We start from the raw sequence: 288,358 nt of genomic DNA on the forward strand, positions 1-288,358 counted from the left end.
CTTTTTGTGTTTTTTTTTTGTGAAGAAGACTTGCTCTGAGTGAACATCTGTTGCCAATCCTCCTCTTTTTGCTGAGGAAGATTGTCCCTGGGCTAACATCTGCACCCATCTTCCTCTACTTGACATGGAACGCGCCACAGCATGGCCTGACAAGTGGTGCGTCAGCCCGTGCTCGGGATCCGAACCTGCAAACCCCGGGCTGCCAAAGCGGAGCTCGAGAACTTAACCGCTACGCCACCGGGATGGCCCCGTGTAGCAGTATTATTTTTGACATTCTCCTTTCCAAGAGATGGAGATACCTTGAGCATCTTTGTATTCCTTGGGACCTAAACTCTGTAAACACATCCACAATAGACTTTGTGTGTGTGTGTGTGTGAGGAAGATTAGCCCTGAGCTAACATCTGATGCCAATCCTCCTCTTTTTGCTGAGGAATATTGGCCCTGGGCTAACATCCATGCCCATCCTCCTCTACTTTATATGGCACGCCACCACAGCATGGCTTGATGAGCGATGCGTCAGTGTGAGCCCGGGATCCAGACCTGTAAACCCCGGGCCGCCACAGCAGAGCTCGCGCACTTAATCGCTGCACCACCACGCCAGCCCCACAATAGACTTTTATCCTGGTCCAATGGCCACTTCATACTTGCATTTATTAATGACAACTAACTAATGTTTGAAGAGTGGTGAAAAGTAAACAAGATTTATCTCAGAAACAGTGTTTAGAATGCTGAAAGTTTCACAATATTTATGAGACCGTCTAAAATTACAGAAGCAGTTCAAATTCCATCTATCTTTCCAAACGTCTGGAGATGAATAGCGTTATTTAAAAAGCAAAATCCCAACAAACCGTGATACAAGCTTTTTGTTTCTATTTTGAGAATTTACTAATTTTTTGTCTATTTTGACTTTTTTTTTTTTTTTTTTTGTGAGGAAGATCAGCCCTGAGCTAACATCCATGCCAATCCTCCTCGTTTCGCTGAGGAAGACTGGCCCTGGGCTAACATCCATGCCCATCTTCCTCCACTTTATATGGGACGCCGCCACAGCATGGCCTGACAAGCGGTGCGTCGGTGCGCGCCCGGGATCCAAACCCGGGCCGCCAGCAGCAGAGTTAACTGCTCAACTGTGTTTCTCTGCTCCAGGTCTCACAAAGCCAAACTCAAGATGGGACACCTTGGGCTCTTATCTGGAGGCTCTAGGAAAGAACCTGCTTTCTAGGTCGTTGAGATGTTGTCCAAATTCAGTCCCTACTGATTATAGAACTGTGCCCCCTTTTCCTTGCTGAATCTCAGCGGGAGCTGTTCTCAGCTCCCCAAGGCTGCCTGCATTCCTTGGCACACGGCCCTTTCATCTTCCAGCCGGCAACAGTGTGTTGAGTCTCCCTTATACTTCGAATCTCTGACTTACTCCTGCGCTACCAGCCAGAGAAAACTCTGAGTTTAAAGACTCTTGTGATTAAGATTGGCCAACCCAGACAGTCTCCCTTTTGCCATGTAATGGAACATAATCATGGGCATAATATCTCTTCATATCCACAGGCTCTACACACATTCCAAGGGGAAAGGACTATACAAGGGCAAGGTCATTGAGGGTCATTTTTGGAACTCTGCATACCACAAGTAAGAGCGGGGAAGGGGGAGTAGGATGTGGCAAGCAGATCCAGGCCCCACATCCCACATCCACATCCCCAGTGCCAGGTCTCCAGAGCCCCAAGTTCATCCTGCTCTGTGGATGAGGGAGGAAAGCTTTGAATCAAATATGAATTCAAGTTTCAAAATGAAGGAGTCAGTCTTAATAATTGAAATGAAACTTGCAAAACACTTAAAGAACTGAAAAATGATGGATTTGGATTGAGGTGTCATTGAGGGAGACTGCTTCCCAGTGAAAAAGGGGATTATGTGGTGCATTCAACAAAGCACACGTGATTACAGTAAAACCCCAGTAAGAAACTCCTTATACTGATATTTTTAATTAGGAGTTTTTGGTCTAGGTTTTTGAGATGGGTTTATATTGTTCTTTCCTTATAGACTCTTGTCTAGTTTTGAAATCATAGTTTTAATGGTCTTACGAGTAGTTTTTTCTGTTCTCTGAAACAGTTCATAGAAAACTGGAATTACCTGTTCATTAAGGGCTTGATAAAACTGGTCTATGAAACAACCCAGGCTGGGAGATGTCTTTTGTTGTTGGAGACTTTTGACTACTAAAGAAATTTCAATTTCTCAATGATTATTGTTTAGATTTCTTGTTTCTCCTGAAGTCAATTTTGTTAATTTATATTTTTTCTAGAAAATTATCCATTCCATCACAGTTTTCCATTTCTTGGGTATGATGCTGTATATTATGATCTTCTGACATATGAGTCTCTACTGTATCTGTAATTATGTTGCCCTTTTCAATCCTAATATATAATACATTATTTAATATTAGGGATGTGTTATAAAAAACTAGAGTGAGTGCAAAATAAAAGTCATCACCACAGTCCTAATGGAGGCCTCGCCCCTGCAATATGAGGAATTACTTATGGCTCAAACATTAGGATTGTAGTGGCAACTTGCCTGAACAACAGCAGAGATATAAACCTACTTTGGAGCGGACATTTGTTCTTTCTCGGGACTGCTCGGCCTCTGAGCTCCTTCCTGTGTCTGAGGAACTCTCCAAGGTGTGAGCTGGTGAAGGCCAGCCCCGCCCCCTCCCTCCACTACAGCAAACTGCAGATGCCTGCTCTCCCCAGCTCCCCTGCAGCTGGGGTGTGAGCTCCTGACCTAGACTGAGAATTTGGAACTAGTGATATAAAAGCCAAGATATTGGAAAATCCATTCTTGGATCGGGAGGCTGAAGGTATTTGGGAGCTGCAGCACGGCAACTCCAAGATCCTGGGGCAGTGTGCACGAGGTGCTGCCCCGTGTCCTGCAGAGGCCAGGATATCCTCACCAGGCTGGTCTGGGGCATGATTTTGGCTGTGGTTCTGGCTGCTGCCCAGCCTCCTCTGTATTTGCCCACTTTCCAAGCTGGTTCGTCAGCCTTTCCAGTGATTCTGTGAACCAATATACTGTTAATAGTTTTTTTTTTTCTTCCATAAATCACGCAAGGTTGGTGTTATGGGTTGAACTGTGTCCCCAAATATTCGTCTGTTGAAGTCCTAACCCCCATTATCTCAGAATGTGACGTTATTTGGGTTGTTGCAGATATAATTAATTAAGATGAAGTCATATTGGAGTAGTCTGGGCCTCTAATCCAATAGGACTGGTGTCCTTATAAAAAGGGGAATTTTGGGGGCCTGCCTGGTGGCATAGTGGTTAAGTTCTTGTACTCCGCTTTGGTGGCCCAGGGTTCACAGGTTCTGATCCCAGGTGCAGACCTACACACCGCTCATCAAGCCATGCTGTGGCGGCATCCCACATACAAAATAGAGGAAGATGGGCACGGATGTTAGCTCAGGGACAATCTTGCTCAGCAAAAAGAGGAGGATTGGCAACAGATGTTAGCTCAGGACTGATCTTCCTCACAAAATAAAGGGGGGGGGAGGGGGGAACTTGGACACAGAGACCCACAGGGAAAGCACCATGTGGAGACTGGACTTGGGCTGCCCAAACCAAGGAGCTACCAGGAGCTGGGAGAGACACCTGGACAGATCCTTCCTCAGCATCTTTAGAGGGAGCACGGCCCTGCTGAGCCCTTGATTTCAGACTTCTGGCCTCCAGCACCGTGCGACAATACATTTCTGTTGCTCTGGCCCTTCGTTGAGGCAGCCCTAGCAAGCTGAAACAGTTGGTTTTCATTATTTAGCACTGAGAATCCTGGCTGATGTAATTTTGTGTTGAGTGAATAATTACGGTACAGCCCAGAACTGGCAACTCCGACAGCTTAGGCAGAGATGGGTGTCTGAACGGCAGGTCGGCATGGGCTTCACGTGAAAATCTCGCAAAGGAGGACCACCTGGCAGGACTCTGGAGCAGGCTTTGGTGGCATTAAAGTCTCCCTCCCGAGGCGAGTGGGCATGGTTGTTGCCTTGCTCAGTGGAAGCCTCTAGTGGGTCAGAGAATGCCCGCCCTGAAGGTCAGCAGCCTCCACCCGTCCACTCAGTGCTACCCGGTTGCTGGTCGCCGAGGCATCTGGAACTGTCTAACCACCACAGCTGGCTCCAGATGTGCCTGACGCTGGTCTTCAGTGTGGGTAAAAAGACACAGCCTTCTCCATGACGAGGAGCTGCCTCCTGGGCATCTGGATCTTCAAATTTTTTCTAACGTGGCTAGATCTAGGAGGGGACAGCCAGCTCCTATTCGTCAGTCCCCTATTTCAGGTCGCTGTGACACTTGCTTTTTAAAAAATGCCATGATATTCTCTGTTTCTTTATTGTGAGCCAACACTCTCACTTACACAGGTTATGTCAGACATTTTGGGTCAATCTGTTCCCTAGGACCCAAAATAAACAGCAGAAAGTTAAGCCAAAGAAGCACCAGTGACCGACCTTGCAGCACACGCTCAAGAGCGGACAGCTCAGGACACTCTCGTGGTGCAGAGTCTGGCAGCACGGCACACTCACTGTCGTCGGTTGCAGCAGACAGGACAGCTGCCTTCCCAGCTCCCATGGCTGTGACCACAGAGGGCTCTGCACACGTGCGGGGAAATAGATCTATAAACAATATTGGAGTGGATTGTTACAGAAGTAGTGAGGTTTCACGTTTAACTCACTACAACTCAGACAGGCAAATAAACAAGAACACTGTAACAGGGCTGGCCCGGCGGCGCAAGCAGTTAAGTGCACACACTGCGTCGGCCTGGGGTTCCCGGATTCGGATCCTGGGTGTGCACCAACGCACTGCTTGTCAAGCCATGCTGTGGCGGCGTCCCATATAAAGTGGAGGAAGATGGGCACAGATGTTAGCCCAGGGCCAGTCTTCCTCAGCAAAAAAATAAATAAATAAATAAAAGAGGAGGATTGGCAGATGTTAGCACAGGGCTGATCTTCCTCACACACACACAAAAAAGAACACTGTAACTTTGCCTGCAATCCTTTCCAAGGCTGTACCTGGAGTTTAATAGGAAATCAATTAGGGGCTGGCCTGGTAGCATAGCAGTTAAGTTTGCCTGCTCCGCTTCAGCAAGCAGGGGTTTGCAGGTTTGGATCCTGGGCACAGACTGACACACTGCTTGTCAAGCCATGCTGTGGTGGCATCCCATAAAAGGTAGAGGAAGATGGGCATGGATATTAGCCGAGGGCTGGTCTTCCTCAGCAAAAAAGAGGAAGGATTGGCAATAGATGTTAGCTCAGGGCTAATCTTCCTCAAAAAAAAAAAAAAAGAAAAGAAAAGAAAGAAAAGAAATTAAACATCCAATATTATTTTATTTTTTGTGAAGAAGACTGGCCCTGGGCTAACATCCGTGCCCATCTTCCTCCACTTTATGTGGGACACCGCCACAGCATCGCTTGATAAGTGGTGCGTAGGTCCACACCAGGGATCCAAACCCGGGAACCCCGGGCTGCTGAAGCAGAGCGTGTAAACTTAACCACCACGCCACTGGCCGGCCCCCCACTCTCTTTTAAATAGAAATGTTCACAGGTGCTTCTGGTGTTTAAGTTTATCTTAAGGATTTCAACAATCAGTCATGCAATAATTCTGGTTCTAAAAAATAAATAGCTAGCTAAATGAATGAATGAATGAATAAATAAACAAACAGAAATGTTCAGTCTTTCCTCTAGATTCCCTGCCTGCCTGCTTTTCTCTCTAAGTTGGTATCCTAGTAGTATTCATGCTTACACACGGGGGCCCCCTTGTTATTTTTTTTTTTTTAACAGTTTTATTTATTATTTATTTTTTGTGAGGAAGATCAGCCCTGAGCTAACATCCGTGCTAATCCTCCTCTTTTTGCTGAGGAAGACCAGCTCTGAGCTAACATCTATTGCCAATCCTCCCCCCTTTTTTTTCCCCCAAAGCCCCACTAGATAGTTGTATGTCATAGTTGCACATCCTTCTAGTTGCTGTACGTGGGACGCGGCCTCAGCATGGCCAGAGAAGCAGTGCGTTGGTGCGCGCCTGGGATCCGAACCCGGGCCGCCCCGTAGTGGAGTGCGCACACTTAACCGCCAAGCCACGGGGCCGGCCCCTCCTTGTTATTTCTGGTACGAAAGAAAATATCTCTTTCTTGATTTCAAGTTATGCTATATATGTACGTGTGTGTATTTGAATTTATATTTATAAGTTTATATGTATTTAAATTTTATTTGATATTTTATGCAGTATCTCTATATGTTTAAAAGGAGTATACACATTTCATCTGTCAATTAACCAGAAAACTGACTTAATTTTTAAAAATAAAATTTAAATAAGTAATACATAAATTCTCCTTGTTCAAAAAGACAGCAACAGGGCCGGCCCCATGGCTTAGCGGTTAAGTGCGCGCGCTCCGCTACTGGCGGCCCAGGGTTCAGATCCCGGGCGTGCACCGACCCACCGCTTCTCCGGCCATGCTGAGGCCGCGTCCCACATACAGCAACTAGAAGGATGTGCAACTATGACGTACAACTATCTACTGGGGCTTTGGGGGGGGGGGGAAGGAGGAGGATTGGCAATAGATGTTAGCTCAGAGCTGGTCTTCCTCAGCAAAAAGAGGAAGATTAGCACGGATGTTAGCTCAGGGCTGATCTTCCCCCCCCCCCCCACACACACACACACAAAAAGGCAGCAACATTATAGATGAAGACAAATCCCCTCCAACCTGCACCCACGTCCCTGTCCCTCATCACCCCAGAGGCAACCCGGTTATCAATAGGTTAGCTTCCTTTACATTTACACACATTGACATGTGTCCCTTAGGAAATATGTAATTTCATTCTGTGGTGTCATTTCTTCTCTTTTCCCATAAAAAGGTACCATAGTAATATATCTGTAACTTGCTTTTTACCCAGTTGGACGCCGTGGAGAGCTAACCCAGCTGGCATGGACAGACCGCATTCCGGTAACAGCCTCACGCCGCTGCATCCACAGCTGGAGCGCACACTTTCTTAGCTGTTCTTCTATTCCTGGTTCAGTGTTTCCAGTCCTTCCCTGTGAGGAACTCTGCGACGACATGCTTGTACGTGTTTTCTTGTGCACAAGTGCCAGTGTTTTTCAAAAGTAGACACTAATACGTGGAATGGCTGGCCCATAGCATATGCATATTTCTATTTTACTCAACATTGCCAAACTGCCCTTCAACATGGCTGTATCAGTTTTATATTCCCCTCAGCAGGGTGTATGTTTTGCCGTACCCGCATCAATATACTTTATTAATGTGTTTAATTTTTGTAAATGGTTGAAAATTGTGATCTCAATGTTCTAAACATAATCCATTTTTCTTGATCAGCGGTGAAGTTCAGCTTCTATTCATGTGTTCACTGGCCAATTGTACCTATTTTTCTATCAACAACTTATCCTATTATTTCTCCACGGTCCCATTGGTTTATCTGAGCTTTTATTTTTTGTAGGGTGCTTTACAGATCTAAATGCTACTCCTTTCTGTGTTGCACGTGTGGCCGATGTGGTCTCCCAATCTGTCTGTGGTCTTTTCATTTCAGTTAAACACGTTGTACATGTTATTCAAACACGTCAGTCTTGTAACTTTGTTTATGATGCCTTTCATAGTAGAGAACTACATGCTGTTCAAATTTAGCAGTCTCGATGGAGGCAAACTTATCAATGTATTCGTTTACATCTTTTGCATTTAGGGTCTGGTTTAGAAAGACTTCTAGTTTCCCAAATTCATAAACACATTCTCTGATATTTTCTTCTGATACATTTAGGGTTCTGTTTTTTATGTTCGGGTCTTTAATCCCTTCAGAATTTATTTTCGTGAATGGTGTTAGGTAGAGAATCTAACTTTATTTTTATCAAAACAAATGATCCATTGTCCCAGTAACATTTACTGAATTGTTAGTACTTCCCCACCAACAGGGGATCCATCTTGATTGTATGTCTCACCCCAACCGGGGTGAATGAGTCTTCTGCAGAAATAACCCACATCAAGAAACGGCTAAGCTGCTGAAGTGAGGTGAATACTCCGGACTTATGTAAGTGAGCAGGATGTGTCCTTAAAATGAAGACTTGGTTATTTTAGAGCCTGTCTGGAATAAGAGATATACAGGAGTATACAAAAAGGGGAATTAAACAGTAAGAATTGGATCTTGAGGCACAGGAATAATCGATTCACTAGAGAAATAAATAAAATTTTCCAGGGCTTTCCAAGGCTTGAAAGGAATAGCTTTCTACATCGGTCTACTCCCTTTCCTCTGATTATGTGCCCATTAAAAACTTTCTGCTAGCCTATCCAGTCTCACAGGTACCTTGATAGAACAGGAGAAGATGCCCATAGAGAGGAAATGAGTATTGCAGGAATATCTGCATTTCTGAGTTGAGAAATTGCTATTCTGGTGTACAAATCAGTCCTTTAAGAGACTTTAATTGTGTAGTTTAAATAGCTCAAGCCATACAGTTTCTGAATTTCTAATTCTGTGGTTTTATCTCAAGTGCCTGCACTGTGCCTGGTACACAGAAAGTATTCAGTACACTTGTTGAATGAGCAGATGGCCGAACCATCACTGCCGTTCTGTTAGGTTAACATGTTCGATGCTGTGAATCACAGTCATTTTTTTTAATTTTTTTGTTTTTATTTTTCATTTATTTATTTTTTGTGAGGAAGATGAGCCCTGAGCTAACATCCATTGCCAATCCTCCTCTTTTTGCTGAGGAAGATTGGCCCTGGGCTAACATCCATGCCCATCTTCATCTGTTTTATATGTGGGATGCCCACCACAGCACGGCTTGATGATCGGCACGTAGGTCCATGACCGGGATCCGAACCTGCAAACCCCGGATCGCCGAAGTGGAGGGCATGAACTCAACTCCTACACCACTGGGCCGGCCCCTGAATCACAGTCATTTTTTTCCCCATGGTATTACTTCGTAAATGATTTTTTTCTATAAAGAGATAGCAGACCACAAATATCTCATTCATTCATTCACTCATTCAATAAAAATTTGCTAAGTACCTATTAACCATAGTGCTAAGTTCTGGGGAATACAGTAATTATATATATATATATATATATATATATTTTTTTTTTTTTTTTTCTTTAAAGACCACAGTTCTTGTATTTAACCAGAGTGGAGGGCAGAGGGGGTCGCAATTCCAAGAAGTTGGAGGTTCTAAGCAGCAGGTCGAAAGCAGTGGGGAAACCAAGCTGTTTGTACTCAGAAGTGAGAGAAGACCAGCAGGCATTAACTGGAGAGGTCCATGGATTTCCAGGGGCCCCCCATCCGACTGAGGGTCAGGGGTCAAGTACAAAGTAAAAACCCCAGGCCTTTCCGGAAGGCTGGGGAATCACACAGATTAGCGGACCAGGAACATTTAGGTGCTTTCCAATTTGTTGCTGTTACCAATATTGCTGTGATGAATGTCCCCAGACAAAAATCCTCGTGCACGTCTCAACTTCCTCAGGATCCACCGTGGCAAGGGGATTCTCCGGGTCGAGGAAAGGCTGTGCCGACTCATGATCTCGCTCAACCTACGATCTCCGATGAACCCAGATTGATGTGAGAGGGTGACTGGGAAAGACACGGATGTACAGGTCTCTAGGAAAATACAGCTCTCTATGAAAATTAAAACTAATTGTTTGCCAATTTTATGTGTTAAAAAATTTCCATTTACCTTTTCATTTCAGAACTATTTTAGTCAGAAAAATGTGTAAGTTACGTTGATAGAAAAAGGAACTCTCTTTACATCACATCGCAGGGACCACTGGGTCTCGTTTGTTCGGGAATATTCCTAAGTGGAGTAGAAGTGCTCTCCAGTGCGTTAACTGGTGGGTTTAAGGTCGAGGTGTGATAGAAGGAAAAACGGTGGTGGAAAAGGTTAATGAAAAAACATAATATGAGGCCAGCTCGGTGGTGGAGCAGTTAAGTTTGTGAGCTCTGCTGTGACAGCCTGGGGTTCACAGGTTCGGATCCCGGGCGCACACCGACACACCGCTTGTCACGCTGTGGTGGCGTCCCATATAAAGTGGAGGAAGATCCGCACAGATGTTAGCCCAAGGCCAGTCTTCCTCAGCAAAAAGAGGAGGATTGGCATTGGATGTTAGCTCAGGGCTGATCTTCCTCACAAAAAAAAAAAAATTTTTTTTTAACAGAAAAAAACGTAATAGGATAGGAAATGAAGATAAAAACAACAGACTGAGTGAGGAAAACGGCGGAGGCGCGAGAGCGCCAACTCCCGCGTCCTGCTCTGCCTGTGCTGGTCCCTTTCGTGCAGTGGCCCTGTCTGATGTTTGCTGTGCAAACATTTAGCAACTGCAGCTTCCTCTGTCATCAGAGGAGGAAATGAAAGAGCACACACAATTACAGGCTGAGGAGTCATTACCAGGGCCAACATGAGAAATCAGCACAGGATGGTCTTTTAAAAGGAAAATTTGTGTGTTGCAACTTGCCAAGTCACTACGATTTTAGGGCTCTGACCCTCAGACATTCATCGTTCCTTCCTTTGCAACGGTTCCCTCCCTAGTTTCTAACTGGTCATTGTGTTTATAAACACAGCAGGGCCCTTCAAACCTCTCTGAAAAATCTGAAAATGAATTCAAGTTCTAATAGGCAGCATTTCTGAATGTTAAAATGTAAATCATTTGACTACGTATTTTATTTCTTTCTACCTCTCAGGATCTTTCCCATTTAAGGGAATTCCCTGAGCTAAAATTAATTTAAGTACTTTCAAGAGGCTTTGGTTTTCAGATGACAGAAGAGGAAGTTTCTCTACAACTATTTAAGATTTAGAAAGCCGAGGGTGCAGCGGCTCCCTCTAACGTCGAGAAAACACCACAATCTGACTGTGGTTTTGTTTTCAAGCTGAGAGGCTGTGGTCGATCTTAAAGACCTCAGTAAGGCTAAATGTCTCCTCTCTCTCATCACCTCACTTAAAAGTGTCCTCATCGCTTTTCAGGTATTTAAAGACATAAATCCAAATACGACACATAAAAATAGGAACGAGAATTGATAGAGTAATTTTTAAAAGTAAATTACTGTCTATTTTTAAAAGTAGGGCTGAGGGGTAGGGGAAATGAGCAGATGTTGGTCAAAGGGTAAAAACTGGAGTTAGAAGATGAATAAGTTCTGGAGCGCCAATGCACAGCACTGTGATTATAGTTAACAATACTGTAGTATTTACTCCAACGTTGCTAAGAGACTGGATCTTAACTGTTCTCACCACGAAAAAGAAATAAGTACGTGAGGTGATGAGGAGTTAGCTAACACTACAGCAGTAATCGTAGCGAGATATATAAGTGTGTCAAATCAACACGTTGTACACCTTAAACTTACACAATGTTATCTGTCAATTATAGCGCCGTAAAAATAAAAAATAAAATAAAAGCAAGCACGTAAAAAAAAAAAAAAACAAATGCCAAAACATAAAATACAAGATAGACCAATGGACATTTATTTAACAGAGCATCAATTTACTTGATTTGTGATATGTTCTCCAAATCAGTGGATGTTTAAAAATATTTATTTCTAAAATTTCAGTAAAACCAACATCACTTAAATTGTGGAAGTAAATCACTTAAAATTTAAATACCAACTTAAAAAAAATAAAGTACAGTCTTTATCACAATTAAAAATAAACAAATAAATAAGGTTAAAAAAAATGTAAACCAGGATCTAGACCAGAACTTTGCCCAGCACAGGTGAAAACAGTCATTCAGCTCAATGTGGAAAGATAAATCTCGTGCCACCAGTTGCATCAGAGGTTTCTCGAATTACCACCGCAGTCCTCTCAGCCAGGTATCAAAATATTTTAAGCAGGGTTTGGCTGTGATCCTTAATTCATACATTTAACAAATATTTATTGACACAATGCAAGTCATCTGAACGAGAGCCTGATTAAAACTAGGAAGTCCTCGCCTTTTGGGAGCTTGCAGTGCAGTAAAGGAGAAAAAGACTAGAAACAAACAAGTAAATATGTAATTGCTAATTGGGATGGAACTTCAGAAGGAAAAGAACTGGGTTCTTGAAAGAGAGACTACCAGGGGCATCTAGACATAGAGGCAGACACAGACTGCCGAGGTCTGCATGTGGGCAGTGACGGAGGCAGAGGGTGGGGACGGAGAGGCCCATGGAAACTCTGACAGATGCCGTGACTAATGACCGCTCAGTGACTCAGACAGCTGTGGCCTCTGGTACAGTCAGCAGTATGTTCCTACTTCCTTGTTCATAGATGTGTCACTACACGACAGTTCAGTGTTTTACACACGGCCGTGTCCTTTGGCCTTTAGATCGAGGGCTCTGAGATAAAGACAATGCCTCTCACTCCTTCCCACTTTTCTGGGTTTATACAGGCTGCTGCATGCAGAGGATGTAACTCATGCCACCAACTGAATAAAGGACCCTTCCTTGAGGCCACGTAGTTGGGAAAGTCCTCTTGGTTATATTGCTTTACCCAGGTATTTTGTATTCCTAGCATCTAACAGTGTCTGCCATAGTCAGTGCTCATATTTGAGCACTATTTGTAGAATATTTGTGGAAAAGTCAATAAGAGACCAAGTGAATGAATAAAATTTTCACTACAGTCGTATGTCTATGTCCATGTGTCCTGTCAAACCACTCATTTAATCGTTCAGTCATTCAACAGATAATGGTTGAACACATGTGGTGTGCTGGGCACTGTGCCAGTGCTGGGGTACAAAGGGGGGCAGAAACAGACAAGAGCCTGCCCTGTGGCGCTGACAGTCTATTAAGTATTACTAAAGGCAGAGTAGAAAATCCATCAAGCATATACTGTATGTTCTTTACTGTCAGGAGAGAAAGGGCACAGGTCCATGCCTTGATCCAACCACATAATTTCCGGAAGCTCAGAGCAGGGCTCCTTGCTGAGCAGAAGCCAGAGTCCACGATCAGGGCTAAGGTCCAGATGGCAAACCCCTGGGCTGGAGTGAGTCTCTCAGTAAGGACCAGGGCTCTCCTGCGACCCAGATGACAGAATGCCCACAGCCGGGAGTAAGGGTGACCTCAAGCGATGGCGTCTTTCTGAGCCGGGTCAATCCTTCACAGGGTGTCTGTGGGTGGGGGTGGGGTGGGCTGAGAGGAAGCAAAGCAGAGAAGATTCCACAAAGAGAAGATGAAAGAGACGCTGCTGGGTCCACACAAACATCTCAAGAATGTGACATGGGTGGTCTCTGCTCTGTCTGGGGGAAGGTTGCCCTATCCTACCCGAGCTGACAGTTAGGTCCCCTGACCAATGGGGTCTCGGGTGAGGTTTGCTCCTGGAGAGCCAATTACAACCTTCCCGCCTCTCTGCATAGATTTGGCAGTGGGGCACTGTACCTCTGTAACCTCCTTATGGGACCACCAGGGAAGTCAGACAAGTCACTCAACGACCAACCTGCACCGAGGAACATGTCAGAGCAGACTGTTCAGCCTCACAGCTCATTGCTCTCTGTTTCTCTCACTTAGAATGAGACAAAAGCTTCATAAACAGTCAGTGCAGCTGTGACTGCTCAAGTGAGAGAGCAACTTTTCAGAGGAATATTCAGAACTCCTTGCCACCGAGCTTGTGGCTACAGTTCCCTCCTCAAGTCAGTGGCTTTCACAGCTTCCAGTTCTCCAGACCCAAAGTAAAGGATAAATTAGATATATTACACACCAAAAAGAATAAATGCTTTTATACACACCAACAAGGAAGTCTGTTTCTTTTTTATAAAGAACACCTTTGTTTTTTTTGAGGCAGATTGGCCCTACGTTAACATCTGTTGCCAATCTTCCTTCTTTTTCTCCAAAACCCCAGTACACAGTTGTGTATCATAGTTGTAGAGTTGTAGCTCTTCTATGTGGGAAGCCGCCTCAGCATGGCTTGATGAGTGGCATGTAGGTCCACGTCCAGGAGCCGAACCAGCGAAGCCCAGGCCACTGAAGCAGAGCGCTGGAACCTAACTGCTACGCCACCAGGCCAACCCCTAACAAGGAAGTTTTTATCTATTCAGTGACTGTTTCCTCAAAAAGAGGCTCTAATTCCTCAAAAAATTAATAATAGAACTACCGTATGATCCAGCTATTCCACTTTTGGGTATTTATCCAAAGAACATGAAAACACTAATTCAAAAAGATATCTGCACCCCCATGTTCATTGCAGCCTTATATACAATAGCCAAGACTCGGCAACAACCTAAGTACCCATCAATGGATGAATGGATAAAGAAGATGTGTTATATATATAATAGGTCCTACTCAGCTATAAAATGATTTCACTCATATGTGGAACACAACAAACAGAACAGATTGCAGGTTACCAAAGGAGAAGGGAGCGCACAAGGCTGAAAGGGATAAAGGGGCACATGTGTATGGTGATGGATGGAAACTAGACTCTTGGTGGTGAACACGATGCAGTCTGTACAGAAGTTGAAATATGACGTACACCTGAAATTTACATAATGTTATAAACCAACGTGACATGAGTTAAAAAAAAAAAGAGGCTCTACAGATGATGAGCGTAGGTTCTGTGGCCAAGCTGCCTTGGTGTTCTAGCTCTGACACCAACTTTCCTACTCGCCACTTACCTTAATTTCCTCATCTGTAAAGTGGGGATAACACGATTGTTGCAAGGATTAAACAAGTCAATACATATACTGCTACCATTTTTAATGATAATACATGGAATCCCACCTAAAGGAATTTTAAAGACCATAACAAAGCCGCTGTCACTAGACCTGACTGCCCTCCTCCTCGTCTCTCTTGAATGCCAAGCTCCTCTCTTCCTCGGGGCTCTAGCCTTGCTGTACCATCTTTCTAGAAACCTCTTCCCCAGTCTTGTGCATGGAGACCCCCTTGCTCCCTTGAGCTCTCGGCTCAGTTGTCACCTCCTCAGAGGGGCCTTCTCAAAAGCAGCCTCTCCCCCCTCCCTAGTTACTGTTCACATCCCTTGTTTATTCCCTCCCCGGAATTGTTTCCGCTCTGAAATCACCTTGTTTACTTCTCTGCTTGCTGTCTTCCTTCCCCAAACTTGAGCTCCACAGGGGCAGCGACTGTGCCGCCTTGTTTCCCAGGACATCCTGAAAGCCTAGGGCAGCGGCCCCCAGAGTGTGGGTCCTCAAAGTGTGGTCCCCGGAACCCTGCAAGGGTCTCCTAAGGTCAAAACTCTTTTCATAGTAATACTAAGACTTTATTTGCTTTTTTCACCATGCTGACTTTTGCACTGATCAAAGGTGATGGTGGGTAGAACTGTCGACGCCTGGGCGTGAACTGAGGCCATGGCACCGGCTGTACTAGCGGTCACTGCATTATTCTGCACCACCAGGTACTCACAGGAAAAAAATACCAGTTTCACTTAAAAGTCGCTTAAGGACGTCCCTGAAGAAGCTAATTACTCATTTCATTTAGTCCTGGCCGTTGAGTACACGACTTTTCACTGCGGGGACAGTCGGAAAGCTCTCGTGCTGCACGGAGTCCGCACATTGGTTATCTCAGGGAAGGCTGCCCGAGGGGGCTGCAGGAAGCTGCTTGTTTCACGGGGCACTCTTCTTACTCGGAGGAACGACGATAAACTATGGACAGGAGCACAGAACTAAAAATGTGGCTGAGAGAATTACCAGCGTAGAGCTGACAGTGAAAGATGATCCCTAGTATGTGCCTGACATTGTATGACCCACCAGCAACAGACACGTTTTCTGCTCTCGAGGAGACTCTAAGAAAATCAAGAAAGAGCAGAGGTCGGGATGGAGGTTTGCCGAATATCCGAAGCCAGAAGCCAGGAGAAAAGGTCACAAGGAAACCACTCAGGAAACGCATTAATTAAAGAAATCACTCTTCAAAGCAGTATTGTTTCTTATTAGTAAAGCAGAGTGGGTTATGGGCTATGAGCCAAAATGTAATCCTCTTACAACTGTACTGTGATGGTTTTATCTAGCAAAACGAGATGCTACTCACACGAATACTTTAAAGGATCTTGTTTCCTTTTACAGAACATCCTCGCTCACCCAGAGAATTTTCAGCATGAGAACATTCAGAATGAATTGGCAGTGGCAATATCACCAATATCCCCGATTACAAAGACTCTGCCAAATTTACAATGAGAATGACGATTAATTTTTCATCCCTGTGTCACATACAGTGTTGTGTTCATTCCCAGAGTGACTTGGGTTTCTGTTGCAACCACAAATCTTATACTTTCAAAAATAATGCTCGTAACAAACTCAACCTGAATTTTTCTTCCCCCAAAGACATTCACTGCAACCGCAGCTTCGCCAGCCTTCCCTGCTCTCCCCCTCCGGGTCGAGCCTGCGCGTTCACACCAGCTTGGCCCAGAGTCCAAGTCTGTTCCTTCTGAATCAGCGCTCTGTCTGAGGAGAGGCTGGACGAGACAAGCCTCCTTTTCATAGGCTGAGGGCAGCAAACTGCATTCCTTCAGCCTTAGGTCTGATGGAGAAAGTTCTCCAAATTAGAGAAGAAGCAAGGCTCTCAGAATAGCATACAGAAATCTTTAATTCTCTTTCTGCTGAGGAAGATTTGTCCTGAGCTAATATCTGCTGCCCACCTTCCTCTTTTTCTATGTGAGCCGCTACAAGAAATCTTTAAAATTTTAATAAAAAGTGTGACTTTAGAAATTATGCATTGAGAGGGGCTGGCCTGGTGGCGTTAAGTGGTTAAGTTCTCGCACTCTGCCCCAGCAGCTCCGGGTTCGCCAATTCGGATCCCACGCGCGGACCTACTCACCGCTCATTAAGCCATGCTGAGGCTGTGTCCCACATACAGCAACTAGAAGGATGTACAACTATGACATGCAACTATGTGCTGGGGCTTTGGGGAGAAAAAAGGAGGAAGATTGGCAACAGATGTTAGCTGAGGGCGAATCTTCCTCAAAAAAAAAAAAAAAGAAATTATGCATTGAGATTTTAAAAGAAAATTCTAGAACTAATTTAAACAAAAAGAGTAACTGATCTAGGATAACCAGATAGCCTGCATTAGGAACAATATTAGAAATTAGAAATCAGGACCACAGAAGTGGCCCAAAATGTCCCTCCTGGTCACTCCCTCTATGCCTAGCAGCAACCCATATTTATTCATTAATCACATTTATTTATTTATTCTTTTAACTTCCCTGGGAAGTTTTGCAAATGGCTTCATCAATTCCCTCCTCCCAGGGCCGGCCCCGAGGCTTAGTGGTTAAGTGTGCACGCTCCACTGCTGGCGGCCCGGGTTTGGATCCCGGGCGCGCACCGACGCACCGCTTCTCCGGCCATGCTGAGGCTGCGTCCCACATACAGCAACTAGAAGGATGTGCAGCTATGACATACAACTATCTACTGGGGCTTTGGGGGGGTGAAAATAAATAAATAAATAAATAAATTCCCTCCTCCTGCACAGTTCTCCTCATACTGTGCTTACATCCTTTCTGGTGCCAGCCCCATGCCCAGGTCAGAGTCCAGTTCTAATACTTTTTTTTTCCTGAGGAAGATTCGCCCTGAGCTAGCATCTGTGCCAATCTTCCTCTACTTTATATGTGGGTCGCCGCCACAGCATGGCCGCCTACAAGTGACGTAGGTCCGCACCCGGGAACAGAACCCCGGCCACTGAAGCAGAGTGCGCTGAACTTAACAACTAGGCCACGGGGCCGGCCCCTGGTCCTAATACTTCTAATCTCACCTGTAGCGACTTCTGAAGTTTCCTTCAAGCCACAAGATCACCTGGTCCAATACCTGTATCCTGAAATCTAATCATTCAATATTCTAGTACATCCTCAGCATTAAGTATCTTAAAATAATAAAATATGGTTTACAGAAGTTTTTATGTTTTAATAAATGTACAGAAAAAAACTCTTCACTTAAGCCTACCAATTATTTATGATATCATCTCTGCTAATCTTTATTGCTGAAAAGGTTCCACAAATACTCGAAAAGAATGTGTGCTCCCTGCTTGGCGAGGGCAGGGTCCTCAAGAAACCTACTAGGCAAGTTTACTAACTTCCGGGGCTTGCTCTAGCAATTTCTGACAGAGGTGTGTTAAATATCTCAATTTTCGGGGGCCGGCCCCGTGGCGTAGCGGTTAAGTGCTCACACTCTGCTGCTGGCGACGCAGGTTCAGATCCCCGGCGCACACCGACGCCCTGTGGCGGCGTCCCACATAAAGTGGAGGAAGACGGGCACGGATGTTAGCTCAGGGTCAGTCTTCCTCAGCAAAAAGAGGAGGATTGGCAGATGTTAGCTCAGGGCAGATCTTCCTCACACACACACAAAAAACAATCTCAATTTTCATTTTATTACTGTTTCTTACGTTGTTCATGATTGGTTATGTTCTTGGTGGACTGTCCTTTTAAAAAAAACTCTCTTTGATCCTGTTAATACTTTTTGCCTTAAATTCCAATCTGTTTGATATTGATATTATTAGCCTAGATTTCTTTTTACTTCTCTTTTAGGAAAGTGTCTTACAAAAAGCATAGAGTTAGACTTTATCTATCTATCTAAAGTCCTTGTCTTTAAATAGGTTAACTTAACATGAACATAATATGAACGCCGGCATGATTACTGATGTATGTGAATGTAATTATACCATCTTATTTTGTGTTTTCTCTCTGCTAAACTTTTTCTTTGCTTCTTTTTTCCTCCTTTCCAACCTTCCGTTGAAGAGATTGGAGAGAGGATCTGGATGCTGTGCTCCGAACATCTGCTCTGATGGAAAAGCACCAGTAACTCCAGGCACAATGCACGTTTTAAAAGTGGAGAAATAGATTCAGCCACTCACGCAGCGTCCTGCTTTGCCCGCGAGAAGTCCAGAAGTTTGTCAGCACATGAGCTCTGACCCTTCACCTCTCACCTCTGTGTTTCTGGCCCATCCAGGACGGAAGGATGAAAGACAGGAGGACGGAAAGACAGGGCGACCGGGAGGCGGACTCGGAGCACGAGGCGCTCGTGCAGCTGTCAGTGGGTAAGCCAGCCCTGGGCTTTCCTGCTGGCTCTTCCATTCCTCCTTGTCTCCCTCTGCCTCCTTCCTCAGGCGACAGCGAGGGCCAGGGTGATTCTTCAAGGGAACTCACTGCCGTGGGGAGACGCACTCCCTCACCTGTCAAGTCTTTACTAAGCGCCGGCTTTGTACATAGCCACGAACGAAAGAGACCCCGCCTTTGTGAAGCTTACGTTCCGGTGGGGGAGACGGGCAGTAAATGATGAACAGACGAGTACATTAGAACGGTACCAACAAGTTACAAGTTCTACGGAGAGAAGAAAAGGTAGGGCAGGGTGAGGAGACTGCAGAGCGCCAGGAGAGAGGGTGAGGCAGGCTGTGCTGGTAAGATCAGGCCGGGCCTCACTGAAAATGTGAGGTTCTGAGGAAAGACTAGCAGGAAGTAAGAGACAGACAATGCGGGAAGGGCTTTCCAGGCAGAGCTGAGCAGACATCCCAGGGTGGGGTCATGCCTGGATGTTCGGGGACAGGCAGCATGAAGGCCAGGGGCAGAGGAGGAGGTAGAGGGTGAGAGGAGACAAGGGTCACATACTACATGGCCCCAAGGCCGCCATGAGGTTTGGCTTTTCAAGTAAAATGGAGGTGCCACTGCAGGGTTCCAGGGCAGAGGGGTGACATGACAGAACCACTCTGGCTGCTGCATTGAGAACAGACTGTGGGGAGCAAGGGTAAAAGTGGGGCGATCCTTGAGGAGGCCTTTGCAATAGCAGCAGAAATGGTATGGAGTCTGCATTCTGGGTATGCGTGGAAGGTGGGGCCAACCAGCCTGCCAGGTTGGATAAGGTGAGAAAAAGAAATGTCAGTAATGACTCAAGGATTTTTCACCTGAGCAAATGATACGATAATGTTGAGGAGTGGGTTTGGGGGTTGGGGGAAGATCAGTTCGGTCTGGGGCGTGTTCAGTTTGAAATATCTATTAGACGTTGAGTAGGCCATCGGATTAATGGGTTGTACATGAGATGCCCAATGTTACTGCACCAAGCACTCTTGTCCCTCCACTAAACTCCAAGGCTCTAGTGGGCTGGGGAGGTCTGGGAATTCAAAGCCCCTCACATAAGACCTGCCTTGAGCCAAGTAACCAAGAGGCCAGGCTAAGTCAACCACAAACCTCCTCATAATCAACTCACCTCATGGTCCAGACTCTGGCCACTCCTTCATATTCTCCCCACAGGGGTGGTGACAGGCCTTCTCCAACTCTTTGAGACCAGGTTTTTACTTTCAACCCACTGCAGTGATACTTTCGTCAAATACAAAATCAAACGCCTGGTTGTCATAGCAATAACAAACTGCCTAGAAGTTTCACAACACTTACCCTCAGTTTCTGTACTTACTTTGTTTGAACAGATAACACACTGTTGGGGGACTGGCACTGGTCCACAGACCACACCTTGAGGGCACTGTAGAGGACTTTCATCAGCTGCATGATCCAGGGGTGGTTCGTAAACCCTGCAATTGTCATTCTGAGGGAATAGCATCTCTAGCAGGTTCCAGGTGCTCATCTTGACGTCCTGATTTCTCTGGCCCCTTAGCACAGGGAAATTCAGACTGTCCCACTTGGAAGCACATCTTCACACCGGTAGAGAAGGTGAGACCAAGGTTGGGTTAGAATGGAGATAAACATGACAACATTCAAGAACCCATGAAGACAGGCCACACTTCTCCCGGGAAGGGCTGTCAGGGGAGGAGTGGACAGAAGTTGTAGCTCATAGTTTCCTGGCCAAAATCCCTGAGTTTCATAACAGCATTCAAGCTTTCCAGGGATGTAAGAGATTCACAGGCTGGACAACCGTGAGAAGCGCTATTTGAGTACAAACACTGGATGTCCTCATGATGTTGATTTCAGGAGGACAGTCCTGTATTTGGCTGAATTCTCCATGGCAACAATTCCATGGCAATAAGCAGACATTTCCTCCCAGCACACAGGTTCTCACCAGTGTCCAGTCATGTGTGTGGGGGCACTGGGAGGCCCTCTAGTGAAGCTCTGTCCTCCTACGGTTTTATGGAGGTCCTGGAGCATTATTGGTGTGTTTTTCCTAGGTCTCCTTAATGAATATCTGTAGAACCTTCACACCGATGCCCGGTTCCAGGACCTAGGCATGACCTTGCAGGCACTGGTGACAGTGCTTTCTTCATCTACTGACTCCACATGAACAAATGGGAGAGGTACTGGGGATGAGGTAGCCGCTGAATAGGTGCAAGACTGTGGCTGGGGCAAGGGTGTATAGGGTAACTGGGGACGACCAAAGTCAGGGAGCACAAAGACGATGGTGGAGGGGCAGGCAGGCCGTCCCCCGCTTGACTGGAAAGTTAGCTCCTGGTTGGAGCTGGTTCACTCACCCCAAGCCAGCAACAGCTCCAGGTTCAGACCCCATCTGTGAGTCCTCATGTCCATCGACCTCTCCCTCTGGGGTTTGGTGCTCCATGGAATGCAAGGATGGCTGGGGTCAGGCTGCCACTAGTCTAGTTTGTTTAAATTTACCTGCTGCTTCCTGGGTTTTAAAGTCTATCAGATAGGTCAAGCCCTCTATTCTTGCCCCTTTTTACCTTCAAATGCTCACTGGCATGCTTTCAGCTGAAGGAGCAATTAAAAGCTACTTAAACAAATCAGGGTTTACTTTTCATCCACAACAAGCCTGGAGACAGGCAGCTGATGGCATTGTTTCAGCAACTCAGAGCTTCTGGAATAGGTTCTCTTCACCTCTCCTTTCCCAGTTAGCATAATTCCAGACATCCACAGCCAGAGTCGAGGCGGAGGAAGGCAGGAATGGGCAGTACCAGCCGCAGCCATCCCTTTACCAGGAGAGCAAAGGCTTCCCCAGAAATCCTCAGCAGGCTACCAATGGTGTTTTCACTGGTGAGATCTCATATGACCACCCTAGCTACAGGCAACATGGTAAAGAGAGTTTAGCATTCCTAGCCTGAGTGGAGGTGAACAAAGAGGGATGGGTGTTTGGTTAGGAAACCGTGTTTTTCATAGCATTTTTGCCTTTTTTCCTGTATAACTTTTTGTTGAACTGTATAAAACATTCTTTTTTTTTTTTTCTAAAGATTTTATTTATTTTATTTTTTGCCCCCAAAGCCCCAGTAGATAGTTGTATGCCATAGCTGCACACCCTTCTAGTTGCTGTATGTGGGACTCGGCCTCAGGATGGACAGAGAAGTGGTGCCTCGATGCGCATCCAGGATCCGAACCCGGGCCGCCAGCATCGCAGCGCGCGCACTTAACCACCAAGCCACAGGGCCGGCCCATAAAACATTCTGATTCTGACAAATATGGTCAATGAGTCACTCCTCCATAATTTCCTAAGAACTCCAGTCCAAAGGGGTTAGTCTTGATTCTAAACTCCAGGCAGAGAAAGACCTGGAGAGTTTGCTCGTTCCTGTAGTAAACTGCAGTTCTGGAGACCCCAGATCTCCTCAACAGACTAACTGATTCTGAGCCGCCCACCTCCTGGGTTAAGGCCCATCCATACCTCTTTTGCACCACACTGCCAGTTCTAATTTTAAATTGAGAAAACAGGAAACTGACTTTTTTGGGAGTTTAAGAATAAACAGGAAAAGCAAAATGAAGACATTTGGTTGATACAGATCATTTGATTTCAAAAGAAAAAATAATCTCTTATAGGTAACAAAAAAAAATTCAAAATTTAGAATGCATATGAACCTGAAAGTGCTCTAAAAAAATAAAGTCCTAGGCCGGCCCCGTGGCTTAGCGGTTAAGTGCACGCGCTCCGCTGCTGGCGGCCCGGGTTCGGATCCTGGGCGCGTACCGACGCGCTGCTTCTCTGGCCATGCTGAGGCCGCGTCCCACATACAGCAACTAGAAGGATGTGCAGCTATGACATACAACTATCTACTGGGGCTTTGGGGGAAAAAATTAATTAATTAATTAATTAAAAAATAAAAAATAAATAAATAAAAAGAAAAATAAAAAAATAAAGTCCTTAAAAAAAAAATCAATAATCCTGGATGGTTATATAAATATGCAGGCTGGGGCCAGCCCGGTAGCGCAAGCGGTTAAGTGCGCGCACTCTGCTGCAGCGGCCCAGGGTTCGCCAGCTCGGATCCTGGGCGTGCACTGATGCACTGCTTGGCGAGCCATGCTGTGGCGGCGTTCCATATAAAGTGGAGGAAGATGGGCACGGATGTTAACCCAGGGCCAATCTTCCTCAGCAAGAAAAAAAAAAAAAGGATTGGCAGATGTTAGCACAGGGCTGATCTCCTCACACACACAAAAAAATATGCAGGCTTATTCTTGTGGCACACATAGTATTCATGAAATATTTTTAGTTAAATAGAAAAAATGTGAATTCTATGGTTTGGGTGATGTGCTGTTTTCCAAATTACAAACAGCTTAGCAAAAAATATCCCCCAAATAGCCATAAATAGTTGAAATGGCAAGAATTCACCTCCCAATGATTTCATATGAAGTATAAAGCAGCTGATGTGTTCTAATGCAACAAATATGAAAATAAATCACGCTTAATGGTTTGCATATACTTTCTAAAAACAGAATCTGAGTAAAGAGATGCACACAAACAAGAACACAGTCCTTATAAGGGCCAAACAAAATGTTTCTCATTACTTCACTCAAATCTGCTCTCAATATAAGCAAATGAAAAGTTATAATTTTAGTCTGAAAAAGCAGAATCAGGGGATTTTGGAGACAGAGGGTCCCTTGAAAATCAGCTGGATGCACGCCCTCATTTTATAGATGAAGAAACTGAAAACTAAGAGTCAAGAGACTTGACCAAAGTTAGAGGCTGGACCACCAGTTAACGCAGTCTGGACTGAAAGCCGGGACCCTGACGTCCCGGCCAGCCCTGTCCCCCTGTGCCACGCGAGCTCGAAGGCTGAGGAGGGCCTTCTTCTTGGCACGTTTCTCCTTCTTAACCTTAGCAGTAACAGAACAAGAAAACGCTTAACCAACTGATCATCCCTTAGTGGGCTCGCAAAATTGTTTTTTCAAAGTAGGCTGGCAGGTGGCAAAAGTCACTGTAGATTTTATTAATAGCAACCCTTATTTCAAAAACATTTTCAGGAGGCAAAAACCAAACTCCTTTTTGGAGCAAAAGATTACCAATTACACAAGTTATGTGCACTTCTTCCAGGAAAACACAGGATATTTGGTGCTGTATAATTTTATTTCTGTAATAGTCAACTACTATTACAATAAAAGTCTTTAGGGGCCAGCCCGGTGGCACAGTGGCACAGCAGTTAAGTTTGCTTGCTCCGCTACGGCAGCGGCCCGGGGTTCGCACGTTCCGATCCCAGGTGCCCACCAATGCACTGCTTGTCAAGCCATGCTGTGGCGGCGTCCCATATAAAGTAGAGGAAGATGGGCACGGATGTTAGCTCAGGGCCAATCTTCCTCAGCAAAAAAAAAAAAAAAAAAAAAAAAAGAGGACTGGCATTGGATGTTAGCTCAGGGCCGATCTTCCTCACAAAAAAAAAAATTCTTTGACTCACAACAAGAGGCCCCAGTCCGCGTCAGGCAATATTCAGTATTGATTCCAGATGCTTCCCTCTCACACGGACTCCTCAGCCTACTCCAACCTGCTTTCTGCCTCCATTGCTCCACAGAAACAGCCTGAGGCCAACAATAAGCCTGTCAATAAACACAACGGTTATTTTTCTATGTCTAACCTGACCTCTCATTTGTCCACCCTCTCTCCCATTATATCACCATCCTTGTTTTCCTCCTACCTCTTCCGTTTCCTTTGCAGAATTATCTCCCTCTACCAGTATGTGCTGGAGTTCCTCAAGGCTCAGTTGTAGGCTGGGTTTTTACTTTGTTCTCTCTTCCTAGGCAAGCTCACCCTGGTCTGTCTTCATCCTGGCAGTCCAATAACTCAAGTTTTATCTCCACTCCACCTCAAAAAATTCCCACTTCTAGACCTGTGTATCTGATTATTGGATTAACACCTCTAATTGGATGCCTCAAAATCCAGATGGCTATGTATGAGCTCCTGATCTCCCCCTCCCCACCCCACCTCTCTTCCCGTGTCTCTTATCTCAGAGAACCGCACCACTCTCCGTCAAGCTGTGCAAATCAGACACGTGTGATTGACTTCACCCCCTCCCTGGCCCTCCATTTCCAATCCACCTCAAGTCCAGTTGATTCCATCCACTAAATTCTCTTGAATCTATCCACTGTCATCTCCCCACCGCCACCCCTCCAAGCTGCCATCGCACCTCATTAGTTGAGTCCTGACTGGTCTCCTAGCATCTCTCAGGTTCTCCTCGTCTCTTGACTGTGACAATGCTCAGAACACTCCCTCTCACTCTTGCTAGCTTCTTAACATAGCCCACAGCAGGGGTATGGTCTGAGACCTGCCCACCTTTCCACTCTCATATCAGACTCTCTCCCCACCCCTACATGCAGTCTCTATACTCCATCCTTTTCGCAGTTCTTTAAATTCATTATAATTCCTCCAACCAATGGGCCTTTGTATGTGCTATTCCCTCTTTCCAGAATGCAATCCCCTCCCTTTGCTTAGCTAACTTCTAAATAGCCATCAGATTTCAGCCCAGTCATTGTCTCCTCATGGACACCTTCACTGACAGCCAATCCTGGGCCAGGGTCTTCTGTTATGAGCTCTCAAAGAACCGTGTACCTTTTAGCCTTTATTTGGATTTGTAATAATAAACTATTTAATTAACGTCTATCTTTTCTGGTACACAGATGTTTCTTAAGATCATAAGGAACATAGGACACTCTGTGCAAAAAAGGACCATCTTTGTACAGTCCCGGACACATAATATACGAGCAATAAACTCAATTTGTTGAGTGAATGCAAGTAACAGTGTAACCCGGACATTAGCAAGTATAATCCAGTTCAAGTCTGGAAACAGAAATGCAAAACAGAATACATCTAATAAATCTGGTCTCCATTCTTTTAATCAGACTTTCTCCATCGGCGATTCTGCATATTCATTCACTCAACAACTATTTACTGATGGAGTCACTGCGGAGTGTTTGATTAATGCTGTTGCTCTTAATAATTGTTTAACAATTTAAAAATAGCAAGGTTTAAAAAGCGTTTCTTTTTTTTTTTTTGGTGACGAAGATTAGCCCTGAGCTAACATCTGTTGCCAATCCTCCTCTTTTTTTCCTGAGGAAGATCGGCCCTGGGCTAATATCTGTGCCCATCTTCCTCTACTTTATATGGGACGCCACCACAGCATGGCTTGATAAGCCGTGCATAGGTCTGTGCCAGGTATCCGAACCTCCGAACCCTGGGCCGCTGAAGTGCAGAGCGTGAACTTAACCACTACACCACTAGGCCAGCCCCTAAAAAGTATTTTTAAAAGTGAAACATGAGAAAGCCTGCTTCATTTCCCAGAGAAAGATTTCTCCTTTATGTTATTTTAAAAGAGAAATGAGGATTTTGTTCATTAGATTCTGCATATGTGGGAGCTGGAACAGGCCAGCGTTACCATTGCACATACACATAGACGCAATCCCTCTTCCGCTGGTTCTAAAAGGAAACACGAAAGTAAAAACATCAGATCCTCTTTATTTGAACAGGTAAAAACTGAAGTTTGATCACTTAACAGAGGATAAAAAACGAGAGCAGTTCCACCTGTACCAGAAGGACAGCGTGTCCCTCCACAGCACCGTCTTCCGGTCTGTCTCTGTGGTTGGTCCCGGTCAACTGGTGCATTTTTCCCCCAGGAATTTCCCTTTCAAAGGGAAGATCGTCTTCAGGGAAAAAATGTTTATCAGGCTCTAGTTCCAACAGCACATATTTTATTCCCTTATATGGACGTACTCCCACCCTACCTTGCTCCAACCCCTTACCGCATTCCTATTGACATCAGTCATTTATTATAACGCCCCCTGTTGTATTTACAGTCAAGAAGAATTTGCACATGGCACAAATCAACGCAGCTGTTAGTGCACAGAAGTCATATAACCCTTGCTGTGTGACATACTTTCTCCAGCTTTGGGGAAATAATTATATGTTAAACATACAGAGAGAACGTTTCTCAGACAAACGTAAGGCCTGAGGCTCATCTGGTGAGATCAACTGCTTTGCACTTCTTAACACCATAAAATACATCTTTGGAAACTGAGAAGAACCAAAGAATATTTAAAACAAAAATAGAAATCACGCGTACCAATCATACAACAGACTGACCGATAACACTGAAATTCCATCAAAATAGGTTTTCTGTGGCTTTTCATTTCAAACAGTCCAGGAAAAAAGTCCTAAAAGGTCTATTTCATCCACATGGCTCCGTGTCCTCTTAAGAGCTGTTTTCTCATTTAAAGCTTAGAAATAATATTTAGAAAAAGAATTATTTATTACAAGAGGATTATCTGCCACAATTTATCCTGAGAGGTCATCAACAACCGCTTTTAATGCTCATATATCAAGAAGGTGGAAGGCAGAAAATACGTTCTGCAGTTAAATACGTGGCACTATATTTCTTTAAGTGGAAATTATGGATTCCCCCTGTACCCTAATTTTTTAAAATTATCCCTTTAAAAACTCATGGAACTAGTTAAATATTGGCTGTTCTCCTACTTCTCTTGCACGTCTTTCCTCATATTTTCACCAGGCTTCTGCTCGGTGTCTGGAGAGCATCTGCCCTGACCTGCCGCGTGCTCCTCAGCCACCCTGGGAAGGCTGGACAGGCACTCCAGATCCTTCAGGGCAGGACACAGCTCCAAGGACGCCTCCGATGTAGGGGTGGGGAGCGCCGGCAGGGAGAGGGTGTTGAGAAACCACTACCATGAACTGCTCAGAGGCAGAGAAGAGCCCCCAGAACAGGCAGAAACCTGTTCACCTCCATCCACAGTCTCTTCTTCGGGTCATTCCAGGGAGCCATGTCGTTTTTAACTCCACGTACAGTTCCTAGAGTTCACTGAGAGCTCAAAAACAAAGAATACCTTCAGAAACTGCAGCTTTTTGATAATGTATAACTTCTTACATCAATTTTCTACTAGAAAATGGAACTTTTATAATTGGATTTTGTCGTACGGTCTTCTTTACTACACTTCGCTTTCTATAAATGATACTTCATTTCTGTAAATAAGCAGGGAGTTATACTAAACCAACTAAAACAGAAATGCTAGATTTAAATTCTGACTTGAACACTGGCCGAAATGATAATCGAGCTCACGCTGGGGCCCACCTAGCGGCAGGGGGAGTGGCCCCACGTGTCCTTCCTCAGAGGCCTGTGAACACTGACAACCCCCACACACCTGCAGGACAGTGACCCGGACTCCCCCGTCACTGCTACGGAGTTTAACTCCACGACTACACCGGTGCAACCGCACCGTCCTCTATTCTTCACACAAGCATCTTTGAAAAGAAGCATGAGCCACTGTTTCAGAGAATTTTTTTTAAAAAGGTACTGTAAAGGAGAACGTCATATTTATGAATATAGTTTCCTTTGTGTTCCTTCTTGCAAACCATCATTCAATGATTTTGCAGCACTTTTTTCCTTCTTTGAAAGTAACTTGCGCAGGTAACATTTTTATCTTCTTGGGCGACTTTCTTTTCTCCACAAAAACACGATTAAGGACGTTGTATCAACTTACTCTTACTTACTTCCTGTTCACTGAGTTTAAAATGGGTGTAGGCGAGAATGCCAAATAACGTACATAACATGCCGAGACCCTGATTAACTGACAACGGGTCCTTAAATAAGACGTACCCTCCAAAGAGAGTGATGCAGAACTTGAAGTGTCCAAACATGTTATAGCTGAGGCTTCAGATAAGGAGAAAAAGCAGTGACAAGCTAGACGTTACACTCACACTCATACAGACACACACACGCACGTGCAGCAAAGTCTTCCTGTGACTGGAACAGCTGCACGCAGCAGACTGCACAGCAGCCCCATCTGAAGAACACAGGAACTTCAGGGAAGTGCTGGGTCAATCCTCGTCTCTTCAGGCAGGTTTCAGCAGTTAATCAGTGACGGGAGACTGTCCCAGCTACCCCACCGACCTCTCAAAGAAGGGAAAAGGCCACAATACAAAGCTGGGAGAGGAATTCAGAACAAGGTGCAGAGGAGACAGTATGTACAGCAGTTTATCGTCATGTTTTATAGTGCCATTTCTAACGAACGCCTCTTGGCCACTGAGGTGAGAGGAGTAAGGTGTCAGAGAGCTGACTCAAGGTAAACACACCCACTATGTTAGGTTTAGGGGGAAATGGGCAGGGGAGGGAGTGACACTGGTCACTAATGATACTCAAGGCACTGTGCCAGGCGTGCATACAACACCAGGCACGTACACGCCGGGGACACACATGCGGGGCACGCATACACCATTTTACTGAAGCCCCACGTTTACCTTCTCTGCGGTGCCCCCTTCTCGTTCTACAACTGCAGAGGCTCAAGGACTTGAAGGAACTTGGGTCACAGAGTCAGTAAGCGGCAGGGCTGGAGTCCAAACACAGACGGGTCTGTGTAACTCTCAACTCCAGGTTTGGTCTCGTACACTGCCACTAACTCGCTGCTTGATCGAGGGGTTTCCAAATCACTGCTCATTTAAAGAACTAACACACACACACCGTTTCTTTAAAAATTATCTTACCACATTTTAAATATGTTTTTTCTATATAAATTAGTACTTTATTATTTTTCAGATGTTTGATGTGTGTCCATCTACTCTTCCTAAGAACAACACCAGAAGAAGCTACTGCTCTGTGCCTCAGTGTTCTCATCTATAAAATGGGGATAGACGAAAGCTACCCCCAGGGCTACTGTGAGGACTAACTAACAACACATGCAAAGCTTCTAGCACACTGTAAGCACGTATGTGTTAGCTGTAACAACAGTCATCAATGGCAGTATTTATGCGTAATAAACCTCTGCCAGGCGCTTGACACGTATTCCCTCAAACCCTCACAACAACCCAGCCTCGTAGATATTATTTCTCCCACGTCCTAAGTGATGAGGGTGCGACCCGAGAGCCCCACAACTAGCTCAGGCCCACAGGAGAGGCGGAGCCCGGCATGCACACCCGGGTCCGTCTGACCTCAATCCCAGGCTCCTTCCTCTGTCTGTTCTAGGCCCAACTAAGTGCCTGGAAGGTCCTTTTGGGCAGGAGAGCACGGCCACGTCACCGGGAGCTGGGCCTGCCTGACCCGACCGAGGGGACATCCGAGAGAGAGGGCCTTCCCAGGATGTCCACTACAACCTCACAGAACATGCTGTTCTCAGTTATGAGCCGTCTTCAAGGACACTGGCTCTAAGCCTCAGCACTTCTTCACTCCTCAGCTTCTCTTCTAAGTAGTTCATGATCTGTTGAAGATGTTTATACCCCACAGAAGGCGAATTCAAAGAAATTCTTCAGTGAATCCTTTTGTCAATTAAAAAAAAAGGAGCAGTGTACACTGGATATTCCTGATTCCTCTAATTCTCCACTCTGCCTGTCAGGTTTTCACCCCAACTCTCTGAAAGCCCTTGTCAGGAGCATCAGGGCCCTCCCCCTCCTACCCCTCCATCAGTCACCCGCCCGTCAGCGGCACTGCACACAGGGTCCCGGCCTCCTCAGCATGTTTCTACACTCCCCTTCCACCCACCCCGATGGCTCCTCCTCCGCCTCCTCGGCCCGTTCCTCTCGTCTCCCCGCACTCTCAACACTGAAGTGACCCTGGACTCCATCTCTGGGCGTCCTTACTTATTCCACGTGTTGGCTTGGTCATCTCAACCAGCCTCTCTGCTCTAAACCACGTCCACACACCACTGACCCTGGACCCTCTCCAGCCGAGACCTTGACCCTTGCTCTCAGACCCGTTTACCAAACCCGAGCACCTGCTCTTCCTCGTCGCCCCAAACTCCTTCAAGGGACCGTGCGATCCCAGGCGACAGCACCTCCACTCTACCGGGCGCTCAGGCCAAACCACGCGAGGCAAGCTCGCTTCCCCTCTTCATCTCCACGTCCAATTCGGCAGCAAAACCTGTTGGCTCCACTTGAAAACGTGCCCAGCATCCAATCACTTCCCACTATAGCCAGCTACCACGCTGGGACGCAGCAGCGCTGCTCCAAACGGGAACCCTGCAGCGCCGCCTGGCGGTTTCCCTTCTCCCTCTGCCTCTCTTAGTCGGCAGTTCTCAATCAGGGGTGACTGTGCCACCGCACCAAGTCTGGACACATTTTCCGTTGTCCTAATTGGGGAAAGGGGTGCTACTAGCATCTAGTGGGCAGACGCCAGGGACGCTGCCACACTTCCCACAGGGGACAGGACAGGCCTCTGCAACCAAGCACCATCTGGCCCACAAGGTCAATGGCACTGGGGCCGGGCAACCCCGAGTTAGGCTATGCTCAACACGGCGGCCCAGGGCGAGCCTCTTAGGACACAAGCAAAACCACGTCACCTCTCTGCTCAAAACTCGAGGCCCCCTGTCTTCCTCGGAGTAACAGGCCTTACGTAACCTCTCCTCCTCCCGCCACCTCTCGCAGCCCCGCCACACGCCACCCCCTGCGCTTCCAGCTCCAACCACACAGGACCCCTTGATCCCGGGGCTCCACCTGCTGTCCCTCTGCCTGGAATGTTCTTCATCCCAACCTGCGTGGAGCAACCTCACTTCCTTCAGGTCTTTACTCAAAAGCCCCTTCTTGTAGAGGCCTTCCTGGCTCCCTCCCTAAAACATCGACCCCGTCCCCAACATTTCACATCACCTTTCTCCCTGGCACTTAACACTATCTAACACTGTATACTTGTTGTTTTTCTTGTTTACTTCTGTCTTCCTCACCAGAATCTAAGCCTGTGAGATCAAAGATTTCTGTCTGGTTCACTACGTGTCCCCACTGCCTGACATATGACAGATGTTCAGCATATAAATATTTATTGAGTCAATAAATGGTTTATAGTGGGTATTTGATCAATATTTTTTGACTGAATGAGATGAAATTTGTGACCGAATGAGTGCTCTTCATCAGGGCCCAGACGTGGATGCCGAGGTCGGGCGCCCGGTATGTGGGTCCTGGGACTGGACCGTGCGGGTTCAACTCTGGACGCCACACTGAGCAGCTACATGATCTCAGGGGAGTTATTTACCCTCTCTGCACCCCATTTCCTCCTCCACAGCATAAAACGAGAGAACGTGCCTCACAGAGCTGCCATGAGAATTAAATGGCCCAATACACACAGTATTTCCAACAGCGTTGGCATTTTAACAAACTGTTGTCACCTTTGTTATTTATCGGCAAACACACTGCTGATTTACGTTGTGACATCTCAGCGCTCACTCACATGTATTAATCAGCACACTCAGATGCACCATTACCAAAGCACCTCTCTGATCTGGGGAAACCCATTCTTTGCATCTGCTTAAAAGTGGAGCAGAGAAACAGAATGATGAGCAGGACATTAAAAATGGGCAGTTGAGTTTGATCAGACCTCCAAGGTATGACTTCATTTCTTGATTTGAAGGAATATTGAGAAACACAGGCACACCCATAACCAAATAAGTACAAAAACATATTCTAAAGTCAGATGTTGATGGTCTGAAATTATCTTTGGTTAACTGGATTAACCACAGCTCTACTTTATTACTATAGATAACTAAAAACTGACAGAAAACCCAAGTGTCTACCCCATTATTCACTCAACAAATATTTATTTAACCCCATCATGTGCAAACAATGGCACTTTGTGTTAATTTTGATAAGGGAAAAGGCCACCTATTACTTAGGAAAATTCAAAAACAATCATGATACAGAAGCTAACTCATTCCTCAGTTCATGTTTCTTTAAATTTCTAAAGACTCTGATGTGAAATGAGACAGTAAAAGGTTAAAAATAACTCTCTCCCTACTCAATTCAGGCCATGCAATATAAGCGTGAGATTCAAATAAGGAAATGTAGGTGACAGAGTTTGGGAAAACATAAACGACCATGCATTTGTCAGTTATCAGCAAAGGATACGTGACTGGTGAGGTGTTCCCAATGATCCAATAAATTGATAAGTTCACCATGAAAGCTATTACTCCAGACAGCAGCACCATAAGCTACAAATAAACCAAAAACATTAATGCAAAGCAGCTGTAATCATTACAATCATCACGTAAAAACACATTTCATTAGGCATTTCTAAAAACTCAAATATCAACCATTAAGAAGATTTAAAAGAAAAGTAAATCAATCTGGGAGACAGCAAGAATTGAGGGTACAGAAGAACCATTAATATTCTGAAATGTAATTTTGTCTACAAAATTCAATGGAAAATTCTCAAACAATATCCTGCCTCTGAATGTGAATTTCAGGCTTCATTTTTCTTATCAATCTGAAGAAAAATTATTTTGTAATAATTCCTTATTATAAATTTATTTATTTATTTATTTTCCCCCCAAAGCCCCAGTAGATAGTTGTATGTCATAGTTGCACATCCTTCTAGTTGCTGTATGTGGGACACGGCCTCAGCATGGCCAGAGAAGCGGTGCGTCGGTGCGAGCCCGGGATCCGACCCCGGGCCGCCAGCAGCGGAGTGCACGCACTGAACCACTAAGCCACGGGGCCGGCCCTAATTCCTTATTATAAAAGTGATACATGTTAGTTACAGAAAAATCAGAAAGTAAAGTAAAATGGATGTAAGGAATTTTTCTTTTTGGTGAGCAAGATTGGCCCTGAGCTAACATCTGTGCCCATCTTCCTCTATTTCATACGTAGGACGCCGTGCCACAGCACAGCTTGAAGAGCTGTGTGTAGGTCCGTGTCCGAGATCCAAACCCACAAACCCTGGGCCGCCGAAGCAGAGCACAAGAACTTAACTGCTACGCCACTGGGTCGGCCCCTGTAAGGAATTCTTATACTCCCAACCACTCACCACTGTTAATTCCTTGACACATATCCTTCCAGATCTTTTTTCCACTGAATTGCTCACATTGGTTACTTAAATTAAATCAATAAGCATTCACTGGATATCTACAAACGTAGGTGAGGCCTTGTGAGGAACACAATAGGTTCTTGCCCTCAAAGATCTGAGAAACCGCCTGGGGACATAATAAAATCCATGACAATTGTAGTTTACACTTACATAGTGCTCATATGTGCCAAGAATTGTTCTAAATGTTTCCCATGTTAACTCATTTAATCCTCACAAACAGCCACGAGGTAGGAAAATATCATCCCTTTTTACAGAAAATGGAGCACAGAGACGGAAAGCAATTTGCCTGAGACACACAGCTAGTAAGTGGAAGGGTGAGATCTAAAGCCAGGGCGATCTGTTCCTGGAGTCCCTGCTGTGAACCCACTGTGCTGCGTCACCTCCTAACCACTTGCGAGAGAGGGCAATACCAGATTTACAGCTCAGGCAATAACAGAAAATGAGTCTTGAGCTCTACCTGCTCCACAGGCAGACGGACAAGAGGCTCCACATGAACCTCTGGGCGGAGACGTCATTTTGGGCTGGGGTAGCGAGGAAAATCCTTGGCTCTCAAATGTGCGTATAGATGAAGGAAAGATGGGGCAGTAGACCCCCAGCAGAGGGAGCAGCGCACCCGACGTGCACGCGCACGGAGGCGTGAACCAAGGTGTGTGCACGCCCGCCTGGCCAAGGGTGGCACACCCGCCCACGACTTGACTCAAAATGTTACCAACCACTTCCCGTTTCTAAAATAAGAGAACTGAGACCAAACACCAGTTACCGTCTGAATTATTAAGAAGTTCTCATGTCATATTGGAAGATTCCTTCTGTCCCCTCGGGGCTTATCGGGTTTGAGACGCAGTCAGAGGACTAGAGGAGGGGACCTGTGTCCTATTAGGTAAAAAGAGGAACATCTCACTGGTTTCATAACAGTGAGGTTAAATTTTCAACTAAGAGCAACTTGCTCCTTAAAGATTTTAAAACTGTTTCTAGAAATATGTCAGTGTTAACTTTACTGAGTTCACAGAACGTTACCTCCCTATTTCTCGCTGACCTGGCACGTCATTAAAACACGACAAACAGGGTCCACTCTGAGGCGGGATGTCCTCCAGGGACGGCAAGGAGTGGAGGGGACCTTCCTGTGCTACATGGCCTCATCCTGCTGTGCTTGTGGTTTCTCTGACTTTTTCTATAGCCTTTCTGTTGCTTCCCTCTTTTTCAAATCTGTTAGAAGGCCCGTCGCAAAACGCCTCTCTCCATCCATTGCAGTCTACGCTGCAATGGTCTGAAGAGCAGATAACCAAGATGGCTAGAACTTTTGTAAAATTAAGAGGAAGGATCTGAGACGATCCAGTGATTTATTTCTTTTTTTTAAGATGTTATGTAGATTAAGGCAGTGTTTAGGTTAATATAGGTTTTTTCTCTTTTATAAATCATAGAGTAGATTACACTTGATCTACTCTGTGGAGCTGCTGTACATAAACAGTTTGGTACCAGTGACTTGGGGTAAACGGTGTATGCCCAAGGATACGAACATGGAGCAACTGTCGATCCACTCACAGGCAGCACCGCAGGGTGGTTAAGAATATGGACTTGGGACCCAGAACGCATGGATTCAAACTCTGGCTCTGCGTATTAGCTGTAGGATCTTGAACCAGGTACTAACTCTCCGTCTCTTAGTAAATATAGTGATGATAATAGTATCCACCTAACCAAGTGGCTATGAGGATTCAATAAGTTAATATTTGCAGAGGGCTTAGAACAGTGCCTGGGACAGACTAAGGGCCATGCGTGGATATCTGACAAGTGAACGCCACCAACAAAGAGGACATTCCCACCGACTTTGCTCCAAAGGTTAAAGTTAGGGGAAGCAGAAGTTCTTTCTCTAAGTAGGGGGGTTACACTCTCTAACTTAAAATGTCCCCAAAGCACACATCCCTTTATGTGGCAAGTCCACTCTGAGGACTCTATCCCACAGGGAAAAAGTGCCAGTTCAGGCAGACACAGGTACAAAGACGTTTACTGCAACACGGTTCACCGTGGTCAAGAACTGCAACCACCACACAGACACTGACAAGAATCTGTATAGTAGCTGGAGAAATTCTCATGAGATATTAAGTGAGAAAAGCAAGACACAGAAAATCATGTGTGATACGATCCCACTTTTGTAAAGGAAACTAGTGCTCGATTTATGTATAAATACAGGTGTGTGCTGTTTATTTATATGGGCAGGTATAGCACAGAGAGAAGTGCAGAAGAACAAACACTGGAAAGTTAACATGACTCACGTTGAGGGGCAGGGATAGAGGAATGGGATGCTGACGTGTGGACGGGTAGGAGGGCTGGGTAAAAGGAATTCATGATAACAGCAGCGTCTATATGATGTTCCATGTGTATAAAATCACGCACATGCACGCATGCGTCTATGTGTATATGAAAAAGAGACCCACGACACGATCATTATCAAAATGGTAAAGGCGATTATCTTAGCGTGGTAGGACTGAAGTGTACCTTCACTTTCTTTATATCTTTATGTGTGTTCAAAATCTATACAATGAACATGTTCTATTTATATTATTAAAACAAAATCAATAAAGCTGTATTTTCATTTTAAAAAAATAAAATAAAAATCAAATGCCCAAATTATTTCTGGCAATAGCTTGGTGTGGTCAGAACAGTAATCAGGCACCAGAAGACCTGAATTCTAGCCCGGGTTTTGCCACCGACAAGCTGTCCAACTCTAGGCAAGTCCATTGGTCTTTCTGCGCTTCAGTTTTTTCATCTAAAACATAATCCTTACCTTGCCGCCCTTAAAGGGTGATTATGAAGACTAAATGTGAGAATGGATCCAAGATAGTGCTCTGAAGACTAAAAAGGGCATTAATAATGGAGGGATTATTACCTTGTTTCTCAGGCACTAAAACAATGAGAACTTACCAAAGCAGAAACCGACCAGGGACCAAAGATGCCTCCCTCTCCAAACACTGGCTCAAAGAAGGGCACCGCCACCAGCAGCATGGCAGACGACATGGGAGCCTGGTAGTAGAGCAGCTGCATCGAGTTCACCTGCAACTCATGCTGTTTGGCTCCCACCCACTGAGAGTCAGGAGACAGAACAAGGTAGGCAGAAAAAATAGCATCACTTAATAATTGAAAGATGCAACTCTAGCCACAAAGATGGGAACGTGGGGCAGGACTAGGGGAGAAGAAATGCCTAATTATTCTACAAGATGTCAAAGATCAATAATATATACGAATATCCTTCAAGCACCTTGGATGAAAGGAGCTTTATAAATTCAATGTCTGAAAATTTATTTTCTTCTCACTTATAAAGAAGGAGAAAAAAAAACACTCTCTTCTCTCCTGATCCTAGGAAATGGGGAAAGTGACTGCCCACAGGGGTCCCAAGCACCAGAGAGGTTGGGAAACGAGGCAGGAATGGAAATGTGGGTAATAAGTAGGAATACAGACGCAGGGGCAGACTTCATTTCTCTCTAACAATGGCCTTCCAAAAGAAGACCGGGGGCAGGGCAGGCTAATGAGAGACGGACGAGAATTTCAGTTATTCCAAGTGGCCTGCCACGTGTGTGGCTGAGAAGGTGTGTGAGGTCCTTCATTCACTTCAGAAAACCCAATCAATAACAGAAGGAATTTTCCTCCTGATGGAGAACGTTTCTGTGGGTAATCCCTCACCAGCACACCTCAGTAAAGCAGACGTTCGCAAATCCTAGAAGACTGTATCATTCAGCAGAGCCAGCCCCTCAAAGCCGCAAATCCCATCAGTGCCCAAAATGCTTCAGAAATGGAAAGGAGGCTTTAACAGAAGCTTGATAGGACTGTCCGAATTAAGATCTGGCAAGAGGCGCAATGCTTTTGAATAACTGTCCTACACAATTCCTCTTCCAGTAGGTCTGGTATCCTGTTACATAAACTCTAAGTCTATAGAAATTCACCAAGACAAAAACAGAAGGGCAGGAAATCTGAAGCATACTCCTGCCAGCCTCAGCTGAGAGCCTTCTGTGAACACAAAGGACAAAGCATTGATTCTGCTGCTGCCCGCTCCTTGGGGCACCGCAGAGGGTGTATGCACGCCCCTCCTTTCCCGCAGCCCTGCTAGGCAGCTGGGCATCTCTGCCTCAGACCCGCCTGGAATGGTGGCAGCTCTCCGGGCCTCGCCCGTCCCTTCCTGCAGTGCAGCCTGGCCTCTGCCCACCACCTCTCTAATGCAACTGCTCCCCAAAGGGCACGGTCACCTCCAATGGCCACATCCAAAGGACTCCCCTCAGCTCTCTTCCTGCTGAAGGTCTCTGCAGAACCTGCAGACTTCTCCTGGAAGACCTGGACCTCTGGTTTGCACTGTTCCCTCACTCACTACTTTTAAGGTAGATGTCTGGTCTTCCTCTTTATCTCCCCGACCGATCTGCTACCATCCGCTGACATCTACAGCTCTGACCTCCTTCCCTGAGCAGCCTGTAACTCACATCTCAACGGCTTACTGGCTGTCTTCACTTAGATAATCTGCAGGAACTTGTTTAACATCAAGCTCATTACTTCCTTACTCCTCATTTTCCTCACATTCAGTTAGGTCTACTAATTCTTTCTCCAAAGGTCTCTGGAGTCTGTTTTTCCCGCGTCCACTACCACCTCCCTTGTTTCAAGCCTTCCTGTCCCCCTTAAACTATGGAGAGCTTCCTCACTGCTCCACCTGTCACCCTCTCTTCCCTCTCTTATTCACCCTTTGCTGCCGCCAGAGTTAATTTTCTAGAACACGATCGATCACTGCCCGATCGATCACTGCCCTACCAACTCTCCTCTCCTGGGGCCTGCAGGACCAAGAGCGCACTTCCGAGCATGACAGTCAAGCCTCTGCCGTCTCTCACCCTCCTCAGCCTTATCTTTCCACTAGAGTCTAGCCTCCCCAGACAAATCAAGTTCTCCAGAAATGCTCCACACTTGCACACATCATTGCAAACAAAGCCCTCTGCTCTATTTCTTTGCTAAGCAAATTCCTGTGCATCCTTCAATTTAAATGGTTAACTTTTCCATAAAGTCTACCTCACCACCCTCTTGCAGAACTGCCACTTCCTCCCTGTGTTCCTTAGAACTTTCCTCAGACCCTGAGCTACACTACTTGTGATCAGCTGTCTACATGGGTTTCTACAACGCTGAACTGCAGCTCCTTCTCATCGTGGTATCCTTAAGGCCGAGCACAAAGCAGAGGAAAGTATGCTGAAGGAATGAACGAGACAATGGTCTTTCTACCACTAAAGCTGAGAGCTGATCGCTGCCTTTTAACTCCTTTTCATGCCCCAGCAGTATAGGAAGAAATAACTTTGAAATTATACCTGGATCAAATGGGAAAATACAATTTTCTTCAAAAGGAATTTTTGGGGAATATACCTATTCTGTAACAGTATTTTCACCATTCACTGATAATTGAAAACTCTGCTCATTAGTTAGTCCATTATCATTCCTTGGTCAATCTCATTTCAAATATCTACCTGAGGGATACAGAATCCTTTGGTTCTAATCTATAGCAATTTTGAGACTTGTGCGAACAAAAATGGTCAAATTAGCGTGAACAGTGAGTACTCTGAATCGAAATTATATATAAGGAATACAAGAAATTCTAACGTTCAACAAATAAAATTCTTGCTATACTTAATAAATATTTAATCCATATTGAGCAAAAAGTTCATTTAGCAAAAAGAATGTTCACTTACTGTATCTAGTAACAAGATTTAAACTCACTGAAGTACACCCAAATATGATTTTCTTAAAGCACAAAGCTGAATGTCCTGATTACTCTCTGTAGTAAAGACAGACTATTTCGGAGCCAAGTGACAAGTCTGAGTCTGTGCCCCAGCCTTTCAGCCACTGGTCTCTTCTTCTACTTAAACTGCTTCTCCGTCACTAAAAAATGTATTCAACCCCAGAAATTTAACATAACGATGTTTCTGAAATGATCAGTACTAGAAAGGTTAAGATGCTACGGCTATATTGTTAAACTCCTAACATTCATAACAAGAATGTCTTAGTTTATAACCAGTGCATGTTTGTGAAAAAAGTAAAATTGGTTACACATTTTGACTGATTCTCCATGCAGGCACACCCAGAATTGCCAGTCCAAGGTTTTCAGTATAGAGAAAATACTGTTTCACTGTACCCTACACCAAGTTATTTTTTTTCTCCACTATACAAGAAACAAAAAACACTTGTTGAGATTTTATGGTAATGAATCCATGAACAGATTTTTAATGACTGCCTTCTATAGGCAAGGCACTGTCCTGGTACAAGAACTGAAATACCCATTGCTATAAATATTGATACAAATTATGAGAAGCCAATATACAAGTTGTAGCAGCAGCACATTTTTGAGGCAAAGATTTATAAATCTGAAATTTTCCTTTCCTCTTCAAAGTTTTGGAAGTGTACTCATTTCTTCATAGTAATGTTATATAATTAAAGAGTAAATGATAAATATAACCAATGAACTCAGTCTTCAAGTAAAAAATCTTACTACTCATTTTGGAACGATTTCTCAGAAAATAACACAATGTCACCCCAAACTCAGACTGTGAAGCATGGGTACTGTACACGTACAAACAGGCAGGGAGGTATCTGGTGAGCACTATAACCACATGTTTCTCTGTCTCCTTTCTTCTCTTCATCTGAGTTAGACAACTGACACAATTATGCCTTCTTCCCAACAGACTATTGTTTCTATACTGTATTTTCAAAACCTTGGGATACAGCTTTGAAATTTATGAAATCTGCTAAAAAAGCACATAAAGAAAAAAAAATTACCAACCACTTGATAAAGGGATGTAACTAAAACACCAAGAGCAGCAAACACCATTCCAAGGAAATTAAACTTCACATCATAATAAGAGTTTAGGATTACACCTAAAGTTATAGGAATCTGTAAAGAAAAAAAGGTAAAGAGAGATTAAATTCGAGAGTATTCCTTTCATGGTATCTTACAAAGTTAATCATAAAAACATCACTGGGAAACTATGAACGTCTATAAATTTTCTTTTTCTATTTGAAAAAGCTGGTTAATCCTATTTCCCCAAAGTAAAATATGATAATTCTACATTTATGTTCACATTTAATTCTATTTAAAATTTTCGGTAAAATACTGAGTCAGTGCATCGCACTTTGCAAGAAACAATACTACATGCAGGCACACAGGAGTAAACGGACCCCCAAACTAGTGTCTCAACAGCTTATAACATAAACATATACCCAAAGCATTAAGACTTCACATATTGTAAGTGGTTAAGCGCTAAAATGATTTTAGCCCATCTCGCTTTGTTTAGAGACGCAGAAACCTCTGCAGTGTGTCGCTGCAGACATACTCGGAGCCTTATACTTTACGCCAACCCTCTGACGTCTACCACACACGGTCTCACTCCCCCGGGGGCGGGGGCTGCTTTCCGCTGAGCTTTTGCAGACGCTCCACAGGCTGACTCGCAGCCCCAGTACCGCTGTCCTTTCTCACAGCACAGCACTTACGGACGCGCGTGCAACGGCGGTTATGACAACAGACAGGCACGCCTCCCGGCTAAGAGCCCGCGGAGGGCCCCGCCGGCCGTCCTCCACCTCCCCCGCGGATTCAGGCGAGGGAGCGCGCGGCGCGGCGGTCCACTCGGCGGGACACTCACCAGCGTGAGGCGGACCCTGGTGGAGAAGGTCTTCCCGTAGCAGAGGGTCTGGATGACGATGATGGCCGGCGTGGTCATGGCCTTGGCCAGCTGGTAGGTGCCGATGGTGTTGCTCTGCAGGGAGAGGTTGGTGAAGACCACGAAGCCGCAGAAGCTGAGCGCCAGGAGCACGAGCCGCGAGGGCGGCAGGCTCTTGGGGGCAAAGACGTCGAGCTTCTGGCAGACGTAGAGGCCCAGCCAGGTGACCACGAAGTGCACGAGCGTCAGGCTCATGTTGGGGAAGCCGTGGTGCACGTAGATCCACTTGTTGAGGAACACGATGCAGATCGACACCAGCAGGTTGAGCAGCAGCCCCGCGGCGATGCGCCCGTGGCCGCGCACCCGCTCGGCCAGCGACGCCATGGCCCCCGCCGGCCCGCCGCCTCCGCCGCCCCCGCCGGCCTCACGGTCCCGCCGGGCAGCCGCAGCCGCGCGCACATGCTCCGCCGCCGCCCCCAGAGCCTCGACGACGCGGCTGCACGCCCGCCCCGCCCCTTCCGCCGCCCCGCCCCTCCGCCCGCGGCCACGTGACTCGGGGCGCCCGCGCTTCCGCCCCGAGCTGTGGGCCGGCCGGCCTCCACCCTGCGCAGGCGCGTTGGGCTCTGGGTGCCCAGCCCGGAGCTGGCCTGGCCGCGCCGGGCGGGGTTGGGACCCTTCCTGATGTCGGCGTTTCGGGTGTGACAGTTGACTCCCCCTGCTGGACAGCTCCCTTAGGCCGGCGCGGGTACCGCGCGGACACTGTCGGCCAGCTTTACGGACGAGACAGGTGCTGAGCAAACTGAGTCCCCGCCAGGGAGGGGAAAGCATTACTTCCTGAAAGCATAAACATTTTATTTAAAAAATCCGAACATACGGAAGAGTAGACAGTATGGTGAACCCCCAGATACTCATCATGGTTAGTAAACTGTTCAGATTTTCTTCTTTTTGAATCAGTGTTTGGCTTTTTAATGTTCTAGAAGAGTATCCATTTTAAATGTTCTAATGTGCTTGGTTCGAGTTGTATATAGTATGCTACCATATTTTAAATTTATTTCCTCTGTTGTTATATCACTTTACTTATTCTAAACATTGTGCCTTGGGTTTCTTTGTCCCTTGATTAGCCTTGCCAGTAATTTGTCTATTTTATTGGCCTTTTCAAAGATTACTTCTACTGATTTTTGTTTCAAGTCATTGCTGTTTTCACGCTTTTTTTTTAATTTCTTGACTAGCATGTTCAGTTCAGTTATTTTTATTTAAAAATAAAAGGATTTAGGGTGTGAGTTAAGGCCTGAGAATAGCTCTGCCTGCAGTCCTCAGGACAATGTATTATTCTCATTTTCCTTAATTCCTGAGTAGTCTGATTGACAGTCTTAATTTCCTCTTCGATGTAAGAACTGTGCCAGCGTTCACTGACACACCTGCTTTGTGCCCTGCGCTGTACTTGGCACTTGGGAGGTAACGGCAAGTGAAACCAGACCAGACCCTCTCACAGAAGTTAGTGAGGGAAGACTGGTACTAAAGAATTATAAACCGTGACAAACGAATGTTCTGGTGACAAAATGGGGTCTTACGAACGTACCATAAAAGAACTTGATCTAAACGGCGCGGGGGGGGGGGGGGGGGCGGGTAGTCAAGAGCTTTCCCAAGGAAATGACTCCTGAACTACGATTTGAGAACAAGGAGCAGTTAATCAGGCAGGGTCTGGGTCCAGCTCTCCTACCGTGGTCCTCCTGATGCGTGTTATCCCCTAGCCCGCCACCAGACTCCAGCAGCTCCCGCTGTCCTGTGCCTTTTCCGTGTGTATTTATATTGCCATGCTCCCTTCTCGTTTGGATCGGGACCCTGCCTGAGCAATGCTTTACAACGTCTACCCTCCCCTGCTCCCCAGTTAGGAGCCTAGACACCCCGTCTTCATTTAGCCTACTCAATTCATGTCTCCTTGTGATTATAGATTTGGACTGATAATCTTAGCATGGATGGTAAATTATGTTTTTATCACTCTATTTCTGTTACAATATTTGAAAATAGTTAAAATATGAACTCTGAAATTTGGGTTAAAAGATAAAAATATCTAGTGGATTCCAGCTGCCAGTTGGGTTAGGGTCATTCCAGGCCTTCATGAGTCTGACCTCGTCTTTGACACCCATCCCGTTTCCAGTGTTCCAGAACTGGTCCGTCTCCAGGCTGACTCAGTCGGTTCAGTGACTTTCTCTACCTCCTTCACCAGAGCACAGGAGCCCTAACCCTTACTCTCCTGCAATGTGATGATTGTCCTTATTCTTATTTACAGATGTTGAAAATAGAGGTTCATGGCTGTTATCTTGTGGCTAGAATTGGATGAGACTAACACTCAAATCCAAATTTCTCTGGCTCCACAGCCCACTTTCACTCCTTTTTATTATGGAAAATTTCAAACTTGTGCAAAGTTAAAATAGTGTGGTGAGCAACTGCCATTCTTGTTTCATGTCTGCCCACTCCCCACCCGTCCATTTGATTTTTAAAACGTAACTTGACATTCTTTCAAATGTGCAAATCTTAAACTGTGCAGTTTTTGACAAATGGATGCACTTGTGTAACCCACACCCCTGTAAAGATCTAGAATATTTTTCTTTTTTTTTTTGTGAGGAAGATCAGCCCTGGGCTAACATCTGCCAATCCTCCTCTTTTTGCTGAAGAAGACTGGCCCTGGGCTAGCATCTGTGCCCATCTTCCTCCACTTTATATAGGACGCCACCACAGCATGGCCTGGCAAGTGGTGCATCGGTGCGCGCCGGGGATCCGAACCTGGGCTGCCAGCAGTGGAGCACGCGCACTTGATCACTATGCCACGGAGCCGGCCCCTGGATATAGAATATTTCTATCACCCCACAAAGTTCCCTAGAGACTCCCTCTACCCCACCCCCACCCCCAAGGAAGCCCCTGTTCTAATTTTTCTTCACCATAGGATAGTTTTGACTGTTCTAGAACTTCATGTAAATGGATCATACAGTATATGCTCTTCTTGTGTCTAGGTTCTTTTGTTGAGTAGATCAGTTCTTTCCTTTTAAAATTGCTGAGTAGTATTGTTTTGTATGAACATACCACAGTTTGTTTAGCCATTCTCCTACTGATGGGCATTTGGGTCATTTCTAGTTTGGGGCTATTATAAATAATGCTATGAATACTTCTGTACAGTGTTTCTGTGGCATTTATTTTCATTTCTCTTGGGGACATATGTAGGAGTGAAATTTCTGGGTTATAGGGTAGGTGATTCTAAGAAATAGTCAAAACTTCCCCAGAGATCGTTCCATTTTACGTTCCCCCTGGCAGTGTATCACTCACGCTTGCTCAGCATCCTTGCAAACATTTGGTGTTGTCAGCATTTTTATTTTCACCCTCCTGATGGATGTGTAGTGATAGTTCGTGGTTTTAATTTGCATTCACATTGATTTGAGCACTTTTTCTTGGGCTCACTGGTTATGTATATGTCTTCCTTTATAAATCACCTGTTCTAGTATTTTGTCCACTTTTTTTGCAAATATTTTCTTCCAGTCTGTGGCTTGCTTATTTATTTTCTTAATGGTGTCTTTGTGAGCACAGTTTTATATTTTGAAGTCTAGTCAGTTTTTTCCTTTATGGTTATTGCTTTCTTCTCTTGTATGGGAAATCTTTGCTTACCCTCAGGTCAGAAAGATATTCTATCTTTTTCTTAAAAGCTTTACAGTGGTAGCTTTTATATTCAGGTTTACAATCTGTCTCTAATTTTTGTATATGGTATAAAGTAGGTGTCAGGATTCACTTAGTTTCCATGTGGACAGTCAGTTGTTCCATCACGATTTATTGAACTCCACCCAGATCTTTTATCTTGAAAGTTTTAAATCGACAGAAAAGTTGAATGACTAGTATAATAAACACTGCTGTGCCCTTCACATCGATCCATTAGTTAACATTTTGCCCTATTCGCTTTATCTCTGTTGACTTTTATGTTAAAGCTAAACCATTTCCGAGTGCAGACTTCACGACCTTTAGTCTCTAGATATTTCAGCGTGCGTCTCCTAAGACTAAGGACACTCTCCTTCCTAGCCACAGTACCACTGTCACACCTAAGAAAATCAATATTAATTCAGTCTACCAACTAACAGACAATCTGTTTTCTTGCTGGAATTTTGCTAGGAATTGTGCTCAACTTGTAACAATTTGGGGAGAACTGACATCTTGACTACATGAGTCTTCCAGTTAATGAACATGGTGTGTCTCTCCATTTATTTTGCTCTTCTGTGGTTTCTTTCATCAGTATTTTGTTGTTTTCAGCATACAAATCCCATACATGTTTTGTTCGAGTTATCCCTCCATATCAGTTCATACTGCTCTCCCTCATTTTTTAAATGGACGCCTGGTGAGGTGTAAGAATTTAAGAGGCTTTGCTGAGTGAACATTTCACCTCTGGATCACTTTGGCTGGCATAAATCGAAACTTGAGGCAGAACCCGTTGCCTCTACACCTCCTCCCTGCTGACGCCAGGAGGCCAGAGTTAGGACTGACTGCTGCCCCAGGTGCAGGACCCAGCACCCACCCCTGATTTAAGCCAGAAGGCCCCAAACCTAGCTGATTAGAAGCAGCCATGGCATTTATATTTAACAATGCAAATCGTGACGCCATCCCAGCCTCCTGAGCCAGACATCTCCAGGGGGAGCATCTATAAATAGGTACTAAACAAACTCCCCAGGTGATTCAGATCATCGGCCAGCCGTGGGAGTTACTAGTCTAGACCATGTTTTCTGTCCCAGTCTCGCTCTCTCCCATTTGTGAGCCCTGCGCTCTCGTCTGTTTGGCACACTTGCTGATGCACAGACGTGCACTCACCAGTTCTAGGCCTTTCTCGTGCCGATTCCTTAATCTGCAGTGCCTTCACCTTCCTGTGCTTTATTCTCTTTGCTAATTCAGTGCTTTACTCAGACCCCAGCCCAAATCCTACTTCCTTGGAGACCCTTCAGCTGGAAATAGTTTCTTCCTGTTCCGATGACCTGAATTTCCCCTGCTAGGAGGGCTGGAGGGCTGGATTCGACCTCTCTCACTCTGTACCCCTGTCTCCAGTGCTCACTGTGTGCCAGGTGCTACGCTCAGTCCTTCCACGCTTCAGCTTATTTTAGAGCAGGTCTGCTGCATGAGAGTTAATACACTAGAAATGTCTTCAAAGTAAAGAAAATAATATTCTTGCTATGTTCATCTTCTTCACTGTAATATTTACAAAATACTAAATTTTATGATAAATGACAAATTACATACCTGGCTTAAAAATGAACCTACTTTCCATCCTCTTTATAATTTTAAGATACAGAGTACTTATGATCACAGGAAAAAAGTGGGATAATAGGAAATTTAATTTCTTATTACATAATAGATAATCCTGGAATTTCTAAGAACAGAAAATTTTAATTTTATATAATTTTATTAATAAAGAGAAATAGTGATATAATACATTAAATTTTCACTGTCACCATAATATTCTGAAAAGTACAAAATGTAAATGTCTAAATTTTACAAACATTTTCCCCATGATAATGCAAAAGAAAAAACCCAGTAATTACAAATATGTATATTTTACAAAAAATTCCATTTATCATGGAAATTAGTGAGATTACAAAGAGCAGATGAATTATGACTGAATTTCATATCCTAATGGATCAAGTCCCTGGTCTAGGAGCATTAGAGAGGATTCTCTTAACTTCTGTAGCAATTTCCTTAGTTCTTCCTTAGAAAATACCTGATTTTAAAAAAAGAGAAAAAAGTTAAGAATGAAAGAACAAAGAAAAGTATGAACTTAGAGTCACCTAAGCAACCTGATTAGCTTAATACGAGAAGAAATTCCTCATGAAGACTTATGCAGCCAGAGGCCAGTATATTAGCAGGGTCCAAGAACTTCAAAGCTATTTCTCTGAGCTAGTCTATGTACTTCTAACTGCTTAGGAATGTATACATATTTTGGAAAAAAAGGACAAACATTATAACCGGACCATTGTTTTAAGAAAATCTAAGAACAGCTAAAAAATATAAACACATCTCACAAAATTAAATATTATTACAGAGTTCATCAAATTACTAAAATTTGCAAATGCAGATGCTCTGGAACTCACCAGATACAGCTTGTGGCGCTCAGAGGACACCATGTCTGCTAACTGCAGGCACTCCTGATACTGACCCGTGCTGTGCAGTATGGTGTGAAGCAGGAAACACAACATTGGCAGACAGAGCTTTCGCAGTAAAACCATCTGATGTGTTCTTTCGTGGTCTTCTTCAGCATCCTACAGACAGACATCAAAGAGTTGTTTTAAGAACTTTAAGCTAAATACCCTTATAAAAAAGTCAAGTACTGAATCAAAACTGAAATGCAACAGGTAGAAACTAAAGAGTTTCTCCAAAGCTTATCACACCCATTAAAAATAAGACAAGGCCAGGTTCAATCATGGTATCGAGTGGACAAGATTGTCTGGCAAAAAAGCATGAAGATGAAGAAAATACACTACAGAGGAGTCACAGGTCTGATAATGGACACAAAATGCTTCTGAATTTGTATTTCTAATAAACTTACTATGTCTTGAATAAAAACATGCACAGAAAGAGTAAGAGAAACTGAAGACCACCAGAGCAAACATCAGAACAGAAAACAATCCCCACCCCTGGACACGGGCAGATGGAGGTGCAGACAGGTCCAAGGAGGGCTGAAGACCCACCAGACCACAGCAGGGACTGCTGTCATGGCGGGGAGAGATGTGCAGGGAGGGACAGCTTAACAATACAATGAAGGAGACAGAACTGACAGATATATGAGGAAAACTTAATGTAGAGAAAACAATTATCATTTCTTATAACTATACATGGATCTTTCTAGAAAGTTATGTGGAAGTAAGAGTGCAGAAGAAACGAAAAAAAGTACAGAAGAACAGACCATTTTATGCTCACTATATCTTCTTACCACACATTTGAAAACTCAAATAATAAAAAGGTACCCAACTACACTGAAATTTCTGAAATAATCTTAAACATAGGAAGGAAATCCACAGAACTCATGGTGTAAAACAAAACAGAAAACAGGAGAAGCTAAACCAACAACTGGTCCTTTGAGAAGCCTAATACGACACCTAACAACTTTTTAAAAAGGCGGCCTTAGAAGTTTGGAAATTGTTTTTCCGGATGACGATTATATTAACCACTAAAAACATCTTCCTGTGAGAGGCTATGATAAGTTGCTAAAACACTTGTCAAAGGCAGACATAAGTGGAGGTGTGAAGCAGCACGATGTCACTGTAATTCTGCCAATGAATAACTGTACTACCTTAGTCTGACCTGGGTCAGGTTTCCACACGCAGGAAAAACCACTGTCCATCAATCTTTTAGTCTTGCTTTGAGAGATACATAAAAGCAGATATTAAAATGCATGCTTTGCAGTTTCTTAGCTTTCAAAAGGAAAGCACCTCCATTTCTTTTCTCCAGTAGGCACTTGCCACCTACAGAGGTGGCTTTAACACACTTCAAAGTCTCACTCATAATTCATATTAGCGATCTCTGCAGGAGCGTGATAAGAGTGAGAGGACTGTTTCTTTCTGGGTCATTCCATTTGTGCTCCGATGTTGTCTTTCCCCTTATTCGAAAGAGGCAAAGTACCCTTGGCTCCTAGACTCCTTATCACCTCAAAGTGGCTGCAGGATTATTAACAAGCTCATCTCACAGGGATGGATTCTGGACCTGCTTCTCCTAAATCCTGCTGCTGCCAAATGTCAGGGTGTGTGACAGGGGTCTCTTCTGATGACTATAATGGATCCCCACACCAGCACGTCAGCTGCTGTCAGCCATTCAGAACCACGCCTGATGGGCCCAGCAATGTGCCGCAAGGAAAAGGGAGTACATTCTTCTGCCACAACCTATGATGTTTTTCTCATCTAAATGAACAAAAGCTTTAAAAAATCCTGTAAATACAAAAAATGAAAAGATCCTTTCCATCAGGGACAAATAGTGTCTCATATGTGAGAAAAACTCAACACATAACTGATATGTGCTGACAGCAGGAGTTGACCTGTCCTGATATCACAGGTATCCCTAACATGGAGAGTTGCATTCACCGCAATGATGTAGTGCCATTCATTTACCAAATACTTCCTGAAAGCCTCTTATGTTCCAGGCATTATTTTAAGTGCTGAGGCCAGAGAAATGAAGAAAACACCGTTGCTCCCTTCCTGAAGGTTACATCCTAATGGGGGTAGACATACAAAATGCAAATAAATGTACATTAGATCAGGGAAGTGCCATGAAGAAAACTAATGCAGGATAAGGACACAGAAAGTGACAGGTGGGGGCCTGCCCGTGGCGCAAGCGGTTAAGTGTGTGCGCTCCGCTGCAGCGGCCCGGGATTCGCCGACTTGGATTCTGGCTCGCACCGATGCATTGCTTGTTAAGCCATGCTGTGGCAGCGTCCCATATAAAGTGGAGGAAGATGGGCATGGATGTTAGCCCAGGGCCAGTCTTCCTCCGCAAAAAAAGAGGAGGAGTGGCAGATGTTAGCTCAGGGCTGATCTCCTCACAAAAAAATAAAATAAAATAAATAAAACATCAAAAAAAAAAAGAAAGTGACAGGTGTGTGTGTATATGTACACATGCTATTTAGGATGGGGTTGGGGTGGGGAGGGTCTCTAAAGAGAGACAACATTTGAGCAGACTGCTGAAGGAAGTAGGGAAGCCATCCATGCAGAGATCTCGAGGAAAGAGTGTTCTCAGCAGAGGGGCAATAGCAAAGAGGCCCAGAAGGCTAGACCATAGTGAGGGGAGAGCAGCAGGGTGCAGGACTGGGGAGGTAGTCAAGGTCCAGTGTGTGTGTGATCCTGGACGTCAAGAAAAGAACTCTGGGTTTTATTCAAAGTATAATGAGAAGCCATCAGAAGGTTGTGGGTAGGAGAGTGACATCTATTTCATTTATTTATTCACTGTTTATTCATTATTTCATTCATTTATTCATCTATTTAAAAGGACTACTAGCTGGTCTATATGAGGAAGGGACTGTAGAAGAAAGAGTGGGAAGCAAGGGAAAGACAGTTGAGGCTTCGACTAGAATGTGGTGGAGGCAGAGGTGGTGCCAAGTAGGTAAAGATGACCTGCCCGCTCCATCCTCCTGCCCCCACTGTCCCCATGTGCAGCAGCCTCCAGCACCAAGGGGACCATTCTCCAGTCATGTAAACACCTGAGGTGTAGACATAGGGGACGGCGTAGAGTGCCAGGGCGATCTTGTACAGCTATGCCTTGCACAGTGGTGGCTGGCCAGGTGAGTGAGTGGGGGCTGTGCTCTGTCCTACAGGTCAGGTGCACTTGGCATGGACTCTCTCGATGTAAGAGAAGGGGTACTATTTCCTAATTCTTATACAAGTGATGTATGTGCTAGCAGGAGCCTTGAATAATTTCCTACTTTGTTGAACATGTAAGACTATTAAGCTAAACTCAAGCAAGGTGACTCAAAATATCATTACTTATCATTTGATTGTTCAAGAAGTCTCTTCCCTCTAGATTTGAAGAATCGATTGAGACTGAATATTGATTTTTACATGTTTGAGAAAACAAAATGGTATCATTCATTGCCTTCCATTTGAACTCCATTTTTACAATATGCCAGACTGTCTACTTTGTGGCTTTCATGATATAATCTACTAAGATTAACTAATAATTCGAGTAAAGATTTATGTATAAATAGGGCACTCAAGTCTTCAAAATTTAAATGACATTTAATTAGCTTTTTGCAACACTAAAATTTTATCTCCATGAGCACCAGCATGAATTAGAAGAGAAAAGTTTAGCTTTAGGAACCTGCTAAAGCTTCAAAACTATTTATGAAGTCAGCAGAGTTCTAGTATGAATTTAGGATAAGAAGTGGAGACTGTTAAGGTAATTACTCTATCAGGAATAGTAGCAAATAGGGGCTCAAATCGTCTCCTATGCCTAATGTTTTTGCTTCTGACCAGAAAAGGGAAGCCAGAGGAGCCAGAAACATGTAGTAGCCAAAAAAATAGGAGTGACTATATTGAGACACAGGGAACGGAGGAAGGGAAGATACCAAGGACACTCCTTGGTTTCTCTGTTCAAATAACACACCGAACAGCCAAGACCCCAGCACTTCAATTCTCCTTGCACAGATCACAGGTCTGCAGGGGCAAAACGAGTCACTCACTGTTTCCGCCACGCCCCAGGACCGGCCTCAGTCTTCCCCTCGCCTGACTACTACCTGCCTTCCCCCCCCTCAGCTCATCCAGATTCTACCCCATTCGTGTAAGACTCAGCGAAATGCTGCACCTTTCAAGCATCCTGTCCAGATCTCTTCCAGGAAGAAGCAACCTTTTCTTTTCTTGAACTCATAAAATATTTAATCTATGTGTTTGTAACTGGTTCTCAACCCAGGCTACACATTAAAGCTCTCCAGGTGATTAAAAAAGAAGCCCAGGCCTACCTCAGATGAATTAAATCAGAATCTCTAGAGGTGGAACCCAGTACTTTTTAAAAGCTCCTCAGGTCATTTAAATGGACAGCTCAGAGGTGAGAGCCACTGCTTTATATGTGTCTTACTCAAACTATCAGACTTATTTTCATATCCCTAAATTGAGTTGAATACATGTATAATTAAATTTTTAGGTCCTGACTTTTAAAAAATTAGATTTTAGTATTCTGAGTGAACATATTAAATCTGCAGAAATAGTTTACCCAAGAGTCAAATATTCCTATGCCCTAGCTAGTATTTTCCGTTTAGGCTTAAATTATGGGATGTTCAGTTGTAAGTACAATGGTTATATAAGATCCACAGATACTCCTATTCAGAGACAGAACTTTTAAAAAATGACATAGTTTGTTTTTTGGTTTGTTTTCTTTTAGTTATAAACCATGCACACAGCTTACCTCTCTAACATCCACCATCCACCCTCCATCAACAAACAACAAGACGTTGTACATTTTCTCCTTCACATCAGCAGTGAGAGCATCCAAGTGCCCTTTCCAGATGCCATAATCCATCTGCAAAACAGACACAGAGTAGACATATAGTGGACTGAAACCAACAAAGGATGGATTTGCAAAGAATACACAGGAATATATACAAGGAACATCATTCTAACGAGCTGACATTCAGTCAGCCAAATATAAAAATAAACATCAACAGACTGCAGGTAAATAAAACACTGCTGTTAACTTCGTAAATGAACGCTAATGTCACCTGAAGCTATGTTTCGTTTTATGTTTTGTATGTTTATGTAAGTTTTATGTTTCGTTAATTATCTACAGAAAAGTAACTAAACAGATGGCTCTTTTTCAAAGTGGAACATTAATAGGAAGATCGCCTGTTACAATAGGAATATCACTGCTGAAGAAATGACCTCTTCACATACATGACGTGTATTTTTAAGCTGCAGCAGACATGTCTCATCTATATTCCACTTACTTCATATTTCTTTTCTTTGTGTTCGTGAGCCACTTTCTCAGTAAAAGTTGCTTGAGGTGTCAAAGTAGGTTTTTGTGGAGCTGAATTCATATGCTTAAACCACTCATTAAAGGTTTCATGGGCTTCCTAAAATGTAAAATAAAATAGAAAAAAACAAAAAAAGAAATAAAACTTTTCACATATGTTCAACAAAGCTTTTAAAACTTGGTTATTAGAAATAATTTTGCAACATCAAGAAATAAAACTGTTTAATGTTTATTTTTTATGCAAAAGAAAATCATTGTGAATAAATGTTTTGTCAAGTGACAAACACCAGCAAGGTGTATATATACATGTGTCTGTGTATATTGTGTTTTCTGGCACCTACTCCTATCTCAGCACCCTGACCACATATGTATCTTGACATTCATCACCCTGTGATGTCGTCACTCTGTGATGTCCTTATTACCCTGTGATGTCATCACCCCGCGATGTCATCATCACCCTGTGACGTATGCACGTTTACATGTCTGTCTTCTTGACTAGCCTGTTAGCTTCTAGAGGGCAAGGATGGACAGCTGTCCACAAATTAACCCCTAGAACCCAGCCCAATGTAATCACTTCATTATTTGCTGAATGAATTTTGAATAAGTATGTTGTTATTTTAGTCATAACAAATATAGAATATCTTGCTTTTCTCAGTTATTGCCAAAAGCAGAAATATTAAAGTTGAGCCAAGCATTCAAAGAATCTTAAGAAAACCTAAGTTTCAGACATCACACACTGTCCACCATGGGAGATGTTCTTGGTCAGTCAGCACTGAAGGCTAATGAAGACCAGGTCATGACCTCTATGCCCTGTGGATCAGTCAGTACCACAGTCACAAAGGAGATAAGATGGTCAATCACCACTTCTGGAAAAATAGTTCAAAGTCTGAGAGTGAATCCGAAAAATCACCATACAGACAGGCACGTTTATGGTTTTCTTTACGATCTCACCAGATAAGCTCGAATGCACAAATGTTCTCTGATAGCATTATCATCTTCGGCAGGAAGTGGACTTTCCATTCCTTGTTCCTCCCACTGATTGTAGATTTCTGCTATAGAATCCTGAGGAATTTTCACAAATACTTCTTTTGCAGCTTCGTGCTTTTTTGATGCTGTGAAAAAGAGGTACAATTTTTCAATATATATGGATTTCTATGTAATGGTTTAAAGGAGTCAAATCACTGGTTTGCAACTTTTACAGTCAGCTGTAACCATTTCAGGTCCCAAGATACTTCTGTGAAAGGTCTCGGCGATCTTTCTACCTAATGGCTGGGCCTCTTCCTTATTTCAATGTGAGAGTCACAAAAGGATTCATTAAATGCAGTTACTTTTACATACTTATTTGTCTTAAAAAAAAGCAATTACATTTTTCAAAGCCTTAAGAGTATATGCAAAATTGAGGCGGCCATGAAAATTCATTGTTAAATATGTTCTGTTTCATAATACTGGGTTTGATATATAAGAGTGGCTGATCTGTACCCTCCCCTACTGGAAGGATTAGAAAAACAAAAAACAATACAAAGTTCAAGAGTACATGGATTTCAACAAAAACTTTAAAAAAGAAAATAAAAATACAGCATACCCAAGAATTTCCTCATTATTGCATTGCCTTGTTTTAGTGCTTCCGCCCTCTGTGCTGGGTCAAATACCAACCAGTCAATTACATCAATCTTCAAACGGTCCTCCTATTCATTTAATTGAAAAATAGAAACATCAACTGTGTTTTTTCCTAGGATATTCTGCAAATTATAGAATTAACTTACACCTGGCACTTCCAGTGAACATCATTTTCCCTTAAGTTATACAAAATCATGAAAGAATCTAGCTTTCTTAGCTTATTTTCACATTTAATGGCTCCCTTTTGGATTATAGAGAAACGTCCTAGACCGTGACTCTGGCATCATATATTCTGTGTACTACCAACCTAACCACAGGCCTCCTTTAAGTGCTACTCTCAAGTTTTTTTCTTTCCTAGATAAAACTTTCTATTCTTTTCTGAAAATAGGAGTAAGCAAGCTACTGCTATAAGAGTTAGTGACTGATCAAGTATCTAGAACAATCTGATGAGCAAAAATCCAATGCTCAGGTTTTTTTTATTAAAGAAGCTTCCTTTAAGATAATACTACTATAAGTAATCCCTTACCTAAGACCTTAAATTTCCTGTCAATTTTTATAATTTAAAAGGTTTTGGCTGACAAGGAGAAATGCTTAAAAAAAGAAAGAAGCCAGAGTATTTGAAGGCAGAATTCACCAGAGAACAACCTGGGGGAGCATCAGGAGTTACATAACACCCCCCATCACCTCAGTAGTGCCGGTATCCAGGGATGGGGCCAGGTCATGATGACTGAATTCACCGTTGTCTTTCTTTCGAATATTCTCAACTACAGTTTTTGTTATAGTTGCAATATCCAAATCTGAAGAATTTTTTGAAGAGACAAAAACAAGAATTAGTCATAATGATTTAGTAAATTTGGGATAACAATTTTTTAAAACTGTAACATGTAAATTATGCAAGACATTATAAAAGAAAATGACAAAATTAAAAGACATTTTACACGAGTTACAGTATCAGTTATTTTATTCCTAAAATAGAATTTCGTTGAACGTTTGATTCTTTTTTTTTCCTCTCAAGAGAAATAAGCTGTACAACTAGAAGGATAAATGTCACTAAAGCCAAATGATCATCTGCCTGCAAGGCCCAATAGAGGAAGCGTTAACCGTTTCTACCTGCTTCTTTGGCCAATTCCAGGCAATGGTGACGCTGTTCAAACTCTGTAACTCCTTCCAAAAATAACGCATACTGGGCAACAGCCAGGTCTTGAGGCAAATGACAGGTGTAAAATGCTATGAGATTTGTATGTTTCTCATTTATTAAAAGCTAAAAAATAGAAAAGATCAAAGTATGTCAACAATACAAGTTCTAGGATCAGCAGTGCTTTTTAAAAAGTTTACTTCACAATTTCAAACATATTTAGGAGAGAGTCATACAGACATGGATTTGTGCTGCTATAAAGCATAATTTTAAACTGAAAAAATGTACTTAAGATAATTAAAAGATCTCTGATGGATTCTGATGACTTGCCTGCCACTGGGTAATAAATTATCATTCTGATTTTTGTTTTCATTAAAATAGTAAAAAAAAAAAAAAAAAAAAAGAATCAAATTGTGGATTCTCAAAGTTTACCTGTATGTATGTCTTTAAAACCTCAATGGAAACTTCTTCCTTCATAGGAAAAAAAGATATAATTCAGTTATAAACACAACTGCTTATGCGTACCAGCAAGATATCTAATAAAAATTCTGCTATTAAATGATTTAGTGATTTTAATATTTACCATTGAGCAGTAACTGTATGCCAGCCTGGGTACTTAGCAAAGTTCATGTATCGCCTGATTTAATCTCACCCTAACTCTCTGTGGGTGGTTACTATGACTGTTCACATTTTACAGAGGAAGAAACCAAGACCTACGGAGGTTTTATTTGCCCAGAATTACAAAGCTAGAAGCTGTTGAGTAAGGATGGGAACCCAGATTGTTACTCCAAAGCCCAGGCTTTCAACTACTCTATCATTCTGCCTTCCACACATGCTCTGAAGAAAATGTGGAAAGAAGAAGACAAAGGTTTAAACTCTCACAGAGAACTTAGGCTGGTTCAGTTAGCAGCTTTAGCTGGTTGATTTAGAGTTGGATATTGACGAGCATTAAAGTTACGAATTTACCAAAAACCAGGTAACCATCAGCATTCTGCAGCCACAGATTGGAACCCTAACAGGTCACCACAGTCAGTTATCACTGAGGGACCATATGAGACTAGAGAGAAGACTTCGACACCATTATCACCGTTTATCTAGAAAACGACAGAAAAGCAGTGTGTTTTCCTGATGATGGGTATACAGCAACAGCCTTGCAGGGAAGGGTAAACGGTTTGTTTTATTTACTTTGGTCTGTAGTCCCAGCGTTCGAAAAAACAAAATGAGGTGAGTCATGAAGCGGAGGAGGTGTCCAGGTAGATTATTTCTGCTTTTGGAAAGCCATTTGCTGAACTCATCCATCAAACCTACGAGCATCAAAGCAAAGACGCAGCAATAGGGTAAAAATCAAAGGAAGAGAAAGAAACATTACCAAGAACACTGACTGAATTTCCACAGTGCAGTTAAGTCACTATCTCATTGTTAATAACCATCATACAAAACAAACTCTGGGTTAAATTCAAACTTTCTAACAGTTAGCTGAACAGCTGCACTCAAATAGGCGAATATTTATAAAGACTATAAAAGATGTGGTGAGTTGTATGATTGTTTTGGTAACTTTTTACAAAACTACTATAAGAAAACAAAGAACTCATACAAAGTAAAATAAAACTATAATATCTTACCATCAATGTCTCCCAGGATAAGGAATTTTTGAACTATATGATAATGTTCTTGATTCTCTTCCAGAACTCTCTGAAAAAATTTTTACATTTTCCATAAATCTTCTAGTGTTCACTCTGTAGTATGTATTCATTGTCAAACTAAAAATGTCAAACTTTTTGAAATAACATATACAAAGAGAAAGTTGGAAATAAAAGATCTTCTGAGATCAAAAGAGAATAAAATGTGGGAAGGATACTGCCTTTGGAATATACTCAAGGCTTACAAATCCAGGACTGAACAATATCTTTGAAAGCAGAGAACTGTGATAAAACAATTTAATCTCTGTGAATGTTATTAAACTTCCATTTTTTATATATTACTACTGTGTTCCTTGGCACTCCATGGTGGACCAGAAAGGAAGGGCACTCGTGACTCAGCGAAATGAACTGTAAGGTTTCTTTCAACATGAACACACTTCTTAGAAGCATTCTTTGGGTATTCTCTGCCACACGTGGCACCAAGAGTAACACAACCCATCACAACATAATTAGACAGAGTTTAAAAAACCATTTACGAGTAACCTGCAGCTAGATTTTTTGAAGCAAACAGTTTATTTTTTGTCAAATATTTTAAATTTTTATTTGGTTATCTAAATTTTCTTTCAGCATTTATTCTTTTTACATTCAAGCCTTTGCTCCATCTGGAATTTATTTTAAAACATGGCATAAGTAGGGATCTAGCTTTGTTTTCTTTCCAGATGGAAAGTCAATTACACCCACACCATGTATCTAAATAAACCATCCCTTTTCCTCTAAAATGAAAGGTCACTCTGTCATCTGTTAAGTTCTCAAATACACTTGGATCTGATATGGGACTTCTGTGTTCCACTGATCTATTTGTTCCTGTGCCAATTCTATACCGTACTGCCGTTATCTTTATATTAAGTTTTATTAAGACAAGAATCCTATAACTATTGTTCTTTTCCAAATTTTCTTCCCATTCTTACTTATTCTTCTGTTTGGAAATTTTCTGTCTAGAAATAATCCCCCAAAGCATTAGCTTTCTATGTTAATTTTGGAATGACTGACATTTACATTAAATCCTCTCATCCAGGAACATGTATATATTTATTCATGTCTTTCAATAAGATTCTATAGTTTTCTTTACAAAGGCCTTCAAACTCCTGGTTAATTTTATTTCTAGATATCTTATAGTTCTGGTCTATAATTTAAATGGGACTTTTTTGGGGGGGGCTATATCCTTTTCTAACTAGTTGTAACAAGTACAGAAAGGCTGATTTTTTTTTCTTGAATTTAGATACTTTAACAAATTCTCTTATTAATTCTCTTATTAATTCCAGTCACTTACTGAGTCTTGAGTTCCTAGATTTATAATTTTATCATATATAAATGTTCTCCCCTTTGTAATATTTATATCTATTCCTTGACTGTCTTATTTTATTTTCATTAGCTGGAACCTCAAAATAATAGACTGCTAATAGACATTTGACAGAAAAAGCATTAATTTCCTTACTTTACAAAGAGTTCATATACAAAAATAAGGAAAAGATAAAACCCAGCAGAAAAATAGATAAAAGATCTGAATAGGAAATTCGCAAATGGTCACTAAACAGGAAACTCGCTTAGTCTGTGAACAGACAAGAAAGGTAAGCAGCACACTGAGCTCTTCTTCCCACCTAATCCGACGGATTGGCACAAAATCAAAAGGGTGATGTTTGGGACCTCTGAGAATGCAGGGAAATGAGCACATTAATAAATTACTTGTGGGGGGCCGACCCCATGGCTTAGCGGTTAAGTGCGCACGCTCCACTGCTGGCGGCCCAGGGTTCAGATCCCAGGTGCGCACTGACGCACCACTTCTCCGGCCATGCTGAGGCCACGTCCCACGTACAGCAACTAGAGGGATGTGCAGCCATGTCATACAACTATCTACTGGGGCTTTGGGGGAAAAAAAAATAAATAAAATTAAAAAATAATAATAATAATAAAATAAATTACTTGTGGGACTATAAATTAACAGCTACAACCTGGTAATTAATATAAGCTTTAACGCAGCAACCCTGCTTTCAAGAAACTTATCCTAAAGAAACAGGACTGGTAGATAAGCATATAGGTATACAAGAATGTTCACTGCGGTGCTAGAAACAACCTAAATATCACCAAAGGAAATGATTTTAAAAATTATACATCATTCTACAGAATATTATGTACCTATTAAAAAGAATAAGTTAGGTTGTTAAATCCTTATCCACTAACTTGGAGAGAGTATCATTAAGTGAAAAAAAACCCCTCCAAGTTGTAGAGTAATGTATGCAGTACAACGTGAAAAACAAAAACCAAAATCCTACAGTGGAATATCGACATTATTTACACGTACTTGTGAGAGTGTGGAAAAGGACACAGAAGGGTACGTGTCAATCTGCTTTATCATCTCAGTGGAATGAGAACAACCACAAAAGGGTTTAGAGAAAGTGTTTATAAAGATTTTACTTATATTTTGGGATTATTTTGTTCCAAGGACATACAGTATTACTTTGGTTACTTAAAATTTTTTAAAAGAATATTACTTTAAAAAATACTAGATTATTTTGAGATCTAGGAAAAGAAAGCCTGTTAATCTTCCATTATGTGTTTTAATTTTTCAAAAGGAAAGGGATAAATTAGCTTACATGTATACCATATATTTAGATGAAACCAATCCTAAACCAAAGAAAGAGGAATGATGTATTACTTTAAATACATCTAAATACTTAAGCTTCTTCCTTTTAAAGAATGTCTCTCATGTGTATAATAGATGAGGAAAAGGAGGAGAGGACAAGGTTTCACACACTTTTTGCCTTTCTGCTACCGTGCACAATAGCGTAACATTTGTTTCCTATTCCAGTTATCCTAAAATATTCATATTTACCTTTTTATCAGTAGCCTGAAGTTCTTCAAAAACCTTTTCTAAGGTCCAACTTTGAAAGAAAGAACAGGAAAGGGATAAAATAATATTAATAATATGAACAAAGGCTACAAATACAACTTCACGGAGCATACTACAAACCAACAACAAACTCACTTGGCTTCCAGGTACTCTCTAGGGAGTTCTTCCGTTTCATCCAGAGTCATGACTGATGTCCGGACCTCCTGTTCCACCAGACTGTCCACCATCACCCGAAAGTAGGCCCACACTGTGTCTTCCCAGGTGTCACAGACAGGAAGCAGCTTTTCCCCCATGCCAAAACAGAAACACAGACAGTCAACAAAAAGAAAGGAAAAGCAGTTACATCCACTGACGTGGACTATAAAGTCACTATAATGACATAAAACAGTGTGGATTGTAAAATATCACATTAAATAAACTCCAGCCCCCAAAAACCACATCTTCTAATCTTCTAAGAAGTTTGGTCTATTCAGATTTTTTTCCATACTGAGTTCACAATAGCATCAATTTTTCATGCTGATATAAGATGGTGTTTCAACTAATTATTATAACATCCCTCAATATAGCTGTAAAATGTAGGGTGCAGGGGGGTTGTAAGAAGCATACCCACGAATGTTAAGACCATCCACACAGTCACTGTGCCTTAGTGGTACACTTCTGAATAAAGCTATGGGTACTATAAGTCATCAATAGATGTATGCCATCATTAAATTTACAATTCTTAGAAACTGAAGTCTGATTTCATGCATTAAAACATCATTTGACGTATGGGACACACCATACGAAGCAGCTCAAGCCACTACTCTATTTCATGATTATCTCTATCATTGATACTCTTAGAAAGTAGCTTAAGTTTATAAGATTTACTGTATACAATTATTAGAATATGTTATGTATCTGATTTCATTCCATAGGAAAAAAAAAAGAATTATTAAAATAGATTGCATACCTGCTTAAGATTCCCACTTAAAGCTGCATAAATTGCTCTCTCATATCTATTAAAAAGCTCCTGAAACACAATGAATATAAATTTGAATATTGTTTTTCTTAGTATGTCAGTTTTTTTCATAACCTGGAGTTCTGCAATGTCTTCTAACTGAACTTATTCACTTGATAGCTTCTAAATTTTAATAAAAGATTTAGTGGGGTAATAAGAAGGAAGGACCCCTTATGATATAGTCAATGCTGAAATCTTCAAGAAAAGTCAACCAACTAAATTTCAAATACAGGGTGAGAGCAAATCCAACTCTAATAGATGCTTTATTTATAACAGTCAAATTTTATTCCAGATAGAACCTGTAGAGAGGTGCTTTCCCCTCGCAGGTTTCTAAATACCTAATACTACCTGACACTGACCTAAGAATAACATCAGAACAAGGCACTTGGAACCTGCCATGCATCAGATTGCATCAGATTCCTAAGTAGAATTAATTATATTCATCAAATTATCCCATTCTACTTTCACATTCTATTGATGGCATTTCAGTTTTCTTTTCATGCAAACAAGAGACTTCAGAGACTCACTATACAACTGAGTCCTCATCAGCCATCTGTCTCCAGTCGCTGGTTCTGACCGTCTTGCTCCCTCCTTTCCACTCCCATCAATGCTATCCTAGGACAGGCCCTTAGTGCTTAGTGTCTGAAGAATTCTGACAGGCTCCAAACTAGCTCCTTGGCCTTTAGTCCACTAAATTTTAAGCCTGTTTTCCACTGCCATGCTAATCTTCTTAAAACACTGCTGTCATGTGCCCTCCGGGTTTTGATGGTTCGTCACTACCCAGGATAAAAAAGTTCCCATTCCTTAGAGCAGCATCTGAGGACCACCACTGCCAGTTCTTAATTTACCTTTTTCGATCAGCTTTCCCACTACAGTCAGTTCTGCTACAATGCTTGTTTTGAAAAGGTGAATTTGTTCCAATGCAACTGATATATCAAGGAACAACTTGAACATAATGCTAATTTCCCATTTCCTTACACACAACTTCGTCCACAAGAAACACTAGATGAATACAGAAAACTATACTTAGCTGAACCAAGCCACTTAGAAATACACACAAGTGACACACCTCAAACATCTACCAGCTACCTCAGTTCACCAGGGGTGTTATAAGCTAAACGGATCTGCATCGAGTGTTACCATTTTCTGTCTGATTTCAGATAACCTCCTTCTACCACTTTACAATAACTCATAAGCTGCGAACCCTCTGACACCCAATTCCACAAGCAAACTTCAGGTCTTTTTCAAAGTAAAGTGCTATATTTATTGTGGTATTTATGTATCTCCTAATCATTTAACAGCGTGAAACTGTGCTACTGTTTTTAGTAAGTCTCTCTTTTTATGTATCACTAATGGTTTTTGAGTATTGTGTTCTTAACTCCATTTTCCCCAAAAGCTCTGTGGGTTTTCTGCAGTTTTGCATGCTATGATTTTTAGGAATGCATAGGTCGTGTCATAACCTAGTGCATCCTACTTAGAATTCCTTCTTCTTTTCATCCCCAACAACCCAAATCCTACTAATTTTTAAAAGTTCAATTCAATTCTCTCTCCTGGGAAGCCAGCCTTTAGCACAGTGCTTATTCTCAGAATTTGGTACCTCCTTTATATGTTTTCCTTATATCAGTGCTTAATTCTTAGTACTTAGTGTCTGAATAATTCTGATTAGTAGTTAAGCCTCCAACTCCAATCTTCAGTTTGACTGGAAGTTCTCTGAAAACAGGAATTGTAGTCTCACACTATGAACGTTTCACAGCGCCTTCAGCAGGCCTTCAGTTGATTAGAGTAGAAATCAATATCAGTAAATACTTTATTATAGCTTACATCTTCTGCCATTCTCCAACAACTTATTTTCCAAATACATCTGTATGGATTCCCTTCAACAGGCTCTAATTCTGTTCCTATAAAACAGTAAAAGAAATAAAAATTTTTTTCTTTTTGAGAAAGATCAGGAAGACCGGCTCTGAGCTAACATCTATTGCCAATCCTCCTCCGTTTTTTTTTCCCCCCAAAGCCCCAGTAGATAGTTGTATGTCATAGTTGCACATCCTTCTAGTTGCTGTATGTGGGACGTGGCCTCAGCATGGCCGGACAAGTGGTGCGTCGGTGCGCACCCGAGATCCGAACCCGGGCCGCCAGTAGCGGAGCACGCACTTAACCACTAAGCCACGGGGCCAGCCCCAAAAGAAATAAAATTTATAGTTTAAAATGAGATTGCTTTATTTCAACGATTTCTAAAAATAAAAGCTATACTTCACAAAGACTGACAGGGCTAAATCTATCCCCAACTCTCACAATAAAATCGACTACAACACCTCCATTAACATTCGGGTCATGGTAGAGCTTCCAGCCTTCAAGGGTCGCAGCTCTCCAGGCCTGACCACAACGTTTACAGAGTCGTTGCGCCTTTGGAAACAAGACAGAGTGTTAGTTACAAAGGAGTGCGGTCCTGAAGAAACCGCTGTGCCGTCTGGGGAAGTACGAGTGCTGTCCGACAGGAGCCAACACCTCGGGGCTCTCACACCTTACAGAGAATAAGGCAGACGACCAGCAATGGCGCTTCTCTTTAACACCACATGCACAGCTCTCAGGGGTCTCTGCCTTCCTTTCTTTTTTTTCCTAATAATCCCTTTGCTCTTTGATTTGGGGCTCACCAACAGGTTCCCATGGTGCCCAGAGGCACTGAATTCCACTAGAAACAAAGGGGCTAAAGAGGCTGATGGCCCTTGATTTACATAAAAGTATTACAAAACATGGTTAGTCTCCACAATGACAGAGTGCTACTGCTCCTTCAGCTCCTCCCCCTCCCCCAGTGATATTTATGTTAAACGTGACCAAGCAGATGAGCTTGACATACCAGTGAGGTAGATACATGTTGTGGGTCCATCTTCTCTTGAGGAACCATCTCTTTGCCATTTAGTTCATATGGTTTGGGTAGCTCTTATGATCCCATCTCTGAACTCCAGGGTTAGCCATGTGATCTAACAAGAACCACTCCCAGGACTCTTGCTGGAGATACTGGGAAACAGACACCCTCCTTTCGCTGGGATCGCTACCTTGCAGGAGGATGTGAGCCTAGAGCTGCTAGGGGCCATCACTAACACCAGGAGCGGCTTCTCGAGAATGAAGCCACAGAGCGGAGGCCAGAGCCAAGAGCCTAGGAAAGACAGTACCCTAATGACATCTTTTGAGTCCCTGGATCCTGCTTAAAGCCAGATATAACCCTCCACACTTCCTTGTTTCACGAGCCAATCAATTCCCCCCTTGTAAGTAACTTGAGTTGGGTTTCTGTCACTTGAACCTAGAAAACCTGATTAATACAACCAGAGTTGTAAAGAGTATCAGATCCCGAACAGCATTCTGGATTTATGGCTTTTAAAAATTATGAAAGCTATGTAGCAACTTGGAGAAAGTTTTGATAGGCTATCTAAAAAGGGCAGGATAAAAACTGAATGTAGAACCTTAAAAACATTTTTCTAAGTGAAATAAGCCAGATACAAATGGACAAGTATTGTATGACTCCACTTACATAAAATAGCTAGAATAGGCAAATTCATAGAGACAGAAGGTAGATTAGAGGTTACCAGGGGCTGAGGGAGGGGGACATAGGGAGTTACTGCTTAAGGGTTACAGAGTTTCTGTTTGGGGTGATAAAAGATTTTGGAAATAGATAGTGGTGATGGTTTCACAACACTGTGAATGTAATTAATGCCACTGAAATGTACACTTCAAAATGGTTAAAATGACAAATTTTGTTATATATATATTTTATCACCATGAAAAACAATTAATAGTGTAATATATCAATATACTGAATTGTACGGTATGTGAATTATATCTCAATAAAGATGATAAGAGAAACTTGAATGTATACTATGATTGTTACCACCCAACATGGGGCCTTCTGCTTGCCGCAAGACATGCCAATAGTCAAGAGGCAAGGTGGTAGGAGAAAAAGGACTATTATGACAGCTTGCTAGCAGGAGGGAAGATGGCTGACTCATGTCCAAAAGAACCATCTTAAGGGGGCATGAAATCTTGCAGCAGTTATATAGGCCATTGTGTTATCAGGGAGGGGGTTAGGAATGTTGACCTTCTGGTGTTACAGACTGGGAGTGCCACACCAGATCTTTCAGTTTTCACTGATGATGGCTATCAGCATAGACTCTCTGTTCAGGAGTCATCACATTCCTAAGGAACTCAAAAAAACGAAGTTATCATCTTATCGCAGCTGGGAGGTACGTGCACAAGCAGGGGTAATGAAATCTACAGAGCAGTTAGATCTCCTGGAGGGAGCATATCCAGCTGGGTTAGTTTGTCAGAGGTCATTCAAAGTTACAATAGAGTTTTTCTTTTCTACAATATGGCTTCCCTTATGTCAACCTTGTCTTGAGCTGGTATCATGATTATGATTATGCTGGAAGAGGTACAAAAGAAAAAGGGCTGTAAGTAGAAAGCCCACTATCTGTGGTTGTGTAAAGGTAGTGGGACCTTGAGGTTTTTCAAGCCTTCAGTAATGTGGTCATATTCTTGTTTTCTGTTTTTTAAAACGCATCCTTGTTTGCCATTGCGATTCCTAGTATCCTGCACATCACCTGGCAGAGTGGCTGGGACTTAAATATTTTCTGAATAAATGTGATACCAACGTCTCTTAATTAAGAAATAAGAATGATGCTTAATAATCCAAGACTCACTACGATAAGAAATTACTTAATATGTGCTAGTGGTCTGTAATACAGAAGGAACAGCACTTTGAACAAACACATTTCCGTCTGAAGAAGATCTCCAAGAGTGCTGCAGAACGCGTTCCACGAGGCTGGAAGCTCCTGTGCATGGGACTGCTCATCAGAGTGGACAGAGCCCCCCAGTGAGCCATCCAACAGATACTTAACATTCTAGGTGTAAGATCTGAACTACTACCAAGACTGCAGTTAAAGAGGTGAGGATAAGTCTTCAAATGCTAAATAGTGTCACCCAGAAGAGTAATTAGGGTCTGACTTATTCTCAACTCTTCAAAATCAAAGCCAGAAGTAATGGGGATACACCTGGCATATCAGGAGGCAAGTTTGACCTCTTAGAAAGACTCTTCTATCAGAGTTGTGCAAACCAGAGGGCACTGCTTGCTGAAGCAATGTGTTTCTTATCACTGGAAACGTTCAAACCGGAGTTACATCCAGAAATACCCTGAAAGAGATTACCGTGTCGAGGAGGCATGCCAGGTGGTCACAAAGATCCGTTCCAACTTACAGAGGCTATGACTTTCTGAAATTGGACATGCAGAGTATCAATGATTTACCTCTTCTGTCATTCCAGCACGGATTAGAGTGAAAAGATATTTCAGTAATCTGACTTCATCTTCTCTATCCAGATCATCAAGGGGCATCTTCTGTCTCATGGGAGCATCAGGGTCCTACCAAAAAAAATTCATCATCCATAAATCCTTTGTACATACATTTTAAACATCATCAAGAGATAATAAATCTCTCCTGAGTTTATATACGGAAATAAATTCATTTACAATTTAGTTAAGTGACAAAGGGAATGAAAGTGTCACAAGTGTTCCCAGTAGCCACCCAACTATCCACTGCCCATTCAAAACAGACTCCGTGGCTACAGAGGCACATGCCGAGGTCAGGCAAGGTGGAAATACCACTAGCCCAGCCCAGCCAGGTAACACTAGAAACGCTACTCATAATTCAAGATGACCTGAATTTTACCCTGTTGTAGCAACTACACGGCTAAGTTAATTCTAAACAGAATTAGGAGAATGAGCACAGAGGAGAAACTGAAGCAATCACAATGCATCCTGTGACCAGAAAGTGCTTAGCTGGTACCTTCTGAGAACATGTGAGAATTATGGGAATAATGCTATACAAAACACACCAATGCCCAAGAAAAATTTTTTAAAAACATATTTCTAATGAATAAATAAAACCCCCCTAAAGCAGTTACTGCTACCTACTACCTTACAGGCAGAAAGAAACGTGCCTTTAAACACCTGGGGTGACACACTGTCCTCACTTTTGCAGAGAGCACACGTGGTCTGCATGATGAAGTTCAAACGAAAAACGATTTTAATGTGTCTTAAGAAAGGAAGTAATTCTTATTCCAAATGTTACTGAGTGTATGGTAATATGAATATCAAGTCAGAAAATGGAATGCATAATAGTCAATTGGCTACTTTAACAAATATTTTACAGACAGATACAATTGTTCAATTTTGGAACATGGTCTTTCTGGCAAAAGGTAATCACCACTTTCTAGATGTTAAGAGTAAATGATTTTCACTTGCCTGCTACAGGGTAATTTTGCTACAATTTATTTCAAGGTCTTCCAGTAGTTTCCAAACAATTTTCATCAAAAGCCACTTTTGTTACCAAATGGAATTATTTTTCAATTGTTACTTAATTCTCCCACTCTTCACTACAAACATTTAATTCACATGCCGCTAGCTGTCACAAAGCTCTATTCCTTTATTTCTACAATAATTAGACTCCTATTCTTTTCAAATCCACTGTTATTCTTAGTACTCATATCCTAGAATGACCTTTCTAACCTCAAGCTAATTCACAAAGCTTGACATTTTTTTCCTGCTTTCTACATAAAAGAGCTTTCATATGTCACCACCTTATAGTTGAAGAGTCAAACCTTGCTATAAAATCAAAATTAATTTGTTTTTAATGCTGGCAAATCAGGAACACTTTCTATACCTTCTTTTTTTTTTTATTTTTTATTTTCCCCCAAAGCCCCAGTAGATAGTTGTGTGTCATAGTTGCACATCCTTCTAGTTGCTGTACGTGGGACGTGGCCTCAGCATGGCCAGAGAAGCGGTGCGTAGGTGCACGCCCGGGATCCGAACCCGGGCCGCCAGCAGCGGAGCACGCGCACTCGACTGCTAAGCCATGGGGCCGGCCCTATACCTTCTTTTGCAATTTACAATTCATAGGCCATGGATGTGTTCAAATACATTCCATCAAATTCAAACGCAACTTAGCAGTTTTAGTTAAATAGTATGTGCAAACCTTTGGGAAACTAAAACAAGGATCCAAGAGAAGAAAAGTTCTCAGCCTTTAAAAAAAAAAATCACTTCATTTTAAAGACAACTTTCATTTCAAAGAACACTCACCAGTTCAGTGACAAGAGGACGGACACTGCCTATATAAGAAGACAGCTGCCGCTGTTTCAAGGCATGCAGAGTATTTTCCCTGAGAGAACAAGCACAAATTTCTTTAAAGGAACAATTTTCATAGGTCCATTAAGAAAACATCAAGTCAAGTCAAAGTAAGAAAAAGAGCGTATGCACTCAGAAAAAACATGCAAAAATGCTAAGTATAAAAGGGCATTTTAGGGACCGGCCTGGTGGCGCAGCGGTTAAGTGTGCGCGCTCCTCTCTGGTAGCCCAAGGCGGACCGATGCACCGCTTGTCAGGCCATGCTGTGGTGGCATCCCACATCAAGTGGAGGAAGATGGGCACGGGTGTTAGCTCAGGGCTAATCTCCCTCACAAAAAAAAAAAGGGCATTTTAGCTCAGATGACTAAAGACGTGGAACACTTTTTCACATTCTTATTGGCCATTCATCTATCTGCTTTTGTGAGCTATCTGTTCACATCTTTGCCTTTTTATTGGGTTATCTTTTATTACTGAGTAGTGGTTCTTTATGAACTACAGGTCCTCTACACTTCTTCCAGCCTGCGGCTTGCTGCCAATTCATTTCCTCAATTATGTCTTTTAATGAGAAGTTTTTAATTTTGATGAACTCAAATCAATCTTTGCCCCAGATTACTGCTTTCTGTGACCTAAGAAACACTTGCCTACTCCCAAGTCAATAAGATGTCTTGCTATGTTTTCCTCTAAAAGTTCTATGGTTTTAGCTTTTACCTTGAGGACTGTGATCCATCTTGAAGTAACTGTTGGGTATGGAGTGAAGGTGTCAAAAGTTAATCTTTTTTCACATATTAGTCTGGGTCTGCTTTGGAGTTCTCTATTCTGTTTCATTGATCAGTAAAAAAGGGAGACCAACTCATAAAAAAGTTGCAAAAAGCTTAATAGGGCATTTTAACTTAAAAAAATTTTTTTCCCTGAAAATGAAAATTTCTCTTTATCTCAGAAAAACAACAACTACTCAAGATTTAATTTTCAACATTCAGTATCACTAATTTCCTAGTTAAGCAGAGAAAATATAATTGACTTGCAGACTTTATTACCTATATACTACAGAATTCAGAGGCAATCTGAACTTTTTCTTCAAGTCTTGAAATAAACTGTCGCTTCAACCTAGGGGTGCTTTCTGGTTTCAAGGTCCTACAATAATTTATAGTATTGAAGGATGTAGGGAAAAGAAATTTTAAAAAAATCACAACTATCTAGAAACATGGCAGAAATGTCTTTTTGATGATTAAATGATGATTATCAAGAAAAGAAAGCAAGGTGGTTGTTTGAAAACATGAATCAGACCATATAAGGTTGTTTGAAAACCTTATATGTCCAAGGTTTCCCACCACATTTAGAGTCAAGTCTCAAACCCTTACCTTGGCCTGCCTGTGCAAGTCCTTTATGAGCTGGCTCCCTTCAATCTCATTTCCTCCCATTCTTTTCTTTGCTGTGTTCACACTGGCCTCCTCGTGCAAATACTTCACCTTCTCAGGGTCTCTGTAGTTTTTGCCCAGAACACTTGTCCCTGAGATTTCTGCACGGCTTGCCTCCTTCATTTCTTAAAAGCCCCTTACTCTTACTACCTGTTACTTCCTTAGAGAGGCCTTCCCTGATCAACTCTTCTGCCCATTATCATCCGCTATCCATCAACTCGCATTCTTTTTTTTTTCAAAGCTCTTAATACCCAATAGGATATATGTTTGTTTATGTGCTAACTCTCATAAATAACAATAAATTCCATAAAGGCAGGGTTTTTATCTGTTTTGCTGATAAACTGAATAAGTAGTAAGAACTGAATAAATATTTGTTCAAAGATGAATAAACAAAATCAACGTTAACAAACAATAAAAGTTTAGTGCTTACCAATATACTGATTTTGCATAAAACTCAATATTATCGGAAAAATCTCCAATCTCATCTTTGGCAATGCTCTCTAACCAATCTACCACCAGCTAGGAAAGGGAAAAAAAGAAAGAGTATTAACTATAAAATCTGTTAGCATTTTATTTGAGGTAGTACTCCTAGCCTTAATTTCAAAAAAAGTTTCTGATTCAAAAATACCAAGTTAACAATTTTTCCAACCACTATTTTTACTTTTTTTAAGATATATAAATATTATGGCAAAAGAATGAAATTTTCTATAGGAATAATACTGTTTTTAACAGGCTATTGCTGGAAATACCAGGGCTATGATTTGAAAACAAAGAAGAGGGTTCTTAATGTCTTTTAATTTCAAATAAAAAGATCAAAAAGAAAAAAATTAAGAAAAAAGTTTAAATTAAAAAAACTTCAGTTCTTTTATGTCATTTACCTTTTCTCCATGTTTCATAGAAAATATTTAAAAATTCTAGTCATACCTGACTTTGTCGGACAAGTGAATCTCTCTGAAATAACGCTTCCACAACTGTTTTTTCACTGGCATTAGGAGCCTATTAAAAAAAATTATTTAAAGGAAGGAAAGAAAGAAAAGAAGATGCTCTGAGAATATTATTTCAACAGAAAGGTAAAAGTGAATCTGAAATACGTATCTTTAATCACCCATAAACATTTTACCACACAACAAATCTGTATATTCATCTTTGAAAAGTTTTTATAAATAAACTTCAATTTGCAGCTGCTCTGACTTGATATTTTAATTCTTTGGATATACTTGGAATTTAAAAATTCTATCTCCCCAGAGATACTGTTTTAAGAAAAAATAAAACACAAATCAAAAGGAAACAAACAAAAAAATCATAATACAGGGCTGGATGCAGTCATGTGACATTAGAAAATTAACATTTAAAAACTTTAAAATCTTTTCATTATACATAGCAGAAGTTGATAAATGATAAAAAGTTAAGAACAATCCAAAGCTCTTATGATTGACTTTAAAAGACAACTTGATAAAAATATTAGCAAGTAATATTAAGCAGTATGTTAAAAGGAGAACATATGGTGACCAAATCCATTAATTAATCCATCTTATTCATGGGTTCAAGGAGAAAAGCCACATGAACATCTTGATAGATGCCAAAATGTCACTTGAGAAAAATATCTTCATAGATTAGAAATAGAAGAATATTTTGCTAATAATAGACTATCTAGTTGAAGCCTATAGCACATAACATACTTAACTATAAAGAGAGACACTCCTTTTAAAACCCAGAAGATGAAAAGAATAAGAATTCCTGTAATTATTCAACTTTACTTTGAAAGTTCTAGCTAATATATAAAACTGGAAAAAGAACTAAGTAGTAAGTCAAAGTCATCACTATTTGTAGATAATAGGATTGCCTACCTAGACAATCAATGGAAAACTGTTAAAACTAATAAGTAACTTGAATAAATAGCCAAGTATAAAATAAATAATCTTCCTAGATGTGCACGTCTCTTGGTTCGAATGAAATAAGTAATTGTAGAATAAATAAATTAAAAGATAGAAAAGATATTCAAAAATATTTTAGGTGAAAAACCAGATTAACAGACATGTGGTTGAAATAATTTATTATAAAAATGTATATTTATTTTCTACTTTTTTGACTACTTATAGTTGCTTCAAACATGAATTACTTTTGTAATCAGAAAATAAAAAGTAGAAAAATAATAATAATAAAATAAAAAGTAATTAAACCCCAAAAGAGCATCTGGTCTTTATGCTTTTAAAGGCATATTTTTACCAAGCCTTCAAAGAACAGGTAATTCCTATATTCTTCAAGCAGAGCACAAAAAAATGATGGAAGATTTATGAAACTGTTCTGGAGAGCTAGCACAATTCCAGACACCAAAACCGTATGAGGATAAGTCACACACAAAAGGAAAATATATTTGAGAAAGTTCTAAATAAAATAGCTAATAAAATTTAGTAGTATATTTAGGAATACATCATGACTCAGAGTTTATCCTATTTGAGAATAATTCAACATTAGGAAAACTATTAATGTAAGCCATTACATTAATAAACGAAAGCAGATATCTATGGAAGCTAAAAAAAATTTCACTGCATTCAATTCCCGTCCCAACTCTTAGCTACTTAGGAGAAAAAGAATCCTTAATCTGCAGAAAAACAAAAGCATTCTTATCAAAAGTCAGTAACAAGAAAAGAATGTCTGCTATTACTGATCTAATTGTATGGGTGCGCCTAAGCAAGGGACTAAGGCAAGTGAAGGAAATAAGATATTAGAAAGGATTAAGGGAAACTCACTATTTATAGATAATTACTGCCAACACAGAAAACCCAATAAAATCAAATGAAAAACTTACTGGAGCTAATAAAAGAGTTCCAAAAGATGGCCAAATATGAGCTTTACACATCAATCACTAACCTTCTATTTGATAGTAATAACTAATTAGAAAATGTAATAGAAAAGAGAACCCATTCACAATAGGATTTACATAGACTTTTATAAAGAGCACAAATCTATATAAACTATAAAAGGTCTAAATAAATAGAGAGATATGCGATGATCATAAATAGGAAAATTCAACATGGTAAAGATGTCATTTTCCCCAAATTAGTTTATCAATTCAATATTACTTTGATAAATATCCAAGAGGACTTTTAAAAGATGGAAATTGTAGGGGCCGGCCCTGTGGTGTAGCGGTTAAGTGTGCGTGCTCCGCTGCTGACGGCCCGGGTTTGGATCCCTGGCGAGCATGGATGCACCACTTGTCAGGCCATGCTGCACTGGCGTCCCATATAAAGTGGAGGAAGATGGGCATGGATGTTAGCTCAGGGCCAGTCTTCCTCAGCAACAAAAAAAAAAGGAGGAGGATTGGCATGGATGTTAGCTCAGGGCCGATCTTCCTCACACACAAAAAAATGGAAATTGTAAAGTTCACCTGGGAAAAAAGTGTGCAAAAATGTTTTTTAAAATGAGGAGGGAGACTTACCCTACAAAATATCAAAACTTCTGAGCTAGGGTGACTCAAGTGTATAGTACGGGCTTTCACATGAATCACTCAATAAAACCGGAAAGATCCATGTATACATATGATAAATATCTGTTTGATAAATGGTGTTGGGATAACTGAATATCTATATGAAAAAAGCTAAATCTTGGGGCCAGCCAGCCCGGTGGCGCAAGCGGTTAAGCGCGCATGCTGAGCTGTGGCGGCCTGGGGTTCACCGGTTCGGATCCTGGGCATGCACCGAAACACCGCTTTTCAGGCCATGCTGTGGCGGCATCCCATATAAAGTAGAGGAAGATGGGCACGGATGTTAGCCCAGGGCCAGTCTTCCTCAGCAAAAAAGAGGAGAATTGGCAGATGTTAGCTCAGGGCTGGTCCTCCTCACCAAAAAAAAAAAAAAAAAGTTAAATCTCTTGATTCCTTCATGCACAAACTTACTCCAAATGAATTCAAGAGCTTATTATGTTGAAAATAAGATTTAGAAGAAAACACTGGAGAATAGTTTTTAAGTAGGTAGGAAAGGCCTTCCTTAACAAGACACAAGATAGTGAATGATAAAGGAAAATACTGCAGGTGTGATCAGTTAAAAATGGAAATGTCTGCTTGACAAAGACCCCTTAAACAAAGTTGAAAGACAAGTGACAGAAAGGAGACTAACATGTACGAGGAAAGAATTAATAAGAAAATAATTAATATGAAAATGCAGAGGATATGAATACAGAATTCATATATATAAATGCTTAAGAATGAAAAACACTCCACCTCGGTAATGATCAATGATATGCATTTTAAAATGAGGTAACTTCCCTCTAATTGCCAAAATCAAATGATTGATACCAGAGTAAACATTTTCAGACACAAGGTGAGAGTGTAAACTGGTACATTCCACTAGGAAGGCAATATGACAATCTCGATCAAACTTTGACCCAACAAATTTCACTTCCAGAAATATAGGAAATACTCAAATAAGTAGCTAAGTATGAAGAAGAATGTTCATTGCATTATTGATTGCTACAGCAAAAATACTGGAAACCACACAAGTATGCCCAGCAGAATATCTGAAAAAATTATGATACATTTATACTCTGGCATACTATGAAAGAATAAGATAAACATACGAGTTGACATGAAAAAAAACTAAGAAATATTGATGAATAAAAAAAGAAACTCTCAGTACTATGTATCATTGAAATCACACCAAACGTTAAAAAAAAAAAATTGTGTGTATAGAACCAGGGAGACTAGATGAAAGCTATGGCGATAATCCTTGCAAAAAATGATGAAGGCTTCAGCTAAAGTGATGGCAACAGAAACAGAGACGAGTGGTCAGAACTGGGACAGAAGAGACAGAGTCAACAAGATTTGATGATGGATTAAATGTGGGAGACCAGGCAGAGACCAGGGTCTAGACCCACACTTCTCAAAGTACACAGACCAGCAACATCAGCATCACTTGGGAGCTTGTTAAAAATGCAGAATCTCAGGCCCCACCCAGACCTCCTGAATCAGAATCTGCTGTTTAACAAGACCCCCAATCTTCCTCACCAAAAAAAAAAAAACCAAATTCTACTACTAAAAACATTTTAATTCTTAAGCATTTATAAAGGAAAAAATTAATATAAAACTTACAGTAACTGCAAACATATTCTCTTCTTCTAAAACAGACTGTATTCTGTCTCTGGGGAAAAATAACACAAAATGAAAAGCCTTATTTCACACAAGTATATGAAATCACCTTTTACGCTATGTACATGCACAAACCTGCATTCTACCCAGTATAAACAAATGAGTTTCCAATTAACTTAGCCATCATGCTTTAAAAACAAGATACAAGTACTAAATGCCTTCTGAATCTGATATTGACATCTTAAGAAAACTGATATTTACCAAAAACACACACTGCAAAGTCTTTAATGGCTACCTGCTAACACATATATCTAACTTTTTTTTTTGCAGGGAAGGATTCACCCTGAGCTAACATCTGTTGCCAACCTTCATCTTTTTTTTCCCTCAGAGCCCCTCAGTGCATGGTTGTATACCCTAGCTGTAAGTCTTTCCAGTTCTTCTACGTGAGCCACCACCGCAGCATGGCAACTGACGGATGAGTGGTGTGGTTCTGCACCCAGGAAGCTAACCCGGGCTGCAAAAGTGCTGAGAGCGCTGAACTTGAACCACTGGGACATCAGGGCTGGCCCTACATCTTTTTTTGTGTGTGTGTGAGGAAGATTAGCCCTGAGCTAATACCTGTTGCTAATCCTCCTCTTTCGCCTGAGAATGACTGGCCCTGGGCTAACATCTGTGCCCATCTTCCCCTACTTTACGTGTGGGACGCCGCCACAGCCTGGCTTGACAAGTGGTGCGTAGGTCTGCACTCGGGATCCGAACCTTCGAACCCCAGGCCACCAAAGCAGAGCGCTCCAGCTTAACCACTACCCTACCAGGCCAGCCCCACACACCTAACTTTTTAATGCAATGTTTTCACATGGCAAAAATAAAACAATATGATTTTCTTTTGAGATTTTCTCATTAGAATGAGAAAGCTGGGACCAGCCCCAGCGACACAGTGGTTAAGTTCAGCACGCTCCGCTTCAGTGGCCCCGGTTCGGATCCCTGGTGTGGACCTACACCACTCATTGGTGGCTATGCTGTGGTGGCGACCCACATACAAAATAGAGGAAGACTGGCAACAGATGTTAGCTCAGGGCGAATCTTCCTCAGCAAAAAGAGGAAGACTGGCAACAAACGTTAACTCTAGGTGAATCTTCCTCAGCAGGGGAAACAAAAAAAAAGGAGAAAGCAACAGAATAAGAGCCATAACCACTGAGCATCTGAGAGAAGGAAAATTTGGTTAACTTCTTTCAAACTTCCAAATTACATAAAGTCTACCTTTCAGTTCTTTTTCTTAATCTATCCTCTCCTAAGTATTGTAGTATTTTTAGCACTTTCCTTAAATCTTTATAAATATCCAATTTTTGGTAGCTAGCAGCTTTATGACCTAATATTCCCCTCTTCTCTCCTAACTCACTCCTGACAATTAAGTCATTAGAAATGATAAGCATCAAAACCAGGACACATTTCCAAACACCTACTCTTTTAACTTAATTTGTGGGCCGGCCCTGTGGCTTAGCGGTTGCGTGCACGCACTCCGCTGCTGGCGGCCGGGGTTCAGATCCCGGGCGCGCACCGACGTACCACTTCTCTGGCCATGCTCAGGCCACGTCCCACATACAGCAACTAGAAGGATATGCAGCTATGACATACAACTATCTACTGGGGCTTTGGGGGAAAATTAAATAAATAAATAAAATTATAAGTTAATTTGCCTATCATTATTTTGTTACCTTGTGTTTATTTCATTTATGAGTCCTACACAACCTTACCTATACAAAGAAGCCAGCAGCCTCCACGTGACCATCTCCTGCTGAAGGAGCCACAGCATACTGGCTGTTTTTGAAAACTTTTGAAGTCCAGGTGTTGCTCGGTTCACGATTTTACTCAGTATATTTACCTGAAATAAAAACACAAAGCTAAAGAGGTTTTCTATAATTCTGAGTCACAACTTTGTATTCTTCAACTACACAGTGCTAAAACTAACTATATAAATATATTTATATAATACATAATTATATTCTGAATTTTCCCCACCTAGCCATTGTCTTTTTTAATTGCATATAGTATAACATTCCCAGTGGAGATGGCCTTACTTTGAAGTAAGGCGTGTTTATGTGAGTATATATGTAGAGAAGGATAACATATGTAGGTTTCAGATTCAACAATAACAGCCATGGGTACATTTTTTTCTTCCTGGATACCTACCCAGAAGATAAGCTAAATCTAACCCATACCTGACAAAATCATAACATGAATCATCAAGGTAGCAACAAAAATTAAAAATATCTTCAAATTATGTCTGAGAAATTTATACCATATAACAAATCACGAAAAATATTTTCCTAAGATTGTTACCAAAACATTGTCATTTCTAACCAAAACGGAACCAAAATCCCTTCCCTCCTTGTTCTAAAACAGTAGTTATTAACGTTTTTGGGACTGAGGTACGTGTGAAATCTAATGAAAAGTATGCACGTTCTCCCCAGAAACACACACACAATTGTTTACCAGGAGGTTTAAGAATCCAGGGTAAAGACAGCCATTCTCAAAGGTTATGAACGCACCTCCTTATCTTATCACGGGGAAACTGAGAGACAGGACTGTTCTCACTCAGAACATGAAGAATCCCCCACCTCAACAGGTTTTCCGTCCCTTTAAAAAGTATTCACAAAGCAGTGCTACTTCCATCTTCTTAGGGCCAGTGTTTACTAAGTGATCTGTACCTCTCACTCATTTATTAAATTCGCTATTGGAATCCTCACACCAGTGATTCACTAAGTGATTATTATTGCTTTTGTTATTTAATGAAGCTACTGCTTTTATAATGGAACCATTCAGAGATTGATTACTGAAACAGTATTAAATACTCAAAAAATATTATTATTATTTCAATTATTCTTGAATGCAATAGTTTCTTGAAGCCCTTTCCCTTTTCTTTTAGATAGACTTAATTTTTTAGAGCAGTTTTAGGTTCACAGCAAAATTGAGTGGAAAAGACGGAGCGTTCCCATTATTCTCTGCCCCTACACATGCACAACCTCACTCCCCACTACCAATACCCAGCATAAGAGGGTACATGGGTTACAAGAGATGAATCTACACTGACATGTCATTATCACCCAAAGTCCACAGTTTATAATGGTTCACTCTTGGTGTTGTACGTTCTATGGGTTTGGACAAATGTATGACATGTGCCCATCATTATAGTATCCTACAGAATATTTTCACTGCCCTAAAACTCCTCTGTGCTCTGCCTATTCACCCCCTACCCCACACTCCACCCTGGCAACCACTGATCTTTTTACTGTCTCCACAGTTTTGTCTTTTCCAGAATACCCAACAGTTGGAATCATACAGTATGAAGCCTTTTCAGATTGGCTTCTTTCACTTAGTAGTATGCATTTAGGGTTCATCCTTGTCTCTTCATGGCTTGATAGCTCATTTCTTTTTAGTGCTGAATAATATTCCAACGTCTGGATGTACCACAGTTTATCCATTCACCTACTGAAGGACATCTTGGTTGCTTCCAAGTTTAGGCAATTATGAATAAAGCTGCCATAAACATCATGTGCAAGTTTTTGCGTAGAAATAAGTTTTTAATTCGTTTGGGTGAACACCAAAGAGTATGAATGTTGGATCATATGGTAAGAGTATGTTTAGTTTTCTGAGAAACTGTTTTCCAAAGTGGCCGTACCATTTTTCATTCCCACCAGCAATGCATGAGAGTTCCTCCTGCTCCACATCCTTGCCAGCATTTGGTGTTGTCAGTGTTTTGGATTTTTGCCATTCTAATACGTGTATAGTGGCATCTCATTGTTTTAATTTGCATTTCCCTAATGACATATGATGTTGAACATCTTTTCATATGCTTATTTACTGTCTGTACGTCTTCTCTAGTAAGGTGTCTATTAACACGTTTTATCCATTTTTCTTTCTTTCTTTCTTTCTTTTTTTGCTGGGAAAGATTCACCCTGAGCTATCATCTGTTGCCACTCTTTCTCTCTCTCTTTTTTTCCTTCCCAAAGCCCCAGTACATAATTGTATATTCTAGTTGTAAGTCCTTCTGGCTCTTCTATGTGAGCTGCTGCCACAGCATGGCTACTGACAGATAAGTGGTGTGGTTGCACACCCGGGAACCGAACCCAGGCCACCAAAGCAGAGCACGCCAAACTTTAACTGCTAGGCCATCAGGGCTGGGCCTGTTTTACTCCCGTCCCTCCCCTTTATTTTTGGTGAGGAAGATCAGCCCTGAGCTAACATCTGTTGCCAATTCTCCTCTTTCTGCTGAGGAAGATTGGCCCTGGGCTAACATGTGTGTCCATCTTCCTCTACTTTACATGTAGGATGCCTGCCACACCATGGTTTGACAAGCTGTGTGTAGGTCCACGCCTGGGATCTGAACCCGCAAACCCTGGGCCGCTGAAGCGGAGTGAGCAAACTCAACCACTACCCCACTGGGCCAAACCCCACATTTTTTAATTGGATTGTTCATTTTTTTATTATTGAGTTTTAAAAGTTCTTTGTCTATTTTGGGGTTTCCTTTTTTAAAGCAGCAGAATCCTTGTGTCTCCAAAAGAAATCTTAAACGGATGCTAAATATGTAAAAAGCAGAACTGCTCTGGCTGACCTCCCAACCATGCCACCTGTTCCACTACAGCCCTAAGACATCTTTCTTAAAGACAGTATGGAAATTTACAGGTTGATGCTGTTCAACAACAACTAAAGAGTACCTAAGTCTGACCAACAATGAAGTGAAATTAACTTACCTGACTACTACAGATGTTTTCATACTCTTCTACAAGCTCAAAAACGGTAGTGGAAGAGTGCCTCAAAAAAGACTGCAGGAAATCAGAAAACATGCTCATGGATGCTAGAACACATTAACAACAAAAGAAACAAAAAAAGTTAAGTGTTACTTCTCAGTTACTTCTCAGTAATCCTGTTTGAAAACTTAAAGACACAGATGCAAGTCCTTTTTATTACTGCCGTATTTAAAAAAAAAATTATAATTCTCATAAAACACATATAACAAAATTTACCATCCTAACCATTTTTAAGTGCATAGTTCAGTGGCATTAAGTACATTCACACTGTTGCGCTACCATCACCACCATTCATCCACAGAACTCTTGTCATCTTGCAAAACTAAAACTCAGGATAGCCAAAGCAACCCTGAGAAAGAAGAACAGAGCTAGAGGGGTCACACTGCCTGACTGCAAATTATACTACAAAGCTAAAGTGATCAAAACAATATAGTATTGGCACAAAAAGAGACCAAGGAACAGAATCAAGAGCCCAGACATAAACTCCCATATATATAGGCAACTAATATTTGACAAGGGAGCCAAGAAGACTCAATGGGGAAAGGATAGTCTCTTCAATAAGTGGTGTCAGGAAAACTAGGTAACCACACGCAGAAAAACGAAATTGGACCACTATCATACACCACTCATAAAAACAAATTCAAAATGGACTAAAGACTTAAACATAAGGCCTGAAACTGTAAAACTTCTAGAAATAATATAGGAAAAAAGCTCCTTGACATCGGTCTTGGTAACAATTTTTTGGACATGACACCAAAAGCACAAGCAAAAAAGCAAAAATAAACAAGTGGGACTACATCAAACCAAAAAGCTTCTGCACAGCAAAAGAAACCATCAACGAAATGAAAAGACAACCTATGGAATGGGAGAAAATGTTTGCAAACCATATATCTGATAAGGGGTTAATATCCAAAATACATAAAGAACTCATACAACTCAATAATAAAAAAACACACAATCCTATTAAAAAATGGACAGAGAAACTGAACAGACATTTCTCCAAAGAAGACATACAGATGGCCAACAGGTACATGAAAGGTGCTCAACATCCCTAATCATCAGGGAAATGCAAATCAAAACCACAATATCACCTCACATCTGTCAGGATGGCTGTCACCAAAAAGACGAGAAAAACAAGCCCCGGTGAGGATGTGGAGAAAAGAGAACCACTGACCACTGCTGGTGGGAATGTAAATTGGAGCAGCCACTATGGAAAACAGTATGGAGGTTCCCCAAAAAAATAAAAATACAACTACCAGATGATCCAGCAATCCCACCCCTGGGTATAGAGGCATACCTCACTTTATTGCGCTTTGCTTTATGGCACTTTGCAGATATTGCATTTTTTTGTTTATTTGTTTGTTTTTACAAACTGAAGGTCTGTGGCAACCCTGCATCGAGGAAGTCTGTTGGCGCCATTTTTCCAACAGCATTTGCTCACTTCGAATCTCTGTGTCACATTTTGGTAATTCTCGCAATATTTCAAACTCTTTCATTATTATTATATTTGTTATGGTGATCTGTGATCAGCAACCTTTGATGTTACTACTGTAATTGTTTGGGGGCGCCACAAACCATGCCCATATAAGACAGTGAATTTAATTGATAAACGTTTTGTGTATTCTGACTGCTCCACCAACCAGCCTTTCCCCTGTCTCTCTCCCTCTCCTCGGGCCTCCCTACTCCCTGAGACACAACAATAATGAAATTAGGCCAATTAATAACCCTACAATGGCCTCTAAGCATTCAAGTGAAAGGAAGCGACGCACGTCTCTCACTTGAAATCAAAAACTAGAGATTAGGCTTAGTGAGAAAGGCATGTCAAAAGCCAAGGTAGGACAAAAGCCAGGCCTCTTGTGCCAAACAATTAACCAAGCTGTGAATGCAAAGGAGAAGTTCTTGAAGGAAACTGAAAGTGCTAATCCAGTGAACACATGAATGATAAGAAAGCCAAACAGCCTTATTGCTGATGTGGAGAACGTTTTAGCGGCCTGGATAGAAGATCAAACCAGCCACAACATTCCCTTAAGCCAAAGCCTAATCCAGAGCAAGGCCCTAACTCTCTTCCATTCTGTGAAGGCTGAGAGAGGGGAGGAAGCTGCAGAAGAAAAGTGTGAAGCAAGCAGAGGGTGGTTCATGAGGTTTAAGGAAAGAAGCCATCTCCATAACATAAAAGTGCAAGGTGAAGCAGCAAGTGATCCAGAAGATCTAACTAAGATAATTAATGAACAATGAATGAAAAATTAATGAAGGTGGTCACACTAAGCAATAGATTTTTAGTGTAGACGAAACAGCCTTATGTTGGAAGACGATGCCATCTAGGACTTTCACAGGTAGAGAGGAGAACTCAATGCCTGGCTTCAAAGCTTCAAAGGACAGGCTGACTCTCTTATTAGGGGCTAATACAGCTCGTGACTTTAAGTTGAAGCCAACGCTCATTTACCGTTCCAAAAACCCTAGGGCCCTTAAGAATTACTCTACTCTGCTCGTGCTTTATAAATGGAGCAAAGCCTGATGACAGCACATCTGTTTACAACTGCTTTACTGAGTGTTTCAAGCCCACTGTTGAGACCTACTCAGAAAAAAAGACTGCTTTCAAAATATTACCACTCATTGACGACGCACCTGGTCACCCAAGAGCTCTGACGGAGATGTACAAGATTAATGTTGTTTTCAGGCCTGCTAACACAACATCCACTCTGCAGCCCGTGGATCAAGGAGTAATTTCAACTTTCAAGTCTTATTATTTAAGAAATACATTTCAGGGGGCCAGCCTCGTGGCATAGTGGTTAAGTTTGGTGCTCTCCATTTTGGCGGCCCAGGTTTGCGGGTTTGGATCCCAGGCATGGACCTAGACCACTCGTCAACCATGCTGCGGCAGGCGACTCACATATGAAATAGAGGAAGATAGGCACAGATGTTAGCTCAGGGCTAATCTTCCTCAAGCAGAAAAAGAGGAAGATAGGCAACAGATGTTAGCTCAGGGCCAATCTTCCTCAGCAAAAAAAAAAAAAAAAAAACCATTTCATAAGGCTATAGTGGCCACAGATAGTGATTCCTCTGATGGATCTGGGCAAAGTAAATTAACAACCTTCTGCAAAGGATTCACTATTCTAGATACCATTAAGAATATTCGTGATTCATAGGGAAGAGGTCAAAAGATCAACATTAACAGCAGTTTGAAAGAAGTTGATTCCAACTCTCATGGATGACTTTGAGGGGTCTTCCGTGGAGGAAGTATCTGCAGATGTGGTGGAAATAACAAGAGAAGTAGAATCAGAAGTGGAGCCTTAAGATGTGACTGAATTGCTGCAATCTCATGATAAAACTTTAACAGATGAGGAGTTGCTTCTCATGGAGAGGCAAAGAAAGTGGTTTCCTGAGACAGAATCTACTCCTGGCTCCTGGCGAAGATGCTGTAAAGATTGTTAAAACGACAACAAAGGATTCTGAAGATCACATAAACTTAGTTGAGAAAGCAGTGGCAGAGCTTGCCTCCATTTTTGAAAGAAGTTCTACTGTGGGTAAAATGCTATCAAACAGCATCACATGCTACGGAGAAATCATTTGTAAAAGGAAGAGTCAACCCATGTGGCAAACTTCATTGTTACCTTATTTTAAGAAATTGCTACAGCCACCCAACATTCAGCAACCACACCCTGATCAGTTAGCAGTCACCAACATCAAGGCAAGACCCTCCACCAGCAAAAAGATTGACTCGCTGAAGGCTCAGATGATGTTAGCATTTTTTAGCAATAAAGTATTTTTTAATTAAGGTATATACATTGGTTTTTTAGACATAATGCTAATGCACACTTAACAGACTACAGTACAGTATAAACATAACTTTTGATATGCACTGGGAAACCAAAAAATTTGTGTGACTCGCTTCATTGCAAAGGTCTGGAACCGAACCTGGATTATCTCTGAGGTATGCCTGTATATCCAGAGGAAATGAAAACAGGATATCGAAAAAATATCTGTACTCCCACGTTCACTGCAGCATTATTCACAAGATACAAAATATGGAAACAACCTAAGCGTCCATCACTGGATGAACAGATAAAGAAGTGGTATATATATATACAATGAAATACTAGCCACGAGAAAGAAGGAAATCCTGCCATTTGCAACAACATGGATGGACTCGAAGGGCATTATGCTAAGTGAGATAAATCTGACAGAGAAAGACAAATACTGTACATCACTTCTTTGTGGAATTTTAAAAAGCCAAACTCGGGGGCCGGCCCCATGGCTGGGCAGTTAAATTTCCTCATGCTCCACTTTGGCGGCCTGGGTTCTCAGGTTTGAATCCCAGGCACGGACTTACATCACTCACCAGCCATGCTGTGGTGGCGTCCCACATATAAAATAGAGGAAGACTCAGGGCTAATCTTCCTCAAGCCAAAAAAAAGAGGAAGGTTGGCAACAGATGTTAGCAAAGACCGAGTCTTCCTCAGCAAAAATAAATAAATAAGTAAATAAAAAAAAAATGAAAAAGCCAAACTCGTAGAAACAGAGAGCAGAATGGGGTTACCAGGGGCTCGGGGGTCGGGGAACTGGAGAGATATTGGTCAAAGGGGTACAAACTTGCAGTTAGAAGATGAATAAGTTCTGGAAATCTAATGCGCAGCATTGATTATAGTCAACAAATCTGTATTACATACTTGAAAGTTGCTAAGACGTTAATCATAAATGTTCTACCACAAAAAGAAATGATAATTATGTGATGTGAAGATGTGATGAATGTGTTAGCTAACACTAATAATCATATTGCAATACGTAAACGTATCAACACGTTGTATACCTTAAACTTACACAATGTTCTATGTCAATTATAGCTCAATTAAAAAAAAAACCTAAAACTCTGTACCTATTAAACAATAACTCTCCGTTCCCCTCTTCCCCTAGCACCTGGCAACCATCATTCTACTTTCTGTGTCTATGAGTTTGACTACTCTAGGTACCTCATGTAAGTGGAATCGTATAGTATTTGTCCTTTTGTGACTGTCTTATTTCACTGAGCATAATGTCCTCAAGGTTCATCCATGTTACAGCGTGTGTCAGAATTTACTTGCTTTTTAAGGCTGAATAATACCCCACTGTATGTACATACCCCATTTTGTTTAGCCATTCATTCATCAATGGACACTTGGGTTACTTCTACCTTTTGGCTATTATGAATAATGGAGCTATGAACAAGGGTATAAAAATCTCTTTGAGATCCTGCTTTCAGTTCTTTTGGGTACATACCCACAGAGAGAATTGCTGGATCATATGGCAATTCTATTTTTAATTTTTTGAGGAACCACCATACAGTTTTACACAGCGATGCACCATTTTACATTCCTACTAAAAATGTACAAGGGCTCCAACTTCTCCACATCCTTGCCAATACTTATTTTCTGTTTGGTTTTGTTGATAGTAGCTATCCTCATGGGTATGAAGTGATGTCGGTTGTGGTTTTGATTTGCATTTCTCTAATGATTAGTGATGCTGAGCATCTTTTCACATGCTTATTGGCCATTTTTATACCTTCTTCGGGGAAATGTCTATTCAAGTCCTTTGCCCATTTTTTAATTGGGTTGTTTGTTTTTTATTGTTGTTGAGCTGTAAGAGTTCTTCCTACATTCTGGATATTACCCTCTTATCAGACATATGATTTGCAGATATATTCTCCCATTCTGTGAGTTGCCTTTTCACTCTATTGATTGTATCTTTTGATGCAGAGAAGTTTTAAATTTTGATGTAGTCCAATTTATCTTTTTTTTCTTTTGTTACCTACAAGTTTTTACGATCTCAAAGATGTATTAGTTATTAGTCTGTCAACAATTACTACAAAAATGTGAGCCAAATTTTAAAACATCTGAATTATATTTTAAGCACATTATAACAAAGTAGCTAAGAAAGTTATACTAGCTACTAAAATGACATGTTCTACTCAGGAAAAACACATATGCTCTACTACAATATTATAATATTTAGGGTCTTGCCCATTATTCATACTACAAATGAAATTCTTGTATTTTATAGATTAAGTACAAAGTATTTCTGAGTCACTCAGAATCCGAGTCCCTCTTACTGGCAGACACTACAGGGACGCAGCAGCTACCACAGTTTAAGAGGCAGGCTCTGGAATCAAATGGCTCAGTTTCTCAGCTGGGGGCCATCCCTTCCTAGCCAGGCGAGCTTAAGCAGGTTACTCAACCTCTTTGAGCAGCAGTTTCCTTTCCCCTAAAATGGGAATAGTTAGTTTAACTATTTAATGGAGCATTGCACGAGTTAATGTTCATACAGTGGTAAGCATGCTGACTAGCACTCACACGTTAGCTCGTGATGATGGTAAAATGATGAAGAACCTATGTAACGTGTAGGTACAGAGACACTACAAGCAAATGTTTTTTTCCAAAAGAGAATGGTAATACCCAGCCTAAAACTAGAAAGGTCACAATACTATTTGAAAAAACAGCATCCAGGCCAAAACAGAACATGTCAACCACGTTAGATAAAAACTAGACCTAAAGAAAAAGAGAAGCTCTTTCAACAACACAAATCTGAATAGAATAAAAATGTTAGAGACCTGTCTAGTTACCTAACAGGCTGTTATCTACACTGAGAGAGAAAATGGCAAGATGCTGCTCCAACTGAGAACTAAGGTTCAACCTTCTAGAGCTACTATCATAACTAATTAGCTTAATGAAAAGTATGTTTCAGTGATGTTCAGGAATAGGAGACAGTCTTCTTGATCTTAGCAAAGCGACGAGCCGCTTTCTTACAAACAAAGCTCAAAGCCACCAACCAGCTTCTCCGGGGTCATCCTCACGTAACATCACAGCGCTGAGCGTGACGTCCTCTGTTACACCGTGCGGCTCTGCGCTCGTGAAGAGCCCCGGACGCTGTGACGAGAACGCAGCGGCCCAGTTACTGTCATCCAGGTGAGTCACCTTGAGAATACAAAGACGACACAGAAAAGTGATGGAGCCATGGCCAGTGAGTGAATAAAGACTTCAACACTGCTAAATTCTTTTAAACCTTATGTATGTGTTTTTCATTTTTAAAAGATAGCCACAAGGGTTATTTTGTTAAGGAAATTATGGCTCCTTTGATTTCTTCCTTATACTACTCCATACTTAAAAAAAAAACAACAAAGACTGCATTTTGTAATATATAAGCTGATATTAATAGGTAAAATACGGAAGTCATACAGCTCTAAGTTCACATCAGTTTTCCACTTTCGGCGTAGGAGAGACTGTACAGGAGAAATTACTCAGTTTCTTCAACAAATAAATGGTAATGGAAAAAAGGATGAGGGAGGACTGTATGGAGTAACAGACTTAAGGACACATCAAGAGTGCAGTGTGCTTGGGCCGGCCCTGTGGCTTAGCGGTTAAGTGCACACGCTCCGCTACTGGCAGCCCGGGTTCAGATCCCAGGTGCTCACCTACGGACCGCTTCTCCGGCCATGCTGAGACCGAATCCCACATACAGCAACTAGAAGGATGTGCAACTATGACATATAACTATCTACTGGGGCTTTGGGGGAAAAAAAAAAAGAGGAGGATTGGCAATAGATGTTAGCTCAGAGCTGGTCTTCCTCAGCAAAAAGAGGAGGATTAGCATGGATGTTAGCTCAGGGCTCATCTTCCTCACAAAAAAAAAAAAAAAAAAAAGAGTGCAGCGTGCTGACTTTGTTTGGATCCTGATTTGAATAAACCAGCTTAAAAAAATTTGATACAACTGGAGAAACGTGAATATTTAATGAAACATATGTTATAATGACAAAATATATATATAAAATGGATATTTGAAATGATAAAAGAATTACTCTGTGTGTGTGGGGGGTTGGATGTGTTAGTATTGTGTTCATGGTAAACAAAGTGTCCTTATGTCTCAGAGATATGTACTGAAGTTCTTACGGATAAAACAGTATGAAGTCTGGGCGTTGTAAAGTAACGTGGGGGAAATGCTTGTGGGTGTAGACAAAACAAGATCAGCCATATGAAGAAACTGGGCAATGATCACATGGGGGCTTACTCATACTATTCTATTTTTGGACCTGTTTAATATGCATAAAAAGGTTTTTAAAATTCACCTTTATTTAAAATCCCGGTATGAGCAGCAATAAAAATGTACCTTTAAATCAGTCTCCCCAAGGAAAAATGCTCAAGATGGGTACTGGAACCTATATGTTCATGAGGTAGTAACTACGGGCTGAGGAGAGCTTAGCTTCAGCTCCTGGAGACTGACTAATAGTTCACTCCCTTCTGAGTGCTTAGTGTCATTAGTATAAGGATCAAATTGAAAATCTTACACAGCAATGCTATTTTGCATTCAGAAAAATCCTTTGGTCCACAATCAAATCTGGGTAGGCAGACATGGTAAAATTAACATAGCAAATAACCTTACTTCCTTCAGGGCAACCTACATGTCCAAGACCACCTCTCACAGCCGATATTAAAACTGGCAAAACGAACCAAGAAGATACCTCTTACTACAAAGTAATTTCCAAACATTTTATAGTAATCAATACACTTTTACTCTATCCCGGCCTTTAAAAGAGTAACACGTTTACTATTAATCTTGCAGTTGTGAAGCAGTAAATAACAAAAGTCTTCTTTGCTTAAACCCAGAGGCAATTTACTCACGTTTTTGAGTAGAACAAGATAAACATTGCCAAAATAAACCAGTTTCACAAGCAAAGTAAAACTGTTCAGTGACTAGATCATTGTTAGCTATGAACACTAAGAATCCACAAGACTGTAATAAATATTTTAAAGATCTGTTTAACATTCTAAGACGAGATGTTTAATATGCAAAACCATTCTTCAGAAAACACTTAATGTAGACAATTTGAAGTGCATGTAAAAATCTCTGTGCCTTTTTAATAAGCATAGAGCCAAATACAGGAGAACCGTTTTTATCTTGTTTTTGGAACTAAATGTGCTATAGTACTCTACTACTCCAACAAAACTCTTCTGTTTTCTTCTTAGTTAGATACAATTCTTTCGTTTCCTACTGGGTATTTTAAACACCTGGGTCAAGTCATTCTGCACCACAGTTTACATGACTTTTCTTCTTTTAAATACAGTACCATAGTGATTCCTAAAGAATGTCTCATCCACTTTTTCCAAAATTTTCTCTTTTCTTTCCTTTACTGCATTGTCTCTCTTCCTTATAATACTCTTCACCGAATACTTGTGGCTTCCTACTCTTCTATGCTTCAAAACAGGGCTCAGCTTTTATAGTCATCAGCAACCACTCAGAATTTATTTCTTCTGATCAGCAAACTGTCAGATTAACACCTTATCTGCATCTAAATGTTGCTGGTGTCACAGCTTCAACCTGTGACATGAGATGCTTAAGGGTTTCAGTTTTCTGAAAGTCTGACCAAAAAATTATTTCAAGCCATATAACCTAGTTACTTTTATGATGAATATGACTTCAATTCTCATTAAAGGCTTTTAAGCTACATATTTTTATAAAAAGGGAGAAAAATTCAGCCCCATTTTTCTACATACCATAGACAAATTTCCCAAGAACCCTGAAGACTGTGTAAGCCGGGGAGACCTCCCTCCTGTTCCAAGAATGCAGGAGACATCCGGCTGCCTTAGCAAGCTTCGATTCGGTGGAGTAACTACAAACAAGAGGTTAGTAAAAAGAACCCCAAAGTGCATGAGCACTGATCATGAAAACAAAACAAGCAAACAAACAATAAAGAATAAATAATTTTCAGTTTTCAATTATTTACAGTCTAACCAAATAAATACTTTAATGTTAATATTTCCACGATATGAAGATTTAACTTATTTTCCTAAATTTGAGCTTTTGGTATTACTGAGCTCATTAGGAAAATTTTACTGCAAATAGAGATGTTTCCATTATAACATAACTGAGCACTAAAACAAGGACATAAGTGAGTCAATGGATTCTAATTTTACAAAGCATACTGAGGAGGCAGTATATCTCGGAGATCATGGGCTTTGGAGTAAGCAGATCACTGTGGGAATACTGGTTCCATTAATTACATACTTACTTAGCTATGTTATCTGCATTAACTTCTCTAAGTCTTACTTTCAGTTTTGGCAAAATAGAGATAATACCTATGTCATAGTTACCGTGCATTTGCGTAAGTACAGTGCCTGAAACATGGTTAAGAGTGCAACAAACAGTCACTACAATCATTGTTATTGTTCTTAATTATTGATACTGCAACCAAATGTTATATTTATTACGTGTATTATAAGAGTTAGCTGCTATTATTATTCTTATTAAATGCTTTAAAAGCAAAAAACCTTACAGGGTGGTCGAAATGAGCTGGGAGTTCGAGGGATACCCTGGTTTCTTGGTGTAGTATTGGCAAAAATTTCATCTTGGGATGCCCGAACTGTGGGAAGAGTTAAGAAAGTTTTCCATGCAGAAAAGACACCATTCAAGTTAGAACTAACCATATTTACACTATACAAAATATGTGAATACATTTTTCAAAACCAAGGTATTTTATGGCTACCATTTTCTCTATGCCAAGAGTAAATAATTCCCTCTACGATTTAAATTCTCAGATATCAGTCTTTTTTTTTTTTTTGTGAGGAAGATCAGCTCTGAGCTAACATCCGATGCCAATCCTCCTCTTTTATTTTTTTGCTGAGGAAGGCTGGCCCTGAGCTAACATCTGTGCCCATCTTCCTCCACTTTATATGGGATGCCACCACAGCATGGCCTGACAAGTGGTGCGTCGGTGTTCGCCTGGGATCCGAACCTGCGAACCCCTGGCCGCTGAAGCAGAGTGCGTGTACTTAAACTGCTTGCGCCACCAGGCCGGCCCCAGATATCAGTCTTAAGATTACTACACACTGAACTAAGAGTTCTCAGTCAGATTTCAAATAAAAAAAGGATATCTAATCTCAGCAGAAGCTAACCACAATATAATAGCAGTAAAATGGAACATCTTTATTTTCAGGAAAACATAAATCTTAATTTCATTGAATTTCACCATTATATTTACCAAATAACATATCTGGAGAGTTGAAAAAACTAATTTCCACAGCATTTTATTATTATAGCTAGTGTTTAATAGCTCTCACACAAAAAAAATCTATAATCCTGATTCCAAACATGTTGCAGTTTTTTTAATAATGATGCTTAAAGCACAAAGGATACTTAGAACTCTTTTTTGAGCACTCTGTTTCCGTGCAGTCCGTGTCACCTCCGCCTCCCGGATCACAGGGGATGACATTTCTCCAAAGCCACTCCTAAAATGGCATAATCAAGCTCATGTAAATGGAATGAGAATGTAGCATTTGCAAAGAACTTTATCATCATGATTGGAGCAAAGAACCCTGAGTCAGTCAAGGTACAAATCATCCCAGGAGCCAAGTCTTTGATCATTTTGTTGACAATACCCTTCTGGCTCCAAATCCTGCTTCTCCCTCCAAGTCTCTCTCCAATTTTACCTGCACAAAGGCTTCTCTGACTTTCTGGCATTCACTGTGGTATTTTCTCCTTTGGAATTATTTCAACACTTGGAATCTATATTATAACACTGTTTTAGATGACCGCCTCACGAAGGTCAATCTTTCCTCTGATGGATTGAGAAGTTCCCTAAAATTTCAGGAACAATCTCTTAAGTTTTTACACCTGACCCCAAACTTATCAGTTCAGTCACAAACATCACCCCCATACAAACATATACAGCATGTGACTATTCAGCTACACAAAGCATGCAGTTTCATATTCTTACCTTTTCTTTTACCGGGGCCTATGTTTGCCCCCTTGGCCCACCTGGTGAACACTTGCTTACTCATCAAACAGCCTCCTGCAGTCTGCAGACACACAGCCAGGCTGGCAACTTGGTTCTTCTATTTACTAGCTTCCTAACCTTGACCCAGTTCCTTATCCTCTTTCAGCCCCAGTGTTACCTATGAGAAGAGGATCGTAGCACCCATCCTCATAGGACTGGTATGAAGATTCAATTAGCTAATACTACACGAAAAGGGTTTAAGACACTCGATGTCGGCTGCTATTATCATTCAAAGACCAACTAGAAAGTCGGCTCCTTTGGGAGGTCTTCCTGAAACTGCCCCCTCGTCTCCCCCCACAGAGCAGCAGGAAACACTTCTCACTTCGTGCTGCGCGGTGGTCTCCCGCACTACACAAGAACTCGAATAACTCATCTGCGTCGCAGGCGGCTAGCAGTGCCAGGGTCACAGAGAACTCAAGTCAGTGGCTGTCCGCTGCTGGAGCTGCGGTCAGCAAGCCTGGGCTGCGGTCCCCGTTCTCGCCGACTGGCCGGGACCTCGCAGGGCACGCAGCATCTCCTCCCACCCCGCCCCCCCAGGAGCGGGAAACGGGAGAAAGAGCACAAGAGACGGCGGAGCCGCCGCGGGGACGCGGGGACTGTGGCCAGCCGTGTCCCCCCGACCCCGGCTGCAGTCTCCCCGCCGGGGAAGGAGGCCTGGGCAGCACGCGGCCCTCCCGGCTTCCTCTGCGCGTCGGGGGTCACCAATTTCGCTCTGCTGACAAGCAGGAGGGACAAGTCTCCCAGCTCAGCCGTCACCACCGCAACTGACCTGTCCATGGCTACAGCCTGCCCCACCGAGAGCCTTGCAGTCTCAGCTCCAGCTTAGCCACCGCGTTTCACCCTTCCCGCTCTCCGGAAGCAAATCCTTCGACCCGGAAGTATGTCCTCGCTAAGCCGCCGTAGAGAAAAGACGTGGGGGGAGGTGGGACGGCGACCAACTTTCTCATCGAGCGCATGCGCACCTTCTTCCGCCCGCAGCCGCAGATCCGACCTGCGCAGGCGCGAAAGTGTGCCAGCGTGTGAAAACGATGCGGGGGGCCGGGCCGGGGGCGGGGCCGGGGCAGGGCCGGGCCAGTGACGCGCCGCCGCCACTGCCTGACTGACATGTGTGGGCGTGGCCCCGGCGCCGGGGTGTCCTATGGGAAACGGCGTCGGCTGACGGTCCAGGAAGACGTGCAGTCACTTCCGGGTGTTCTCTGTGAGAGGGGCCGGGGCCGGGGCCGGGGCCGGGGCCGGGGCCGGGGCCGGGGCCGGGGCCGGGGCCGGAGCCAGGGGCGCTCGCTTGTGTGCGTCGTGTCTCTGGAGCTGTTACCGTGATGGCTCCTTGTCTTCACTGGGTGTCTTCCTCTTAAGGAGAAAGGGCTCCTCTTTAGCAAGGACGAGCTTTTGGGGCAAAGCGTTGGCCAGCGTTAGTTCATGTGCAGAGAGCGCTTGTTGGAGAGGGGCCCGGGTCACGTCTACACAGTCAGCACACGCGCAGCGAATGTTTCAAAATGTAGTCATGTCAGCGCCTTAAAGCTCTATGGGACGAACTCCTGTGTGGTGCGCGTCGTGTACATCCCAGCCTCGTTGTAGGGCCCTGCGTTTCCTGACATGCACTGCGGCTACCTGGAGGAGGAGAGAATGTTCTAGAAGCCTGTCCGGCGCCCACGGAATGGTTCAGAAGCTGGAGAAGAGGCCAGGAAGCGGCGCCCAAGCGTCCCCCCACCCCCCCTCCCTCACCCCCACAGCGCCCCTGTAGCGCCCCGAGCCGGGCCGTGTGGAGGGAGCGCCCCCGCCCTCGCCCCCCTTCTCCTGCGCCCCCCCCCCCGCCCCCACAGCAGAGGGGAGCAGACGTGACCTTGTCTTCCCCGACTGTTCGTTTTGAAAACTTGGAGACTACAGAAAGCTGTAGCGACAGCACGACAGGCGTCGAGGCGCCGCCCCCTGCCCCCCCCACTGCTAACATCGCCCCACGACCGTTCTCCCCTTTTTTGCCTGAGCCGTTTGCAAGTTAGTTGTAGCCGTCTTGACGCTTCACCCCAAAGCCTTCAGACTTCCCGAGTCAAGGACAAGACGTTGTGCCCCCAGTACGGTAAACACGCTCCCGGAACGTCTCCCGCTGACGGAGTCCCGTCACCGACGTGTTCAGACCTGCCCCGTTGTCTGATAACGGCCCGTACGGAGGCCCCCTCCAGCGCGGGACCTGGCGGGGCGGGGTGCGTCGGTTGTCGCGTCTCCGTATTCTGCTCTCGTTTGGAATAGTCCCCTAGACTTCTTTTAAATCATTAATATTTCCAAGAGTTCAGGCCAATTTTTCCAGAATGTTCCTCAGTTTGGATTTGTCCGATGTGTTCTGAGGACAGGCACTTGATGAACGTTTGGAGGGACGCAGCGCGGGAGGCTGCCCAGGAGCTGCCCGGGTTTCACTGGATGTCCTGGAGGCACGTGAGGTCGGCGTGTCTGTTCCAGAAGCCCCCTGACCCTCGGTCCTCACAGGAAAGCGTCCTTTCCAGTTGTCTCTGCTCAGCGCTCTTCCCAGCCAAAGCTGTGTTTTGGTAAACTGTGATGAGCTGTTTGCTGGTGTTCTTACCATAAATCCAATGGATGTGGCGATTACAGAAAGGTAAGATAACAGACATAAGCAAATAGAGAAATTAAAGAATTCCCAGGCCGGCCTACGGCTTAGAGGTTAAGTGCGTGCGCTCCGCTACTGGCGGCCCGGGTTCGGATCCCAGACGCACACCGACGCACCGCTTCTCCGGCGGTGCTGAGGCCACGTCCCACATACAGCAACTAGAGGGATGTGCAACTATGACATACAACTATCTACTGGGGCTTTGGGGAGAAAAAAAGGAGGAGGATTGGCAATAGATGTTAGCTCAGAGCTGGTCTTCCTCAGCAAAAAGAGGAAGATTAGCATGGATGTTAGCTCAGGGCTGATCTTCCTCACAAAATAAATAAATAAATAAAATAAATACATTGTTTAAAAAAAAATTCCCATGATTCCATTAACTATATCTGACTACAGTCTCGTGAGAGACTCATGGGAACCACCTGGCGGGGTCCACTGGACCCGCAGAGCCCAGCAAGTTGATGGTGTCTGACGCCACTCTGTCGGGGTGGCCTGCTGCGCGGCGATCCGTAGGGGAACAAGTGGGGTCGTACTGTAAGAGTGTTATAGTCTGCTTTTTCACTTAACAGTGTGAGCGTCTTATCATATCAAATATCATTCATCTACATCGGGCTCAATTTAGGCAGACATTGAAGGCGTAACCTTCCTTTTTGTCTCCGTTTACATTTACCGTGCAACCTAGTGCAGTCTGACCTCCGCCCTCGCTGCTGAGTGAAAACTGCTGGAAAAGGTCGCCAGTGATCCTCTGTCAGTGGAAGTTTGTTTTTCATTCCGCGTCCTCTGTGGAACACTTGACACCCTAGACCGCTCTCCTCTCTGCCACCCTCCTGCCCCTTGCTGGCATGCCTTTACTCGGCTTCTGCTTCCTTCTGGCTTCTCTCCGCTGGTCTCCTCCGTAGGCTCTTGAACTCTGCCCTTCCCTTAAACGTCAACTGATCTTCCCCAGAACTCTGCCCACCTACTTCCTACTAGATCCCAGGTTGGAGTTGTACCCCTGCCTTGCTTTTGTATTCCAGACTCACCGCACCCACTTGCTTACTGGACGTGCCCACTCTTGAGGATACAGAGTATGTGAAATGTCACGTGTGCTAACTCTAAATTTGGACCCAGCAGGCCTACCCCTCCCTCACTTCCCACCGAAACAACCTCACAACTACAACCATACCTCTCCTCCTGTATTTGCCGTCTTAGCAAGTGGCGACATCCAGTTACCCAAGCCAAAAATCTGGAATCTACTCTCAATAGGACTGAAGTTTCACAAGGGTAGACGTCTTTATCTGTTTTGCTTGGGGTTGTATCCCTTTAAATATCGGTCCATCGGGCCGGCCAGGTGGCGTGAGCGGTTAAGTGCGCACTCCGCTCCAGCGGCCTGTGGTTCACTAGTTCGGATCCCGGGCGTGCACCAACTCACTGCTTGGCAAGCCATGCTGTGGCGGCGTCCCATATAAAGTGGAGGAAGATGGGCATGGATGTTAGCCTAGGGCCAGTCTTCCTCAAACAAAACAAAACAAAACAAAAAATCAGGATTGGCAGATGTTAGCACAGGGCTGATCTCATAAATATCGGTCCATCAGTGATTCTCGTCTCATTCCCCACGTCTGCTTTGTTACCAAATCTTCAATCTGTCTTCCCATTTCCACTGCTACTTTCTTATGCCTGACTCATCATCTCTTCACTGTAGCTCCTCCAACTGCACTTTTTTCTCCATATTGCTAAGAGAGTGTCTTCCAAAAATGCAAATCTGATCATGTCACTCACCTTTCAGTTTCCTCCTGATTTTAATTTTAACTCCAAACTACTTGACTCAGCCTTCAGCATCTCATTTGCCTGTCTGGCATCGTCTTGCCATTGTCTCTAGCTCAAATTCGATACTCCAGCTGTATTCAACTACAGTTCCCCAAACATTCTGTGGCCATTTGGCGGATGTTCCTCACTCCTACCAAACAGAGGCAGAGAGGGAATAAACCAATGCCCACATCATAGACTGCTATGCAGTCATTAAAAGGCTGTTTAGAGAGAGTTTGTAATAATTTGGAAATGTTTGTTTTGCTTTAAATGAGGGAAACAGGTTGTCATATAGTATGTAACGTTATGCTCAGAAACAATGTAAAAATGCATAAAGAAATACTGAAGCCCGGGGTGGGGTCATGGTGATAAAGGGATGAATAGGCAGATCACAGAGGTTTTCCAGGGCAGTAAAAACACTCTGTATGATACTATAATGGTGGATACATGTCATATATATTTGTCCAAACCCATAGAATGTACAACACCAAGAGTGAACCCTATGTAAACTATGGACTTTGGGTGATTGTGATGTGTTAATGTGGGTTCACTGATTATAACAAATGTTCCACCCTGGTGGGGGATGTGGATAAGGGGGGAGGCTATGATGTGTGTGGACGGGGGGTGGGTATATGGGAAATCTCTGTACCTTTCTCTCAATTTTACTGTGAACCTAAAACTGCTCTAGAAAAATGAAGTCTTTTTAAAAAAAATCTGAATGAAGATCATACCAAATGTTGATTGTGGTTGTCTTTGGTGAAACTAGATAATTTTATTGTTTTATTTAAAGCAACTTATTTTCATAGCATGGTCCAATTGAAATTCAAAGGAATATTTTAATAAATTCATTAAGAATTCCAGTGAGTCAGATATGAATCTAGTGAATTAAGTTATGGTAGGTGCTTAATTCTTTTTTCCATGTCCAAAAGATAGAAGAATTTTGAATACAGTTGTAGGATACACTGCAGCTTATATAAAACAAAAGGAAGTACTTAGATTATTAGCAGTTTGTTCAGATATGAGATGGTGTTGGGTTTTTTAAGTTTTATTTTAATATTTGGGGAGTAGTTTTATTCTTCTGTCTGTTGTCACACTGTGGCAGCTGCATGTTGCTGTGATGCTGACAGCTCTACCACTGGGATTTCAAATACCAGCAGGGTCAGCCATGGCGGGCAGGTTTCATTGGAGCTTCCAGACTGAGACTCGGAAGAAGGACCTGGCCACCTACTTCTGAAAAAACTGGCCATGAAAACCCTATGAATAGCAGAGGAGGATTGTCTGATAAGAGTGCCACAAGGTGAGAGGATGGCGCAGAGAGACCGGGCAGGGTTACACAGGATCACTGGGAGTCAGAATCCACTTGACAGCACTAACAACAACGAGTTTTCTTCTTTGAGCTCAAAACATTGCAAACATGCTATTATAATTTCATAATATTCTTTTTATCTAAAGAAGCAGAATTGCAGAAAGATGAAATAATTTACTTTAGATCATGGACTTAAAGTAATTGAACCACAAGCTAAAAGTATAGTAAATAACAGTGAATCATGAATTGAATACAAATACCAGTGTTTGGCTGAACCATGAACCGACCACCATGTGTAGGTTTTAAAACACGGCTTGGCTCGGGAGACAGTGTTGCCTGGAGGGTAGGAGCACTGTCTTAGAAATTTCCTGGTTTGAATCTCAGTTCTGCAGTTTATCATCTGTTTAACTGCTCTAAACCTCATCTGTGTAAGTAAGAATAATCTCTTGGGGTAGCTGTGAGGACTAAATGTAACAATAGCAACAGAGCAAAGTGGTCAAAAGCCCAGACTTGCTTGCCTGGGGACGCATCCCAGCTCTACGACTTATTAGCTGTGTGAACTTGGGTGCAAGTCTGTGCCTCAGTTTCTTCTTTTTGGGTGTAATAATAGTACTACACCATAAGGTTGTTGTGAGGATTTAATATGTGCAAAGCTTAGAAGAGTACCGGGCATTATGAGTGGCATATTATACCTTTTCAAACAATCTTATTACTTTCATAATAATTATCAGTTCATTTTGCAACATCAAACTTGAGACCTAGCGATAGAGGCATTAGTAACATAGATTGAACTGAACCAATTCCAATCCTTTTTTTCTATGATGCTGAAATAATAGCAGAAGGATTTTTTCCTTGTCTATATGAACTCAAAATAATACTTCATATTGATAAATATAAATATGATTGCAAAGTCTCCTTTTGTTCTTCATATAAAGCAGTTCAGTGGTTATAATCCTGAAGAATCCTTTACTCATCCATTCACAAACATTTGTTAAGTGTCTGCAATGTACCGGGCACTGTGATTGGACCTGGGAGATATAGACTGGGGGAAAAAGAACATGACTTATAAAAAAAAATCGTGTGAATTTACCTATTCAAACATACTGATTTGATCATAGCATGGAATACATAAATATTTTAAATCAAATAAAATTTGGCCATTATTGACGTAACAGGTAAAACTGTTACGTCTTGCCAATTGATATTAGTGCTTGGTTGGCAATGTTTTATTCTTTTTTCCCCCTTGATGTCGACCAGCTCTTTTCTTTTTTTACTTTTTAAAATTGTGGTAACATATACATAACATAAAATTTACCATTTTAGCCATTTTTAAGTGTGCAGTTCAGTGGCATAAAGTACATTCACATTGTTGCGCGAGGCAATGTTTTACTTTTAGACATATATGTAATATGTATATATGCGTCAAAATCAACCCAAAATGATTTTTTATTTAATCCGGCTTCCCACTCAAGATGTATTAGAGCTTGGTAATCAGAATGAAATTTTGACAAACATTTTATGCATAAACAGCAGTGATATTGCAAAGTAGTTAAACATCAGTGATGTGAAGTGAAACAGACCTTTGCATGTATTCTAGGGGGAATCCAAGATGAGAGTTTGGTCCGGATAGATCAGGCAGTAAAAAAGGTAGAAAACAATGTTACACTTCAAGAAGAGGAAGTTCATGAGTTGGGGAGGAAACAAAATATTTAAGTGTGAAGTGAAAACTGCCAGTGCCCTGGAAGATTCGTATGTGTTATTTGATCTTCACCTACAGGAGAAAAGCTAATGGAAGGACTCAGTGAGACACTCGTAGGATTCTAGGAAAGGATGTGGTTGTGGTATCATAGAGGGAAGATACTGATTGAGTACATTATGTCTTTTCAGATTGGACGTTTTTTGCAGGGGGTGGAGGTTGCGGGGCTGTTGGTGATGGTATCTGTCTGAAGAAAAATCTTTACTCCAAGGTCAAATGGGGTCAAAGTTTAAATGTGGAGCCTGAGTGACACTTGTTTGTCTGTCTTCCCAGGAAAGCAGTGGAGTGGAGTGGCGTGGGGAGGATCTGGGTCAGTTCACATTTGATGAGTTAATTCACCTCTCTACACGTCAGTTCCCTATTCTGTAAAACTGAGATGATAAGAGTATTGTCCTCAAAAGTTTGTACTGGCAATTAAATAATATTTATGTAGCAATTGGAGAGGTGGTACAGAACACAAAGACTCCTTGGGTTGAATCTTGGCTCGCACGCTTACTCCATGGAGCCCTGGGCAAATTACCTCTCTGTGCTTCTGTATAACAGAAGTAATAATACCTACCTCATAGATTTATTATGAGGATTAAATGAGTTAACCTATATAAATCAGAACAGTGTTTGGTATATAATAATTACTCAATAAACATTGGCTAATATTATAATGCGCCACGTATGGTAAGTATTCAATATAAGTGTTTGCTCTTTTGTTCAGCTCCAAGAAGGCAGGGACCATATCTGTTTTGTTCACCTCGACCTTTTGTCACTTAGTAGATGCTCAAATCTTTCTTGAACGAGTGGGTCATTTCCAATCAATATGATTGCATTCAATTCCTCAAAAAATATTCTAGTAGGAGTATCTACATTTGTATAATCAGATTGAATTTCTTTTCATTTATATTCTATATTCTATCATATAGAGATACTTCATAGTACTCTCTACCACTTCAAAAGATTTCTTTATCATTTTAATCTTGTGGAGCTTAAAAACAGGAAGAACCCTAGAATAATTTAGGGGTTATAGCTTCTCTTAATTCTTTCAAATTGTGCTCAATTTGAAGAGGAAAATAGAATGGTGAAATGTGAAACTTTGCAATTTCAAGTTACTCTTTTGTTGCTGAATTGTGATTTAAACATTTACATCTGGGAAATTTTTAACATGAAATCACAAATATATTATTGCTTCTTAGAATTCTAACAGTAAGAGTTAGCTCAATATAGGTTTCATTGTGGCTTGTGCTTATAGTGTCTTAAGCTTAGAGTAGTCAGTGACATTTTCAAGGTAGTGGTGAGTTTGCTGACAAAAAGTTTGCCAGACAAATAAATCAATTGCAATGACTCTTCTTCACAGACATCTCAGGCATCGTCAATAGTGGACATGATCTTGGGGCAAGTGAAAAACTGAAATCATTACCCCTGTTGATCTAGGACATTTTCCAGCTAAACCACATATCTATTATTGCAGTTTATGCATTTTACTTTGCAGCTTCCACATACTTCTCTGCTTGGCGTAGAAATCCTGTAAATCAAACACACATTCGCATTTCTGAGGAATGACTTATTAGGGCCCTTGAAAATGCATTGCTTTGTTCTGTTTTCTCTAAATAGCACAATTTATACTCTGTTTAGATTTTATTATGAAAAGAAGGTAGCTAGCCTGAAACTTATCCCATAAATTTGACTGGGTAAGAAAAGTCACATTAAAATTTTTCTTCTTATATGGTCTTAGTTTTGACTGAGCCCTCATCCTGCCTGGTTTGGTGGGTTGAAGGCAGGAAATTCAACCTCACACATCACGCAGGTTCTCTCCTCTTCTCCGGGGTTTGCACAAGAATCCAGAGGGTGACTTCTGTGGTGCTAAGAACACAGATAAAAGCATTTAGCCTCAGTCCATATTACCTAACGCAGGTCACTGTCTAGACTTCAGTGTTTGGCTGAAGATGGGAGGCACGTGCTGCTTGCATACCAGGGCAGGGAGGGGGAAAGAATACAGGGAAAACACACATCATATTCCGACTAAATGACCAGCTTTCGAGAAACAATGTAGCAAATAATTAAAAATTTGAATGGCTAATTAGTTATGATATATGTAGAGTTATCTTTGTCTATAAGTAAGTATCTTCTAAGTAGAGGATCTGTGAAAATGCATCTTCGAGAGGCTGCATCGTGTGTCCATGATGCTATGAAGCTGTGCTTTAACAACAAACTTGTCAAGGTGTTATTTTAATGGTTGAAAAATGTAGCGTATTTAGTTCATAAATCAAGAGCAGGAATTGACTTTTGAAATACTTTAAGTATATGTTGAGCTACAAACATATTGACATATAAGAACAAACTATGCAAGTTCTGTAAATAGAAGTGTATTTACAAGCATAAAATGATAGAATGTAAGTACTGGCAGTGCAACATAATGCCAAGAAAAAGCTGTGTCCATCTTGAACATCACCCTTGAAACTTGTTTGGAAGCTTGAGTCTGTGCTACAAAAGGGCATGAGGTAAATCTGTGCTTCAAAATCCACCCTGGCTTCCCATTTGCAATGTTTGTTTATTTTTGCGAGGAAGATCAGCCCTGAGCTAACATCTGATGCCAATCCTCCTCTTTTTTTCTGAGGAAGATCAGCCCTGAGCTAACATCTGCCAATCCTCCCAATCCTCTTCTTTTTGCTGGGGAAGACTGGCCCTGGGCTAACATCTGTGCCCATCTTCCTCCACTTTATATGGGACGCCACCACAGCATGGCTCGACAAGCAGTGCGTCGGTGCGGGCCGGGAGATCCGAACCGGCAAATCCCGGGCCACCGCAGCGGAGCGTGCGCGCTTACCCGCTTGCGCCACCCGGCCAGCCCCCTATTTGCAATGTTTAAATGATTGAGTTTAATCTTGAGGAAACTGCCTGCCATCCTAGGGGAGTCCTTCTGCTTCTTTGTTCTTCACAAGATCAACTGAAGTTCTTTAGCTGTGTAAAAACGTTGAATTTCAGGTAATAAAAGAAAGCTAAACTCCTTTGGCTTTTTGAATGATTTTTTTCTGATTTAAGTATGAAGTTATGATGATAACTTAATTACTTAAAAATTTTAAATTTATTTTTACTTAAAGATAGCATAACAATGTTAGGGAAAAACAAATAACAATTCAGAAGTCATCCCTGTTATTACTGCTAGCTTGGTAATTTTTATCACACATTATCGCCCACATGTTTACATTCATAGTTTACATATAATAATATCATATAGCTTTGAAAATTTATATTCCAGAAACTGTTTTTTACTTGCTGCTGACACTGAGGATTCTCTGTTCCTTTGTGCTTCTGTTCCCCCCCGGACCCTGCACTGTATTTTTGCTTTTCTTCTCCCACCTACTCAGATCCCTCCACCATCCTCACCCCTCCCCTCCTCTGTAACCATATTAACCACCTGGCGTGTATCTTTCAGTACCTTTCCCAGGCTCATGTAACGCAAACACACGTGTGACACAGTCCTTCTCTGTATTTTGTGTTGTTCACTTTCAGTATCTCATAGAAATCCCTCTAAGTCAACCATTAAACATCAAACTCATTTTTTAAACGGCTGCATAATGTTCTGTGTTATGCATGAATCATAATTTATTCAGTCATTCTGCGTGGACGGTCATTTACCCTATTTCTGTTTTTTCTTCTGCAGTGTGGCGGTAAATTGTCTTGTGTACATATCCTTTCATTTCTTTGGTGTAGCTATCAGGAGTAGGATAGCTGGGTCAAATGTGCCTATTTTGAATTTTAGTAGATATTAGCAGACAGCAAATTAAAATTGTGTTTTACCCAAAGGCTCTACAATGCATATTTCCGTTAGCAATATAGGACTCCTTTCTTGCCCTCTACCCCCTCCTCTGGTATTGTAGTGTTGTCTCTTTGCAATTTTCACTTGTGTGTTCGGTTATTGGTACTTGGCTTTGCATCTCTCTGGCTGCTAGTGAGTTTAAGCATCTTTTTATATTTATGGGCCATTTGGATCTGCTCTTCTCTGAACTGCCTAGTAACATCTTTCATCCATTTTTCTTTTGGATTGTTTCTTCTCAATCTCTAAGAACCTTTTGTATGATATAGATATTAACCCTATATATTTTGTTATATTTTCCCAAATCTACTGACTTTGTAATATATTTTGCCAAACAAGTTTTAAATTTACATAAATTCTTTATTATTTTAAATATATAAAATATTTTAATTTAAAAATAGCTTCTGAGTTTCTTGAATTGGCTAAGAAGGTCTTCTCTATCTCTAGACTATTCTTCAGTCTCTTAGATTTCCTTCTAAGATTTTTGTTTTATTTTATAGCTTGAAAAAGTTAAATCTATCTGGAATCTGCTTTTTCTGTGATGTGGGGGTTGAAATTTATTTTCTTCAGATGGATAGCTAGTTGTGCCAGCATCGTTTACTAAGTAACATTCTTTCTTATTGAAATATCTTTTTGTCATATATTAACTTGTTATAAACTGGAGTCTACTTCTGGGCTCCATTTTTTTTTTTTTTAGAGATTTTATTTATTTATTTATTTTCCCCGCAAAGCCCCAGTAGATAGCTGTATGTCATAGGCACACATCCTTCTAGTTGCTGTATGTGGGACACGGCCTCAGCATGGCCAGAGAAGTGGTGCATCGGTGTGCAACCGGGATCCGAACCCCGGGCCGCCAGCAGCGGAGCACGCGCACTTAACCGCTAAGCCACGGGGCCGGCCCTGGGCTCCATTCTACTCTACGGATTAATGTCATTTCTAATTTCACTCAACTTTAAGATCATTTAGTTCAATTTCAACTTCAAAACCTCACCCAGTTGAAATTCAAATTGGAATCATATTACATTAAAATGCTAATTTGAGGAAATTGGCATTTTATGATACTAAGTGTTCCCACTCAAGAATATAGTATTTGTTCAGATCTTGATTTATGTCCTTTAATAAGACTTTATAACAGCTCTTTCTTGTTAGCTTTATTCCTTGAGATGTTTAGAGTCTTCTTCTGTCGTAAATATTTACCCCCATATCAACTTCTAAGTGCTTACTGTGAATATAAGAAAAAGCTATTGATTTTTGGGACATTTATCTTGTATCCAGCCACCTTCCCAAGTTCCTGAATAATATAATAGATTTTTTGAGCTATTCACTTATAATATCAGCAAAAATAATTACATTTCCAGTATTTATAATGAATATTTCATTCTATTGATTTAACACATCCATTAGCAGTATTAAGGGACAGTAATAACTCCTATGTCATAGCATTGTTTTGAGGGTTAAATAAGATAAACACGTGTAAAGTGCTTAGAGCAGTGGGTGGCACATAGTAGGGCTTCAAGAAAATGATAACTAATATTATTACTTCTCACTATCAGAGCTTGTGAGTTCTTCAATCTAGAAATGTCTCTTTCATGGAAACACCATGCCAAAGAACAAGAATTTGCTATCATTTGCTGGTTTTTCTTATTATTTCATCAATCCCCATTTTAACTGGTTTTGGGGAGCCTGGGTGACAGCTTTCTTAAACTTTTGTGATTCTCTCACCTGGATAGGATGGGAGGAAAGAAGAGCAGAGAAATAGTCTATGTATGGGGATGATTCCATAGATTATTATGTGATAACAACAGATTAATGATTATGTAATAATTGTTATTACTATTCCACAGATTATTTTCCTTTGGAAAAGAGAAGTTATAGTCTAACTTTGTTTAAGGCTAGATATTGACCAAATTTTGGTTTAGCTCATATGGTGTTTCAGTTTATTTTTTGCAGGTCAAGACTTGTCACAAAATCTTTTGCTTCCTAGCATTTGTTACATTTCTTCTTCAAAGTGAGATAAAGCAGTTGAGCCAATTATGACTCATCTACTGCTCCTCTCTGAGTTTTATGAGTAACTTGAGCTAAGAAAAAAGCCCTTCCTTATGAAGTCATAGCCTTGGGGAGATGAACTCTTGGGGAAAGGCAGCTGTCTTCTGACAGTCGGGGGGAGGTGGCACTGTAGGTTGTCTTCACTTTCCAGGGCTGACATGGTTTGGCATTTTACATCTGTCCTGTTTGGATGACACTGAGACCTGTCCTCTTTACCATCCCTGAACAAGGCCTTGGCAGGGGGCCCAGGGCAACAGTATCATTAATTCTGTATCTGGCATTAGCTGCATCCTGCCAAGGGGAGAATGCCCTGATGGTAAGAACATCCTGTACTGGTTAGGAGTGGAAGGATGAGGGGGAGGGGAGGGGGTGCCTTTCTTCTTTGGTGCCATTCTCTATGACTGCACTTGTTGTTAGTGTCATTGAGTGGATTCCAGCTCTTAGTGCCCCTGTGGACAGCAGAGCTGAATGCTGCCCACTCTTTTTGTGCCATCCTCTCACCTTCCAGCACTCTCTCTGACAATGCTCCACTGCTATTCACAGGGTTTTCATGGCCAGTTTTTCCAGAAGTGGGTGGCAAGGTCCCTCTTCTTAGTCTGTCTTAGTCTGGAAGCTCCAAAGAAACCTTCCCACCATGGGTGACCCTACTGGTATTAGAAATCCCAGTGGCAGAGCTTTCAGCATCACAGCAACACGCCACAGTATGACAACCGACAGACTGGGACATGAACGCGGGCTGCGACGGGGAGAGTGCCAGGTCTTAACCACTAGACCACCAGGGCTGGTGATAGCATTGGTGGAATGAAGTAGTAACACGGCAGTGGCTAAAACACTCTCTGTTTCTGAAAAATTAAAAGCTAGCTGTTAGGTGTTTGCTAAATAGTATCATCAGCTGGTCCAGCTTCTGCAAGGAGCCCAAGATGTATTTCAGGAATCATTATTGTCTTTTAGTGTAATAAAATAGACTCTCTAAGTCTCCAGTTAAAATCTTGTGTGATCCAACTCATGCTTTATTGAAGTCAGAAAATTCAAAGGAATGAATGAGTGAAATGAGAACTTTTTCCAGAATAGTTCTAGGAGAGAATGACTGAATCAGCTTCTGGGAACTTTAAGTTTGTATCTTAAACATGTAAACCACACAGATAGTTACCATCTCTTTATACTATTATTTCAAATAATGAACAGATAAGACCTATCTGGAGAAGGTCCAAGTTCATTTTAAGAAGTGATTACACAGACAGAAACCTCACCCCCAATGCAGGATGTACTTACAAATATAAAACCCAAAACTCATTGGATTGAATTAATTCCTAATTTGCTTCAACGTTCAATGTACTTCATTCCAAACAATTGAATTTTCATCATTTAATTTTTATGCCTGTCCATTACTCCCATTTCTAAAAACAAAAAAGCAGTAAATAAAACATTCATATCAGTGCAGAAGTTGAGGGAAATCTTCCAAATCATGACGCTGTTTGGTTTCAGATGCACCCATTTCCTTCTAAAATGAATCATGTACATAAGGCTGATTAAAGGTGGGGGGGTGAGGTGAAGGGAAAAAATCTCTTGTGGTGTCTGAAAATGAAAAGCAAAGTAAGAAAATAAGGTTTGCTCTTTATATCACTCCTAAATCTAAGTCAGTGGAAGAGGGAAGTTTCTGTCATCACTGAAAAATATAAAACCCGTAGGGCAGACAGGAAGTATGCCAACACAAGTGGAGGTCGTTCAGTGGCATGATGGGTAACGGCATTCCATGGACACTATGTTGGTTCTGGAATGGTGGAACAGCCCTGACTGGACCTCTCATTGACTCTTCCAAGTCTCATCTGATTCTTGGCTCCCCTCAGAAGCAGCTCTGCAGCGTAGCTTAATTTTGGGGCTTTCCCAGGTGAGACCTCTCTCGGGAGATTCCTGGGTCTGCTGATTCAATTCAGCATGTTTTGGGATATCCTAGCGTAGACCTATGCTGGTTTTTGTTACCTCAAAATTAGTAAAACAGTGTGTGGTAGGCTGATAATGGCTCCCCAAGATATGTCCTCATCCTTATCCTCAAATCTGTAAATGTTACATTTATTTGAAAAAAGGGTCTTTGCAGATGTGATTAAGGATTTTGAGAGGAGATTATTCTGGATTATCCAAGTGGGCCCTAAATGCCATCACAAATGTCCTTAAAAGAGAGAGGTAAGACACACACAGAGGAGATACGAAGACGGAGGCAGAGTTTGGGGTGATTGCAGCCCAACGCCAAGGGACGGCAGCAGCAAGGAACAGACCCTCTCCTAGAGCCGACAGGGGAGCGAGGCCTTATCGACACTCTGATTTTGGACTTTTGGCCTCCAGAACCACAAGAAAAAGTTTCTGTTGTTTTAAGCCACCAAATTCGTAGTAATTTGTTACAGCAGCCCCAGGAACTCATGCATACTGTTTAACTAGGACACTGATATCTTCTTAGAAAATAATAGAAATAGATTGACAATATATGAGAACTCGGTTAATAAGAAATAAGAATTTATCTCCCTAACACATTTTTGTGGGTAGAACATCAAAGTGCCAATTAAGAAAAATGAGAGCAACAAAAATGTTTTTATTATTGGCAAGGTACATGGAGAAATATTTCAATGATATTATTTGAAAGAGGCCTTGTGGTCTTGGTGTAGCTGAACTTGAAAAGTTGTTGTCAACACTGGCTCTGAAACAGACTTACAGTCACTGCACAGACATCCGTAGACCTGGTACTAAATTAGAGGACAGTATTTCCAGAACTCTCCTATCATCTCCTTAGATTCGTAGCCAACTCCTCACCATAAATTATGATGCGTCTAGAGGAGGAAATTACTGCTGGCCTATAGCACGAGACAAGGCGTGAGGCGGCGGGGAGGGCACGTCTTGCCCCTTACCATCCAGGATGCTGTCTGTGCTCTCAGGCTACAGGTGGCTATCTGCTGCCTCCCCTGCCCGTCTTTGTAATAGCAATCCGTACTCCCGCCCTCTTCTCTCCAGCCCCAGCCCACTTAGGCCTGGCTGTCTTCTTCCTCCATGCCTAATCCGTAGGAAAATAACCTCATTCACACCCACGGTTCAGTTGTCTCCTGTATGTCCATGACTCCAAGGTCCAACTGTTAAATCTTACCAAAAAGTTCTTTTGCTCATGCATTAAAAATCACAGTTCCCTGCCAGCTTCTCTATTTTATCATCATTGGTGCTCATTCTCTCTGGTTCTGCTAAAATAATCAGATATTTCACCCTTTCCTTCAGCCCCCACATCTAAACCATTAACCAATTCCCCAGTTACTCCTTTTTTTTTGTGAGGAAGACTAGCGCTGAGCTAACATCCGTTGCCAATCCTCTTTTTGCTGAGGAAGATTGGCCCTGGGCTAACATCTGTAACCATCTTCTAGTTTTTACATGCGGGACGCCACCACAGCATAGCTTGATGAGCGGTGCTTAGGTCCGTGCCCAGAATCGGAACCTACGAACCCCGGGCCACGGAAGCAGAGTGCATGAACTTAACCACTACACCCCCAGGCTGGCCCCATCCAGTTACTCCTTTTTAAAATTTCTTGGGATACCCTTGTCAGCACACCTCCAACCCTAACCACTTGATGCTTACAGACCCAAGCAGCCTCCCAGCTGGCTGAGTTCACTCTGGCTTGCCCATTCGTCCCCTTGGGCTGTCTTCCACACAGCTGTCACAATCGGTTGCTTTAGTGCTTTGCTCCCATTGAGAGCAGTAGAGTGGCTCCCCGGTTAACCCCCCACCCTCTCCTGTCCCATCCTATTGTACTCCACACTTCCACTATGGAGAGAGACTCATTTTCTTCTGCCAGCCATGTAGTTCTCCATCACTGGCTGATTTGCTCAGAGAATCAAATTAACAGTGACCTGAGTAAAACTAAGTTAGAAATATAAATTAAATAGTCCATACATTTTAAAACAAAATACGACTTTTACCTAGTCACTTGCATTAGAATGGATGACGGAGCATGACCGTCTGTGGTCAGATGTGAGTTGCTAGGTCTTCGCTCATTTGGTGTATCTGACTGGTCCTCCCCACAGACACATCAAGCACCTTGCCAGCAGGAGCTGGGTGTATCATTTACTCTCTGCCACTCCCCTGCCCAAAGCAAGCACTCTGCACATTCTCAACTTAGCCAGGAATCGAGTTTCCTGTTCTGAACCCAGTGCTCCCAGGGAGCATAAACTACCACACTATACACAGGAATCTGAGTGGGTAACAACAGCAGATGACAAAAAAATTAAAGGGTTTGATCTCTGCCTATTTAAAAACTGCTGTAATCTTTTGACTTCAGTGAATATATTATTCACATAAAAATCCTGTAAGATCTACTTGTGTTTAGTTTCCCAAAAAAACCCCTGAATTTTCACCCAAATGCTGAATCTGGGTAATGATCTCATTTACGTCACTGTATAAGGAACATCAGTTTAAACTAGGTTCATAACAAAATAGTAAAAATTCTCTCCATACCCTTTCAGACAAATCAGAATAGAGAAATTATTGACGGCCTATAAAGGATAAGAACCTCATACACGTTAAAAATGATACCATGCTTTTCTAACATCACTGAATTGTCCCAGTGGAAAGTTCTGAGCGAGTTGAACAGACTGTCACCTACGGAGCTTTGTTCGTCTGCTGTCTTTCCTCCCAACAGCACGGAAGCTCCACGTGGGCAGAACATCTCTGCTGTGTCCCCAGCGTGGTGGACAGGGCCTGGGACGCGGAGGACACACAGGACTGAACACATCTATTGATTCTTAGACACAAAAAATCAGGAAGATATCCCTAATTTTGGATAAAATCTTTAATGCTTACAGTCAGTAATCTATAGGTCACAAACAAGGGTATTTTAAGGGAGGAAGCTCAAAATATGCAACATGTGGATACTTTTTTAAAAAAACATCTGCAGCATTTAGAAAACAGACCTATTTAGCAGTTAAGTATTTTATTTCTACCTTTCAAAGAAAAACTAATGTCAAGCCTACAAACTCAGTTGCTCCATTAATAGGTTTAGGAGCCAATTTTGACAAGTGTCATCAATAACCCAACAAAGACACATTTTTCTCTCCACAGTCAGTTAAAGGAACGTAGTTCAGTTCTACTCTCAGTCTATTACACTTCTCTCAGGCATCATAAAACACCAGATGTAATGATGCACTGTAACAAATTATAGAACAGGTTTAAAAAAAACTGAGTCCCATAAATCACAATTTGTTACGGCTCACTGATAGTTTAAGAGAGATAAGCCTGCAAACACTAAGATTTCTAAGATAAGGTTGTAGGAGTATTAATTACCAACTACTCTAAGTCCTTTCCACATTTCCAAGATTTAGAAGCGAGGAGACGGAGTAGCAGACAGTTAAACTCGGCAGACAGACTGAAGCGAAGGAAAAGGAAGAAGTGCAGGGTGAGCCCCGATTCTAAGCTTGCCGCCCGCCTGCAGACGAGGTGATCAACAGAGGAGCAAAGCTCACCTTCGTGAATGGAGGTTTTACAACGTTCTACACATGATAGCCACATGTGGTAATGACGATCCATTCAAGAAAAAGAAGCTGAGTCAACATCCAAGTCAAAACAGCGTTTCTACAACTTTTCAGAAAAATTAAGTGAAATATCACTCCGGTTTTCTCCTAAATTCGTTTCTCTAAGTATCTTTGGGGACATGAAAATGAACTCGTGACTTTTCTGGCTGAATTATTTAGTATTTTTCCATTCAAGCACCAGAAGAGTCGACCTACATAGGACTTGCATTCCTACGCTGCAGTCACTATTCTGTATGGGAAACAATGTGCTTTCTACCAAACCACAGCCCATTTCCATTAGCAAAATAGAAAATAAAAAACAAAAAAAAATACTGACCTAGAGGATGGCACTGGCATTCACGTCACTCTGACTCCTAGGGAGTAGGTGCTATTATCACTCCATTTCACAGCTAACCAGGGTCACACGCTAGGGAACGACAGGGCTGGGATCAGAAAACCCAGGAAACCTGGTTCCAGGGCCCACATTCTTATTCACATACTCAATTGTCCATTTTGTACCCCCAACGCTTGTCTGTGCTTCACGTGTTGTTTCCCACCAGATCAGTGGTTACCAGTGGGGCAATTTTGCCCTTCGATGCCCTCTCCCCAAATCTAACTGGGGGACGCTTTGCAATGTCTGGAGACAATTCTGGCTGTCACAACTTGGGGGTGGGCTGGTATTACTGGCATCTAGTGGGTAGAGACCAGGGATGCTGCTAAAAATCCTGTAATGCACAGGATGGCCCCTCACAACTCATTATCTAGCACAGAACATCCCTAGTGCTGAGGCTGAGAAACCCTACGACAGAGGATAAACTCTAGGAGGTCAGGGTCCAAGTTGACCTTGACTGCTGCTCTATCTTCAGACCTAGAACCATGCTTGACACAGAAGCACTTAAATCTATCTGTTGAATACTTATCTGTCTTTAAGAGCCTAGAACTCAGCCTGGTGTGTAGCTGCTGGTAGGCAATATTTATTAAAGGTAACTGAACAAATGGTACTGCCCTCAAAGAGGGTCACAGGATGTTAACAGGACACAATAAGTTGAAGCGATTTTAGTGCTCCACAATCCCACTTTTTTGAGGCTTAATTTTCTCCCAACGACTACAAATAAAACCAGTTCTGCTAAAACAAGTCTTTTAGTTAAGTGGGGCTTCTGAGAGAACAAACATTTTTTTTTTTGGATCCATGGAACCTTTAAATACACAGAACTCTGAGTTAAATATGTAAGCAACACTTTTTTCTTCTTCAAATGAAGGCCTTCAAATGTCCCATTCGAATAGCATGTATTTAGGGGATTAGCAGACACCCCTAAATGAGATGGTGTCACTAGCTGATTGCTGAGATGCTCCAGTGGCTGGCAAATACTTTGAGAAAGTTTGAGTTAAGATTTGTTTAAAATTTCAAAAAAGAACAGAATTACAGCACACATAAGACAAAGACAGATCTATTATCTAAAAACAAAGTAGTACCTGAGTCCACTCAAAAGATTTTACAGCTGTAATAGTTTAAGTAAAATTTCATCCTATATTTTTAAAAAATCCGTAAGCATAACATCTGTCAAAGTATTTTCAATTCTTCCTCCTACACCTCAAAGAGCTACTGAACATTCCCCAGAGGCATATATTCCTAAGTAGTACTGCCTGATTTACAAAACTCTTTCCCAAAGAAAAATTCAGAAAGTGGTCATGTGGATATTTAAACAATACTAGGAAAAAAATCTGACATCTTTCACTCATCATTTCTGTAATTAATGAATGAGTCCAGTTTGCCCAAATGTTAAATCATGAAACCATACTATGTAAAATGCACCTATTATATTTAATAAGAAGTTAAACGCATATTTATGTACTAGCACTGTTAAACATTACACAAAACACATTCAAGTGGCAAGTAATTATAATGCAAGCCCTTGCATGGCAATCCAAATTTATTGAACTACTGATGCTAAGTTATACAAAATTGCACCACTTTAATTAAGGCTTTTAGTTTACATTTGGCCACCTCAGAGTAGTTGTAACATTAGGTTGGTCAATTTAAATACTGTGGCTCCCTGTTGGATAGACACACAATCTTTACACCCAAACATTAATGCATACAAAGCAACAAGGCATTGTTAAATAAAACAGCAATAGTTACTGCAACTTAGGCCTTGTGACCAATTACACATAATTAAAATTACTTCCCACATTCACATCCACAGTACTCGTCCACCATTTAACATCTCAACCAAAACGTTACACATGTGAAACAATCACTAACAGGCAAAAATACTAAACCTGTATATTTGGTATTGCAAATACACTTATGCATGAGCAAGCAAGGGATTCACAGTGAGAATCTACAGCTGCAGAAGCCTGAAAATGATTTACAAAAATTGTTAAATCATTAAAAAATTGTTTGAAAATATACACTTCTTGTTGTAGACCCCCACTGTACACACAACTATAAACATTGTTCCCTATGTAAACAAAAAAGGAAACATACAATAAGAGATTTGAAAAGTCTGGACATTTCCTTCCCAACAGATATTAAAGGCAACGTCTTTCATCTAAGACATTATTACTGAAAGGACTATCATATTTTAAAGACAAGATCACTGTCTCCACAGGTTTTTTAAAAATTAAAAAAACTATATAGCTGTGTTAATCAAAGCGCTTATTTGTACAATACAATGATAATGACCTTGAATTTCTTAAAAAAAATTACAATAAGCTACAAGTATCAAAGAAGCGAAGTTATCTGGAGTAGTCTATATAGGAGCTCTTTGGACTTTCTTTTATTATGCTAAAATAGTGGTGCTTTTAGGATTTACATTATTGTACTCTCCAATACAAAGTATGGGGCGTGTAAAGTATACAGTACACCATTTTCATACATGTACAACATTGGTGGATGAAAATGTCTCTTAGCAGTAATACTGGATAGTAGCCTCTGGTTTTACCAGCTGCATACTCTAGGACTATTCTATAAGTAAAAATCTCTCTTGTGATACTGGAAAGTGATTAGAATGTGCAAACTGATGTAGTAGCTTTCATCCGCCTCTTAAAGGGTACCACCACAGAAAGTCCATTTAAGATGTTGGTAGGTTTAACAAAGTTGGAATGCTGGCACTGTTGAATTGGGCAACAGTTCTTCAGACCTGTCAAAAGGAAAAATTAAATTAATTGAAAACATGAGCCGAAAATAGCACACTAAAGATCCAAAAAATGAAGTGTTAGAAATGAATGTAATACAGGCTCTCATCCTTGTCATTTACATTAATGACAACACACCACAATTCATAGCAAAGCAAAGCATGGGTAGATATTTTCATCTTTTTGGAATGACTTCATCTATTCTGCTACCCTCTGGAAAGTCAGTCAAATGAAAATTTTAGATACAAAAAGGGAATGTACCGTAGTGCAAACTTCTGTATATTATCCTCCAAAGATTAAAAGCAGGAAAGAAAAAAAAAAACCCACCACATTAAAATTTTAGGTCAGGTGAACTTTATTAGAATTAGGATTAAAAGACAGATAGCAGTTAGTATTTTAAAATGGGTGATCCTATAAGAGTGTTTCCAATCCTAGAATTACATCCTAAGTGTAGAATGCCCATCTAACCAGGGTTTCTAGTACCAGAAAAATCAAGACCTTTCTTCCTTCCTCTGCCAAAAAGAGCACCTAAAAAGCTGCTTCAGAGAAGCAGACAAAATAGAATTTATTTTATGATGCCTCTTTACAGTTGAAAGTTATATACTTTCTAATTCCATATTTAAACAGATTCTGTCAACTTTAAGATGGATGTCAAAAAAAGCTGGTATTACACTAAAATCATACGTAATTAAACTTAAAAACTTGTGAGTGATGTAAAAGAAGTAAAATCAGGACTCACTGTCTGCCAAATATTTATTTACTTTGGATGATTTTCTGCATACATGGCCAGGCTAAAAAAACGTTTCCTTTTTTTACTGTTTTCCTCGGATCAGACTTATTGCAAGCTCCAGAAACACTGTTAATAAAGATGTGGCTGCTGAAACCATTTTCACAAACACTTTAAACTTTAGGTCCTCACTTAGAGTCTGAATAAGTCTGCTAAGTTTTCTACATCCTAGCAGACTGACTGGAGCAAACTGGAAAGGACAGGTGGGCATGTGTGAGCTCAGGCACGTGTGCTGCTAAGAACGGGCACGTGGTCAGGAATGAGAGGGGGTCGGTCTCTATCAGATAGCCTTGGACGGAGGGTAGCGACAGAACCCTGAGAAGATACAGAATCAGGCCGCTGTGGTAGGACAGGGCCATTCAACATAGGAAGCAGCAGAGCCATAAACACCACAAGTTCCCAAGGATAAGATACAGTAAAATGTGGTTTAATGATCACTGAGCAGGAAACCATTATCTGGCAAAAAGCAGCAGCTAATAGTTGAGGGTCTACCACGCGCCAGGCACTGATCTAACTCCTTTACAAGTATTAACTCATTTAATATGATTGTTGTCGAAAACTATATCAAATGGTTGTACACTCAGTTTTCCTTTGCTGCCTCATCTCTGGGCTGTATTTGTGGTTCTCTGCCTGAAACTCTTCATCCCCTACACAACTTCTGCTTATCCCTCAGATCTCAGCTGAGATGTCTCTTACTCTGACAGAGTCTCCCTGAATCCACAATTCACATGACTGGCTTGGTGCCCCAGTTACATGCTCCCATATATATTACCCATATTACCACATTATGTACCCGTAACAGCATAGTGACTAAGCACGGACTTGGGAGCTAGTCCATGGCTCAAATTTAGAGCCATGCACTCAGATCAATGGATTCAAATACTGGCTCTGCTATTTACTCACCGCAGAGCTTAAACAAGTAAAAATCTTTTTGTGCCTCAGTTCACTCATCTGTAATATATGGGTATAATAATAGTTCCTGCCTCATGGAACTGTTTCAAGAATTCAATTAATATATAGACAGTACTTAAGAGTGGCTGGCATATGATAAATGTCTCAGGGGTTCCTATTATCAGTACTATGCTGGATTTATTCTATCATAGCATTTATCATATTTTGCAGTTGTCTGTCTAACTCTTCCATTAGACCTTAATTAGCTTAAGGCAATGAAGAGGCAAGAAGAGAAGGTTGGTTTTGTTCACCACTGTACTGTCAGCATAAACCAGTGTCCCGTTGGGGCATAAGCATACAAAGGACGAACTTATCCAGAATATCCACATATGTGGAATACTTTACCTCTGATGATGACAGGTACATGAAATAATTATTCTAAATTACTAGAATCTAGTAATCTATACTAAATCTATACTAAATCTATACTAAATTACTAGAATCATACTAACTCATGGATATCTTAAAAAGGAAGTAACCATTTCTTTTTTAGAACAAAAAAATTCTATACTTGCTTTCTTGACAGAGTGCCCTTAATGAAGTTGAGGTTAAAAGAGGGGGAAAAAAAAAAAGGAAAAGATAAATTAACATACCTGGCTCAGAGCTACAATGCATTTAGTATATTAAAGCAGCTGACATGATGACTTTTTGCGGGCCTTCCCAGGCACTGGAGTTTTTCTGTTAATTTGCCGCACTAGGTCATAAAAGATCTGCAAACATATTTTTTTTTAATTTACAAAAGAGAAAATCCAAAAACAAAAAGTAAAATGAAAAAACTGAACTTTCCATGGATATAAATGAACCCCAGAAAGCAAATATTCTGTTCAGTTAAGGAATGAGTAAAACCAGGTATTCTTGTAACTGCCAAGTTCCTTTCTGTTTATTTTTGGGGAGGGCTAAAATTGTTCTCCTTAAAGTAAGTACCGAGCTGAAGGACGTGCAGAGATCTTATCTTAGTTCAGCTAGAACATTTACCATCATCCAAAGAAAACAATCCTTTACTCTTCTTCCCATCTTTCTGTATCTTTACTCTACAACCTGACTTTAAGCCCCTTCAAGGCAAGAACCGTGCATGCCTTTTTGAATCTGTCTCCATCTTTTACATAACATCCTTCACAAACCTGAAGACTTCATTTATCTTCCTCACCCTGTCCAGTCTTCCTTTTTTTCATGGTAAATTCCACTATACCAGCATTTAATAGAGGCTGAAACAGCATTGTGTTTATTAATATTAACATGCATATATTTAGTCTAAGATTTTTGCCTTTAAGATCAACCAAGCACCTTGAGTACATTAACTTGGGGTTGTGTTAATACACAAACATTATTTTCCATTAATTTTGAATGCTGAATTCCAAATCAAGAGTTTTTAAAGTATATTTACCGTACCTCGTTAACATTTATTTTTGATTTTGCAGAGGATTCTAAGAATGCACAGTTGTTCCACTGTCTTGCTAGATTTTGACCTTGTTCCTTTCCTACAACTCTTTCATCTTCCAAGTCACACTTATTACCAACCAGAATCATTGGAACCTAAAAATATATTTGTGAGGGTAAAAACAAATAAGTAAATAAATATGCTATATAAATTCAAATCAAAAGAATTCTTTTTTTTTTTTTTAAAGATTTTATTTATTCATTTTTTTCCCCCCAAAGCCCCAGTAGATAGTTGTTATGTCATAGGTTCACATCCTTCTAGTTGCTGTACGTGGGACTCGGCCTCGCGTTGGACGGAGAAGTGGTGCCTTGGGGCGTGCCGGGATCCGAACCCGGGCCGCCAGCATCAGAGCGCGCGCACTTAACCGCTAAGCCACGGAGCCGGCCCCCAAAAGAATTCTAAGAGTCAACCTTAAGGATTACTTTTTATATTATGTCAGAGAAAAATACTAAATTAATAATGTGTAATAAAATTTATACTTAAAAACAAAAGCCTTAATGTTAATTTAAGAAACTTAATCATGAAATTTTTAGAATACAAGCTATGATCTACTTATAAGAGAAAATAACCCTTAAAAAGCATATCACAATGGATTTTTAACTAATTATATAGAAAGCAAAACAAAATTTTTTTAAAAAGGAAGTACAAAAGGGTGTTACTGTGAAAAGCCAATATATTTCAAAATTTTAGAACATTTCTCTAAGAGATGTGAATCAACTTCAAGTTTTCTGGTTTCCTGACATGCATTTATCAAAAAACCATTCTCAATTTCATAACACAAAAAGGAGAAACTGGAAAGCCCCTAAAGTAGAATTTTTAGTTTCTCATACAGTCTACAAAATCCAGAAAGTAAAAGCATCTTAATTTACTAAAAATCTAGACTACATTAATCACATGTTTGGATACATGTGATGTTTGTAATTTTAACAAGGACACTATAGAAAAAAATAATACTTATTCTGCAAAACAACTATTAATCATTTAGAGATTGGCTTTCTAGAGAATTCTTGGAAAAAAACCCAAACTAGAAAATCAGGAATTTGGGCCTTTTTAAGGACAGATATAGAACATTAATAAATACTTGTTTAATGCAACTGACAGAAGAAAACTACAGTAGTTACCAGAGACAGTAGAAAACAGATTTACTACCTGAGAAATGCTCACTGAGGCTGAACACGTCAGGCCCCCCAGTTCTCCGTTTTAGAAGTCCAGGAAACTGCAGCATTTCCTATAGGGGCCTCCGAGCTCTCACAATATTTGCTACAATTAAACTATATACTGTACAGTGGTTCCTAAAAGTGTGGTGTCCAGACCAGCAGCACCAACACCATCTGGAAACTTGTTAGAAATGCAAACTCCTGAGCCCTGTCCCAGACCTGCTGAATCAGCAACACTGAGTGAGACCTGGCAATCTGTTTTAACCAGCTTTACAGGTGATTCTGACACAAGATTGATTTCAAGAACCACTGCTATATCTAGTGTGATGAGGAATTCAAGTAATCCCTTTGAAGTTTTCTATAGGGATTAAGCTCCATTATGGTACATTCTGAAGGGGCATGTAAATTAATGTTAGAATCTAATATATTTGTTGGCTTCCTTCTAAAATTATTATTATTATGCTCCTTCTCTGTCAGCTATGAGATATGTTTACCTGTAAGTCCTGATTCTTGTTAAAAAGCCTCTTAAATCTACCAGAAATGTGGCCAGAACATCATTTGCTCTATTAGTAACATCTGCCACCCACATGGCTCCTTTCTCCCCACCAAACGCATGATTTAAAAATAAGGGTATAAAATTTATTTTATATAGGTTAAGGGGAGAGGAGGGTATATTTCTCATTTTCCACATTATATATATTTGAAAATATGTATGAGTGTTAAAGATATTATTTTTGCCTTTCAAGGAAAAAGTTTTTGAAAAACAAAAAAATCCCCCCAAATACATGAACTTTAAATTGGATTTAAATTCAATTTTTTAAATTGGCTATCACTACAATAAGAGTTTGAAATACAATATATGTATTAGGAAGTCAGCTTACATCATCAGTATCTTTAACTCGAAGAATCTGTTCTCTCAGATCCTGTAAATCATTAAACGTGGACTGTGCTGTGATGGAATAAACTAGTGCAAAGCCTTGTCCGTTCTTCATGTACAAATCCCTCATCGCTGTAAATTGTTCCTACAGCAGAAAGAAGGGATCATGAAAAAACAATAATGTGTTGATAGTTAACTTGACAATTTTCAAAGTCTATAATTAGAGCTCAATGAAAAATAAAGTATTATCTAACATTGCTTAAAATTACAGTCCATGGCAAGATGCTATTTGAAAAACTGGTATTTCAAGAAATAAGTTTTTTATTTAAAAATAATACAGCAAAGCAGATTTATGTGCAATAAATATATTCAAGTGGGACAGAAATATCCTGTCTCCAAAAGAACAGGCCACAGCACCTCTCAGATACTCCTTCATTAGCTGAATGAATACCAAATATCCAGAATAAACCTCCCCTTCACTTCAGATACCAACAAATCTAGTTGGTCTGCAAATATTTTGAAGGAGGAAAGATACCATTCAAAATACTTCACACGGGCACTGAGGAATGAATGTAACCCCAAGGATTTTCCACATTATTTAAGATGTGGTAATATATCTTAACTTGTTTTAAAAGTGCTAATGAAACTATGAAATTTTCATCCCAACACATTTTCTACTTATTCAATAACTGACCCACTGCAATTACAAAGCACACACACAAAAAGTAGAATTCAAGAGAATAAAAAACAGCTTGAAGATTAAAGCAAGTGGTACCTTTAAATAAGCTTAACTAAGGTGTGTCTCTACAGTACCAGAATTTAAGAGGTCAATACTGCATGAATTATGCATACACTCTGGCACTTAGTTTTACATACCGTTCCTGCAGTATCCAGGATTTCAAGCATACACTGCTGTGCATCTACTTCAACTTGCTGGGGGAAAATTAAAATACACCTTCATTTTTTTATGTATACAAGACTACCTTAATATATACAAAAGCTAATATGATATTTAAAACAAAGAGGTCAATTATAGCCACTTTACAACTCATCTCAAGCAATACTTTAACAAATCAGGAGAAACAGAGCTAGCTAATAAAGGTCCACTGCCCCCCAGACTGTATTAGCTGCAAAAGTCATGTGTTCTTTTCTGTGTTCCAGTGATATCAGAAGTGATTCTATCTCTGCTCTGCCATACTGTAGACACACCTTCAATTCTCTAGACAACAACATCTCTGGAACAAAATTTCTGGTAGCAAAGAAGCAGAGGACAGCTACCAAATTATACATCTTTGTTACCCCTACCCTTTTCATCTAACATTTCCTAGGAAAAAAAACTATTTAGAATTAGATGTAGAAAGAAAAGAGTAATATTGCCTTACACATGGGGTGCAGGAAGGGGTTTCCAGTTTTTCTGGAAGACTGTGGACACAGAGGGAAGAATGGAAACACAGTGTCTGCACAGCAGCAGGGATGAGGCTGGCTGCTCCAGGGTGGGGAGACAACTCTCTCCCTACTGAATTAAAAATGTCTGCACATTAAGTTTCATTGTCACATGCTGTGTCAGCGGACATAGAAATAAACCCTTCTATTATGGGCAGTGGCACATTCTCAAAGAGTTATAAGTAGGAAGGTTAGGGAGACTTCTGTATTGAACATCTCTAAGTTAAAAAGAAGGGAGCCTAAGAGTATTCATTCTGGGGGTGGGGTGGGGGAAGAAACATGGAGTTACCACGTGAAATGGATGGCCTAGCTCTCAAGTCTGTGTGTCAAATTACAATTTTTGGGTCAGGATAAACTTAAAATTCTCTGAGAGAGAGAATAAGAGAGAAAGAGAGTGAGAGCAAGTGTTTAAGATTCTCATAAACTGGTAAACACACAATGCCAGGAAATAATCAAGTGTGAACTTCCCCCACTAATCTTTTAATTAATGCTGCTTCTTCATCCTATTTTGTAAACAACATTCAATTATTATAAAGCTAAAAATAAGAATTTATATTTACAGTCAAGTCAAAAGCAAAGGCCTTCTAAAGTAACATATACCTTTCTATAAGAATCTTCTATCGTAGGATCATATTTTTCGACAAAAATTCCTTGAACAAACTGTACAGTCTGAAAAAAATTAACATGCCATTATACTTCTAAGGAAAAGAACAAATCCAAATCTGTACATTTCTAACCACCGATTTCACATGGGTAGTTACGCCATTGATGAAAACACATAACCACTACTACATCTGAATGTATGTATTTGATGAGAAAATTACCTTAGAAAGCTTTTTTTGAAAATTAATAATCACTATGCTCCTTATTAGCTAATTCTAAATTTAGACATCATATATTTAAACCTTTAAAAATATCTCCTGTTTCAGTTTTAAGGGCTTAATTTGAATCTTATTAAATTGGCTGTTTTGTGTACACACGTGCACACTTAAGACACCTCCCACCACTTTGGATATATTTACAAATGAAACAGCAGCTCACGCCCCATTGTATACATCTCTCAGTCTGACCCAGCATGTCAGGTTCTGTGCCAGGTGGCCACTCTAAGTGGCCAAGTGAGATGGTCAATCTCTCATAGTGTGGGGCTTTGCTAAACTCTGAACTATTCATCAAGTTATTTTCCCCAAGTTTCCCCCTTCCCACCCACCAAGTGTCTTCTTTCTTGTTATAATATCCCCTGATGACAAAAGATGGCTACGAAAATAATGTAAAAACTGGACAAAGGTAATAAAAGGTTTTATCATTTATAAGCTTTATTTAATATTTTCTAACATCAAATATATATTATAAGCCAACTCACAATGAGAGAAACCAAAATTCATTCCTATCTGGCTCTGAAATGCAGACAGACACATATTTACATGCTCTGACCCTCTTGCTTAGCCCAAAGATTCTGGTATATCTCATGTTGGTCTGGAACCAATGTTCTAGAGAGAGCATAATCTACCCAGATACAACTAAAAGTTGATGAGAAGTACAAGAAAAATATTATATTGCTTCTAAAATCACTATGGGATTTCACCTTGACAAATAATCAAAACCTAAAACTCCCCAGAAAAAGAACAGGTCTAGGAGTGAGCAGCTTCGGCACAGCGAACGACTTACCAGAGCAGATTTTCCAACGCCTCCCGAGCCAAGCACGACTAGCTTATACTCACGCATGGTGCAAACTCGTCAGAAGCTAGTACCTTATTAAAGAAAAAAAAAATTCTTAAGTAATATCTTTGTATTTATGTGCTTATATAAATAAGACATTCAAGCAAGTAGATTTATTTAAAATGATTACTTTACCATACCAATATGGAGCATTCTATAAACAGACTTACTAAACAATGCTAAAGGTAGGGCTTTTGATAACACATCAGAGTAGAAAGAAACTGCAGAATTACAGACATAACTTTCAGCCCTATCCTAAATTCAATTAGAATAGAATATTTACTCTGTTGAGAATAAAAAAAAGGGAGGAGGCTGAAAACAGCAGGATGCGGTATTCTACTAGTTACAAGATGGCAGTGACACACGTTTACCCCCTTTCCTGAACCATCTGTAGCCGAGTCACAAGTAGATGAGTGCCTACTGAGTACAGGGCTGTATCCAATGAACAACAACAAAACCTTTCTGCCCCCGTTAGCCAATATTCTAGTAAAGATGAACAGGACAGGGCTGGAGTCTGCACACAACTTCCACCCACCACCTGCTTCTGTACATGAAGTGCTGCTGACATACAGCCACGCCCACCATTTGCGTACTGCTTGTGGTTGCTATCTTGCTGTTATGGCAGAGTTAAGTAGTTACGACAGAGGCCATCGGGTCCGCAAAGCCTCCAACATTTATAGAAAAATCTTGCCGACCCCTGGGGTACATGAATGGTGAATGAGTCAGTGCAGAAAGCAGACCAAATATCTCTTCCTGAAGTGGGGGAGCAAAGAGCCTGAAAATGGTCAGGAATCAGAGGCAGAACTCAGGAATATGAGTGCCCAGACTGAAAAAGTCTACTGAGTGCTCAGTATGATGAAACAGCTGAAACCAAAACAAAATAAAGAAACAACCCTTACCAAGCCTTATCATTATAAAATTTCAGTATCCTAAGGATACAGAAAGAAGATCCTAAAAGGTTCCAGGGCGGGGGATAATATGAGAATACAAAGCTCCCACATTCCTCGAAAAAAATGATTGGTCAGTGGCCTGGCCATGGTACAAAAGTAGCCACCAGAACAGGTTTTCAATCTTCTTAATCAAGAAAGGATAGATCTTTAGTCACAGTAACAAGTAACTACCAGAACGGGTTTCCACACATTTAATCAACCAATAACCACTACTATGCTTCTGCAAACTAGTGGACTATCGACGACCCCTCACTCCTGAAGGTCGTCAATAAAGAACGGACTCACTTTGGCGGAACAGCTCTCTGCGAAATCTCGTTCTATGTTCTCTCCTTCCAGCCCAGACTCTCAGATAAGACAGCCTCTGTTTCCCTCTCCTCTGTGCCATTCCTGTGTTTCTCCTTAGGACGCCATTCCAAAACTCCCTCCTTCATTTCCGCCTCTAAATTCACGGCCTATCTACTATATCTCCTCTGTTCCTGAATGGGGAAAAAAACCACAAAACCCCAAAACAAAACAAAAACCAAAAAAAGTTAGCTGCTGACTTCCCCACTTACTAGTTGCTATATTTCTAAACTTATTGAACCCATCACTTCCATAGATTTTTCTCCAGTTCTTCAACACCGTCTCCTTAACTTCTGTGAGCTGCATGGTTCTTACCAGATTATAATTTTAGGAAGAGGATATGAAATAAAAGTTCAATCAACTTTCAGCTTTAAGAATATGCCACATTGTAGGTTGCCTATAAATTTGGGACAAATAAAGAAAGAGTCTTCATCACTCTTTTTTTTTTTTTTCTTTTTTTGGTGAGGAAGATCAGCCCTGTGCTAACATCTGCCAATCCTCCTCTTTTTGTGCCGAGGAAGACTGGCCCTAGGCTAACATCCGTGCCCATCTTCCTCCAGTTTATATGAGACGCCGCCACAGCATGTCTTGACAAGCGGTGCGTTAAGGCGCTCCCGGGATCCGAACCAGCGAACCCCGGGCCGCCGCAGCGGAGCGCGAGCACTTGACTGCTTGCGCCACCGGGCCGGCCCCTTCATCACTCTTTGTAAAAATGTAACTGAAGTCAGGTTTATTTCTTTAATGTAAAAAATCATTTAAAAATAGGATTACTTAGATGACAATTCTATTATCAGTGCCATGTACACATTACCCAACCACACAGACGTATACTGATCTATTTGAGAAATATTCTTAGGGTGCTAATGAAAGACACCCCTAAATTTGTTTCTGAACCCAACTAGAGGAAATGTGGTAACTTTGGGGACAAGAATTTCCTAAACATCACAAAGACCAAACCAAACACTTTAACACAAATAAAATTAGACTCATCTCCCTGCATTCTTTTATCCTTTATGTAGCTGGGCTGTATCACTTTTTTGATGACTTCTTTGCCATTCTTTATCTATAACTTAAGAAAAAAAAGGACTCACTTGGATAAACACACATCAGAATGCCAACCAATCAACACCTGTCTTCGCCTGAGTGACAGCACTTCTAAGACTGGCATTAACTCACGCCTGCCTTTGAACGTTTGTCAATCTTTGAATTCTGAAATTCCCTAAAACCCTTAGACTAGCAGTCTGCTCTGCTCAGGAGCAGCAGTGTCTGACCAGGATAGCTTTTCCTTAAGTAATCAATAACTTCAGCTTTGTGGGTTTTGTTTCAGGTACTGAATGGTGTCTCTCATTCTTTTGACAGCTGACCAAAGACCCTCATCTGGCATCATTCCAAATGATGTCCTTGCACAAACGTGTGCTCAATGGCTGCCTGTGTCCAGCTTCTGTTTGTTCTTTGAATGTGCTAACAGACGGGTCAGTCTCAACAATGATGGGAGCTCCAATTGGTTCCTTGAGCTCACACTGCCAAACTGATTTTGTTATCCTAGGATTTGTACCAAGTAGGTCTCTGTATAAGAAAATGAGGCCTTTGGGTTTTGGCTTGGAGGTGTGCTATTTGGTAAATATTTTTGCCATTAGTTTATTTCTTCAGCTACTTGCTTTGCTTTTGTTCATCTATTTGTGCAAAATTCTGTTTCATTTTCTTTGTTCTGTCCTGCACTGCCATTTCAGTTTATTGAATAAGGGAGTGCTCCATTTGGAATGGAAGGAGGCATGGTGAGCCTCCAATCCAACTCAAACTGGCCCCAAGCACCAAAGGCTGAAGATGAGTAAAACCAGTGACCACTTCAGGCACAGGTGAGTGACTGGTCAAACTTCTTCTTGGGTCCCTTACAAAATCTTCACGATAAGGTCAATAACTTACGGGGTTGTAGATTAGGGGCCCCTTCCTAACCTCTGCTCGGTCAGGGAACCTGAGAATCTGTTTGTAAGGACACGATTGTCAAAAAAATTTTTTAAAGGACTCAAATTATTTTTATTTAGGAATAATTTACATCCAGTGAAACAAGCAGTTTTTTTGTTTTTGAGAGGAAGATCAGCCCTGAGCTAACATCTGATGCCAATCCTCCTCTTTTTGCTGAGGAAGATTGGCCCTGGGCTAACATCCGTGCCCATCTTCCTCTACTTTATATAGGACACTGCCACAGCATGCTTGACAAGCAGTGCGTTGGTGCATGCCCAGGATCCAAACCCACGAACCCCGGGCCACCGAAGCGGAGCGTGCACCCTTAACCACTGTGCCACTGGGCCGGCCTGGAAACAAGCAGTTCTTAAGCATTACAGTTAAATGAGTTTTGACATATGCTAATACCCTCGCAATGACAAACATAGCCCTCATTAAGATCTAAAACACTTGTATCACCCACCAAGTTCCCAATGTGCCTCTTCCCAGTTTACTACCCTGACACGTTTTTTCTCTTTTTTTTTTTTTTGTGAGGAAGATCAGCCCTGAGCTAACATCCATGCCAATCCTCCTCCTTTTTTTTTTTTTTCCCTTTTTCTCCCCAAAGCCCCAGTAGATAGTTGTATGTCATAGTTGCACAGCCTTCTAATTGCTATATGTGGGACACCGCCACAGCATGGCCTGACAAGCGGTGCGTCGGTGTGCGCCTGGGATCCGAACCCGGGCCACCAGTAGCGGAGCGCACACACTTAACCGCTAAGCCACGGGGCCGGCCCCCCCGACACCTTTTTTCTTGACTCTAGTGATCTCTTAAAATTATGAGACAAAATAACATTCAATAATCAACTTCTTTAATTGGTATTCTGGGGCCTGAAAATAAAATGACTAAGATAGTCTCTCTTTACTTCTCCCCAGCTCAAACCTTGGGAAACCTATCCTCTTTGAATCATTGTCTCTCTATTTACACTACCCATAAAACCCTTCTATCCTTTCTGCTCCTTCCTTTACCTCTGAAATGAACTACCTTTCTTGAGGGTTTCTCAGCAACAGAACAATTATACTAAACAACAGCCTCTTTAATTGCTAGATTTGAAGGCAGAGCTATAGAAATTGAATTTAATACTGGTCTAGAATTTAGTTCAAGTTATGTGTAAGAATTTTCCTAAATCTCAGGAAGAGCAACAGAAATTTGTTGCAGAATCTCAATTAGCCCAGAATATTTAAAAAACTGGCCTTAAGAAAACAAGAACTTATCTAGGAAGTACATACACTATTTCATAAGTCTTTCTTAAGGGTAGATTGGTCAAGATTTAAATTGTAAACAAAATAAAAACTGACTTCAGGAAACTTTTAAAAATATTGGTAGACCCAACAGCTGAGGTAAAGGGAGATATGTCCCTTCTTTCTGTAAATGGGCTCAGACTTGAACAGGAAACTGAAAATGGAAAACTGGTAATTTAGAAAATCTACGACAGCTGAGCATTTTCAGAGACCCTCACAAAGTAAACAAGCTAGAAAGAAAAACTAAACTAAAAGGTCTTTGTTTTCTAAGAAATGGGAGCCTATGGACGAGGACACCTGTACACACTGCAAGAAGAGCCACGGGGAGAACCAACGTCCCACGTTCACTAAGAAATGGAAGTAGAAAGATCCAAAATCTGTCCCTTAATCCCGCTCCAAGGGCAACAGTCCCCTCCCTGCCTTTTCTCCACTGGGGTGGGAGTGGATTGACTATAGAGTCACAAAGGAATTTTTTGGGGGTGATGGAAGTGTTCTAAAACTGGTTATAGTTCTAAAACTGGTTGTAGTACTGATTGCACAACTGTATAGTTACTAAAACCAAAAACACTGACACAACTGAATCAATAAAAAATTATGATTTATAAAAAGTAAACAATTATGGGAATTGCATTTTTTAATGAGATGGTTGGGGTCCTTTTCCCCAGTTGCTTCATTTATCTAAATGAATATTACATGTTGCTAGAATGAGTGAGGTTCATCCATATTATTGCTTCTATCAGTAATCTGTTTCTTCTATTTCTTATTATTGATAAAAAATACATCCACTGTAATGATATATGACATTTTCTTTATCCATTCACCAGCTGATGGACATGTGTTGTTTCCAGCTTGTGGATATTATAAATAATGCTTATCAATTTGTTGTAATTTTAGCAACTCAACCAAGAAGAATTCTTACTACTTTCCTATGGTCATAGGAAATTGAGGATATTTCAAATTTTGAAGTAGAGAAACATGATCAAGTCATCAATAGACTTCGAAATCCAAAAACATAGTGACAAAACACATCTAACTGTACCAATAAGCTTTCTTTTTTTGTTTTTTCCCCCCAAAGCCCCAGTAGATAGTTGTACGTCATAGTTGCACATCCTTCTAGTTGCTGTATGTGGGACGCGGCCTCAGCATGGCCGGAGAAGCGGTGCGTTGGTGCGCGCCTGGGGTCCAAACCCAGGCCGCCAGCAGCGGAGTGCGCGCACTTAACCGCTAAGCCACAGGGCCGGCCCCCAATAAGCTTTCGAACAAGGAACACTGATAAGAAGGAAATACAACTGAGCACAGTCATTATCTTTCATTACTTTTTTAACCAATATTTTCTTACATGGACCAAACAACAATCAAGTATTTTCATTTACATCCTGATAAATATCAATGGTAGGAGTATTTTTTCCCTTAAAAAATTTTTTTAACAGTATGATAGCCAAGATTTGAACTAATATCTATTTTTCAAATCTGTGCTTTCTACTACTCCAGCTTTGAAAAACTGTTTACAGATTCTAAGACTAGGATCAAAAATGGATTTTATTGTGAAGTCAACTCTGACTGATGGGCAATGGCCATTACTTCTGTTTTTAGAAGGACTGCACGGTTGCATCCACTTTTAGCAGAAAAGACAACTCTCCTCCATAAGTAACGTCTGTCATCGGCTTGTTGAGAGGGAGGAGGGAAGACAGCAGCAGCACCTGTGTATTTGTGGGCAGTGTAGGACTTTCCTCTTCAAGTGTTCTTAACTGGAAGCCCATGAAGGAGCTTGGGAATTTGTGAATTCCTAACATTTCATGTACAATTTTAAGATGGGGAGAGTTACATCAGAATTGCAAAGGGACTTGTGATAACTACCGTTTGAGATGTTGAGAATAACTGTTCTCTTTCAGAGAACCCCAAAGACGGACAACTTGGACAGCACAGCTCAGTGGTTCACAGCACCTAAGTTTCAAATTCCGGATTTGTACAACCTTGGGCAAGTCATGAAATCTTTCAGAGCTTCACTGTCCTTACAGGAAAAATGGAGGCAGTAATAGCTACACGATAAGGCTGTGAGGCAAATACACAAGAATGTAAATAAACTCCACAAAACAAGGGATTTTTGTCTGTTTTATTCTTTGCTATATCCCGAGAACATGACACAATGCCTGGCATACAGTATGTCTCAATAAATTAAGGAACTAATTGTAGTAATTTTCCTTAAGAATCACTGGTACCTTGCACATAGTAACAATCATTAAAAGACAGCTTTTTAAACAATACTACTACTAATAGCAATGGTCTGAGCTACCACTCAGTATAGTGTAGCCAAACTGCTTGCTGTCCCCTCAGGTGAGAATCCCTGCTCTACCAGCTCAATAAAACATGCCAGAATGCAGATGGGGGACTGCCGTCCAGCTCTTGTCTGATTTAGAAAGTCTCTTCTAGGTAATGTACAGGCTAAAACTATCTTCCAACCACATGTGGGTTTCTGTCCTTATTTTAGTCTTGTCACTAAAGCCAGTTTGGAAGATCAACGAAACTATATTATAATTCTTTAGCTATAGACTCTAAGGCTTACTAGTATATTTCACTAAATCTAAGAGGCACTTTTAAAATAACATTTTAACATCTCTGAAATTGAAATGTCTTACAGCAACCTCTCAAGTCAATACGAAAAAGCAAAAAGCTAAGTACACATCAGTATTTTGAATCATTTTTAAATGCAGTTCAGGAAAAAAAGATTTGGAAACAACTCTCTTGTTAGTCTTTAAAAAACAGATCACTTCACAAAAATCCCATAATACTGGTGTAATCTCTGCCCTTAACATTAATTACACAAGTCAATTAAATTTATTGTACCTCAAGTTATACACTGTAATTTCAACAACCTAGGGAGAATCTCAGTACTACTACTCTAGGAGTAGTAAGAAAATCTTGAGATTGTAATGTAAAATGAATCTTAATTTCTTTGAACTGTAAAGATATATATATATGATAAGGTGGGGGATTATTTTTCTCCTCCTTTTGCTTGTGTTTTTTCTGACAGTTTTATTGTATTACTAATAAACAGTAAATTTATAACACATACAAACGAAAATTAAAAACTGAAGGTAAAAGAGGAGTTGTGGAGTTGTCTTATAATTACCCCATGTTATTATGATTTAAAAATGTTGATAATTATGGGCATTATAAAAAAGTGGCCATTAGAAACTCAAAAATAGCAAGTTTAGGCGGTCACAACTCACAATGAATAAAAATTATAAAACATTGGTGCTGGCAGAAAAATGTATGTTTCAGGTAAATAATATACTGATGGCAATAGCATATGTTTAAAGAAAACAAGCAGGCAAGCTTAAAAGAAGAACCAATCAAAATTCCTTTAATCCGATTTTTTAAACCATAACAACTAGTATGCTTCTTCTCAAAAAGGGCTAAGAGATATTTCACTACTGAAAATTATAAAATGAAACATTACTTTTAAGTGCTTTATAGAAAAAGAAACACTCCAAGCAATATAAATACTGACATTCTATTTTACTTTATTTTTTTGCTGAGGAAGATTTGCCCTGAGCTAACATCTGTTGCCAATCTTCCTCTTTTTTTCTGGTGTGTCAGCGGCCTCCACAGCATGGCCACTGACACACAAGTGGTGTAGGTCTGTGCCCAGGAACCGAACCTGGGCCACTGAAGCAGAATGCACTGAACTAAACCACTAGGCCCCTAGGGCTGGCCCTAAATACTAACATTTTAAACATTCCCTCTCTTCTGTCAAAGCAATATCTGTCTTCATATTAATTAGCATGTCAAAAAGTCTACCTAGAAAGAGAAGATAAAATAGGGTGGCAAAGGATTTATGTTCTAGGTACTTTAACTGGAATGCTACAAGTAAATGATTGTATTCTAAGAAGCCTGCTGGTTTGCTGTATCTTCTCATACATCAGTAGAAAATAAGAATTAAGACAAAAAAGAAAAAGATGCAAGGTAAAATGAGGGTATCTGCTATTAAAAATTATCAACAGAGATCTATTAGGTATTATTGCCATGGACTGCCATTTAAAGAGATGGGAAGAACAATTAAAACTATTTTATGATCAATTAAATAATCAACATCGAAAGAAATTTTAACAACCTTCAAGAAGTTAAGGGCAACTCCATCAGAAAGTGTTAAAAAGAAGATGTGTCAGCAACAGGGGATACTGGTTAAACATTTTGCCAAAAATTATGGTGTTACTGGTCAACTGTGAAAACACTCTAGTTTGAATTTCCAATACAGGTGACAGGATTTTCTTGGTTTACATATGTTCTCTTTTATGGTATTCATTGTAAATAATGGCATTTGCTTGTAAAAACTGGATGCAGTTTGGAAGTTAAAAATTGCTAATTAACAATAATATGCCTATACGTTAATCTGCAAATACAGCATTATTGAACCAAGCTTTAGTCTACAAACACACCAATTATATTAACTCATTAATTAATGAGGGACTCCCAGGTCCCCATTTTCTTTGGGTGGTTAAACAGGCAAGAACGTAGCATATACACAAAATGAACGTAGGAGTGTTATCAACAGTGCCACTTCTCACTTATATCACACTTCTTCACCAGCAAGAAAGGGCCACTTCTCCAACAAGCAGGCACTCACACAATTATAAATACAAAGCATGATGCACACTGCTTCTCCAAGAATCTAAGATTACAGATGAAGAAAACCAATTAAATATGTGAAGAATTATCAAAACACTGAAAATTCCACTACTGTTAAAACTGGAAACATTTTCTACACCAATTTTTCAAATGCATAAATATTTCTGCTGCTTATCTTTGACCAAAATTTCTGGGGTAATTCTGGGTATTATACGTCATTTACATTTAAAGACCCCTAATTTTAGTTACATATATAGATCCCCTAAAATCTGTGTGACTACAACCAACTCCTGATCAATCAAAGTAACTGATAGCTCTTACACTTTGCCATATTTCTTGCGAAATACTTGGGTGCCCTATTCACTAACTTAAAAGGGTTTATTACTGTCTACAACTTTCTCTATTCCCTTTACAGACTTAGCTTTGTTTGCATTGGTTCTTTTTATCAATTTAGGAAGTTGTTTAATTCTAGTCTCAAAGAAAAATCACAGCAAAGACATAGACGAGAAAACAAAACCTCCCAGGGCTCCTTCCCAAGTCAGGTTTCAGTGGCTGCTTCATAATTGCTTGAAATGAAAGCTGAGGAAAGCAGACACAATCATATTCTACATTAAGTTCAGTAAATTTATCTAAGACAGTATTGCATCAATCAGAAATTATTAACTGGCATTTTCACAAAAACAAACAATAATGGATGCTATAATGAAGCTAAGCAGAAAATTGTGAAGACTTATGAGTCAAAAAAATTAAATTTAGTAAAGTTTTAGTCTAAATGTAAAAGTACATATCTTTACTATGTACACTTTATAAAGTACATATCAAAAAGTAGATAAGTGATTCAGTTATCTACCATTCTGTATTATTAAGACCTAAGACAGACCCAACTTCAGATATTACTGCCCCTAATTATGAATTACAAGAGTAATTCTAAAAATCACTGGGGAAATTAAAAAGCATAACAAAATGATAAATTGATGTATTTAAAAAAACTCTTGGCTATTTACTTGGCGTTGACATTTACTGAGGACCTACTCTGATCCAAGAATTGTATTAGAACCTGAGGATTAAAAAAGAAAATCTAAGGGGCCGGCCCCATGGTATAGTGGTTAACTTCATGCGCTCCACATTGGCAGCCCGAGGTTCGCAGGTTCAGATCCTGAGCGTGGACCTACACACCTCTCATCAAGCCATGCTGTGGCAGCATCCCACATACAAAACAGAGGAAGATCGGCATGGATGTTAGCTCAGGGACCATATTCCTCAAGTAAAAAGAGGAAGATTGGCAACAGATGTTAGCTCAGGGCCAATCTTCCTCATCAAAAAAAAAAAAAAGAAAAGGAAAATCTAAGAAATGACACTTTCTATCAAGATTACTGTTACATAGCATTCAACACTCAATGTCAATATATAACAAGTGGGGCCAGCCCTGTGGCTTAGCGGTTAAGTGCACGCGCTCTGCTGCTGGCGGCCCGGGGTTCGGATCCCGGGCGCGCACCGACGCACTGCTTCTCCGGCCATGCTGAGGCCGCGTCCCACATACAGCAACTAGAAGGATGTGCAGCTATGACGTACAACTATCTACTGGGGCTTTGGGGGGAAAACATAAATAAATAAATAAATAAAATTAAAAAATATATATATAACAAGTGCCTACTACACATACATGTTAGGCACTGTTCTAGCCAATAGGACGAAGGCAGTGAACAAAAGACCCTGCCTATCCTGAGGACTTACAATGCGGGGGGTGGGTACGGACACAAACAGAATCAATATAAAACATGTTAGATGTGATAAGCACAATGGAAAAACACAATAAAGCAAGTTAAGGGAGACAGTGCGGGAATGGAGGGATTGTTTTGTACAAGGTTATGAAGGATTTCTGTTAAGGTGGAAGTGCCCAAAGAGTCCTTCCAGTGGATTGATATTAAATCCTGCTTTCAACAAAAGGCCACCATTAGGCTTTGTTCTGTTTATTATTTTTATTTTATTTTATTTTATTTATTTATTTATTTATTTATTTATTTATTTATTTATTTATTTATTTTTGTGAGGAGATCAGCCTGAGCTAACATCTGCCAACCCTCTCTTTTTTTTTTTGCTGAGGAAGACTGGCCCTGGGCTAACATCCATGCCCATATTCCTCTACTTTATATGGGACGCCGCCACAGCATGGCTTGCCAGGCAGTGCGTCGGTGCGTGCCTGGGATCCGAACCGGCGAACCCCGGGGCCACCACAGCAGAATGCGTGCACTTAAATCCTTGTGCCACCAGGCCGGCCCCTGTTTAGTATTTTTAAACCAACATCTTTGGTGGGGTGATGTGCCAATTAATTTGTGGCTGAAGTTAAGTTTGGATCTGGGAGAGTCACAGAGATCTGTCTAGGATCTACTGGAGAGCTCCTGGTTTCAATGCCCCTTCTACTTCTGCGAATTGAGGCACGACTGGGATTTCTGGAGGAATCTAAATGTAGTTGGTCTTATGAAGTACTGTTACTCAATAGCTATAAAAGGGCCCTCAGTGATTTCCCCTGCCAGCTCTACAGGAGGCTATTCATGATTTTCCACCCATTGTGTAGCAAGAATAACACACAGATCAGGATAGAATGTTCCTGACTAGCAAATACTCAGGATGCAGTCCTTAAGTGGACAGTGCCAAGGAGACATCTCTGAAGGACTCTCCCAGCCCAGTGACTGGTCCCCTTTCTGAGAGGCTGCACCAAATACTTTAGAACTTGGTTATATACTATCTTGTATCATCTTCTAAGAGGAGACAACAAGCAGTAGAAAGCAATATTATCTTGGGATTTAAGAAGCTTGGCTCTATTTAAAGAGTTATATAATTTGAGATAAACCAATTTATTCTCAATTTCCAGGTTCCTTGTCTGTAAAATGAGGGCATAAGGGAAGGGGGAAGCACTGAACACAAAGACACCTCACCTCAGCCAGACAGGCATGTAAATGCCTGACGCAGCAAGGTGTTAATATTAGGGAATGGTATGGATTGTGGCCAAGTAGACTGAATGCTTATGCAGCTAGTCATTCGAATTCTTAAAATTGTGAATATTATGAAAACCAACAAAATCTGTTTGAGGTATGGAGATCTGGACCCTGGGCCATCAGTTTTTTGCTTCTGGACTAGATGCTCTCTAAGGTCCCTTTCAATTCCACAACATACTGTTCTAGTATTATTACATATGCCAGGTTCTGAAGAATTATATATGAAAGAACTTGAAAAGTATCTTAAGGGCCGGCTCCGTGGCTTGGCGGTTAAGTGCGCGCGCTCTGATGCTGGCGGCCCGGGTTCGGATCCCGGGAGCGCCCCAAGGCACCACTTCTCCATCCAACGCGAGGCCGAGTCCCACGTACAGCAACTAGAAGGATGTGAACCTATGACATACAACTATCTACTGGGGCTTTGGGGGGAAAAAAACTGAATAAATAAAATCTTTAAAAAAAAAAAAAAAAAGAAAAGTATCTTAATGTTATATTCCCTCTTCTTAATTAATGTAAAAAAATGATTAAAAAATTCAACATTGGCAACAAAATTTAATGATAATGAAAATATTCTTTTCCTAACTTCATAATAGTGGTTTGATATTACAGACAAATAGAAATAAAACTAAAATAAAAGAGCTGAAAACAATATAGGACAATCTTTCCATTCACAGGCTGCCCACAACTGGGAAAGTCCATTAATACTCCTGGGCACTCAACCAAAGCAAGATGCAGTGGCCTGCCACACTTTCTTCCTCCCTCTGGCATGTGAGTCCAACATGCTTTGTGCAGTCAAGGTCTTCTTTTGACCAGAAGATTAGGGCGTGGGCATGAGGTCCTCTCTCAGGAAACACACTTCTCTTCAACTATCACCCCAAATGAAGAGATTCGTTGTACAGGGGATTATACATATTGGTATGAAGACTAAGATTAGGAAGTAAAATATAAAAAGAAGCAAAAAGTGGCTGTAAGGGAAAAGTCTATGTAACAAATATGCAAAAAATGTGGACTAGGGAACCAAATGTCATCAAGCTGACCTATAAAACACTAAAATGAATAACAGACTATCTTTAAAGACTGCTTTAATTCTATCCAGGATAAAACATAACATAACATCAAACGAAAGGAATTAAGAAAACTGTTTATATTAATCCACTAACAAAATCTGTATCCAAGGTTACCTTGAAAATGCCATCATCAAGATTATCTTGAAAAGCAAATAAATTGATTTATCTTTTCTTTCTTAAATGATGGACCTATGTTTAAATCCTATATTTTAAGAAGATGAAACCAAACAAATAACCAACTGACATTTTTAAAGACTTTCCTTAACCAAGAGCAGGCAATTCATTATCAATCAGTGAAGCTATCTGGCTAAATTTGAGGATTAAACTTAGTTTTTCCTTATACACAAAAAGTAAATTCTATACCACCTCTGCAGCCCAGGCTGGTAAAACATGGAAGCTGGAAAGACGACGACCTAGAACTGGCTATCTATACAATTTACCAGAGGGTTGTCACTTATTTCTAGGCTTGTATATTAATCTGTAAAAGATGGACCATGATACTACCAATTTCAGAGTTGATGGACAGATTAAACAAGAATGTATATTGTCTGTAACAGTCTTAAGTGTTAGTCATTACCATCATCAACCAGATGCAGAGCGGACCTTATTTAACTTTGGTGTTCCCTATTTGATATAGAAATGTTTGTTGAATAAAAGAATGACTAACTAAAGACTAATAATTCATTTCCAGCAAAGGAAAGAACTATTCAGATTTTTAAAAGACCATTAACAAGTTACCTTTTATAGGTACACTGCCATTTAAGTTTATATCAATTATTGACAGATATCATGAATCTCAATTGGAAATGAACTACACAATCTTGGCATTAAAAAAAAATTAGTTCCTATACTTGCCCTGTAGGAATTGTGCTTCCAGTAGAAAAAAAAAATGCTCTAGAGCAGGAATAGTGTTGAAATCAACTTTTGGGTTCCTGAGACACCTGCTCTCAACCTCAGAATCTGATGTATTCTTTAAATCAATCTCATTAATAAACGTAAAAAGTAGGTTATGATAAGAATCAAATTGTTGAAAAGTGATAAGCGACATTTAAAAAGCATAATTCCTTTCCATTAAAATATGTCAAAAGGTGTCTAAACAGCTATAGTCAAATTAAAATTTTTCCAAAACATTGGTAACTTGAGCAATTCTCCTATCCTCAAGCTGTTTAGCTACAACGCCCCCCCACCCAGTCTGAAATTCTGTGATCTTAAATTATAAATAAAAGGCTAAGTAAAAACATTTAACCACTGGTTCCTGAAATCAAGTGACATCACTGCTCCCACTGAGCACTTTCTGGAAGCTGTGACACTTGACTTCTCCTTTCTGCCTCCAACTCCCAAAGCTGGATATTAGCAGCTGAAGAGGGTATCTGCGTTCTCTTCTCACTCCCAGATAGAATTAACTAATACAAATGCCAGAAGAACCTGGTACTAATCTGTTGGACACAATGACAAAATTTAAAACTTCTGAGCAGATTTAAAAATTATTTTTGGAGAAAAAAATAAGAGGTCCAAACACTACCTCTCATAGTCTCCTTTAAAAATAAAACTTCTAACAGGGAACTACAAAGTAAACAGAAAGCTGTTAATATGAATACTGCTTATCACATTTACTTTCTGAGCTGTCTGCCTCTCTCATGACGAAGACAAATGGGAAGTGTTTCCAAGCTTACTGACATATTCTGCCAAGAAAGGTCTGCTCTCTGAACCAGACTTCTAGATCCAGTCAAGCGTCGAATTGGTAGACTACCAAACTGTTTATATAGCATTTTCTCTATTCTTTTTTTTTTTTAATTTTATTTATTTATTTTCCCCCAAAGCCCCAGTAGATAGTTGTATGTCACAGATGCACATCCTTCTAGTTGCTGTAGGTGGGATGCGGCCTCAGCATGGCCGGAGAAGTGGTGTGTTGGTGCGCGCCTGCGATCCAAACCCGGGCCGCCAGCAGCGGAGCGCGCGCACTTAACCGCTAAGCCATGGGGCCGGCCCGCGTTTTCTCTATTCTGACCATATTTATAATACCTCGACTAGGAAAAAAATTCTTCCCTTGCCCTTTTCACAGATTAATATTTTCAGTAAATAAAGCTTATTCCAACATACACTTTGATGTGCAATTTAAGGTCAGAGGTTCTAGTTTTATTACTGGAGTTATTACTGTAGTTACCTTTCACTTCAGTACTTGATCACATCTCTGAGGGAATATATTAACTAGAGAATAACAATGTGTAAGTAATCTGACAAATGCAGAAGAATCAGTTTCTTAATAGATTTCTTAGCTAAGTCAACACATAAGCAAGGTAGTTAAGTGACAAAAAAAGGAGATTCCAACAATGTTTCAAAAGCAGGCAAGAAGAAATAATGTGGGCTCACGATCACCTTATTAGTTTCTATCAGTCCCTCCAAATAGGCTGGATTTGTGTAGAACTCTCCCCTGCTCCCAAGACATCTTTGGACATGACCTAAAATTTAACCTGTCAGTTTTTTCCCTCTCATCAGATCTAGCTGTAAATTCTATAGGCATACAGAGTGACTCAAAGACTGCTGTGTGTTCCAAATATAATTTAGGGAACCCGAGTATAGACATTAACTTTATTATTTGCTACATATCTTAGAATCTGAAATACACATGCCTTAGTTAGCTACATTTTAAATTGAAAAAACGATAAAATACAAAAATCTAACAACAGTTAAAAGCACAGGCTTTAGATCTAATTTCTCGGAGTTAGGATGCCAGTTCTAACACATATTAGCCAAGTGACCTTGGTCACGTTATTTAACCTCTCTGTGCCTCATTTCTCCATCTGTAACTGGGAATAGTACCTAGTTAAGATTTTTAAGACTCAAATGAAATAACTTAACCTATGCAAATTTAACACAGTAACATGTAATAAGCAGTCAGTAAACGTTCCTCGCTCTTTTTTTATCCCATCTATCTTGTTATTTACAGTGCTTAAAACTTGAAGCACCTAAAGGACCTCAAAAGCATACTATATTATACTACACTATACTACACTACACTATCGGAAACTGCACACCTGGGGGGGGGGGCGGCTGTAACTGACTATGTCTGCTCCACCCCATTACCAAGTCTGATCCATTCTACCCTGGCGTCTCTGGAATCAATTCCACTGTCTCTACTCCATCACCTATTTATAAGGGCTCTCATTATTTCTCATGTGGGGAAAGGGGGAGACAGCTGGCAAATATGAAGGGAAAACATTAATTTGTTATACAACTGAATTTCAATAACCAGATTAGAGGTGTTAGTTTTAATTGTGAAAACAGAGAGGCAGTGCATCCCAGAAATTTGAGAAAAAACAAATGACAACCATATTTTAGTGGCCTTTACACCCCAGGAGATGCTTTGTTAGCTGAGAACATCACAATGTTTATCCTGTTTGCACTGTGTTCGTTCACAATCGCAGGTCTACAGAACAAAGCGCTGTGGGCGCAATGAAGGGTTTCTCTGTCTGTAAGGATACGCCATGCAAGGCTTTCTTAAGTAGACATTTGAACCAGACCAGTGGGTAGTGTAAGGGAAGAGAGGAGCTGACTGGGAGATTCTGGGAAAAAGGATTAGCATGAGAATTCTTCCCATCATGAGTGCACGGGGTGGGGGGAAGGGGCCCCTCTTTGCTTAAGAGGTTGACCTGCATTCTATAAGAAAGGGAGACTAAGAGTTCGCAAGTTGGGAAATGATATGAACATATCTGTGTTTTAGAAAGATCACAGAAACTGAGTATTAGTTTTCTGAATTCTGGGAATTCAGTACGAGTTTACCACAGGTGAGAGATGACAACCTAAGTCAGAGCAGTGCAAGAAGCAATAAAAAGAAGGCATACTGGAGAAATTTATAAGTCAGAATCAAGAGAATACGGTGACAGACTAGATGGGTGAGGAAAGAAAAATAGGATGCAGCAGGATCAAACAGATGCACAGTGAGGCCATCAGACCAGAGAGGGAGCCTACGAGGACAGACTCGGTTTAGTCGGTATCTTGTATCTTTAGGAAGAGGTCTCAAAGACAGCAGAAGAAAAACTGACAACGGTATGGACGTGGCAGTAGCATCTTTTATTCCTAAAGAGATGAGAAAGAAGACGCTCACTGCCTGTGTTCAAAAAGCTTCCGGCATAGAACTGAACACTGATTTGTTTAGCGAGATTATAAATGTAGCATGTGTCATTTGTTTCACTCAATATTTCTGGGTTATTAATTTGAAATATATAATTTATTTAGATGATTACAAATCTCAATTTTAAGGTTTTATAGTTCTAGTTGTAAGGCTTCATCAAATGACCTTTCATGGAGTCGTCTGCCAGTTTACGAGAAATAGAAATATAAACAGAAAAAATTAATATTGTACAAAACCAAAAATCTTTCTAGGCTTAATGAGTTTCTCAGCGTAGAACACTCAGTGACTCTCACTGTACAATAAACCACTACATATAAAAACCATTTGCCCGCACAGTGCCACACAGTGTCTTTGGACTTGCTCCTTTTCCTCACTATCTGAGGCCTTTTCAAATAGGGCAATAAGCATCTTACATCCCACTTCTGATTCCTCTAGGAATAAACAGATACTACTGCTACGGTGACACCATGCCAGTGTTTACTGCACATTCTTTTAAGGTCTAATCTAAAAAAAAAGTATCTACTAAAAATCAACCAAAAATACTACAAGCAAAGAAGTACAGATTTCCTCCTCTTCTGTGAAAAGTACACCATTCTTTTTAAACTTTAATTTACATTTTCCCATTTTCTTGTCTTCTCTTTTCATCACCCAAATCTGATCTTTACATTTCTATATACGAGTATAATGTTGGATACATTTGCTTTAAAGGCACAAGTAATTTTTTTACAACAGTGTGGTCCAGGATATAAGCTGGCAAGTCTCACAAGCTGGCTAAAAGAACCATAAAAAGCTAAAATAACATCAAAAGAACTCTATTCACATTCTTAAAACAAGAAAAATAATGAAAAGATAACAACCAAGCAAACCATCTCAGAAGAGCCTATTTTAGCCAAGAGATTAATCAAATTAAGGACACTATTATTATTCCACATAGCCCCATGAGGCACATTAAAATTTAATCATTACAAAATGAGAGGAACCAAAAAAAAAGCGGAGGAACCAGGTTTTTAATGCCTTTTTTGGTATAAAGTATCAATATTTTTAATGGATATTTTCCAACAATACTACCAGGCGTAGTGCATGTCGCAGAATAGTTATGTCCCACTATGGCTTCACTGCTGATAAATTTGCAAGGATTTTTAGTAGCTGCTTTATTTTAAGTCATATGCCAGCTATTAGAGAGATCTCCAGCCATGGAGTTCTCTGACTTACATAACATGAACACATACAAAAGCAAATTCTAGCAAAGGAATGACAAAGGAGAGACTATCCTAGGCATTTCTTTAAGAAACAGTCTCTGCAAATCTATGGCCAAAGTCTAAATCACTTTAAAGGGAACTAAGAAAAATTTCAGGCCATCTCAGACTTTGCTACATCTAATAAAGTACATTTAAATAAAGCATTAATCTGACAGATTATGCAATTTTTAATTAAAAATTTGAGTAGCACCACCTTCAGGTAGGGCCACCATGATAGGTCATACACAAATATACGCCTAAATAGACGAATTAATTAATCAAATGCACTATTGTTATTTTCATTTGAACATTAAAGAATGTCCAAAATAAGCAATATTCAGAAACTTAAATAAAAGCCCAAGTGCCTGCAACACCCCTCTCCTACCAAACCAGTCACCTAGTCACCAGGCATTTATCATACTTTGCTGAAATCATACCAAGACAGTGATACACGAAGGAGATGGCTACATCACAGAGGGGCATCAGGGTGACAGCGGTCCTGGTTTTAGCACTAAAAGTCTTGTGTTGCAGGAAATCCTCAGTCCTGAGCAAACCAAGATGGGTGGTCATCTTAGGTGGAACACATCTTGATAGAAATTTGCTTCCTCTCATGTATCATAATCTTAAAGATGCAGAACTCTGAAGGCTTAGAAAACATGTTGCAAATATTTTAGGATACTACACAGCTTATGTTTTCTCACAACAGAACCATGCTATTTGCTAAATAAAACATGGAAATTAAAAACCAAACTGTGTGCAGCACTTAACAGAAGAGCCACATTTGACTATTTATGGTAACAGACAATATTTGTATAGACTTTACAATTTATGATGTATTTTGACATGAGTTTTCTCATTTGGATAAAAGTCCAAGAACAGGGGCCGGCCCCGTGGCTTAGCAGTGAAGTGCGCGAGCTCTGCTACTGGCGGCCTGGGTTCAGATCCCCGGCGCGCACCGACGCACCGCTTCTCCGGCCATGCTGAGGCCACGTCCCACATACAGCAACTAGAAGGATGTGCAACTATGACATACAACTATCTACTGGGGCTTTGGGGGGAAAAAAAGGAGGAGGACTGGCAAATGATGTTAGCTCAGAGCCGGTCTCCCTCAGCAAAAAGAGGAGGATTAGCACAGATGTTAGCTCAGGGCTGATCTTCCTCACACACACACACACACACACACACACACAAAAAGTCCAAGAACATTTCTCATGAAGGAGCACTGTTCCTTGCTTAATTAGAAAAGTGTACCTTTCATCTAGTTAGTATTTGAATATGCATTAAGTGCAAGTCACCATGAAGGTTACAAAGATGAACAAAATATACTTGCTCTCAAGAAGCTTACAATTTTGCAGGAGAGATTAGACATAAAAATATAGAAAATATCATGAGAAACACAAAAATAGTGTGGAAATTCAGAAGAACAGAGGTAAGGAACAGATTTATGAAGAACCTGGCAAATGAATAAAAGTTACAGTATATCAATAGGAAAGAGCACACCAGGGAAAACAGCAGGGGAGCAAAGGCAGAGGCAGCCAGACGCAGATGGAAGATGAGACCATGAGAGCGAGCATGGCCTGTGGGGGTCTCAGGGCACAAAGGAACAGGGAGTCCAACAGCAAGGAGTCTACAAGGTAGGACAATGGAGATCGCTGAGGACCGGTCAAGAGCCCTGACTATTGTAAGCCACAGTAGTACTGGACATTCTGAAAAGAAACATACCAATACTGTGAAAATTAAAATTAAAGGTACTTTTTAAATGAATAAAAGGGGTTCTAACAGCAGAACTCTGAACAACACATCTAGACATGTTAAGCATTTTACTAAAATATGATTAATAGGCAGCCTACCTTAAAAACGCATAAATTAAAGTTTCCAACAAAAATCTATAATAAGATGATGAAAACCAAAATTAAGTGGTCTGAAACAACATACCGCACAGAGGAAAAGAAACTGCAAGAGACTGACCAAAGCCCGTTAAGATGACTGGTGAGTTCAGCTTTCTTCTACAACACGGCATGAATACTAAGCACCTACTATGTGTAGGTGAGCACCACATGCACACATCTTCGCCCCTCTATTTTTCGTACAGGATGTTACCTTTGACACTCCAGCATCTCATATCTAAAGCATACCGAGATTACTTTTAGTTAATAGCACTACCGCAGAACATGGCACTTAGGGTTATTTGCCTAAGATCTCACTTGTATTGACGAGTGAGGCAGATATATGGGGTAAGCCATATTCTTCTTCAAGAAGCTGCTCTGGATCTGCCCACGTGCATAAAAAGTACCCAGTTAAAGCTTAAATACCTAACGGCCAGAGATCTACGGCCAGAGATCTACGTGTAAGCTTAATTGCTGCATAACCAACACTTAACACAAGGCCTAGAATACCAAAGGCAATTATTTGTTGAATGAATCAAAACCAGTTTCTTGCCCTAGAGCAGGGGTTGCCAAACTCCAGCCCGCAAACCAAATCCCATGTGCTGCCCGTTTTTTGTAAAGTTTTGTTGAAACACAGCCATGCAATTGCATACTGTCTATGGTTACTCATACAACAATGGCAGAGTTGAGAGGTTGTGACAGAGACTGTATGGTCCACAAAACCTAAAATATTTATTATCTGGCCCCTTACAGAAAAAGTCTGCTGATACTTGCCCTAAAGGCTAGAGTCTGGAAGAGATAAGGATAGATTTCGTCCATTAATTCACTGGTGGCAAATGGGTTTTAGCTCAAACACCAACTCAAAACGTTAATGATATCTGGAGTGCAGTGTTAAGAATAATTCTGAGACCAAGTCTGGACCCAAAGGGAAACAGTACAGTTCTCAATTGTCAACATCTGCTGTGGTCTAGGGGAAGGAGAAACAGGGTTATAACTTTAAAAACATTCGAAAACTTCTGTTGTAGAATATTTTATCTTTTTTTTTTTTAATTTTTTGTTTATTGCAGTAACATTGGTTTATAACATTGTAAAAATTTCAGGTGTACATCATTGTACTTCTATTTCTGCATAGATTACATCATGTTCACCACCAAAATACTAATTACAACCCATCACCACACACATGTACCAAATTATCCCTTTCACCCTCCTCCCTCCCCCCTTCCCCTCTGGTAACCACCAATCCAATCTCTGTCCCTATGTGTTTGTTTATTGTTGTTATTATCTACTACTTAATGAAGGAAATCATACGGTATTTGACCTTCTCCCTCTGACTTCGCTCTTTCGTCACATATTTTATCTTAAATAGCTAGCACCGATGTCTAATACTTTTACAAGATGAATTAATTAGCTGCAAAATAGTATGCAAAAAGCCCCCCACAAAAAACCTCAAAGGAATCACTGAGAACAGTCCACCTGAATGCCGAAGACTATCTGCCAGAAACAATGATTTTGTTTCTGGCACAGCTGATGCTGCTCATTTTTACAACATTCATTCAACAGGCACCTTATTCACTTAGTCAACACATTCACAGTTGTTAAGGCCATTAGTGAGGATGATAAAATAGTGCTATCAGGGCAAGAAAGTAGGTCTGAAACATATCCAAAAATTCCATCAAGCTTTACAGACAAAATGGAAATGAAAGGCATCTTGGGTAAAGAGCATTTTTACATTTGATGCTAAATCTAATCTATTAAATCTGTCCACTTTGATTCTGGAAGTGGCTAATATAATAAACAGTCTAAAATTAAAGCCGTCATGCCACTGGTGCGCTGCAAAGTTTCCCTCCAGATTTTAGAAAAATCCTTTGATTGCCAGGTTTATGTCAAGGACTTGTGCCCTAGCTGCAAGGGAGGCTGGGACAGCTAAGTACCTGGCATTTTCATTTTCTATAAAGCAAGGTTGGCCATCAGGACTCATTTAGGTCTGTGTCTTCTCAGACACCAGTGACTCTCTAAAAGACAATGTGAACACACACATCCATGTGTCTACACAAGAAGACACTTTTAGTCAGATATTATGTTTCTGTGAGATGTAGTCTGGCAGTATGGGCCATGCTCCGGCATGACAGGAAGAAAGGAGCCACACATGGGGTATTTGAAGAGGTGGCAAAACAAAGTCATTTCTGGGAATGGGGGAGGGAAGGTCTGAAGGTCAGATCAAATTCAAATCTGAAGACTCAGAAGCTTAGGAGAGGTAGGTGATACTAGAGCAATGCTCATCAGTAACATCTCTCATTATAGCAGGGATTGTGCACATGTGTAAGTTTTTAAAAGCACCTCTTGAAGACTCTGACAACACTTCCCCTCGTCCTTAAGACCCTAAGACCTATAGCCCTAGCAAAGAAAGGTCAGGGTCCACCAGAGACGATCCTATTCATCTCTTTGCCTCCAAATAAGTGTCCCCCAGTTTAGCACAGGAAAGGAGGGTCTCTACTGTTTCTCAGGTCTCCAGAAATCAGATTCTTCAGTAATTTACATAACCCGCTCTCAATGTCTTAGGTTCCACAAGTCACAGAAAAAAAGAGACACCACCACTCCAAAGGTATGACCGTTACTGGGAGTAAGAAGGCTAACCAGATGTCTTTCTGCGTTCCTAGCTCAAGTCTGTTCTTCTCTAAGTCTCTTGAATTTGCGACTCCAGAATGTTAATTTAACATTAACATCAAAGATACTCAGTAATTTGTCAAACAGGTTGCAGAATGAAATAGCTCCATCAACCACACAGACATCTCCATTAGGTATGGAAAATATCTGCTTTCATGAATTTCGAGCAAATACTATATTAAGTACAGTTTATGAGCTGTTGGGGCAGAGGTATAAGAAATCAGAAGTGAGGCACTTTAGTTCTAGCAGATAAATTAGAATTCAAGTTAAGGAGCTGGATTCCAGAACAAAACACACACATTTTCATGAATGGAAGAACGCCACAAATATTTTTCTTTTCCCACAAATATTTCTTTTAATATAAATACTCAGATTTTACAACACACTGCCCTCCTCAAGGATAGGGGAATTTTTTATAAAAGCATACTTTTACAGTCTTTTTCAACATAAGACTGAATTCAGAAATAAACAGAATTATTGTCTTCCACAAGAGAAGGAATAAATGACTACAAAAATTATTTTATTTCATTTTACTGTTAACCTCCTAACTAGGATTAAATGACAAAGCTCAATATGACTGCCCCCAAATGCATTTGAAACCATAATAAGAATGCCATGGTTTTAGATTGTGCGTTCATAATTTGCATGACTACATTACATTCTAAATGAAATTTCAAGACCAGGATATTCCTAATGCAAAATTCCCTACTAAACCTGCCGAAAATTCAGAGGAGAAAAATTGGCCAACTAACAAAAAACCGTGGAAGCACAGGCACTTACCGTACCTTTCTCTAGTTATTTTAAGATCTCAATCTCAGCAGCAGTTTATGCTAGCTGCTTAATGCCCACATGGCATGTGCAGCTAATGGTCTTATGAAGTCGTTTTTAACTAATTTAAGTTCTTCCTTTTATACTCTAACCTCTTTGTTTTATTCGAAGATGTGCTTAGAATCCAGTAAAACAAAGACCACTTAAAAAATAAAAGGCATGCCACACTTTGGAAACCATAAATAATGCTTACGTTTGGCTTTCCCATACATTATTCCACTTACTTGCATAATTATTAGGTCAGTACTACCCCTCCCCACCTAAAGTAGCTTTGAAACATGCCTGTCCTGGCAATTCTATGAGACATAAGTCAGTATCCAAAAAACAGGGCATACACGTTTGCATTCTTGGATATTAGTATGCATATACCAATGAACAGATAAAGGCAATGAGAACTGAAGTTTGGGTATTAATTAGGCTGCTAGCAATAAGCAGAAGTGGCGAAAACACAAAGAGCGAGCAGGCACTGCTTGTAATCAATTCTGAGTTTCGAAGTAGCATCTTCAGATACTTCCTTCTTTCCTTGTCAATACCAAGTGATTCATCAAGGATTTTTAAATAGAGATTATACTAGTCCTATAATATTCCTATTCCAACCTTCTACTGTACTCTTACTTCACAATTAAATGTATTATACCATTCTTAGAAACCTTATTAATTGGGAGATTTAAAAATCTATCAAGAAGAAATTGTGGCTAAAATATGACCTCTCAATCAGTAAACATTTCTTTTTAACACTTACCAACAACTTTCCAGGCACCAATATACACAGGTACATCTTCACCACTTCCGAACACTTAACTGGACTCGCACTAAGGAATCAGGTAGCAGCGCACTCCGTTCTGTGTCAGCGCCAGAAAGAACTGCTCAGGAGACTGTTTCTAGGCTGCCCACTTCAAGTACCATTTCAGACCCTGGCATCCTCCCCAAAGACACAAAGTCACAGACAGTAAGCCTTTCCTACAATTTCAGACTCATTTCTCACAGAAATTCTGAAATCCTAAAATCTCTAAAACCTAAAAGTTTCTCAACTAATTTGGGGGCAAAACCTGACCTGATATAAATTTTTTCACAGCAAAACCTACACGCTGACATGAGGCTGTTCACTTTTTAATTATCCCATTTAGTGTGACTATGCATATTTCATTTTAGAAATAGTGTTTGATTACCCTCACTAAAATTCAAAACAAATCTTTCCAAAAAATCCTGAACTCCAAAATACCTGGTGCCAAGGGTCACAGGTGAGGGATTATGGACCTATAATTCATTTCACAAACATCTACTAGAGCAAAAACTCCCTTGAACATACTTCGCACTTTCCAGTTTCTGTCCTGTTGCCTACCCTGACTCACTGTCAGTCTAACTGGCACAGCCCTTTAATACCACGTACACATCCCACCTCATCTTCAATGTCTCCTTGGACTACTAGAGCTTGAGAGTTTTCATTTCTTCCTCTTACTCTATAAGCACTCATCTATATCATTCATTTCAGTATTGATGATTATTATTTTGAACTGCTATTTACACTTTATATTGATTAACTTTTCATGTCTTTGCTAGGAACCTTTCGTGCATAATTAATTACTCAATTTAATCCTAACACACAGTAACTGAGAACAACTATCTCTCAATAACATGCAGTCAGATGAACGAGTCCTCAAGAGACACATGCCCTAAATAATGAGGAACTATAGTTAGAAATATAACACCTAAAAAAAGTAGTGTAGGAAGTAGCCTATGATGGAAATTGATAAGGACAAATCACCGAGCACCTTATGTATTCTTTCAATTAAAATAAAAACTTTTGAGCACTTACCATGTGCCACTTACTGGGCTAACCAATTGAGATTGTGGTGGAAAGGTGACATGGTGTTCTTGCCCTTTTGAAACAAACAGTTTAGAGGGGAAGAGAGGATAAAGGGAGAAATATAATTATTGATTGTGATAAGAACTATGAAGGTAATAGAGGGGGGATGCTCCTTTAAAGTGATCAGGAAAAAACTCTGTAAATGTGACACCTGAGCTAAGATCTAATGTTGAGACTGAAGCAGAAATGCAGACAGCCAGGGACAGACTGTGATAGACAGAGAGCAGTCGTAAGCACCAACTAGGTGGTGAAGGGCTTGTAGGGTCAGGATCAGAGAGAAGTCCAGTACAGCTAAAGCTCAGTGAACAACGAAGGAGGTCAAGTTGTGACGGAAGCAAGAATTGGGTCTGGTTTTTATTATAAGCCACTGGGGGGAAACTGGGACTGGAGGGTATTACATGATCTGATTTGCATTTTTAAAAGATGACTTTGTCTTCTCGGTGGAGACTGAGGTAGAGGAGGACAAGAATGGAAACAAGTTAGAAAGTCCAGACAAGAGATGAATGTGGCATAAACAGAGGTCGTATCACAGAAACACAGGATTTTAGAGCTCAATAAGACCTGAGTAGCCATTTAATCAAACGTTCTCTACACAGAGGTAAGTTCTCAGAGAGGAGTTACTTGTTCAGTGTTTCAAGGCAGTGCCAGAGAGAGAACTGAAGCCTAGGTCACGCAGGTCACAGTCATCCCCTCTAAACCATGTTACTTAAGACAACAGGGGGAATGAAAGGTCTAGCAACTACTCAAACCTAGCACACCATTTCTCAGATTGACCCCTCATGCTCAAAGGAATCAGCTAAAACCTATGAGAAAAAATGAAATAAATAAGTGTCCAATTTGAGCACCTGAAGGTTCAGAGAAAAGTACATAAGGGCCTGTTGGGGAATAAAAATAGCAAAAGTACCCTCAACTCACACTGCTTAGTGATGAAACTTTTACTTTCACTCCATCATCTCTGATAGGGAACACCAATTTATCCTCTACAGAGGGCCCTCAGGTGGACAAGATGTACCAACCACTAACGCATCACAAGGGATTCCCGTTCCACCAGAACTCTGAAGGGCGGCAATAGCAGCCCCGCTCCTTAGCAAGAGAACCTCCTAACCACCATCCTCACTCTCTTTTCTGCTCTACTTCCTGCCCTTCCACTCTTCACTGCCTATTATCACCATCATCACTTTCATGTAAGCAACAGAAAAAACATCAGGAAGGCTCCTCTGTCATTAAAAGCTTGCAAATCCTGTCTTCTCTTTGTTGAAGGGTGATGAAGTAAGGCGACAGGGCTCTCGGAAGAAAAAAAAGTTTAACTACAAAAAATCTAGAGGAAATTTCATACAATTTTTTTTTTTTAGCTAGCAACTAAAACTCCATAAGCAATAGCCAGTGGCCACCTTGTGACTATCTTGGATGTCCTGGACATAAAATATGATCTCAGTAGGTTTCCTAATTCAGAACAGCTGACCAGTTAATTATTTAATATCGGGAGAACTAAAGCTTCCTATTAAATTCCCTCCCTTATTGTGGGATGAACTCACGGGGGCAGGAGTTCTATGATGTTTAGTCCCTGAAGCCTCCCTGAAGTTAAACGACTCCACACCTCTTCCTCTGATGTCAGCCCTGCTCTTTCATACAGTGATGCTCAGACTCAATACCCTCTTTCTTCACAGAACACACCCATTTTATTATCTCTCAGGAAATAAATGGCACTGAATTCCGAAGAAACTGAAACTGAGTACAGTATAAACTATAATTTACCCATCTTTTTTTTTACTTCTTTAATAATCTGAAACTTATTATTTGAAACAAATGCAGGTTAGCCTAAAAATCCTTTAAAATTAGGAACTGTCCTAAGACATGAAGTTTATAAAAATAGTTGTTTAACAAGGATTGCTACAATTGTTCTTAAACAAACATGAAAAAGAAACAGCTTTCTCCCAGAAGGTAAGAAAGAACATTATCATTTATCTTGGAAAAGTGTCTACTAAAGGTAGACAACATACCAAATTCTCAGGTCAAGGAGACATTATTAAACCCAAATGGGAAAAAGTCCATAGCTTTACTATAGGAAAGCTACTCCATATCCTAAAACTGTGACAGTCAACTATTAAAAATCTGCTTAAGATTATGTCAAAACTTGGACATACATGCAATGTATCCATAAATAAGTAATCAGGTGTACAAAACAAGTATTAAAACCAAAACTAAGCTTAAAAAATACTGTGAACAAAAGTTGAATGAACTGCTCAAAGGAGAACACTGCAAAGAAATTAAACCTAAAACGATTACATATTAGAGATTTTGAGATAAAGCAGAGGAAAACACTGCCTCACATTATCTATGGTTCCCATTCTTCTCCTCCCCTCCAACAAAAATATAAACAAAATAAATCAAACATGTTAAACACTGAGAGCAAAGCATGGAAAAATGAGTGATACAAAAAGAAAAACGTGAACAACAACCAGAGAGGCAGTTGGGAACATATATTTTTTTTTGGTGAGGAAGACTGGCTCTGAGCTAACAACTGCTGCCAATCCTCCTCTTTTTGCTGAGCAAGATTGTCCCTGAGCTAACATCTGTGCCCATCTTCCTCTATTTTGTATGTGGGATGCCGCCACAGCATGGCTTGATGAGAGGTATGTCAGTCCGCACCCGGGATTCAAAACTGCGACCACCAGGCCGCTGAAGCGGAGCGTGCGAACTTAACCACTATGCCACTCGGCTGGCCCAGTTAGGAATATTTTAATAACCTTTTTCAGTAAATGTGGATATTCTCTTCTGGTCCTACACCAAAACTCGACAACTGATTGCAATATACTGAGATGGGAAACCTTATCAATAAACTTTATGTTCTCTATAACATTAAAATCCACTAGTCTAGCTGTAACTTGGGAAGGATTTCTTACCCATGCATGATTTTGTAATATCATGCACTGGTTACCCGGAACATACCGGTTTACAGAGTTACAAGGATTTCAAATACTGACACATTTCATTATATATTAAAAATAAAAAACATTCATTGACATTACCAATATCATCAGAAAAAAATCTCAAATATAAGGAAGCTGTGAACAGCACAGTGGCTGATACAAGTTTTCCAAAATTCTAATTTTCACTTGAAAACTAGAACTTCATCATTGACCATAAATACTATCAATCTTCTCCTTAAAGCAAAGGGCTCACTTTATTTTTGAGAAAATATCAGTCTAATATTCAAGTCTGAATAACCACAGTTTGTCAGGCATTCTTTCAAGTAAAAATAGTGTTCATGAAAAAAGTGGCTGGTTCAGCTTGCAACTCAAATAATCACACAAATGCTTTTCCTAGAGAAAACCATTATACCTCAGTATGGCAGCAAAAAAGTGTTTTAAGCATACTTCCCATTTTGTCACAGTATATTAAAATGATGTGTACAAGAGTTGAGATTTGATAAAAAAACAAAACGAAACATGTTTTCTTCTTCACTGAGCACAGTTAGGTGAAAGTTTTTGTTTTTTTAAAATTTTGAGTGACTAATACAGTGTGGTGCCCTGACCTGATTCGTTCTAAGGTGCCAGAAGTCTGACCCACCACTGCTTTTCTACTATTGTTACAAATGTCAACACAGTGAAAAAGGCAAAGAACATACTGTATTACTATTTACAGTATAATTATAAAAATAGTTTTGTACTTGCAGGCTCTTTGAAAACGTCTAGGCAATCCGCAGGGTACCCTGGACCATACTTTGAAAACCACTGAGCTAGACAATTTATTTGTTAAGCTGTTCACAATCATAATTATTCTTTCTTAGTCTTCATTCATACCTTAATGGGAATCTTAAAAATCAAATAATAAAATCAACTTCAATTGGGAGTAGCAATGCTATAGGGGAATGAAAGCTTTATAATAAAGAATAATGTAGTATAATAAATACTACATTAGTATATTCTTTTATAAACATTTATGAATAATGCTCCATTTAATCCTCAACAACTCTAAGTAGTATACGTCATCTTTCCCATTGAGGAAAACTTCAGAGAGGGAAGTACAAATTCTGCCTAAAAATTCATTCTACTGGTGGGATTACAAGTCGTATTACTTTTCCTCTTTATACTTTTCTGTATTCTAAACACTTTAATAAGAAAAATTTAAAAGACAAACATATTTGAAAACTCAGCCAGTCTTACCAATACAAACAAACTTAGTGCTGTATCTCAAGTTCAACAATTTCAAGAGCAGTAGAAGAAACTAATAGATACACATGTTTATATACCTCATCCCTATCCCTCTTTATTATCTGTACAGTACAGAATTCAAGATTCCTGAGGGATTCCTAAGTTTTGCTATTGTTACTGAAGAGCTTAATAATAACTTTTAAATCTTAGAAGCAGCAGCTGTAACTATATTAGCATAATCTAGTAATAGTAATATTCTCACTGCAACCTTAAAACACAAGGTAACAGTTGGATACAATATGCATACCACTTTGACAACTAAAAACTATTAATTAAATGAAAAGAGCTTATATTTCTAGTCTTTATTTTATTGATACCCTCAGTCCTATTAACTAAGAACTTTTAGAAAGTCCCCTATTTTTTTTTTTTTAGAATAAAGTGACCTAAAAATATATTCTAGGGCCGGCCCCGTGGCTTAGCGGTTAAGTGCGTGCGCTCCGATGCTGGCGGCCCAGGTTCGGATCCGGGGCGCGCACCGACACACTGCTTCTCCGGCATGCTGAGGCCGCGTCCCACATACAGCAACTAGAAGAATGTGCAACTATGACATACAACTGCCTACTGGGGCTTTGGGGGAAAATAAATAAATAAATAAAATTATAAAAAAAAAAAGTTAAAAAAAATATTCTAATGAGGATAAATTTTAGAAGACACAGATAATTAGAATTTTATTTTACGTAACATTTTCCATTTCCTTTCCAGAAGCTTTTGCCAAAATCTGCTATTAAATGGACAAAACAGATTTTCTTTCATCTTTTTTTCCCTTCCCACAATGCAAAGAAGAGGAAAGCAACAGGTAGAGGTAATCCACCAATGGGGCAATCAGTTCACTGTATATTTTCTAAATATAATTACTTAATTAAATGCTAAGTTTTAAATATAGGAGAAAAAAATCTATTTTATTAAAAGTACATGTTTACTGAAATGAATTTTCAAAGCAACTACTGAAAAACTCAGCAAGAAGCTCTGACAGAGTAAAAGTGATGATTCCAAGAAGTCAATAATTTAAAGTGATCAAAATTATTTATAACTGCTTTTAATAGATGCTCTCTTCCTTTAACATCTTTATTCAGTCTACTTGTACAACAGTTAAAAACATTCAATCCCCCATCACTGGAAAAGATTACCTAGCAAGTTATCTCATGAGATCAGAATCTGGTTTAAATGTAAAGGTCTCATTGATATATATCATATAATATTATCATATAATATATTATCATATAAAATATATATATTAGGCAAAACTATAGAACAGCATAACTGTTTTATAATACTTACAAGAGTAAGCTTTAGGAACCAGCTCAATGTAAAATTCAAAATCAGAACATTAGATAATTACTCTCTATGGTTAGTGAGACTAAGATTCTTAATTTAAAAGGGAACATATTTCTAGTACTTAAGCACCTCATATACAATCAATTTTAAGCATAGTAATACTCCAGAATATTGTTCTGTATAATAAAAACCAGATGGAAAGTCTGCAACTCATGTTGCAAATATTTTTTTTGATAAGTAATTTAAATATTATTTTAAACCTAGTACATTTCCCCAAATTTTCATTTCTTTCTTTTATAAGTTTTAAGGCTCCTTGGAAACAGAGTTTAAAAAATTTTGATCCTCCACTGATGCAAAGCAAAAATTCCTTCTAAATTGCTACTGAAATAATAATCAATTTCTGTGTACCCTTAATTTGATTAACATTAAGAATAAACGCACTAGTGTTAGGAATTATGGAGAAGTGGTATTCTTTTTCTTAATGGTGCATTTTAAAAAGTGATTTTAATTTTTAAAAGGCAGCACAAAAGTTCCTCATAACCTTTCCTCTTTAAAATAGAAATTCTATGACTAATGGGATTGGTCTTAGATCCAGTGCTCAACTAAGTTCTAACAAGGTACAACAGATTATACACAAGCCAGTCTTTACTGCAAATGGATAAATTCTTCTATTCTTTGTTGCTACTGCTTCCATTGCATTCATGCGATTTCCAAAGAACTAATAAATTAAAAAGACTTAAGTCCTCAAATGGTAATTAGTACCTTTCAACACTGTTGCAAAATATCTAAGAACACTGAAAAACATTAGAGGCCGGCCCCGCAGCTTAGCGGTTAAGTGCGCGCGCTCCGCTGCTGGTGGCCTGGGTTCGGATCCCAGGCGCCCACGGACGCACCGCTTCTCCAGCCATGCTGAGGCCGCGCCCCACATACAGCAACTAGAAGGATGTGCAGCTACGACATACAACTATCTACTGGGGCTTTGGGGGGAAAAAAATAAGTAAATAAAATTATAAAACTTATTAAAAAAAATGAAAAACATTAGGCTTTCAGCACAAGGGTAAGCTGTGGTACAGTACTCCTGTTTACTGAAAAATCCGTCCAATGTTACAATGAATCATTGCATCAGCCAAAATGTCTGTTTCTTAACTTTTTCTAAAAGAAATCAATTTGAAAAGGCTAACAGCAAAACCTTAAGCCTAATCTCTAAGACCATGGTGGAGTCCTCAAAAACGATAGGAGGGAAATCAAACAAACCAAGCAAGGCATGTATTTAGTCACAACCTTATATGGTCTTACACACAAGGTTTAAGAGAGATCAATCTTTATCAAGCTTTTCTACAGACTGAACATGTGACATCACTGCCATAACAAAAAAACCAGCTTTTGAATACTTAGCTCATAAATACTAAACTATTCCTGGTACCAGTCAAATCTAGACACTACAGATCAATATCCACCCTCTTTATCAATACATACACAGGAACACATTATTTTAAGTCTTTAGGAAAATGATGTGCATATCAGTAAGATATTGATATTCAATAATAAAATTGCCAATTTAAACTACAGTTTTAGAAAAAAATAAACAACACCTTTGCAAAATCAGCCAAATTCTCTTTGTATCAGATCCAGTTTTGCTGATTAGTTCCACTCCCCTAACAAATATTTGTCAAGTATCTACAACAAAAGTCAAAGAAAACTGAACATGAGCAGTTTCTCATCCAAATCTTAGACTTATATTTAAAACAACATGTATAATTAGCTACCATGTTATCAATCTCTGCATAGGTCTTCTACCAATCTTGAATTACACTGGAAGATACACTTGATAAGATCCTTATGTGCATGGATCAAGGTTTTTTATGATCAATTCTTTATTACACCTCGCTAGACCCTCCTTACATGATGGCTCCTTACCATGGGGACTCCTTTATACAGCTAAGAGAAAATATTTTAATTCTATAGTAAAGGACTGTCTTGAAGATAAAATGAAAATCCATCTGTAAAGTTAAAAAGATTCCAAAGCCAATGTGGATACATTTCCTTTTGAAGGAATACAAAGTTCTCTGCAAATATCCTCTCTTCAAATGTTCATTACAATTAATCCCTAAATTTAAACGCTAAAGACTATGTGCACAGGCAAGGTTCTAGGAACTAAGAATACACTGGAAAATGAAAAGGATCCAGTCCCTACCCTCATGGTGCTTGCACTGAGCAAAGTGGTGTTGCCTATCTGGCAGGCAGGCAACATACCTGCGCTTTGGGGCATACAAAGAACACATCCTGTCCTTGGAGCTTACAATTTGTGGCAACAGATAACAAAAATACATAAAATGATCACAGAGTAGGAAGTGATATGTGTCATAGAAAGGAAGAGAGATGGGGTGCAGTAGGGGGAGAGGGCAAAAGACGGAGCAGTCCGTTTCACGCCCTATACCACATTTTTAGATTAAGCAAGTTTATTATTGGGCTCTTCAGTTGTATTCTGAGAACTGGCACATTAAAACCAAACTGGCTACATGTGTTTCAAAGATTTACTTTTGGGTTTCCTCTGACGAGGTAGCCTCACAATTTATTGTGAATACCGACCAAGAAAATGCAAGTGAAAGCACTTTGTGTAGTGCAGAGTAAAAATGGGACGAGCTGAAACGACACTATCATTCAGGGCCCTGCATCCTGAGAGTTATTTAACCCCCGAGCTGCAATTTCTTCTCCTAAAACCCAGCAGTGAAACCACCCAAGTTCCACACTGTCTGACCAAAGTACCCACCTTTTCTGGCTACGACGGGAACATTGCCCTCTGTAAAATGTCATTCACTATACAAATATCGTACTTCTTCCCCAGGTTGCCTCTTACGGATAGACTACTGTCCTAAACGTCAGCCGCTAACTAGTTATCTTATCTTCTCTAGGCCTCAGTTTCCTCCTCCATGAAATGAGAGGGTGGGACGGGACGATCGAAATAGTTCTTTCCGGCCCTTGAAAAGTCCCATGACTCCATAATGACTCAAGTACTATGCAAGAGTCAGCTTTCAGGAGTGATCTGAGCTCAAAGTCAAATGAACGTCTCCCTTTTTTATAAGTCACTTGTCGCGGAGATAAGGTTTTATTGAGCAAGTCCAAACAGCACTCTAATTACAAAAAAGAGGGTTAAAGATGAATTTACGAGTTAAAAGCTTTAAGTTATCAGCACTCGAAATATATTACATGCTACCAGCAAAACAAAAATCCAATTAGACTGAACTCACTTTAAAATATTAAAACCACAATCTTCATTTCGTGCCAACTTCCTACCCCGTTAAAAATGCGATTTCCCGTTACTGTAACGCAGAACCGCTCGTGTTCCTATCAGACAAGAGTTGCAGGGCAAAAACGTTTTTCTAAACTAATAAAGAGGGTGGGGGGGCAGGCGGAGGGGAAGCAAACCACCCGCCCAAACTCGCCAGGATGAGCTTTTCTCCAAAAGCCAGATTTTTCAGAAGAAAGATCCGCCGCCGGGCTCAGGGGGCAGCTTTAAACGCCCCTCCCGCTGACAGCGCCGAGACGGCGAAAGCAGAAGCGGACCCACTTCCCGGATCCCGCGCCGGCGGAGGCCCGCGGCCCTCGGCGACTGGGCGGGGCCGTGCCCGCGGCCCGGCCGCTCCGGGAAACTTTCCCCGCGGCGCCCCGCGGGCGGGGCGGCGGCCGCCAGGACAACTTTCCGGCTTCCGCTCCAACTCGCGCCCACCCGGGAGGCCGGGCGGCGGGCGCCGGGGTCCCGGCCCGCTCCCTCCGCCATGTTTCCCACCGCCGCCCGTCCGCCGGCGCCCGCCCGCCGCCCGGCCCGGAGGCCGCGGCCGCGCCACCTGCCGCGCCGAGGGGCCTCCGCGGCCTGCCCGCCCCCGCCGCCCGCCGGCCCGCGCGCCCGGCCCACCTCTCCCGCTGCCGCCGGCCCGCCGCGCCCGCGCTGCTCCGCGCCGCTGCCCCGGCGCCACGGCGTCCGCTCCGCCGCCGCTCCGGCCCCTCACACGCCGACTCCGGGCGAGGTTTGGCGGCGGCGCCCTGACGTCAGGCGCTCGGCCTCGCTCCCGCTTCCGCCCGCGGGCGGGGCGGCTGCGCGCCGGGAAGGGGCGGGGCGAGGGCCGGGGGCGGGGCCTCCGCGGCGCTCCCCAGGCCGCGCCTCGCCCTGGCTGCCCGCGCGTTCGCGAGCCCGGCGCGGCGCGGGGTGCGCGGGGCTGCCCGGCCCTCCCGGAAGGTGCCTTTAGCCCGCTGCGGTGCGCTCAGCGCGGCCGCCAGCCGTGGGTGCGCGCAGTCCTTTGTGCTGGGAAGTGGCCGGGCCAGTAACTGGGCGCGTGTCCACGCCCAGAGACCCCGCCGAGGGGCCTGGGCCACGGCTGTGTCTTGTTCCTTCCTGGAATGGGCTTTCTCTTGAGTTGACAAGTGTTCCATCCGCTAGTGTCTTAACCTGGGTGAGCTCTTTCCAAATTACCCTGCCAAACTCGGCTGACAAGTCGGTGGTCCGAAACAACTTTGTACCTAGATCAACTATTTATATGAATAAAATAAGATGCATCTTTAATGCATGACGCCGGCACTTTCAAGGGTTATTCATAGGTGGGTTTATGATGTGACTCCTGGGCAACAGAAAGCACCTTCTGTTCCAAAAATGCCTTGTTCCAAAAAGGGCGGGACCTTAACAAGGGAATTTACCATTATTAGAAAAAAGACTAAAATACAATTCCCTTAGTACAAGATATTAGCTTTTTTATGAAAGCTTTTTTTATGAGGTTTTCATGGGCAAAGAGATTCAAAGAGGGAGCAAAGCGCAGGGAAAAGTCAGAGGTGGGGGTCGTTGAAGACCAACTTTCCCTCACTTCATGGTTTAACGGGGCCCTGTATAAATTATTCTTGAAATAATTTTTTTGAACTTTGATAAATTTGGAAGATTAATGAAAAGCATGATTAATTTCACTCCTTTTAAGAACACTAGTAATTGAAAACTAACAAGTTAAAGGAATAGATAAGAATGAACTATGATTATCCTAAGTTTTCTGTATATGTGCTTTCTAGGTGTTTCAAAATTTAGGTTAATTGAATATGTTGCATATTTCGGTAATTTTTGTTTCCTTAGAAAACCCTTTTTTAATGGAACTATCAAAGGCAAATTTCAGAGCAGTCTGTAGCAATTATTATAAATTCTGAAAATGAATTTCAAATAATTTGACTTTACTGACCTTTTCAATTATTGCAGGAAACTTTGAGAAATCAGAAAGCCTGAAACTCTGAGTTCATGGAAGCAGATATTACCTGGGTATACTGGGATTTTTCTTGTCTTTCTTTCCTTTTTTTTTTTTTTTTACCTCTCTTTGACCTTTGCGCAATTGATTTTTTTTCCCACAAAGAGTCAGTTTTAGAAGATTGGAGCTAGGATTATTTAGAGTTTGAGAGAATGTGTAAAATAGTTTGTTTTGGTTAAAGACACATTTGTTTTCTTCTATTAGACTGGAAATCATTACGCTTGTATTAAACTATTATCTCTATGCAGATTATACCAGAATCTGCATCTCTTAGCACTGAACTCACTTTTGGGTTTGAGTCCCTTGTTTTTGTCTCCTTGAAATCTTCACCAGGATATTCCACTGGCAACTTGAACTGGTCATGTGTGCAAACTGAACTCATCATCTTTGTCACGGAACCAGTTTCTTCTCCTTTTCTTTTGTTAATTGTATCACCATCTTTTAAATTACCTGTCTTCAAGCCTGACTCTCCTTTCTCTGCCTTTTCTTGAACCGTCAGTCAATTGGCACATCTCTTGATAGTAATTCATTCCTACTAAGACCACACTTGTTGAGGTTGGCACTACCAGGACTTCAGCGCACCTTCCTACCTTGCTTGTGGCTTCCAGTCTGTTCCTGGTGTGATCCGTTCTACATGTTGTTGCCAGATAAATTATCTTAAAGCATGCAGAGCAAATCACTCTCTTCCCCTGCCCTACCAAAATAAAGTTAAAATCCTTGTATCTTACTTTTCCCCTTCTCTTAAAATTGCTTGACAGTCAGAATGGACTTTTCATCTTGCCCAAATATAGCACTTCCACGCTTCTCTGGTGTGAGAGGTGATTTCCTCTGCCTAGAAGTCCCTTCCTACCCCTGCCCATTATTGAAGGTCTGTTTACTTTCCCCAAAAAAGGCATCTTCTCTGATATTTCCAATTCCGCCTGGTCTCTTCTCTTTGGAATTCCCGTAACCCTCTATTGCTCCTTTCTTTTGTCACTTGTTTCCTACCGTCCTGCTAGAACAGGAGTTTGCAAACTTTTTCTGTAAAGAGCCAGATAGCAAATATTTAAGGTTTTGTGGGCCAGATGGTCTTTGCTGCAACTGCTCAACTCTGCCTTCATTGTGCAAAAACAGCCACAGGACACATAAAGAATGAGTGTGGCCATCTTCTAATAAAATTTTATTTACGGACGCTAAAATTTGAATTTCATATAATTTTAACATGTCACAAATATTCTTCTTTTTTTGTTTTTTTTAACCATTTAAAAATGTGAAAGCCATTCTTAACTCATGGCTGTACAAAAACAGGCAGCGGGCTGGATTCGGCCAACAGGCCATTGTTTGCCCTGCGGTACTCAGGGCCAGCTTCATAGGTGTGTGACAGGGCCTTGTGCTTAGAAAGGCCCATGATCAGTTTAATGCTCTCATGTCACCATCTTGAAATTTTTAATAATTTTTGAACAAGAAGCCTGCATTTTCATTTTGCACTGGGTACCTCAAATTATGCAGCCGGTCCTGCCTATACTGGAAGATAAAATCCATAAGCTCGGGATGTGTATTTCTCATGTTCGGCACGGTGCTTTTCACATAATAGGCATTCACAATGTATTTGTCTATTTTCTGTTCCTAAGGTACTGTGGAATAGTGGAGAACACGAGAGTTCGAGTTCAGCACCATTTATTAGCTGTGTGGTCTTGGGCAAATTCCTTAACCATGCTGAGCTTTGGTTTTCTCATCTATAACATGGGGATAATAACCTCTGCCTTATAGAATTATGGTCAGATAAAGTGCAGAAAATAGCCATATCTTAGCCCCTGGGTCTAGAAGAAGCTCAAAATTCGTTTTTCCCCTTTTAGGGGAAGTGAATTAATAGTGTGCTCACCCATAACCCTTGCTGTATTTAACCTGACGCAGATTTCTGATTTTTCATATTATTTACCTCCTTAAAAGTTTTACTTCAAATAACATCTGTACTTCACTAGTTTGATTTCAAAAGTCCACATAAGTAAAGGTCTTATTGCAAATCCAAAATTAGATTTGAAAAGACTCCAAATTTACAATTTTCCTAATTAACACAGTGATTATTAGCATTAACAAGAGTCATGCTGTTTAACTTCCAATTAAGCATGGTTATCAATAGCATTGATAGTCATTAACCTTAAATATTATATTATTTCATTCACAAATGAACAATGTTGAAACGATTCTTTCAAGGCACTTTCTCACTGGTTTTTCCCTCTGTTGTGTGTGTGCATGCAAATGCGTGTATGCATGTATGTGTGTGTGTGTATATATATGTATATATACACACACACACATATAGTGTATGGGATATCAATATAGTTCTTTTCTTGTACAGTATCCTGCATAGCTGGGGTTGGAAGTTGAGAAAGATAAGGAGGCTGCTTGTTGATGCAAAAGAGGAAAAACCATGGCTTAAATCCCCGGTTAGTTTCATTTTGTTTTCTTGGTCAAAGATTGTGTTCCAAACTCTATGCAGTTATTTTGTAAATCCTAGCACTTAATCACACGAGAGACCAGATAAGAGCATATTAGACCATCGCTGCTATAGGAAAACAACTCAGAGCTCATACTCTGCTAGGGTAGTTCCTCTAAGATTTCTGCTTTGGGGAAACCAAGTACTTATATATAAGAAAAATGAGGCAGCTTGGCATGTCTTCTACTCTGCATAGTAACTATAACTGCTTATTTGTCTCAGGACATATTTCATATTCTGCCTGTACTCTATTTCAGCACTTGTAGGCCTGACCACCAAACCTGCCTACACCACATGAGATAAACCTAACAGCTCTGTAATTTTGTCATGGCTAGTGTCCGTGAGGAAGGAACAGATCATACTTAAAATTTCACCCTTTCTTAAGCTGTAGCTGAGAAAAACCATGCAAATGAAAATGACATTCCCAGAGCCATCATGTAAATGAGTCTTAGAGCAGAAAACCACTGGAAGGACCGACTTCGTGAAATGCCCTTGTCATGAAATTTTCAAAAGAAATTTAAATTAAGAAAATCTTCAAAAGCCACATGTAGATACTTTCAGAATCTGGGCCGTCTCCAAACCAAACAGCTAATATTAATCATCCATAGATGCCCAAGAGTTACGCATCCTCTCAGGCTTTATCATTGTGATAATATTTAGCTTCTAGTCCTAGTTATCCCTAAATCCTGTGTATGAAATCACATACCTCAATAATAATTCTAAGAGGGGGTTTCTAAGGACCCATTACACAGATGAGAAGGCTAAAGCTTGGAAAGGCTCAGTGATTGAGGCCATATATAAATATGCAGGCAGAGTTGAAATTTCTATCTTAGTCTGTCTGCCTTCTTTTGGCACCAAGCTGCCTTATTATTCCTTTATTAATGCTGCTCTTTCAGCCAGAAAATCTCTCCTGTCTCTTTTGTATTTATCTAACTCTTAGTCATTGTTCAAGACCCAGTGGTTTCTCGCTTCTCTGAATTTCTCTGATAATTATTGTTTGTAGCACTCGTTTGGTACTTATCAGACATTGCCTTACTTAAATTGCTTTTGTCTTCCCTCCATCCTGAGAGCCTTGAGAACCAAAACCATATCTTACACTTCTTTGTACTTACCACGCTGCTGGGCATCACATATTAGAGAAAAAATGTACTTTAGGGGGTCTTGCTAATCCTGGTTAGATTCTGCAAGTTGATCATAGTAGATTTGTGACCTCTGGCGGTATTTAACCTTGCTGAGTTTCTTTTTAGTAATCTTTGAAATGCTCACAACACTATCTATAATGTAGGGCTTTAAAATTTTTTAAAAATAAGAGACCAGATATAAAAATGGAAGAAATCCAGAGTAGCAGTTAAGTGGGTTGGCTCTGGAATCAGGCTGCAAGTGTTCCAATACCAGCTCCGTTCATCTTAAGGAATTTACTTTTGGCGCCTCAGTTTCCTCATTTTTAAAGCAAGTACAGTAATAGGAACTACATTATGGGGTTATCATGAGGATTAAAAGAGTTAACAGTGAAAATAAAATAGTGCCCACTACAAAGTAAGTCTTCTGGCCAGCCCCGTGGCTTAGCGGTTAAGTGCACGCTCCGCTTGCTGCTGGCGGCCCGGGTTCGGATCCCGGCCGCGCACCGACGCACCGCTTGTCCGGCCATGCTGAGGCCGCATCCCACATACAGCAACTAGAAGGATGTGCAGCTATGACATACAACTACCTACTGGGGCTTTGGGGAAAAATAAATAAATAAATAAAATTATAAAAAAACAAAAACAAAGTAAGTCTTCTATAAATGTTAGCTATCATCATCGAAAAGATTCACAATAAATGTTGGTTCCTACTACATCCTCTGGCACAATAAAACCTTGTGCAAACAAGTAAGAATTCAACAAATGTTTGCTAAACTTTCCTTTTGCTTTGCTACGACAGTCCTTGATTAAGGATTGGTTGTATTCTAAAGTTTCTTTATGTCAGTAGCTTGTACCTTGAAAATATTTATGCAATGGAAACACTGCTATAAAGTTTATAGCATGGGTACCTTTCAATACGACTTTATTAAGGAAGCTCAAATAAAGCCTGTTTTAATCCATAGATACTAAAACAGTTCTAATGAGCATTATAACACTGTTCCCTTAGTTTTCACAGCACCTCATTCTTTGGTTTCTTCTTTTCTCTCTGGCTGTTTCTTCTCACTCTCTTTGGGCAATCTCTTCTTCCTCCTGACCTTGAAGGGTTGGAGTCTTTCAGGGCTTGATCCTGGGCCCTTTTCTTTTTTTGTATTTTCTTCTGGGCGGTTCTGGTTTTCCCCATGGTTTTATATGCCACCTAAATGCCAATGGCTCATAGATCTGTACCCGCAGTTCAGACTTCTCTGCCCAGCTCCAGGTGCTTAGAGCCGATTGGCTCCTGGAAAGCTTTCCTTGGTTGACCTCCCTCAAACCTGCCTTCCTCCAGGAATCCTCATCTCAATAAATCGTGCCAGCTCCCCAAAACAGAAATCTAACACGTCCCTCAACCTTACTCCACATATCAACTTCTTCACCAAGTCCTATTGATTCTACTTCCAAAATGACTAAAACATGACCACTTTTCTCCATTTCCATTGTCTGCTTGGTTTATGTACTTTCTTTTTTGTCCCTCTCCCCATCCATTCTCTAAATAGTGGTCTTAATTTTTTTTTTTTTTGTGAGGAAGATTAGACCTGAGCTAACATCTGTTGCCAATCCTCCTCTTTTTGCTGAGGAAGATTGGCCCTGGGCTAACATCCATGCCCATCTTCCTCTACTTTATGTGTGGGACGCCTGCCCCACAAGCATGGCTTGACAAGCGGTGTGTATGTCCACGCCTGGGATCCAAACCTGAGAACCCTGGGCTGCTGAAGCAGAGTGCACAAACTTAACCACTACGCCACTGGGCTGGCCTTGGTCTTAACTTTTTAAAAAACTTTTTTAGAATGGAAATTCCAAATATACAAAGAGAGAAGAATATAATGAGCCCCCGTGTACATATCACTCAGTTTGAAAAATTTATCCTAATTTTTGCTATTCTTGTTTCACCTGTCCCCTCCACTTTTTTTTTCCTGGTTGGAGTAGTTTAAAGAAAACCCTATAAATACTTCAGTATGCATCTCCCATAGATAAGAACAATAAAAAAAATATAACCACAATGCCATTATTATAGCTAACAACATTTAAAAATTCCTTAACAAAATTTAATACCCAGTCCATACTTAAAATTTCCTGATTGTATCAAAGACGACTTTTTACTGTTGGTTTGTTTAGTTCATCATCCAAACAAGTCCAAACACTACATTTAATTATTATGCCTCTTAATTCTCTTTAAATCTCTAATAGTCCCCCTTCCTTTTGTCAAGTGAATGACCGTTTGTGTTTTTTCTTTGGCGATGTGCCTTTTTTTGTCTTTCAGCTTCTTTATAAACAACATCACTTTTGGTCAATACGTTTGTAAGTGTTCTGTGGCGAACATCATATAGCTTTTATATTACGCGTCTTTATCTATGAATACAAGACTGAGAATGTGAGGCCCTCCCTTTCACATAATTACTTTATGTGAAGAAAATAGGGAAGATGGATTGAAAACTTCATTTGTCCCAAAATCCAGACAAATGCAGTTATTAAGCATATACTACACACTAGGAACTAATTTCATTTGATCCTTTAAAAAATCCTTTGAGTTGGGTATTTTTTTTTAATAATTTTATTTATTTATTTTTATTTTTCCCCCAAAGCCCCAGTAGATAGCTGTATGTCATAGCTGCACATCCTTCTAGTTGCTGTATGTGGGACGCGGCCCCAGCATGGCCGGAGAAGCGGTGCGTCGGTGCGAGCCCGGGATCCGAACCCAGGCCGCCAGCAGCGGAGCACGCACACCTAACCGCCAAGCCATGGGCCGGCCCAGAGTTGGGTATTTTTGTCCCTGTTTTCAGGTTAGGAAACAGATTGAGGGAGGCTAAATAAAAAAATTTGAGGCTACCATGTCAGTGTGTGGCAGGGCCGGTACTGAAGCCTGGGCCCCTCTTTCCAGGGAGCTCACGGTCTTTCCGCTTGGCCGTGCTGCTGCAGCGATGAAGAAAGTATGAAGTAATGACTTAAGCAGGGGAAAAACTACCAAAGGACAATGCTGGCAGATGCTTCGCCCAGAGAGAAAAGAAAGAGAAGAGGCCTACCCGGGTGTATGTTGCGGGAGTAGATTATCTTGGCTTAAGGAGAATATATTTGAGAAAATAATTACTCTGTGGGATTCTGATAAAAATTGGAAAAGTCTGATAAAAGTTCAGCAGTGGCAGAAGCAGCCTCCTAAGTGCGTTTATCTCTCAGGGCCCTGCTCTTGCTGATCCTGTTCGTTTCTTTTGCTTTTAAAATTACATCCTTTTGGCTTTTTTAAGACTGACTTTAACATCACTAATATGCTTATACATTTCCTTCCTGCTTCTTGGTAGACCTCTGAACCACAGCTTTTTTTCACTAGGATCCCTTTTCCCTTCTAGCTGTCTCTATCTAAATTCTTCAGTGGCTTGTCATGTCCTTCATGCCTAAAAAAGCATGTCAAAAGATCATGTTAGCCAAGGGAGAGAAATTATGTTTAAAATATATTTGGCCTGAAAAATTCTGTCTGCTTCCCCAGTCTGCCAGAATGTGCCTGCATTTACCCAAACTGTGAGCCAGCCCACCATCCTCCTTCTGTTCTCCCTGCTACTAGCTTAAGATGACACAAGAATCTCCCTAGATAATTACATGTTTATAATTGCTTCATAAATGGAGACATCCACAAAAAAACAAACAAAAGGCAGAGAATAACTGGCCAATAGCAAAGAGAAGAAAAGTATAAAAAATGTCTTGGTTAGGCTATATTTCCCAAAGAATTGAAAGCAGGAAGTAGAACCAATATTTGTTGCACCCATGTTCATAGCAGCATTATTCACAATAGCCAAAAAGTGGAAGCAATCAAGTGTCCATCAATGGATAAATGGATAAACAGAGTATGTTTATATATGGCTGTATCCAGAGTATATAGCCATTCAATGGAATATTACTCAGCCTTAAAAAGGAAGGGAATTCTGACACATGCTACAACATGGATGATCCTTGAAGATATTATGCTAAGTGAAATAAAGCCAGACACAAATGGACAAGTATTGTGTGATTCCACTTATATGAGGTACTTAGAGTATTCAAATTCATAGACGGAAAGTAGAATGGTGGTTGCCAGGGGCTGGGGGTAATGGGGTTTTAGTGTTTAATGGGTACAGAGTTTCAGTTTGGGAAGATGAAAATATTATGGAAATGGATGGTGGTGATGGTTGCAGAACAATTTAAATGTACTTAATGCCACCAAACTGTACAAAGATGGTTAAATTGGTAAATTTTAGGTTATGTATATTTTACCACAATTAAAAAATTATGTCTTGGTTAAGAACTTGGGCTCGGGCTGGCCCCGTGGCTTAGCGGTTAAGTGCGAGCGCTCCGCTGCTGGCGGCCCGGGTTCGGATCCCGGGCACGCACCGACGCACTGCTTCTCCGACCATGCTGAGGCCGCGTCCCACATACAGCAACTAGAAGGCTGTGCAACTATGACATACAACTATCTACTGGGGCTTTGGCGGAAAAAAATACAGAAATAAAAAAAATTAAAAAAAAAAAGAGTGGGGCTCTGAGTCTTGGAATTGAAGTTTAAAAAAAAAGAACTTGGGCTCTGGATCAGAAAGCTTGGGTTCAAATTCTAACTCCATAACTTATTAGCTGTGAGAACCCATGTTATTTCCATATTCTAACTTTGAATTTCTTCACCTAAAAAATTGGAATAAGAATAGTCCATACCTAAATATATGACAGGGAGAACGACTATTCCTAACCAAACCCCCCTCCTCCCCAAAGAAACACGAACATAAGAACAGTCCACACCGTACAGATGTGTAAGGGTTAAATAAAACAATCCACTTAAAATCCTCTGCACGTTACCTTGCAGTGTCCGAATTCCACAGATGTTAGTCACTATGATGTTGTTATCATTTATTTACATCTAGACTCACTTTTAAAGGCTTGATTGTAGGTTTTTTCCTAAGGATTTTTAGGAATTCACTCCAGATTCAGATCTCTTAATTGTGTGGTTCCAGGGGATGAGTTAAGTATCTACGTGAGCTACAAAGGTAGCTGATCCAGTGATACTGAAATGGCATGGAGTTCTGACGAATTTGTAGAGTTTGGTGGAAAAAACATAGGTAATGGAATAATTAGGAAAGTATTCCTTTATGTTTGGGAAATGAAATTTTCAGCCACTTTCAACTGTTCAAAAATAAATAGCAAGGAAAACAACATTGATTTTTGAATACTCTGAAACTTTAGACAGTTTTTCAATTGTTTGGTAATATTTGCTGCATAATCCAAGAAATACTCTCCAAGTTGAAACTATGGGAAGATTTCCTCTAGCTTAAACGATGGCCTTCTAGAAAGCTGGCACTGAGGACGTATCCGCTGACTTGAATAATCACAGAACCAGAATTGTGAAATGTCTCCGTTTCACACTCAGAATTACGACCGCTTTGTGAATCACTTTGTGTCTGTGTGTGTGAGAGAGAAACAACAGAAAGAGCTGTGGAGTTGCTGCTCTTTGAAAGGAGTAAACCTGACTACTACAGGGAGACAGTGTGGCAAGTTTTTACAAATGAACCTCCACTTGTCAACGTTGCTGCCGTCAGCAATGGCATCTTAAAGACGGGGAAACAGGCCCAGGACTCGCCTGTGTGTGCAGGGAGCTGGAATTTGAGTATAGGTTGATTTGGCTCCACACTTGCGCTTTTTCTTTCAAACCCCACGCCCCAAACCAGAACTTCTCGCCACTGGTCCTGTCACTGGAGCAGGTGTCACTTTTGGAGCTGCTGCAGGTTCTGCGTGGGGGGTCGTGGTGGCTCTTTGGTCCCCAGCCCGCCCTCTGCTAACAGGAAAGAAGCTGCTGCTCAGAGGAAGTGAGTGGAGGGCCTACAATAAGGCCCCCAGTGCCCAGGGAGAGTCCTGCTCTTTCTTTTCTGACCTGAAATGGCCGCTATTAAAGCCACTCTTGGTTTGGAAAAACAAAAGTGCCATTGTCTTCAGAAACCTCTCGTGACAGTATAGACATGCTACCTGGGAGTAAGGAGGAGGGACTGAGGGTTTTCTCCAGCTCTCCCTCTCTCCCTCTCTCTCTCTTTAGCACTTTAGTTTATCAGATAAGCTGATTGTCTCCTAGAAAGCCTATCTCAGCGAAGAAACACTTAACAAGCGTCACCAGTGCTCAGGGGGCTCAGTGAGGCCAGCAGGTCTGGGTGGGGGTCCTGAAACCCACGCAGTGGAGGACAGCAGCCAGTGGACCCTGCACAGACAGATTGAGCCTCAACTATGGCTGCCTGTAGTGCTGATGGCTTGTTGTTGCAAGTGACAGATGCCAACCCGAGTGGCCTTCAGCAGAAAGGGAATGTGTTAGAAGAGTACAGAGGTGTCTCTGGGAACCATGGAATTACGGAACAGCCAGGCCTCAGGAAGGGAGGAGCCACGGAAAGTCCTGGGACTGCAGTGGCAGTTGTTAGAGGTCCCAGCCTATAGCAATCCAGTGACTTGACTTGGTTCCCAATTCTAGTATTTCTTAAACCTCAAGTGAGAGTGAGAATATGATATGCTCGGCTTAGGCTTTCCAGGAGACAACTAGCTTATCTGATGCTTGGTTTAGGTTATTGTTCTCAGTCGGCCTAATCAGCAGTGGCTGTGTGTGGGGAGGGGAGGGATCGGTGCAGTGGGAAGTTCGAACAACAGAAACAGGAACCCTGCCTGTGGGCAGGGCAGGCAGTTTCCAGAGAAGACGGGCTGGGCTGATGCTATATTAGACACCCACCACACATACCCCACAGAAACAGTGCTTATTTGGAGAGTCATTCTGGAGGGGAAATTGCTTTGAGGCAGTGGAGCATAGTGGTTGTGAGAGCAGGCTTTGGAGCAGGCTGTGAGCTCACATCCCAGTTCTGCCACTTCCTGGGCAACTGCTGACTATTCAGTGTGTCTGCTTGCTCCCCTCTAGAGTGGTGATAATAGTAGTACTGACCACACGAGAGCATTGGATTAAATGAGTTAATACCAGCAAAGAGCTTAAAGCAGTGCCTAGCACTCAGCAAGCCCTTGTTAAATCACTATTATTATCTGGCCTTTGAGGCATCATAATATTTATTGAAATTGTCAAACGGGTCCACCTCACTTTAAAAATACCCAGTAGAGCTCTTTTAATGTGTAATTTTATGAAAGAAAGAGGAGTGCAATGACATAAACACTTGCTTATGACATACCTACTTAGTTTAACTTAGGCATAAATATGGATGCAACAAATTAAAAAATATATGGATATTAAAATATTAAGAAAGAAGTAAAACAAAGAAAATAAAAAGAAAAGAAAAAATATGGACGCAACACCAAAAACACTGTCCATAAAAGAAAAAAATTGATAAATTGGACTTCATCAAAATTAAAAACTTCTGTTCTTTGAAAGAACAAATGTTCTTTGTCATTAAAAGAATGAAAAGATAAACCACAGAAGAGAAGAAAATATTTGTAAATCATGTATCTGATGAAGGACTTGTGTCCAGAAAAAACGAACACTTAAAATTCCATAATAATAAGACAAATAACTAAAAAAATGGGTAGAAGATTTGAAAGATATTTTACCAAGAAGCTATCAGAATGACTAATAAACACATGAAAAGATGTTCAACATCCTTTTGGGATGTCATTTGGGTTTAGGAAATGCTAATTAAAAATCCCAGTGACATCCCACTATAAACTCACTGGCATGACTGTGATCCGAAAGACTGACTTCATCCAGTGCAGGAGACTTGGGGAAGCTGGAACGCACACCATTGCTGCTGAGAATGTAAGATGGTGCATCCATTCTGGCAAATAGTTTGGCAATGTCTTAAAAAGTAAAACATAAATTTAGCATGTGACCCAGCGATTCCTTTCCCAGCCATATACCTAAGAGAAATAAATAACATGTTCACACAAAGACTTGTATAAAAATTTCGTAGAATTGTTGTTCATAATAGCTAAAAAATGAACACAATCCAAATGCCCATTGACTGGTTAGGCAAAATGTGGTATTATACAATGGAATACCATTCAGCAATAAAAAGAAACAAATTATTGATATATGCACAACATAGGTGAACCTCAACAACATCATGCAAAGTGAAGAAAGACAGACACAAAAGACCATATCTTGCATATCCTATGTATATGAAATTTCTGGAAATGGCAAACTTACAAAGACAGAAGAGCGGAACGGTAATTGCCTGGGCTTAGGGTTGATTGCAAAGAGGAATGACAGAAACTTTGAGGGTGATAGAAATGTTGTAAAACTAAATGGTAATGATGGTTGTACAACTGCATGAATTTAGTAAAATCATTGAAATATGTACTTATTAACAGGTGAATTTTACAGTATGTAAATTATACCCCAATAAAGCTCTTTGTGTCCTATTTAGTCATTTTGACTGAGTTACCAGTAAAACCTATAGCTAAAAATAACTAAGAAAGAAGAAATCTCTGTTTTAGTCTGACACTATTTGCTGAAGCTCTTTTAGTTTCATAGTGTTTTATGCCCAGTCCCACCCCGTCTCCTCCACTGACCTGCCCTAGAGTAGTGACTTTCCATTATCTGGGTTGGTAAATCATCTCAAGACAAGGGAACGTGAGAGTACTCTGCACTGAGACTTGAGGTAGGGAGTCTTTATGAACTGTATTTATATAGCGTATCTATTCCCATTCCTATTTGCTATTGTACAGATTTAAACATTACTGGAATGTAAGAAACCATTCTCCAAGGAAAATTCTCCAGTGCTGATTTCTGCAGCTGTCTGCTAATACCCAAGAATTTCTTTTCTTTCTCCTCAATGTGTCATACTGCCATAACCTTGACAGGAAGAAAACAATTTTCAGGTTGAGTGCTACATCAAAAGGCTTCTCCTGTTACTAAAAAAAAATTCATTTGCTTAAGTTATTTCCTGTGTCAAACTATCAAATGTTTCCCCTGACTGCAGCCATCTGGGGGTTTGTTATTTGTTTCAAGCTGACATGTTAACATAAGGTACCTGGGGGAAACAACATCCATCCATCCTTCCTTCCATCCTTCCTTCCATCCATCCATCCATCCATCCATCCATCCTTCCATCCATCATCTACACATTTGGCAATGTTTCTTGAGTACCAGCTATGTACCATGCACTGTGCTAGATATTAGGGATGCAGAAATGAGTAAGGAAGTCATAGCCTCTGCCCTCAGAGAGGTTAGAGTCTTTTTTAATGACAGCAAAAGGCCGGCACCGAAGACACATTTTTCTACTTTCCAGGTTTTCTTGGGCTGGCCTTGGTTCCTACAGAGGCTGTACTGGTGGCATCTCTGGTGACCTGGTGACAATGCAGTAGGTCTGATAGTGGAGGCGAGGAGCTCCCGGCTGCTGGTGATGGTTTTGCTCCATTGACAGTGGTCACGGTGGCAGCCTCCAGAGGGACAGGCTTTGAAGAAGCCTCCACTTTAATGGCAAGTACAGAAGTCTCGGAGGTGGCCACAGGAGCTCTGGCGGTGGTCGCTGCAGCCCTGTCATTGTCAGAGGTGCTGGAGGCACCTCTGCAAATTAAATAGAACACTGATGCAAGTCACGAGTTTTTCTTTATGAAAATGTGCTGCCTGCACTTGTTTGGAAGCACATCGGATCTGTAAGGTAGAGAGGAGAATTCAGTTGTTTCTCAAATATTTCATATTTCTGTGGATAGTTAGTAAATCAAGGTTACTTTTCAACTCTTGCAGTATTTTTAGCTCAGAGGTATGTGGTAGCTAGACAATGACATTAGGTAACATTGTTTTTAGAGATAGAAATTAAAAATAATGTGTCTAGTTGGGACTCCACAGAGAAAAAAAGACGGTAGGCAATTAGCTAATTTATAACTAGGACCAAAAGATAGAGTTCCAACCTTTACTTTTGAGCCAAACAATGAAAAATGTATAAAAATGGAACAGAGCTTCAGATAATATATTGAGTTAAAACCTCATTAGAAGACTGCATTTGCTGGGTAGATTTTCGGCCTAAACTGACCCTGCACGTGGTGGAGTCTGAAGCTTCTTGAGTTAGAGAATTTGCAGGCTGCCACAGAGTCTGATCTACTTAAATATGTCAGTCGCACGGGACAAGGGCTCTGGTAGTTCCTTTCCTCCTTCCTCCCTGGAGATTCCTACCATTGAAAGCACTTCCTGTGAGGTTGGGGATGACAAGTACATGGCAGACATGTCCGTGCCCAGGGTACCTATTACAGGGCACCTGAGGACTGTAATAGGCCTCGGCATCCTATCAGCTCAGCATCCCAGGCCCCACTACCAGTCAGTTGGAATTAACTCGAGATGAAGCCTACTTGTCTTCCCTGGATTAGAGAATAAAAACAGGAGCGTTAGCTTTGAAAGGCTTTAGTGAAATGAAAACATATTTCTTGGCAAGGAAGAGATTGCATGGACCCAAAGTAAGAGCTCCTTTTCTATGAGACTAATGCCTGGTGTTGAAGAATCGGAGAGAGAGGTTGAGGGAGAGGCCTATAAGAATGGTAGGACCAGGTCTGGCAGCCTCAGGGGCAGGCAGGGCCAGGGAGGCTGCACAGAAAAGAGCTGGAGGTGACAGAAAAGCCCAAAGTGACTTATTTTACATTCCCTGGGGTCATGATGCTCCTGCTCCGTTGTTTTCTTGGCGCTATGCTGAGCAGTTGGGTGGAGGATGACTCAGGATGAGGGCTGCTGACAGTGAGTCACCTGCCGCTCCCTGCGTTACCTGCACTTCTCGTGAAGCCTGCCACCCAACCATGGGGAGAGCAGCCCAGCTCTGGGAACTTCCACTTCAAGTTCTCTGCCAAAGTAACTTAAAGATGGGGGGTATTTTATTGGCTCATCTAATAGAATGATAAAGACCGTAAAGCAAACTTGCAAACTGCCACTTTCTTCTTCACTAGCTGTGTGACGTTGGGCAAGTCTTGTTATTTCTCCATTTCCTTATCTGTAAAGTAGGATAATCCTTTTGTAAGAAGAAAAATGATAGCAAAATGTGTTGACTATATACTGTCTACCAGACATTGAGGTCGGTCCAGGGACGTAATCAAGGATGGAATAAGCGCAGACAGTGCTCTCAAGGAATTTAAGACTCAACAAGGAGAATCAAGCCAAGGAGAACAATAACAACACAGGGCAGACAGACAGGAGACGGGTCTCAAGAGAAATGCAAGAACTGAAGCGCTGGAGAGTAGATCACTGACCACTTGCTCGTTGTCTGACTTATTCTGATTGGAAAGGTGTTCAGCAAAGGCTGGTATAGGTGTTTTCTCATTTTTATTTTTGTTTTTGCTGGTGGAGGAATAACAGGCTGATTCCATTTATTTTATCCTCTGATGCATTGTTTATGGAAGAAAAAAATAGTGAGCTGGTAGTTTGAAATTAATCTCTATGAGGCCGTGGTGTACGTTTTAAAATTGTAAAGAGCTCAACTACATGCGTTAACGCTGGGAAAGGTAAAACTTCCTCTGGTATCAGCCCGAGGCTTGGTGATGGTGGAGAACAGGGAACAGAACTCAGGACGGATGTCTGCACATCACACTCTCTGTTCCTTGGAACAAAGCTGCCCACGTGAAAGAGACTTTCACATTTGTCACTTTAAAAAACGTTTCCTCTTCTTTTGACTCCAAGCTGAAAGACGCACTGAACAAGATAAAACGAATCTGTGGTCCTCCTCCTCTCTGCAGCGGGATTCTAACCCAATTAACAAACTGATTTAAATGCAAATAAAATTGTGATCAGTTTGAGCTTTCTCCTCCTCCTCACTCTCGATTCCCACTGTAATTAGCATTTTCATTTTTTTATATCTAACTTTAGTCAAGAGAACAAAATTGAGGAAGTGGGCTGTGTTTTAATTTGCTAGCACTTTTATTTTGTTCTTGATTAACATTCCCCTCATCCAGTGGACTTCATATTTCCACAATATTGCATACATTTGTTTTCCAGAACATGAAGAATAACCCCAAGAGAAGAGACCCATTAGCAAGAGTTCTCCGTCTACCTCTCTTCTTATTCACTTTAAATATATTGAAGCAAACTACCACGTTTGAAACAGACATGTTTAGCCTCAACTCACCTTACATACATTGACAGCAAATGAAGTCAAATAGAAGTGGAAAGAAATCATGTTGCTGATATTTCATTTAAACTGCTCTTTCAAATTAAGATTTTCAAAGGCACTATACAGCCTAATTGTTGTTGTATCACCATTTCTGATGCATTAAAAGACTTTAAATAATTTACTGTAAACCACATGGTAACTTAAGTAGCAGGGCTGAAACAGAGCCCAGAACTGGTGATTTCTAACTGGAAGGGGCACCTCTGCCCTACTGCATATGCTGTCACGTCACATTGCTAGTCTAATTGCCAAACCCACAAGCCTGCAGACTCCCGTCCCAATTTCTGCTAAGCAGTGCATTTTATTGGCAATGAAACCACTTACTATCTGTTCTCATTTGCAGGACTAGATGTGTTCTGTCATCATCAGAGCTACAGAATATATACCTGAATTTTAATATATATCATAAATAGATGAACAGTGTGTTCTTGTCTCAGTTAGGTAGTTCATTTGTTTCATTTTTAAAGTATTTGATGGTCATCTTTATTTATTTGCCTTATTTATTTATTTATTTTTTGTGAGGAAGATCGGCCCTGAGCTAACATCCGATGCCAATCCTCCTCTTTCTGCTGAGGAAGATTGGCCCTGGGCTAACATCCATGCCCATCATCCTCTACCTTATATGGGATGCTGCCACAGCATGGCTTGACAAGCGGTGCGCTCGTGCACGCACGGGATCCAAACTCCAGGCTGCCGCAGCGGAGTGCACACACCCAACCACTATGCCGCAGGGATGGGCCCCCTTTATTATTTATTTTTGAAATATTCTCTTCTTGACTTGAATGTTTGTGGCTATATCATTTTGCCTTAGCTTGAAGCTTCCTCGCTCCCTCCCTCCCTTCCTTCCTTCCTGCCTTCCCTCCTTCCTTCCTTTCTTTCCTTTGTGGGATTTGTATCATTTGACAAAAATCAAGTAACAAAAAATTAGAAATCTAGTAAGGGTTCCAGATGCCTAAATATTTTCCCTAAACTGTGATCAACCTTGATTCATATTGTGTTCAAGCTCACAGGTCAAGTTCAGACTAAATTATTTGGTATCAAAGACAAAGGCAATAGCAAAAGTCTGTTTACCAAATGTGAGAGAGCAAATCAGTGGGTGAGATGTCCTTCCTCTCTCTCTGTCTCTCTCTCTCTATCACACACTCACACACACACACACACGCATGCACACACATGCTGGTAGCTCACATGATAAACCGTTGCCAATTTTTGTGGTGAATACTCTAGGGCATCCTATTTAAAACAGACCTTATTTAAAGCTTCTTTGCTTGAAGTAGGTCATGCTATACTTTCCAACATTCAGATACAATATGCTCTACAAAATCTAGGACTTTTAAGGCTAGAAATTAAATTCACTTCATCAGATAATGTGTTGACCAGTTTCTTATTATAAATCTCTTTATACTTATGTGGGGGTAAAAGAAATATATCTTTACTGAGTTTCTCTTCTATGTCAGGTACCTTATGTTGAGTCTAGGCCCTGAAGACAGACTTCCTAGATTGAAATCTGGGTGCCACCACTCTCCACGTGCACGACTTGGGCAAATTACTTAATCTTGCTGTATCTTAGTTTTGTCATATGTGAAATGGGGATAATGACAGGACTCAGTTCATATGTAGGTGAGGGGATTAATTAGATAATACAATAAAATATTTAGCACCAATAGCCTAATTGCGGTGCTTAATCAGCATTTATTCTTACTGTTGTAGCTCTCTTCACTTACATTAGCCCCTCCTCCCTGCTTATTATTACCCTGAGAGGCAGGCATTGTTGCATCTGTTTCACAGATGAGTAAACTCATTACCAGGGAAGTTTAGTAACTGACCTCAGGTCGCAGAGCTTTTCACCAGCAGAGCTGATATTTGAACTCCATCCTTCTAGTTCCAGAGCCCAAGCACCTCCCTGTGCCGAGTTCTCTGTCTGTGTGTAGATCATGAATCTTTACAGGACATTTTCTGTATGATGTTTGACTTTTAGGATAAATCAGTAAATTTGAATTTATCAGGTATTCCAACAACCAATTAATTCTAGTACCAGGAATATTTGTAGCCATTCTAAATTTTTATTTTATCAAGAAGAAACAGATGATAAACAAAGTCAATTTATAGGGAAGTTTAGCTGAAGAAGAAGGAGGAGAAGGAGGAAAAAAGGGAGGAAGAAAAATACACACACACACATGCACACACACATACACACACACACAAATTCCAAGGTGTATTTCAAATTTGGGACAGATTGAAACCAATGTTTCACCCATTTGCATTATGCAAAATTATTTTGGAAGCATCACAATGTGGCTTGAAGAACATAGACTTTGGACTCAGATAGAGTCTAGTTATCTGAATTCCAGCTTTGCTGAGTTTGGGAGCCTGAGCCTTAGTTTTCTTTTCTTTTCTTTTTTTTTTTTTTTTGTGAGGAAGATCAGCCCTGTGCTAACATCTGCCAATCTTCTTCTTTTTTTGCTGAGGAAGACTGGCCCTGGGCTAACATCTGTGCCCATCTTCCTCTGCTTTATATGGGACGCCGCCACAGCATGGCTTGCCAGGCGGTGCGTTGGTGCACGCCCGGGATCCGAACTAGCGAACCCCAGGCCGCTGCAGTGGAGTGCACACTTAACCAGTTGCGCCACCCGGCCGGCCCCCCTCAGTTTTCTTATCTCTAAATCAGGGCAGGAGTATGTGCTTCATGGGTTTGTTAAGAAGATTAAATGAGACCTCGTTTGTGAAATGCCTGGAATGGTGCCGAGGACAGACACATGCCCAGTGAATGGCAGGCTATCATAACATAAGTGGCTTCCATAATAATTTTTTGAGGTTGTATAAGATTCTAAAAATGTTTCTCCTTGATAATGTTAGAGGATGTTCAGTATGAGTGTAATCGCAACTTTGCAGGGTTTTGGAGATGGATGGTAGATTAGAGAGCTTCCTAGTTCAATTACTTGAATTTATATTTGAGGAAAGTGAGATCCAAAGAGACTAAGGGCATTGCCCAAACTCGCACAGCTAATTATCATCAGAGTCAGGACTAGAGCCTGGCCTCTTAATTAATGGTTCCCCTAATATTTTTAAAGTTATCAGTGAATGATCACACCACTCCAGCAATAAATTTTGAAATTATTTTGAAGCAGAGTTTAGGACTCCAATCAAATAACACTTCTAATAAAGTTAGACATATATTTAATGATAGCCAGAATTATTATTGTAGTGCATGATAACAAGGCATACATGGTAAGTAGTTCATATTAGCATGTTGTAATTATTTTGTACCACCAAGCGGAGGAAGGAAAAGATAAAATGAAGACGAGAAGGCAGCTGCTCTGAGGGCCTCTTTGAAGGCTCTGGAATCTGTTACTCAGGGGTCCTTCTAGCTGTGTTTTTCTGGCGAAAGGTGGAGGACTGAGAAGTGGATTTGGAAGGAGGAGGGACGAAAGTGCCCTTGAACTCCTCTTCCCATGGGAGGAGGGACAAGAGCTCGCCTCCTTCCCTGTCAACGGAGGAGTCGGTCTCCTCTTTCTCCATCGGGTCTTGCTTGGATCTGGAAGTGTCAGCTACCAGAATCTAACCCTCAGTGAACAAGGCAGAGTCAACACACCGCAGAGTGATAGAATAGCTCTGCTTCTAGCAAAGCTGACGCCTGTTTTCTGTCATCACTGTGTTCTCTTCCCAACACTTGGTAGTCACTGCGCTGACACGCCGAGGGCCTCAAAGAATGCTTGGGGCGTGGAGCACCCCTGACCAGCCACGTAGGGGACTTGGCTGCATAATTACCCTGCAGGACTTGGAGAAAACCCCGGGTCCTCCGACTCCTCCTTCTCTTACTCCCACCAGGAGTAGGTGAGACCTCCCTTTTTCCACTCTCTACCAGGACTCGCTCAGAGACGTGGGACGAGGGAAAGGCTCTCGGCTCAGGGATATTTTCTCCACAAGGCTCGCATGGCTCCTGTCAGACACTCATCTGGAGGTTCCCTGATGCAGCGTGTCTTTCACTTACAGCTGGAATAGGTGAGTTTAACCAGACGGCTTTTCTAACACTTCCGCTGAGGAAAAGGACTTCTGAGGAGTGTGGGGAAGTGAGGGAGGAGGAGTATAAAGAGAACATTTTGAGTGGTGGGAGTTTTAGGGAGAAGCCTCTATTGGGGGCCCAAGAGGGGAACTTTGGTCAGCCAGCTAGCAGGGATGAAAGAGAAAATGTGCTGAGAGAGGGGAGGTGCAATGCACAGAGAAGAAAGTGAAATTCTGAAGACAGACTTCACATGCACCACAGAATCTTCTAGGACCTCTCCTCCCCTCACTTCTGCCTCTCTCTACTCTCCCTCACCGCCCACCCCCCCCAACATCTAAGTGTGGTCAAGTCCCTGACACACCTCATTCTTGGAGGGGTGAGACCACACAAATTGCTCACTCAGGGATGATTCACACAAAGATCTTCGCAGAGACAGACCCAAGACGACCTCTGGGCAGTGGGCGAGTATGTTTGTTACAGAGTGCATAAGGATGTTCTCTGCCTGGGTCTCGTGCATGTGGCTGGCTCCGTCTCCTGTAACATTTCCCCTGCACCTTGCTACCTGGGTCTTACTGGCACTTCTGCTCATGGTAGGTCTGCTTTCTGGATTCAGGTCACCCAGTCAGTGTGTGTGTATCTAGGTGGGGCGTGGGGAGGCGGAGGGTGGCATTCTCTAGAGCTCTGCACTCGGGTCCTCCTCCCAGCTGCGTTACTTGGGCCTGGTGGCAATGTAGCTTTCCCACAGCTACTGTTACTGTCCCAGCTATCTTGTGGCTGCTCCTGTCACTCAAGCAGCCATTTGTACTGTTCTTGCTTTATTCCCCTTTGTCCTGCCCCCACCAGCAGAGTTGTCAGCTCTGATACCCTACCTCAGCATCGCTGACCTGCTCAGCTGACCCCGGAGTTAGAAGAGAGATTTGCCCCTAGATGGTGATGGCTCTTCCTATCAAGCTTGGCTAGTTTAACCTTTTAGTAGGGGGTGGAGTAGGTTTTGAAGCTGGGAAGACCTGGGTTTGAATCTTAGCTCTGTGTCACCCTGTGACCTTGGGAAAATTATTTAAAATTTGGGACTTTGTTTCTTTTTTTTTTTGGTGAGGAAGTTTGGCCCTGAGCTAACATCTGTGCCAATCTTCCTCTATTTTGTATGTGGGACGCCACCACATCATGGCTTGATAAGCGGTGTAGGTCCATGCTGGGGATCCACACCTGGGCCACCAAAGCCGAGCTCATGACCTTGACCACTAGGCCATGAAGCTGGCCCTTGGCACTTTGTTTCTTTACTCATAAATTGGAGATAATAATGCCTTCTTCACAGGATTGTTATGAGAAATAGGGGTATTTTATGAAAGACACCCTGGCATAATGTAGGCACTTAGTTAATGGTGACTGAGACCATTATTTACATGGGCCCGTTTCTTTTGGCTGATATGAGACAGAGAGCTCTGAGTTCCCAAGGTGGGCATAGAAGCTAGACTACTTCTCATGACTTTGTTATGTTGGATTCGTGATTTATGGATGGTTTCTAGGGTAATCTCTGTTCCCAGGGAATGTAGCTCAATTCAAGATTTTGTTTGTAAGGGATTCTGGATAACGAGATTTTATGGAAAAAATTTTTTAACTACTAACAAATTAATAAATCATTGGACTATTGAATCTTTCCTTAATGAACTTGGCTTGAGCACAGAACTAGCTGGCCTTTTCAGAGCTGGGCTGGCAGCTGTAGGGACCAAAGGCAGTGTGACTGTCCAGGCATGTTGGGTTCCTTGCCAGGAGAGTGTCACTGAGAGAGAGCTGGTTATTAGTATTGCATGGCCCTGTTGTCTGAACCCAAAGACAATGGCTTTAAGTCTGTGGCCATGGCTGTACATAGCCATGGAACTTTTGGTGTGGGGTCCATTTCTAAGATATGTCCAAGGAAAGATGGTGGGTCCAGCCCTCAGTCTTCTTTGATGCATGACAGGAAAGGAGTTCCTCAGAGCCACAGCATCCTGAGGAGGGGCTCCTCGTCCTGACACACATTTCAGGATAACACCATACTATACTGATACCAGTATTGATATTCAAATCAATACTAATGCCCATACTAATATCAATACTGTATTAATGCTAATTCCAACACTAACTCCAATATTGTTAAATGCCAGTGCTAATAACGTCTACTATTTCTGATACAAACTACCATTTATTGAGCATTAAGTATATGCCAAACACTATGCCAAGAGCTTTGTAGGTAATATCACATCTAATGCTCACAAGACCTTTTTTTTTGTGTGAGGAAGATTGGCCCTGAGCTAACATCTGCCAATCCTCCTCTTTTTGCTGAGGAAGACTGGCCTTGAGCTAACTTCCATGCCCATCTTCTTCCATGTTATATGGGACGCCTGCCACAGCATGGCCTGACAAGTGGTGCGTCAGTGTGTGCCCGGGATCCGAACCAGCGAACCCTGGGCCGCCGCAGTGGAGCGCGCACTCAACTGCTTGCGCCACCGGGCCAGCCCCCAGGAGAACTTTTTGATGATAAAATATATAGTGGTTAGTATATACCAGGCACCGTTTTAGGTGTTTCACAGTTATTTACTTACTTAATTCTCACTACAACCCTAAGAAACAGGTACAATTATTATTCCTATGGACGAGGAAATTGAGGATCAGAGCGGCTAAGTTGCCTAAGCTCACAGTTAAATATGCGGCAGAACAAAGGTTTAAAGTAGGTTTCTCCAACTCTAAACCTCATATTGTGCAGTGCATTTTCATGTTCAGAGTTGCCAGGACACATTTATAAATTTTCTCTCTGATTTCTGCGTCTATTAATGAAATTTCTGATACTAAATCGTCTCAACAGAAGGCACCTCTTGGTAAAAGATAATTTTACCCTCAAATTTTCCTCTCTTTAAAAGTATCTTTTAAATCAGAAATATTGGGCCGGCCCCGTGGCTTAGCGGTTAAGTGCGTGCGCTCCGCTGCCGGCGGCCCGGGTTCGGATCCCGGGTGCGCACCAAGGCACCACTCCTCCAGCCATGCTGAGGCCGTGTCCCACATACAGCAACTAGAAGGATGTGCAGCTATGACAGACAACTATGTACTGGGGCTTTGGGGGAAAAATAAATAAATAAAATCTTTAAAAAAAAAAAAATAAATCAGAAATATTTTCTCTTGATTTTTCTCAGTTTTGCGGAACTGATTTGAATATAGGCTTCAAAAATTACTCGAAGGCTGGGTTATAATCCACTTTTATGAATAACATTGAGGCTGTCTTTTAAAATCTCCGATAGTTTTGAAAAAATTTCAAAACATCCTTGTTGTGCTGAGCACTTCATCATATTTATTTGTGTTATGTCTCTTTAATAGTAGACAAAGACACCAGAACTATTTCCTTAAATTGTTCTTGTCGAGGACCACTTTATTGCAGAATTTCTTTCACTAAATCGGATTTTGGGGAGAGCTTAGAGCTGAATGTTTATGGGGAATTTTCAAAGGACTTTGATTTTTATTATTTTTCTTAGTTTCATGTTTGATGTTAGTGCTCAGAGGGACGTCCCAAACAAGGTCTTTGAGACTGAGGTCTTTTTTCTGCAGATGGGCCAAAACATAATCTGTACAGAGTAAACGCACAGCCGTTGTCCCGGGTCTCAGTCCTCCACTGAGGACTGTCCCGGGTCTCAGTCCTCCGCTAAAGAGGTGCTCAAAGGGCCCACTTGTGATTTTTCCTTTAATCCATGTGTTGGCCTATAACTGTAATCTGACGTCATTTGTCATTTGTGGTCGAATTAGCATTTTACAACATAGGCCTTTCTGGCTGACAGTGACCCGAATCAGACATCCATACGTTACAGCTTTGGCAAGGTTCTTCAGCTGTGAAGGGTGCTGAAATCCTGGACCCACCCTGTTGGGCGTCTAATCACATCACAAACCAGAGCTCTTATGAGGTCTCTGATGGAACGCAGAAATGACAAGGATTCTTTCACAATGTAGAGTTCTTAACCCAGGATTCGTAGACTCCCAAGGCATCTGTGTTTAGGATTGAGGGGTCCACAAACCTGATGAGAAAAAAACCTACATATTTATTTTCACTAATCTCTAGCTAAAACTTAGTATTTCCTTCCCTTATGAATGTAGGCCACAAACCACAATGGTATTAATTCTACCTGCGATTCTGTCTCTAATAGAATCATGGGTATTTTCCTTTTATATCACAGGTTACCAGTATCACAAAATATCATTTCTCCTCCTTCCTACTTTAAAGTCATGGTAATTATTAGACATACTGCAACATCTTGAAGTTTAATGCTTTAATACAGAAGCACATATATTACAATATCAAATTCAAAAAATATGTTGATAACTGTATTTCAATATAATTGGTTTACAATTCCATTAGTTTAATTTTATAGATTTAAAAAAATTTTTCTGAAAGGGCTCCACTAGACTGTCAAAGGGGTGCTTAGCATAGAATAGGTTAAGAACCGCCGGAGAGCTGGTTCAAAGGTTTGTGGACCGAGGACCCTCTGGTCAAACACGGCCTCCTCTCCATGTGGTGGCCAGAGAATCTCATAGAAGAAGAGAGACACATTTGCCTTTCCAGCCTTCAGCAAGGATGACTGATCCTCAATCTAACAGATCTGGGTCAGAAATCTTGAACATAAAGAAGACCAGTAGGCCCACAGCCAGGGGTGTGAACAGGTCCTGGGGGTCAACAGCCCAGGGTGCTCGTATCCACAGCATATCAGGTATGAACCCAGGTACACTGTGGTGTTTCTATGGACCATGCCAAGTAACTGCCCATGTGATTTCTGCACAAGGTTACCTATGTTGCTAAGTACTCCTGCACTCAGATTGAGGGGGATCCATAACATGTAAAACACGCTGACTCAACTGAAGTCCTTATTCTTAAAGAGGCATACAGGAGAATCTAGCTTTTATGCTTTGATATTTAATAGGGAGCCAACAGTATGTCCAGAGGTGGACTCTGTAACTTGGGACAGCTATGATCTTGAGATAGTCCCTCCATTCTCTGATTACTCATTGGTGAAAGCATTTATTTAAAAGAACATAACCTTAAAATAGAAATAATTTGGTAAAATTGTGTGTATCAGTTAGGATTAAGATCTGCTGCATATAATTGGAAACCCTAAATCACAGTAGCTTAGACAAGCTAGATATTTATTTTCTCTTGTATAACAAGAAGTCCAGAGGTAAGCAGTCCAGGAGCAGCATGACATCTCTGTAAAGTCGCTGACCCAGGCTCCCGCCATCTTTTTGCTATGCCATCCTTAGCAAGTGACATCTAGTCTTATGATTCAACGTGGCCGATGAGTTCTTGCCATTACATCTGCATTCAAGTAGCAGGAAGGATTTGAGGAGAAGGATGTTCAATTCGGGACACCTTGGATTTAAGGTGCCAGAAGACATCCAAGGGAAGGTGCCAGGAAAATGGTTGGACATGCTGGCTCAGAGGAGCTGCCTGGTGGGAGGTACTGGGCCGGAGTCAACTGTGCACGCAATGATGGGCACTAAAGCCAGCATGAGCTGGCCCAGATAGAGTGTACACCGTTAGAAGAGGGCCAAGGAGATAACCTTGGAAACATTAACAAAATTAAGTATTTTTTCAAATGCAGAAGGATAAGAGCTCTTCTCCCAGCTGAGTTAGCTTCTTTTTAGCAGCCTTGTCAGTCAGTGAGCCCTTCAACACTTCTGCTTATATTTCATTGACCAGAACTTGGTTACACGGCCGCACCCAGCTTTAAGGGAGAATGGGAAATGTAATCTCAAAATGAGGTGTATTGTTGCCTCCAATAAAATTGGGGCTCTATTTCTAAAAAAGGAAAGAGAATGGATATTAGGTAGCAACTGTGGTCCCTGTGACAGTATATTCATGGGGACTTAAGTGTATGCGTGCTTCAGAGAAGTCCTCAAGAAAGAGCTCTGGACCAGCAGACAGAGACCTAGGGCCCAGTCCTGCCTCTGCCTTTTATCCACAGCACCTTAAGCCAGTTACTTAGCTTCCTTGAAGGTTTAGTTCTCTCATTTTAATGTGGATGTGACCATGCTTTTCCTTTCTGCTTTCTAATTGCTGTGAGGCTGTGCGTATGTGAAAGCGCCTGTACAGCTCGGACAGCATTGCATCAGTGCAAGTACATTGTGCCTTCAGGATGCCTGGGAGCTGCAATCAGAGAAGGGTAGTTTCAGCAGATCTCACTATCACACTTAAAACCCTGAGCCAAGAAACAATCCCATCTCTGTGTTGACTGGTCAGCTTCTGATAGTGCATTTTCTAAGTTTAGGTGGAAATTGAACTATTGTGTCATCACACCGTTAAATGATGCCAGCTACATGTACTATAATTGTGATAAGGGTCAAGAAAGTAATTTTCGATGACGGTGTCATGTCTGATGAACAGTATCTTAAATGGAAGTCTTGGTCACTGTTGAGAGGCCAGAATCAACTGCAGCCAGCAGAAGCAGAGTGGAATGTATTGCAGACTTTAAAATGGCTTACAGAGTCAATGGGGACAGGGAGCTGAAGAAATAGCCTCTCAGCTGAGCTTCTGCAGACAGCCCCCACAGCCCCTCCCAGAACTGCACTGCTGCTCCTGCCGTGACGGAGAGGCCGTCTGTCGAATCAGGAGTCTTGCTTGAGGTTCTGGCTCCAGAATCACACTGCTGCAGCCTCCGTCAGATCCAGCCTGGTCCACACCAGAAGGGCGCCTCCTGCTCTTTCTCCCCGCACTTAGCTCCATTCCAAAACCACTTCCACATGACTGCATCTGGTTGGTGGGTCCTCAAGCACCCGGAACCCTACTTTCAAGACAGTCTAAGAAATATAGCTTTTGTCTATACAACCTCTGCTAGAAGTGTGTTGGAACATACGTTATACGTGTCCATTGTCAATCCACAGTATCTGTCAGAATGAATTTTATGTGTACCTGTGAAATGGAAATTGCTGTTTGAGATCCAAAAACATTGGCTACATGTCTTAGAAATGAAATCATTTCAATGCAACATAATATAATTAGGGCAGAGGAAATTCATTTAACACAAATATGGATTGAACGAAGAGTCAGAAAGCATAGGAAACGTTCATGTACATATATCTGTAGCATGTTATTCTTAAGTTAGAACGTTTGCCCCAGCATTAAACTCAAGTTAGGCATGTGGGAGTTTCATTAAGAATATTTGCTCATAAATATAAATTTCTGTTTACTTCCATTGATTAGGACCAGAATAACTTACTCATTTTAATGTATTTACACATCATGGCGAAACCACAGTAACTAAAGTTCAACATGTGCATAGAGATGATCTAATGAAATTTTATTGACTAGGAGAATTCCCAATAATTATCGTTCTGCTTGAACAGCTTAGCTAATAAAATATAAGGCATTCAAAAATAAGAATGAGCTAGAGTCATAGAAAAATGACCACAGTTTTCAATGATTCTAAAAATATTGAAGAAAAAAAATGTACTCATTAGAGTGAGAAAATAGTTTTGTTGTTGCAGGTCAGACCAGCTTCTGAGAAGGACAGATTCTCAGTTTAATAATGCAGAACTTCCTCTGCAGTAAAACCATGACTTGTCACTGGATGGTGTATTGGAGAAGTAGACAAAGACGGTCAATGGATGGAGGAATCAGACTGACGTTTCTAAAGACTGCTCAGGCAGGGCCTAGGAGAAGCTGGGAGAGAAGAGAAGACTGGAGGCCAATGGGGCAATGAGAATATCTTTTTTTCTAAAACCTGTTTTGTTTTTCCCTAAGCAAATTGTTCTCAGACTTTTTGGTGTCAAGGTCCTTTTAAATTCTTAAACATTTTTGAGGCCTTCAAAGAGCTTTGGTTTATGTAGGTTACATCCACCAATATTTACCATATTCAAAATTGAAACTGAGAAATTTTAAACTGTTTAAGATCACAATAATAAGCAATATAAGCAATATAATTACATGTTAACGTAAAGATTAGCTGCAATCTGAACCCATATCGATGAAATTTTTGTACTCTGTTACATTAAAATCCAGCAGTCTGGGGCTGGCCTGGTGGCGCAAGCGGTTAAGTGCACGCGCTCTGCTGGGGTGGCCCGGGGTTCTCTGGTTCAGATCCTGGGCGTGTACTGACGCCCCGCTTGTCAAGCCATGCTGCGGCGGCAGCCCATATAAGGTGGAGGAAGATGGGCATGGATGTCAGCCCAGGGCCAGTCTTCCTCAGCAAAAAGAGGAGGATTGGCAGATGTTAGATCAGGGCCGATCTTCCTCACACACACAAAAAAAAATCCAGTGGTCTATCTTATACTGAATGAATCTTTTACAAGTTTTGATTTTATAACATCATTCATTGGTCTTTGGGAAAATATTAGTTCCCTGAATTATGCAAATATCCCAAAGGTTGACACAATATTAAAAAAATCTGCATTTGTTAACGTCACCGTTGACATTATCAGAAAAGTCGTTAAGCACTGGGAAGCTGTCAAGCTTAATGTGGTGGATATAAATTTTCCATAACTTTAATTTTTGTTTTAATCTTGAATTCTATCATTGGCAACAAATACCATTATGTGTTTTCCTTAAGTGACAGGCTCACTTCATCCGTTTTTTGAGAAAATGTCTGCCAGATACCAAGGTCTCAATCATCACGGTTTTTCTGTCAGCTGTTTTTTTTAAATAAAAATGTTGGTCCATGAAAAAAAGTGGCTTGATCAGCCTCACAACTCAAACAATTGTATGACTGCTTTTTCTAGAGACACTCATCGCACTTGGTGCACAGAAGTGCTTTATAGGTGCCTCCCATTTTATCACACAAAATGCACCCAGAAGTCGAGATGCAAGGAGCTACCACTTTTCACTGCTTCATTGAGGCCATTCTTACATGAAAGCAGCATTAATTTTTGCTGTGTGTGATGGTGACGAAGACTATGATGACTAGCACAGTTGGTGCCACCTCTCTGTCATGGTAAGGTGACAGCAGTTCTGTCCAATGTCGTTGCAAATATCAAAATAAAAAGACAAATACAGTAATGCCTTGGTTTTGTCGTGAAAATAAATTTGATCTCATGGATTCCCTGAAATACTTCTGCAGTGGTATCTGAATTGATGGTTCCTGGGTAAGTCCCATATCGGGATCTGTGGTAGTTGTCATTGACAGGGATATTTGGGTTTGCAGCGAGGAAGCTGCCATCTTGTGTGAGCTCCAATGCATGAAATATGGAAAGAATCTGAGATTATTATTTGTATATCATTAACATTAGTCATGAATTGCTACCTGAGGAACACTGCTCCAAACAAAACTCATTAGCTTGAAAAAAACTTAATTTTGTTAGTGTTCCGAGGGTTCTCCCCTCGCCCTCTTCTAGTGGTGTACCCTCTTTCTGGGTCGTCTCATCCACACTCCTGGCTTTCATTTTGTACACAATGATTCTTGGTCCAGCGCCTCCCACCAGGCAGCTCTCCTGAGCTCCGGGCTGGCATTTCCAATCATTTTCCTGTCACTTTCCCTTGGATGTCTTTAGGCACCTCATATCCAAAGAGTCCTGAAGTGAACATCTTTTTTCCCAAATCTACTGCCCCTCCTCTAGTTCCTCTCTTAGGTGCCCAAGCCAGAAACTTGGAGGTAAATCCTAGACTCTCCTTTTCCCCAACTTCATAACTAACTGATCCTTAGGTCTTGTTGACTCTATTTTCTGTCTTTGGAATCATCCTGCCCACCTGCAGCTCCATTGTGAGTCCCGGGATAAGTGACTCCCTCTGGTATCCTAACTGGTCTCTCTGCGTTAGATCAGCCCTCCTTCAATCCATCCCTTCTTACAGATACTAATATTTATTTTTCCTAAAGCCAAAAGTGACTATGTAACTCCTCTGCTAAAAATCCTTCATTGGCACCTTCAGGACCAAAGGAAGACTCCTCAGCATGGCACGCAGGATCCCTCAGTATCTGTGCTTGTCCCTTCCCAGCCTGTTCTCCGTTTTGCCTTCTGTGCCTCCAGCCACCACATTCTGTTACAGTTCCTTCAAAGTATCACACTCTTTCCTACCTTGGAGATTTTGCTCATGCAGTTCCCTCTGCATAGAAATCCTTTCCCTTTCATTTGCCCAGCTGTGCCACACTCTTCCTCAGTATCCAGCTTAAGTACTCAGGGACCCGTCCTGACCCTTCAGTCTAGACCCTCCGATATATCCTCTCACAACTCCTTGTACATATCTGTAGTGTAGTACTCACTACACTGTGCAGTTATCATTGATTTTCTTGCCTGTCTCTTCTGGGACACAATCTTCTAGTACAGAATTTGTCACATAATGTTCACCTCTTTCCCCAGTGCCTATCATGGTGTTGGACATGTAGAAAAAAAAATTAAGCTAATTAAGTCGGGTAAGATACATTTTTAAAAAAGAATAAAAATTTATATGTCAACATTTTTTAGGGGGAGGTATCTGTATGATTCTATGTCAGCATAATTAAAGATTTATGGTGGAATAATGCTACATTTTTATAAAATATAATTTCACAGTACTTTTCTAGATTTGATTGGGTTTTAATTGGTTTCATCTAGCTATCTTATTTGTGGAAGCAGCATCATGCAATGGATAATAAAAGGTCCTTGAGTTGGAAAGGGGTCAGTAAGAAAATCACTTGTCTTTGCATAAATGTTTCCCTTCTCAATGGGGAACAAAGTACTCCTGTGCAGTAGTTTCCAGCTGTTTGAGGAAGGATGAGGTGGGGTTTGGGTTGGGTAAATCTTACCATAAAGCTGAATCCTAGAGAGAGAAGAGAATCTCGAAGGTGAAGAGGGTCCTTTTCCCTTGCTTACCTGGGAAGGCCTGTTGATAGCACTCTTCAAGGGATCAAGGCACCCATGATGGCCATGAACCCGCCTTTGGGTTGATATTCACCCTAGATTTCTCAATATGGCTGAACTGTAGATGTCAAGAGGCAGAATTAGGAATTCCACCAGGGCCTGATTGGTGTTGTGGGAACCATATTTAGGATAACTTCTTGGAGACTCATGAAATAAAGTGGGTGTATGTCCTGACAGAGTATAATTACAGAATCTCATAATCTTAGGTTTTCTCCTGTGAATTCTTAGAAACACCCAGAAATTATTTCTTGAATGTGAAGAGTCTTCAACATTTCACAGCTCGATGGTTAGAATTTACTTTAGCAAGTTAGATTTATCCACTGCAGACTCCTACTCAAAATTAAAGGCCTCTCATGTGAAGCAGAGGAGAATTCAGTTTCAACAAACAATGTTTCTGACTTATACTGAGCAGGCCTGGTAGCGTTGATTATGGAAGTCTTTGATGTTTCAGAAATCTTATCACAGTCTTTTCTTTGGCCTGTTTTTCTTCCCTCCTCTCTCTTTAAAAAAAATCTTGTTCAGGTTGTACTTATGTACTTATGGTCACAAGACGACTAAAATATGTTTTGTTCACACTTTTATTTATTTAAAAACACTGTCTTACTCAAAGCTAGATCTTTTCCATGGTAAATACTTAATTTTATTCCAGGATTTTTGAAAACAAGGTTTCTCTCAGTTTCAAAGAAAATTAATTTTATTCTTTAACCTTATGGTTTTCTATGCAGCAATATATGTTCATTTCTCTTTAGGTCTGCATGTGGTTATATGTACATACTTTTATTTGTCTTTTTAGAAAATCTCTCATGAGTCTTCATTTTATCAAGTGTGTTTCCTGTGGTGTTTTGGGGATTGGTATGATCACTGAATGCAGAATAATGCCTCGTCTGCCAGGACCTCTGTTAAATCATGACTCAGCATCTTTTTTGTAATTTTACCAACATTTTTCTTTACCTTAATCCCTAAACATAGATTTCGATTCCGCAACACACTTTGTTTTCTAAGCTTATGTATCTCAGTTTGTCTAGTTTCTGTATACTGTGTGGTTTACATAACTATGTGAAACAATATGATCATAGATTGTGAAACAACATCACAAGAGGGAAACGCAGAGAAGCGGCGCCGAGTTTCCCTGTATTATTGATTTTCAGTCGTCTCATCATCTGTGCTACTTTCCAAAGTGACCACAAACATGACTTCATATTGCTAGGCAGAGAAACTGTACTTTGGAAATGAGCACAGACAATTTTCGGAAAGGACACAGTCATTGTGAAGCATGTTTTAGCTAGAAGCTAAGACAAATAAAAGCTGCAAATAAACCAATAAAAAAGAGAAAGAAAAGCATTTGCAAAATAAATCCTATGATCCACTTAGGGAAGAGCTGTATGGCATTTCCTTTTGCTGTTGTAATGGCTTATTATTTGGTTGACCAGCTGGCTGGCCAGCCCCTAAAGACTTCATATCCTGTTTTCCAATTATAGGACCACAAATTAATGCAACTCCAGTGCTGAGCAATGACATCTTGGATCATTTAACTAACTCCTTTGTACAGGTTACCCTCCTTTATCAGCACCATAAAAATGAGACTGACGGCAGCATTTACAGTCACTTTGAGGAGTAGCCTAATAAGCCGATGAGTCATGAACTCATTCTTTCCTGTTGCCCGGCATTTCTAGCAAAGCTGAAAGGTTAAAGAAAAATGAACCATACATTTTGTAAACAGACAAAGAAATGTGGTGATAGGTTAGCTCTGACAGTATTAAAGCTGAGATGAGAAATCATTTGTTCACCACATTTTAAAATTAAGGAATCCACTGGATACTGACAAGGCTCAAATTTATGTAATCAGGTAGAATCTCGATATGCATCAGCTGGCAAATATACTGAAAATCACCTGGAGCCATAAAAATGTGTAGGATTTTTTCCTCTTAGAAAATTGCCTCATAGGCAGTTTATTTTAAACTATCCTTGTATAGTATTTCAATAATTTAAGAAAGATGATGTTAGGTTATTAAGTTAATTTTTTTTGTGTTGCTACTATTGTAACATTTGATGGATGAATAGTATGAATAAGCTTGCACGCTCTGCCATTGATGTGACCCGCCTGGAAAAGCCTTCCTCTTCTGTTTTCAGGGCTCACTTGTTGGGTTGGACAGTGTGGGAGAAATAACTGCATGCTTAATAAATGAGAGGATGCTTTCAAAGGAACTCAGACTCAAACTCCCTTTTTCTGAGATCTGAATGGCCAAAGAGGAAATTCAAAATCTAAATCTACCTTTCTCTTCCTTGTTCTGGAAGAAAACACATTGTCAAACATTTTTTTCTAGGGAAGAAGGTCTTCTCATGGCTGGGAGTAGTCGTATTCGTGAATGACATTAAATTTGGATTCTTGATGTGTCATCTCCAAATTCGGTCATATGCGGAGTCTCAGTGACAGGATGTGTTCTACAGCTTTAAATGTGCATCTTATTACTGAATTACATCCCCATGCGTTAACATTTTAGAACAAATCCTGCAGTTGTCTTGTGAATAGTATGTTGTCTTGTGGAGAGTGGAGTGGGAAGAGTGTTAAAAGAGTTACTTTGCCAAGTGTTAACATGTATGTAATTTTTGTAACCCCGTTCAGGTATTTCTTCCTCTTTAGAGAGACAAGAGGCTCAAAAAAAAAAAAAAAAAAAAAAAAAGAAAAGAAAAGAAAAAGCAAGGAAAGAAAAGAAAAAGAAAGTGGCTCCTTTTTGACCTCTGAGAGGCTTTGAGAATAAATACAAAGACAAGATTGATGACCTAAATGATTTTCCCTGGAAGTAATTGCATGTTTTTAGAGGAGTAAAGGAAAATTCAAAGAGTCTTACACAGCAATTACGGAGAAGAAGTTGGAACTAAAATAATACATGAAAGAAATGAAAAGAAAAAAAGAGAAAGGACTAAAGATACCAAAATATAAGCACTAGCCATGATTTCCAGAAGAGCTGTTCACCTCTTGGTTACCCAAGCATTGACTAGGACGCGGAGACATACTTGACTCTCCTGTGTTAACCTGGGAACGCCCTCTTTCAGCAAAGCACAAGGGCAGGTCATGTTTGGACATAAACAGGGTTAGACTCTCAAGTCCAACGCGGGGGAAGCTGGTTTCCTTCTGTAAACTGCTTCGTAAGCACCCGCATTGTAGACGGTAAGTGGTGATGTTTTCGAAGAAGTCCTTTCTCCTTGCCGCCTCCAGGGTTTCTTTTTCTTGTCATGATGCCTCTTCCTACTTTCTCCCAAGTCCACCCCATCCACGAGGCTTTGCTGCTCGGAGCCCTGGCTCCCAGGCTTATAGCCTCCCTTGCCTGTGATGGAACCAGCTGGGGGGGTCTCCCAGATCTGCAGAGTGAATGAACACTCAGTTCTCAAAGTGTGGTCTCTAGACAAAGAGCTTCACTATCACCTGGAAACTTGTTAGAAATGTAAATTTTGGGGCTTTACCCTAGAAGAATGAGAAACTCGGGGCATGGGGCCCAGAAATGTGTCTTTTAATAGACTAAAGCCCTCCAGGTGATTCCAGTGTGTGATAAAAAGTGAACATTTATGTTTTAATAGGGGGCAATAACTTCACCCCAAGAAATGTATTTTTGGTAGTGGAATTCAGGTTATCAAGGACGAAGGGAAGTTATTCTACGTCCTCAGATTATGGCGATAACTTTATAGTGCATAAAATGGATGTGCTTTGGGTCCAAAAGCTGAAATAGATCATTTAAAATGGCAACAAATCAAATGACAGGCAAGTAAGAGTGGATATAGTTGCATAGAACTTGGTTCGAAAAGGCTTGCTTTCAGTTTGTGGAGGTAGGGAAAAGATTGAAAGGAAATTTGCCACTTTTTTGCAAACATGGGCAAGCTTGGTTCTTTATTGCTCTTTTTGCATTTGACCTTGAATGATTATGAGAACGGCTACAAAGTCTCTAAAAATTAAAGCTCATTTTACTACAAAGGAATTTTTATGCAGTAGCTTTAATGTTGAACTTAAATTGAACTGGATTCCAGACCACATGCTGTTGTTAACTTTCTTGGTGGTTTTATGTAAATGAATTAATTTTGTCCCTCAATTTCTCTTTCAACTGTAGATATTTTCAATCTATGATTGTAGGATGGGAATAGAGACTATTAATATCAACTACTGGAAAATGTTTTTATAATACTTTGCTCCTTCTAAGCTGTGATCATGCATATTGTGTGCATGTTATGCTGCTGTAACTGCGGCTTCTTTTCTCTGGTGTTTTTGCGCAGATGCCACTTGTTAACTGAAGTTAGTTACCTGGGCAACCCTACGGGACTATATGAATCACATACTGGCTAAACTATCGCTGTGGTTGAGAGTTTAGACACTATTTTCAGCTCTGGTTGTGTATTTCGATGATATATAAATATAAAATGTATAAATGCACAATCTCGTCAATAAGAACAAAATGCATAAGCGACTTGAGGGGCTGATTGTTTTGTGGGAACCGAACCTCTCTCTCTTTTTGTGCGAACATGTGGCTGGCACACAGTCGAAGGCTTATGAATTGGATAATTGAATATTAAAATCAAAGCAAATTAAACAGAAAGGATTTAGCTCATCTTTAGTTAAGAATGTGAATGCGAGGGGGCCGGCCCAGTGGCGCAAGCGGTTAAGTGTTCGCACTCCGCTTTCTTGGCCCGGGGTTTGCAGGTTCGGATCCCGGGCATGGACCAATGCACTGCTTATCAAGCCATGCAGTGGCGGCGTCCCATATAAAGTGGAGGAAGATGGGCACGGATGTTAGCCCAGGGCCAGTCTTCCTCACACACACAAAAAAGAAAATGTGAGTGTCATTTAGCTCTGGAAAGATGTGCTGGAGGGAGCGGGAAAAGCAATCACTTAATGACCAAGAATGTGAGGATCCGTGTGGGTTTCACACCGACCCGGCAAAGTCCAGTGGTAGTTATTTGATTGCATTTTCACCTGCTCCTGAAGGTCCTCAGGACTAAAGAGCCGTTTGAGGAGAAGGGAAGAACGCTGTGTTTCCCAGAAGCTAGCAAGGCAGGAACTACGGTTCTGTGGTTGCCTTGACCATCTCGTGGAGCTCTAACCCTGCAGCTTCATGTCAGGGTCCAAAACTCCTGACACCTGGGAGGTTAGAGCAGCCAGACCAGTCCAAGTTGACCTCGGATCTACCTCGTGGCATAGTAATTCTTCTGTTTTTTTAATCTAGTATTTTCCTTCTAATTCTCCCAAAGCACCATGCAAACATTTATTGATCTTCTCAACATCTGAAAAAGAGGATACCAAAAAAAATGTATTTTATAAACTGCTAGTGGGTGGATGGGTATGCTAGGGAGGAATTTAATAATTTCTTATACTTCAAGTCCTCAGTTCTACCTGCCCTGTAGTGCTCTCTCTGTGATAACATAGGCAATGTGTGATGAGAGAAAGAGGTTGGCTTTCCAGTCCGAGAGATCTGGGTCTGCACCCCAGACCAACCACTTCATTAACCTGGTGGCATAGGACGTAGCACTTAACCTTTGTTTTTTAAAAATTATTTGTTTATTTGTTCATTTGTTTTTTGTTTTGCTGAGGAAGATTCGCCCTGATCTAATATCCATTGCCAATCTTCCTCTTTTTGTATGTGAGCCACAGCCACAGCATGGCCACTGACAGATGAGTGGTGTAGGTCCACTCCCGGGAACTGAGCCTGGGCCGCTGAAGTAGAGTGTACTGAACCTAACCGCTAGGCCACCGGGCTGGCCCTGCTTAATCTTTCTGAACCTCAGTTTCTTCATCTGTAAAACAGGCATAGGAATGCTAGCTTACGGTAAATGTTAAAAATGCTGTGTGTAAAACACCTGGCACCCGGCATGCTCTCAACACTTGATAAGAGTTATGATAGTTCTTTTATCTTTAATTTTATTTATGTGTCACACGAAGAGAAAATGCCCACAAATTCTAGCCTGGGGCACGGGATGTTTGCTGCTTTCAGTAGAATTTCTCACTTGTACACAGATCACAGTTGTGAGTAGATTTTTTAACCCTTATGACAAGGCATCACAATGAAAAAATTCTAATTTTATCTAGGATGTATTTGTTAATCTGTGGCCAAGCTCTTAGCCAGCTCTTTTGCAAGATTCCTTTGAAAATCCTGAAAGAAGGAATTCATTTAGTATATACACTTGATCACTTACATTTTCTGTATTTTAGAAGTAAGCAACAGCTGGAATTAACTTCTATTTGTGTAGTTTATTTTTTTAAAAAGCCAACAGATGACTCCTGCTGGCCCCCTTCTGCTGTCACTTGGCCCAAGCCTGCAGGATGATATCCAGGCGACCGGCCACTCCCCCTCACAGCCTCCTCTGGTGGAGCAGGCCCAGCTGACCTCTGCTGGGCTTCCCTGGGGTCGGGCCACTGCCTGGCCCTCTCTTGCTCTCTCTGGGCTGTCCGCCCTGCCTGACCCGCTCCAGCTGCTTCCCATTCATTTCCTGGCTTCCTCGCTTGCAGAGGGCTTGGGAACTCTTCCCAAGTGAGGCGGTAATCAGCATTCTTCACAGCTGGCCATTCTCCTGCCCAATGGGAGTCTTTCTCTTCCAGCATACCCCACCTGTCTGCAGCTGCCTCGCTTTTCCTTCTGGATGTGTCCATGGCAGCCAGAGCTCAGAGCATGTGACACAACCTGAGCTGATTCCTGCCCTGGGCTGTAGGGTGGGCGCCAACTGCATACTCCATTCAGGGCAATGGAAATCCCCCCCAGCCCTGCTCCCACCCCAGCCTGAGGGGAAGCAGATTTCTATACGCTCCTGTCTGTCTGCTCCCATTTTCCCAAATGAGAGCACTAAGGAAGGTCAGCAGAGCTTGAAATCAGCTAACTAGGGTTAACTCATGGGAACACCAGAGGTCCAGAGAGGAAATAGGGTTGAGTAGTTGACAAAAAAAAGGATTGGCTGAACATTCCCAGCTGTGGCTAAGTGGAGCCGGCCACTGCCCTATAGGATTTTTGTGCCCTGTGGTGTCCTCCATTGCCTTCCACAGTGTCTGAAGTTCTAGTTCCTAGCCCAGCTTCCTCTTTCCAGTAAAATCAGGGTGTGGTGCAGCATTTTCCAGAGTGTTCTGTGGAACAGTAATCCCATGAGATGCTCCTTGAGGAAAGGTTTCCATGGTTGAATAACATTGTGCAATGCCGTGCACTGTAACTGGCTCCGGAAGATCCGCAGTATGCGTTTGTGTGTCAGAGGCTCTTGGAATTCTGCTTTACCCAGAGGCTCCGAGAGTTATTGGACCACAGAATGCTGCTTTCAAGTAACACCTAATAACAACCAGTCAAATGAATGCTCAACGGACATACTGTTCCCTAACCCGTCAAGCCTCACTCTCCTCAGGGCCTTTGTCCTCGCTGTTCCCGCTGCCGGGAATGCTGTCTCTGTGGATATCCATGTGACCAAACCCTCACTTTATTTGGGCCTCTGCTGGAGAGAGGGCTTCCCTGCTGTCCTGTCTAAAGAGCCTCCTCCCTTGCCTCCACTGGGTCACTGTCTATTTATCCCCTTCCCCTGCTTTATTGTTTCTTCATAGTATTTATAACTCTCGGTGTTACGAATCACTTATTTGTTATTGTGGAAGAATACATTTGTTTTCTATAATCTATTGTAACTAACACGGAAGTTCCTCGAGGGCAGAGACACTACTGTGCTCCCCGCTGCACCTTCAGCTCTGGGCGGGCCCAGTGCGAAGCAGGCACCCAACAACGAGCTGTCCAACCCGTCAGTGGAGGGTGGACAGGAGTGTGGAATCTCAAGGCCGAAGACCTGGCATCAGACTGACTCCGCCTCTTCTCTGTCCACATGACCTTGAGCAGATCCCTCCATCACTTGGACCCTTGGTTTCTTTATGTAAAAGGAGGAGAGATAACACCCAGCCTGCCTATCCTACAGGAACGTCAGGAGGGTTGACTGAGAGCTTGGCTGTGACGGTGCTTCATAACTGTCAGGGGCTGTCTTAGTCCGTTCAGGCTGCTATGACAAAATACCATAGACCAGGTGGCTTATCTCACAGTTCTGGAGGCTGGAAGTCCAAGATCAGGATGCTGGCAGATCTGGTGTCTGGTGAGAGCCCACCTCCTGGTTCACAGATGGCCGTCTTTTCACTGTGTCCTCACATGGCAGGAGGGGCAAGCGAGCTCTCTGGGGTCTCTTTTCTAAGGGCACTAATCCCGTTTGTGAAGGCTGCACCCTCATGACCTAATCACCCCCCAAAGGCCCCACCTCCTAACACCATCACACTGGGGGTAGGTTTCAATATATGAATTTTAGCGGGGACACAGACATTCAGACCAGAGCAGAGGCTAGGCAAACACAAGTTGCTATTATCAAAGATAAAATGCAGAGAAGAAAAGGGACGTAAGCCCATGGTGGAGATCAGAGTCTCTGGGAGTGTGAGGAGAGGTCATTTTGACAGAAGGGAGGGACAGAGTGGGAAAAACCCAGGAGCGGTAGAGTGATCTAGGGTGGACAGACACCTTGATACTGTCCTCAGTGGCAGGGAACGGGGAGAAGTCCTCTGAGGGGGAAGAAAGGCACACAGGCAGGCTGGTGAGTGCTCCTGGGCCTCTGACACTTTGCTTTTGAAACAAAGTTTATTTAATCCCTACAAAAGCCCTGTGCCCCGTAAGTGTTGTCAGGTTTCACTTGCGAGGAAACCGAGGCAGAGGAGTCTCAATACTGAACCCAAGGCCATGTCGGAAGTGAGAGTGCAGATCCCAGTGCTGGGCTGAGGCTGTGTGACGCCGTGGTCGTGGTTCCCACAGGGCCTGGGTGGGTCTGCCCTCGCCCTGCTTGGAGGTGGCACTGTAGGAGCGAGGGCAAGCTGGAGCAGGGGACCTCTTTCCCTCTTCCTGGGCTCTGTACAGAGGAACCCTGCACAGTTGCTGCGACTGGGACCAGCCTGGGGCTGCTCTGGGGTGGAGGAAGCGGGGAGGGAAGGGGAGGCAGGAAGTTGTGAAGAGGCAGCCCTGGTTTGGACCTGCTGTTGGAGGAAATGTGCAGCTGTGCAGAAAGCGGAAATCGCTGAGGCCGGGTGTGTGGGGTCGGCCGCTGGGCTTGTTTACTCGTACTATTTTCTGTTGCTAGGGCTGATTTCTTCTCATTTCTTGTTTCTCTGTATTTTTAATCGTGTGTTGATATTATTATTTGCATTAACCTATTATCTGTGTGTCTCCATCTGAGTCAACCTGAAAACCATAAATGACTTCAGTAACATGTCTGGGAATGGAATCAGTTGAAGGAGATCAAATATTCTTCTCCGCGTTACCGATGTTTGCCTAATGAGCATTTAGATCAACTTTGAAAACCTTCATTTGTTTGGGTCTTAAATTCAACAAAGGCCTCCCACCAATCCGGCTGTTAGACCTGATGTGTGAAACTCGTCCCACCTAAGATGCTGGGAACTTTGCCCGTAAAATAGGGGACGTGGTTGGAAGTCAAATCTTGACAATTTTAGAATATGGGATTGTGGACATCTCTTGGGTGAAATGAGCATGATTAATGTCATTTCTGCCCCATAGCTCATTTTCCTTTTAGAAGCTGTCAATGAGTGAGTCTGTAGGGAAGTTTTGACTCCATGTGTAAGGTGGCAAACTAATCAATTACCTGGATAATTCAGCCCCCAAACCTTTCACTTGAAATAAATTGATAACTGATGTTTAGAGGTGAGAGTAGGAATGGAGAAATGTTTTTCTCTTATATTTTTTGAATAATGCTTTCAGTTTTCTCAGTTCAAGTGAATGGACACCGTGTGTGTGTGTGTGTGTGTGTGTGTGTGCAGACAGCATTCTAACGTTTTCAGAATTCCCCTCCCCGCTCTCTCCACACCCTGCCCCGCTCCCTGGCAGGCCCCGTGCACCCTCTGTCTCAGCGTCACGATCACAGGCATGCAGGAGAGCGACAAGGGCTGGCACACCGGCAGCAGACGAGGAATGTGAGTCGTGGCTTCACCACACTCTTCCGGCCTTGGCACGTGTTGTAACCTCAGCTGCAAATGGAATAATAACAGTCCCTGTGTCTCAAGGTTCTGTTGAAATGACTTTCCAGGCCCAAGATGGAGCTGCTTCTGTCCGGGGGCCAGGTCAGCCAACAGAGGCTTAGACGACCTTCGTGTCCCTGCAGACGCTGCGCCTGACCAGAAACGCAGGATGGCCGGTGAGCCGTCCCCAAGGCCAGGCTGACTCCGGGCCTTGTCGCCCCAGACGCGGTTAACCAGGTGGCCCCAGCCAATCAATATGCATTTTCTGTATCTTCCTTGTTCCAAATCCTTTATCCTATAAAAGCTTCCTGCCTTCTGCCTCATGTTGCAGTGCTCCAAAAGGAGACTGTCGGCTTCATGAAATGTTAAATAAAGTGTGTTTGTGTCACCTAAGTTGTCTTCTTCAATCACTTTTTCAACAGCGGTCATGACGATTACCTGAGCTAATGCGTGTGGAGCAGCTGGCACAGGGCAAACCCTCAGTAAACACCAGTCAGGGTTGTTCTGACTCCGGACACCCTCTCCACTTTCTGTGAGGAGACACTTTTCTTCAGGGAAAGAACTATTTTACTCATCTTGTGATCCTCATGATGCCTTGTGTATAGTAGGTGTTTAATAACTGCCTGTCTAATGGAATGAAGTCCACATTTTAACAACACTCAGTGTGTTGCAATTGGGCCTCAGGCCTCTAGAAAATACACCTGTAATCACCATGTTCTCCTTGTAGGTTTTGTCAAGTGTCAGGTTGAGTGTTTGAATGCTCCACGGCCCTAAAAAAAAAATGTATGCTGTATTTCTCAAAAGCATATCCCACATGTGTACATGTCACCTTACTTTTTGAACATGTGCTAGTTAGACTGGCTCCCGTGTTCTGCGGTCTTCCCTGGAAGCCTGATTCTTATGGAGCTGGAGGGGCTCTGGATGCGTGGAGAGATTCACGGTGGTGGAAATCGACGACTGAAGTTCTGAACAGCTGTGCCAGGAAACAGTCATTTGTTTCCTCTGGGTTACATTCTTGTCACCTGCTTTTCCATGAGATGGTCAAACAGTGGCAGAGAGCAAGTTGATTAGGCGAGTCATCTCTATGATTATTAATACCTTTGAAAGGCATCGTAAATTGGGCATCTGCTAAGGAGAACAGCTTTAGAAACAGTCCAGTCACTCGCTGTCCATCGGGACGAGTCTGTGGTACTGACTGCAGAAACACGCAGGTCCTCAGAGCTTCATGACCCGAATTTCATTGCAGGAAGAAGGCGAGAACTGAAGGTCTGATTAAGAAGCCCTGTGATGATAGGATATGATTAAAGTGAGTCGGAAGAAATCATCAAGCAGGGGTCAAGAAAGGATAGAGGGGGATTGATCATGGAAATACAGGCCCAGATGATTTAATTCTGTGGGCTTTTGTTTATGATAATTATGCATAAGTGTTTGAATAACAATCACACTCCCAAATTATGTGGAAATTATACTCCTTTCAACTGCATAAAACAGTTTACATGCCTATTATCAACTGAGCCAAAGAACACGTAATGATGTGAAACCTAAAATCTCCATGAAACGTTTCCATAAAAAATGACAGTCAGTGTTTCCCTTACTTATATTTACCTGTCAATTTCAAAGGAATCAAATTTCATCGTATCATATAAATGAAGTATCCTGAAGGCACGAGCTCCTGCTGTTGCAGTAAGCTACCCTATACTTAGAAATTTTCTGTGGCTTTCAGATAAATGTATTTCCTCTAGAAAAGCAATTGTCACAACCCAGCCTAAGAGGGTAGAGTAGAGGCTGTTTCTAATGAAATGAAGGAATTTGTGATGTCATCTTGTGTGTGGCAATCCCTCAATTAAGAGGGGAGGACCAAAAAATGCAAAAGCCTGTGGTTATACCAAGCGACTTGAAAGAAATATATCAGAAGCTTGTTATGCCTGGTCACAGTTTACAGCAAAACACAATCCTACAGAAAGTGAGAAGGTTGCTCTTCTATGTAACTTGGCTTTGGAAGCCAGCGGTGACAAACCACACGGTTCAACAGCCTCCCCTTTGAGCAAATGTGGAAAACCACTTGTCAGTTCCTCCCCTCTAAGCACCTCTCCCTGTGGCTCAACTTTGTTTTTAACCTATTTTATTTTTGGTAAAAGTTAGGCTTACCAAACTCTAAAACACATGAAACCGCCTACTGTCTCTTCCAACACTGGAATCGACCCCAGTAGGAAAATGGGTGCATCTCCTGTAATAAGGCGTAGGAATGTTATTTTATTAAGAATTGGCACCAGAATCCCTCTCGGAAAGGGAGATGTGCTTACTTTGAAAATATCCTGATAAGAGCTGGGAGGGTAGAAGGAAGCCCCTGGGGGCTGGGGTGTGGGTGGAATGTTTCTGAGACAAAGGGAACGATTTGGACACGCTCCTCCCAGCGCTGCATTGGGGAGCCAGGGCTGTAGCCAGTGGGAGGGTGAGAAGATCTTTGCTGAAATTACCCAACTGATTAAATATTTGGTGCAAGTCTTTTTTGTTTTTGGTAGAAACTTGTGTAACGACTGGGCTTGTGTCCAGATCAACCGAGTAGAAGAGTTGACTTGTGTGGACCCAAGAGAGGAGGCAGAGAGAGAGGAATTTTTTAGAAATTGTGGGGAGGGCTCTAGAGGCTCAGATCTAGGTGGGTTTACTGAGACCTTGGAGGGGATGAGAGAGCCCCTCATGGCATCTTGGTTAGAGTCCCTGCTTTGTGATACTGTCACGTCGGTGGGAAGCTATGATGTGTCTTAAGCTGCTTCCCTGGCAGGTACTTGGAAACATACTCTAAATGCGGGGCATCATAGTTGATTTTGCAGTCTTTGAACTGGCCAGACTTCAAAATAATGTTAATTTAAGAGGCTGGCTGATGGAAAATAATGATGCGTTAGTAGAATAAAAAAGAACTTTAAGATCCTAGCCTTACATTTCATAAGCATTCAGCAAGACTGGTTTTTCAAAATCAATCCAAAATGCTTGAGAATGAGGGATAAACTCAGAACCAGAGAAACTGGGTATTTGATATTGCCAAGGGATTCTTCATCAGCCAAGGTTGCTACAGTGCAAATGGGGGTGGATCAACATATGGGGCCCCTCACACACGATCATCATACCTGTTCTAGGATCAAATCTAGAGGACCACAGTGTAAACCAATGGACAAAAATATATTTCACCATGGTTCACAGTGTGTCTTAGGGTTTTTGAGGTATAAAAATAATAATAGTATATCACCTAAAGAAATGATTCAATGTCATCAGCTATTTCCTCCAACTGGAATGCTCTGACCCCGAGTTTCAGCCTGCGTCACCTCCTGAGAGATGCGTTCTCTGACTGCCCTTTACCAAGTCTTCCCCCATAACATCACTCTGCATTCTCTTCACAACACTTGTTACCATCTGAAATGATCCTGTTCATTTCTTTTTTACCTGTTTTTGGTCTGTCTGCCAACCGTTGCCATACGAGGACGGTGAAAGCAGGGAACTGATACTCCTTGTTCGCTGCTACTTCTGAAGGTCTGGGATGATGCCTGGCATCTAATCAGAGCTGAGTAAATATTTGTCAAATCATTTAATGAATTTCACTCAGCATCTAATCTGTGGAGATTATCAAAATCCTCCTAGGCCACTACACATGTAGCGTGGTTATTATTATAAAAGGAAACACATACTGGAGGATTCTGTAGCTGGCATTTTAATCTAATTCCTTTTTATTATTATCCTAATCTTGGATCATGTAAATGATGATCACATTATACCCATCAGGATACTTTGCAAGAAAAAAAATTCAGAATTATTGCCTATCTGTAGTCAAAGAGAATCTAGAGATTCGATTAAATGATATAACAGTAGAGTTCAGTTTTCATGGGATGGAGGAATGTTTTGATGTTCAATTTTACCTTTAGGTTAATAGCATTATTAAATTACATTCTTGGGTCATTAAAAGGATGGGTTCACTATTTTTTTTTAATTTAAGAAAGAAATTCAGTGGTGGAAGCTAGAGAGTATTACCCATTTATAAGATTTAGCAAGATTTAATATTACTTTTGATTTAAAATTTATTTGAAAATATAATTATGAATAGGGAATGTATAAATGTCTTCAAAATGAGAACAAATAACAAAAATGTTTTTTAGTTCTGTATTATGGATAATTAAAAGAAGATGTTTCAGAACACAAATACGTTGTTTTGAGAGAGTGAAACTTTTTTCTCCTACATACCTTATTGTTTTTTTTTTTATTGTGGTAACATTGGTTTATAACATTATATAAATTTCAGGTGTATATCATATTTCGATTTCTGTGTAGATTAGATCATGTTCACCACCCAAAGACTCATTACGATCCATCACCATGCACATGTGCTTAATCACCTGTTTTACCCTTCCTTCATACCTTATTGTTTCGAGTTTTTTTTTTGATGATCTTATTTGTGATATGTTGTGATAGGGGCCTGGTTTTATAATGTAACTAGACTTGTTAGATATAACAATTATTACTTTTATTCTATGTATATTATTTTCTCTGGCCTCCTATAAGAAAAATAACAGGAGCACTGCTGAATTAAGCTGAGTGCATAAAAGAAAGTTCCAGAAATTTTTCAAAATTCCCTTTGTGGAATTGGCGTGTGTGTATTTACTATTGGAGGAATAAAGAAACAACTGCTGGGGCCGGGCTGGTGGTGCAAGCGGTTAAGTGCACACGCTCTGCTGGGGCGGCCCGGGGTTCGCCGGTTCAGATCCTGGGCACGCACCGACGCACTGCTCGCCAAGCCATGCTGTGACGGCATTCCATATAAAGTGGAGGAAGATGGGCATGGATGTTAGTCCAGGGCCAGTCTTCCTCAGCAAAAAGAGGAAGAATGGCAGATGTTAGCTCAAGGCCAATCTCCTCACAAAAAAACAAAAAAAAAAACAAAACAACAACTGTTTTCAAGTGTTTACATGTATATAAGTTGTTTTGGTTTTGTCTCCAAAAAAGTACAGTAAGCATTTTAGTTGTCTATTTCTGCATAACAAATTACCACAAAATTTAGTTGCTTAAAACAACAATAAACATTTACCTCTCATAGTTTCCATGAGGAATTAGGGAGCAGCCTAGCTGGGGAGTTCTGGCTGGGGATCTTCCATGAGGTTGCAGTCAAGATGTTGACCAGGGCTGTAGTCATCTGAAGGCTTGACTAGGGCTGGAGGATCTGCTTCTAAGATGGCGCACTCTCATGGCTGGCAAACATGTGCTGGTTGTTGACAGAAGACACCTTACGATATGTACTTCTCCATAGGGCTGCTTGAGTGTCTTTACAACATGGTGGTTGACTTCACCCAGAACAAGTGACTCAAGTAAGCAATATGGAAGTCACTATGTTTTTTTATGACCTAACCTCAAAGTCACACAGTGTCACTTCCACTGTGTCCTACTAGTCACACAAACCAATCCTTATACAATGTGGGAGGGGACTACGTGAGGGTCTAAATACAAGGAGGTAAGAACCATTGGGGACCATCTTGGAAGCAGACTGTCACAGTGAGAAATGTCAGAGTTATCTTAAAATCTACCACTGTTATGAATTAACATTCATAATAATGTCATAATAAATTCATAAATCATAATCATAATTCATAATCAATTCAAAAATTGATTACCAATGTTCATTAACAAGAGCTTTGCAAATTATGGGATGGTGTTGGTGGTGCAAAAATGGAAATAGCATATAACAAAAAGGCCCGATAAGTGTACAAATAACATTTTACCCCAAATATTATGAGCAATGTATATCATCATGTTGGATAAAGCAAATAAATAAATATTGTCAAAGCCATTCCATAAGATTATAAACGTCTTCTGCTTTTGGTGGAGAATGAGATTAGATAATTGAAAAGATGGAGGAAGGGAAAGATCGGAAAATAAAATAATAGGGACCAGAGAAAGAAACAAGTAGTAGAAAGAGATGGGAAAAGGAAGGGGATAAGAGGGACGATGAGAGGAGACCAATGGGAGAGAACATGGCAGAAGATAGAAGACAGAGATGTGGGAATCAGAGGCAAAGAGTGTAGGAACAAGAGAGAAGAAGGAAAGAGGAAAGATCGTGAGAAGGGGAGAGAGTTAAAAAAAAAAAAGAAAAATAGAGATTACCTTTCTCATTTTTTTCTCTACCAGTTTTTAGATCCTTCTCCACCTCAGAACAGGGACTTGCAGCCTCTGCTTGATCCTCTCATTGTGTCCTCCTAGCTGCTCTGGAGCTCCCTGTCATGCCTGGTTACCTGTCACGCCTGGTTCCCTGTCATGCCTTGTTCCCTGTCATGCCTGGTTCCCTCTCACACCTGGTTCCATGTCATGCCTGGTTCCCTGTCATGCTTGGTTACCTGTCATGCTTGGTTTCCTGTCATGCCTGGTTCCCTGGAATGCCTGATTCCTGTCATTCCTGGTCCCCTGTCATGCCTGGTTCCCTCTCATACCTGGCTCCATGTCATGCCTGGTTGCCTGTCATGCCGGGTTCCCTGGGATGCCTGGTTGCCTGTCATGCCTGGTTCCCTGGGATGCCTGATTCCTGTCATGCCTGGCTCCATGTCATGCCTGGTTCCCTGGAATGCCTGGTTCCCTAGAATGCCTGATTCCTGTCATGCCTGGCTCCATGTCATGCCTGGTTCCCTGTCACGTCTGGTTTTCAGTGTGTTGTTCAGACCCGGTGGGACAGGGGTTTCTGGAGAGGAGAGTGGAATCACCGTTTTATTTAATGTCCGACTTCTTTTTCTTAAGGACACACTACCTTGTTGGATAATATTTTTCTAAAAGTATTGAAAAATATATTTTATCACAAAGGAGAAAAAACAGACACAAGCAAATGATTTTCTGAGAGGATTTTGGTTCTGTAGAACGTTATTACCACATTTGGATTTGGTTCCCTTTGTGTTTTTCCAGATTAATGTAGTTCATTTTGGGTTTTGATTCAGGGTTCACTTTAGTACAGGTTCCTGATTCAAGTCATGTTTCTGTTATTGAAGCAAAATTCTGTTTAAAAAAGTACTCAATGGGCCCCTTTCCTTAGCAGGACTTTTTTCTTTTAAACATGAGAACATTCCATAATTTGTGCTTTGATAATGTTTAACTTGTAGATTTAAGGGAAATTTGGATAAGCAATCTTCATATATTGAAATAAACACATAAATTGATATCTGTTTTTTCCATATATTTTCAGTGTATTTTCTGATATACAAGATGTGTACAATTCACAAAGGTAAATTTGATCGAAGTAGCTCACACAATATACAGCCTTCTTTTTCGACTATCTCCTGCCCCCCTCTTCCCAAACTGGTTTATTTTTCAAAAAGCTATTTAAATATTTAAAAGTTTTCAAATATGTAATACATTTACCAAATTAAAAATTCATCCATGTTGGAATTCATTGGACTTCTTGAGTTTGTGACTGGGATCCTTCACTTGGGAAAATTCTTGGCTATTATCTCTTTAAATAATGCCTTGTTCTCACTCTTTTTCGTTCTGGGACTCTGATTAGAGGCATGCTACATTCTCAATTTATCTTCCATGTCTTTTAACATTTCTTTTGTGTTTTACTTCTCTTTGCCTCTTTGTGTTTCTTTCTAGACAAGTTATTCTGGTCTACTCTCCATTTCAATAACTCCTTCTTCAGGTATGCTTAACATGCTGTTAAAACCATCCATTTAGTTTTTAGTTACAATTGTTATATTTTCAGTTTCTGAGGTTCTATTTGATTGTTTTTAAAAATCTTCTTGGTTATTCCGTATAGTTCCTCATTGTCTGGATTTATTTCCAGGCTTGTCTTTTTTTTTTTTTTTTTTTTTTTTGCTGAGGAAGACCAGCCCTGAGCTAACATCCATGCTAATCCTCCTCTTTTTGCTGAGGAAGACTGGCTCTGAGCTAACATCTATTGCCAATCCTCCTCCTTTTTTCTCCCCCCAAGGCCCCAGTGGATAGTTGTATGTCATAGTTGCACATCCTTCCAGTTGCTGTATGTGGGACGCGGCCTCAGCATGGCCGGAGAAGCGGTGCATCGGTGCGCGCCCAGGATCTGAACCCGGGCCGCCAGTAGTGGAGTGCGTGCACTTAACCACTAAGCCACAGGGCCGGCCCCAGGCTTGTCTTTTTAATAGAGTGATCGCAGTCACCCTGTAGCCTGTGTCTGGTCATGCCAGTGTTGGATGTTTTGCAGCTCTGTTTCTGTCGTTTCTGCAGGGCTTTGTCTCCTGATTGACTGTGAGCTGCTCCTGTTCTTTGGAAAACTCTTTGAGGCCCTGGATGATAGTGGGTTCTTCTAGTGGGGATTTGTGTTTGTTTTGGCTGTGTGCCTGGGAACACTACCAGTTCTTGACTTTTTCTTGGATCCTCCAGGTTGTATGAATTTGTAAATCCTCGTGAGGGTAGCTTGTCATGACAACTCATCAGGGGGCATCCTCTGCTTTTTCTCACCTTCCCTGGGCAGGAGATGTGGGCTTTACTTTTGACTCACACTTACATCAAGGGTTCATCCTGATACCAGTCCTTTGGCATCTGAGTGTCCTGTTAGATTCTCAAGCAGGCCATGGGCTTTGTCCTCTGTCCCCCACATCTCCCAAGGCCATGGAACCCAGGGCTGAGAACGGCCAGGTTTGCCAAATGCTTGCCATGTCCTGTTCATTTCTGGGTTCCCATCTACACTAAGGTTTTGGCTTAATAATTTCTTCTTAACATTCCTTTGATGCTTTTTTTTTTTTTATGAGGAAGGTCGGCCCTGAGCTAACATCTGCCAATCCTCCTCTTTTTGCTGAGGAAGGCTGGCCCTGGGCTAACATCTATGCCCATCTTCCTCTACTTTATATGGGATGCCGCCACAGCATGGCTTGACAAGCAGTGTGTCGGTGCGCGCCCGGGATCCAAACTGGTGAACCCGGGGCCGCCGCAGCGGAGCGGATGCACTTAACTGCTTGCGCCACCGGGCGGCCCCTCTTTTGATGCTTTTAAGCTTCTCCTAATATTTTATCTAGTATTTTCAGCTGGAAGGTTGTTCCAGTTACTTAGCCCACTCTATGACTGGCAGTGGAAGTCCTGGCACAGATTCAACAAGTGTGAAGAGTGTACAGTAATAAATCTCCCTGGTGCCCTGTCTTCCTGATCCCACATGACCATCTCAGTTGGTATTGAAAAAGCATTTGACAAAGTTCAAAACTCATTCAGACGCTCATCCACACGTAGGTACAGACGCTTAGAAAACTTTGAATAGAAAGGACACTTTAAAAGCCCGACAATCATTTACATCACACCTGAGTGGTGAGGACTCGGAGGAGTTCTTGTTGAAGTTCAGAGCGAGAGTCAGAGGCATCTGGCCCCACTCTGCGAGTGCCGTGCGGGCAGTGCCAGCAAATGCAATGGGACAAGGAAAAGGAAGAGGACACTGAAGAGGGAGAGGAAATATTTTTCTCATTTGCAAAGGATATGATTGTAGAGACTCTAAAGGCCAACTATTGGAACCAGTAAGAATTCAGCAAGTTTGCTAGACGTAATAGCGTTCCTATATTGGTAATTATTGTTTAGAAAATTAGTGGAAAAATGTATAATTCATAACAGCAACGAAAGTATCAGGTGTCTTTGAATAAATCTGACAAAATATCTGTAATACTTTATAGAGAAAAGAGAACATTACTGAATGCCATTAAAGAAGACCTGAATAAATAGAAATATACACCATTTTTGTGAGGAGGAAGATTGAATATTATAATGATGTCATTTTCACCAAATTAATCTACAGGTTAAGTGCTTTTTGTGGAACTTGTCAGGCTGATGCTAAAACTCATTAGAAAGGACAAAAGCTAAGCCTATTTTGAAGAAAAATTTGGAGGACTTGTGCTACCAGATATCAATGTTCATTATAAACCTAAGGCCACTAAAATAATGTCATATTTATGCAAAGATATACAAATACATCACAGAATAGAGAGCCTAGAAAAGAATATATATATTCTTTTATATTTTTATAATTTATATTTTTTACTTTTATATTTTATACTTTTATATTCACATACATAAAGAGGTACAATTTATGACACGACAAATGAGTGGGAGCAGGACAGACTATTCAAAACATTATCACAGAACAGATGGTTATCCATACAGAAAAGAAAATTCTCACAGCATACACTAGAGTTTTAATTCCAGGGGGATTAAAGACCTAAATATGAAAAGCAAAGCTTTTAACATTTTAGGAGAAAATATAGGAGATATGTTTTTGATCTCGAGACAGGGAAGGATCGGTTAAAGAAGACACTAAAAAGCATACACTGTACAGGCAAAGATTGATGAAATAAACCTCTGTTTAACAAAAGAGTCCATAATCAAAGTGGAAAGAACTGTTACCGAATAGAAGAAAATATTTACATTACATGTAATTAATATAAGATTTGTCCTCCAAATATATAAAGTACTCCTATAAATATAAAGGAAAAAGACAAACAAATGTGGTATAAAAATGGGCAAAGGCATGAGCACGCCATTCGCAGAGGTGGCTGGTGGCTAAGGCACGGCGTAGAGCAGGTCAAGAGAACGAGAGCTCTGTGAGCACAAGAGGCGTCATCACAGCACAACAAGTAACAGGGAAACGCTGGAAACCACCCGGCCGTCCATCAGCAGAATAGCGAGCAGACAAGAGTGCAGTCTATTCATAAACTGGAATACTATACCCAATGAAAATAAAGAGACTAGAGCTACGGGCATCAATAATTATAAATATAAACGTTTTTTGAATCCAGAAAAAGCAGCAGCAAAGTAATCCTGTGGTATCCCGCACCTTATACACAGCTTGAAAAATACTACACAGTGCTACGTGTTATTTACGCCTCCTTCCCGTGTGTTGGTAGTGTAAATACATCCATGGTAATGATAAACCTTTAATTCAGGATAGTGGTTATATCTGAGTAGGGAACAAGGGGAACAGAATCCGGGAGAGGTATGTGAGGGAGTTTGGCTGTGTTGATAAATTTCTATCCCCCCTCCAATTATGCAAATGTAGCAAAATGTGAAGATTTGATACAGATCAATGGCAAATAATATACAGGTGTTTAATTTATACTGTATTAACTATCTGTTGAATATAGGACATAAGTATAAGTACAATATAAATTAAATATATATCATACTTTTTTGGATGTTTGACACATTTCATAAGAAATCATTGAATGGAACCCTATAATCCGTTAGGATAATTCAACATTGGGAAATATATTATTGTAATTCATCACATTAGTGAACTCAGTAAATTAACAAAGAAATGCTTAAGAATATAATGAGCAAGAAATGGGTAAGATTAACATAAAGAAAAACTACGAACCTTTAACTGAGGACGCAAGATAAGACCTGAATAAACAGAGAAAGTACCATGTTCCAAGGTAGGACAACTCACATTGTGGAATTATCAATCGTCTCCAAGGTGATGTGGAAACTTAATGCAATTCCAGTTGGAACTTCTATGTTTTGAATATTTATCCATTAGAAAAAGAATAAAATTTGTCTTATCTTACCCAATTTATAAAAATAAATTTCAAATAGATTAAAGATCCAAATGTCAAAAAATAAAATTATAAAATGATTGGAAGGACATGTGGAAGAGGATGTTTAAAATTCTGGAGTGAGAATGATTTTCTCACTTTCAGAGCACAGTTAGAATCTTTTCCTAGATTTAGCTGAAAAACTGTAGTATGCTGAAAGATCGATTAAAACAAAACAAAACATTAAAGAACAGAGTAGAAGAAAATAATTGCTGCAGATCAATGATTCCCGTCCTTCCTGTTCAGTGCGCTCCTACAAATTGCTAACATTTGTCAGGCATTTCTCTGTGCGCCAGGCACTGTTGTAAGCGCTTTTTAATTTTAAGCCATTCACGATCCCACAACAACCTACGAGGCAGGTATTATGGCTATTGACATTTTATAGGAGAGGAAACAATTACAGAGGGGTTAGTTAACTTCTCCAAAGTCAGCTGTCTACCAAGTGGTAGAGATGGGATCTGAACTCCCAGAGGCTGGCTTCAGCATCTGCCTCTTAACTCTTCTCCTGCTTATACAGCAGTAGGAAAAAATAACAGAAGACCCAAGTGGAGAATAGGCAAGTGGAGAAGAGTAGAGAGTTCAAAGAGGAAGAAATACAGTGACCTATAATTGTGCGAAAAGATACTAAATTTCGCTAGTCGTCAAAGACATACAGATCAAAGCAACATGAAACGTCACCTTTGCCCTTCAGATTGGTAAAAAAAAAAAAAAATTAAAAAGATTCTAATAAATAGATAAAATAAAAATTAAAAATATTTAATAATTAGTGACGATTTGTAGATACTGACACTTTTATACTTCGGTGGTGGGAAATACATTGCTTTGATATTTTAGGGGGGCAATTTGGCAATATTAATCAAAGGGACAAATTCACACGCGTTCAGACTAGCAATTCACTTTTTGGAAGTTAGTCTATACTCCTGGCAATATACACAGATGTGATACAGCTGTGCAAAGATGTGTCTGAAGCTCTAGAAATAATGCAGTGGGTCTCCATGTTCTGATATGGGAAACTGTCAAAGCAGAGCAATGTGGGCAGTGTGACTATGTTTGGGTTACAAAACACACACGTCTGTGTCAAGAGCAAGACCCTCCGCATACTCTGGGGGCTGGTGCTTTTCTCGGAGTCTCTGTGGTGGCTTTCTAGAATGTCCCTGACTTGAAGAGTCTCCTCCAGTCTCTGCCCCTGCGCGGGAGGGATTATTATTGAGGGTCTGCCAGGGTCTTCTATACCACGTCCCCGTTGAATGTAAGGGTCCTTTCTTCCGCTTGGCTTGGTCTGCTTCATGTCTGGCAGGTTGTCTTGGATGTTGCTGGGATGTGCTTGTCCTGTGCTCAGTTCCCACTGCTGATGTAGGTTTGCTCAGATAGATGTACTTTTATTTCTTTGGTTGTTTCAGTGAGGGGCCACTGGAAGCACATGTTCAAGCCACCACATTTCCTGTAATAATTTTCATACCTTCCTTTCCTCTCTATTTCCTCTAATTGCTTAGGGATATTTTGGGAGTTCTCATGCCAAATAACTAAACATTTGGAAGAGCGCATATTTGGGAATTTTGCCAGAGCCAATTAAAAAAGCAAAGTTTTGATAGAGGAACTGATAGAGTGTGGTAAAAAGTCATGGAAACTTGTTTAAGGAGCATAGTTTATTTTGTATAGTTATAATGGACCTCATTTACCTGTACACTTAAGACTGTGCGAGGATTTTAATTGAATCCAGGTCTTTTATTGTACCTGAGGGGACATTCTGTGCTGGAGGAACAAAAAGATCGGATGGTGGTACCAGTGACTGAAGTAGGTCTGTTTGTTACAGAGTGGTGATTACCTATCAATAAAGCCAGCAGGGAGCAAGGAGATGGAAACGGTCCCAATGAGGGTGAGAAGGTGTCGTCACTCACTAATGGGCAGCATATCTATCAGCCTTGCAAATAATTACAGATATTAAAATCATTACTGAATGAGCGTATGGCAAGCTCCACATTGACAAGTAGGTTCATGGGGGCCGGCCCCGTGGTGTAGTGGTTAAGTTCGGCATGCTGGGCTTTGGCAGTCCCAGTTTGCAGGTTCAGTTCCCAGGCACGGACATACACCACTTGTCAGCCACGCTGAGGAGGTGACCCACGTACAAAATAGAGGAAGACTGGCACAGATGTTAGCTCAGGGACAATTTTCCTCACCAAAAAAAAAAAAAAAGTAGGTTCATGTTTGTATATTTTATCATCGGTTATAATGTGCTTTCACGTATATCATCTCACAAGATCCTTCCAACCATCCATGTGAGGTGGGCAGCAGATTATTACGCCTATTGTGCAGATGAGGAAACTGCTGGTCAAGTGGTAAATGGTTTGAGTAAGGTCACACATTTAGTTAGCAGAAATTCTCATATATAAAAGCTTTTAGATCAGATCAGGTATTTTTTTTTTAATGAAGCATTCGATAGATTTAGGGGCAAATGAATACATGGTGATATTTTTGAACATAACAAAGTTTTTTCACATATAGGACCAAACTAATGTAATTTGAACTTTCATAATATTTCCATTAAGATTCAATCACAATGGCAAACACTGACAGTTCTCTGAAATTGGCCATCAAGGCTGCAGTTCCTGCAAAGGCTGGGAGACATACCAATCTTCTTTTCCGCAGTCTAAGAGAAACTAGTAAAGCAAAAGAGATATTAGGCTTACGTGCTAATTTAAAGTGTGGTGTCCTCTCCTCTTTATTTTCCGTTTTGTTCATTTTCTTGAGAATCTGTGTTTGTAGGTGAATAGGAGCTGAAGTCAGTTAATTAACAAGCATTTATTGGACACCCATTATGTACATAGTGAATAAAGAAATGTTCGTAACACGTAACAAAGCGTCTGGGTGACATAAGAGAGAAAAAGATGTGGTCACAATTCCCCAGAGACTTAGAATGTAAACAGGTGGAAATACAGTGAATGAGAACAAACACAGGACGATGTATGGAGCAGGGTGAAATAATTTAGCACATACTAAGTACATCACTAATAGGAGAATGCAGAGTAAATAATCAAAGCGGAACCGGGCCAGTCCAGAGAATGGTCTTCAGCTGACAGATGTTGAACCAAAATTCGAAATTGGTTTCAGTCTAGGATTAATGGAGGTGACTGCGATTGGTGTCTTTGGTGTGGTGGGAAGTGTGGGGGCCAGGGGAGGGTTGGTGAGTACAAAGGGGATGCCAGTCAGGGTGAGCACATATCTCCAATGACTTGGGAAATGGGTTAAAGAAGTGAATCTGGAAAGACAAATTTAAACACACAATCTGTGACCCGAACGTTTTTAAACGAATCCCTTAAAAATATTAGGGAAGGCTTGTAGTTTGAGAAGAACCGTGTGTTTGTTCTGCGTGAAACAGTTTGAAACTTATTTTTCATATTGACGGTGATGGATAGCAGAGCTTAAATAAATGACAAATAGCAAAAATATATATATTTATTATCATACACATAACAAATAAGTGCAAAACGTGAACACCTTATTTCTCTAAGCTGGCAAGTATGTAACTGAAATAACAGGGACACTCTGGACTGCATGTTTCTCCGACGTGCAGATGTACAGACAGGAGGCAGCTGTGATGAGCTTTTGACTTAGAGTCATCGGACTGGATTTCAGATCTCGGCTCTAGCACTTATACATCTATAACTTTGGATAAGTTGCTTAAATGCGTTCAAACTCAATGTTACAGGGTTCTGTGAGGATCAAATAAGGTAATGTGTGTGAAATTACCTGACGTGTGGTAGGCACTCAACGTATTTTTCTTTATTATTTTCCCTAAGAAGCAATGGGTCTTCATGGAGAATGCTGTAAGACCATAGATGAATATGGCACATGCTGTGGTTTATCTTCTAAGCCAGGGGGGAAGCGTGTCTTTTATGGCCTTTCCATGGAAGCATTCAGTAAGCTCCATCCCTCTAAATATCACTCAGTTTTCTGGAAGCGAATCTGGGTGAAAATAGGCCTACACATAACCAATTGCAAGGATTCTCCCTTTACTGCACAAAACAAACATGTACAAAAAGTAGCTTTTTTTCTCATAGAACTTAGTTTATTGTAGGAAATTTGGAAAATCCAGAATGTGAAGAACATCTATAATCTCACTAGCCACCAAAAGCCATTTTGGTGTATTTTCTTCCAATCTCTTTTGTGCGACATACACCTCAAGTAGAATCAACCTTATATATCTTTTGTAACCTGATTCTTTCATCTTACACTAGTTAGAAAGCATATTCTTATGTCATGACACAAGAATTATTTGAAAACATAATTTTAGGGGGCCGGCCCCGTGTCATAGCGGTTAAGTGCCCGTGCTCCGCCGCTGGCGGCCTGAGTTCGATCCGGGTGCGCACCAATGCACCGCTTGTCAGGCCATCCTGTGGCGGCGTCCCGTATAAAGTGGAGGAAGATGGGCACGGATGTTAGCCCAGGGCCAGTCTTCCTCAGCAAAAAGAGGAGGATTTGCATGGATGCTAGCTCAGGGCTGATCTTCCACACACACACACACAAAAAAGAAAACATAATTTTGAATGGTTATGTAGTATCCTGTAGTGTGGCTCTACCAATAATTTATCTAATTATATCTCTATTTTTGAGGCCATTTAGAATATTTGCCATAATACATATCACTGCAGTGATCATCTGTATACATAAATCTCTGATGACTTTTTAAAAATAGATTTCAAGAAATGGAATCATTACATCAAGAAGTATAAGCACCTTTAAGCCTCTTAACTCATATTGAAAATTATCCTGTGGGAAGGTTGGACCAGTTTTACACTCCTGTTAGCGTGTATGAGGCTCAACATTTCCCAGAACCCTTGAAGCAAAGCATTTCTATGAAGACGTCCTTCTCGAGCGATTGCTACTCCCATCTGTGCTGATTAATTTCTGGAAACCTTTATTAATGGTCATAGCCATTGTACCTGAGGCTTTTCATTTCTTGTTAATCTTCATTACAATTTACATGTTTCCTTTTAAAATATTTTCTGAAAAACAGCAAAGTAGTAAATGTGCTAATAAAACTGAAATTGAGATTTAATTTCTTAGATGAAATCAAGACAAGCTGACAAACTCAGACGTGTGAGAAGACTGGAGGGACGGTTGCCTGGGAAATGTTTCATGAGTCACTGTTTTTAAAGCCTCCAGAGCCAGGAAGAAGGGGCTGATTCGCTGGGATAGACTATCATATTCCCGTTTCAGATATTTCTAGAAACTGCACAGTTTTGTGAACATGTTAAATGGTCCAAAGTTAAGAAATGATGATAAAACCAGGAAATGAGCTGCTTTAGGCAAATTTGGCCCCCTGTCTTTGTCATGAATCTGTCTGAAGCAGGATGAACAGTCCTCCTTCTGCAGTCCATATGCATTTGGATTTATCTGAGTCTCTGTCTGTCTCCCTCACTGGCTAGTAGAGTTCCGTGAGATAGAGGAGTGTGTTCATCTTTGTTTTACAGCTAGGACTGGAGAACAATACCTGTAAGAATCATGTAGATGAATAATTACCTGATGGTGGGCTAGAAAAGGACTTTTTGAGCATAATAGCCATGGAAGAAAGCCCAAAGGAAATTATTGAAAGATTTGAGCATATAAAAATTTTAAATGTTTCTATACTACTCCCTCCTCCATAAATCTCTAAGCCCATAAACAGACTTAAATGTCAAAACAAATAGGGGAAAATACTTTTAATGAATTTGACAGCAAGAGATTTCATGCCTTTAATATATAAAGAACTCATAAAAATCAATAAGAAAAATGTTAAGAGCTCAATAGTTAAATGGGCAAAGGACATGAATCCATAATTCACCAAAGAGAAAATACAAATGACTAATAAATATTCAAAATGCCCAGATTCACTTTTTTTCAAAATATTTTTTATTGTGGTAAAACACACACAACATAAAATTTAGCGTCTTAACCATTTTTAGTGTACAGTTCAGTGGACAGCTTCACTCAATTAAAGAAATGTGGAACAAAACAATCAGATACTATTTATTATTATTATATGAAAAAAATTCTGTTTCTTTTTTTTAAAATGATAATAAATCTGGCAAAGGCAGAGTGAATAGGAATGTATTTTGGTACAACCTTTCTGGAAAGCAATTTGGAAATACATATCAAAAACTTTAAAAATGTTCATACTCTTTGACACAAAAGTCCCACTTTCAGAAATTTATCCTAAGGAAACAATCTGAAATGTGAGTAAAAGTGTTTATAATACACAATACTGTTTATCTTAACAAAATACTAGAAAAATTTAAAAATTCAATAGTAAGAATTAATTAAATTTTGGTATAGCCAGACAATAGATTATTTATACATCCATGAAAATGATGTTAATGGAAATTTTTTTAATACCATGCAAAATACTTATAATTTGAAGTGAAAAGTATTTATAAAATAGACATTTATATGTATACGTATATCTGCATAGAAAAATTACTAGAAAGAAACATACCAATCTATTGGCAAGAACTATTTCTGGACAGCGGAATTACAAGTAATTAATCTCTCCTTCATAATTCTATGTATTTTTGAGCTTTGTACAGTGACAATGTACTGCAAATATAACTTGAACTTAGTAGTTATTTATCTTAAAGAAAGTTGGTTGTTAAAGAAAAACAAGGAATCAGCAGCGGATGGAAGGAGATTCTGTTTAGCATGAGAGACATTTGAAAGCTATTGGCTGTGAGAAATAGTTAGCGGTGAGGGAGAGGTTAAAGGTGCAAGAAGGGGTTCTCACTGGGGCTGAGGTCCTGGGACACAGGGTTGGGTGAGACCTGAGGGCCCCTCTTCCACAGAGGCCTGAAGGAAGAAGATGCAGACAAGTTAGTCGGTGGAATAAGGAAGTAGAGAGAGTCTTGCCTGATGACGGCCATTTTCCCTCAGTGAGAAACAGGCGAGGTTCTGTGCTGGCATCTTCGGTGAGGCTAGAGGAGAGTGTGAAGCTTTGAAATTCTCACAGAGCAGAAAGGAAGGAGCTCATGTGTCATTTCTCCTCCAAAACCTGCTCCTTATTCTTATCTTCTGATCGATGATAGGCACCAGTGATCCAAGACAGAAATCTGGAAATCATCCTCCCCACTCCTATTGATAAATAAAGTTCTCATAGTTCAGCCCCCTAAATATCTCTCCAACCAATCCTTGTCTCTCCATCTCTTCTCCATCTTCCTGTGAAGAAAACAGACATGAATAAGTGTGATAAATGTTATAGTCATCACAATATGTGTAGGGTAAGTGACTACACAAAGGAATGAGTGTCAGAGCTCTGAGGCAGGGGGTGGGCAGGGAGGTGGTGTCAGAGAAAGTTTTATAGAGAATATGTCCCTTGAACTGGATCGTGAAAGGTAAGTAGATTTTTTTTTGATGGAGAAGTGAAGAAAGGCTGTCGGGTAGTGGCATTAATGTGAGCAAAGGTGTGGAGGTGTGACACAGCTAGTGGGTTTGTGGACCTGCATGTCATTTGGCATACCTATAGTACAGAGTGCAAGACTCTGTGTGTGTGTGTCTTGGGGCCGTGGAGGAGGATGTGGTAGTGAAAAAAGAGACTGGAGAAGGAAGCAGAGGTCAGATGGTGGATTTCTAGGCTCTGTCCTGAGGGCAATGGAAAATAATTGACAGGTTTTAGACAGGAGAGGAACATAAATAGATTTGGGATTTAAAAAGATCTGATTGGCCTTAAAGTGGAGGATGATTTGGAGGGGTGTAAGAAATGGGAGGCAGTGAGGCCATTTTGGAGGTTGTTATTTAGAGGAGGGATGTTGAAGGCCTGAGGACTGAACTAAGGAAAGAAAGTGGGATTGTTAGAAACGCTAAGGAGGTATCGTGTTCCACAGCGATGCTTCTCCAAGTGTGGTTCCTGAGCTGGTGACGGTCTGTGAACTGTGTTACCAGTCTGCTGCGAGACCAATGCAGAAATTGGGAGTAAGAACTTAGAAATTTTTGTAGTGGCTTAAAGGAGTAATTTTATATCTGTTAAATCTAATAATGAAAAACATTGGACTTGTATTTGGTAGATCTTTGCTTTTTATTTCATTTTTCTAATAATTCACTCTTACTGTATTTTATAACAGTATTGGACCATATGGGCAGGAAGTACAAAGTGGGCTTCCCTGCGGGGGTCAGGGAGCACCCCTTACAGTGGAGAGTGAGTGGACACGGGGGTGGGTGGAAGGACGGAGTGTAAGATGACTCTGGGGTCTGACCACTGGGTGTGGTAGTTACAGAGGCATCACTTTTTTTCTTGGAAGGTGGTAAATTCCCACTTCTCTGTTGTTTAGGCTATAGTCATATTTCAAAAATGCGTTTGGTGAAACGTGTCATAATCTCTTATGCCTCTAGGCTTTTGCATGCACCGTTTTCTCTACTAGAAACATTCCTTACTCCCTTCCTCACTTGGCTAAAACTTAATATAAAGACAAACGTCGTAATGGTATTTATGCATCATTAGCATTGTGTTAAATGCCTTACATTTGTTATTTCATTTAATCCTCACAATAATCCTGGGACGAAGGGCTCTCATTTTGTAGATTTTGAGAAAATGAGATGAGGTTTAGAGAGGTTAAGTAACTTCTTCAAGGTTAACCAGCTAGTAAACTGGTGGAGCTGGGCTTTGAACCCAAGAAATCTGACTCAAGAACCCATGCACTTAATCACTAAAGCACATTGCCTTGTCAAGACTCCACTTAACTGTCACCTCTTCCAGCAAGCCTTACTTGCTGTCCTTCCTTATGGGTGCATCTCCTGCATTCCCACAAAGCCCATGAACACAACTGTGTCCATCATGGTGCTTGCCATGTCCTATTTGAAACATTTGTTCATTTGCTGCTTCCCTTTCTTTCCTAAACTGTGAGCTCCTTGAAGGCAGGAAGGATTCCTTACATCTCTGATTCCTCAGTCCAGAGCACTGTGCCCAGTATTCAGTAGGAGCTTCGTAAATGTCTGTTGAATAAATGGAGGCATGAGAAAACGTGGTCTATTATTCGTAGGACATTGGATGGGGCCTGAAAATAGAGGGCATGGGCTAAACCTGAACAGGTAGATTGGGGTCAGATGGTGAAGACTGTTATTTGCTGGATGTAGGAATTTGCAAGTAGCAGTGGTAAATCCTTTATCCCTTGCACATCCAGGGATGTTATACTTTTCAATGCTACAACTCTGTAACCGGGACAGTAACCAGCCGTGTGTGAGTATGTGCTTAACAGCTGCCTCCCTCCCTCTCCACTAAAGCCCTGATTTGTTGTGTTTTTTTATTTCCACGGTGTACATGCTCTCATCACTGCCAATTTCAAGCTACCAATGAGACATCACTGAACATGGCAGTGGAAAGGGACGTGTGGTACCATGTCATTGTAAAGTATTTCCACACTGCAGTTGCAACAAGAGCACAGGCAGGAGTAAAATGTAATGAAATCTTAGGAAGTGCTGAGTTTTGAGTGTTATTTACCTTTGTTTTTAATATGTCTTTAATTGTAAGTTTATATAACTGCAATTTTATTAATGGCTGTGTTTAATAGCTGGCTTACAAAATTCCTTACATTTTAACAGTTGGCTCTCCAGAGCTGACCTGAGCTGGCTCCAGATACCATGGGCGCTAATCTGTTCGCCTACAGATTCACTCAAGCCCAGCTCCGGGGCCCAGTCTTCCTCCTGAGCAGGCCACTCCAGAAGCTCTGGGTCAGCAGCTCCCTGAGGCAGCGTTAGCCCTGTTATCTGCTTTAATCTTTGTGATCCAAGTCCTCAGAACTGGAGCTCCGGCCTTGTTTTGCGATAATAAACATGTCCTACAGATCCTGCCACCCTTTCAGAGACTGCTTTTTGTCCTGAATCCTAGTTTCCTTCTGAGGCCTCCTTGAGTCAGGGTTGGTCAAGTTGTGCAAGTTCTGTGCTGTCCAATGGGGCACCGTTCACGAATGGACTGCTTGCTGGGCCCTCACGGGCTACATGCTGTCTACTGCGAACCTGCCCACTGATGCTTGAACACGTGCCCCGGCGTTCAGACTTGCCGCGACTGTGGCATGCTTCTATCTCGAATGTCCTCCCAGCCTTGGGTCTGCCTTTGGACTCAAGATTCTGCCCTCCTTTTGCTCCAGTAACTGAAACCTGGCCTTATTCCATGATCTGATTACAGGGCTGTCTGGCTTCCTGGCTTTGGCCTAGCCAACCACAACTCAAATCTAAATGCTGATAAATAGCTACGTGAGAAAATGAGCTGATTTGAGCAGATATTACTGTTTTATTGTTGTCAGTATCTGTCAATAGTTGCAAAGACCATGGTTGCCTTACTTCGAAACAATTCCTCGAGATTTCAAGACTGCTGCGAGTTTTGAAGGGTGCCTAAGTTAAAATAATGGAGCAAAAGAATTAAACAAATGGCAGCTCTTCTCTAGCTGCCAATTCAAAGAAGGTTCAGAGGAGACTGAATGAACCTATGGATCTTGTATAGATTGCATTTCTCCTTGTTGTAGCCCACAGGAAGGATAAATCTAGGCTAAACACTGGACATTTTTGAAATAAAGGACACTGTATACTTCTGCGCAGTCTTATATTTATTTGCTATTTGAACCTAAGGAAATCAAGGCTCTTCATTAAGAAAGTGGGCTTGGCATTTCTTTTAATGTTCAATAGATATTCACGCTGGTAACCTAATATTGATACAAAACTAATGTTAATAGACTTCAGCCTTGAATATTCTTGAATGATCTAGGAATCTACTTGAGAAAAACCACAACAGAAAAAGCATGTTAAAAAATGCAGTGGGTTCTCTCAATGGGAATGAGAACCTTTCGTTCAGTTTAGGACTTATGCGTGGAGTCGAGGTGGAGAGTTGCCCCTGGGCCTCAGGCTTCACTGGTGCTCGGCCCCTGCTTAGAGGTGCCTGGGGCAGTTGCCAGTCCAGGAAAAGTTTTCTGAGCTTATGATTTTGATTTATCCAGCCAAGCAAGAATAAGCTGAGACCACCACAAATGGTGTTAGACACATCCAGGTGCGTTTACAGCTAACGCTTGTGTGGTGGTTACCATGTGCTGGGGTTTGCCTGCATTCACTCCTATAATCTCATTATTTCCCCATTTTACAGCTGAGGTTGTGAGGCACAGAGACGATAAGAAAATCACCAAAGGTCGTATGGGTAAGTAAGCGGCAGAGCCTAGATTTCAACCAAGGTGGTAAGGTTCCAGAATGTTTCCTATGTAATGTTTCTCCTTTCTATTAAACGGAGCAATGATATTCGTTTGCTAAAAGATGCTTTGCAGTATCTCTGATTATTCTAGTTATGCCTTTTGAATTCAGAGAAAAGTAATGAGCTGGGCCCTTTAAAGGCCTAAGGCAATGTGCACGGGAAGCTACCAGTGAACTGCACCACAGAACAAACACATTCTTCCCTTTGGAGCATCAACTCTGTACTGACCGTTCTATAAAGGGAGAGTCTTCAACATGTTACACTTTAGTGTCTCATGACTGGCATTCAAGTTTGACTCAAAAGATTTTTTTTTTTTTTAATTTTATTTATTTATTTTTTTCCCCAAAGCCCCAGTAGATAGTTGTATGTCATAGCTGCACATCCTTCTAGTTGCTGTATGTGGGATGCGGCCTCAGCATGGCCCGACAAGCGGTGGTCGGTGCGCACCCGGGATCCGAACCCGGGCCGCCAGCAGCGGAGTGCGTGCACTTAACCGCTAAGCCACGGGGCCGGCCCTCAAAAGATGTTTAACTGCACTGAGAAGCTTATATGCTAGAGGCAACATGTTCCTCCATGGAAATTTATACTGTACTTTATTTCTTTCAGAGAATTGGAGATTTGTCTCATACTTGCTGGATATGTTACATGATCCTATAAAGACATTTTCAAATTAAAGAATCTTCTCTCGACTTTATTCAAAAAAATCTTTATAGGCACCAGACCACATGGGTTCAAAGGAGGGGCTCTAGCATCTCATGGCTAGTTTTCTGGCCCTTAGATTAGCATCTGTAATGAGGGTAATAAAAACAGCCACCTCACATGGCTGCCATGTGTACTCTTAAGTACTAGAAGGTACTTAGCACTTCCTAGAACATAATTAACACTCAGTGTATATGAATAATTGTTTGACTTATGAAAACTGGTATAGAATAGTACAGTAGGTGGATCTTGGGGATATAACTTCTCTGAGCCTCAGTTTCTTCAGCATAAAATAAAGTTGGTGACACCCTTCTCACAGTGTGCTGTAAGGATTAAATAAGATAATATATAAGAAGTGCTTAGCATAGGGCCTGGCACATAGTAAGTCCTTACTAAATGGTAACTTCTATTATTGTATTTGAATTTTCTGTCTGGAATGTAGGTCTAGGTAATTTCACAGTGAAATTTGGGACCCAGGATAAAACCATTTTATTTTTAGTAATATTTTTCATCCTTCTCTTGTAGGTCATGTTCTGTTAGAAGAATGAGATAAATATTGGTTTTTACTGTACAGTGATATTTTTCTATATTAATTATGCATTTTAAAAATAAACTTTGGAAAGATATGTTGGTCTTTTTCCATTGGCCCTTTTATAAAAGGCCATTAAAACCATGCATAAAAGAAAGAGCGTTCATTCATTATTGATTCCTGTGGCAGTAATTACATCGGCTCCGTCTGCCCACCAGCTGGCCCTCAAGAGCCCTCATTTCAATCAGAGCTCAGGGGGCAGACAACAGAGGAAGGCAAAGAGCACGTCTCCTCCTGTAGCCTCCAGGTCTCGCTTGTCAGCGAGGCCTGCCTCCTCCTGTACCTTCTGCTCTTTTCCTCCATGGTTCCTTTCCCTCTGCACACCTATATGCTCGGATCTTTTCCACCTTACAAACAAGAAACAAAACAATTTTCCCTTTTAGTACCGTTTCACCTTTCCCTTCTCTTTGACTGCTAAACTTCTGCTAAAAGTGGTCCTCACTTTCTTAACATCTCCCACTCTGTATTCCCTTCTTTCACCCCTATGACTTTCCAGAAACTGTTATCTTGAAGGCATTCAGAACTTCCTAGTCACCAAGGCACTTGACCTTTTCTTAGTCTTCCTTCTTCTTGACTGTCTGAAACATGTGATACTGTTGAAATTTTGAGAATCTCTTAGAGTCTGGGACATCGTTCATACTTTTCTTGACATTTGTGTCTTTGTTTGCAGGTGGTATTTTTAACATATGTAGCAATCAGCAAGATTCACTTGGCAATCGCAATCTCATTACCCCAAGACTTTAACTCTCATACTACACAGGTCACTCCTGTATCTGTATTTTTGTTTTGATCTTTCTCTAGATGTTCATTCTTCCTTTTTAACATCTATTTCTACCTGTAATAACAAAATCATGGGTGGTTAGAGGTGGAAGAGTACACAATTCACTCCCCAATTCTTACTTAATTTCTCTATAAAAAGTCTCACACATTCATCCTTTTCTTTCCATTATTACTGTCATCTCTAGGTCACACCTTTCTTATATATGAATTGGATTATTATAATAGTCTAGTAACTGATCTTCCTGACTCAACTCTCTGTCCAACTCTCATTTACTTTTCAAATCACTGGTATATTCATTTCCTAAAACATTCCTCTTACCTCAGGAAAAACTTCTTTAGAGGGGTGCCCAGTGAGACTAAGCTGTAATAGTTTTTTAAATTTAGGATAAATTGTTATTTCAAAGTTGTCAGTAGCTTCTATTTCTAGTGTTAGAATTTACAAATTTCCTTGGGCCAGATATCTTTGTACCTGAGAAGAATCTCTAGAATGGTCTCTTTTATTTTATATTTTTTTAAAGGAAGATTGACCCTGAGCTAACATCTGTTGCCAATCTTCCTCCTTTTTTCCCTTTGTTGTATGGTGTAGTTGTACATCCTTCTAGTTGCTCTATGTGGCATGCCACCTCAGCATGGCTTGACAAGTGGTGCCTAGGTCCGCACCCAGGATCCGAATCGGCGAACCCCAGGCTGCTGAAGCAGAGAGCGTGAACTTAACCGTTATGCCACTGGGCCGGCACCTAGAACGGTCTCTTTTAGATAAATGTTAGGCCAATAGATATTATTGTTTAGGGGAAAGTGTGTAACAGAACTTTTGTTTTATGTTGACAAATACTGCCTTATGGTTGCAAAAAAAAAAAGATGGGTATATTTGCATAAGGTGCAAGGAGCCGTCTGGGAAGTAGTGCATACAACTCTGACGCTTTCTTTTTTGAAGTTTAATATTATTAGAAAAATATAAGATGGATTAAAATGGACCCAAGTGAGGTCCTTTGGCAAAGACATCAAATGCTTTCAAGGAGAAACTCACCACAAGAAATAGAGGAATCCAGAGTGATGACCAAGGCCACACGCCTATACTGATTAGAGTGGGTTCCGGGAGGACTGGTTCCTGCTGTGGGTTGTCTGAACTTAGTTTGGTTAAGGCTTTGAGAAATACTGTGTGCTGGTTTGATACTAAGTGATGAGCCATCTCCATTTGTTCTGGAGGAGTTCTTGTACAGCGGTGGCAGTGATGAGGCAGGTACCTCCTGCTCTATGGGGGACTCTGGGAGTTTGAAGTCATAATTTTCTTGTAGTAAGGCAAGAAAAGAGATTTAGTGGCATCCAGGTTGGAAAAAAAGAAATAAAACTCTCTTTATTCACAGACAACGTGATCATTTATGTAGAAAATCCCATGTAATCTACAAAAGAACTCCTAGAACTAAAAAGTGACTTGAGCAAGTTTGTAGGATACAAGATCATACAAAAAGTAGTTGTGTTTCAATATACTAGCAATGAACAATCAGACATTGAAATAAAAATCATTTAAAATAACAAAAATGTGAAATATTTGAGGATTAATTGGAGAAAAGTATGAAAGACCTGCACATGGAAAACTGCAAAACATTGCTGAGAAATTGAAGAAGACCAAAATAGAGACATATGCTGTGTTTCCAGATTGGAAGACTCAATATGGTTAAGATAGCAGTTCTCCCTAAATTAGTATATAGATTCAACACAATCTCAACCAATATCCTAGCAGGTTCTCTTTTTTTTGATGGAAGTTGATAAACTGATTCTAAAATTTATGTGGAAATGCAGTGGACCTAGAATAGCTTAAACAATTTGAAATAAGACAACAAATTTGGAGGACTCACACTACCTGACTTCAAGGCTTATTATAATTATTACTATAGTAATCGAGACAGTGTGGCATTGGCATCAAGGTAAATAGATCAATGGAACAGACAAAGTCCAGAAATAGACCTGCACATACATGGTCAATTGATTTTTGAGAAGGATGTAAAGACAATTCAGTTTAAAAGGATAATTTTTCAACAAATGATGCTGGAACAATTAGATATTCATCTGCAAAAACAAAAACAAAACCAAATCCCCCAAAACAAAAAAACTTCAATTCATACCTTGAACAATATACAAAAAAATTAACTCAAAATGAATGATAGACCTCGACGTAAAACTACAAAACAGAAAGAGAACAGAGGAGAAAGTCTCTGTGACCTTGAGTTATGCAAAGATTCTTAGACATAGTATCAAAAGCACAGTCCATAAAAAAATGTATACATTAGACTTCATCAAGGTTAAGAACTTCTACTGTTCGAAAGACAAGCCAAAGACTGGGAGAAAATATTTGCAAATCATACATCTGATTAAAGGGCTTATATCTAGAATGCATAAATAACTCTAAAATCTCAAAAATAATAATTTAAAAATGGGCAAAAAATTTGAACAGACACTTCATCAAAGAAGCTATAAAAGTGGCAAATAAAAAGATGAAAAGTTATTGGGGAAATGCAAATTAAAACCACAATAAGATATCACTACACGCCTATTAGAATGTCCAAAAGTAAAAATCAGTGACCACACCAAGTGTTTGAAAGGATGTGGAACAGCTGGGATTCTCATATACTGCTGGTGGCACTGTAAAGTGGTAAGCCACTTTGGTAAATAGTTTGGCAGTTATTTAAAAAGTAGAACATAAACCTTCTATGTGACCCGGTCACTTCACACCTAGGTATTAACCCAAGAGAAATGAAAGTGTATGTCCATACAAAGACTTGTACATGAGTGTTCATAGCAGCTTTACTTGCAATAGTCCCAAACTAGAAACAATGCAGATGTCTGTCAAAAAGGTGAATGAAGGAACAAATTGTGGTATATCTATACGATGATACCCCTCATTAGCAAAAAGGAACAAGTTATTGATACAACTCAATAGCACAGATGAATCTCAAAAAACTGTGCTGAGTGAAAGAAGCCAGACTAAAGAGTCCATACTGTATGATTCCATTTATATAAAATTCTTGAAAGTGCAAATTAATCTATAGTAGCAGAAAGCAGATCAGCAGCTGCCTGGGGATGGGGCAGGAAGGAGAGATTACAAAGGGGCACAAGGAAACTTTTGGGGGTGACTGATATGTTCAATATCTTGATTGTGGTGATGGTTTCATGGGTGTATAGATATGTCAGAACTTACCAAATTTTATACTTTAAACACGTGTGGTTCATTGTATGTCAATTATACTTCAATAAAGCTGTTTAAAAAAGAGATATTGCTGGGGCCAGCCTGGTGGTGTAGTGGTTAATTTCGTGCGCTTTGCTTCGGCAGCCCGGAGTTTGCAGGTTTGAATCCTGGGCATGGACCGACGCACTGTTCAACAAGCCATGCTGTGGCAGCATCCCACATACAAAATAGAGGAAGATGGGCACAGATGCTAGTTCAGGGCCAATCTTCCTCAGGAAAAAGAGGGAGATTGGCAACAGATGTTAGCCTAGGGCCAGTCTTCCTCACCAAAAAAAAAAAAAAAGAGATATTGTAAATAGGTAAAAATAGGTGAAGTATCAAATATTGGTTATACCTAGTGAATCTGTATTTCTCCAATTGAATAACCTCCAAACCCTGGGGCCTGGCATTTGCCTCTATGACCTGGTCTCAGGCAAACATTCCTGCTGTATCTTCCAGTAATGTCTTGAATTCCAAAGAGGACTGTTTCCTGAACAGGTGTTAGGTTTTCTCGTGCGTTTCGTTAGCCTGGCGTGGTCTGCCCTCTGTCTTGTGATCCCCTCACATACAGATGATCCCTCCTTCCTCTGAATTCCTACAAAGCTTTGCACCTTACTTCATGGCACTCATCACATACTTCTTTATACGATAGCTTGTAAACACATTTCTTACCTCCCCTACAAAACCAAAAGATTCCGGAAGTTAGCGACCCATGTATTTATTATTTGTCTCAGTACCTCAATGGCATCTTAGAGAATGTCTTCTAAACAGTAACTGTATATATACAAAATAAATATGTTTAACTGACAATTTTTTTTTTATTCTGGCCAAGGATTGAAAACATTTTACTGTGCTTAAAAAATATAAAACTTTTCCTAATTGTGGTATATGCCATCTTCATTCACGTAAGAGGGGGGAATATTTCTCTTATATTTAGATTGCTTAATCTCTTAACTTGTTTTAAATATCTTTTGTTGATGATCTCTAGAGACATTTCTCACTAAGTACCAAAAACCATTGTTTGTAGTAGATTTGTAATTGTTCAATGATCACCCTTATAATGTGTATACTCACATCTTGAGCAAAAATGGAATAAAGATTCAACAATTATAGAGGAAATAACAAAAGTCTGTTTCTGGAACACTTCTTCGTCTTTTTTGACCCCATGCTGAAATAACGAAACCCAAGCCACCCAAAGTGAGAAACAGGCCGATGACAAAACCTAAGAATAATTTTGTTGCAGAGTTAAGGCGGAACAAGGAACTGGGCTAAGAGGAGAGCTTTATTTCAGTCTCGAATATTGGACAAAATTGAGAAATTGGATAGAAGGAGTTTAGGAAATTGTATTGGATGAAAATGTACTGATGTTTTGTATTCAGCTAAGAGCGTCTGTTCCCCTCACACAGATGGGTACGTAATGGTCTCACTCTAATGGAAGTGCTCATTCTCAGCGGTATTGTCGTTTTGAAAGGGGTTTGTCTGAGGATTCTGGGTCTAATTTCATATTATTAAACTCTGAAATTACAGAAGCCTCTCCAAGGTAATCCTTGAGCCTCAGAATGGCCTCACGGTGCACACGAGCTTGTTGTGCAAGACGTTTGAAGATCTTGTTTGCAATTATAATCCTCCTTTCTCTGACACTTGGCGCTGTGTCTTAGTTCTTGCCTTTCCCATGGGCTGGGTTTCTTCCTCTGGTCAGTGTCACAGCTCGGCCTGGGTGCTGGAGTGGCAGCCACTGAAGGATTGTAAAGCGGACAATAGGGCAGAGGTGATGGGTCAGGGTTGAGGGGTAGACCTGGGCCTGAATCCCAAGTCCACACCTGTGAGCTCTGTGGCCCAGATCCAGTTGTCTAGCTGCCTGAGCCCCAACGTCCTCATTTGCCAACAGGGCGCTGTGAGTGTCAGGAGCTTAGCGTGGCACCTGGCGCAGAGAGCACACGCTCAAAATGTATGCTGTTATTAGCAACCAGAAATTATCTTAGCTTTACTTCAAGAAAATTGGCTTAGCCTTGTGCTAAGGATAATTTTAAAAAAGTTATTGTGTGGATGTGGACATTTTTCTTAGAAACATTTCTAGAGAAAACTTGGTGGTTGGGTATCTAGTGTTAGAAGGCCTGCCCAAACTTACCCAAAAGATACCCAATATCAGCGCCTCCAAATAGACACACGAGTGGTGTGGCAGAGCCCCAGATACCGCCTGCTCACTTCGCTGTGGGCAGGAGGAGGACCTTTCTCAAGCGGAGAGCAGAAGACCGTAACTGGTTCAAGACGGAGTCTCCTCTGTCTTCTCTCGGCTGCTGTCGCTCACGTTTTCCCTCCACCCCCACTTTTCCTGAAGTCCTCTTATCAGCTCCGTTCATTTCCCCCTCCTATTTCTCTATTTTAGAAATAGTGCATATTATGAAAAAGAAAACCTTTGCCACCATCCCCAGAAAGTCGGGGGTGGGGTAATGCGTTTTTAATCCTGAACACCTGGGCTCCTTTGATTTGGCTGCCAGAATGGGAAGGTGTTTGGATTATTCAGAAAGGTCCCCTGCTGGTGCTCACAAATGACTAAAGAGGTTAATGAATGTCAGAAAGTGCCTGGTAATCCAGGGAGGGAGAACTCTGCAAACACAGACTCTCCTTTGTAGGTGGAATCTGGCATTATGAAAAGCTACCCTTGTCTTCCCACACTGAGAGTGTTTATCCAGGCTTTAAACACGGAGTCGGGAGAGTGTCGAGGGAGCTAACACCGATGGTGGGGCTGATTTGTGGACGGGTCTTACACACATCGTCTCATTTAGGTCTCGTGACAGCCCCATGGGGAAGGCACCACAGTCCCCATATTTCATAGGCGAGGGCATGAGGGGCTTCAGTGTGCCCCGTCGGGGAGGGGCTCACTCCAGCGCAGTCTCCTTGAGCGCTGGGGATCCCCTGCAAGATTGAGTCATCTTCTCCAGCTGACCCCTCATCCCTGCAGTGGCTCCATGCTGCAATACCTTCATACAAATGCCTCTTTGCCCACCATGCAGTGCCCATTGTGGCAACATGTGGCTCCCAATTCCAACCACCCTCTGTGGCCAGCCAATTCTTGGGACCATGGTCAAGTGCAGAATCCATCTTTCTAGGAAAGGGGTCTGTGAAACTGATATCCCCTCCTCCAGCAGCACAACCATACGTGCATCTCCCCAAATCTCTCTCCTCTGCTCTGATTACATGGAGGCAGGCCTGCAAGTCACCTTATATTGGCTGGGGTGATGCAGGTGGTGATGGGGTTGAGATAGGGGGTAGTAAGTCCAGTTCTCAGAACTAGTCTTCTCAGTAAACCCTGCAGGGCAGTGGCAGGGCTACTTGGTGGTTTTGGTCGACAGTTACAATTCTGAGACAAGAGCAGCATCTACCCCTAGATTATCAGATCTAATGCCTATGACAAGTCTGTGAGGAAGGTCCAGCTATGATCCCCGAGTACTGAGGTGATTACAAGCAAACATGGGCTCGAGTTTGCATCAGAGCTCTTACATTGCTAGTGTGAAGTGCAAACAACGTGTCATCTGTGTGGCTTTCACATTCCCGTGCCTCAGTTTCCTCTCCATATGGAGGAAGGATAATAGTACCGATTATACTGCTGTGAAGGCAAACGAGACAGCCTTGATGGCAGGAAGTGCCCTCAATTGCTATCTCCATTTTCCAGATGGGAAAGCTGACCCTGATGGGTTAGATGACTGCCCAAGGTCACACAGCCAAGTAGAGCTTCCCAAACCCCTGCTCTTCGCCATTCCTCTATGGCGGTGCTTCTCAGCCTTTTCCACATCCTGGCACATGCGGAAAATGATATTACTAAAACAACATTGGGGAGAATGAATGGGACGGCTCAAGGCTGAGGTGATTGGTCGGGGGCTCTGGCCACCCCAAGGTCCTTCGGGTCCACTGGTACTCTGCTGTCCTGGAGACTAGAAGTGAGTCTAGGAGAGACTAGGAGTGCCTGTCCAGGGCAGGGATGTCAGGTAGGTCTTCCTGGAGAAAATGATGTCTTGCGTGCAGCTTGAAGGGTTAGTAAAATTTGGTAGTGAAGGGAGGGGGTGAGAATGGGTGAGAGGGACTGCTTAGTTTTCTTTTCTGAAAATGGAGATCACAATAATACCTATTTCACAGGATACTTAAAGACTAATGATGGAATGTATATGGAAAGGCTTTGTAAAATGTGATATCAATTTTAGCCATTACTATTCTAAGGAAAATGGACAAAATATTTGAAATCACAAGAGTGATCTAGGCAATAGTGGTTACAGAGATGGAACATTGTTACCAAACACTCACTTGGGGGAAAGTTACTGCTTTAATAAGACATTCTTTCCTCCCTCCCTCCCTCTCTCACTCCCTCCCTCTGCCCCTCCCTCCCTCTCTCCCTACCTTCTTTCCTTCATCTTTAACCAAATAAAAATGGACATTAGCTTCCCCCAAGGTTTGTTACGAGGCTTAACCTATTTTCATCAAGTAACTAAACCAAGTGAGAATAGGACCAAGAATCCTGTAGTCCCAAGCCAGGTGTGTCTCTGGACTTCAGACTAATTTGGTCTTATCTGAGGGAACGCCAGGCTGTCTCTATGACATAGTACCAGGGCTTCTTTGGTGAGGATTTGTTCTGACAGACAAGGCAGCCAGGCCCAAGCTGGACCCAGAAACAGCTTTGGTCATCGGAGGGGAGGGGTTTGGGCTGTCAGTCAGGCTGTCTCCCGCCCACGGCCCGACATCTGAGTCTGAGTCCTGTGGAAAGGGGCATGGGAAGGTTGTGAGCACAACTTGAAAGGGCCCCGCACTGACGACATTGTCCATCTCTGGGGCCAGAGGACATCTGTCTTGGTCCTGTCTCTCTACTGAGGGTAAGCCATGAGGGGGAGAGACATTCTTCCCAATCGTGCAGTGCGACACCAAACGCCTTGTCGTCCTGACATCAGCTCCACAGCGTCAGCTGTGGCAGGAGGTGGCAGGGTCTGCTGGACCAGGTGAGCAACGAAAGGACAGAGGCAACGGAAAGAGGGAGTCGCAGGTGCCACGTGAATGGGCACAGACTCACTTGTCAGCATATGATAGATGTTCATAGGAAGAGTGAGCAGAGGCAAAAAGTAGGGAAACACGGTTACGTAGACAACAAGGCGAAAGGAGTGAAATCCTGAACATTCCTCAATCTTCATTGTCATGTGGTTTCTGCACCCTTTAGCTACTTATACTTTGAAAACCAGGATGAGCTCTGTAGACTAATTCATCTCAAAATATTACCCATTTTGTTTTTTTTTAAAGGGTTCATTTAAAATTTGTTCAACTTTGACATTTTCTTTCCCGAGTTTACTGTAAAATTCAAGTAACTAGCACAATTGCATTAATACTTTAAAGTCTACCAATCTTACACATGAAAACAAAAAGGCTTACGATCTTCAATAATCTTTAATGTAACACACATTCCTTACATATGAGCCCTCAAAGGAGAAACCTGCGTTGTACAGAATCCTAAGTGCTACACAATGGTGGCTTTGGGATAGTTAAATACCACTCATTTGCTTTGTAAAACCATCATCGAATGACTTCAGCAGATTAACCCTGAAAGTCATCATGACTGTCTTTAATAATCTGGACCAAGCAAAAAGGAGAGAATCTTCTCTGATGGGACATTCTTGTGGTCATGGTTTTAACAAGACACCCTTCTTGAACTTTGTCTCTGATGTTGGAATGCTCATCAGTTTTTGGAGAAGCTGACTCATTCTTTGTGGCTGAACTCAAATGCCACCTCCTCTGTGAACTAGTCCCCAACACCTTGAGCAGGATTAATTGCTCCCATGGAACTTGGTGCATGGCTCTGTTATGCCACCATCATTACACGGTGTCTTAGCTATTCTTGTGTTTGTTTACCCAATAAACCATGAGCTCCTTGGGGGTAGGGATGGTTGTTGGCACAAGAGCACTGAATAGATGATTGTGGAATGAAAGAGTGTGTCTAACATCACAGATCCTGTGTTTAAAATATAGATGAATTTGTGCACTTGGACCAACAAACTCAGAAAAGAATGTTCAAGGGGCTATTGCCATCCAGATACAGAACTGAAAAAAAAAAAAAGAATTTTAGGAAGTTGTCATCTTCAACTCTCCTTAACTGGAGAGATTCAAGAAGGGTCAACAATATTTGAAGGGGAACGACTGAGTTAATGAATGAATGAGGACCTCTCTGTTATCTAGTGTGTGCTGGATTTATACCTATAGTTAAAGCTAGAACTCAAAGAGAGAAGGGGATGGGCTTGGTATTTATTGAGTGACTCTGACCGATGGGTTCTTTATGAGGAGGTTTCCATGACATGATTTCACTTTAGGTGCAACCACCCTGCTGGTTGGGTCCTCTCAGCTCCTTCTGCCAAGTGGGGAAACTGAGTTTTGGAGGTTCAGTAATGTGAACACAGTCATTCGTCTAGTAAGTATTGAAGCAGGATTCAAACCAAGTCTGAAAAGACCTCTTAGTGTGTGTCTCTATGTGCTAGGAAAGAGAGGAGAACTCAGCAGTTACTAAGGTAATTCAGGACAGCCCTCACCTTGTAGTCTACACTTGCCCCCTTAAATAAATACCTAAGGAAAAGGGTCTGGAGGGAGGGGCTTGGAGTTGGCGATGTGTGTGGTGGTTAGCAAGTGGACTCAGAGTCAGAAGGCAGGGCAAAGAGCCCAGCTCTGTCACGCTCTAGTGGTGTGAGCTGGGCAAGTCATCTAACCTCCTTGAGCCTCTGTTTAACTGTAAGATGTAAGACCAGGTGGCGGGGAACAGTGGCCGCTCGTCTCTCACAGGACAGACGCTGTGGGAATGAAGTGCTGTGAGGATGAAGGGAGAGGGAGCGCTGAGCACCCAGCCAGGGCTTTGCACCTGCTGACGCTCAGAGCTTTCTCATCACCATTAGCCAAATGCTCCGTGTTTATTGCCCAAAATCAACAGATAATTGCTCATCTTCCCACTTTCTTACTGTTTAGTGGATACCATCTCAGTGTGTGGAAGGAAAAAGTGCCCTGAACGGCCTTTTTGCTGTGACCTGCAGCCCGAGTGTGGGGTTGGGATCATTTGGTAGGAGTTTGGCTCCTGGTTCTGCTCTGTGACCTTGGAGAGACTTGTTGCTCAGTTTCTCTGGACTCCAGTTTTCTTTTCTGTAAAATGGCCATCAAAACCACACCTATTTTAAAGAACTCTTGCCAGGCTTACTTGACAAGGCTAAGATAAGGTGCACACGGAAGGACACCTCACCTGGCCTAGGAAGGGTCAGGAGTGTCTTCTTGATGGGAGTGGAGTCCAAGGACACCTACAAAAGAAGGGGCCTTGTAAGCTATGACACACACCTCTGCCAACGATAATTGCACTATCATTTTAGCAACATCAGTATATATAACTGACATTCAAACTTATTTCAGACTGCATTTCCCATTCTACTGGTTTCACTTGCTGATAGCACCTTTGAATTTCATAAAGTTTTTCAGGGGAGGCATGCTGTGATTTGTTTTTTCCTGTGGACTGTAGTTATCTCCAAAATTTGGTCCATCATTTTCCTGAAGGTGTTTCTAGCGGAACTTCGTATTCTGCAACGTCTTCAACCATCAGCTCTGTAAGGTGAGAACTCAGGTAAATTTAGACGGTGTGACTCTTTCTGGCTTTCATATCGAATGGGGTAAGTTCATGAGCTGTGTGTGTAAAAAATGTAGACACCTTGGATTTGATCTTGAGTTGTTCCTTGGGTATAAATAAGACACTGAAAGGCACATTAGCTTTTCCAGGTCACTAGGGTTTTCTTTAGAACGCTGGACTATAAATAGTTCCCTAGTGGTGGATTGAAAATGATGTATCATTCTCTCTCCCCTACTCTGGAGGGCTTAGGGCACCAGAGACTCACACTGACTTGCAAGTGTCTGGCTCACGGTGTGGTGGTATTGTTTATAAGGTCAAATTTTGGATTAACCTTTTGTGATGAAAAAAAGTCAGCAAGGGTGTCCTCGTGAACATTTTGTTTCTTAGGGAAAATTATTTTACATGGAATTCACCTACGGCACCGCATAAAAATTCTTAGTACAGAATATCTAGCAGAGTATAAAAATTTATTTCCCTTGAGTTGCTTAAATGTCATCGTGTTTCATAGAAAATAGGAAATACCTCATTTTGCAACTAACCTTGCCAGAGCTTCTTGGCTGTGGTCTCATCTATAACGGTGCCATCTACAGAGAAAAGGGGGATTGAGTAATTACCTGGTGAATGCAAACGACAGGGCCAGCCACAGAGACGATTCAGACAGCCTTTGTTTTGTTTTGTGATCTTTTAGAGCAAGATTATCTGTCCAAAGAATCTAGAAAATTACCTAACTGTTTCCAACCGACTTCGTCTGAACTATTTCTGTGAAATCCACTGAACAGGCCTCGTTGAGATGAAGTGGATTTGTTGGAATTATAAGATCTGCCCCATGGCTGATCTGTTCAAGTTTTTACTAGACTCTAAGCTTCTTGAGGGCCCAGACTGCACTGTTTTTATCTTGAATCTCTCTAGTCTTGACTGTAGTAAGCGTCCTCTAAATAGTTATTGAATTGATTTAAATTCTGTTTATTTTGAAAATCATTTCTGGGCCTCCTAAGAATCAGACAGTGTTTGAAAAATATGTTCCTTGATGCTCTTTTTTATTACATCTGGTTTAGTTTCCCACAGGGAGCCATGTATGTTGTAGAACACGGGCGTCTCTTTGTAGTAGGAAGCGATGAATTGTGACAAGGAGAGCGGCGGCTGAAATTGGGTAAATTATGGGTAATTATGGGCAAAACTAATGCAGACCTGTGTGGCCTAACAGAATTCATATAGATTAAGAGTTTTTGAAAACTGTTTTCGTGGCTGTAGTACATTACACAGTTTGTCTTTCTTTTCTCTTTTGACAGTTTTATTATTAAGTAAGCCTGAGAATCAGGTGAGGAGATGCTTGCGTGTGTATAAACAAGAGATGAATGAAATTTCATCCCAATAGGGTAAGTCCTGCTTCGAATGATGATAATAGCTATTAATTGGGAGCCTAACATGTGTCAGACAATCTTTAAACACAGTAGTGTCTTTAACGCACACAGCAACCCTATGAGTTACGGTTATTTCCATTTTTCACGATGAATAAGCTGGTGTTCAGAGATGTTTACCAACCTGCTCAAGCTCACACAGTAAGTGGCAGAGCTGAGACTCAAACCCCAAACTCTCTGACTAGTCGATCGCTATTCTTCCCACGTATCGTGCTTGACACAGGAGGCACCTACTCACGGTGATTCTTAACGGTGTCAAAACATCTTCCTCTTTCGGGATGCCACGTGTCTGTAATTATTACCTGTAGAGTTTGTCTTTGAGTCTTAGGCCAGATTAAGGCTTTGTTTGTGTAGAGCAATACAATAGTCCAAGCTTGGCTTCCCGGACTGGCAGCATTTCCTGGGAAGTCAGTAACTGGACAAAAGCGAGTCATCTGGAATAAAAAAACAGTGAAGTGAGAGGGCATTTGATGCTTTGTCTTTTCAAGTGCAACTAATTATGCAATTTGAACTCTGAGTAGAAAGAAACAAATGAAAATGTTATTTCGCTTTTCAAACTATGTTGAATTATTATGCTAGAATTTTCACCTTCAGGCAGGAATGGCTGAGCCCTGTGGGAAAGCTGCAGGTGCAGAGGATCCCGGGTTTCATCAGGTGACACAGGAACCAAGATGGTGTTTTGAGTGGAGGAGAATGGCGATGTAAGAGAAGTGTTAGCTGGTTTCTAGTCAATCTCCTTTCCTATGCACACAGGAAATTATAAAGTTAAGATGTTAAAACCAAAAAGCAATTTATCTATCTGGCTTTTTTGTTCAAGTGCTGTTATACTCAGAAGCAGGCGAAATAGCAGACGAGGAGCCAGGTCTGCTGAGATGGGCGTTGAAACACCTGAATTTCTCTGTAGTTCCATGTGCTGGGAAGAGTGTGAACAGAGCAGGTGGTTTCTGCCCTCACAAAGCTGATAATCTGGACACAAAAAGACACAATGATTTCATATAATGGTATGTGAGGACTTTTAAAGAGGCATCACAGTCAAAGAAAATTCAGCAACTCAGAGGGAGAAAACTTGCCTCCAAAAGGCCCCTGGAGCCAGCGCAAGGCTGGGCGTGTTCAGAGGGAATGTGGGAAGACAAGACCAGGGAGAGGAGATTAAGGGCTCCAGTGGAGTTTCAACCAGTTAAAGGTCACAACTCCATAGGAGACTGTGCTGCTGTAATGGGGTTATTGCTGCTATCACACGATGAAGAACGCCTGCGCCCTGAGGGCTCCAACTGGAATGGGCCGCGTAGTGGTTCAATGCAAACTATCCTTTATTCCTTGGTGACTTGAGACAGGTGTCTACGAATTACAGCAGCCAACCACATCCATTTTCCGTGAAGAGGCTTTCATAGTAATTAAAAAATATATCTTATTTATGTTATTGAGGTAAAATTAACATAACATAAAATTAACCATTTGAAAGCGAACATTTCAGTGGCATTTAGTATATTCACAATGTTGTGCAACCATCACCTCTCTTTAGTTCCTAACATTTTCATCACTCCAGAAGGAAACCCCATACCTGTCAAGTAATTGTTCCTCATTCTCCCTCCCCCTGCCCTTGGTAACTACCAATCTTTGTTCTGTCTCTATGGATTTACCTATTCTGAATATTTATTATAAATGGAATCATATAATATATAATCATTTGTGTCTGACTTCTTTCACTTAGCATGTCTTCAAGGTTCATCCATGTTGTAGCATGTGTCAGTGCGTCATTTCTTTTTATGGATGGGTAATATTCCATTACCTGTATATACCACATTTTGTTTATCATTTATCTGTTAATAGATAACATTTGGGCTGTTTCTACCTTTTAGCTATTGTAATAGTGTTTCTATGAACATGTGCTGTCTTAGTTCATTTGGGCTGCTATACCAAAATACCACAGACTGGGTAGCCTATGAACAGCAGACATTTATTGCTCTCAGTTGTGGAGGATGGAAGTCCAAGATCAGAGGGCGAGCATGGTTGGGTGAGGGCCCTCTTTTGGGTCACAGACTTCTTGTTGTGTCCTCACTTGGTGAAAGGGGCTAGGGAGCTCTGTGGGGTCTCTTTTATAAGAACACTATCCCATTCATGAGGGCTCCACACTCACGACCTGATCACCTCCTAAGGGCCCCACCTTTTAACATCATCACATTGGGTGTTAGGATTCCAACATGTGATTCTGGAGGGACACAAACATTCAGACCACACCATGTGTGTGCCTGTACCTGTTTGAACACTTGTTTTCAATTCTTTTGAGTATATACCTAGGCGTAGAATTACTGGGTCATATGATAATTTATGCTGAACTTTTTGAGGAACCACCCAAACTATTTTCCACCATTGCTGAACCATTTTACATTCCCACCAGCAGTGCATGAGGGTTTCAATTTCTCCACATCCTTGCCAACATTTGTTATTTTCTATTTTTGTGGTCATAACCATCCTAATGGGTATGACGTGGTACCTCATTGTGGTTTTGATTTACATTTCCTAATGATAAGCATCTTTGTGTGTGCTTGTTGGCCATCTGTGTGCCTTCTTTGGAGAAATGAGAAATGTCTATTCAAGTCCTTTGTCCATTTTTTAATTGTGTTATTTGTGATTTGTGTTATTTTGTTGTTGAGTTGGCATGCTAATTTTTGAGCCACGTAGTTCAGCTGTGTCATGAGGCAAATCCAATACCCACAGCAGTCTTGAAGGTGGGGTGTGGGCAGGGAGAAGAGAAAGCAAAGGGCCCAGGAGAGGTGGATGGTGAGGCGGAGCTAACGAGTGCTAATACACAGCCTTATCTTCCTCAGTAACTTAGACATCAAAATTTATCTTCTCTGATAACTCAGAAGAGGAAATGATAGCTTTGGCATGGCGCTTTGATGGATGTGCATTTCTAGAATCTGTGACCCTAACTTCATTCTTACTGCCATTATCTAGCTCCACAATCAAGTGCTACCATTTTTGAGCGCACCTCACACACATTATCTTACTTAAACTTCATAGCTATGCCAGGCTGGTGCTATTTCCTGATTTTACAGATTAGAAGAGTTGAAGCTTGGGGAGATTGAGTAACTGGTTCAAGATCACAGCCAGAAGGAGGCTGCATGAGTAGACATTCCATCCTCACGACTCATGCCCTTCTTGTCACTTCTTTGCATTATTGCTCTGGTCCCCTAACCCCTCTCCCTTTCTTCAGTGTTACCTTCCTCTGTCGGTCCTCTACACTGCCGACATTGGTGGTTTTTCTAAAATGTAAATCTCATCTTGCCACATCTTTGCTCAGTCTTTTAAGGGTTTGTCATCCTTCAAGATCCCCTCTTCCCTCTCAAGTTATCATCTTTTGCTCCTCATTTGTACCCTACTTTACAGTCATGTCAAACTACTCCCAATTTCTGGAATCTGTCAAGCTGTTTCATAATCTTGTGCTCAAAGCATAGAGTTCCTTCTGCCTGGAATGCATTCAAGACTCCCCACTCCCCGCCCCCCCGCCCCAGTACTACATTATGAGCTTTCCCCTGTGCCGTAAAATGCACAAATATTGGCAAATGAGGCAGTCAGAGGAAAGAAAGCCGTCATTATTCATATACCTCACCTTGACTTCCTGGAATACCCAAAAGAATCAACTGAAAAACTAAGACCGCTTAGTAGTCACATACAAGATTTTAAAAAGTCAATAGATCTCCCAATCACCAGTAGTAACCAGTTTGAAAATGTAATGGAAAAAAGGATCTTACTCACAACAGCATCAAAAACTGTAAAACACCTAGGAACAAACTTAATAAAAATATGTAAATCCATGTTTTAAAAACTTTCTCAACTGAAGTTATTGAAGGAGAGAAAAAGAACATCTGAATCCATGGTGACATACTCCATGTTTCTGCACAGGAAGTTTAATGCGGTGGTTATGAGCCTGAGGTCTGACCGTCCGAGTGTGCCTGCCGTCTCCCCCAGTTCCTTCTCAGGGAAGCTGCTTCACTCCTCCACGGCTTAGCTTCCTTGCTTGTAAAATGAGAGGAATAGTACTAGTTAAGTCATGGGTCAAGTATGAGAATTAAATAAAATGATCTGATTAAATAAAGTGGTCTCTTTAGAACACTCAGCCCAGTGCCAGGCACAGAGTAAACACTTAGTAAGTTATCATACTAAAGATGCCGGTTCTCTTGAAGATGATCTGCACATTTAATGCAATTCCAATTGAGCTTTAGTTTCTGTGTGTGGTTTGTAATTTTATCGAGAGCTCACCATGAGAGGGCTTGTTTCTTGTTTTACATTTGGGAGTCGTGTGTCTTCGGAGCTGTGGGTATCTCCCAGCAGAGGTGTTTTGCCAGCCCCGTCTATGTGTCCCTCTTTCTCTCTCTTGCTTTCATTTTCCCTTCTTTCTTTCTTTTCTTTCTTCTTTCCTGTCTCAAGGTCACAAAGCTATTCTCCTATGTGTTAAATCCGAGAGGTTTTATCATTTTACCTTTCACACTTAGATCTATAATTCACCTGGAAATGATTTTGGGGTATGGCGGGAGTTAGGTCAAGTTTTATTTATTTTTTTCCTTTAGCTGTCCAGTTGATTCGGAACCACTTATTGAAAAGACTGTTCTTTCTCCAGTGCTCTGCAGTGCCGTCTCGATCATACGTCTGTGAATCTATTTCTGGACTCTCTGTTCCGTTGGTCAATTTGCTATCCTTATGCCAATGCTGCACTGTCTTTGGGTTAAGTCTTGATGTCTGCTAGAATAAGTCTCCTTATCTCATTCTTCTTCAAGAGCGTTTGGGTTATTTCTCGCCTTTTCCTTTTCTACATAATTTTAGAATTGGCGCGTTAATTTCCACATTAAAACAGCTGCTGGGATTTTTAATTGGAATTGCACTGAGTCTATAGATCATTTGAGGAAAACCGACATCTTGACAATGTGAGTTTTCCAGTCCTTGAGCGTGGCACACTCCTCCATTTATTTAGATCTTCTTTATAAGATGTTTCAATAATGTTTTATAGTTTTCTGTGTGGAGGTTTTATGCTAATTTCTTACCTCAGAGTTTCTACGCACCCACATACAGTGCAGGCTTCAAGTTCCAGCTTCACAAGGTGATGTTTTTTCTTCCAAGAATGGTCCTGGGTCGTGGCAAGCTTACTTGTGACCAGTCTGGGTTGGTAGACTACGTGCTTCTGATCCTTTTTCACTGATGGCCATTTGACAATCCTGGCTTCTCGCAGAGCTCCGTTCTTGCTCATGCCCTCCTGCGGGAGGGGGGTCTCACCTCCTGCTCTTGCTTGCATGAAAACATAGGCCGCAGACACCTGAGCCCCTAACCCAGACTGACACTCCATCTCGCTTAGCATTCCCTTTGTCTTTCTGGCAGCTGTGGGTTTTCCTCTCCTTCTTTTGAGCTTAGCTATGTATTTACAACATTGTTTTGATCACAGTTGGTGGAGAATTTCTCTTGTTTAGAGTGGGAGGGAGGCTTCAGTGCTGGCTTAGAATGCCATATTTCTGGAAGTCTTCTGCAACACTACTTGTATCCTTGAAAAAAAGGCCCACTAATAGAAGAATAGTTAAATAAGAGAATGAGGCAGAACTAAACACGGAAACTGTGGAAAGATTTCCAAGTCTTATCACTAAATGAGAAGAAAATTTTCACAATAACATGCATAGAATAATTTAATTTATATAATCACCATGCAAAGCAACTCTCCCTTTAAAATATTTACAGCAGTAGATTTGGAAATCCACACACAGAACTGTCCACAGTGGTACCTCTAACATGAGACTGGGGCAGAAGTAGACAGAGGAGGGAGCGTCTCATGGAGTTTCTCGTATTATTTTGTGTTATGTGATTTGTTTGATTTATTATTTGATTACAAGTAATACAACTTATATCACTTGTGTAATTTAAAAGTCAACCATTTCCCCTCCTCAGCTCAGGCCCCGAGCCCTTGACAGCTCTCACAGCCTCGCCCTCTCCTCACCTGCTCGCACTTGTGCTTCAGCCACCTGGCTGTCTCTGCGTCCCGTGAGAGGGCTGTTCTCCCTCCCCCGAAGGGCCTTTGCATGTTCTCCTCTGTCCGTAATGTTCCTCCCTCACCTCTTTGCCGAGTTAACTCGAACTCATCCTTCGGCGTCTCTCAATTTCTACAACAGCCCTCAGAGCAGCCTGCCCTGAACTTCAGACCAGGTAACGTCCCCTGTTCTATACTCTCTTAATATCTCGTGTCACTCTTTTGCAACATTTACCACAATTTTAATTAAATAATTAATTTTGGAAGTGGTTGTAAGTGCTGGACAACTCCACAACAGTGGAACATGGGGGCCGAGGGCTGTCTCATTCCCTGATTAATTCTCGGGGCCTTGCAAAGCACCTTGTACACAATGGGCCTGTGAGAAAACCTCATTGAAGGAATCAGCAAGGAACTGAAGGAGGTTTTCTGGGACTCCTGAGCGGAGTTTCTGATTCCCTGAGTTCCTTCGTGGAAATGTGGGGATCCGAGGCTCCCATGTTGGGAAATACTAATTCCTTTTCTGCTCTGTCTAGGATGGCACAGGTTTGTGCAGGGCGGGTGATGTGGCTCTGCTGTCCCTTATACCCGGAGTGCCTTCTGAGAATGCTGTCCCTAAAATGTCTCCTCTAGAATTCCCACTGCCTGTATGTCTGTGAAGGACCTCTGCCCAGGAACGCAGGAGGGACCTAACAGAGCTGTAAGGACTTCAGTAGGAAAGGTGATCATTTCCTGAGCTGAGTGCTGCCTGGGAGACCCTCCCTCTGTCCCCAGGAGCTACTCCCTCTGTGCTTGTTTCCAGGCTGCCACCATCCGACATTTCCATCTTCAGATGCGAGCTGGTCCCCTGCTGTCTCACTGGAGTTTCGCCGTTGGACACAGATCCTCATGAGATTATGCTGAAATTTCATTCCCAGTGACATCAGGAGTGAAACAAACTAAATTGAGCTCTAGAGAATGTACTCAAGACACAGGAACAGAGAGCAAAGTCATTGCTCTGTGGAGCAGAGGCGGAAATCAGTCCCATAAAACTCCTGCCATAGGAAAGCTTGTTTCCAAACTAGATCATAATGGGAATTACCTAAATAGAATTAAGCCCTTATGAAATTTTTAAAAAAGGACCCATTTATCCATCAGACTAAGAGAAACGTTTCATTTCACTGAACTAAAAGGTCAGAACTTTTTGATGTCCCACTACACAGCAACATGCTATACACATGCTCATCAGAACTTGGGGGTGACTCGGCGACCAGAAAGGGCAGCCGCGGTGAAGCTCTTGCCAATGACCCCTCGTGGGAAGCCCTTCTCGCTTCCCCTCTACCACCAGACGTTGCGGCTGTGCACATGGCTCTTGGGAATCTCTACGAAGGGGATCCCATAGGTTTGGATATGCCATCTATTGTCCGTCGAAGGGCGATTTGCAAGTGAACATTGTCACTTGCAAATCATTGTCACTTGGAAGCAGAGCCTTCCATTCTCAGAGAAAAGTGATGATAATTGGACTTTACGTATGTTTCCCTTTTTGAGAGACAGACCACAGGATTTGTTTATGACTATCTTCAGCACAAACAGGGAACTTACAGTGCAACTCGGAGGGGAATAGCATGCAAGTGTTATAAAGCTACTGGGAAATATGTTCCAAAGGATCCAGTGGCTTTCAAAGGCCCATTTTCAAAACACGAGAATGATGCTGCGTGGCTGTTTTTTGGTAGCGGGCGGGGTGTTGCTGTGCCGACCACATGTTCTCGCCCTGAGACCAGCTGCTCCTTATTTGTCGGAAGAACAGCTGGGTGGGACCAGGGCCGCCGTCTCTGGCTGTGGAAGAAGGGTGTCTCTGTGAGAAACTCACAAGTTTGTAGAAAGGTCAAGCAGGGAGGCTGGCTCCTTAGCAGCACCCTAACCCTGACCTCAACCTCAGTGCTAATTTTGGTTTCCAAGTAAGACAGTCGACATGAGTGATCCAAGGAGACAGGGTTCAAGGGCATTCACATCACCCCTTAAGTGGGTACCAAACACTTCACTACCCTTCTTTCCTCTCTGGGCCACATCTGAACCCTACGTCATCCCCATCAGTCAGAACAGGCCAGGATGTGCTGCTGCAACAAAAAGCCTAAAATCATCTGGTGTCGGTTTAGGCACCACTGGTGGATGGTGAGAACACGTTTTCTGAGGCAGGAAGAATAATGCTTCCCATTCCCTCTGACCTGGAGACAGACAACAGTAGTGATGGCAGCTGCTCTGTCCCCCTGGCTCCTGGAGTGAGGAGATGAGCAGCCCCAGCTGACGTGCAGTGCAGATATGCTTATGCAATTATCAGCCACCAAGATTGAGCAGCATGGCCTGGCTTACCCTGACTAGCCCCATACCTACTGCAGTTTTACAGATGTGCAGGTTGAATAGACGGCCGAGACTCCAGTCCAGGGCCAAGGGAACCGTGGATGAGCTCTGTTAACATGTCAGGCTGACTTGCATCTTTGTCTGGCAGAGCCATGAAAGACCATCGATTTTTCCATCAACGACTGGGTCTTCAGTCTGAAAAGGTAATTTTGATCCCACATGTTCCTGGGAATGAATTTGGTCTTTTGCAAAGAGAGCAAAATAACGTTTTTCACTTTAGCATTGTAGGTAGGGTGATCAACCATCCATTTGCCCAGGACTGGGAGATTTCCCAGGACACGGGACGATCAGTGTTAAACCAGGAAAGTCCCAGGCTCACGAGGACAAGTTGGTCACCCTAATTGCCAAGGTGTCTCTCCTAGAAGTGCCTAAGAATTATGCAGCGTAAACTCCTATTGGACCTTGTAATTCTTTCCATCGTCATATTTATTACATTGTGTTGTAAATGACTCAGACTGTTGAGTGTCTCTCTGCCCACAAAACCCTGAACTCCGGAGACCAAGACTGTTTCTTTTTCACTTTATATTCCCAATACCTTGTATGGCACCATACTCAAAAGAGCACAATAAATATTTATTGAGTGGACTGATGAATGCTGTTTCTTTGTTGTTTGTCATTCCAAAAACTGGTGTGAAGTGATTCGCTTTTTCTCCTTTGAGGATCATTTCTGCCTAGACACTAGTTTAACTATAAAGGAAGGTAGGACTCTTCCTTGACTACGGCTACAAGCTTGCGTGAGGCTTTCAGTGTGGCCCATAGTGTAAAATTACAGAAACCTGGCATGGAGCTTCAGCATAAACTGATTCCTTACTAGACTGAATCAACAATGGAATCTCCTTGTTTGGCATTTGTTTAAAGACAGAAGGTCATGGGACAAATGGTGGGTCTTTGAGGCTGTGGAAACATGTGTTATAAATTTGGTTTAGCTGTTTCTGGTAACTGGGATTATGGTGACTGAAGACCCAGGCTTCCCAACTCTCGCTCCGTCCTTGGGAATGCAGAACCACGTGCCCTCCAAAACCAGAAACAGGAAGAAAATCTCCGTGGGCAGCCTCATGATGGATACTTTCATGCCCCATTCAGGACAGCAAACAACGGACTGAGAAACTTGCTCTGGAGAGTTAGATCCAGGTCCCATCCAGCAGAGTGTTTTCATAACTGGCCCATGAGGTGTGCTGAGAAAGAATTTAGTGGTTCTTGACTCCGCTTATAGACTAAATCCTCAGGCATCTTTGTTTTCATTAACCACCCATAGTGAGTCTCTTCTAAGTGAGTAAGCTTTTCTGAGAAGTGATTTGCATTCTAGGAGGAGGCCCTGTGGAAGGGTGGGAAGATCACTGAACTTGTATTAAGAGGACTTTAAAAAAAAAAATCTCCACCCTCAGTTTCCTCATCTGTAAAATGGGTTTAATAATATCTACTTTTCTTGCCTCATAAGACAGCTTGTGAGGTCAAAGGAGATTAAGTCAGTGAAAATGGTTTGATGATTGTAAAATGCGGAATGGATGTAAGATAATATATAATTTCTACTTATATTAATTCACCCGATTCTTTCCATCCTATAACAAAACTTACCTCAGCTTGCCTTCTGCTTTAGGGCTTCCTTTTACTAGTCCCAATATTTTCCTCATTGCAGGAAGGGAATAGGATTTGCTATGTGCATCCTCTATAACAGATTTGTGACACAGGTACCATTATCTTAATTTTACATACAAGTCCTAGTTCATAGCGGTTCACATCCAAGATCGTGCAGCTAGACCTTAGGTTTAAACTCAAGAGTGCCCAAGAAATTGCCATCACACTGCACTGCCTTCCAAGTTTTAAAGAGTTTCCCTTCGTTTTTTTGGATCTTGGGTTTGGTGGACAAGGTCACCTTGGCTTGATCACAACATTGTGATTTTCTAGATTTTGATCATAGTCCCTTATTTTGTCACTCCAGACTGAAATGCTCTACTCCTTATTCTGTGGTCCTCTCCGTTTCCTGGATTTGTAGGTGCTTTCATGTGGACCTTCCTTGAGACGTAACAGCTAGAGCTGCATGTCATATCCCAGGTGCAGGCCGTCCAGGGCTGGGTGCCTGGGCAGGACGGTGTTTCCTGATGGATTGCCAGTACTCATCACAACACCCACGTTGTCATCCGCTGTTTTGGCTGAAGTGGGCAGTTCCAGCGGAACATCCTCCGGCTATAGCCAGCAACCACGTGGCCAGCCTTTAGGGGACGCGCAGTCTTGAGGCCTCTGAAGTCCTTTCATTTATTTATTCAGCAAGTATTTAAGAGGCACTGAGCCTGTGCCAGTCTCTGTTGCTGTGGGTAGGGCAGAGAAGAGAACACCCACGTCTCTGTCTGCATGGAACATATTGAGTGGTGCGGAGAGACAGTTGACAAAAACGTATGACACATCAGGCGGTAAGTGCTCCGTAGAGAAATAAAGCCAGGTGAGGGGATGGAGGGAGACCAACAGAGGGCTTGCCTTTTTACGTAGGATGGTCGGTGACATCTCTGATAAGGTGACATTTGAGCAGAAACTTAAAAGAAGTAAAGGTTATCTCAGGGAAGAACAATCCAGGCAGAAAGAACAGCAAGTGCAAAGGTCGTGGGGAAGCTACGTGCCGTGTCTGAGGTACGCCAGTCTCGTTGGAGCCAAGGGAGAGAGAGGGGATTGGGGAGATGAGAGGAGCGGTAAGGTCAGAGCTTCAAGGTCAAGGAAGGGCAGATCATGCATGGTCATGGTCTTGTAAGTTATGGTGAAGGACCTTCGGTTTTATTCTGTGTGAAATAGGAAGGCATTGGAGTATTATGAGCAAAGAACTGGCCTGATCAGTTTTAAGAAACTCACTGTGTCTCTCTGTGGAGAAGAGACTGTGGGGAAGGAATGGTAGAGGCAGGGGGCCAGGTGGTCAGCTATTGTAACCATCCGGGTGAGGGACTCAGATGGGGGGATGGGGAGGTGAGGGCAAAATGTCATTGGATCCTGAATATAGATTGGACAGGAGAGAAAGAGGGAGTCAATGGTGACGGCAAGGTATTCAGCTTGAGAAATTGCAAAACTTGGATGAATGGGGTTGCTTTCTATTGAGATGAGGAATACCAGGGGAGGCATGTTTTGTGTGTGGTGGTAGGGAATTAGGAGTTCTATTTTGTATATGTTAAGTCTGGATACTTCCAAGAAAGGATTTCCAGTAGGCAGCTAGATATGAGTGTGAGGTGTTCAGAGGAGAGGTTGGGGCTGGAGATAAGTTTGGGATCTTAGAAGCCCTGGGGCTACAGGAGATCCCCTGGATAGATAGATAAATCGATAAGACTGAGGTCAGAGCACTGGACCCTGGAGCACGCCAACGGACCATGTAGAGCTTGGGGGGAGAGAGGGAACCAGTAAAGGGGGGCAGTCACTTCCAGCTGTTTTGGTGACTGTGTGGCAGCAGCTACTGTAAATACTGTAAATACTAGCTTCATATATTGCAGATCTGCTCCCAAAGTGGGGGCCACTAGGGAATATTTATGCTTGTGCATGTGGCCACTATACAGGATCATTGTGAAAAAGCACAAAAAAGACTCCTTTCTTACCATTAAAAAATCTGCAGGAGATTGGCCAGTCACTGCCAGGATGGAAAATTAGGTTGAATTGGCTTAGATTAGAAAGAAATTTGCTTAACTGAGTAGAAAGCAAAGAGATCGTATATTCCTGATAATATAAGCATATCTGTAATATGAGAGAAACAAGAAACTCCTGATACCGTGGATATACAAACCATGAGCACATGCATTTATAAATTCACAAGACCAGACACAATAGAATGCATATTAACAAAATCATCTATACAATACATATAAATAAAATTTGGGCTTTGGAACTCTTTTTTTCCTCTCTGATTGCAGTTGGGGTTTAGTTTCCTAGGTCGCCCCGTAGAAAGCTTATTTAACCCATGACGTATCTCAGGTGTGGATCTAATTGTCCAATTTTCAGCCATGTTGTTGAGTTTTCTTCAGTTGCAATTCTGGACAGCAGCAATGACCTCATCTGCTGGACAACCAAAGCCATGTATGCAAGAGGAGTGAAATATTAATAGACTTTTAAAAAACATTTTCTACTTTTATCCTGTGGACCCCTGCGCACCCCCCAAGCCCACCACTACCCCCTCCCATCCCTAACTGGGCTAGAGGGAGGGGGCAGGGAAGCTGAGCCAGAGAACAAAGGTGTCAGATTCTTGGTTACCTTAGAAGAGTCTTGATCTTTGCATGAGAGAGATTTAGGAGAATAATGGCGGAGATCAGGCTTCTCTGGGCCGGGTCCCGGAACGGGGAGCTGGAGAGGAAACGGGCACTGGGACAGTGGTGGGGTGCTGAGAAGGGCCCTACCCTGCACCTCTACCTCCTTGTTTCCAAAGATGCGAGGGGCGAACTGTTGTGACTTGTCCAGACATCAGTATCCTCAGGCCCCATCTGCTGAGTCTTAGGAGGAGCTCACTGCTCCCTCTGCCTGGGTTTCAGAGGAGGGGCTCTGGGACGTCTGTCATCACGGGGACCACCAGGACTATCCAGGGGGCCACAGCGCTGGGGAGGGAGCGGGGGCCTTGGTGCAGGAAGCACTGCAGCCTTGGGCGCTTCTCTGGGAGCACAGTCTTCTGGAGATGCTCTTCTCGCTCCCTTCCCGGCGGCAGGGTGGTAGGACGGGTTGAGGCTGCCTTTATTTGGGAGAGGCTGCGGCTCTTGGCCAGCCTAGCGGGGCCTCTTTTTGGATGTCTTCATCTTCATCCTTTCATGCTTTTTCTTGGGGAGCCTTCTTTGTGCCCACGAATGTAGATTTAATATCCGTTCTTTGTGTTCCAATACGACCTCTGTTACGGCGTTTACCTCACTGTACCCTCGGCCTGTCCACCTCGCCTGCGAGTCCGTGAGCCTTTTGAGAACAAAGACCAAGTTGTCTTTGTATTTCCCAGAATCCGGGATAGTGCCTGGGTCATGGGAGGCAATCGATAATGATTTGTTTCATTACAGAGGAAGCAAATGGGTTCACTCTCTAAGCCTGGAGGGCTGTCACCCGGTGTGAGTAGCTGGAGCAGGAGAGGAGGGTGACTTGGCTTAAGCAATAAACCGTTTCTGTTCAGCAGAGTTAAACAGCGACAACTGGAACCACCTACAGTGTGTCTTCTCGTCTTTCCTCTGCCTCCATTCCTTCAAACAACAGAGTGAGGCCTGTTTTCTCCAGAAAGGCTTGCTGATTATCCATCCTACAACCTGCTAGGCAGTCTCCTTCTTCCTAAGACATTTCCTGTTATCACTTTGCAGCCATAAATACATGCTCCTAGATTTCATAGTCAGGCCCATTTTTTTGCTGTGTTGTGTTCTTAGAAATCACGTCTTCCATAAAATGGCACGTCTTCTCCTCCAGGGACAATGTTGTAATTAAGGGATGACCAAGGACTCGGTCTCAAGTAAAATATAGTCACGATCAGTAACACGTCAAAAAGACGACACTTCAACTGCCATCCTCTAAGATTATGTCACATGGTAAAACCAGGCCCCACGTCCTGTAGAATAGTTGTAAACACGCACTGATTATCCCAGGATACCTAGATTGTGTAAAATCTACGTAAAGACATAAAATGAGGGTCGGCCCCGTGGCTTAGCGGTTAAGCGCGCGCGCTCCGCTGCTGGCGGCCCGGGTTCAGATCCCGGGCGCGCACTGACGCACTGCTTCTCCGGCCATGCTGAGGCCGCGTCCCACATACAGCAACTAGAAGGATGTGCAGCTATGACATACAACTATCTACTGGGGCTTTGGGGGAAAAATAAATAAATAAATAAAAGACTGATCCTTTAAAAAAAAAAAAAAAGACATAAAATGAAGCCCTACTTTACCACAAATTTTTCCCTAAAATTAATGTACACATTAAAATGAATATTTTCAACACGTGAATGAACAACAATTTGTTCTGCTTTTAAATTACAAATGGAATGTTGGAGGATTATTTAGGTAGTTTAGACTTTTTAAAAAGTCAGCAGGTTACAAGGCCCGTCGCTCTGCCTTTCACAGAGCGTCCTCTCCAACGCAGAGCTGTCCAAGTAATCAGTTGATCCTGCAGCTGCACCCAAGTTAGTGAGCTTGAGAAACGTTTCCTGTAGTTTATGACAATGGTTGTATTTCTTTCCCCTTCAGGAAAGCTGACCCATATTTCTAACCTTCCTCCTCTCCTTTTCCCTCTCTTTATTTAAAGCTGAAGGTACAGCTGCTGGGTAGAAGACCAAAGCACAGCTAGGGAGAGACACGAAATGGCCTTAAATCACTCAAGCTCCTCTTCCTTCTGTGAATGATCTTTCCTTGATTTAATTTTTATTGTAAAAACAATAAAACAATTGCTGATTGTGAGCAAACTCCAAAAAAAAAAAGAGCTTCAAAGCATCTGTGACATGATTTCTAAGAGTTCTGACTGTCCTTTCTTAAAGTTCAATAAGACAATTCCATCAATGTTTATTGAAGGCCTGTTGTGCGCCAGGCCTGATGTGGGGCTCAGGGGATGCTGAGACGAAGGCGACACAGCACGGCCTTCGAGGAGTCCAGCTGCCGTGTGGGTGTTAAGAAAGCAGCACGTTAGCCTCGTCACGGGAACTTCTTGTAAGATGACATCGGACGTTGGGGCCCCTCTCTGGAGACTTTTGGTCATATGACCAGTGGATTTGTATTGATCCTGATCTACAATCACGCCTGGTGAGAGGAAGGACATTTAGAGACTGTTTAAAAAGAAGCTTCTGTGTTTTCTAGTGGGATTTGAATATTGAAATTTGCTTCATGTTTAATTAAGAAAAATCTCATAATCCCATTGAAAACATAAATACGATTATCATAATGTTTGGTAAAGCCTGATATTACAGACAATAGGGAATCCAATTAAGGAAGTACAAGGGTGAGATAGTAGTGTTGAAGAAATGATCCCCTTAGCCTTGAAGTGTGGAACATATTGAGTAATCGTTCAAAGAAGAACCAAATTGGACGGCCCGGCCCAGATTTACATGCTTTAGCTATTATTTCTCTCAGAACTTCGATGAGTTTTTTCAGGAGACAGCCAGTTCCACACTTCCATGAAAATAATACATGACTGTGTGCGTGGTAGTGTCTGGGAGACATGAGCAACACCAGGGAGAACGTTATTTCCAAATAATCTGTCAAAAAACAAGATGTGCAAGCAAGAATGAGCGAGTGCATGCAGAGGCCGATGATTACATCTGATTTTGTTTGTCTGGAAATTTGTTGCTGTGTGGCAGACTTATCCACCTTTATTGACTTATAAAATAATTCTTGAGTGACTTTTCATAAGGAGGAATCCAATCAGAAAAAAGACCCGAAGGTTTTCTTCTTCTCAGAGGCTACATAGCCCTGTGTTTGGAACAATTACTCTCGGCTGCTTTTCTATATATTTTGCATAGAATGCATTTCTAAAAATAAAGTATGACCTCAGTGGAAAATTAGCAAAAACATGAGTTGTATCCATAAGCATAATGCTTTAGAAGTCAAAATACATGCAAATGATCAAGAAGGAGCCCTGAGAGCTAGCACTGCCCTCGCGTCTCCATTGTAATCCCTTCCTACCTGCTCTGCTCTCCTGTCTCTCCTCCCTCCAGTTCAGCCTTCACGTGGCCTCCCAGGTTATTCAAACTGGGCAGAGCTCTCCCTTACTAGACCCCCGTTAGTGACTCCCTTTTTTATTCGGAGGAAGGCCAGACTCTACCACGGCACATGAGATCTCTATGATCTGGTTTTTGAGGTGCATCCTCCACCATCACCCAGCACACACCCTATGTTCTCACCACCCTGCATCCTTCATGGAGCATGCCTTATATGTATCTTCATGCTTTTGCATATAATATACCTTCTGCCTGGAAAGCAGTTCAAATATCACCTCTTTGGTGAGATCTTTTCCAATTCCTCCAAGAACAGAAGAGATCCTTCTCTGTGTAATGGATTTTCATTACAGCACTTGTCAAAATGCTTCATCCCTGTTTGTCAACATGGAACTCTTTCTTTTTATGTCTTGGTTTCCACTAAGACCCCCAAAGTTTGAGGTGGAAAAAATAGGTGCCCAGTACTACCATGTTTCAAAGTGGGATGCTAGACCACATGTACTGGGCTTGCAAAGGAGATGCTCTAAAGCTGATTTGTGAACTCATGGTCTACTTCTGGGATACAAGAGAGTTGAAGGGTCTGTGGGAGATGGGTGGTTTCCTCCAAGAGCACTGACAATGTGTGCTGTGTTTCTCTCCCCCAGCCCACAATGAAGAGAGGGAGGGAGGGACTTCCCTCTCAACTCAAGTCAAGCAAGAGGGCCTCAACAGGACCATTCAAGAGAAACACAGAAATCCCGTGGGGTTTGAGGGCAAAGGGATAGCCATCATTGCCTGAGAATACTGAGGGCAAGAGATTGGGGCTGCAGCCACCTGCCTGCAGGCAGAGCAGAGGGAGCAGGTCTTCATGGGGAACAAGCTGCACTTGCATCCGTGATGACTGGCTAGGGTGTGAGTGTTTCTCATTGACCAGATGTGGGACTCACAGGAGCAAAATAGCCTGGAGCCATTTCTGAATCCTGCCCAAGAAAATATCCGGAAAAGAGCAGTGACTTCGGTAGCGGAGGTGTGACTCTGGACCGCCAGAGGCAGCGAGAGGAATCTGAAGCCAGAAGAGAGGCATTGCCCTGGTCAAGGGGACTATTCAGAAGGCTCCAGTGGGGCTACCTCTGAGGATCCCACGAAGCAACCCCAGCACAGGACAGTCAACTCTAAACCCGCCAAGGCCGGAGAGCACCGCTGCCGGATTACAAGAGCACTGGAGAGCTAAGAAACCTCCTACTGCTTCTCTCTTTCCCCTCCGAACCTGGGGGAGCCAGAGGCAGTGTTGGGAGGGGGCAGAAGAGGAGGAGAAGCACGAGGCAGGGAGATGGAGGATAAGCTCGCCATGCCCCCTTCTTCCCACTGCTTGCCCCCAGCCCGGGGGGTTGAGAAGCTTTACCTTTGAATGAGGTTCAATTATTGAACTAAAACCAGACTGTTCTTGTGATCAACAGAGACAGAGGGACTTCACACTAAGAGTGTTCAAAAGGCTTATGGAATCTGCCCGAGATTTCATCCACCTCCCCGGGGGAAGATAGAGGCCACAGTACAGAGTCAGAGCACCAGCCAACCTGTGGGAATAGAGTCCCCACTCCAGCCTTAGTGGGGAGACCTGCCTGTTCAACGTACCAGTTCTATTTGTTTATGAATTTGTTGCCTGCTTTGTTCTGAGAGTTTCTTGGGGAAAGAGACCATATGTTATATTTATCTTGATAAATCACTACCTGCCACATGGCAAATTTTGTTGAATAAATAAATGAACAAATTAATTGATAAATGGGGGGTCATATGTGTAGCGATTTAGGGTCCAAACTTGGGCTTTGCTACTTAGTTGTGAGTACTTTGGCCAGTCAACCATATAAACCTGGATTTACTTACCTTTTAAAGCATTTTAAAGTACAAAATAGCACTTATCTCATAGGATTTATTCGAGGATTAGAAGCGAGGTAATGCATGTATAATGCTTAGCACGGTGGCAGGTACACAGGGAACGTTCAATAAACGAGAGTTGTAATGGCGTCGCTGTCATGGCTGCTGTTGGGGTCGGAGGTGCACGGACTACTAGGCACTGACCACCCTTCGCCCCAGTCGAGCCTGGCGTCCTTGATCTCCATAGTGTATCCTTGCCCCCAGCTGGGCCTGGTGACGTTGGTGCCCGGGTTCCGCTGCCTCACCTCCTCAAGGAGGAAGCTGGGTTTTCTGCCAGGTTGGGAGGGGCAGTTGCCCTGCTCCCTTGGGTGGAGCAGAGCCTGTCTGGGGACAAACTGCTTTTACGTGGACACTCAGCCAAGCCTCCTGTTTCAGCCCCTGAGCCCCACCTTCAGAGGCATGGCGGACCTCCACTTCTAAGCCTTTCTGGGATGCTATAGTGCAGACCAGCTTACTTCTGAGCGTCTTCCAAAGTTGTTTCTCACTTCCTTGGCTATGCTCTCAGTCACCACTGTCTTTCCAGCTTCTAGTATTCCGCCGCCTTTGCTTCCTCTCTGTCCTTGTGTATTTACACCTTACGCAAAATCTTTTTCCCATCACTTGGGCAGAAAGCAGGGGAGATTGGGAGAAATCTGCGATAAATATGAGTGTTCACTCTGCTATGTATAACTTGAAGTAGGAGCAAATTTTATAATATGAAAAAATAATTATGGTTGTGAAAAAGAATTGGAGATATAAAATGTAAATATCTATGTTTTTGTACATGTAAAGTTGATGATACAAAGCAATGTATGCTATGTTGTAAAATAAACTATGTAGACAACAAGTGCTTCAGCATTTTGATAAAATCGTGATCGCTAGGGATGAGGTTATCAGAGAAGTCTTCATGGTACAGGTGGCCATTTCCCTGGACTCTGAATAATGGGAAGAGTTTGAATTTCTTAAGGGAGTAGGTCTCTATTTAACTCATTTCTTTATTAGCAATCGTGTGTAAATCAGGGTATTCTCTACTGTAGTAGCCATTGCTTTGGGCTCAACATGTTTTTTCCTTGTTATCCTTTCTTTAGATGAGAGACGAATTCTCAGTTGGAGAGAATGAAGCCAGCACAACAGAGGGAAGCAGAGCCTGGAGACAGAGAGGGCCGACGACAAGACTTGAGTTGGATCCAGCTACATCTAAAGCCAGAATGCCCCTGGACTTCAAAGTTGCAGGAGACAATAAATTCCCCTTTTTTTTCTTAAGTTAGTTTTAGTTGGGTTTCAGTCACTTGCACCAGAAAAAGTCCCAACTAATATGAAGGAGTAAAATTCTTCTGAGTGTTAGAAGAACACCACAGTGGGTAGACCTCAATTTACAGTCTCCCTTGAAATGACGATTTGCAGGTCGTTTCTCATTAAGCTTCTTGGTGGTGCGTAATTCCTACTCTTTGACTCAAGGCAGTGTGGGAACAGACGGGTGTCTGCATATTCCCTGTGGAACCTATTATTTTTCCCATAACCGATGAATTATTTGTAAGCAAAAATTAAAGATAAAAATCAATTCCCATCATATTAAAACCATGTGGTGAGCCTGTCCCTAGTGTCATGAGAGGTGCGGAGTAATTCATCGATAGATGCCGATGGAAGGCAGAGCCCACCAAGCCCCAGGATTCAGGGTTAGGGGGAACAGAGTTTCAAGCCAGTAGATTTGCTGCAGCAGCCGGGGCAGAGACAGCAAATCTCTAGGTGACCCGGAAAATTATGTCATAGCAGCTAATTCATCAACAAGCACACACTATAGGTCTACTAGTGTTCTGAGTGCTTCTTATGTGTTACCACAAACCTGCTGAAGTCCCACCGTGGTCATCATCCCCGTTTTCCAGATTAGGAAAGTTCAGGCACAGAGCGGTTCAGCCAGGATGGGCGCCCAGGCGGTCTGGGGCTGTTTGGCGCTCTAACCACTGCACCACACCCTCTTGGTGATTAGTCAGCTCACAGAAGCACCTTTGTTGTGGCGGCAAGTCTCAGGTCCCCACTGACAGAGCAAAGAGAGTGGGGTTTGGGGCAAGAGACAAAATTACCCAGATAGTCAGGAAAGGGGATAAAATCAATTTCTGCATGAAATGCATTCCTCCATTTGCTTTAGTTGTGGTGAACTTTTCTTGTGAGGTTTTAAATATTGTTACGAAAACAAAAAAGAGGCTTAATTACTATGACATTTCCAAGGTCCCCTCTCTTTGTGATATTAAAAGAGTTTTATCCACTCCCGCTATTAGTGAGACAGACTCTGTTCATCACTGGCTCGCATCTGCCCCACCCCTGTCCCTGCACTCCCCACCCCTTCTTTGCTCCAGATCCTGGTTATGTGCAGGCATCATCATGTGTCCATGGCTCCCAAGGATGGTGAGCATGGGGAAGCCCTGGCAATGGCCTACAAGGCCCTAAACCATCGGGCCCCTCCAACATCTCCCTGAGCCTGTCTCCTACCCCTGTCTCCCTGGTTCACTCTGCTCCAGCCGCGCGGGCCTCCTTGCTGGGCCGTGAAGACCCCAGAGCTGTCCTCCTTAGCACTGGCTGTGCCCTCCGGCTGACATGCTTTCCCCTAGATAGCTCCCTGCCTCCCTCAAGACTTGGCTCAAGTGTTGCCTCCCCATGAGGTCCTCAGCCCCCATATTTCAATCTGCATCCATTTTCTCCTACCACATTCCCGGTCCCTCTTACTGTGCTCTGCTTTTTCTTTTATCAATGGCACTTGCCAGTTTCTAACACACTATTTATCTAACTTATTTATTATGTTTATTTATTGTTGTCTCTGCATTCCTGCTGGACTGTGTACTTCATGAGGACAGGGACCCTTGTGCGTTTTGTCCGTTGGTGTATCTCATGTGCCTAGAAAAGTGCATAGTACATAACAGCCACAAAATAAATATTTGTTGAGTGAATGAACAAATGAATGAATGAATGAATGCTGGGGGCTTCTGGGAAATATTTTCCTCCTGATAAGAGGAAGAAAGAAGTTTGAAACTCTCTGCTCCCTCCACAGCCTCTTTTCTGCCCTTGAGAGCTGTTGGGGGAGGATCTGATGTTTGAGCTGCTGGAGCCTCTCCCCCCGAGGAAGAGCCTAAGAGAACTCCAGCCCCAGAGCCTGGCCTTTGCTGGACTACTGAACCAACCCTAGCAAAAAATGTCTCCAGATGTCTTGCTTGTGAAAAACATTAAATCCTTCCTTTTAAAGCCACTATTAGTTAGGCATGTTCTTACTTGCAGCCAAAAGCATCCTCAACTGGGCCAATAATTTATTAAGTAGCGTGGTGTAATAAGAAAGATAGTTGGTCATTGTCTTTGGTTCCTGGCCCAGAGCTCCTAAAACCCTTGGAATTTCCTGAGTGATAAGGGTGAGAGGAATGTCTTTTGTTCTACGGAGGCAACTGAAACCAGGGGTTATAGTGTCACAGAGCTGTCTTGTTCTGTGGATCAGTATCATCAGCTTCCTAAAGAACCCTTCCTAAAATGGACGGTGAGAGTGACTAATTGGGGCAATACCTTTGGCTTTGAATGTGACAGAGGGGAAGAGCACGTGTGGGGATAGCCAGGTGAAGAGGAGGAGGCTGGGAGGAAGAGACTCCAGGTAGAGGCAATGACATGGGCAACTAACTTAAAATATACATTGAGTGCTTCCTGCGCCTGGCACAGTACCGAGACTTTAACTGCAGGATTTAAAGTGCTGTTTGTGATAACCGTATAAGTAGGTACTGTTAACATTCCAGTTTACAGATGAGGAAACTGAGGATTGAAAAGGTTAAGTGAATTGCCTAAAATCGTAGCTTAAAATTGGTGGCTGTATGATTCAAACCAATTTGAGGGCACGCATTAGGTGCCAGACACTGTCCGAGATGCTGGCAGCAATGAACAAAAAATACAATTCACGCCTCCCCTGGAGCTAACTTTCTGGTGCTCTCTTACAGAGGTGAATCTGGGGCAGAGACACCCGGCTCGTTCAGGGAGCCAATGGCTCCCCCATCCCCAAAGGAATCTTGGGCACTTGCTGCCATATTGGGTGGAGATTGATAGGACTATTGGAACACCAAGGTTGGCTTTCTGAGAGTGTCTTTGAGCTCTGGGGACATTCATACCACACTTTCAAAAACTGACATAAATTCATTTTTATTTTAAAATTTCCTACAAGTATTTCATCTGTTATGAGAAAAAAACAAGTTCCAAAGGGAAAAATGCACACATTGCTGTACTCCATGTCCGAGAAAACAAAGTGAATACTTATCTGCTGCCAAGTTGCTTAATTAGGGTAGACAAGGAAGGTACCATTTAAAACGATGGTTTTCTAAAAAGTCACTGAAGGAAATGCACATGCCATTGAGTGGTCAGAAATCTATGTTCCAGGAAAGTTTTTTTTTTTTGATACACCGAGTCTATTTTAAAAGAAGAGGAATTCAAAGAGACAAGAGTGGGAGTTAAGTGTTATTATAAAAGACTCTAGATTTAATGTGGTTGTTTAAAATTCGTCATTCCTGCAAAGCAGAAAGGTGAGGTTTTACAGTAGTAGACACAATTATTTTTGGTTCTTTAGGAATATTGTTTAAATTGTCTTCCCTTTTCTAGCTAAATTGCTGAAGTAAAAATATATCAAAAGATTAATGTACTTTTATTTATATCATAATAATATCTCATAACTGCCGAGCTGATCACACTGACATGGCATTTCATTGAATCCTCTCACCCCCGTGAGGTATCAATTATAACTGACATCACTTTAGGTATGAGGAAGCTGTGGTTGAGGAGGGTTGCACGATCTTTCCAGGACCACAGGTGGCATAACTGGGACCCGACTTTGGGAATTCTGACTGCAGATCTTGAGCTGGCTGCGTACAGCGGTTCAGAGAATGGGCTCGGTGTCAGTGGGATTGTTCCTCAACTGTATCCTTACAAATTACTTAACCTCTCAATCCTCAGTTTCCTCTTCTGTAAAATGGGGATAATAATACCGACATCTCATGGTTTTGTGGTGAGGATTAAATAAGATTATTACTAAATATGAAGTGTTTACCTGGCATACGGTATGTGTTCAATGAATGGTTATTCGTATTATTGATAAATAATAAAAAGAAATAAAAATAATGACTTACTAATGCCTTCTGATTGGGAAGGCAATGATACTTTAAACAGTGGTTCTCGACTGGGGCAATTTTGCCACCCACAGGACATTGGGCAATGTCCGGAGACCTCTTTGGTTGTCACAACTGGGAGGTGCTACTGGTGACGAGGGGGTAGAGACCAGGGATGATGCTAAAGCTCCTACAATGCCAGGTCAGCCCCACAACAGAGCATTATCTGTTCTGAATGTCAATAGTGCCCAGGTTGAGAAACCTTCAATTAAAACAAGAATCCATTGAGTATCCTTTTAATGAGCCATGTAAACATCACTTCTCCAAGCACACAAGAGTTTGAAAATAGGCAACACTGTATTATCTTGCAATTGCAGAACACAAAAGTAAGTTTAAGGAAATGACACAGCTTATGTTGGACATATGAGTAGAATGATAATCTGGAGTTTCTAATTAGAAAAAAAATGTATCAGTTTAAGAAAAGTTCTTTGTGGTTTAGAGGGAATAGTTTTCAAAACTGCCAATTTATGATATAATTATTGGAAAAAAAATTTTGGTATGAAAAGACGGCTTAAATTCATCAGCAAACGGCCTTAGCTGACTTTCCATCATTCTTCGAATATTTTTCAAAAGCTAGGGCTTTAGTAACACCAATAAGACATGATTTAATTAAAAAAGGATTTTTTATCTAAGTAGAAAAAGAACATAATTTAGATTTATTAGTATAAAAAGCAAAATGCAGTATTCTCCTACTTAAAAGTCAGGAGACGAATACTTTTCATGATGATTTTAGTCTCCTTAATTTGAATATTTCAAAACTAATTATATTACAAAAATTGAATCCCACATACCAATTCACTTAGACTGTATTGACCATGATGAACTAATTTCTTTAGATTTATGATCTGAATAATTTCTTTTTGTGCAACCCACCCCACATTAGTGGCTTTGCAAAGTAGTGCAGAAAGCAATCTTTTGCCAACTTCTATTCATGTTTGGAGAAGAATTTCCTGTATGTTTGTCAAAATCTGTCACTACAGAGCCCAGAGATGTCAGGTTATAGCATGTACCAACAGAGAGATGTAGTGAGCGTTTATAAAGGGAGATTATTTTTTTAATGGAAAATATTAAAGAAAGATGTGTTGTTGCAGTTAAACCGAAGTCTTACCACTGACTGTGCCCTGAATGCTGTTCCAGGAAAGACCTCAGGGGTGTTGTCCACACTATCAACCAAGGCAGGGCACAGGCTTCTCTCGTCCTGTCCTACCGGGGCCAACCTGCTGCCAGGGCTGGAGGTGAGAACTAGGCGTGGCATCAAAAGGAAAAGAGTAGGGATGGGAGAAGGGGGAAGGTATCATTCATTCATTCACTTGGTATGTACTTTTTTCTTTCCAGCTTTATTGAAGTATAATTGACAATTAAAAAGTGTATATATTTAAGGTGTATAATGATGGTGTGATATACATATATATTGTGAAATATTCACCACAATTAAGCTAATTAACATACGCATCACCTCCCATAGTTACCCTTTCTTTCCTTTGTGTGTGTGTGGTGCAGTCAATATGTATTCATTGGTCATCTAATATGTGCAAGCCCTGTGTTTGTGGAGCAGCAGAGAGTGAGGAAGGCGGGATAGAAAGAAAGGAGGACTTTTTCCTGGTCTCATAAAGCTGACAGGTTGACGGGAGAAAAGTATCAAACAGATAATTAGACAAACAATTCATTTCAAGGGTCATAAATACAGCAACAGAGAGAACAGGGTATTATGAGACAGAATGAAAAGAGGAATCAGTCTGACCTGGGTCGGGGAGGTGGCTGGGAGGTACAGTCTTGCTCAGTGTGAAAACCCCCAGAAAACAAAGCTGTGGCTCGTTGTTGGAAAGCAGAACAAGTCAGATACGAATTGTTCCTAATTAAGTGTGAGGTTCTAGCCTTTAAAAGACCTGGAATCCTGCAGGCGGTGGTGATTTTCACTATTGAGCTAATGCGGCAAACCAGAGTCAAAGGGATGTGCGGACGTTCCGCTGGGCCTTTGCTGGCTACCGACTGACTTCTGTGAGGAAGGTGGTTCTAGGGAGGGTGAGGCTGCCCAGTGGGCAGAGGCCCTGGGAGATCGCCAGGGCTGGGGGACGCGTCCCGAACGAGCGGGGAGCAAGCGGGAGGTGAGCGATGAGCCCTGGGGAGACTGGCACTGAGGTCACAGGAAACGGAGGGCACTCCAAGGCGACAGGCCAGCAGGACGTGGAGCCAGTGGACCTCCCGCCGAGGACTGACTGCTCGGGAAGTGAAGGGCATCATCTGAGGGGCAGGAAGGGGAGATTATTTTTTTGTGTTGGTCGTAATGAGGAAAAGAAGTGTCAGTTGCACAAACCTTGCTAAGGCTTTTATCCTGTGGGTTTTAGGCAGCTTGGAGCTTCTCTAACAAAATAATCTGGCCCTCTGGGTGGATTTGTGAGGGACAAGAACCAGAGAAGGAAGACGGGAGTGTGGGGAATTGCTGTGGGCAACGGTCTGCCTCAGCCCCTTTTGGGTGACATGAGATATCTGCCTTGGATCCAAACCAGAAGCAAATACGTCCCCCTGCCTCCCCTCTCATGATGAAAGGATCTATATGTGACTCTTGGTTGAGATAAATCTATTGTGTGTTTTACGAAGACCAAAGGTTGAGGAATGGGCAATAGCTAAGAAGTTGTTGGAGATTATATTGATAATTCATCCTGTTTAGACTGGAGAAGGAAAATGATGAAAAGCCAAAAAGCTCTAAAAACCCCCACCTTACTCGGGTAAGTGGGGGAGGGGAACACACTGGGAAGTTAAAACTAAGAGAGAATATTTGGAAATATAAACTTTTATTTTATTTTCTTTTACCAGTTGTAAACAGGGTGGCATGAGGGAAGAGGGGAAGAGACCTACAAATAACCAGCATTAAGTTAAAGGGATAATTAGAGGAGCCAAAATAAGAGATGACTGTTGCAAAGGGTCCAGCTAGCTTGAGAGACCAGACGTTCCTTCAAATGTTTCTTTTCAGGAGAGTGGGAGACTTTAAATCTTTCAGGATTTAACAAAATCCTAAATGTATATGTCTTAAATACACACAAACACATGCATTTTTTGCTTTTTCCTCTGAAGGAAGGAGACACTAGGAGATGTGTTCTTGGCTGTCATTTAGAGAATAGCTTTTAGTACATTTTATTTTCTGTTTAAAGCTCTGGAGAACAGTTGCCAAATAGAAATTGGTCCACAGAAATAACATGGCTTCCTGGAACTTAGGGGGAAGGAAATGGGTGGTTTCTTTAATACTATGGTATTTGTGTTCGTGTGTTATAACTAAAGATAGCATTCTGGCTAATGTCCTCAGGAGGGAAGGTGAATCTGGAAATGAATGAATTCGGAAGTGTGTACAGTTGTGTTGGATTTGCTAGGTTAAGTAAGACAATAACGCTCTTTGTTCTCAATATCCTGGCTAGATCAGAAAGAGTGGATAGAAATTTGTTCTCTGACATTTAATCTGTTTAAATTCAAGGGCATTATTCTTTACATATGGAGAGTGAATGACTTTAATGTAGGCAAGAAAGCTTATTTACAACAAACGTGTGATTGGGGTGGCAAGAGGAGTGTCGATAGGGCTTTAATTAATTGATTTGCTAATTATTCTTTTCTGCTGGGTGTTACAGTACTTTTACTAATGGGCGGCAGGTACAGGGTGCCGCACGAGCTGTTTTAACTCAGCAGTAGTAGCAATAGCTTCTGGGTCACTTTAAGATCCTTTCTCTTTTTCCCCTCTTTTGCACTGAATTGTGGACTTTAGAAAATTGAAGATACATTCCTAAATGTACACTTATTTATCAGCCCTGTGATCTAGCCCAGGTCTGGGCTTAAAAGGCAATTAGTGAAGCTGGAAGTAAATTAGATGAAAGGTTTGAATTTAAATAAAAATTTAAAATATGTTGCATAGCTGTGCTGTGAGTTTATTTCTTCAGGCTCCTTAAAGACACTGACTGGTGGTAGATACATCCATGCTCGTTGGTGTAGGAAGTTCAACTTCTCTGTACGCTTACATATTTTGCATTTCTTTGAAAGTCATGATACTGAAGAAACTCAAAAATCCCCAGGAGATTCTGTGCAAATGCCAACTCATTTTTACTTTGACATGTTTCCTTCTCCTAACTCCTTGACCTGAGCCCTTCACTTCAGCTGGTTTGTGAGTCCTGTATGGTTTCTCTTTGGGCTCACTCATTCCCAACACCAAGCCTTTGCTTAGGCTGTGCCTCCTGCCTGGAATGCTGTCTCTTCCTTATGCGCCTCCTCTCTCCATCGCACGTTTGTCCCGTCTCTCCACCGACTTGGAGGAGATGCTGATCTGTGGAGGGGCTAGCATCTATTAAGCATATATCATGCTTTAGGCCTGTATTGGCAATTTACATGCACTGTTTAGTGACACTCTCTCGTTTTATAGATGGCGACAGAGGCTTAGAGGTTGCCAGGGGCTCACAAGTAATAAGTAGCATAAAGCCAGAAAATGAATGTAGGCCTTTTTTTTTTTTGTCATTTCTGGACTTAATCGCAGCAGAGTGCCTTGCATTGCTAAGGTTTTATTTCCCTAACCAGATAGTCAGCTGCTAGAAGGCAAGGACTTTATTCTTTCAGTCTCCATAGAGTAGGCACTCAATAGTTACAGCTTTCTGTTGAAATAAAAAATAAAACGTAAAATGTTAAAAAATTTTGTAAATAGGTTAAACACTGGAAGAAGGAAACAAATGCCAGAAAATTAGTTTCTCAAAATCACAACATGAACACCACAAGACCGTGGTGGTTCTGTGTGGTTCCATGTGAGCTGCCCCCACGGGTGTCTGGAAATGTGGGGGGGTTTTCTTAGGTCGTCAAGATGTTGGATCCTTGCGTTTAGTGGGTGGTAGACAGGGACCTCAAACATCCTACAGAAGGTGGGACAGTCCCACAAAACTGCCAGGCCCCCGAGACCAAGAGGTCCCTGTGCCTGGCTCAGCAGCCTGGTGACAGAACTTGTGGACCCGGAAGCCAGACTGAGTTCTGACCTAGCTCCTTGTTTCTGGCTGTGTAACTCCCATCACATTCATATGCGTCCTCTCCTTCTGGCGCATGGCTGGTGCCCACTCACATCAGCTCTTGCTCACTGGCCTCCAGAAAGTGTCCTCGATGGGAAGATATGATCTCCCAGGAGTGAGAGAACTTACTAGAGTAATGGTAACAGTCTGAGAATCAAAGTGTATTCTAAATCAGTGTTTCTCAGACCGTAATGTGCTTGCAGTTCTCCTGGGACTCTTGTTCAAGTGCAACTTCTCACTCAGGAGGCTGGGGTGGGGCCTGAGAGGCTGCATTTCCGACAAGCTCACGACACTGGGGCTGTCTGTGGACCGTAGGTTGGGGGGTAAGATTGAAGTACCTTGGGGGAGAACTCAATAAATCAAACAATCAAGTGCTTACTGCCTGTGTATTGACACCTTAAATTATAGAGATGGAGGTAACGGAGGCTGGATATAAAGAGTAGAGAATCTGGTTTCTTCACAGGAGGAACTTCCGTCTGCTTTGTCACTTTTATCCCAGAGAGAAGGAGAGAGAGAGAACACTTTCCGTGGATCACTATATTTCTCAGGGGAAAAAGGCAGAGAAATATTTCCTACATGTATTTCCCCACTAAGGAAAAAAAAGGCCATTTTTGAGTCCCCAAATAATTTTAGAGGAGATACTGTAACTAAATAAAAGAAAAACTTGGCCTCCATTCTTGGATACAGGGTGTAGGCCTTGCACATCTCAGAACTGGTGTGAGCTGTGTGCGTGTGAGTGTTTCTGTGTGTGTGGGGTTGTGGATGCGGATGTGTGAGCTGGGAAGTGTGTGAAGTTGTTGCTGGGCAATTGCTGTTTTCAACATCACAGGAGAAGGGGATCGAATATTCCACTCTGCCTCCCCTGGCAGATTACAGCTGTACATTAACGGGCAGGGCTTCCAAAGGCAGCCTCGACTGGGAACTTTGCATATGGTAGACAGTGGAAGTTATTTGAATACAGTCGTTGAGAGAAAAAACTAGTCATTACCCACCTAGAATCCTGCCCGGCGGCAGCCTGGCGTTGTACGGAAGCCAAAGCAATTGGCTCTGCACTTGGCCAGCTGATTTAGCAAGAAATTTTGCAAATTATGCAGTCCTCACAGATGGTGCTGTTGGGTTTGTTAGAATGTTTTAGAACACTAACACACTTGATCACGAACTGAATTTCCAGCCTCTTAGAGCGACTTCCAGCCAACCCTGGACTGTCTCCACTGGCAGCGGGAGATGGGAAGCAGACCTTTCCTGCAACCTTATGATAAATGGTTTCCTTTAGAAATCACTTGTGTAACAAAATAACTTGGTGGTGAACTTGGCCAAGGGGAACTCCTGGAACTTTCTGGTATCTTTGCTTATCACTTAGTTGCTTGAGTCACATTTTAAAATGGTTCTCAACTGACTTTCTGATTCTCTGCCTGGAGGTCGAGGAGGAGCCAGTAGCTCTGGGAGGGACACTGAGGGTGCTCTACCACGTGTGGTGTAAATCCCTGAGGAGCCTCGAGGGTCTAGGCCCTAAAATGTAGACAGAACAGTGGGAGGGTGTGGCTTTCTCCGGGAAGAGGTTCCTAACTTGCCCCTTAGACGCTGTCAGAAAGTTCCAGGTACTGTGTCATCTTCACAGGCCCAAGTCTTGCTCAGATCTTTGCAGCAGGGACTGTCCTGATCTTTGCCACTGACTGCTTGCTTGTAGTCGGGGTTTCTATCTGAATCGTCACCTTTCCTCCGCCTGCCTTGGTGCCCTTTGGCTGTGCTTCTTTTGGCTTTACATAAGCAGCATCTCTGGATGCACGAATGAGGCAGATAAAATCCCCCCAGGGTCGCTGAACTGCTCTTCGTCTATTTTTGGCGTGGAAGGAATTTACCAGAGCCCACAGCATAACTGCATCGCTCTCAACCAGGGAGCAGCTCCTGAGTTGTTTTCAGCCTTTCCCTGAGGCATCCGGTGCAGGCTAAGCTTAAAGGCACGTGATTCAGTCATTGATTTTTTTCAGGATACGTCATTCTCAGGCTTCTGTAGTCGCCAGATCACCACTGTCAACCACATGTTCAGCTCTGCCTCCTAATTTTGTGTTGGAAGCTGCACAGAGACCATTGTGTCCCGTGTGTGGCTCTGGCAATGCGGAATCAGCCACAAGGACGTATGTAGTACCCTCTAAGGGACTGATGACTGGCAGTTTGCTCTCTCAGACAAGGAATCTTTCTTAAGAGAACCCTTGGCCTGTAGCCTGAGCTGTTGACCTTTGTTTATCTTCCATCCCTAGGGACCCTCCATAAGGTGAGGACAATGTGTCTTATTTACCACCATAGTTTCACATGGGGCCTTAAGCTTTTCCTAATGGATGAGTCAGAGGGAGGCAATCATTCATTCGTTGATTGACTGATTCATCCAACAAACGTTCATTGATGAACACCTATATTCTAGCTCGGAAGCCTGGAATGGGGTTTCCCCACTTCTGATAGGACTATGTGCTCATCACCCACCGTTTTGGCACGAGACCTCCCCTATACCTCCTCTACTTCGTGGGAGTGTGCTCCTCTGAGGTGGCTAGCTCTGTGCTCCTCTCCAGATTTGCTCATTTTCTTTGCTCCTGCAGGGTCAGCACTACTTCTGCCAGCAAAGTGGCTCCTCCCACTTCTGAACATCACTAGTTTCTGTTGCTAATTGTTTTCATTCAGGGTCAAACTGGAGGAGAAGGAGATAGTTGTCCTATGATGTAACCTGTGTTGGCTTTGTGATGTGTCCACTGGCTAGGCTGAACTGCATCCCCCAGGATTCCCTTTCTAGTATGTTTCTGGCCACGTGGGTTACAAGGGAGACACTCTTGCAAAAACTGGAGGAGGAAAGGAAGGCAGCAGCTATTTCGTACCCACACCTTCTCCCAGTCGTTCAACCAAGCGCCAATCCAGGTGCTGCTGTGAAGGGATTTTGCAGATGTAGTTAAAGCCCCTAATCAGTTGATTTTAAATAAATCAAAAAGAAGATTATTCTAGGTGACTTAATCAGTGGAAAGCTTTTAAAAAGAGGGTTGAGCCCCTCCCTGAGGTCAGAGAGTCCACGTCCACGCAGCAGAGCAGAAGGAAAGTTGTAGAACCCTTTTCTGCGTTCTGGGACGACACTCGTGTTGCTCTCGCTGCGCTGCGGACCCGCCTGGGGGTGTGAGCAGCGGCGGGGCCTGCGACGGCTCTCCTTTCCGGGGGATCTTCCTCCCGTTTCACTGACTCGCGGGCTGAGCGCGTGCATGCAGCTCCAGGGCCAAGCCTCTTCCCCAGATTCGTCCTGTGAGCTCCCAGCCTGCTCGTCCTCTCCCCTCCCGACTGCCTGCCCATGGAGGTCAGGCCTGCTTGGCCGGCGCCTACAGCTGTGTAAGACAATGCCGTGGATAAACACGCGGAGGGAGAGAAACACACCTCCTACCGGTTTCTGCTTCTCTGGTTGAACCCTGACTGATACACGAACTAAGAAGCACTTGTTCGCTCTTCGGATCATGAAGTTAGGCAGTTTGAAACCTAGATGGCCATCAGCATCATTCGTTTATTCCTAACCGTGCCAGGGTTGGCAGTACAGCCGTAGACGGGGCAGACGTGGACCCCGCCCTCGGAGAGCCGCTCTTCTGGCAGGAGGGCAGGTGTTGAGCAACACTCGCGAGGATCATGAGGTTAGCATGGAGCTGTTAGGAGGTGTAACCTGGAGGCCCTGCCCAGTCTGATGTCGGGGCAGGGCAGTAAGGGCCCGACAGCCAGAGCGGGGGAGCAGGACCGCAAATGAGAGGAGCTCCAGCAGCTCCGCAGGAAGTTGTGGCTTCCCCGGCGGCAGAGGGGCGAGGCGGGAGAGCGGGACCACCGGGGGCCCTGCAAGCCGCGAGAACGAGGCCTGACTTTACCCCGAGGGACACTTTTTTATTTAAAATCTCCCCGCGTTGGAGCCCTCTGTTTCTCCCTTGTTCTACGAGATCACGATGGGCTCATTCTGAGCCTGTACCGGTCCCAGGATGTGGGTGCGTGCGCCCCGGCTCTGCTGGTTTCTCGGCAGCGTTTCCGCAGTCCTCTTGCACAACCCACGACGCTCTCCTCCCTGTGCTCCCCTCACGCCGACTACTGTTACTCCATTTGTAACCCGTTCTCCTGCCTTACGCTTTGAATTCTCAGGGCACACCTGTCGAGGGAAAAAGGAAACAAAGCCTGAACTCTTCACCTGAATTTACCCGACAACTCCCTTGTCTCGAGTTGATGTTCTGTTCTAGTAAGACCACAGCAACTGCTTCTGGAGGGCGGGTGGTTCACCTGCCTCGGGATTCCTGCCCTTCTCTCACAACCTGGGGCGCAGGGAGCACCGCCCCTTCCGAGGGCTGTTGACCCTCCTTGCCTGTGGAGCACCCTCACGCTCTAATTAATTCTTAATTAAGTAACTGAGCCACAAACGGTCCTTGAAAAGTGGAGCAGTAAATACCATCAATCCCATGGGCTGAGAGATGAGAAAGACTGAAGTGGAGAAGCTAGATGGCAGGTGACAAAACCAGTCACAGTCCAGGTGAGGCTGAGCAGAGACAGCTTAAGTTCGCTTCTTGTCTTCCTTCATTCTTCAACATCCCCTGTCCAGGTCTCCCCTGCAGCTGTCTTGGGAAAGCAGCTGGGTATGGAGTGGTGAGCCAGATTTTACAGGCTGACTGATTTGGGTTGCAAGCCTGGTCCCACCGTAGCCTCTTCCTTTACCTATAAGATGGGAAGACTATTACCTGTCTGTCCAATGACACGTGCAAGGCATCTAGGTTAGTGCTAGGTGTGTAGACGGGGCTCATTAAATTTGAGTATTAAGCATTATGATCTTCAACAAGGTGACTTTTCCAGAGGCAGAGGGAGAGGATTTAACTCCTCAGTTTACCCAACACTTTATCTTTCCCATCTGTACCTGTTTTTACACAAGGGTTGAGAAGCATCCTTCGCTCTAAGAGCAGTACCTGATCCCTCAAGGTCCAAGTCAGGAGTAAGGAGAGATGGTCAGGATCACGGCTGTGAGGATGCTTGTAGAACTTGCCCAGACTCGTTTAAAAGTGAATTGGAGTTAACTATTGTGGTAATCATTGTGCACTATGTACGTATATCGAAGCATTATGTTGTATACCGTTAATACAACGTTATAAGTCAATCAGAGCTCAATACAACTGGAAAAAAGAAACTATCTTCACTGTAAAAAAATACTGAATTGGAGTGAAAAGGTTTTGGAAGTAGATAGTGGCGATGGTTGCCCAACATTGTGAATGCAATTAATGCCACTGAATTGTACACTTAAAAGTGGTTAAAATGGTCAATTTCATGTTATGTATATTTTACTGCAATAAAAGAAAAATACAAAAACGTGAATTGCAGAGAGGCCACTGGCTGTGTGAATTACCCCTCCTCCCACTCCCGAATGTAGGCCAGCTCAGTAACAACATGACTCACTTATGACCCAAACTGTGTGGGCACCGTCGCTCCTAAAGGACGCCAGCATGTGAGTCAGGAGGGCCCATAAACTCCACGTCTTACAGGTGGGGGGTTGGAGACCCTGAGAGTGTGACGAGCACCCCAACCTCTGAGAACCAGACCACTGTTCTATGCTAGGCCATGCCGACTTAGGCGGCCTCCAGAGCAAGCCAGGCCTCTGGTGCTCAGCTGGGCCTCTTTCTTCCATCCTTCCTCTGCACGCCTGGTCCTGGCCTCTAAGGATCCAGGTGCTCAGAGTTCTCAACCTGTACAAGCCCGGACTGGGGTCCTGGGCTTCAGTCCTAGACAGTCCTCTCACAGCCGAGCCAGTGTAAACGTGAGTGACATCTGGTGATCCACAGCTTCTGTCCTGCTGTCTGAACTTCATCGCCAACCCGCACAGGCCATGCTCTTTCCTTGTTAGGGCCTTTGCATACACCCTTCCCTCTGCCACAACCACCCTTCTCCACTTTGATAATTCCTGTGCATCCTTCAGGTTTCAGGTGAAACATCACTTTACCCAGAGAGCTTTCCTGTGCTCCCAGCCTATGTTAGCTCAGGCTGTTGTGTGATTTCTTAGTAACCTATGCTTCTTTGGAACTTGTATTGCACTTGCAATTACTTGTATTACATCTGAGTTCCGTTCAGGAGGGCAGGGGCTTGGTCTGTCCTGTCTACCACTGTTTCCCAAGAACTTAGCACAGGGTCTGGCACGTGTGCTCATTATAGAAGAAAACATGAAAAAAAAGTAAGTCAAGCCTGTCTTCCCCTGAGGGGGAGAATGAAGATAACGCTGTACCTTTGCGTGTATTGACAGGCAAGAGTGGCAGGGGAAGTAGGGCAGACACTGCCTTTAATCCACAGGCTGGTCCAGGCACTAGCTGATATTCCGAGGAAACGCACAAATGAGCGGACTGCGGGAGGGACTGAGCTCCACGGCCCACACCTGCGCTGCGTGCACGTGAGGGAAAACAGTAAATCAGCCGTAGAGGGATATGGGTTTGACACAAGCGAATGCTTTCAGGTGTGATATTAAGTACTGTTAAAAATGGGTCGAGTTATAGAGGAAGCCTTCCCTAGAGGCTTCAGAAAACAGGCCAGAGTTCCATTTCAGCTGGTTATTTTAGGCCTACCACAGGCAGCAGGGTGGACCAGATAGCCTCCCAGGGTCCCATCGTTCCATTCCTCTGACCCGTAAGGCAGCTATAGACACTGTTGTTGCCAATACCTGTGCGAGCACACACAAATGGGAGGGGCTTCTTCAAGTCCTGTGGCTGTCAATGGTGCTACCTCCTTTTCTACTGAACATTCTGAATTCACCTTTCGTTCAGAAAATTACCTCAGTCTGCAGGCATGGCAAAGCTCTTTCTACAAAGGACTGGCTCCATATTTAAAAGCAAGGGCCGCAATGCAAACCAGCTTCACTCTTGCGTTGACACCCACCTGAAACAAGTGGGGATACGAGCTGGACAAGAGGATTAGCAGATGACCTGCTGCTGTGACTAATTCCCAGCGCACAAAGTGATCTGGACATTGCTGTGTCCTATCCAGGGACGAGGGACATACCTTGGTTTTAAAATGAGGTAAGGGAAGGGTCTTGAATATGCAAATGAATCTAATTTAATTAACTTTTATGACCGCAGCCCCTTTGAGATAACTGTGGGAGCCAATTAGGTTCCATTAAAATTCAGTTATTTCCCTGAAGCTTCAATGAGACACCCTTGTCCTCTCCAAGCAAAAACAAAAAAGTGTGAAAAGATCTAATCAGAAACAGCAAAAAAGAATGAGTTAGTTGTCTGCGGCGGCTGCTGTGGGTCTCGCTAGAAGCTGCTTACACAGTCGCCCGCTTCGGTTGGTCCCCCCGGCCTGGCGCTGCAAGCTGGAAGTGTGGGATCATTCCAGGTCGGTCGTGTCGCTGCTGACCCGGAGTGGATCATAAACAGGCTCTGAGAGGGGAAGGTAGTTGTATCTCATACTTCAGGGCAAAAACTCGAGCGTCGTGAGGCCAGGGGAGGATGCCAGGGCCTCAGGCTGGAGATGGAGAGGAACTCGTGCCCGTTATGCCTTGCTGCCCAGTTTTGTAAAGTTCTGTCCTTTTTCTTCCCCCTGAGTACAAATGTAGCACATATTTATTGTAAAAAATGGAAAAACAGAACAGCTAAAAGATGCTGCCCATATCTAGAAAGCTCGGAAGCCTCTCTCCTGCAGTTTTGTTCCCCTCCTTCCCCACACTGGGTGAATTTTAGAGAACTTTGTGTGTCTGGGGACGGGTGGGAGGGGGGATGAGGTGGGGGGCATAATGAGAGCTTGGACTGGGGGTGTCATAGTCCAGATCCTTCCTTCCTTTCAGTCTGTATCCCGTGCCACTCACACCTCTTGTCCCTAACGCTATGCAATTACATAGCTGCCAATGGTTTTTGAATCCCAGCCGCTAAACCTTCTCCATGGTTAGAAAAATGTATGGTGGGTCCACCAATTGTTTGATCCACCCTGAAAGAGCCTTGAGATGGTTCAACAAAGAGCACAATTGGGTTTCTGGGAGCTGTGTTGCCTGCTGGTTCTAGAAACATTTAATGTCATGTGACAACAATATTGTAATTAATTTAAGCATGAACATAGGAGATATTTCTACTTCTTCACATAGGCAAGCCATATCTAAAACACATAGAAGCTAAGAGTAAGTCACAGTGCCCAGCGTCATGTGATTATGTAATTGTGCAGGCTATTAATTGGGAGATAGAGTTAAAATTGCTATAGGATGTTTCTTAATTGAGTAGATTTGAGAACTCAAATTTTATATTTCCTTTAGATTTTTAAAATAATAAAGTACTTAAATTCCAACAAAGTACACAATTATAAAATAATTAGAAAAAAAAGATGATAATGTAGAAAACAGACACTTTTGTGGTGATAAGGGAGAGAAGAAATAAAGGTAATAAAAATGATTAAAACTAAATCTTTTTTTTCACCAATAGTTTGATCTGCCTTTGTTTTCAAGACCTTTTGATTAAGTAGGTCTCAAAATTCTTCCCTGTGCCATGTCCTAGGGCAGGTTGAATCATTTTGTGCCTGGACGATTGTAATTTCAATGGTTAACATTTACTGAGTACTACTCATGCCAGGCACTGCATCCTAAAGCATATTTCAGCTTATTTTAACCCTTACATCAATATTCTGAAGTTGATTGTACCTAATATTCATTCTCTTCTCTTCTCGTTTGCTAACAGAGCCAAATTTTGCTTGGAGTGTCAGGGTATCCAACTAAAAACTTTCCCAGCCTCCCTCACTGCTAAGGTGGCTCTGTGATCCAGTCCTAGCCAATGAGATGTAAGCAGAAGTCTACTGGGGGCTTCTGGGAAGGTTTTTTCTTTCTTGATAAGTTGGGACACACATAGCTAGAGCAAAGCTCTCAGCCTGTCCCCATTTCTTTCTGCCTTCAGTATAAATGTGATGGTGCTGCAGCAGCCATCTTGGAAACATAAGGCAATGAGCCAACATGCTAGGAAAGGCAGAGTGAAAGGCAGAAAGAACCTGGGATACTGATTTCATTGTTGAACAGCTAAACCATCCCCAGAACTGCCTACCACTGTACTTCCAGTTATGCGAGAAAAAGAAACAACTTGTTAAGCTATTGTTAGGTGGACATTCAGTTATTTGCAGCTGAGACCATTCTTAATCCCATTTTTCAGATAAGGAAAACTGAAAGGCTAAGTAACTTGCCCAACTTATATAGTTTTCGGTGGTGGTATAGGGATTTTAATTCACATATTCTGACTCCAGAATCTAGAGCCTACTGTCTTAGACATGATTCTATATCACGTCCACATCGTGCCAGGTTGCAAGGTCTATCGGTGAGCTTTTCAGGAAAATTGAGCTTGATCTTGAGCCTCCCTCCAACTTCTCCTTCTCAGAGATGCCAGTGTGATCGATCTGAAACCAGATCTAACCATCTCATTTGCTCGCTTAAAATCTTCAACAGCGTTTCTTCCTCTACCGCGGGGATGTAACCTCCACTGTCTTTAGAGTACAGGAAACACAATTGGCAGAGGCAAGTCCATTATAAGGAAATCAATTGTGTTGGTGTATTAGTTATCTACTGCTGTATAAGAAACTGCCCCCAAATTTAGCGGCTTAAAACAACAAACCCTATGTCTTACACGGTTTCTGAGGGCCAGGAATCTGGGAGCAGCTTGGCTGAGCGGTGCTGGCTCAGGTCTTTCTTGAAGTTGCAGTCAAGATGTTGGTGGGGACTTCAGTCATCTGAATACTTGACTGGAGCTGCAGAACCCACTCGAAACAGACTTACTCAGGCTGAAAGCTTTGTTTCCTCACCATATGTGCCTCTCCTCACAACATGCCAGCAGACTTCCCCCAGAGCAAGTGGGCCAAGAGAGGCAGAGTCACCGTGTCTTTTATGACCTAGCCTCAGAAGTGACACATCATCACTCTGTCCTATTCTGTTGGTCCCGCATATCAAATTGGATACAGTGAAGGAGGGGACTACACAAGGTTATGGATTCCAGGAAGCAAGGATCACTGGGGGACATCTTGGAGGCTGACGACCCTCAGGTGGCTATGGGACAAAATAGTGGTGTTTACTATATAGCTTCAGCCAATTGTCGCTGTGGTGCCACATGGGTCCTATGTTGCTGGATTTTTCCATTTTCCCAGTAAAGCCAGAAATATGGATTTCTAAGTTAAATCTCATGATAGTAAATGTTGGCTCAGAATTTTTAAAAATCCTGTGTGGGCCAAATAAAATAAAAATGCAATCCGAATATAGCCTGTGAGCTGCCAGTTTGCAACCTCGTTGTCCCACAGCGTGCAAGGCAGATGTAGATCCAAATCCAATCTATGTGGCTGCCTGGAGTGACGCTTTCAGGAGGATTCTGAAGACAAGTCCAGGCTTCACCAGGAATGTGTGCCATGATAATTCAGTAATGTCTGCCATGGATAAAGGTGGAGAGAGTGATGACATGTGTGCCTCAGACTGACACACATGGCCATATAATTTATTGTCTGAACTAAGATACGTTTGAGAGTAAAAGGGGGTGCTGTAATAATTACACTAGTATAGTGACCATAATTGGGCCTGACTCAGGCAAATCAGGATGTATGGTCACCTCCCACATGAAATCTCCCCAGTGTCATCTCTCACTCTCTGCCTCTATTCAGTGTGGCCACCCCAGAGGCTCACTGTTCTCAGAGCACATGTGCATTTCTGACCCTGCTGCCTACACTCCTGCTGGCCCCTGACTGTCCTGTTTTCTCCTCATCCCCACTCCCTTGTTTCCTCTTGGACTTCAACTTCTTCAAATCTTAGCAGAACTGTCTTGTCCCTTTTTTTCTGTTGCTTTCACTTCCTCCCCTCCTTTCCAAGTTGATCGCTCTTTCACCAGGGTTTCGAGGCACTTTATACACATCTTTAATGCAGTATTTATCACAGAAACCCACCCAAGTGGCCATAGTTTCCTCATTTAGGACTCTCATGCCCATCTCAGTGTCTGGGACAAAGTAGGTGCTTAATAATCATTTATTGAAATTTTATGTTGAATCTCACGCTGCACTTTTTCTTTAACACCCTCTGCAGGAGATGATACTGAATAGTGAAAATGCCAAGTAGGCAACAAGAGGGAGTAGTGTATGTAGGAACAGAGAAAATCCACCAACGGTATAATTACTTCTTGAATTACTGACCATTAACCTAAATAGTGTTTGTAGTGATTTCAATTTCCTCTCTTCCTTCTCGCTTCCCCGTGAACACAAGCTGTTTTCACTGAGAAAGAGCTTCTACCTGGACCATAAGAATAAATCCTCTGGCCATTACTGCAGAGACCAAGAGTACTTGGGTATGTATGTGCTTTAGAAAAGCTGTCTCCCTCAGAAGTTCACGACTAAGCAGTGAAAATCAGTCCCAGGCACATACAGGACACGTAAGAGGATTTATCCTCTCTTGTACACATCTAACACTCACTAATACTCATGTGCGTTGTCTATAAACCTCGGGGGAAAAATAGAAACTGATGGAGAGCAATGCTCTCTATAAACTCTCATGAATGAGATTAAACTACAGGATGCTAAAGGAATAGTCCTGTGGGACTGAGATGTGTTTTCACTGGAGATGGGTAGAGTTAATGGGTAGAACACCATTAAATCCAGTAAGTTGTTATTAATTTTAATCCTAAAGTCTGAGATGGGCGAGAGCAAAGGATAATCACGTGGCACGTTTTCTTTGGTGGGCTTTCGTCTGGTTTCCTTCTAAGTTAGAAGACCCAGAAAATGTGGACCCCATGCTGGCTCTGGTCCTTCTCGGCAGTGTGATTTGAAGTAAGTCCTAACTTCTCTCTGAACCATCTTCCTATGTTAGATGGGGCTACTCATAACACTTATTTCACAAGGTCGAATGAAAGAGGTAAGTGAAAGGACTTTGTAGACCGGGGTGAAGTCTATGGACGGTAGGTAAGACTATTGCTAGGCTGATTGGCAGGAGCGGTGATGGAGAACCATACATAAGCTGCACCCAGGCCTCCTTGGGCTGAAACCTTGGTTTATCCTATGACGCAAGGTTAACAATACTACCCAAAAAAGCATGAGTGCTTAAATTAGTCTGGGACACGTTGGATCTGCCAGGGAGGGTTGGTCCTGAACTCACAGGCTTTAAGCCTGAGAATGGCAGTCGGTTTGTTGTTCTATTATTGCCCGCTTTGGAAAGGGCGAGTCTAAATCAGAACGCTCTTTCCTCTGTTGCAGCCGTTTCTGCTGAGTCCCATAGCGTTGATTACAGTTCTCACACTCTGCAACTGGCTGTTTCATTCTTGACTCACCTCCAGACTCCTAAATATCCTGCATAAAACATAGAGGCTTTAAAATTTGCCCATCTCTTAACCTTGTGCCTTGATGAGTCTTGTGTAAAAGCCAGGACTTAGTATCTTTCCCGCCTTATTGTCCCGAACCTCTCCAGGAGCAAACACCTTGACTCCCTTCAGATCCTTCAAAGAGAGGCAGGCAGAGCTTCTCTGCAGGTGTGCAACCTTGGGCGGGTTCTTCAACTCCAGAAAGAGGGATAATAATAGCTAATGTGGAGGCCGTGTGAGCATGAGCCGTGATGGGGGGAAGAGTGCCTGGGACATGCAAATGTCCAGGAAACATAAGTGCTGTCACTAGTATTAATAAAATAACAGTAAAGGCATTCAGAAGAAAACGACATTTGAAATGAGTCTGGAAAGATTAATTTATACTTCATGGTCAAGAGGCTATCCATCAATATTTGCCACGTGCCGAGTTAGAAGAAAACGCTGCCATAGAGGGAGAGACAGACGCCAGCACACAAAAACCTAAACACACTGCAGCAGATGGAGGCCATTTCAGTACATTGAAACACTATTAAACAAGATCATCCAAGACAGACTGAGTGCACCCACAGTAAATTTTTTTACTTGAGTAAAAGTAAAAGAGCCTGGGTGTCACTCTTTAATATATTGAAAACAGCGACACTTGACACCATAACAAGACCATGGAGTATGACAATGAGATTGCGTCAGAAGTGACCAGCGCCCTATGTGCCAGCTGGTCTTCGACCAGAAGACTGCAAACATAGTCAGGGTCTCTTTAGGGCGGGCCAGATAGATACCACCCCCGTCACTCACCACGGCTAGACTCTACTCTTGGAGTTTCATTTCTTAGTTAAAGACCTTGATCCTTATTAAAATGGTAATATCTTTGCTGTCAGCAATCACTGACACATTTGTCTGAGTGAATCTGGTCCTGTCTGAAGATTCAGCTTTCCTGGAGGAGAAGGCTCAGAGAGGAGCTGGGAGGAAAGGTGCCCCTGCAGGGAAGGAGAGGCGGATGTCTGGAGGCTGGGGAGGGACGGACAGCCATTCTAAGACTGTCCTGTCCAGAGAGGTGATCAGGCCTGCTTGTGTCCCCAGTGCAGCTTTGTCTTCTGAGTCCCTCCTCCTGCATGCTCCTCCTCCTGCATGCTGGCACTGGTTATACTGGGAGAGATGGAGCACAGATTTTCCCCTTGTTCTTCTATTTGTTCTAGGAACCAGAAGAAAAGGAAAGAGGCCTCTCCTTGTTAGGAAAGCGGGGAGAACCTGTACTTCTCGCTCGCTCGTTTGTAAGCCTTGCATTTTGATGTTGTCAATTGTCTCCAGGGCATTTAAAATACTGAAAAAAAAAAAACCATGAAAAAGTAATAAAGAATTTTTAACAGCCTAGGGTGGATATTATAGTTTTTCTAGCGGGAAAATTATGATGTAATGTTAAATCATTCTTCTTCATGAAGATTTTTTTTTTTAATGGAGCAGGAACCAACAAAGACTGAGTTGAGGAAAAAAGCCATTGTTGAATAATATATGATATTGAAGTTTCATAGGCTGTTGTGAATGGTTCAAAGAGCTGTAGATAGAGTGATATGAAAACTGAAAGTGGATTTGCTATGAAGTTTTATTAATGACAGTCTGAAATTACTTTGTGTATTTCTTCACTGGTTTATTGTCAGTCTTCCTGCTACAGCGGAAACCCGATGGCGGGGAGCGGGGAGGGCCATTCTCTGTTCTCACCATGTCTCCTACCACCTTGCACAGCCATTGGCATGTGGTGGAATGACAAGTTTATAACCCAGCCTCATCCACCGGTGCAAAATTACTCTCTTCCCTTATATATTATATATATATTATATATATATATTCCCTTATATATCTTATTATAAGCACTAAAATGAGGTATCTGAAGATAGTTGAAAAAACAAAACAAAAAACTCAATCCTGATCTGAAATCATTTATGATAAACACAAAAATATTCTTCAATAGACACAGATTAATATGGCTGTATATTTTTACATCTGTCATTTTAAATAAATTATCTGGCATTATAAGATTGCTTATAGATGACATCAGTCAATTAGCACTGCAGGCTGAGTCTTGCAGGGTGTTTTTAGAGCTAGATTGGGAAAACTCCGGCTCTTCATATTGCCTAGAAAGGACTGAAGCAATCTGGGCTCTCCCCAGGCTCCCCCTCTTCCGCTCGTATTGAAGATTTAATTAACGTGCACCTTATTTGGGCTGCCCATTCCAACCCTGCTGGACACAGCAGAGGTAAGAGTTTGAGCAGGAGCAGGAACTGCAGTACCCCTACCCCCCACCGTTAGAGGAGCGAAATTAGTGGCAAAGAATCAAAGACCACTGTGCTGACTGCTAAAGACTTGCCTTTATATAGAAATCCTGCAGGCCTTTGCATATTGGAATGAATCATTGTCGCCTCTGTCGGTTTTCTCTTCATTTGCTTGATGTATTTCATCTGCATTTGGAGGTATTAAGAATCACCGTTTGACCTCTTGTATTTATTGTCACACTTTTGTACTTTGGGTTTCCTGCAAACCTATAAAAATATGCTATTTAAAGACGTTAAAGTACAAGTAGCATCCTGCATTGCCGAGGTGTTTGGTTCTACAGAAGCCTCTTAAAGTTTAGTGAGACATAAGATTTGCTTTTTTTTTTTTTAATCTCTAGATTAGGGTGACCAGCTTATTCTGGTTTGCCAGGGTCTTTCCTGGTTTTAAAATGGAATGTTCCACATCCCTAGGACCCTCCAGTCTTGGGCAAACTGAGAAGGTTGGTCACTCTACCCCTAGTTGTGTTGTTGAGAGAACCTCGTCAGGATTTCTTGAAACCAGAGCATGCAGTTGATTTGGAGTCCAGCATTTCACTTTAAAGGGTAATAAATCTCCACTGTGGCAAAGAAACATAAGCCACTAGGCAGTAGAGCTATACATGTTTTAGGGAATTGCCTTGTGCCTAGTTCTTTGAAGTACTGCCCTTTGGAAGCACTTTAGACGTTTATGCCTCGCTCCTTTTTGGTTCTAGGAGCACATTCAGAGGCATTTGAAGTTGTTCAGAGAACTGTGAAGAACTTCACCAGGCTAAACAAATTTTTTTTTTTTTTTATAATTTTAGTTATTTATTTTTTTCCCCCAAAGCCCCAGTAGATAGTTGTATGTCATAGCTGCACATCCTTCTAGTTGCTGTATGTGGGACGCGGCCTCAGCATGGCCGGATAAGCGGTGCGTCGGTGCGCACCCGGGATCTGAACCCGGGCCACCAGCAGCAGAGTGCGTGCACTTAACCGCTAAGCCACGGGGCCGGCCCAGGCTAAACAAATTTGATTCCAAAGGGGCCAACGATGATAGTGTGCATATCAAAGGTAGCAGGGATGCCTTCAACAGAATGAGTCATTGCTACAAAACAACCCTCTATGAGAACCAGCTTTTCCCTGCACGTAAATGGGATTGACTGTGCACTGGAAAATGCTCCTGTCATTCCTCTGCTGTGCCGGAGACGTAAATGCTGAGGGAGGAAAGTGCTAGAAGCCATGATGTCAGGGATTGAGGACATGGTGTCCATGGTTTGAGCACCCCTCTCCTCTACTGCACGTGTTAATTCCTTGAATCTCTGAACTTGTCAGTCTGCTTTTCCAATTCTTTTTTTTTTGTTTTTTTTTGAGGAAGATTGGCGCTGAGCTAACATCTGTTGCCAATCTTCCTCCTTTTTTCCTTTTTTCTCCTCAAAGCCGCAGTAGATAGTTGTATGTCATAGTTGTACATCCTTCTAGTTACTCTATGTGGGACACTGCCTCAGCATGACTTGATGAGCAGTGCGTAGGTCCTCACCCAGGATCCGAACCAGCGAACCCGGGGCAGTTGATGCAGAGCACTCGAACTTAACCACTACGCCACTGGGCTGGCCCCTCCAATACCTGTTTTATGATTGACACCTAAGGGATTCCTGGAGAGCAGAGGTAGTGTGACATAGCAGAAAGAGCAAGGGTTTAGTGTCAGATAGACTGGGTTTAAGTCCCATCTCTGTCCAGTACTAACTATAAAATTCACTCAAGTCTCTTGACTTCTTTGAGTCTCAGTGTATCATCTACGAAACAGGTGTAATGATTCTTTTCATGATTGTTATGAGAACTAAACAGGATGACATGCGTGAAACTGCTTAGTAGGTACTGAGATTGTGCTAAAAAGGACAAACAAACCCACATACTGTGATGATGTGTGGACTATCTCTGGGCACCCACATGTCAAAGGTGGTCTGGAGAGGCTGCTGGTTTGGTAAATTTGGGTATGAGGTAGAGAAGGCATTTTAAGTTAGGAGTCAGAGAGTACAGGATGTACCCTGGGCTCCCCCTAAACCACTCTTGGGCTCTCGTTCCCACTGAGCTCAAGTGTGAAAGTTGTGTCAAATGATTCCTGGAATCCCTTACACTTCTAGTATTCTGTGAATCCGTGAAGTCTCAACATGTGGACCTGAGGTGTGTGTGTATTCTAGAACAACTGCTGTACCATGTATCACATTACATCCTACGGGAGACACCATCCCACAGCTTTGAGTTCTCCCTCAGGAAGGGTGGTCCTTTGCAGCCCTGCATACCATTCAACATGACCCGTGTGACCTTTCCCCATTCTACGGTCCTAGCGGTGGACTAGGTGCAGAAACCTATCACATGGTGGACCTCTTAGATTCTCCTGATGGACATCTGGGATTAGAATATGGAAAGTCTAGTTAATAGTTAATAGTCAGTGATGCTGGACCTGGAAGGTCGCCACGTAGGTGTTTGGAGGCTGAGGGCACCATTTTGTGGAAGCCAGGATGGATCATGTGAAAACAGAGGGAAGGAAGGCAATCTGGGGGTAGGTTTGATAGGGGGAGAGGGGGAGGGGGAGGAAGAGGAACAGGAAGGGGGTAAAAAGGAGAGGAAGTGGGAGGGGAAGGGGGAGGAAAAGATGGAGAAGGTAACTTTTTTGTTCATTTTCTGTTCCAATCATCCACAGGCTTTGCTCTTTTTCTACGTTTGAGTTCTGTGAAATTTCTCTGTGTTCTCTTTTACCTAAAGCAGATTTGAGTGGCTTTTCTGTTCTTTATCTTCAACCATGCCCTAAGACATACGGTAACATAGACTGGGCATTGGTGGCACAGACTGGGCATTGGTGATGCAGACTGGGAATTCTCCGATGGCAGGATTTTGTCTTGTTCCTTTTGGAACAAGCATTTGGCCCAGCACTTTGCACAAAGTAGGTGCTCAATGAAGTCATACTGAAATAACATGAAAATAATATATTTGTGTATGAATAATGTCATTGATGGCATTTATATAAAAAGGGTTAATTACAACAGATGATTATGTTTCCAGAAGCATTTCCCAGATCCTCCCAGTTGGGCAAGAGCATTATTGAGTGCTGTCTCCACTGTGTCTCCAGGACCTGTTCAGGATCTGGCTCACTGTAGGCTTTATTTTAAAATGTCTGTTGAGCTGAATGGCCCAGGATTACTCTACATACTGTGGAGATATAAAAAGAGATATAATTTATAGTTGCTCTACATAAGCAGCTTGCAGTGTAGTTGGGAAGATACAATAAAAAAAAACCCAACCAATGAAACATGGTGATTTGCAGTGGATTTCAAATAGCTGGGAGGATGGAAGTTCAGTGAGGTCTGATACACTTAGAGAGGGTTTGTGGCAGAACAGGCGGCTCTGAGTTACTCCTGGAGAGGTGGGTGGGGAGGAGGAGGGAAAAGGCTCAGCAGAGGCTTGGGGCAGTCGTGAGAGCTTTGCAGTGCACACACTTAGAATTTACCGCTTTACATTAGGAAATTTGAGACAGAACGTCCAAGTATGGGAGGCAATAGAGCGTTACGGCTGAGAATGCTGACTCTGGAGTTAGACTTTCTGGATTCAAAGCCCAGTTCCATACCCCCCACCCCCTTTCCGGCTTTGTGATTTTGGGCAATTTACTTAACCTTCTGTGCCTCAGCTTCCTCATCTGTAAAATTGGGGGTGATAATAGTATCCACTATTTAGTGGTGTTGTGAGGATTAAAGGGGATACTGTTTGTGAATCTCCCAACGAGTGTCTGGCACTTAGCGAGCACTTAGTCAACGTTAGCTGTTGTTTTCTGTGGGAATAGACATCTGGTGGTAAGACTCAATTAAGAAAACGACCCTATTAATTTTGAACTGCTGTATGGAACAGCGAATCTCTTGGTCATTAAGGAAGCCAGTTACCATTTGTGGAGCACTGGTAGGACTGGTTTACGGTGGGAAGAGCACTGAGTGTCTAGAACCCAGTGGAAGGTCTTGAGAGCCAGGGACCGGATGGATAACTGCTAGGGTTCAGTTGTTTTCTCCTGAGCGGGGATGTGATATGATGAGAGTGGGAGAGGGAGAAACAGGGGCAGGAAGTCCAGCGAGGACCCGGGAGGGGGCTGTGGCCATAATTCAGGCGTTAGGTGACAAAGACCAGGGACAGGGCTGTGGCTGTGAGACAGAAATACGGTGGGAAATCTGAGAGACTCAGAGGAAGGTGCCCCTTCTCACCACCTGGGCTGCCGCCACCCTGGTTCAGCCCCTGTCACCTCCTGCCAGGACTATTGCAACCCCCTCTGCCCTCTCTGCTCTGCCCGTGCCTCCTGCAGTCCTGTCTCCACATGGCCACCCCTTTGCGCACTCCCTGGAGGACGAGCGGGACTCCTCCCTGGATCTGCGGGGCCATGTCGCCGGCTCCCTCCTCTGCTCCGGGCCTCCTGTTCTCTCCACTCCGCAGCTGTCACCCTCGATGTTCCCCCGACACTTCAGACCTGCTGCCTCGGGGAACTGCCTGGGCCTGTTCTTCCCCCAAGTACCTGCAGAGCAAATTCCTCACCTCCTTTTGGTCTCTGCTCAAGTGTCACCTATTAGTGACATCTTCCTTGACCACCCTTCTCCATCCCGGCCCACCCTATCCCTGCCCCTGCTTGGCTTCTCCTTGCCTTGTTACCCCTGACGTGCTGTCTTTACCGTTACGCCGTCTAATTTCCCCACCGGGACGTTAGCTCCATGAGGGCAGATGTTTTCGACTGTGTTGCTCGCTGGTGCATCCCCGGACCAGGGACGGTGCCTGGCATCTGGTGGGTGCTCACTGGGTCTGTGCTGAGTGGGTATGTGGATGCAAGCAGTCCGACTGTTGTGTCAGACACAGTGCCGGGGCACCTCAGGGGCGTGAGGTCTGAGACTCTGGGAGTGGACGAGGGCACCACCACTAAGAAAGCTGGAAGGACGGGCATGAGTGGGGACTGTCCCAGCAAAGGGCAGGTGGTCACCCTGTATTTAGGGGACTGGAGAGTCGGCAAGAGGTCACAGCTAGAGATTTGGGTGTCTCCCTCCAAGAGGGAGACAGGGAAGCCATGAGGATGGGCGTCTCCTCCTCGGGCTGAGGGAAGGCGAGAAGGTCAAGGCCAGCTTCAGGACCCTCCCCTAGACAGGGGAGGAGGGGGAAGAGGGGTGTGTGAAAGACAGGAGACCCAGAGGGAGAGAGGCCCCGCCGACAGCAGGAGCGGAGGCTGGGAAGGAGGGGAAGTGGGTGGAGGCCTCGCTGTGCAGGGCGGCTTCAAAGTAGGTCAGCTGGAAGTTGGCAACAAAATAAGAGATTAGAGACTCACTGGCTTCTTGATTTTGTAACAAAATCTTCATCTATCTCAACAAAGTGCTAAAAGGCATTTAATTAAAATAGATTAAAGTTAATTTTCATTGGAGAGCTTTTTTCCTGTTCCTGCCCTTGCTCTACTTTGAGACACTTTTGGTGCTTTCAAAGGCTGGCTGGGGAAGGAGGATTTGGTGCTCCAGCCTGAGGCTTCTCGTGCCTCTGCAGGGCCTGAGTCACTACAAGGTCCTATATTTAGAGCGTCATTGACACAGATAAAATCTGGGCCCCGGCTGGAAGATTCAAAAGCTAAAGGGGAAACTTTTGTGATTTCTTTGAGGTCAGGAAGATTGAACATTGAGTTTCTGAGCTAATATAGATAATATTGCCTGAGATCTGATTTTTCTTGGTAAACTAGAAACTTTGATGACTTCATTATCAGTTTAAACAGATGTTTTCCTAGCCCGGCTTCTTACTTCAATGAAGGAAGGGTGTGTGTAGGGGGAAGTCAGCAAACAAACAAAACTCTCGTTCAGAACCTAGTGAAGAGATGGCATTGACAAAGATGCTGAAGCGTTACCTGACGATAAAGCCGTTTGTCAACCTGTGGTCTGTCACGTAACGGCTGAGAAGTGAGCTAGGCCACTACTTACAACATTTTTGTCTATGCAGATGTGTTCGTCCACGTGGCTCCAGCCAGAGGGGCCTTTCCAGGAAGAGTATGTGTGAACAGCACGCGGGGCAGAGTTCTCAGTTTGTTAGACAGTGAAGCCACATGGCCAGGGCCTTGGAGACGGAGTCTCCACCCTTCATTCTCTGATGCGAGCGTTCACAGTCGAGTGGATCGCAGCACTAGACAGAGCATCTGCAGCAGGCCCTCCCCATGGCTACTTTTATCACAGCTGAAGTGTTGCTGGGCTGAAATCGCCATGGCACGTAACTCCCGGAAACCAAAGGAGTAAAATCTCGAGGAATTCAAAAGGAAAGAAATCATTAACACCAAGCCAGAGCCCGCTGGCATGCCTTAATGGGAGTCCTAGAGAGGAGGGCTCCTCTGAGGGGACATGCGCATGGCTCTGGGCTACCCTGCACGGGAGCTGGTGTTCACAGGAGCAGTGGCTGGTAGCTGGTTTTCAGGCCACATCTGACAAATGTGTGTCGCCAAGGCCGACCTTGGGCAGAAGGAGGAAGCAGGAGTTTGTTCTGGCACCACACCCTCTGCCCTTCTCCACCCCACGCCTGAAGCGCTTCACGGAAGTTTTCACTTTTAAAACGATAATGTATTAGCGGCATCTGGTGCGACCTCAGTTGTGTTCAATACCCCTCCTCTTCCCGTTTATCACCTCCTCCCTCCTCCTCTCCTCTTCTTCCCTCTGTTTATTCCCATGGCTTCTCTTTTTCCTTCTCTTTGAGCATCTCCTTGTCCTTTGCTGAGATACGAAACAGGGAGGGAAGGAGGGAGAGAGAGGGAGAGGGAGGACAGGGAAGGAGGCTTATCTGTTGTCTGCAGATTGTACATCTGTAATGTCTGTGGATCCCCCGGGTTTGTGTTGTGGGTGTTTGTCTTCATCTCATAGGGTTGTTGGGAGGATTAAATGCAGATATTTTAGCCCAGGGCCTGGCACACAGTGAGGTCTCAATAAATATGTACTAGTTGTTATTGGTATTTAAAAATTTGCCAGTGGAATAAATATCTTTAGGCCTAGGATACTCCATTTGAGTGGAGATTTCTTTAATTCTCTTAAAAAGTTCATTTTCCTGAGATTCTTTCAGGGTAATTATTTGTGCGCGCGCGCACACACACACACACACTTTCTTTCCCTGTTCTAAAGAAGGGGCACAACGCAGAGAAAAGCCAGTGCTCCCCTTTGGTCTAGTAACAAGTCTTTCAAAAATCTGTGACTGGCATGACTGCTCCGCACACATATGTCTATAGAAAACAAAAACCAAACTCTCAGTAAACGGTCCTGGTCTGCACTAATGCACTGCTGTGTTCTCTTCTCTTTTGTTAAAGAAGTGTGGATTGTCGTGTACTACAGTGACTTCACGACCCATAGTGGGTTGTCACCTGCATTAGAGAAATCGTGGTCTGTAGACACATGGGGTTTTGCCGGATCCCGCCAGCTCTGTCCTCGCCTGGGCCCACCACCCGCCCACACTCTCCAGCCTTGTCATATTGTCTTCTCTTTCAGTCCCTCCTTTTTGTCTTCCAAGTTAAGAAACAGCAAATTAGAGACGCCTTTTCTATCTTTTCTCCCCCATATCTCCCTTCTTTTTCTCTCCCTCCCACGTCTCTTCCACTCCCTAGAACAAATGGTCATCCTTAACTTACTGAATGATAATAATAACAATGGTAATGACAGCGCTAGCAGCAGTCATAACAACAGTGACAGCAAACACTCATTATGAAGTTTGAGTGCTTTGTGCCAGACGCCCATGTAAGTGCTTTACAAATTTTAACTCATTTAATACTTGTAACACCCCACGTAGTAGACTAGCCTATAATTACTCTGAAGGAAGCATTACCTTCTCTTTTCTTCCAACATCTCGTCAGAATCAAGAACACTAGAATATTATAGAATCTGAGCTAAATGCTTAAATGATGACAATATTATGGAACAAACAATTTGCTTTCATAAATCCTGAGCTGGAAACGAGAGCTGAGCTTAACGACCACAAACCTGGAATCAGTCAATCTGAGGTTTGCGATGTCGCTGTGCTCGGGCTGAAATTATTCTTGATATATTGCAAATGTTAGAAGGAAAACACACTATAAAAATGTAGTCTCGGCACCGGCCCCATGGCGTAGGCGGTTAAGTGCGCGCGTTCCGCTTCTTGCCGGAGTTCGGATCCAGGCGTGCACCGAGGCACCGCTTCTCCGGCCATGCTGAGGCTGCATCCCACATAAAGTGGAGGAAGATTGGCACGGATGTTAGCTCAGGGCTGGTCTTCCTCACAAAAAAAGAAAAAAAAAAAGTTTAGTCTCCTGTAAACATCCACCCAGAGAAAATTCCTGTAGCATTTGTTGTTTGATTATTATTTTAATGCTTTATTTACTCATTCATTTTAAAACAGTTAACAAGTAGCATTAATTTTTCTCTGATTATAAAGGTCATGTCACATTTACTGTTAAAATTCTGGAACACGCAGTCAGACATGAAAACGAAGATGAAGGTGGCCCAGCTCCTGGCGCTCACACAGGCAGCCATTCGCATTTTGGTGTCTTGTGAGTGTGTTAGGCCTGCAGACGTGTTTGGTTTGGCCTACACGTTGTTTGAAAATGTTTTTCATATAAAAACCTAGATTTCCAGCAGCTCTTAAAAAAACATCAGCATCTGACCACACTGGGCCCACGTTCTCGCGGGTGCAGCTGACGGGAGCTGAGGGAGCTGCCGCCCCCCTTGGGCAGGGTGGGGTGTACACATGTCTCTCTCCCAGCCCCGCACCCCACCTTCCTTACACTGGGTCAGCTAGCTGTTCTCATGCTCTGGGGGGCATCTGGGTTTTCTCTCTTTTAGTCTGAGAACAATTCTTACCCAGCGTTTCAGGTCCAAAGCTGTACTTTTTGTGGGTGGTGGTGGTGGTAATGAAAGGTGGGGGTCTCTCCCGCCTCTAACTGGAGGAGGTGGGGAGCACAGGCTTTCACTTCTGACCCCTGCCCTTTGTCTCCCGGTATATCTGAAATTTAAACAAGCTCTACACCTAGAGGATTAATTTCCTTAAACACCTCCCAAATCTATTCTGCGTGTTATTTATACCACTTTGGCGATATTCCTATGAACGAATAAAACTGACTTTATTACGCTTTGCTTTCACACGTTGCTTAACGGTGAAGAGAGCCAGGTGAGGCCCAAGTCGCTTCCCCTTAAACACTTGGTTCCCCTTAGGCCTGAGTCTTTGCATTGACTCAAGCACAGTGACGTTATGAACATTTCTCCATGTCATTAAAATTATTTATGAAAATAAATCTGTGGCTGAACAGTGTTCCATTACACGGATATATCACATTTCCTGACCTTCTTTTCTAGTGGGTGAGGACTCAGGGAGAAGCAGACCCAGTGGGAAGACATGTCCAGTATGGGGAAGAGAGGACACAGGAGGCAGTGGGGACAGGGAAAAAATAAAGAAGTTCTAGAACTGGTTACTTTAAGAGGCAGAAATCTAAGATGAGCAGAGTGTCCAAAAACTAAAGTTCC

At 42.0% G+C, this 288,358-nt stretch overlaps 3 protein-coding genes and 1 long non-coding RNA gene across 12 annotated transcripts; 1 reads left to right on the forward strand and 3 right to left on the reverse strand.

The window, feature by feature from the left end:
• Positions 1-26,469: 26,469 nt before the first annotated feature.
• On the reverse strand, positions 26,470-41,902 carry SLC35E3 (solute carrier family 35 member E3). Of its 3 annotated transcripts, XM_004429391.3 has the most exons (5): positions 41,466-41,897; positions 40,610-40,720; positions 36,736-36,894; positions 32,862-32,944; positions 26,470-28,686 (listed from the first exon to the last, which is right to left on the reverse strand). In XM_004429391.3, exons 1-5 carry the CDS (start codon positions 41,865-41,867, stop codon positions 28,500-28,502), a joined length of 942 nt encoding a protein of 313 aa, XP_004429448.1. In that variant the 5' UTR covers positions 41,868-41,897; the 3' UTR covers positions 26,470-28,499. The 3 variants fall into 3 exon arrangements, with proteins under 3 accessions (XP_004429448.1, XP_087298168.1, XP_087298167.1); XM_087442042.1 differs by lacking the exon at positions 36,736-36,894 and having other exon boundaries at positions 41,466-41,902; XM_087442041.1 differs by lacking the exon at positions 40,610-40,720 and having other exon boundaries at positions 41,466-41,899.
• Positions 41,903-45,282: 3,380 nt separating this feature from the next.
• On the reverse strand, positions 45,283-92,449 carry NUP107 (nucleoporin 107). Of its 5 annotated transcripts, XM_087442044.1 has the most exons (30): positions 92,290-92,425; positions 91,461-91,638; positions 91,174-91,321; positions 90,881-90,972; positions 90,021-90,107; positions 89,242-89,357; positions 86,523-86,667; positions 79,667-79,770; positions 76,670-76,797; positions 74,919-74,967; positions 70,757-70,828; positions 70,263-70,351; positions 68,373-68,451; positions 66,543-66,656; positions 63,562-63,652; positions 63,071-63,147; positions 61,202-61,261; positions 60,388-60,533; positions 60,235-60,283; positions 57,327-57,396; positions 56,890-57,008; positions 56,137-56,175; positions 55,680-55,830; positions 55,254-55,366; positions 54,535-54,637; positions 53,904-54,064; positions 52,927-53,052; positions 52,389-52,502; positions 47,597-47,764; positions 45,283-47,226 (listed from the first exon to the last, which is right to left on the reverse strand). In XM_087442044.1, exons 4-30 carry the CDS (start codon positions 90,954-90,956, stop codon positions 47,119-47,121), a joined length of 2,754 nt encoding a protein of 917 aa, XP_087298170.1. In that variant the 5' UTR covers positions 90,957-90,972; positions 91,174-91,321; positions 91,461-91,638; positions 92,290-92,425; the 3' UTR covers positions 45,283-47,118. The 5 variants fall into 5 exon arrangements, with proteins under 5 accessions (XP_087298170.1, XP_087298171.1, XP_087298172.1 ...); XM_087442045.1 differs by lacking the exon at positions 91,461-91,638; XM_087442046.1 differs by lacking the exon at positions 91,174-91,321.
• Positions 92,450-92,768: 319 nt separating this feature from the next.
• On the forward strand, positions 92,769-128,847 carry LOC147914675 (uncharacterized). 3 transcript variants are annotated; one of them, XR_015554909.1, is made up of 3 exons: positions 92,769-94,125; positions 124,900-125,025; positions 128,305-128,847. It is a non-coding gene; the product is annotated as an uncharacterized LOC147914675 (long non-coding RNA). The 3 variants fall into 3 exon arrangements; XR_015554910.1 differs by lacking the exon at positions 128,305-128,847 and adding an exon at positions 126,684-127,189; XR_015554908.1 differs by lacking the exons at positions 124,900-125,025; positions 128,305-128,847 and adding an exon at positions 109,327-112,778.
• RAP1B (RAP1B, member of RAS oncogene family) lies at positions 112,269-157,138 on the reverse strand. The gene is made up of 8 exons (XM_087442048.1): positions 157,122-157,138; positions 121,827-121,909; positions 120,762-120,830; positions 119,595-119,651; positions 118,723-118,863; positions 116,636-116,779; positions 115,840-115,956; positions 112,269-113,513 (listed from the first exon to the last, which is right to left on the reverse strand). The coding sequence occupies exons 2-7, from the start codon at positions 121,881-121,883 to the stop codon at positions 115,870-115,872; spliced, it is 555 nt and encodes a 184-aa protein (XP_087298174.1). The 5' UTR covers positions 121,884-121,909; positions 157,122-157,138; the 3' UTR covers positions 112,269-113,513; positions 115,840-115,869.
• Between the last annotated feature and the right edge of the window lie 131,220 nt (positions 157,139-288,358).

Source organism: Ceratotherium simum, chromosome 17 (genome assembly GCF_057802395.1).
Source record: "Ceratotherium simum simum isolate JZ-2026a chromosome 17, ASM5780239v1, whole genome shotgun sequence".
NCBI classification, from domain to species: domain Eukaryota; kingdom Metazoa; phylum Chordata; class Mammalia; order Perissodactyla; family Rhinocerotidae; genus Ceratotherium; species Ceratotherium simum.

Coding starts and splice junctions, on each gene's coding strand:
- SLC35E3 (XM_004429391.3), bottom strand. CDS start 41,867: ATGGCGTCGCTGGCCGAGCGGGTGCGCGGCCACGGGCGCATCGCCGCG. Junction 40,721..41,465: donor CCAGGGTCCGCCTCACGCTG/GTGAGTGTCCCG, acceptor TTTTCTTTACAG/ATTCCTATAACTTTAGGTGT. Junction 36,895..40,609: donor TTACATCCCTTTATCAAGTG/GTTGGTAATTTT, acceptor CCTGACTCTCAG/TGGGTGGGAGCCAAACAGCA.
- RAP1B (XM_087442048.1), bottom strand. CDS start 121,883: ATGCGTGAGTATAAGCTAGTCGTGCTTGGCTCGGGAGGCGTTGGAAAA. Junction 119,652..120,761: donor TAGAAGATTCTTATAGAAAG/GTATATGTTACT, acceptor ATTTTCCCCCAG/CAAGTTGAAGTAGATGCACA. Junction 116,780..118,722: donor GAGTTAAAGATACTGATGAT/GTAAGCTGACTT, acceptor ATATATTTTTAG/GTTCCAATGATTCTGGTTGG.
- NUP107 (XM_004429390.3), bottom strand. Junction 90,108..90,880: donor TGCTCAAAAAAGAGTTCTAA/GTATCCTTTGTG, acceptor CTCTTCCCACAG/TTCGGGCATCCCAAGATGAA. Junction 89,358..90,020: donor CAGCTCATTTCGACCACCCT/GTAAGGTTTTTT, acceptor TCTTGTTTGTAG/TTACTCCACCGAATCGAAGC.